General features: G+C 42.7%; 2 protein-coding genes across 6 annotated transcripts in view; both read right to left on the minus strand.

The window, feature by feature from the left end:
* Positions 1-73761: 73761 nt before the first annotated feature.
* On the minus strand, positions 73762-219809 carry FUOM (fucose mutarotase). Of its 4 annotated transcripts, none has more exons than XM_056531220.1 (7): positions 219790-219809; positions 204573-204706; positions 168288-168356; positions 141129-141220; positions 135866-135964; positions 75278-75351; positions 73762-74396 (listed from the first exon to the last, which is right to left on the minus strand). In XM_056531220.1, exons 1-7 carry the CDS (start codon positions 219792-219794, stop codon positions 74330-74332), a joined length of 540 nt encoding a protein of 179 aa, XP_056387195.1. In that variant the 5' UTR covers positions 219795-219809; the 3' UTR covers positions 73762-74329. The 4 variants fall into 4 exon arrangements, with proteins under 4 accessions (XP_056387195.1, XP_056387197.1, XP_056387194.1 ...); XM_056531222.1 differs by having other exon boundaries at positions 73766-74396; positions 141129-141199; XM_056531219.1 differs by lacking the exons at positions 204573-204706; positions 219790-219809 and adding an exon at positions 171195-171617 and having other exon boundaries at positions 73766-74396.
* Positions 219810-264940: 45131 nt separating this feature from the next.
* The window catches only part of ECHS1 (enoyl-CoA hydratase, short chain 1), a 31491-nt gene continuing 8073 nt past the window's right edge, over positions 264941-288358 (minus strand). For both annotated transcript variants that reach the window (XM_056531226.1, XM_056531227.1), the window contains exons 3-8: positions 281411-281538; positions 277983-278082; positions 267317-267421; positions 266501-266620; positions 265807-265874; positions 264941-265571 (exon numbers count right to left, since the gene is read on the minus strand). In XM_056531226.1, the coding sequence (XP_056387201.1) occupies positions 265506-265571; positions 265807-265874; positions 266501-266620; positions 267317-267421; positions 277983-278082; positions 281411-281538 (587 nt within the window). In that variant the 3' untranslated portion in view covers positions 264941-265505. The remainder of the gene's footprint in view (positions 265572-265806; positions 265875-266500; positions 266621-267316; positions 267422-277982; positions 278083-281410; positions 281539-288358) is intronic.

Genomic DNA, 288358 nt, shown 5'->3' on the forward strand with positions numbered 1-288358 from the left:
TGCCCTTACAGCCAGTAGATGTCAGGGCAAGCTGGGAGTTGTAGTGGTGAAACAGCTGGAGGCACCCTGTATAGTGAGCTAAGGGCGGAAGTGCCGGCCCCAGCAGTCATCAGTGACGTGGTGCCTGCTGGGGAAGTCTGCCTGGTAGTGAGCACGCTACCAGGCAGACAAAAAGGGATTTTAATATAGTAAAAAAAAAATGTAAAGGGAGGGAGGGGGTTAGGGATAGATGGGCAATAGGCAGGGACAGAAAAAAAAAAAAAGGGATGGTGGGAGCTACACTTTAAGGACCAGGCCAATTTTATTTTTGCATTTTCGTTTTATCCTCCTCACCTTCTAAAAATCATAACTCTTTTATAGTTTCATCCACAGACTAGTATGAGGGCTTGTTTTTTGCACGACCAGTTATTTTTTGTAATGACATCACTAATTTTATCATGAAATGTATGGCACAACCAAAAAAATACTATTTGTGTGGAATTAAATTCTGTGAAAGAAAACCACAATTTAGCAAATTTTGGAAGGTTTCGTTTTCACGCCATACAATTTATGGTAAAAATGACATATGTTCTCTATTCTGTGGGTCAATACGATTAAAATGATACCCATGATTACATACTTTTCTATAATTTTTGAGCTTAAAAAACATTTTTAATGAAATTAGTGTGTTTAAAATCCCTCTATTTTGGCGACCTATAACTTTTTCATTTTTCCGTATAACCGGCAGTATGAGGGCAAATTTTTTGCGCTGTGATCTTTAATTTTTATTATTGATACCACATTTGTGTATATAAAACTTATACATTTTTTTTTATATAAAATGTGACAAAAAAGCAGCAATTTTGGACTTTTTTTTAAATGTTCACGCCGTTCACCGTATGGGATCATTAACATCACATTTTAATAGTTCAGACATTTACGCACACGGCGATACCAAATATGTTTATTATTATTTTATTTTAATTTTTTTGTGGGTAAAATGGGAAAAAAATGTTAACTTTTTTAAAAACTTTTAAAACTTTTTTTTTAAATACTTTTTACGTCCCCATAGGGGACTATTTATAGAAATAATTTGATTGCTAATACTGTTCAGTGCTATGCATAGGGCATAGCACTGATCAGTATTATCGGCTATCTTCTGCTCTGGTCTGCTCGATCTCAGACCAGAGCAGAAAAAGCCGGGATGGCGACGGAGGCATATGAGGGGACTTCCATCTGCCATGTTAGCTGATCAGATCTCCACGGCACTCAAACTGAGTGGAGAGCCAGGATAGAAGTGCACAGGCACAAGCATCTTCTGCCTATATCTTGAGATCAAACTGACATACTGTATAATTTTATTTGCAGTGTTTTATTTGAAAAATGGGAAAGGAGGGTGATTTACATTTTTATTACAGGGGTTTACATCTTTAAAACTTTTTTATTTTACCAGACTTTTTTGTTTACCAGTAGTTTTGTAACAGCTGGCGGAACATGTTTGGGAAAACTCTGGGTTACAGCAGTGTTGCAGCTCCCATATCCCAGCCGTATCCGGGCCGTATGTAATGAATTTCAATGAGCTGACCAGAGTCAAATGCTGACTCCGGTCGGCTCATTTTCACCCTGTATATATAACCGGACCTAAAACTCTGGTAGACCACGGTTTTAAGTCTGGGGGTAAAACAGTCTACGGGGCAAAAATGAGTCGACTGGAGTCAGCATTTGACTCTAGTCGGCTCATTGAAATGCATAACATACGGCCCGGATACGGCTGGGATACGGGAATGTCCAGTTTTCCCTCCCCCAGCTGTATACGGTCCCGTATTGCTTAAAAAGTAGTGTGAACCCAGCCTAATTCCAATGGGATAACCCTCCTCTCAAAATCTACCAAACCTTACTTTACTCTGTCTATCAATCTAATAGACGTTCAATTTCCTCTCTGAAGCTCTGAAAAGCCATTACGCTTTTATTTTCCATTCACAGAGCCATATGAGGGCTTGTTTTTTGCAAAACCAATTGTACTTTGTAATGACATCTTTAGTTCTTCCATAAAAATGTACAGTGCAAACTGTATGCTTATAAAGGTCATATTCTGACCCCATAACTTTTTTACTTAGGAGGTTGTATGAGAGCTAATCTGTATTTTTTTAATCAAATCAAAAGATTGCAATAAATAGTCCCCTGTGGGGACAAAAAAAGGGTAAAGAAAAGTTTTATTAAAAGTAAATAATCCCCTCCCTCACTAAAAAATAAAATTTCTCTCTTTTACGATTTTACAAAAAAAAATCTGTAAAAAAAAATGTAATAAATCTAAATATTTGGTATCATTGTGTGCAGAAATGTCTGAACTACTAAAATAAAATGTTAATGATACCAGTTAACGTTGTAAACGTAACAAAAAATTCAAAGTCCAAAATTGCTGATTTTCGATCACGTCCCAGAAAAAAGTGTAACACTCACGGTTGGAAGACAAGAACACTGGAGGTAGTGGATCAGCTGGACCTGTGTGGCAGATGATGCGGGCCGTACCAGGGAACGGGGTCTAAGGTGCCACTGGTTTTCACCAGAGCCCGCCACAAAATGGGATGGTCTTGTCACGACTCGACCACACAGGTGGCTGAGGAGATTCAAGGCACAGGAGGGATACAGCAACTCATAGTCAGGATAGCAGAAGGTCAGGGCTGGCTGCACGGGTGCGTAGTCAGGAATGTAGCAGGTAGTCAGTAGGCAGGCAGCACAGGAGCAAGGTCAGGTCACAGAACAAGGGGTCAAAAACACGAAAATGCAAGTCACATTTACGCTTTCTCAATGGCACAAGGCAACAAATATCCGGCAGAGATGTGTGGGAGGAGCAGGAATTTATAAGTGAGGCACAGGTGTAAAACAAACTATGGGCGTACTGGCCCTTTAAATCTTATAGCTCTGGCGCGTGTGCTCTAGGAGCCGGGGACACACGTGTCGGAGTGGAGAGGCAGGAGAGGAGACAGCAGAGGACCGAGGTGAGTGACGGGCTGGGATTCGCAGGAGGCAATGCGCTCATGGCCGGCACGAGCGGCCAGAGCGCAGATCGTAACAGTAAAGTAAATAAAAAGTGATCAAAAAGTCACATACAGGCAAAAGTACCAATAATAACTACAGATCAGGGTGCAAAAAATTATCCCTTATACAGCCCCGTATACAGAAAAATGGGAAAGTTATAGGTGTTCAGAATAGAGCAATTTTAAACATACTTATTTTGTTTAAAAAGTTAAGAGTTTTTTTGAAAAGTAGTACAATAAGAGTAAAGCATTTAACCATGGGTATCATTTTAATCATATTGATCCACATAATAAATAGAACGTCAGTTTTACCATAAAGTATGTAAAACAAAATTTCCCAAAAGTTGTAAAAAAAAAAATTTCATTGTACACCCGCAATCATGCTGTAACTGTTTAAGATGCCATGATCTGCATTTATAACAGCAGCTGAAGGGTTAATGGTAGACATCAGCATGATCGAAAATGTCTACCGTTAGCGGTAAGTTCCCGACAGGAGAGAGCAGGCGGTACTCACTGTGTATAAAGTGAACACAGCACATAGTTTGTTGAACGCTCCAGGGCATAAATGGATGCCCTGATGCATGAAGTCCCAGTTCAAATGATCGTCAGCTATATTTGCCAAAATTTGCCATGTTGTTAAACTTTTACATATGTTATGTGTATGGTCAATTTTAGCACAGAAAAAAAATTATGCTGGAGATTTATCAAAACCTGTGTAGAGGAAGAGTGGTGCAGTTGTCCTTAGCAACCAATCAGATGGCTTCTTTCATTTTTAAAAAGGTCTGTGAAAAATGATTTACCATTCCTGGCATAAAGTTCAAAATGTTACACATTTCTTGCGCAAGCAACCGCTTTGCTATACTTTGTGCTGTACTCACCAAATGGGAGGAGTGTGGCACACAATGGGTGTTACATCTCACAATGAGGGCATTGGAGTGAAAAGAATAATCAGCAGAGTTGTCCAGTGTTGTGGAGAACTTCAAAAAGACTTAGAATAAGCAGGTACTTGTGTCTTGAAAGAAACAGTAAGTAATGCACTCCACTAACATAACCTGCATCGAAGCTCACTACCCAGGACTCCATTGATTAATGAAAAGCATGTTGAAGCTCTGCTGAAGTTTGCTGCTCAACATTTGAAATTAGCCAGTGAAATACTGGGCAAATAATATGTGTTCATAGGAGATCAAAATTGACGATATTGAACTGTTTGGATTCCATAATACACACCATATTTAGAGGAGAAATGGCACTGAACATTACCCTGATAACACCATACCATCAGTAAAGTTTGAAGTTGAAAACATCATGGTTACATAGTTACATAGTTTATAAAGGTTGAAAAAAGACCAGAGTCCATCAGGTTCAACCTCTATCCCTGCTGAGTTGATCCAGAGGAAGGCAAAAAAAATCTTCATACTAGAGTTAAAATTCCTTCCCGACTCCAACTATGGCAGTCAGAATAAATCCCTGGATCAATGTTCTGTCCCTATAAATCAATTATCCATAAACTGTAATGGCATTACTCTCCAGAAATGCATCCAGACCCCTTTTGAACTCTTACTAAGTTCACCATGACCACCTCCTCCGGAAGAGAGTTCAAAGTAAAGGATTTTTATCAAGATACTCCAAAATAGCATCTCAAACCCTCAAACAATTTACATACAACTGAGGTTAAACTAACAGGCCTGTAATCCCAGGGTCACTTTTGACCCCTTTTTAAATATTGGCACCATATTTCCTGGTCCTTGAATATTAGAAATAGGGGTCTGCATATTACTTTACTTAACTGCCTCAGAGCACGGGGGTGAATACCATCTGGACCTGGTGATTTGTTTATTTAGATTTTTTGTAGGCGGCACTGTACTTCTTCCTGGGTTAGACAGGCGACCTGTACTGGGGAGTTAATCTTATCTCGCTGTATTTCACCTGGCATTTAATATTCCTCTGTGAATACAGTGGAGAAGAATGTGTTTAATTCATTCGCTTTTTCCTGATCCCAGTCTATAATTTCTTCCTCACCACTTTTTAAAGGGCCAACAATTTAATTTTTAACCTTTTTGCTATTTATATAGTAAAATAACTTTTTGGGGTTAGTTTTACTCTCCTTGGCAATGTGTCTGTCTATCTCCACTTTTGTGGCTTTTATCAGTTTTTTACATATTCTACATTTTTCTCTATTGCTTTTTAAAACATCTTCACTGCCGTCCTGTTTTAGCCACTTAAATGCTTTTTTTTTTTTTGTCATTTATTGCCCTCTTAACATTTTTATTCATCCACATTGGTTTTCTCCCATTCCTGACTCTTTTATTCCCATAAGGTATGTACCTCTTACAGTGAGAATTTCAAATATTTTTTAAAGTGTCCCATTTAGTGTCAGTATTTTTATTTTTGAGGACATTATCTCATTTTATATTGTTAAGGGCATCTCTGAGTTGATCAAACTCAGCATCCTAAAGTTGATGGTTGTAACGCCGAGCGCTCCGGGTCCCGCGGCTTCCCCGGAGCGTTCACGGCGTCATGCTAACAGAAGCGCTCCGGTCTCTGTCTCTGACCGCGAGCGCTGCTGTGTTCATGCCGGCAGGGACGCGATCCTCGTGGCGGGTCAGACCCGCTCGCAGATAGCGCCCCGTTCTACTCACCCTCCTCCTCCTGTGGCTGTCTCGTCCCGGCGCGCGCGACCCCGCTCCCTAGGGCGCGCGCGCGCCGATGTTCTGAGATTTAAAGGGCCAGCGCACCGCTGATTGGTGCCTGGCCCAATCAGTTTTATCACCTCCCTACACATAAATACACACTTCCCCTTCCCGTCCTTGCCGGATCTTGTTGCCTTGTGCCCTAAGAAAGCGTTATAGTGTGTTCCCTAGCCTGTGTACCCAGATCTTCTGCTGTTGCCCCTGACTACGAACCTCGCTGCCTGCCCTGACCTTCTGCTACGTCTGACCTCGCCTCTGTCTAGTCCTTGTGTACCACGCCAGTCTCAGCTGCCTGAGAGGTCGAATCGCTACTGGGGAACACGACCTGGTAGTTACCGCCGCAGCAAGTCGTCCCGCTTTGCGGCGGGCTCTGGTGAACACCACTAACTGTTTAGAACCAATTCCCCAGTATGACCCGCGTCATCGCCTCTCTGGCACAGCGGATCCACCTCCAGTGTCCTCACCAGCCGCTAGTCCGGACCCTGACAATGGTTTTTGTGGCCCCTCGAGAGCTTCCCTTATTGAAGAACAAGTTATAATGTATGACATTAAGATCACTATTTCCTAGGTGTCCTTCTATCTGCACATTAGTTACTCTATTAGGTTTGCTGGTTAATATTAACCCTTTAAGGACACAGGGCGTACAGGTATGCCCTGATACTTAAAGGGGTACTCCGCCCCTAGACATCTTATCCCCTATCCAAAGTATAGGGGATAAGATGTCAGATCGCCAGGGTCCCACTGCTGGGACCCCCGGGATCTCTGCTGCGGCACCGCGTTATCATTACTGCACAGAGCGAGTTCGCTCTGTGCGTAATGGCGGGCGATACAGGGGACGGAGCAGCGTGATGTCATGGCTCCGCCCCTCGTGACATCAGGGCCCGCCCCCTTAATGCAAGTCCATGGCAGGGGCGTGATTATGAGGGGCGGAGCTGTGACGTTACGATGCTCCGGCCCCTGTATTGCCCTTCATTACGTGCAGAGCGAACTCGTTCTGTGCAGTAATGACAGCGGGGTGCGGCAGCACCGATCCCGGGGGTCGCCAGCTGCGGGACCGTGGCGATCTGACATCTTATCCCCTATCCTTTGGATAGGGGATAAGATGTCTAGGGGCGGAGTACCCCTTTAAGGACCTGTACTCTCATGGGAATTCCAGTCCTTGACGCTTGCAGGGCAAAGCCCTGGGGGGATCCTGAGACCCACCCATGTCGCAATCACCACAAATAGCTGGTCAATTCAGACCAGCAATTAGCGGCGATTCCGGGTCAATCAAGTCTCCGTGACCTGGAAAAAAAGGGTGATAGGTGGCGTCCGAGACGGCACCTATAACCCTTTATCAGCAGGAGTGAGGAACGACCGACCAATCACTGTCCTTCTGTGTGGTGATCGGTGCAGCAATCGGGGCCTTACTTACTTCAGTGGTGTTCAGCAGCGGTCCCCTCAGGCAGTGGCAGGATCGGGACGGCAGCGGCAAGAGCATCCGGGACGGCAGGATACAGCAGGATGTGAGGCCTGTTTGGCTCCTGCTGTTGCTAAGCAACAACTCCCAGCATGCACAGGCAAAGAGAGTTGTAGTTTTGCAACAGCTGGAGGCACAGCTACAACTCCCAGCATGCCCTTTGGCTGTCTGTGCATGCTGGGACTTATAGCTATGCAGCAGCTGGAGGCTAAAAAAATTCTATGAAAAAGTGTGCCTCCAGCTGTTGCATAACTACAACTCTCAGCATGCATCAACAGCCAAAGGACATGCTGCGAGTTATAGTAGTGCCTCCAGCTCTTGCATAACTACAACTGCCAGCATGCTCTTCATCTATCAGTGCACACTGAGAGTTGTAGTTTTGCAACAGTTGGAGGCCCACTGGTTGCGAAACACTGAGTTAAGTAAACTCAGTGTTTTGCAACCAGTGTGCCTCCAGCTGTTGCATAACTACAACTCCCAGAATGCACGGACAGCCAAAGGGCATGCTGAGAGTTGTAGTTTTGCAACAGCTGGAGGTCTGACCCCCGTCCCCCATGGTGAATGTACAGGGTATATTCACACCGGCGGGGGTTTACAGTGAGTTTCCCGCTGCAAGTTTGAGATGCAGCAACTTTTTCCGCCGCAGCTCAAACTCCCAGCGGAAAACTCACTGTGAACTCCTGCCCATGTGAATGTACCCTAAAAACACTACAAAATAAAAAGTAAAACACTGCATATACACACTCCCCTACACAGTCACACCCCCTGACCACAAATAAAAATGAAAAACATCTCGCACGTCACCGTTTCCAAAACAGAGCCTCCAGCTTTTGCAAAACAACAACTCCCAGTATTGCCGGATAGCCATTGACTGTCCAGGCATGCTTGGAGTTTTGCAACAGCTGGAGGCCCCCTGTTTGGGAAACACTGCTGTAATTTTTTTTTTTTTATATCGGAGGCATGTGCAATGCTTGCATCCGGGTCCGTCCCTATGCAAAACCCTAAATTAGGCCTCAAATGCGCATGGCGCTCTCTCACTTCGGAGCCCTGTGGTATTTCAAGGAAACAGTTTAGTGCCACATATGGGGTATTTTCGTACTTGGGAGAAATTGCACTACAAATTTTGGGGGGCTTTTTCTCATTTTGCCCTTTATGAAAAGGTGAAGTTGGTGTAAAAAAAACCATGTTAGTGTAAAAAAACAATTTTTTTTTACACTAACATGCTGGTATTGCCCTTTAATTTTTATTTTCACAAGAGGTAAAGGGAAAAAAAGACCGCCAAAATTTGTAACAAAATTTCTCCTGAATACAGAAATACCCCATATGTGGGCGTAAAATGCTCTGCGGGCGCACAACAAGGCTCAGGAGTGAGAGCGCACCATGTACATTTGAGGCCTAAATTAGTGATTTGCACAGGGGTGGCTGATTTTACAGCGGTTCTGAATTAAATGACAAAAATTAAATACCCACATGTCACCCCATTTTCGAAACTACACCCCTCATGGAACGTAACAAGGGGTATAGTGAACTTTAACACCTACAGGTGTTTCACAACTTTTCATTAAATGGATGGGAAAATAAAAAAATAAAAAAATTCACTAAAATGCTGGTGTTACCCTAAATTTTTCATTTTCACAAGGGAAAATAGGAAAAAAAAATTGTAACCCCATTTCTTCTGAGTAAGAACATACTCCATATGTAGATGTAAAGTGCTCTGCTAGCAAAATACAATGCTTAGAAGAGAAGGAGCGCCATTGGGATTTTGAAGAGAAAATTTGTCCAGAATTGAAGGCCACGTGTTTTTACAAAGCCCACATAGTGCCAGAACAATGGACCCCTCCCACAGGTGACCCCATTTTGGAAACTACACCCCTCATGTAATGTAATAAGGGGTACAGTGAGCATTTACGCCCCACAGGTGTCTGAAAGATTTTTGGAACAGTGGTCTGTGAAAATTGCTCAGCCCGCTGTTCCAAAGATCTGTCAAACGCCAGTGGAGTGTAAATACTCACTGCACCCCTTATTAAATTTTGTGAGGGGTGTAGTTTCATAATGGGGTCACATGTGGGGGGGTCCACTGTCCTGGCACCACGGGGGGCTTTGTAAATGCACTTGGCCCCTGACTTCCATTCCAAACAAATTCCCTTTCCAAAGGCTCATTTACACATCCAAATATAACAAAAAGTTGTGAAATACCTGTGAGGTGTTAAGGCTCACTGTAGCCCTTGTTACGTTCCTTGAGGGGTGTAGTTTCCAAAATAGTATGCCATGTGTTTTTTTTTTTGCTGTTCTGGCACCATAGGGGCTTCCTAAATGCGACATGCCCCCCATAAATTATTTCAGCACAATTTGCTTTCAAAAAGCTAAATGTGACTCCTTCTCTTCTGAGCATTATAGTTCGCCTGCAGAGCATTTTACGCCCTAACATGGGGTATTTCCATACTCAGAAGAGATGGGGTTACAAATTTTGGGGAGCATTTTCTCCCATTACCCTTTATAAAAATGGTCAATTTGGAAAAAAAAATGCACTTTAGTGAAAAAAAAATTTTTTCATTTACACATCCGACTTTAATGAAAAGTCATCAAACACCTGTGGGGTGTTAAGGCTCACTGGACCCCTTGTTAGGTGCCTTGAGGGGTGTAGTTTCCAAAATGGTGTGTCATGTGGGGGTTTTCTGCTGTTCAGGCACCATAGGGGCTTCCTAAATGTGACATGCCACCCAAAAACCATTTCAGAAAAACTCCCTCTCCAAAATCCCATCGTCGCTCCTTCCCTTCTGAGCCCTCTACTGCACCCGCCGAACACTTGACATACAAATATGAGGTATTTCCTTACTCGAGAGAAATTGAGTTACAAATTTTAAGAGGATTTGTCCCCTTTTACCTCTTGTAAAAATTCAAAAACTGGGTCTACAAGAACATGCGAGTGTAAAAAATGAAGATTTTGAATTTTCTCCTTTATTTTGCAGTTATTCAACACACTTACTGAATGTCATTTTGAATACTTTGAGGGGTGTAGTTTTTTTTATAATGGGGTCATTTGTGGGGTATTTCTAATAGGAAGGCCCTTCAAATCCACTTCAAACCTGAATTGGTCCATGAAAAATTCAGATTTTGAAAATTTTGTGGAAATTTGGAAAATTGCTGCTGAACTTTGAAGCCCTCTGATGTCTTCCAAAAGTAAAAACATGTCAACTTTATGATGCAAATATAAAGTAGACATATTGTATTTGTGAATCAAAATATAATTTATTTGGAATGTCTATTTTTCTTACAAGCAGAGAGCTTCAAAGATAGAAAAATGCTAAATTTTCAATTATTTCATCAAATTTTGGAATTTTTCACCAAGAAATGATGCAAGTATCCACAAAATGTTACCACTAACATAAAGAAGAATATGTCATGAAAAAACAAACAAACAATCTCGGAATCAGAAGGAAAGGTAAAAGCATCCCAGAGTTATTAATGCTTAAAGTGAAAGTGGTCAGATGTGCAAAAAATGCTCTGGTCCTACAGTGAAAATTGGCCTGGTCCTTAAGGGGTTAAGCAAGACATTGATCCCAAACTCACAGCAAAGAAAATTTTCGAATGGTTTCAGAAAAAAATAAAATAAAGCTGCTAAAATGGCCCAGCCAATCACCTAGGACTTAAATCCTATTGAAATTTTATGAAAAGAGCTGACGATCCTAATTCATAGAAGAGGCCCATGGAACCTTCAAGATTTGAAGACTTTTTGTGTGAAAGAATTGGGCAAAATCACACCAGAGTAATGCATGTGGCTGGTTATTCCATATAGGAGGCATCTTGAAGCTTTTGTACAAAAGGCTTTTCTATATAGTGTTAAATAAATCAGTAAGGGTGTTCAAGAGGTTTAACAAGAGGTTAAGCTGGATAATATCTTATGTCTGTGAAAATAGTACAGTAGACCTTTGAAGCCCAACCAAAGAAACTGTTCACAGGAGGGAGTGGGTTAATTGTTAGAAGTTCTAATTAAATAGTGATATCACCAGGGGGAGAAAAGTAGAGCTGGCATGCAGCTGTCTTCACACATTTTCTAGCACAGAAAGTGCTGAATATTCATCAGGAAGGATGATATATCTTTGATCACTGCACAAGCAACTGTTAGCAATTATTTACCTGCCAACAGTTTATAAAATATAGAAAACTGGTTCCACATTTTTAAAAAGCCAGCAAAATAAAATAGGATAGAATAAACTAACACATAATGGGGGAGATTTATCAAAACCTGTCCAGAGGAAAAGTTGCTGAGTTGCCCATAGCAACCAATCAGATCGCTTCTTTTATTTTTTTTTAAATGCCTCTGTGAAATGAAAGAAGCAATCTTATTGGTTGCTATGGGCAACTTTACAACTTTTCCTCTGGACAGTTTTTGAAAAATTTCCCCCAGTATGTGCATTGACAGGATACCACTTAGTCGGTCATAAAAATTTGATAAAAGTTATTAGGATTGGACAAAGATTTAAGGAGTGAGGCCTCTCAACTCCTCTGACAACTTCATCAGGGACAGGATTTGATTTTGCAAGGCATGTGCTTTGTTCCAGTGGAACATAAGCCACTGCTATCTCTCCATATTGATATAAAAACATTCAACTATTTACAGTCATGGCCGTAAATGTTGGCACCCCTGAATTTTTTCTAGAAAATTAAGTATTTCTCACAGAAAAGGATTGCAGTAACACATGTTTTGCTATACACATGTTTATTCCCTTTGTGTGTATTGGAACTAAACCAAAAAAGGAAGGAAAAAAAGCAAATTGGACATAATGTCACATCAAACTCCAAAAATGGTCTGGACAAAATTATTGGCACCCTTAACTTAACTAATATTTGGTTGCACACCCTTTGGAAAAATAACTGAAGTCAGTCGCTTCCTATAACCATCAATAAGCTTCTTATACCTCTAACTGGAATGTTGGACCACTCTTCCTTTGCAAACTGCTCCAGGTCTCTCTTATTGGAAGGGGGCGTTTTGCCAACAGCAATTTTAAGATCTCTCCACAGGTGTTCAATGAGATTTAGATCTGGACTCATTGCTGGCCACTTCAGAACTCGCCAGTGCTTTGTTGCCATCCATTTCTGGGGCTGTTTGATGTATGTTTGGGGCCATTGTCCTGCTGGAAGACCCAAGATCTTGGAGGCAAACACAGCTTTCTGACTCTGGGCTGTACAGTGCGACCCAAAATCCATTGGTAATCCTCAGATTTCCTGATGCCTTGCACACATTCAAGGCACCCAGTGCCAGAGGCAGCAAAACAAACCCAAAACATAATTGAACCTCCACCATATTTCACTGTAGGCACTGTGTTCTTTTCTTTGTAGGCCTCATTCCGCTTTTGGTAAACAGTAGAATGATGTGCTTTACCAAAAAGCTCTATCTTGGTCTCATCTGTCCACAAGATGTTTTCCCAAAAGATTTTGGCTTACTCAAGTTCATTTTGGCAAAATGTAGTCTTGCTTTTTTATGTCTCTGTGTCAGCAGTGGGGTCCTCCTGGGTCTCCTTCCATAGCATTTCATTTTATTTAAATGTTGACAGATAGTTTGCGCTGACACCGATGCTCCCTGAGCCTACAGGACAGCTTGAATATCTTTAGAACTTGCTTGGGGCTGCTTAACTACCATCCGTACTATCCTGCGTTGACACCTTTCATCAATTTTTCTTTTCCATACACGCCCAGGGAGATTAGCTACAGTGCCATGGGTTGCAAACTTCTTGATAATGTTGCGCACTGTGGACAAAAGCAAATCTAGATCTCTGGAGATGGACTTGTAACCTTGAGATTGTTGATATTTTTCAACAAATTTTGGTTCTCGAGTCCTCAGACAATTCTCTTCTCTTTCTGTTGTCCATGCTTAGTGTGGCACACACAGACACACAATGCAAAGACTAAATGAACTTCTTTCATTTTTATCTGCTTTCAGAGTGTGATTTTTATATTGCCTACACCTGTTACTTGCCCCAGGTGAGTTTAAAGGAGCATCACATGCTTAAAACAATCTTATTTTTCCACAATTTTGAAAGGGTGCCAATAATTTTGTCCAGCCCATTTTTGGAGTTTGGTGTGACAATATGTCCAATTTGCTTTTTTTACCTCAATTTTTTGGTTTACTTCCAATACACACAAAGTGAATAAACATGTGTATAGCAAAACATGTGTTACTGCAATCCTTTTATGTGAGAAATACTTAATTTTCTAGAAAAATTTCAGAGGTGTCAATAGTAACATAGTTCATGAGGTTGAAAAAAAGACCAGAGTCCATCAAGTTCAACCTATATCCCTAATGAGTCCCTACTGAGCTGATCCAGACGAAGGCAAAAAAACACTCATACTAGAGGTAAAAATTCCTTCCAGGCTCCAAATATGGCAGTCAGAATAAATCACCTGGATCAACGTTCTGTCCCTATAAATGTAGTATACATAACCAGCGATGTTATTACTCTCCAAGAATGCATCCAGACCCGTTTTGAACTCTTGAGTTCACCATGATCACCTCCTCAGGCATAGAATTCCAGTGTCAGGATCCGGGCTGGTAGCAGGTAGCGGAGGCTGGTGGTGGATCCGCTGTGCCAGAGAGGTGATGACGTGGGCCGTACCAGGGGAACGGAGTCTAAGGAGTTACTGGTTTTCACCAGAGCCCGCCGCAAAGCGGGATGGACTTGATGCAGCGGGTAACCCCCAGGTCGTTCCTCCCAGTAGCGACTCAACCTCTCTGGCTGCTGAGATAAGGCAAGGTACAAGAGGATGAGGCAAAGGCGTAGTCGGACAAAGCAAATGGTCAGGGCAGGCAGCAACGGTTCACAGGCGGTAGTCAGTAGCAACGGGTCGGCAACAGGCAGGGAACACAGGAACAAAGAACACTTTCTCTCAGGCACAAGGCAACAAAGATCCGGCAGGAGGCTGTGGGAGGAGATGGTATTTATAGGCAGTGCACAGGTGAGGCCTAATTAAGTCCAAGCAGCACTGCCTCTCACAAACCTTAACCCTTAATCAACCACATTGGACCAGGCACCAATCACTGGTGCACTGGCCCTTTAGATCTAAGAGTCCCAGGCCCAAGAGAGCGGGAGCGCACACGCTGAGACGCCGGAGCGCTGCCTGGGGACACACGCCGTACACGCTCCGGTCCAGACCGGACTGGAGCGCTCGGCGTTACACACAGTCTCACTGCTCTTACAGTAAAGAACCCCAGTCTGTGCTGGTGTAGAAACCTTCTTTCCTCTAGACATAGAGGATGCCCCCTTGTTATTGATACAGTCCTGGATATAAATAGATCATGGGAGAGATCTCTGTACTGTCCCCTGATATATTTATACATAGTTATTAGGTCTCCCCTAAGCCTTCTTTTTTCTAATAGTACTGTAGTCCTCCCATAGTGGGGGTACTGTAGTCCTCCCATTCCCCGTATTACTCTGGTTGCCCGTCTTTGAACCCTCTCCAGCTCCACTATTTCTTTCTTGTACACTGGTGCCCAGTACTGTGCACAGTATTCCATATGTGGTCTGACTAGTGATTTGTACAGAGGTAGAATTATTTCCTTGTCGTGGGCTTCTATGCGCCTATTGATGCACCCCATGATTTTATTAGCCTAGGCAGCAGCTGCCTGACACTGGTCACTACAGCTAAATTTTCTGTTGACTAAGACTCCTAAGTCCTTTTCCATGTCAGTCGTCACAAGTGTTCTCCCATTTAATACATAATCCCAGACCAGATTTTTCCTCGCCATGTGCATTACCTTACATTTATCATTGTTGAACCTCATTTGGCACTTCTCAGCCCAAACCTTCAACCTATCAAGATCCATTTTTAACAGTGCACCGTCCTCTATAGTGTTTACCACTTTAAAGAGTTTAGTGTAATCTGCAAAGATTGTTACTTTACTATTCAACCCCTCTACATGGTCATTTATAAATATATTAACCCCTTAAGGACCAATGCAAATAAACCTGTACGCCCCTGAAAGACCAGGCCTGTTTTTTCAAATCGGGGATGTCTGTCTTTATTAGAGAATAACTCTGGTAACGTTTTGCCAATCAGGATAATTCTGACATTGTTTTTTTGTCACAAGTTGTCCTTCATGTACATAGTAAAAGTAAGCCGATATCATTTGTAGTTTTTATTTACAATGCCAAAAATCATGAAATTTTTACAAAAAATTAAGATTTTTTGCTATTTTAACACTAATTGGTTGCATATATTTATACATACTGACCAAATAGTTTATGAAACTTATACTTTCAGATGTCGACTTTATTTTGAAGTCATTTATTAGTTTTTAATTAACATTTTAAATTAGTTAGAAGCCTAACAATTTAACTTGAAATTTAGAAAATTTAGAAAATTTGAAAAGTACATTTTTTTTGTGTGCTATGCAAGGTTTGCAGAAATTAAAAAGGTAGTAGAACATAGGAACACCCCCCCCCCAAATGACCCCATTTTAAAAACAAGACCCCTCAAGGTATTCGCTAGGGGGTACAGCGAGTATTTTAACACCATAGTTTTTTGGCAGGAATTATTACAAAGTCAGTGTTAAAAATTTGAAAATTGCAATTTTTCACAAATGCATCATTTGGGGGGCATATTTTTTGTACATCACTTCTGATATTGAAAGAAATGCACCCTATATTTTATTTAGCTGCTTGTCCCATGTTCGGAAATACCCCCGCTTTGGCCATATATGGTTCCTTGGCCGCGTGGTAGGACTCAGAAGGAGAGGAGCGCCATTTGGCTTTCAGGGCAGAACAGTACCCCCACCCCCACAAGTGACCCCATTTATATACCGCACCCCTACAAGTTATTGGCTGGACCAGGGACCTCTCTGATTGGTCCTTGGTCGGCTGGCAGTATAACGCGTCTGTCTGTGACAGTTAAGGCTCCTGATGGATATATCCGCCATGTTGTGGGAATAAGCACCCGCTCATGGCAAATATATCCATCACTGCTGCGGCTGGGTAGCTCAGTGTGTCCGCTCATGACTGCTGGCGGAAAATCCGCCGCTATGAGTGGACGCACAAAGCTACCCAGCCGCAGCAGCGAGCTCATTACCGTGACTGCTGCATAATGTGTAGGATCACGTGGCGGACATCCGCAGCATATTACATGCTGCGGATGTCCGCCAATGCGATCCTACACATTATGCTTTTTTTTTTTTTTTATTAGATTCATTTAATAAATGTATTTTTAATATATATTTTTTTTTACACTTTTATTACATTTTTATTTATTTTTACACTTTTATTTTATTTATTTATTTTTACACTTTTTAATGCTTTGGAATACTTAGTATTTCAAAGCATTGCAGTTATATGCTGCCTGCCAGTTTTCACTTCTGACCGCGGCTGTAGGGGTTAAACTGTCAGGAGTGAAGTGAACTTCACTCCCGGCAGTGCGGCCACACACAGCACCCCGCGATCGTGCTGCGGGGTGCTGCAGAGGAGACAGAGGGAGCCCCCTCCCTCTGTCAGAACTCCTTACAGCGTGCGGTCACTTCTGACCGCGGCTGTAAGGGTTAAACTGTCGGGAGTGAAGTGAACTTCACTCCCGGCAGTGCGGCAGGTCCCGGCCAGCCGCGGCCACACACAGCACCCCGCGATCGCGCTGCGGGGTGCTGCAGAGGAGACAGAGGGAGCCCCCTCCCTCTGTCAGAACTCCTTACAGCGCGCGGTCACTTCTGACCGCGGCTGTAAGGGTTAAACTGTCGGGAGTGAAGTGAACTTCACTCCCGGCAGTGCGGCAGGCCCCGGCCAGCTGCGTATTACACGCAGCACCCCGCGATCGCGATGCGGGGTGCTGTAGAGGAGACAGAGGGAGCTCCCTCTGTCATAACACTTACAGCCCGCGGTCACTTCCGACCGCGGCTGTAAGGGTTAAAACTGCCGGGACCGAAGTTTACTTCGGTCCTGGCAGTGCAGCAGGGTCCCGGCTGTGTGATACAGCCGAGTCCCTGCCGCAATCTCGTGGGTGCACTGGGTAGCACCCACGAGAATAATGGACGAGTATAGACGTCCAGGTGCGGGAACGCCCGCCAACCTGGACGTCTATACTCGTCCATGGTCGTTATCGGGTTAAACAGAACAGGAACCAAGACGGATCCTTGTGGTACCCCACTAGTAACAGTCACCCAATCAGAATAAGTACCATTAATAACCACCCTTTGTTTCCTATCACTGAGCCAGTTACTTACCCACATTCTCCCCCAGCCCCATCCTTCTCATTTTATGCACCAACCTTTTATGAGGCACCATATCAAATGCTTTGGAAAAATCCAAATATACGACAACCAGTGATTGCCCCTGGTCCAGTCTGGAGCTCACCTCTTCATAGAAGCTGATCAGGGTAGTTTGACAGGACCGATCCCTCATAAAGCCATGCTGATATGGGGTCATACGTTTATTTTTATTAAGATACTCCAAAATAGCATCTCTTAGAAAACCCTCAAACAATTTACATACCACGGAGGTTACACTAACAGGCCTATAATTCCCGAGGTCACCTTTTGTTCCCTTTTTAAATATTAGTACCACATTTGCTATGTGCCAGTCCTGGGGAACAGTCCCTGTTGCTATAGAGTCCTGGAATATTAAAAATAGGGGTCTGTCTATAACATTACTTAATTCCTTTAGAACACGGGGGTGAATGCCATCTGGACCTTGTGATTTGTGTGTTTTGATTTTTTGTAGGCGCCACTGTACTTCTTCCTGGGTTAGACAGGTGACCTGTACAGGGGAGTTTAGCTTATCTCGCTGTATTTCACCTGGCATTTCATTTTCCTCGGTGAACACAGTGGAGAAGAATTTGTTTAATATATTTGCTTTTTCCCGATCCTCGTTTATAATTTCTTCCTCATCATTTTTTAAGGGGCCCACACTTTCATTTTTGACCTTTTTGCTATTTATATAGTTAATGTATGTTGGAGTCCTGTGTGTGCCCAGCTTATAGAATAAATGCAGTTTTTTTTTCTTCTTTTTTTGTACTTTTTTTGTTGTTGTTATGTTTTCTATACTGATTCTATTTTACAACTGTATATTTTTTTCTACACAAGAGATTATGAACAAACATATTGACTGAATTACTGCTTTGCTCTGAGGTGTGTGCTGCCAAAGTACAGAGTTTGGCCCACAGCCCACATAGAGAATGAATGAAGTAGTGATGTGCAAGTGCATTCTGCAGCTTTTAATGGGAAACTTGGGTACCTGTTCTTAAGGTTATGGGGTGTCTGACCCCCTGAGATCAGATAGTTATCCCCTATCCTATGGCAAGGAGATAACTTTGCAATTTGGACAACCCCTTTAATAGCAGTTTGTAATCTGTAGAGGTTTAAGTAGCTAAATGCGTGCCTTTAACAGTTGGTATGCCCATAGCACCACTCTACATGGTGGATCAAATGTATAAGATAAAATAAATTAATAAATGTACAGTTGAATATATAGTTCTTAAAAGCTCATAAAAATACATAACAAAAAACAAAATGTGTGACAATAATGGGTATGCATAACACAGCATAGGTCTAATCAGGTGATCAGGAAAATTAAATTAATATCTGATATGGATATTTCATGCCACAACAAAATTATGAATACATAGAAGTATAACAGTTTTAAATGTATAAATCTAAGATAAAAGCTAATAACAGGATAATAAAATTCTACAAAGTTATGTAAGAGAGGTCATGTGATTGGACCATTGTACTTCATAAATGCATGGTCAGGTAGATGAAAATAAGTAATAAAAATTACATTCTTAATATTACCCATAGGTTATAGTATACAAAATTAATTAATAACTAAACTATATAAAATAAATAAACCTGTTGGGCATGCAGAAGAAAGACAACATTAGAGATGATGATCAGAGGTGGTCCATGCAGCAAGGAATCATGAGAAAACAGGATCCCACATACCAGATAAATAGCTCTATGGGTCTGGACACTCATGAGGCCAAACCGAAGTCATGTGACTGAGTTATAGTATAGTACAAATCATTAGAAAAGAGTCACAGATTGGACCACTATGCTAACTGATGAATTAAGGAGAAATCAGGTAAGTACAGTATAACAAAAAAGTGACCATGCACATCATGTAACAATATTAACATATATTAATATTAAAAACAACTTTTTACATGTTGATCAGACATGCCAAAAGTTGTTGATTCATCGGGTCTCATTCCTGAGACCCGATACGATTGTGAGATATTAGCCAGGGAAGCGAGCAGCATCCATATTTTTTCAAGAGATTCATATTTTTTTCCTTGCATAGATTGTCTCAGAGTTGCTGAAATAGGACTGCTTCAACAATCTGAGGTGTCCACCTTAACAACAAAAAGATAATTCAGGATATGAATGAACCAGTAAGGGTAAAATATGCTTGTTTGTGACATGCAACCTGTGCCTCTGGAGACGATAAAATGTTTTTATGAGTTAAGAATGGTAAGATGATTTTTTTTTTAATCTTTAATTTGCTTTCTATAGAGATTTGCAAACCCTATAAAGCACTGGACGTTTAAATTTTTTTGGAGTAGGCCAGTCAATCACAGCCTTAATTTCACTGAGATGCATACTTAGATTCAGTTTCTTGAATATATATTTCTCCAGATGTAAAGAGGAGTTGCATGCCCACACTACTTATCCATAGTATCAGTATAAATGAGGATAGCAACAATGAATTGATCCAAGAATTCTTGAAACACATAATTTCTGAAATGCTGAAAGAGCGACAGGGTTGTTACGAAGGTCAAATTACATAACCAGGTTCTTAAAATGTCCATATCAAAAAAGCAGTTTTCCACTCATACCCTTCTGCTTACTGCAACAAGAAGTCTGAAACCTTACACTGCCTTTTTGCAGAGATTACTGTAACATTTGCTGCAGGCAAGCAATGTAAAGGTTAATTGTCCTGACTTGTTGCAATAAATAAAAGTTAGTGATAAGCAAACAGGAGTATCCGATAAAGGTAGAGGGATTGCTGACTGCCCATACATGGATCATCTGTAACACCATAGCACTTATTCCCTATTCACAGTGGATAGTTATCCCCTGTGGATAGGGGATAAGTACATTTTGGCTGGAGTTCTCCTTTAGGACTCTACACCTCAATTTAGCTAATGCCAAAACAACTGCAGTATAAGGATCCAAATGTAAGTGCTAAGAATGATAACATTATCAGTTACTGTTATATCTAGAGTCACCTAAAATAAATGGATTATTTAGCTATATACCTATAAAGAGTAGATGAGATCTCTACCAAAGGTTTGCCAAAACATTAGTTGTCACAAAACAGACCACAAAGACATTTGTAGTGTTGCTAACTGCAATAACAAACATTTTGCTCCACTGTCCAACATCTTTTTTTAAATTAAGTTCTTGGATGCCATCTTTCCAGGTAGCATTCCCTCAGTACGTTTTTCACTCCAATTACAGAGTTTTAAAAACTGATTGGGATTTAATTCTTGAAAGTACACAAATTAATCCCACCAAGCATAGCAAAGAGGCTTGTGTCGCTTTATAAATCTTTTACAATATAGTGCAATAAAACTGTGGCATTCACTCAAAACAAGTGTGATAAAATGATTGCTTCTTATCAAATGAGCTCAAAGTTCCTAAAAGTTAGCACTGAACTTTGTCCCAAACGTAAAGCTATATCTTCTGTCAGCATTCTTAACAGCAAGTTTACTCCCAGACTGACACAACATGAAACGGTAACTATACATATATTAAGTTATCATAAATTATTATTTTATCACTGCACAGAATCTTAGGTAAAAACGCTTTCCCCCTGAAAGCACAGCAATTTGGACCTTTATCAATTTTATTTTTTGCTTCATCGATGCATTACAAAACATAATTAAAAAAAATTCCAGCAATATAGCCAAATAAGTGGTTAGTTGCATTTTTGAATAATTTTGGGGTTCATACAGTTTAATATATTGTTGACATTAATTTCTTATGGGAGGTGGAAGAAGGGAAACAAACAGAACTTTTGTGTTTTATTATCCTTTCCATGCTATGTGTAATGTGTTTTCCTTTAGGTGTTACATTTATTTTTTGACTCATTAAGTTTTAGGCATTACCATATATCTACTTTTCTATAGTTAAATTTAAAAGTTAATTTTTTTTTTTTTTTTTTTAAGACTGAGCACGAGTATCGATACTTTTTTTTCTATGTCATGTGACAGTGGTTTTTTTGTTAATGGGAAAAAAGGGCTGTTTTTTTAGTTTTTATTAGAGGAAGGGCTTTTTTATATTTAAAAAAAATATTTTATTTTATTTAAAAGGGGGGGGGGGGATTAAAACTTTTATCAGGGAAGGGGTTAAAGGGGTATTCCAGGAAAAAACTTTTTTATATATCAACTAGCTCCAGATAGTTAAACAGATTTGTAAATTACTATAAAAAAATCTTATTCCTTCCAATATTTATCAGCTGCTGAATTTGAGTTGTTATTTTCTGTCTGGCAACATTGCTCTCTGCTGACACCTCTGCTTGTCTCAGGAACTGCACAGTAGAAGATGTTTGCTATGGGGATTTGCTTCTAAACTGGGCGGTTCCCGAGACAGGTGTCATCAGAGAGCACTTAGACAGAAAAGAACAACTGAACTTCAGCAGCTCATAAGTACTGAAAGGATTACGATTTTTTAAATAGAAGTAATTTACAAATCTGTTTATCTTTCTGAAGCCAGTTGGTATATATATAAAAAAAGTTTTTTTCCTGGATAACCCCTTTAATTCACATTTAGAAAAAAATGTTTCCACTTTTTTCCCCCCACTATTTTTAGTCCCCATAGGGCACTACTACATGCAATCTGTAGATTGCATACATTGATCAATGCTATGCCATAGCATAACATTGATCAGTGTTATCAGCACTCCTTTACTACTGCCTGCCATGGATGGCTGCAGTAAAGAAGCCTCGATTGGACGGCACGGAGCACGGTAAAGGACCTCCGGTCATCCTAACAGCTGATCTGGACACCACGATTTCACTGCGGTTATCCCAATCAGCATCCCTGAGCTAACGGCAGTTAACTTCAGGACTTTTAGATGCCGCGATCAACTATGATCGCAGCGTTTACAGGGTTAATGCCGGACATCACGGCGCTGCATAGTTCGGCACCTCCGTGATACCTGCCGGCGGGAGTCCCGCTGGCGAGTATCGGATTAGGTATCGGGGAAATTTGCACGAGTACAAGTACTCGTGCAAATATCCAGTATCGGTCCCGATACCAATATTGGGACATCCCTAGTTACATTTGTTATATATTCATACATATTTTTTGAATCACTTACATAATATTTTAATATACAGTATTTTAAAGGATTATTGCCTGTCAGTGTAAAACTAATAGGTAGATTATTCTGGCATGGCCTAACAGACAGATGACTTTAGAAACCCATTGGCATCTTCCCTGCCTGACTTCATATTGTGTTTGACTGCAGAATCTAAAGGTATGTTCAGACAATGGAATTTCCGTGCAGAATTCTGCATATGAATTCTGCACGTACATTCAGCAGCAGCAGAGTCCAATTGATTTCAATAGGATTCTCCTGCGCTGTTCACAAGGAAAGACATGTCTATTCTTTCTGCAGAGTCTGCATGGAAATTCATTGCCATCTATGAGATGGCGCTCCACAGTCGGGGGGAATGTCCGAACCCTGGCAGTCCCAAGGATGGGGGCGTGTCGACTCCTGCAAGACAGCTGACATGCCCCCTCCATGTATCCCTATGGAAGAGCCAGAGATACAGAGTTCGGTTATCTCAGGCTCTCCCATAGAAATACATGGAGGAGATGTGTCGGCTGCCGCTTTGTGCGGGGCATGACACGCTCCCTTTCTGGGGACAACCAGGGTGCCGTGCAGATCACAGGGGGTGGCAATGGTCGAACCCCTCGCGATCTATAGTATATCCCCTATTCTTTGGATAGGGGATTGGTTTTACTGCACTGGAGTACTTCTTTAACCTGTTGGGGGATGGAGGGCGTACCTGTATGCCCTCTACCCACTCCCTTTCTATAATACGGGGCCACGGCGTGGCCAGCATCATAGGGGTCGGGAACGGCACCTAGCAACGTCCGGGACCCGTGCCTAATAGCGTGCAGCACTGATCACGGTGCCGCACACTATTAACCCTTTAGACGCAGTGTTCAAAGTTGAACGCTGCGTCTAAAATGAAATTAAACTAATGCCGGTTAGCTCAGGGGGCTGTTTGGGATTGCCGCAGCCAAATCGAGGCATCCCGAACAGCTGTAGGACATCAGGAGGGTCTCCTACCTTCCTCCTTGCTGTCCGGTCGCCGAATGACTGCTCAGTGCAGTCAAGCGGCAGAATCATTGATCAATGGTTTCCTATGAGAAACCATTGATCAATGTAAAAGATCAGTGTGTGCAGTGTTATAGCCCCCTATGGGAGCTATAACATTGCAAAATAAAAGTGAAAAAGTTAAGTTAGTAAAGATTATTTAACCCCTTCCCTAATAAAAGTTTTAATCAACCCCCTTTTCCCATTTAAAAAAAAACAACTGTGTAAATAAAAATAAACATGTGTGATATTCCCGTGTGCGGAAATGTCCGATTTCTAAAAATTCATCGTTAATTAAACTGCATGGTCAATGGCGAATGCTAAAAAAATTCCAAAAAAGTCCAAAATAGCGTATTTTTGGTAGCTTTTTATATCATGAAAAAATGAATAAAAAGCGATCAAAAAGTCCAATGAATACATGGTACCGATAAAAACTTCAGATCACGGTGCAAAAAATGAGCCCTCATACCGCCTATAAGCGGAAAATAATAAAAGTTATAGGGGTCAGAAGATGACAATTTTAAATGTATAAACTCTCCTGCATGTAGTTAGGATTTTTTCCAGAAGTACGACAAAATCAAACCTATATAAGTAGGGTATCATTTTATATTGTATGGACCTGCAGAATAAAGATAAGGTGTAATTTTTTCCGAAAAATGTACTGCGTAGAACCGGAAGCCCCCAAAAGTTACAAAATGGCGTTTTTTCTTCAATTTTGTTGCACAATTATAATTTTTTCCATTTCGACGTAGATTTTTGGGTAAAATGATTGATGTCATTACAAAGTAGAATTGGTGGCGCAAAAAAATAAGCCATCATATGGATTTTTAGGTGCAAAATTTAAAGGGTTATGATTTTTAAAAGGTAATGAGGAAAAAACTAAAGTGGAAAAACCCTCCGACCCCAAGGGGTTAAGGGTAAGTTCACACAGTGTATTTTTTGCGGAACAACCTCCCAGAACATGCCATGCTAGGACCGCTTGAAAATGTGCCATCTCCATGGCCAGCTATTCCGAGTGAATTCTGCAGAAAGGATTGACATGAGGGGCTGGAATTCGCATATGTTTCCATCACAGTTTAACCCTGTGCACACTGCAGCAGAACCCCATGTAAAAAAAATTGGACTCTGCTGCAACAAATTTCTGCTCAGAAATTCCACTCTGTGAACAAGAAGTAGAAAGACAAGCACTCCATAGGGTAATATTGTTAAGCCCCAGTGTGAGGTAGAAAACTAATGACTGCTCACCCTGGCTGGTTGTGTAGCTTCATACACAACAATGATGATAGTATACAAATAGTAGGTCGTCTGCTGCCCTCCGGTCACTGACATATGTAATAGACCTTGATGGGTTCGAGGAGGGACCCGGCTCAAACTGCGCTGACCGACCACGACAAGGTATGGAGGATATAAGAGGATTTTACTGACCAAGATGCAAAGCGTTTCACTGCGCTTGCGCAGCTTCCTCAGGCATGACAAAGGAGGTACAACAGCATGTTTATAAAGGTAAGAATTAACCCCTTCTTTAACAAGGCAGGAACCAGACACAAGACAACAGGAGAAATTAACCCTGTGTGTCTAATATTACCCCCATTGCGAGTTGCCATGGGCAGTCGCAAAATGCGAATCCGGTGGCAAATCGCAATGTGCAGTTAACACAAGAATTAATACCAATATATGAAGTTACAAAAATAAAATATAAAAATGATTACAAAATTATTACTTAACATACATGTATTTTTATAAAATATACATACATGAAATATAAAAAAAAATATGTATATTTTATAAAAATACATGTATGTTTTGTAATAATTTTTATATTTTATTTTTGTAACTTCATATATTGGTGTTATTTCTCATCTTAACTGCACATTGTGATTTGCCACAGGATTCGCATTTTGCGACTGCCCGTGGCAACTCGCAATGTGAGTAATATTAGACACACAGGGGGTTCATTACTCCTGTTGTCTTGTGTCTGGTTCCTGCCTTGTTAAAGAAGGGGTTAATTCTTACCTTTATAAACATGCTGTTGTACCTCCTTTGTCAAGCCTGAGGAAGCTGCGCAAGCACAGTGAAACGCGTTGCATCTTGGTCAATAAAATCCTCTTTTATCCTCCATACCTTGTCGTGGTCAGTCAGTGCCATTTGAACCGGGTCCCTCCTTGAAGCCATCCCTGTCCATTACTGTGAACAAGGCCTTAGGCTGCCATCACACACTGCAGTTTATGAGCCAAAACTAAGAGTAGATTCGAAAGGAATGAGAAATATAAAAGAAAGGATTTAGACTTCCTCCTCCTGTTAGATCCACTTGTGGCTTTGTCTCAAAAACTACAATGACCATATGTTATGAAAGCCTTAGAGTGAAACATTTAAAAGACTATTTTTTGGTTACTTTAAAGTTTTATTGTGATAGTACTTACTTCCTCCTATAAGCAGTAGTATGTGACTGCTGCAATCACTGCCATTAACTGTTCAGAATCACTGTACTCCTTGAAAATGTTATTTAGCATGCATATCACTGGAGCTTTCAGTCTCACTAAAGAATATTAAATGTAGCAAAGATGCAGAGAGACAGTATGAGAAGGAGGAAGGAAGAGTCAGGTAGAAGAAGCCAACCTACAGAAACATACATAGTATTGAGAGACTCAGCTCTCCTTATAGCCTGTCCGATCACCTTTTAGCTAGTACTGTATTATATGACCAGTGCTTAATTGGAATTTGATAGCTATAGTAAATAATCAAAAAAAATGGAAATCCAGGAAGGTGCTTCTCCAGTAATATGAAACTAAACCAATTATGTTGTGCAAGCAAGTAAGCATTCCTAGCCTGTATCGGGCTCTTCATCAGGCATTTAATACAAATGCAGTATATATACACGAGTAGTAGGGGAGCAGCTAGCAACAAAATCACATGACTGCAGGTAAGTGAATCATTGCTTGCATACAGCTCCCAGTCAAATCAGGAGACAGCAGAGGGATGGGTCTAAGATAAAACCTTAGGCACTGCTTTGCAGCCACCATCTTGGATACAAATCTGAGCAGTGCACAGAAGAACTCACTGTGGAACTACTGCTGAAAGCCCAGAAAGCTTTCACACTACAATACAAAGCAGTCTGAGCAAACCATTGTGCAGTGGGCTTACCTTAGTGACCTATATCAGTGTGTCCAGTTGCTGTACTACATATTTCAGAAGTGTGACTGCAGAACAAGCTCATAGAAAACAATCACACTACAACACAAAAAATTCGACCAAAGCATTGTACAGTGGCCACTTTCTGACGGCTACTACAACTGCCACTATCTACAAGTATCACTAGTCCCCCAATGCCTGCTTCCTGCTGACTACTACAGCTACCAATAGCCCACACACAAATGCCTGCTGGTTACTACAACTACCACTAGTCCACCACCCTTGCTGCTGTTGCTGCTACCAGCCAGGCCTACACATACACAATCCATGATCCACCCAAAAACGGATTTATTTTTTTTTGGCTTTTCATACAAAAGATATTTCTTCTTTACTATTTTGGGACATTGCATTTTAACTTGCCAGACTCAAAAACTGTCGCTACTTCCCAAAAAATAGAATTTTTTTAGAACGCTTGATAAAGTCATTGTGCCTCCAAATTTTAACACCGGTAGGCATTTGCAAGCAAAAAGGGATACTAGATACACCTTTATTTTAATGTTAAAAAGCATTCAAAATTGGCTAGTGCAGTGTGTTTTTAAACAAGCTGTTAGTTACTATGAGTTATCTCATGTTGCCAAAAAGTTTTTGAAAAGTCCTGCAAGCCCGGCAAACCAAACTATTTAAAAATTCACTCAACTCTACATAAGACATAATAAAATCTCCTCCTACTTCATCTCTACAGTGTTTCTCCTTTATATATATAAAGTTGCAAATTTTGCTTTATATATTGCAATGTACTCATGCTCACTGTACACGTCGTATTTTTCTTCTGTATTAAAATACAAAATACTAAATTCTTTAAATAAACAGTTATACAAAAAAAAAGACATAATAAAATAGTAAAGAACCATTAAAATCAAAATCATGTTGCCAAGCAGAGAGTGCAACGGAAGTATCAATTTATTGTCAAAATAAATACATAAATATATTTATAAATACATTATAAAGGACCTGAGATGGAGATAACAACCATAATCATACCTGTATGTTATACTAAAGTGCATTTGAATGATCCAGAACCATTGTGGTGGATGTACGGTTGTGTACCCGGTAGCTTCCTGCCAACTGCAATGTAGTTAGGGACTTAAAAGAATATGAGAGTATGTGAGGAGAGATTGTAACTAAACAACAGGAGTGGGCTCTGTGCAAAAGCTGTATAAAAAATACTAATATACATAATGATGCTAGGAGAAATAGATATACAAAAAAAAATTTGAAAGGACTACAGATAAGGACCAAAGTGACTCATATAATAACCCCAGACATTTTGTTCAGATTGTTGGGACTGTGTGCGGACAGTTTTACATCCAGAAAATTTCTCGCCTCTTACACTACTTAAATCTATTAGTACAGTCTTCAGGAACATAATCATTTGAAGCTGTAATAATAGGTCGCAAATCCTCTGGATGTGCCGTAGCACCATGTCTAGATAGACCATGTAGTAACAACTTGTTTTGATATTTTGACTATGCTTATTTAACCTACAGTGAAGCTCCTGAGTCATTCTCTCTATGTAAACAAGATTGTATTAAATAAATCACATAACTGGACTGACACATATAAATTAATGTTGAATATTTTGCCTGTGGTGCGGGAGGTGAACATAGAAACACCAAGATTGATCATTTGCATCAAAATGTGTGACTATGTAGTTCATTCTTTGGTGTAGTTTGTGTCTTTGGTAAAACGGCTTTGTTGCATTTGTCCCAATGTAAAAAAAGACTTTGGTTTTCTGTGGCAGACATACTTTTCTAATTATGCTTTGGAGTAGAGTCATTATTAGAGTCACAAATTTGTCCAATCTACATCAGACTTTTAAAAAGGCAATGAAGACTTTTTTTGGCCACGACTCAACTCGTCTGAAGTGACAGGAGGGAGCTGCCAGAACAGTGTATGCTCAACCACAGTTTAAAGCTGCACTCATCTGTGGATCCGGACTGCCCATCCTAATGCAGCCACATAAAGAACATGAGGTGCCTCAGAGATCTGAGCAGTCTTCTGTGCAGGGAAAGAGTGGCCCTAACTGTACACACTGCAGGACTTGTGGCAGTATCCAAAAATAAATAAATCTTGGCGTCAAAGTGTCGCCTCTGAACGAAGATTTAGTCTGTAGTAATGAATTGGTAGGGGATTGTTTAGTGCTATGACAGTCTTTTTAGCTATCGTTAATATTTATATTTAATATTTTATCATGATAATACTTATTGCAGAAATGGTCCCTGAGTATCTGTGATTGTTCCTTGATGATGGTACTTCTGGTACAGTTCTTTCTCATCCTTATCTAATCCTAATCTTTTTATATTGTCTGTAGCGTATGTTCTCGTATGTTCTAAATAACTGTTTGCATCAACTGTCTTGAAATTTGCGGAAGTGATTAATGAGTTTTAATCATGTGTAATGCATAAATCTAAGAACATTAGTTTTTCAGAGCTGCAATTTTTAGTACATTTTATGCCCTAGATGTTGTTCTTCAGACTTTGCAAAAGGACTAAATGTGTGTTAGGAAGGCCTCTCAACACAAAAAAATGTTGTCGATATTTTGCAGATATATGATGATATGTGGAGTGAATAGAGGGATTGCTTCAAATGTATTGGGCCTCAAAGACCCCCAAGGAGAGGTTAGCATAGGCGGGTGCATCTTATGCGCCTATGTCAGTGCCAAGGCTCTGATGGTAAATAACGCTATAGTAAGTAGAGACATTATTTTTCCAGGATATCTTTACATCTTATCCCTAACTGGTGATTGGTATTTGTATAAAGGGCAGTTAGATCACAGGTGATGAGAGTCCATCCTGGTTCTAATGTAATAGAACCTCTTTTTCCTATTAGTTGTGATGAATTCCTCAAGTAGCTTGGAAGATGAATAACATACTCTCGTAAGTACATATCCAGATTGTGGGCCAAATTACTGAGTTTAATTTTAATTGGGAATAATAGGACGGCACGGTGGATATGTATGAGACTTGTGGATCTTCAGAAGAGAATAAAAAGATTTATAGCAATTGGTGGTTATGATAAATTTCTACTCATCCTTATTTAAGATGCTGTCCATTGCTGCAGTAGCAACAAGTGTAACAAGATCTCTGAAAGGGTCCAGAGGGCTTCTTGGTGATATTGCTTGTTTGAATAGGTTATCACCCATGCAACAGATAAAATGTTGACGGTGCCTTCACTGCTTGGCATTTGATATCATCCTTGGTTTTAGACCATGGTTACATAGTTACATAGTTAGTACGGTCGAAAAAAGACATATGTCCATCAAGTTCAACCAGGGAATTAAGGGGTAGGGGTGTGGCGCAATATTGGGGAAGGGATGGGATTTTATATTTCTTCATAAGCATTAATGTTATTTTGTTCCAGGAATGTATCTAATCCTGTTTTAAAGCTGTTAATTGTTCCTGCTGTGACCAGTTCCTGAGGTAGACCGTTCCATAAATTCACAGTCCTCACGGTAAAGAAGGCGTGTCGCCCTTTGAGACTAAACTTTTTCTTCTCCAGACGGAGGGAGTGCCCCCTCGTCCTTTGGGGGGGGGGGTTTAACCTGGAACAGTTTTTCTCCATATTTTTGTATGGGCCATTAATATACTTCTATACGTTTATCATATCCCCCCTTAAACGTCTCTTCTCAAGACTAAACAATTGTAACTCCTTTAATCGTTCCTCGTAGCTAAGATGATCCATGCCCCATATTAGTTTAGTCGCGCGTCTCTGCACCCTTTCCAACTCCGCAGTGTCCCTTTTATGGACAGGTGCCCAAAACTGAACAGCATAATCCAGGTGAGGCCGTACCAATGCTTTATAAAGGGGAGTATTATGTCCCTGTCCCTTGAGTCCATGCCTCTTTTGATACATGACAATATCCTGCCGGCTTTGGAAGCAGCAGCCTGACATTTCATGCTATTCTGTAGTCTGTGATCTACAAGTACACCCAGATCCTTCTCTACCAGTGACTCTGACAGTTTAATCCCCCCTAAGACATACGATGCATGCAGGTTATTAGTACCCAGATGCATAACTTTACATTTATCCACATTGAACCTCATTTGCCAAGTGGATGCCCAGACACTTAGTCTATCCAAGTCATCTTGTAACTTATGCACATCCTCTATAGACTGTACCGTGCTACAAAGCTTGGTGTCATCTGCAAAGATAGAAACAGAGCTGTTAATACCATCCTCTATATAATTGATAAATAAATTAAACAACAGCGGGCCCAGTACTGAACCTTGGGGTACACCACTAATAACCGTGGACCAATCAGAGTACGAATCATTGACCACCACTCTCTGGGTACGATCCATGAGCCAGTGTTCAATCCAGTTACCAGTGTTCAATCCAAACCCAAAGACCTTAACTTACCTGTCAGACATCTATGAGGGACAGTATCAAATGCTTTAGCAAAATCCAGAAACACTATATCCACAGCCATTCCTCTGTCAAGGCTTCTACTCACCTCTTCATAAAAGCAAATTAGATTGGTTTGACAACTTCTATCCTTAGTAAACCTATGCTGGCTATCACTTATAATACAATTACCCCCTATGTATTCCTGTATGTAATCCCTTATAAGTCCTTCAAACAATTTACCCACAATGCACGTTAAACTTACCGGTCTATAGTTTCCTGGGGAAGACCTAGAGCCCTTTTTGAAGATTGGCACTACATTCGCCTTGCGCCAGTCCCTTGGCACAATACCAGACACCAGAGAATCTCTAAATATCATGAACAGGGGTACAGATATTACTGAACTTACCTCTCTAAGATATTACTGAGCTTACCTCTCTGGTTCTATAAAGAGTCCCAATGGATTTTTATGTTGTTAAATGGCAAAGTTGCATTGTAATGTGAGTTTTGTGATGAACCTCTGGAATTCAAGAAACCGCTGTAACAAATTCAAATTTTTTGTAGGATAAAACAACAGTTTTATCTCTAACCCCCTCGCCACCGTCCCCTGCTAAGAACCAGGATAGTGACTATGACACCCCTCTTGAGACCACTGCCATTGATAACTCTGCTAACTGAACCTCAAGATTGTCTACATAAACAAGAGACTACAAGGATCAACACCATAGTGGATAAAATAGCACCTGCTGCTACAAATAGCACAACTTCTTTAGCGGTGAGCCCTCCCTGACTACAGCAGAAAACAGAGTTCAAAAAGGAAAAATAGAAGGAATAGGGTAAGATGAAGGGGCCTAAAAAAGCAAAAGAAATGTACAACAAATTCTATATCAGAAAAGACAAATGGAGAATCTATATCAGGCATAGGCAACCTTGTAATAAACAATGCTGTTCATTACAATACATAGGGAGAACTTCACAGGAACTTCACTGTAGATTAAATAAGCATCATCAAAATATATCACAAATAAGTTCTTACTACACAGTTTAGACATTGTGCTACAGAACATCCAGAGGATTTGTGACCTATTATTATAACTCCAATTGATTATCTTTCTGAAGACTACTAGTTACTAGTTGTTACAACTCAGATAATTTGTCCCAGCACCTTTATGTATATTGGGGGAGATTTATCAAAACCTGTGCAGAGGCAAAGTTGCCCATAGCAACCAATCAGCTCGCTTCTTACTTTCTTAACAGGGCCTCTGAAAAATGAAAGAAGCTAGCTGATTGGTTAATATGGGCAACTGGGCAACTTTGCCTCTCCACAGGTTTTGATAAATCTCCCCCATAGACTTTAAAAAAAAAAAAAAAATTTATACAGCATATTATGCATTTTATCCCACAGCTTAAGGTGGTGAGAGATATATACATCTTTATTTTTCTACTCCTCCAGCTTCTTCCATTACTGCGCGTTTAGTGTTCTGAAAAATGTCATATGTATCCCATATTCTTCGTCACTATCAGTCTACTTGACTTACACTAGGAATATAGCCTCACAGTGTATATAGCCACCTATAGCCATCTTTCCTTATGCTGTTTTCCTAATCTTATAAGTCTCTATTCCAAATGTACTCCATACTCAGCGTCAACGATCGTCCATCTGTACTTCATTGCTTTTCCACAGTGCAGTGCCCACTCCAGTTGTTAAGCCACAATCTCTCTTTACATTGTTGTCTTATTCTTATTAGTCCTTAACTACATAGTGGGAGCCAGAACGCTACTGGGTACACAGCTGCACGTCCGCCTTAATGTTTCCTGATGGTCAAATGCACTTTAATATAACATACAGGTATGATTATGGTTGTTCTCTCCTTAACAGTCCATCTCAGGTCCTTTATCATGTGTTTATGTATATTTTTATGTACTGCCAATATACAGTTATCTCCATTGAACTATCCTTTCATCTATATTATAACTGTAGGATTCTGATACTTCACTTTAGATTTAGATGATTATTTACAGTTTTTTATGTCCTAAGATTGACCATGTTTTATTTGTTATTGCTTTTTTTTATATTATGGTTATCAAGGTCAGCTATGATCAGAGATTGCTGACCCTAAACGTATCCCCTACTACACATATGTAAATATACTGTGCTTGGTTTTACATGGCTGAAGAGCCCGGTATGGGCTAGAAATAATTACTTGTGTATCGCATTTTCATATTACTGGAGAAGCACCGTCCTGATGTTCCGATTTTTTTCTGTAATATTTCACTATTGCTATCAATTTGTGTGAACCTGCTGTGAAACACTAATTGTTTGGCTCAAAAGCAGAAATGTATGCCTATGAATTTTGTTTAACCCCTAATTTGTGCTTTGATTATTTTCACTACTTAAAACAATTTATCAGATTCCCTTTAAACATATATACCATACATACCTTCTGTTCATCAATATGCCAGTTATCACCAAACTGAGAGGCACAGAATCATCGGTGTACCCCTCTGGCAGATCACTATGCGCGCTAGCCAAGATGTCAGCACTGTTCAATGTTGTGTTTCCTAGTGGTTGGGAGACCAACGATGAACTGGAATGACAAAAAGAGGGGCAAAGAAGCAAACCTCTGCACAGACAGATGGTCACATACCAAGCTTAGGGCATTGAATAGTGTCTACGCAAATTATTAGAAGGCGCTTCCAAAACATTGGGCTACTAGCCAGACATCTAGCTACAGGTGTTTCACTGACCTAGCACTACCTCTCTTAAAGGCTATCATGGAGCAGAGCAAGACAACAATGGAGGTTAATCACTTCAGCGATTAGCCTCGCTGAAGGGCACATAGATTGTCAGAGATTGGTTTGGAAACCACGTGGGCAATGCCATAAAGAGGCCTTCGTTAGGAAACATCACACCTGTCCTACTCCCAAGATTATGGTGTGAGGTCGCATAGTGTACGATAGCCAGACCTCTCATCTTCATTCCACTAACAGCTAAGCGATACATTGATTTGGTTGTGGAACCAGTGGTATGGCCATTTCCCCATAGTGTTCCATAACGCCATCGCCATGTTTCAACGCCAGGCCACATATTGCTTGTTCTATTGTGAGCAGCCTGCATGGCCTAAACGTGCCAATTTGGCCTTCAGTGTCTGAGGTATCATGTTTTGGCAATTGCAAAGAGAGCTGCCAACAGCATATCTTGATGATTTGCGAGCCCAAGTGCATTCAGCGTGGCAGAACATTACTCACCGATAGCATACAATGGCATGTGAGTGTGTGTATTTCTGTGCGTGGAGCTTATACTTAATAAATCAAGATGTTTTGAAAATTTTACATCATTTAATATCATTTGCAAATCCTCTATCAATCCTGTGGATTCCATGACTTCTTCTTGGTATTGCAATTTTAATCTTGAAAAGTGTATAGTAGACTCTTATTTGTTTATTCAATTCCAACTTAAAGGGGTACTCCGGTGCTTAGACATCTTATCCCCTATCCAAAGGATAGGGGATAAGATGCCTGTCCGCGGGAGTCCCGCCGCTGGGAAACCCTGTGATCTTGCACGCGGCACCCCGTTTGTAATCAGTCCCCGGAGCGTGTTCGCTCCGGGTCTGATTACGGGCAATCACAGGGCGGGCGGCGTGTGACGCCACACTCCGCCCCTCAATGCAAGCCTACCGGAGGGGGCTTGATAGCTGTCACGCCCCCTCCCATAGGCTTGCATTGAGGGGCGGAGCGTGACGTCACACAGGGGCACAGGCGTGACATCACATGCTGACCGCCCTGTGATTGCCCATAATCAGATCAGGAGCGAACACGCTCCGTGGACTGATTACAAACGGGGTGCCGCGTCCAAGATCACAGGGGTTCCCCAGCGGCTGGACTCCCTCGGTCAGGCATCTTATCCCCTATCCTTTGGATAGGGGATAAGATGTCTAAGCACCGGAGTACCCCTTTAAGGGCTATTCAGCGATTTTTTTACGTATCCTTGTCCCCTATCTGGCTAACAGATGCTCTGTGACAACCACCTTTGGCTAATATTAGTGTGTTGTCAGATGAGATAATAATGATCACAATTAGTGATTCTCAGATATAGTTCCAGTAGGAAATGCTCTCCAAATTTTTGTACATGCAAATAAAAAAGGGTTAAATATTGTTTTATCTATTAAATGTTTCAGATTTCCAGTCTTATTTTCCTGTGCAGTGCTACTAATGGCTATAATTCCAGCCACAACTAAGGTAGGCTTTATGAATTAATGGCAACTTACCATCTCAAAGAACCTATTTAATTTTGTAGTGTGTGTTAAAATACATATTTTTGCAATTAGTTATATTAACCTTTCTTGCATTCTTTCACAGATATGGGGGGAGATTTATCAAAAACAGTGCAGAGGAAATGTGGTTACCCATAGCAACCAATCAGATTGCTTCTTTCATTTTTCAGAGGCCTATTCAAAAATGAAAGAAGCAATCTGACTAGTTGCTATGGGCAACCACACCACATTTCCTCTGCACTATGTTATTACCTCACTTTGTTGACGTTCATAGTAATTGTTACGGACCTCCTCTGTGCCCTAGAAGCAGAGGTGGAGTTGGTGACATCCTTCACTCTCTCTGCACAAGGCAGGAAAGTGCTAGTAGGCTGTGACTGCAGGAGTCTTGGCAGGCCACCTTTATCTGTGTGTTTATATTACTATTAAAATGTATCTGATTCTTAGGGGACAGCCCTGCATATATCTGAGCCTCTGTCCTCAGTTTTATTCTGACAGTGAGAACAGGACCTCTGAGTATGTGACCACAAGTGTGACCCACAGAAAATCACAGTGCAGAGGAAGCTGTCATTCCTGGGTCAGCTGACTTCCTGTGAACTAACTACGGTACATGAAGATGTACCCATTAGATTCCTTCTGCTGGCTTTCAGACTCCACTTTTCCCAGCTCAATCTGTTTACCGCTGCTGATATCGCTAAGGGATCAGGATATATAGTAGTTAATCTGCTTTTGCAATGGTTTTCCCAAAAGTACAGCGATATTGTGCCATCCAACTGCAATTGTGCAAATCACAGTAAAATGTGTAATTTTAACAAAAATAACAATAAATAGAGTGCCTCTAAGTTTTTATTATGCTTTGAAAATCTTTGCTTTAACTCCTCTTGATGGAAAACAAAGGCAAATATGTATTCCCTATTCATTCATGGTCATTGTAAAAGAAAGAAACTCTTTATTTCTAGGGACTGACAGAAGATGAGAGACAGAAAGCCATGAAACGTGACATGTAAGTTTGCATAATACCTTATATCTATGTTATAAATAAAGTGCTTTCATTACCCAATATCTATTATGGGTACGCCCTTGTGTCCTGTACTTAAAGGGGTACTCCCGTGGAAAACTTTTTTTTTTTTTTTAGATCAACTGGTGCCAGAAAGTTTAACAGATTTGTATATTACTTCTATTAAAAAATCTTAATCCTTCCAGTACTTTTTAGGGCTGTATACTACAGAGGAAATGTTTTTCTTTTTGGATTTCTCTTATGTCACGACTAGATATGAGCGAACTTACAGTAAATTCGATTTGTCACGAACTTCTCGGCTCGGCAGTTGATGACTTTTCCTGCATAAATTAGTTCAGCTTTCCGGTGCTCCGGTGGGCTGGAAAAGGTGGATACAGTCCTAGGAGACTCTTTCCTAGGAATGTATCAACCTTTTCCAGCCCACCGGAGCACCTGAAGGCTGAACTAATTTACGCAGGAAAAGTCATCAACTGCCAAGCCGAGAAGTTTGTGACGAATCGAATTTACTGTAAGTACGCTCATCTCTAGTCACGACCACGGTGCTCTCTGCTGACCTCTGATGTCCATTTTAGGAACTGTCCAGAGGAGGAGAAAATCCCCAAAGCAAACATATGCTGCTCTGGACAGTTCCTAAAATGGAAAAAGTTAGCAGAGAGCACTGTGGTTGTGACATAAGAGAAATCCAAAAAGAAAAACAATTTCCTCTGTAGTATAAACCCCCTAAAAAGTACTGGAAGGATTAAGATTTTTTAATATTAGTAATTTACAAATCTGTAACTTTCTGGCACCAGTAGATTAAAAAAATAAAAATAATAAGTTTTCCATGGGAGAACCCCTTTAAGGACACAGGGAGTACCTGTACGCCCTGGTCCCGTTACCGGGGTTTGAAGCGTGGTCACTAACTGAGCACGCTTCAAACCTGGTGGGTCCTGACTGCTATTAGCAGCCAGGACCCAGGGTTAGTGCTGGACAACACCGATGCCTGGCATTAATCCTTTAGACACCACGATAAAAGTTGATCACGGCGTCTGTAATGTTAAAAAAAAGATCCCAGCAGCTTAACCCATTTTGACCAATGTTCGCTAAGTTCTTAAGGGGTTAAACCCTGTCCGCATGCCTTAATACTGTATGAGCCAGAGCTCAGAAGAATATTGATAAGCAGCAGCTCTCAGCTCTGGCTGACTTATGTCACCAGTTCAGAGGATCTAAAGAGCTAGATTGACATCATTTAGCTCACCACCACAACAGCTCTCCTACTAAAAGTGTTGTTGATGGTTGTTTTTCACCGATTACAATTCTAAGGCTAGAGGATAACTCTCATTAACCTGTTAAGGACCCCTTGACACCTTGGTACTTAAGGACCAAGGGCGTACCTGTACGCCTGTGGGAATCTCGGTCCCCGCCGCGTGCCGGGCGGGGACTGGACCGGGATGACTGCTGATATCAATCAGCAGGCACCCCGCGCAAATACCTGGGGGGGGGGGTCATCAATTTTGCGTCAATTCCGGGGTAATATGGGTCTCCGGTGACCCGGAAAATAAGGGTGATCCGGGTTGTCCCAGACACCCATGATCCCCCTGAATGGATAGGAGTGAGGTGGCAGGGGTGCCACCCCTCCTATCCCTGCTACTGGTCGTCTAGAAGCGACGACCAATAGCAGTTCGGGGGCGGAGGGTTAACTTTCAGTTTCCCCATTCTGCCTACCCACTGTAGGCTGGGAAGAACGGGGAAAGCAACGAGGACCAGCGCCGAAGGTCCACTTACCCATCAGTGGCGGCAGCGGGTGGCGATCGGCGGAAGCAGGCAATGGCGATGCGGCTCCCTGGATCCTACGGAAGCCGGTGAGTTGCCTAGCAACATCTGGAGGGCTACAGTTTGAGACCACTATACATTGTTCTCTAAACAACAGCCCTACAGATGTTGCAAAACTACAACTCCCAGCATGCCCAGTCAGCTGTTTGCTGTTTGGGCATGCTGGGATTTGCAGTTTTGCAACAGCTGGAGGGCTACAGTTTGGAGATCACTGTGCAGTGGTCTCTAAATTGTGGCCCTGTAGATCTTGCAAAACTACAACTCCTAGCATGCCCACACAGCAGTTTGCTGTCTGGGCATGCTGGGATTTGTTGTTTTGCAACATCTGGAGGGCCACAGTTTGGAGATCACTGTGCAGTGGTCTCTAAACTGTAGCCCTCCAGATGTTGCAAAACTGCAAATCCCAGCATGCCCAAACAGCTGTCTCGGCATGCTGGGAGTTGTAGTTGCGTACCTCCAGCTGTTGCATAACTACACAACAGTTTTGCAACAGCTGGAGGCACGCTGGTTGGAAAATACTGAGTTAGGTAACAGAACCTAACTGAAGGTTTTCCAACCAGCGTGCCTCCAGATGTTGCAAAAGTACAACTCCCAGCATGCACAGTCTGTCAGTGCATGCTGGGAGTTGTAGTTTTGCAACAGCTGGAGGTTTGCCCCCCCCCCCATGTGAATGTACAGGGTACATTTACACAGGTGGGTTTACAGTGAGTTTCCTGCTTGAAGTTTAAGCTGCGTCAAATTTTTTGCCGCAGCGCAAACTCCTAGCGGGAAATTCACTGTAAACCCGCCAGTGTGAATGTACCCTAAAAACACTACACTACACTAACACAAAATAAAGGGTAAAACACTACATATACACCCCTTACACTGTCCCACCCAATAAAAATGAAAAACAAATTTTACGGCAGTGTTTCCAAAACGGAGCCTCCAGCTGTTGTAAAGCAACAACTCCCAGCATTTCCGGACAGCCACTGACTGTCCAGCCATGCAGGGAGATTAGCAACAGGTGGAGGCACCCTGTTTGGGAATCACTGGCGTAGAATACCCCATGTCCATCCCTATGCAATCCCTAATGTAGTCCTCAAATGCGCATGGTGCTCTCTCACTTCAGAGCCCTGTTGTACTTCAAGGAAACAGTTTAGGGCCACATATGGGGTATTTCCGTATGCAGGAGAAATTGCACTACATATTTTGGGGACTTTTTCTCCTTTTACCCTTTATGAAAAGGAAGAGTTGGGTGCTAAACCAGCCTGTTAGTGTAAAAAAAAAATTTAACACTAACATGCTGGTGTTGCCCCATACTTTTTATTTTCACAAGCGGTAAAAGACCCCCAAAATTTGCAACGCAATTTCTACTGAGTACGAAATACCCCATATGTGGGCATAAAATGCTCTACGGACGCACAAAAAGGCTCAGGAGTGAGAGCGCACTATGTACATTTGAGGCCTAAATTGGTGATTCGCACAGGGGTGGCTGATTTTACAGTGGTTCTGACATAAACGCAAAAAAAATATCCACATGTAACCCCATTTTGGAAACTACACCCCTCAAGGAATGTAATAAGGGGTATAGTGAGCCTTAACACCCCACAGGCGTTTTGAAGAATTTTCATTAAACTTGGATGGGAAAATGAAAAGAAAAAATTTCACTAAAATGCTGGTGTTACCCTAAATTTTTCATTTTCACAAGAGAAAATAGGGAAAAAGCCCCCTAAAATTTGTAACCCCATTTCTTCCGAGTAAGAACATACCCTATATGTGGATGTAAAGTGCTCTGCGGGCAAACTACAATGCTCAGAAGAAAGGGAGCGCCATTCGGCTTTTGAAGAGAAAATGCGTCCGGAATTGAAGGCCACATGTGTTTACAAAGCCCACATAGTGCCAGAACAATGGACCCCCCCCCCCCCCATGTGACCCCATTTTGGAAAATACACCCCTCATGTTATGTAATAAGATGGGGGTCACATGTGGGGGGGTCCACTGTGCTGGCACCAGGGGGGGGCTTTGTAAATGCGCATGGCCTTACTTCCATTCCAAACAAATTCTCTTTCCAAAAGCTCAATGGCGCTCCTCCACCAGCAGAGCACTTCATGTTAACATGGGGTATCTCCATACCCCAGAAATGGGGTTGCAAATTTTGGGGGTCATTTTCTCCTATTACCTCTTGTAAAAATGTAAAATTTGGGGAAAAACTGAATTTTTGTGAAAACTTTTTTTTTTCATTTACACATCCAACTTTAACAAAAAGTCATCAAACACCTGTGAGGTGTGAAGGCTCATTGTACCCCTTTTTACGTTCCTTGAGGGGTGTAGCTTCCAAAATAGTAAGCCATGTGTTGTTTTTTTGCTGTTCTGGCACCATAGGGGCTTCCTAAATGCGACATGCCCCCCCAAAAACCATTACAGCAAAATTTGCTTTCCAAACGCCAAATGTGACTCCTCTTCTGAGCATTGTAGTGCGCCAGCAAAGCACTTGACGTCCACACATGGGGTATTTACATACTCAGAAGAGATGGGGTTACAAATTTTGGGGGCATTTTTACTATTACCCCTTGTAAAAATTTAACATTTGGGGGAAAACTAGCATTTTAGTGAAAAAAATAAATAAATCATTTACACATCCAACTTTAGCGAAAAGTCATCAAACACTTGTGGGGTGTTAAGGATCACTGGACCCCTTGTTACGTTCCTTGGGTGGTGTAGTTTCCAAAATAGTATGCCATGCCATTTTTTCTGCTGTTCTGGCACCATATGGGCTTCTTAAATGTGACATGCCCCCCAAAAACCATTTCAGAAAAACTCACTCTCCAAAATCCCATTGTCTCCCCTTCCCTTCTGAGCCCTCTAGTGCACCCACAGAGCACTTGACATACACATATGAGGTATTTCCTTACTCAAGAGAAATTGGGTTACACATTTTAGGAAGATTTCGCTCCTTTTACCCCTTGTAAAAATTCAAAAACTGGGTCAACAAGAACATGCCAGTGTAAAAAATGAAGATTTCGATTTTCTCCTTCAATTTGCTGCTATTCCTGTGAAACACCTAAAGGGTTAACAAACTTTCTGAATGTCATTTCGAATACTTTGAGGGGTGCAGTTTTTATAATGGGGTCATTTATGGGGTATTCCTATAAAGAAGGCCCTTCGAATCCACTTCAAAACTTCAAAACTTCCCTGAAAAATTTCGATTTTGAAAATGTTGTGAAAAATTGCTGCTATACTTTGAAGCCCTCTGATGTCTTCCAAAAGTAAAAATATGTCAACTTTATGATGCTAACATATTGTTATGTGAATCAATATATTTTATTTGGAATATCCATTTTCCTTATAAGCAGAGAGCTTCAAAGTAAAAAAAAAAATGCAACATTTTCTATTTTTTCATCCAATTTTGGAATTTTTCACCAAGAAATTATGCAAATATCGACAAAATTGTACCACTAACATAAAGAAGAATATGTCACGAAAAAACTATCTTGGAATCAGAATGAAAAGTAAAAGCATCCCAGAGCTATTACTGCTTAAAGTGACAGTGGTCCTACAGTGAAAATTGGCTGGGTCCTTAAGGGGTTAAGGGAAAAGGGAGGGGGGGGGTTGATTGCTGGGACCCCCGGTATCTCAAGAACTGAACCCAAGATCAAAGTCTCCTGTGAAAATAGGGCAACGGTCACAAAAGCTCATGGAGGCCAGTGAAGTGAGCCAGCAGCACTCCTGACAACCTAGCTGTGCAGAGAACTGCAGCTGGCCCCATTCAATTGAATAGGGCTGTACTACAGTTCCCTGCACAGCAAAGGTGTCAGGGGCCAGGTGAAAAGGACACAGCACTATACCAGCATTGCATTTATATAATTCCCATAATTGGCACTGAGGTTGAACCCCCACCAATCATCAAAAAGTAAAAGCATATTCTAGAATACGGCATTACTTTATCAGGAATACTTAAAAGTTCATAAAATAAATGACAATGAATCAGTAGTTTACATGTCTATTCTCTTGTAAAAAAAAAAAGGGATAGTACGTTAAAAAAAAAAACAGTGTAAAAAGACAGACTCAAAAATGTTCACCAATTTGGGCTGGGAACATAGGCAGAGCTCTATGATAGTATCTGATGTACACAGGTACTGTTAGTTTACAGACCAAAGTAGCCCTTTACTGCAATACTCTTCTATTCTCTTAAGCATGTCAACTGAAGTAGAACACTGACCACTGTAAATTTTAGGGCAGGGATGGTCTGCTGAATCATTAAACCACATAGAATGCATACTATATATTGTGCCATTTGGCTAGCAGGGTCTACATAGTTAGGAGTCCACTGTATTCATGAGTGAAGTATTTCACTCACGCCCTCAGCAGCGGCTGTTAGACATTATTTATCCTGCATATATAAACAGCAGCTGTCATTGGTAACATTGGGGACAGGAGAAAGTGTATTCTTGAGCTTTCTTATTAATATATGCCTCTCTTGATTCCATGACTTTATTAGCCTTGACAACCACTGCCTGGCACTGGACACAGAAGTTGAACTTACTGTCCAACAGTACCTTGAAGTCCTTTTCCTTAGTACTTTTACCAATGTTTTATTATTTAACACAGAACTGAACATTTTGTTTTTATGACCCAAGTGAATAAGCTTACATTTCTTTACATTAACCTTAATGTGTCATGTCTGTTCCCAAGTCTCCAGCTTTCCCAGGTTCACTTTAAGGCTGATCCATGTTGTAACTTTCAATAGTTGCTCAGATCCAGTAATAAAGTACCCAGTGCTACACTAATAAAAAACATAATATATGTCAAGCTTTAATTTTGCCACTGAAACAAAGATTCCAACAGTGTGGTCTATTAAAAGCATCGGTGGTACTATTTAAAGGGGTACTCCACCGGAAAACATCTTATCCCCTATCCAAAGGATAAGGGATAAGATGGCTAATCGCGGGAGACCCAAGTCATCCAGTGCACGAAGTAAACTCCTCTCCATGCCGGATGACTGGAGACTACAGCCGCCAGGCCCCCTCCATTCAGGTCTATGTGAGGCGTGACGGCTAGCTACCATGCCCTTGTCATGATAAGGGGTGAATATTTCATAGCCTTAAGATAGACTGTGACAACAGTTAAGAACCATTCGGCCCATCTAGTCTGCCCAAAATTCTGAATACTATCAACAGTCCCTGGCCCAATTTTATATGAAGGATAGCCTTATGCCTACTTCATACATGCTTAAAGTTCTTCACTGTATTTGCAGCTACCACTGCAGGAAGCCTATTCCATGCATCCACTACTCTCTCAGTAAAGCAATACTTCTTGATATTACCTTTAAACCTTTTCCCCTATAATTTAAAACCATGCCCTTTGGGGTAGTTTTACTTTAATTTAAATATTCTCTCGCTCTCTACTGTGTGGATTCCCATCACATATTTAAAAGTTTCTATCTTATCTATCCCCTTGTCTTTGTTCCAAGCTATACATGTTAAGGTCCTTAAGGGTACATTCACACATACGCAAATTTGATGCGCAGGATTTTCTACTGCAGATTTCAATGTAAACTGAATGAATGAGCACAGCTTCCAATCGGCAGTTACAAATCCTGCCTTGCATCCTGTACGTGAGAACGTTCCCTAAACCTTTTCTGGTACCTTTTATCCTGCAATCCATGTACCAGTTTAGTAGCTCTTTTCTGAACTCTCTCTAGAGTATCTAAAATATAAGTTTTATTGAGAAATTAATTAACAAACACACATCACAAACAGTGTAACAGAGAACTGGAAATGGTAACGCATTCAGTGGGGCAAAAAAGTATTTAGTCAGCCATCAATTGTGCAAGTTCTCCAACTTAAAAAGATGAGCGAGGCCTGTAATTTTCATCATAGGTATACCTCAACTATGAGAGACATAATGAGAGAAAAAAAATCCATAAAATCCCATCTTATTTGCAAATTATGGTGGAAAATAAGTATTTGGTCAATAACAAAAGTTCATCTAAATACTTTGTTATATACCCTTTGTTGGCAATGACAGAGGTCAAACGTTTTGTGTAAGTCTTCACAAGGTTTTCACACACTGTTGCTGGCATTTTGGCCCATTCCTCCATGCAGATCTCCTCTAGATCAGTGATGTTTTGGGGCTGTTGCTGGGCAACACAAGCTAACAAGTCCCTCCAAAGGTTTTCTATGGGTTTGAAATCTGGAGACTGGTTAGGCCACTCCAGGACCTTGAAATGCTTCTTACAAAGCCTTACTTCATTGCCTTGGCGGTGTGTTTGGGATCATAGTCATGCTGAAAGACCCAGCCATGTTTCATCTTCAATGCCCTTGCTGATGGAAGGAGTTGATACATGGCCCCATTCATTCTTTCCTTTACATGGATCAGTCGTCCTGGTCCCTTTGCTGAAAAACAGCCCCAAAACATGATGATTCCACCCCCATGCTTCACAGTAGGTATGGTGTTCTTTTGATGCAACTCAGCATTCTTTCTCCTCCAAACATGACGAGTTTTTACCAAAAAGTTCTACTTTGGTTTCATCTGACATTCTCCCAATCGTCTTCTGGATCATCCTAATGCTTTCTATCAAACTTCAGACAGGCCCGGACATGTACTGCCTCAAGTAGGGGGGACACGTCTGGCACTGAATAATTTTAGTCTCTGGCGGCGTAGTGTGTACTGATGGTAGCCTTTTTTACTTTGGTCCCAGCTCTCTGCAGGTCATTCACTAGGTCCCCCATGTGGTTCTGGGATTTTTGCTCACCATCATTTTGACACCACGGTGTGAGATCTTGCATGGAGCCCCAGATCGAGGGAGATTTTAAGTGGTCTTGTATGGCTTCCATTTTTCTAATAATTGATCCCACAGTTGATTTCTTCACACCAAGCTGCTTACCTATTGCAGATTCTGTCATCCAAGCCTGGTGCAGGTCTACAATTTTGTTTCTGGTGTCCTTTGACAGCTCTTTGGTCTTGGCCATAGTGGAGTTTGGAGTGTGACTGTTTGAGGTTGTGGACAGGTGTCTTTTATAATGAAAACAAGTTACAACAGGTGCCATTAATACTGGTAACGAGTGGAAGACAGAGAAGACTCTTAAAGAAGAACTTACAGGTCTGAGAGAGCCAGAAATCTTGCTTGTTTGTAGGTGACCAACTACTTCTTTTCCAGCATAATTTGCAAAGAAATTCTTTAAAAATCAGACAATGTGATTTTATGGATTTTTTTTTCTATTTCTCTCATAGTTGAGGTATACTTATGATGAAAATTAAATGCCTCTCTCATCATCTTTTTAAGTGGGAGAACTTGCACAATTTGTGGCTGACTAAATACTTTTTTGCCCCACCATATACACAATCACAGTTTGTCTTATAATAACCTCAATGATAATGCACTATGAGCTATGGTGATGTAAACAAAGTATTGTGGTTACCTAATTATTGTTACTATAAACAACGGGCAATAAAATGCTAAATAAAGGCATTCTCTATTCAGAAGATAACCAATTTCCCACATATAAGACTACTGTCTCACTACAGGAGACCCCTGTTAGAAATGTCAATTTAAGAAAACATTCCTTATCTACGGTGGAGAATTATCATGCAGGCTTTGTGAATAAAAAACAAATGCATTATTTATTGACTATTGAATGAAAATGGCAGTTTACATACATACAGTGGGGATCAAAAGTTTGGGCACCCAAGGTAAAAATTTGTATTAATGTGCATAAAGAAGCCAAGGAAAGATGGAAAAATCTCCAAAAGGCATCAAATTACAGATTAGACATTTTTATAATATGTCAACAAAAGTTAGATTTTATTTCCATCATTTACACTTTCAAAATAACAGAAAACAAAAAAATGGCGTCTGCAAAAGTTTGGGCACCCTGCAGAGTTAATATCTTGTACTGCCCCCTTTGGCAAGTATCACAGCTTGTAAACGCTTTTTGTAGTCAGCCAAGAGTCTTTCAATTGTTGCTTGAGGTATCTTTGCCCATTCTTCCTTACAAAAGTCTTCCAGTTCTTTGAGATTTATGGGCTGTCTGTCACGCACTGCTCTTTTAAGGTCTATCCATAGATCTTCAATTATGTTGAGGTCAGTAGATTGTGAAGGCCTTCAGAACCTTTAGTTTACGCCTCTTGATGTAATCCCCCGTGGATTTCGAGGTTTGTTTAGGATCAGTATCCATTTGTAGAAGCCATCCTCTCTTTAACTTCAGCTTTTTCACAGATGGCATCAAGTTAGCATCCAAAATTTGAGATGTTCCCTGTGTTACTGGCTGCAATACAACCCCAAAGCATGATTGATCCACCCCCGATGCTTAACAGTTGGACAAAGGTTATTTTCATTAAATTCTGTTCCCCTTCTTCTCCAAACGTAACTTTGCTCATTCCGGCCAAAAAGTTCAATTTTAACCTCATCGGTCCACAGAACTTGTTTCCAAAATGCATCAGGCTTGTCTATATGTTCATTTGCAAAGTTCAAACGCTGATTTTTGTGGTGAGGACGTAGAAGAGGTTTTATTCTGAAGACCATATTTGTACAAGTATCTCTTCCATGAAGACCATATCTGTACAAGTATCTCTTTATAGTGGAATAGTGTACCACAACTCCAGTGTCTGCCAGATCTTTCTGGAGGGATTGTGCAGTCAAACGTGGGTTTTGAATTGTTTTTCTCACAATCCTGCAAGCTGTTCTGTCTGATATTTTCTTGGTCTTCCAGATCTTGCTTTAACTTCCACTGTTCCTAATGACTGCCATTTCTTAATTACATTCCGAACAGAGGATATTGACATCTGAAAACGTTTTGCTATCTTATAGCCTTCTCTAGATTTGTGAGCGTCAACTATTTTCAGTTTCAGATTTCTAGATGACAACTGCTTAGATGAACCCATGGTGCTGATTGTTGGGGCAAGGTCAGATGGGTCTGGGCCTTTAAAACCTTTGAGATTGACATCACCTGTTCTTCCCAGATGATGATTGAGAACAATCCATGACACTGGCAGGTCTCAGCTTTGCAAAGGGGGCAGTGCATGCTATAAATTCTGCAGGGTGCCCAAACTTTTGCAGACGCCATTTTTATGTTTTCTGTTATTTTGAAAGTGTAAATGAAGGAAATAAAATCTAACTTTTGTTGACATATTATAAGAATGTCTAATCTGTAATTGGGCTTCTTTATGCACATTAATACAGATTTTTACCTGGGGTGCCCAAACTTTTGATCCCCACTGTAGGCACATTGTCTCTAAGTACAATTAACAATATTAGACTGAATAAACACCATGTAGGAGATCTTTATCAAATAATAGAGGTAGAATACTCTCATCTCACCATTTCAGACTTAATTTCATATAACATGGTGGATTCATCGTATTTCCTTGTTCAAGATAGCCTCCTCAGTCTTCCATCCTTCTTCATCCAGACCTCCTCATGTGTCCTCCTTCAGGCTGGCTTGGTCTTGTTTGGCTTTGCCCCGCCTCCTTCCTTAGTTCTTTCAGCTTTGAAGTCTTGAACTTATATACCAGTGGCTTACATCTGATTGATGTTGAACACTTCTTTACAAGCTGAAGATTCTATTTAGGTTTGCTTATGTAAGCATATAGTTATGGTATACAGTTATGGTCATGAAATACTTCTTAGCTTCAGCTATGCTATCTAAAGGATTCAGCTAGCTCAACTTGTATATATTTAACTAGTTTCAAAAGGTCAGTTCAGCCATCTTGTATTCAATACCCTTGCTCAATTACCTTGATCCATGGATTATAATGATATTGGAAGTGGTCCCTCAGGACCTTACACCACACTCATATTGCAATGGTACAGGACACTCGCTACAGGCCCCGAACGCACGCTTTTGTGTTTTCCTCAGGAGGGATGCTCTATTACATTTCTGCCTTCCTTTACATCCTCTGAAATGATTACCCCTCAATCCCTTTCTTCAGATACTAAGGGTAGGATTGAATCAAATAGTCTAAATTCTGTACTTGGGTTTTTATACCCCAGGTTTATTATTTTGCACTTATCCACATTAAATGTCAGTTGCCAGAGTTCTGACCATTTTTCTAGTTTACCTAAATTATTTGCCATTTTTTGTATCCATCAAGGAACACCCTTTTACAAATCTTTGTGTCACTAGCAAAAAACATACCATAGAAATATAAGCAAGGTGCAGCTCACAAAGCTAATCTCTAGGGAAAACTGAGGTTGACTGAAATTTGCCCCAATACCAAAATGTGCAATCAGAAAAAGCAGTCCTCAAGTGTGTCTAGTTTAAAAGGACTAATTAGAGAGTAGTGGCATATAATAAACTGTCCTCCACTAAAAGATTAAAATTTACAAAATGCAATATAGTGTTTTTTTTCTAGCCTAGATACTGACATACGCCATGCAAACCACAGGGCCCTTGTGGTAGCTGAAGTAGACAATACTATATAAATAAAATATACTAAAAATAAAATATAATAAAAAGTTCCCCCTTAAATAATGATAATTATAGTCTGCAGTCACTTTGTTAGTTTCCCAAATATTAAAAATCCCTTTAAAATGGCTGTGGAAAAAAATCCAAATACAATGGACCGTATCACTTTTAAAACATCATACAATTTGGGTGATATGCACCTTCTGTGGTTCTCTTGTAATCATGTAGAAAAATAATAAAACAAATCTCTTACATAAAGTTAATAATTATCTTTAGCCCCAGCAGGAACGGTTCACAACTTCTTTGTGTATCAGCGATATTCTCTTTATAAAAAATAAGTAAAACATTATATTATATAACTCAATGTGTGTGTATGTTCCAGCATCACTTAAAACTTGGTACACATGTTACTTATGTAAAATAAAAATATAGGATAGTTTAAATGACCCTAACCCACCCCACTTATGTGTGGGTGAAGTTATTTTTTTGTCTTAAGTCCCATGCAAGTCTAAGGGAACTTCCGGTACCTTACTTCACATGCTCCACTCTACATCTCCATGGGTCCAGCTTGAAAGCCACACCACTATCGATAGCCACATCCCTCCACAAACCATACCCCATTAATTTTAAGCCTTTTCTTGTTTCAGTTCTCGGCCAAAAATACCATTTTCACACCACTACACCAGCATCACAGGTCCTTTAGAGTAGGGTCACATACAGCGCATCCGCAACACATCTGAAACTGTAGATGTGCTGTCAGCAGTCAGAAAGCAACTGCAGAGCGAGCTCCCTGCTCCCTCTGCAGTCACTGTGTTACTGCTGGCAGCACAGTCGTAGCTTCAAATACGCTGAGGATGTGCCGTGTGTGACCCTTCCCTCAACCCATCACAGTTCAGCCCTACTGTACTCCACAAGTTCAGGATATGAGGAAGGTATTTGAAGAGGGGATATGAGGTAGAGATATGAGGATGAGAAATGAGGACACATGTCCTGCTGTGTTGTTTTTCCTCTCCCACAATGTTTGCGTAGGAAAAAAGGGCAACGCCAGGTACTCTGCTAGTTAAGAATAATATGTATATATGTATGTATGTGTATATATATATATATATATATATATATTTTTTTTTTTTTTTTTTTTTTTTTCTTCTTCCTGATAATAATAAAAACTATGTTTTTGTGTTCTATGTTACAGTGAGCTAGGTTTATTGGCAATTGAGCCACCTGTGAAAAATGATGTCGCGGTGGCAATCGATAATGGCATGAAAATGGCACAAGGTAACAACTAAATGTAGAATCAAATATTATTCTTTAAGAAGTTTTTTTGCTCATCGCTGCCGGAAATCAGTGGAAAATATGCAGCAGATTATGTTGCTACCCTTTGACTATGAATGTACCCTAAAAGTGTTCTGCAAGGTCTAAGGGAGGAAATTGATTCAAGCATTGAAACAGACATGTCAGTAGCTTTTTAAGGATAAAATAAGGCCATGGCTAGATAGAGATTCTTATCAGGTTTCCAGGCATACTTTTTTATGCAATCCCTAATATAGTCCTCAAATGGCGCTCTCTCACTTCGGAGCCCTGTCGTATTTCAAGTTAACAGTTTAGGGCCACATATGGGGTATTTCCATACTCGGGAGAAATTACACTACAAATTTTGGGGGCTATTTCTCCTTTTACCCCTTATGAAAAGGAAATCCTGGGGGCTACACCAGCCTGTTAGTGTAAAAAATACAAAAAAATTTACACTAACAAGCTGGTGTTGCCTTATACTTTTTATTTTCACAAGCGGTAAAAGGAAAAAAAGACCCCCAAAATTTGTAATGCGATTTCCTCTGAGTACGGAAATACCCCATATGTGGGCGTAAAATGCTCTGCGGGCGCACAACAAGGCTCAGGAGTGAGTGTGTACATTTGAGGCCTTAATTGGTGATTTGCACAGGGGTGGCTGATAGGACATGCAAATGTTTTTTTTTTCTCTGCTCAATTTCCTTTCTTTTGAAATGGGGCTCCCCTTAGCGGAGCACAGTGGCAATGTGAATGTATCCTGAGCAGGTAGGGTCTTTTAATACATCGGGTTCTGCCAAATACTTGGGTGGAAGTACAGTGGGAATCAAAAGTTTGGGCACCCCAGGTAAAAATTTGTATTAATGTGCATAAAGAAGCCAAGGAAAGATGGAAAGATCTCCAAAAGGCATCAAATTACAGATTAGACATTCTTATAATATGTCAACAAAAGTTAGATTTTATTTCCATCATTTACACTTTCAAAATAACAGAAAACAAAAAAATGGCGCTGCAAAAGTTTGGGCACCCTGCAGAGTTAATATCTTGTACTGCCCCCTTTGGCAGGTATCACAGCTTGTAAACGCTTTTTGTAGTCAGCCAAGAGTCTTTCAATTCTTGTTTGAGGTATCATTGCCCATTCTTCCTTACAAAAGTCTTCCAGTTCTTTGAGATTTCTGGGCTGTCTGTCACACACTGCTCTTTTAAGGTCTATAAATAGATTTTCAATTATGTTGAGGTCAGGAGATTGTGAAGGCCATGGCAAAACCTTCAGTTTACGCCTCTTGATGTAATCCCCCGTGGATTTCGAGGTGTGTTTAGGATCACTATCCATTTGTAGAAGCCATCCTCTCTTTAACTTCAGCTTTTTCACAGATGGCATCAAGCTAGCATCCAAACTTTGCTGAAATTTTACTGAATCCATTTTTCCTTCTACTCGTGAGATGTTCCCTGTGCCACTGGCTGCAATACAACCCCAAAGCATCATTGATCCACCCCCATGCTTAACAGCTGGACAAAAGTTCTTTTCATTAAATTCTGTTCCCCTTCTTCTCCAAACGTACCTTTGCTCATTCTGGCCAAAAAGTTCAATTTTAACCTCATCGGTCCACAGACCTTGTTTCCAAAATGCATCAGGCTTGTCTATATGTTCATTTGCAAAGTTCAAACGCTGATTTTTGTGGTGAGGACGTAGAAGAGGTTTTCTTCTGATGACTCTTCCATGAAGACCATATTTGTACAAGTATTTATTTATAGTGGAATAGTGTGAGGGGGAGACTTACCATTTGCACACATAACTCAGAAATTTGCCATACCACTCACGGAACTCTACAAATATCAGTTAAGACACCTTATTACAACTATGCAGATCCCATTTAATAAACTAAAATCGCAATATTTACTTTTCAAACCCATGAAGCAAGGGGGCATCTCGAGGACTTACCAGGCCTTGATACCCTCAACAAACCTACCCAGTTGCTGTGATAAATGGGAACGGGAATTGGGGAAAGCTTTCTCAAATGAACAATGGTCCCATGCATTTACTTTAAGCCCCAGAGTATCACACAATGCAACTCCTTTAGAATGTACTAGGAAAATTCTATATAGGTGGTACTTAACTCTACAGAGACTTTCGAAAATAATTCCTGGCCACTCAAATATATGCTGGCGCTGTAATAATTAAATAGGGACTATGCTCCACGTATGGTGGGAATGTGAGAGGATCGTGACATTTTGGCAAAGGGTTTATAATATTTTGTGCATAATAATGGGTTACTCTCCTCCCTGGGGACCAGAAGTGGCTCTTCTCCATTTAATCCTCAACGAGATTGCCCATTCGGATCTTACCATTATAGTCCATGTCTTGACAGTGGCCAAAACATTGGTGGCAGCTAAGTGAAAAAGTACAATAGTCCCAGATACCCATCAAATCTATATATATAAAACTCAATTTTTTTTTGTGTGTGTGTGTGTGTTTGTGTATGTTCCACAAAAACATCCAAACAGCTAAAGATATTAACATGAAACTTGGAACACATGCTACTTATATGTCAACAACAAACATAGGATAGATTATTTAACCCTTACTCACCCCCATTTGCCGAGGCGGGGTTTATGTTTAAAGTCCCATACAAGTCAATGGGAAATATATGTTACTGCATAACTTCCAAACGGCTGGAGATATTTCGATAATACTTGGTCACATGTTACTTATATGTCCACTTAAAGTATAGGATAGTTCATTTAACCCTTAACTACCCCCATTTGTGAGGGTCGGGGTTTTTGTTTAAAGTCCCATGCAAGTATGTTCCCACATAACTTCCGTACGGCTAGAGATATTTCAATACCTGGCACACATATTACAGGTCGGGATAGGAGGTCGGGATAGGAGGTCGGGAAAGGAGGACGGGATAGGAGGAAAGAGATAGGAGACAGAAAAAAAGAGAGGACGGCGCCTCGCGTAATACTGTGGGCTGAAAACCCGAGTGCCCTTTGAAATAATGCTCACCTTTGGTAAGACTTTGTATCAAGCATATCACCCCTCACAGGGGGTAGGATGTGGTGGAGATGTGGTACCGCTGGCTGCAGCCCGCAGAGACTGCCGGTCTCCCGTCGGGAATCAGCAAAAGTCGAGCAGGATCAGTACAGGAAAAATAGTTCTGCTTATGGCGCTGCCTTGTGGATATCACAGTCACGGAGGAGACGGTGTAAAAAAGTAACAATGTATTTATTAAACACATTTAACCTTTTTACATGGTGTGCAAGACGCGTTTCGAAGGATAGTTCCTTCTTTATCAATTGCTACAGAGACATACAGTGATAGAAACATATATGTGTGTTTTAGGTGCCAAAACCGCTGGACAGAGGTCAGGGCTACATTTGGGCGGAGCCAGAATGACACACGTTAAAATAACATATTATTGTGTAACAAAAAGATATATATCCAATATGCATAGTTGATGTTACATGACCTATGCTGGAGGTGCATAAGAATATCAGTTTTAGTGTATTAGACAAAAAATGATTTGGTAATTGTCGCTATTACGTCTGAGATGAGAAGTGACCAATGGAATAAATCTCTCTCATTGCGTCATTAGTTGTCAGGGAGAACTGCTGTCAGTGTGATGAGGTGACGACCAATGGGAGGCCAGGGAGCAGTTAAGTCATCTTCTATTGTATGTAGGACGTGCCTGGCCGGGCTTGTCCTAGTGATGCAGAATGGAGCCGATGTTCTTCTATTTGGGAGTCGCGGGAGATATGAAATAGAATAGCGGCCAATCAGGCTGTGAGTATGTGATGTCTTTTGGACCAATCAGAAGAATGCCGACTGATTTTTGCAGAAACAGAGTTCGGGGCGTGGTTAGGGTTTCATGTAAGCCAATAGGATTGGATTGTGTGATGGTCTATGAACCAATCACAGTTGTGCCTACTGTTCTTATGAACATAATGGGTGAAATGAAGATTATACAGTGTGTTCAATGTATTCATTGAATCCCATGGGGGTCAAAGTTTTCATTTTACATATCCAGTCATTTTCCCTCCTGCATAGCTGCGTGTACCTTCTGTTTGTGGATGCGGGAATCTCTTCAATCGGGGTGACTGTAAAGCCGGCAAAACTGCAGTTATGGTGGGAGGCTGCATGTCTCGATATGCTGTGCAGTTGGTATTCGTTCTTCACATTGGAGTGGTGTTTGTTCATTCGGCTGCTCAGCATTTGTGTTGTCCTTCCGATGTATTGGATGCCACACGGGCATTCGAGGAGGTAGACTATGAATGAGGATTTGCATGACATGCGGCTCCTTATTTTGTAGGTATCCCCTGTAGTCTTTGATGTTATTTCTTTACATCGGTTTTTGATGTTGGCACAGCATTTGCAGTTTGTGCCGCAGCATTTGTAGACTCCCACTATTTTGTCTTCACCTTTCAGGGGGTGTTTTTTTGCTAATGGTTTTGAGCTTGCTGGGGCCAGGATATTCTTCAGTGACCTGGTTTTCCGGAAGATAATTTGTGTTATAGCTGGAATTACATCTTTCAAGAAGGGATCCATGAGTAGAATGTTCCTCTAGGATTTTCTTGATATTTTTGTGGTCAGTAGAGAAAGTTGTATGAAAAACGGTTTGTCTCTACAGTTACTTTCTGGTCAGTTGTTTTTGGTTGTAGGCAGGTGTCTTGAGATAAGGTGCCGGCTTTCTTTTTGCTGTTTGTTGTGAGTGATTTGGGATATCCTTTAGCTTTGAACCTTGTGTCCCAAATCTTGCTCTGTATTTGGAAGTCTTTTGTGGAGGTACAGTTCCGACGGATCCTCTTATACTGTCAATAAGGGATGTTTCGTGTCCATTTTTCAAGATGACAACTGGTGTAGTCCAGGTAACTGTTTCCATCCACACTTTTAAAGAATGTTTTGGTGGTGATTTTGCCTTTATTGTGTGAAACTATTACGTCCAGGAATTCTGCATCATTTTTAAAGTGGGTGGATGTGAAATTGACATTCCAAGTGTTATTGTTAAGGGACGTGATGAATTGATTCAGGAGATCTGATGTCCCATTCCATACAATAAAAATATCGTCAATGTATCTTTTGTAAGTGACACAATCATGGTAAAGGGGATCACGATATAGTAGTTGGTCTTCAAAAGCACCCATAAATAAATTTGCAAAACTGGGTGCGAAACGCGTCCACGTCGCAGTGCCACAGTGTTGCCTGAATATGCAGCCATTGAACTGGAAGAAATTATGTTTGAGTATGAAATTGACGGCATCTAGGAGGAACTCTTTTTGGGGTTCCGGCATCTGGGGGTCTGCTTGAAGGTAGTTGGATACGGCAGATAGACCTTGATTGTGTTGGATGATCGTGTACAATGAGGATATATCCATTGTCAGAAAGATATAGTGATCTTGCCACTGCAGGTTGATGATGGATTTAATAAAATCACTGGTGTCTGAAACCGAAGTCTACCTTCTACCCCACCCACCACCGCGGAAACTTCATTGAAACATTCATGGCTGGAGTATCGAAAGATTTTGAGGACTTAGCTAAAAATACAAAAAATAGCAGACAGAAAAAAGCCATCAAAATGCTGTCTTCAGATGAATCTATCATCATCAAATCTGCTGATAAGGGCGGCGGCATAGTCATCAATGGATCGTGAGCATTACATCTCCGAATCCAACCGCCTCCTTTCCGACTCATCCTTTTATGAAGTCCTAGACAGAAACCCAGCCATCCCCTACTCGGAGGAATTGACCTCCCTGCTGGACAAGGGACTGGAGAATGGCATCTTGAACAAACAGGAATACAGCTACATCAAAATCAATGAACCCGACACACCTCTGTTTTACCATTTGCCTAAGGTTCATAAACACCCCACTCAACCCCCCGGACGTCCCATCATTTCCGGAATAAGTTCTTTGACCTCAAATCTCTCACAATACATCGACTTCCATCTGCAGAAATACGTGTGTAAACTTCCATCATACATCATTGTATCACCTACAAAAGATACATTGACGATATTTTTATTGTATGGAATGGGACATCAGATCTCCTGAATCAATTCATCACATCCCTTAACAATAACACTTGGAATGTCAATTTCACATCCACCCACTTTAAAAATGATGCAGAATTCCTGGACGTAATAGTATCACACAATAAAGGCAAAATCACCACCAAAACATTCTTTAAAAGTGTGGATGGAAACAGTTACCTGGACTACACTACACCTGTCATCTAGAAAAATGGACACTAAACATCCCTTATGGACAGAATAAGAGGATCCGTCGGAACTGTACCTCCACAAAAGACTTCCAAATACAGAGCAAGACTTTGGACACAAGGTTCAAAGCTAAAGGATATCCCAAATAATTCACAACAAAAAGGCAAAAAGAAAGCCGGCACCTTATCTCAAGACACCTGCCTACAACCAAAAACAACTGACCAGAAAGTAACTGGAGAGACAAACCGATTCTACTCATGGATCCCTTCTTGAAAGATGTAATTCCAGCTAAACCACAAATTATCTTCCGGAAAACCAGGTCACTGAAGAATATCCTGGCCCCCAGCAAGCTCAAAACCATTAGCAAAAAACACCCCCTGACAGGTGAAGACAAATAGTGGGAGTCTACAAATGCTGCGGCACAAATTGCAAATGCTGTGCCAACATCAAAAACCGATGTAAAGAAATAACATCAAAGACTACAGGGGATACCTACAAAATAAGGAGCCGCATGTCATGCAAATCCTCATTCATAGTCTACCTCCTCGAATGCCCGTGTGGCATCCAATACATCGGAAGGACAACACAAATGCTGAGCAGCCGAATGAACAAACACCGCTCCAATGTGAAGAACGGATACCAACTGCACAGCATATCGAGACATGCAGCCTCCCACCATAACTGCAGTTTTACCAGCTTTACAGTCACCCCGATAGAAGAGATTCCCGCATCCACAAACAGAAGGTACACGCAGCTATGCAGGAGGGAGAATGACTGGATATTTAAAATGAAAACTTTGACCCCCATGGGATTCAATGAATACATTGAACACACTGTATAATCTTCATTTCACCCATTATGTTCATAAGAACAGTAGGCACAACTGTGATTGGTCCATAGACCATCACACAATCCAATCCTATTGGATTACCGGACACCCTAACCACGCCCCGAACTCTGTTTCTGCAAAAATCAGTCGCATTCTTCTGATTGGTCCAAAAGACATCACATACTCACAGCCTGATTGGCCGTTATTCTATTTAATATTTCCCGCGACTCCCGAATAGAAGAACATCGGCTCCATTCTGCATCACTAGGACAAGCCCGGCCGGGCACGTCCTACATACAATAGAAGATGACGTAACTGCTCCCTGGCCTCCCATTGGTCGTCACCTCATCACACTGACAGCAGTTCTCCCTGACAACTAATGATGCAATGAGGAAGATTTATTCCATTGGTCGCTTCTCATCTCAGACATAATAGCGACAATTACCAAATCATTTGTCTAATACACTAAAACTGATATTATTATGCACATCCAGCATAGGTCATGTAACATCAACTATGCATATTGGATATATATCTTTTTGTTACACAATAATATGTTATTTTAACATGTGTCATTCTGGCTCCGCCCAAATGTAACCCTGACCTATGTCCAGCGGTTTTGGCGCCTAAAACACACATTTATGTTTCTATCACTGTATGTCTCTGTAGCAATTGATAAAGAAGGAACTATCCTTCGAAACGCATCTTGAACACCATGTAAAAAGGTTAAATGTGTTTAATAAATGCATTGTTACTTTTTTACACCGTCTCCTCCGTGACTGTGATATCCACAAGGCAGCACCATAAGCAGGGATAGGAGGAAGGGACAAGAGGACAGGATAGGAGGTCGGGATAGGAGGTCGAAATAGGATGTTGGGATAGATGGACTAGATAGGAGGACGGGATAGGAGGACGGGATAGGAGGACGGGATAGGAGGTCGAGATAGGAGGATGGGATAGGAGTTCAAGAAAGGAGGTAGAGATAGGACGACGAGATATGAGGACGGGATAGGAGGTCAGGATAGGTCAGAATAGGAGGTCAGGATAGGCGGATGGAAGGTTGGGATAGGAGGTCGGGATAGGAGGACGGGATATGAGGTCAAGATATGATGACTGGATAGGAGGTCGGGATAAGAGGACGGGATATGGGGTTGGGATATGAAGTCAAAAGCTTCCTCCTTTGTTTATTTTCCTCCCAAACAAGGATTAGGAAGGAAAAACCAGGCAACGCCGGGTATTAAGCTAGTTATTAATACAACCCAGCTTAACTATGTAATGGAGCATTCTATTGCCTCCGCCTCTAATTGTTTGGGACAATTCAATAGAACCTGGGCAAAATGGCTGGAATTCAGACCTTGCTAATGAATTAATTAATCAGTACTATTACTTCCTCCAAATCCAGGCAAGTGCCCATAACCCCCCCCCCCCCTCTTCCCTATCCCCTCCTATTTTTCTCTATTTTCTTTTTTTTTTTTTAATCTTTCTTCTTTCTCTTTTTCTTAAATTAGGTAACTACCCAAAGTAGGATAGTATTGGTTGCATACATGATTGTATGTTTTGTGTTGTTTTGCATATAAAAACAATAAAAATAATTAACTATATAGTGGAATATAGTGGAATAGTGTACCACAACTCCAGTGTCTGACAGATCTTTCTGGAGGGATTGTGCAGTCAAACATGGGTTTTGAATTGTTTTTCTCACAATCCTGCGAGCTGTTCAGTCTGATATTTTCTTCGTCTTCCAGATCTTGCTTTAACTTCCACTGTTCCTGATGACTGCCATTTCTTAATTACATTCCGAACAGAGGATATTGACATCTGAAAATGTTTTGCTATCTTCTTATAGCCTTCTCCAGCTTTGTTAGCGTCAACTATTTTCAGTTTTCTAGACGTCAACTGCTTAGAAGAACCCATGGTGCTGATTGTTGGGGCAAGGTCAGATGGGTCTGGGCATTTAAAACATTTGAGATTGACATCACCTGGTCTTCCCAGATGATTGAGAACAATTCATGACACTGGCAGGTCTCAGCTTTGCAAAGGGGGCAGTGCATGCTATAAATTCTGCAGATGCCATTTTTTTGTTTTTTGTTATTTTGAAAGTGTAAATAATGGAAATAAAATCTAACTTTTGTTGACATATTATAAGAATGTCTGATCTGTAATTTGATGCCTTTTGGAGATTTTTCCATCTTACCTTGGCTTCTTTATGCACATTAATACAAATTTTTACCTGGGGTGCCCAAACTTTTGATCCCCACTGTATACAGTGCCAAGAGGAATGGTTTGTCACGTTGAACACCAAAAACAGATTAACTCTCTGTATGAAGGGTCCCAACATCCACATTTACTATTGATTTTTAATGTTAATGCCTTTCAGCTGAAGAGGACAGAGACCACTTGCATCATGCACATCACCGCTCCCATCAAGATTTCCCTAGACAACAATTAGAAATGCAGCCACGGGCAATTCACAGGGAGCCAGAAGAAGACAGAGATCATCTGTACCACCCACATTAATTTACTATGAACAGGTGGTTGCCATATAAAGAAACAGCTCAAATTGTTATCTATTGTTAATTTATATGTATGCAATTTGAGTCTAATTGTTGCAACAAATAAACTGATTTTGAATTCCTGCATTTGTCCTGTATAACTGCATCTTTAATAAATTCAGAACATGATTAAGCAGATTTACTACTACATACAGGGGGGGGGGGGGGGGGGGGGAGTATTTAGTCAGCCAATTGTGCAAGTTCTCCCACTTAAAAAGATGAGAGAGGCCTGAAATTTTCATCATAGGTATACCTCTATGAGAGACATAATGAGAAAAAAAAATCCATAAAATCACAGTCCGATTCTTAACTCCTTATTGACGAAGGACGTATATTTACATCCTCCGCCGGCTCCCGAGATATGCCGCGGGGTCATGCGGTGACCCCGCGTCATATCGGGTCGGTCCCGGCAGCCATCAACGGCCGGGACCCGCGACTAATACAGGACATCCCCGATCACGGTGATGCCCTGTATTAACCCTCCAGACGCGGCGATCAAAGCTGACCGCTGCATCAGAAGCGAAAGTGAAACTATCCCGGCTGCTCAGTCGGGCTGTTCGGGACCGCTGCGGTGAAATCGCAGCGTCCCGAACAGCTTACAGGACACCGGGAGGGACCTTACCTGCCTCATCAGTGTCCGATCGGCGAATGATCCAGGCAGGAGCAGTCAAGCGCCGATAACATTGATCACAGTTTAATACACGCCAGTGATCTGTGTAAAAGATCAGTGTGTGCAGTGTTATAGCTCCCTATGGGAGCTATAACATTGCGGGGAAAAAAAGTTTAAAAAAAAGTGTTAATAAAGATCATTTAACCCTTTCCCTAATAAAAGTTTGAATCACCCCCCTTTTCCCATAAAAAAAAATAAAACAGCGTAAATTATAATAAAAATAAACATGTGGTATTGCCACGTGCGTAAATGTCCGAACTATAAAAATATATAGTTAATTAAACCGCACGGTCAATGACGTACACGTAAAAAAAATTCCCAAGTCCAAAAAAGCTTCTTTTTGGTCACTTTTTATACCATTAAAAAATTAATAAAAAGTGATCACAAAGTCAGACCAAAACAAAAATGGTACCGATAAAAACTTCAGATCACGGCGCAAAAAATGAGCCCTCATACTGCCCTGTATGTGGGAAAATAAAAAAGTTATAGGGGCCAGAATAGGACATTTTTAAACGTATACATTTTCCTGCATGTAGTTATGATTTTTTCCAGAAGTACGACAAAATTAAACCTATATAAGTAGGGTACCATTTTAACCGTATAGACCTACAGAATAATGATAAGGTGTCATTTTTACCGAAATATGCACTGTGTAGAAACGGAAGCGCCCAAAAGTTACAAAATGAAGTTTTTTCTTCGATTTTGTCGCACAATGTTTTTCTTTCCGTTTTGCCGTGGATTTTTGGGTAAAATGACTAATGTCACTGCAAAGTAGAAGAGGGGACGCAAAAAATAAGCCATAATATGGATTATTAGGTGGAAAATTTAAAGGGTTATGATTTTTAAAAGGTAAGGAGGAAAAAATGAAAATGCAAAAACCCTGCGTCCTTAAGGGGTTAAATAATTTCTTTGCAAATTATGGTGGAAAATAATAATTTGGCCAATAACAAAAGTTCATCTCAATACTTTGTTATATACCCTTTGTTGGCAATGAGAGAGGTCAAACGTTTTCTGTAAGTCTTCACAAGGTTTTCACACACTGTTGCTGGTATTTTGTCCCATTCCTCCATGCAGATTATCTCTAGAGCAGTGATGTTTTGGGGCTGTCGCTGGGCAACATGGCCTTTCAACTCCCTCCAAAGGTTTTCTATGGTGTTGAGATCTAGAGACTGGCTAGGCCACTCCAGGACCATGAAATGCTTCTTACGAAGCCACTCCGTTGTCCGGGCAGTGTGTTTGGGATCACTGTTATGCTGAAAGACCAAGCCACATTTTATCTTCACTGCTGTTGCTGATGTGATATTTTCAGTAAAAAACTTTCGATACATGGCCCCGTTCATTCTTTCTTTTACACGGATCAGTCATCCTGGTCCCATTGCTGAAAAAAAGTCCCAATGCTTCACAGTAGGTATGGTGTTCTTTGGATGCATTCTTTTTCCTCCAAACACGAGTTGAGTTTTTCCAAAATGTTCTACTTTTTGTAGAACCATATGACATACTCACAATCCTCTTCTGGATCACCCAAATGCTCTCTAGCAAACTTCAGATGGGCCTGGACATGTACTGCCTTAAGCAGGGGGACACGTCTGGCACTGCATGATTTGAGTCCCTGGTGGCTTAGTGTGTTACTGATGGTAGCCTTTGTTACTTTGGTCCCAGCTCTCTGCAGGTCATTCACTAGGTCCCCCCGTGTGGTTCTGGGATTTGTGCTCACAGTTCTTGTGATCATTTCAACACCACGGGGTGTGATCTTGCGTGGAGCCCCAGATGGAGGGAGAATGTCAGTGGTCTTGTATGTCTTCCATTTTCTAATAATTGCTCCCACAGTTGATTTCTTCACACCAAGCTGCTTGCCTATTGCAGATTCAGTCTTCCCAGCCTTGTGCAGGTCTACAATTTTGTTTCTGGTGTCCTTCGACAGCTCATTGGTCTTGGCCATAGTGGAGTTTGGAGTGTGACTGTTTGAGGTTGTGGACAGGTGTCTTTTATACTGATAAGTTCAAACAGGTGCCATTAATACAGGTAACGAGTGGAGGACAGAGGAGACTTAACCCCTTAACAACGCCGGACATAAATGTACATCCTGGTGAGCTGGTACTTAACGCACCAGGACGTATATTTACGTCCTATGCATAACCGCAAGCATCGGAGTGATGCTCGGGTCATGCGCGGCAGGTCCCGGCTGCCGATAGCAGCCAGGGACCTGCCGGTAATGGCAGACATCCACGATCGCCATTAACCCCTCAGATGCCGTGATCAATACAGATGCGATCGAGCAGACCAGAGCAGAAGATGACCGATAATACTGATCAGTGCTATGTCCTATGCATAGCACTGAACAGTATTCGCAATCGAATGATTGCTATAAATAGTCCCCCTGAAAACGAAACCTTTCAAATTTGCTAAATTCTTTTTAATTAAAAGTCAGACCATGTGATTTTATGGATTTTTTTTTCTCATTATGTCTCTCATAGTTGAGGTATACATATGATGAAAATTACAGGCCTCATCTTTTTAAGTGAGAGAACTTGCACAATTGGTGGCTGACTAAATACGTTTTTGCCCCACTGTATGTGCCATAATTTTGGTGTATTTTGTGATTTAAAGAAATCTCTTTAACCCCTTAAGGATGCAGACCATTTGGGCCTTAAGGACGCAGACAATTTTATTTTTATATTTTTGTTTTTTCCTCCTCGCCTTCAAAAATTCATAACTCTTTTATATTTTCAACCACAGACTAGTATGAGGGCTTGCTTTTTGCGCAACCAGTTGTCCGTTGTAATGCCATCACTCCCTTTACCGTAAAATGTATGGCACAACCAAAAAAATACTATTTGTGTGGTGAAATTAAAAAGAAAACCGCAATTTTGCTAATTTTGGAAGGTTTGGTTTTATGCAGTACAATTTACGGTAAACATGACATGGGTTCTTTGTTCTTTGGGTCAATACGATTAAAATGATACCCATGAGAACATACCTTTCTATTACTGTTGCACTTTAAAAAAAAATCGCAAACTTTTTAACCAAATTAGTCCGTTTAAAATCCCCCTATTTTGAAGACCTATAACTTTTTCATTTTTCCGTATAAGCGGCAGTATTAGGGCTCATTTTTTGCGCCATGATCTGTACTTTTTATTGATACAATATTTGCTCATATAAAACTTTTAATCCATTTTTTATAAAAAAAAAAAAAAGCAGCTATTTTGGACTATATATTTTTTTTTACGTTCACCGTACGGTATCATTAACATTTTATTTTAATAGTTCAGATATTTACGCACGCGGCGATACCAAATAAGTATATAAAATATTTTTTTTAACACTTTTCGGGGGGAAATAGGGAAAATGGGACAATTTACGTTTTTATTGGGGGAGGGGGTTTACTTTTTTTACTTTTATGTTAACATTTTAATAGTCCCCATAGGGGACTATTTATAGCAATCATTCGATTGCTAATACTGTTCAGTGCTATGTATAGAACATGAATTGAAGATTGTGCACTTTTCCGGTGCACAGGTGATAGGGATATTACAGCGCTGTCCACAACCAAGGTAAGTAGTTTAAAAGTATTTATTTTACATGTAACGCGTTTCAAGGACGCTCCGTCCTCTTCCTCAGAGGAAGAGGACGGAGCGTCCTTGAAACGCGTTACATGTAAAATAAATACTTTATTTTACATGTAACGCGTTTCAAGGACGCTCCGTCCTCTTCCTCAGAGGAAGAGGACGGAGCGTCCTTGAAACGCGTTACATGTAAAATAAATACTTTTAAACTATTTACCTTGGTTGTGGACAGCGCTGTAATATCCCTATCACCTGTGCACCGGAAAAGTGCACAATCTTCAATTCACGTTCCCTATGCCTAGCCGAGGGCGGGATAAGCTGCAGTCCTAGGTGGATGTCCAGGCGGAATCTCCATCACAACCCTCCGAAAGGATTACATGCCTGCAAGAGTGTTGTGCCTCTTCTATAGCACAACACTATCTGGCGAGTTATTCCATTGATAGGGGCTCACCTCCTTTACATATTGTCCTTCACAGTGGAGCACTTTTCCATCCTTTTTATTTCATGTATAGAACATAGCACTGATCAGTGTTATCGGTCATCTTCTGCTCTGGTCTGCGGGAAGGCAGATCAGAGCAAAAGACGCCAGAAAGGCAGCAGAGCCAGGTAAGGGGACCTCACTCTGCCTTGCTGGATGATCGGAGCGCCACGGCAGCGCTGCGGGCGATCCGATCATCCATTTTAATGACCGCGATGCTGCAGATGCCGTGATCTGTACTGATCACGGCATCTGAGGGGTTAATGGCGGACATCCGCGGGATCGCGTATGTCCCCCATTACGGGCGGGTCCCTGGCTGCGATCAGCAGCCAGGACCTGCCGTGCATGATCCAGGAATCGCTCCAATGCTCGCGGTCATGCTTAGGACCGTAAATGTACATCCTGGTGCGTTAAGTACCACCTCACCAGGACGTACATTTACGTCCTGCGTCGTTAATGGGTTAATGACTTGCACCACATTTATTGGACTAACACTTGGTAGACACTTTCCACCTGAGTCAAACAAATAGGGGGGTGGCTTTACTAAAAGGAGGTATGGCTTAATCTAGAGGAGTGTGGCTTAACCCTTGAAGGACTCAGGGTTTTTCCATTTTTGCACTTTGGTTTTTTCCTCCTCACCTTCAAAAAATCATAATGCTTTCAGTTTTCCACCTACAGACCTATATGAGGGCTTTTTTTTATGCGCTACCAATTTTACTTTGTAATGACATCAGTAATTTCAGCACAAAATATATGGCAAAACAAAAAGATTTTTGGGACAAAAGTACAGTGCACTTTTCTGCAAAAATGACACCTTATATTTATTCTGTAAGTCCATACGGTTACAAGGATACCCAACTTATGTAAGTTTAATTTTATTTTACTACTTTAAAAAAATTATAACTACATGCACCAAAATTAGTATGTATGAAATTGTCATATTCTGAACCCTATAACTTTTAAATTTTTCCGCATACGGTGATGTATGAGGGCTCATTTTTTTGCACTGTGGTCTGTAGTTTTTATCGGTACCATTTTTGATCGGACTTTTTGATCACTTTTTATACATTTTGTTAGGGACTTTTTATACATTTTGTTACATTTTGTTTTCTATGACATAGCAGGGGAGCGGACACAGGGCGTACATAATGACCAAAAATATGCAATTTTGAACTTTTGATTTTTTTTTACGTATACGCCATTGACTGTGTGGTTTAATTAACATAATATTTTTATAGTTCAGACATTTACACACGTGGCGATACCACATATATTTGTTTATTTTTGTTTACATATTTTTTTATTTTTTTTTGGGTGGGAAAAGGAGAGTGATTCTAACTTTTATTAGGGAAGGGGTTAATTCACATTTATTAACTTTTTTCTTCTTTTACACCATTTTTTAGACCACATAGGGAGCTATACCAAGCAATCTTCTGATATTCGCTGTACAATGCTATGTCATAGCATAGCATAGCATTGATCAGTGTTATCTGTGCTCGATTGCTCCAGCCTGCTGAGCCAGGTTGGAGCATCGCAGAAGAGATTGGAAAGCGAGGTGGCAGGTAAGGGCCCTAACACAGTCCTCTTAGCTGATAGGGACACTGTGATGATCCCGATCAGCCCAAATAAGCTGATGGGAATACTTTTTTTTATTTTAGACGTGGCGATCAAAGTTGTCTAAGGTGTTAATGCCGCCGGGACCACCCCTCTATGACATAGCAGGGGAGTGGACACAGGGCGTACAGGTAGTTGAAGGGAAACGAACGGACAGGCTGTTCACTTAACTTAAACCTAATATACTGGATAACAGTGAGGGTAAACAGGTGTACAAATAGGTATAACTTCTTGAAATTTAGAAGATATGGCCCTCTTTGCTATATTGCTGAATCTTTTTAGTGCGCAATGGAGTGGGGGAGCAAGCCTGCCAAGCTTCCCAGCCTCTATTCTCTATGCGAGGCTAAGACCACCTATTTCAGGCATAATCATTTATCTCCACTATCACGTCCATTGCACACGGAAGAGAATAAGCAAAATAGCAACCGGGACCATATCTTCTAAATGGCTGTGCCAATTTCATTAAGTTATACTTCTTAGTATTCCTGTTCACCAGCACTATAACCCAGTGTATTGTGTTTAGTGTGGGGGAACAGCCTGTCAGTTTCCCTTTAAGATGAGATACTGTACTTCAAAAATGCATCAGGATTCGGGCACAGTATAAGCCAGCTAATAGTTGCTCTAAATTTAGACTACAAAGTCTAAGAATGCAACAGACTTATCAAACAGCCTGAGCCACTGAAAAGGAGATTTTTTAACACTTACCGTAAAATCTTTCTCGAAGAATCCATTGGGGGACACAGACTGTGGGTATATCTTGCTGTCTCTAGAAGGTGTGACACTATGGTAATAAAAAAAAAGTCAGCTCCTCCCAGCAGGATATACCCGCCTTCAGGCTCGGAGCTAGTCAGTTTAAGTTCCAGAGCAATAGGATGAGACCAATAGGTCAAAGAAAGACCCAAAAACTGTCCGAGAGCCAGAAGAAAAAACATAACTGAATACACCCTTGGACAGAGAACCAAAGGAAAAAAAAAAAAAAAAAGGGCGGGAGCTGTGTCCCCCAATGGATCCTTCGAGAAAGAGATTTTACGGTAAGTGTTAAAAAATCTCCTTTTCTCTATCGGCTCCATTGGGGGACACAGACCGTCCACACAGAATGTCCCTTGGGTGGGCAGATAAGTAATCAGGCAGACGGCTGGTCCACTGCCGCCTGCAACACTTTACGGCCCAGACTAGCATCAGCCGATGCGAAAGTATGAACTCGGTAAAAAACCTTGAGAAGTATGCAAAGACAACCAGGTAGACGCCTTGCAATCTGCAAGCCCAGGATGCCCCAACAGAAAGTGTGGAATGAGCCACAACCCTGAAAGAAGGAATCTTCCCCTTACAGCGAAGGCTTCCGAAATGGCAGACCGGATCCACCGAGAAATGGTAGCCTTGGAAGCAGGAAACAAAAAAATGATGGAGAGAAGACCGAACAGCTTGAACTATGTCCAGCTTCTGTAGTAAGCGCTCCTTAGAATGAGAAGAAACCGGACAAAAGGATGGGAGGACAATGTCCACATTGAGATGAAAGGCCGAGCCCACCTTAGGTAAAAAGGAAGGATCTGGCCGGAAAACGGCCTTGTCCAGTTGGATCACCAGAAACTGAGAACGGCAGGAAAAAAGCTGCCAATTCAGACACCCTCTGGATGGAGGTGGTAGCCACAAGAAATGCCACTTTTCAAGAAAGGAGGCGGAGAGACACCTATCTAAGGGGCTCAAAGGGTGCACCCTGGAGGGCACTCAGAACCAAATTCAAGTCCCAAGAGGGAGAAGGTGACCGATAAGGAGAAACAGCGTGGGCCACTCCTTTCAGAAAGGACCGGACATGAGGATTAGAAGCCAGGGGCCGCTGGAAAAGAACAGTAAGGGCCAAAACCTGACCTTTAAGAGAACTGAGAGACAACCCCAGTTCCAGCCCCGACTGCAAAAAGGAGAGAAGACAGGGGACCGAGAAGGTCACCGGGGAGAAGTCCTGAGCTTCACATCAACGAAAATAAGACCGCCAAGTACGGTGGTAAATTCCTGTGGAGGAAGGCTTACGAGCCTTGAGCATGGTGTGAAAGACTGGGGAAGGGAACCCGCGGCCCTCAAAACCGCGGTCTCAACCGCCACGCCTTCAAATACAGCGACTGTAAATTGGGGTGGGAAAGAGGACCCTGAGATAGTAGGTCTGGGTGGGTCGAAAGGCGCAGAGGAGCGTCGACCAGGAGCTTGACTACGTCGGCGTACCACGACCTCCGGGGCCCATCTGGAGCTGCCAGAATGGCGGAGACGTCCTCTGCCTCGAGCTTCCTCAGCACCCTGGGAAGGAGGGAAAGAGGAGGGAACAGATAAGGTAGGGCGAACCCCACCCAAGGAATCCCTAGGGCGTCCACGGCCAAAGCCTGAGGGTCCCGGACTTGGACACAAATGGAAGAATTTTCCGATTGTGCCAAAACGCGAAGAGATCCACATCCGGAATGCCCCAGAGGCCACAGCTGCGTGAAGACCTCCGGATGAAGAGACCACTCGCCAGTGCGGGCGAGGACCGACTGAGGAAGTCTGCTACTCAATTGAGCACTCCTGGCATGTGAATTGCCGAAAAGGCCGGAACCTTGTTCTCCGCCCAGGTGAGAATCTTGGTCACCTCGGCCATGGCTGCCGAGCTGCGAGTGCCGCCCTATCGATTCATGTACGCCACGGCCGTGGCGTTGTCCGACTGAATGTGGACAGGACAGGACTGAAGACGTGACTCCCAATCAAGAAGAAAAAGAAGAATCGCCCGTTACTCCAATATGTTTATCGGAAGAAGGGTCTCCGGAGGAGACCAGAGTCCCTGAACCGTCCAATCCCTGAACACGCCATCCCAGCCCGACAAGCTGGCATCCCCACAAGAGCAGAGACTGACGGACCCTGAGAGGGAGAACAATCTGACGATAGAGGGACAGAGGAGACTTGTGCCATCGAGAGAGAATTGCCAGTTGACGGGGGCGGTAATGAAAACGGCAAAGGGTACGGCCTCCATAGTTGCCACCATCCGACCCAGGACTTCCATACAAGTGCGGATGGAGACTGATACCTGGGTCTGAAGGGAGCGGACCCCCGCCATGCGTTTGTCCGGCGGAAGACAAATTCGGGCAGAGGCCGGACGAATCGAAATCCCAGAATGGTTAGAGACTGGGTAGGATGGAGGACTGACTTGTCCCGGTTGACCATCCCCTCGAAGAGAATCAGAGTGTGGAGCGTGACATCCAGATTCTCCAGAGTCTGGGCTCTGGTTGGAGCCTTGATGAGAAGGTCGTCCAGATAGGGTATCACCGAGATACCCCTCGACCGTAACAAGCCCATCACTGGCGTAAGGATCTGTAAAGACCCGAGGAGCCGTGGCTAGACCAAAGGGGAGGGCTACAAATTGAAAATGCCCCTCCGGAACCGCAAGCAGAGGTACCGATGATGGCCCAGAAATATTGGCACATGGAGGTAGGCATCCATGATGTCCACCGATGAAGGACCTCCCCTTGTTCCAGGGACGCCACCACCGAGAGGAGAGATTCCATTCGGAAGTGGCGGATGAGAAGGAGACGGTTGAGACGCTAGAGGTCTAGGATTGGTCGCACAGAACAGTCCTTCTTGGGGACCACAAAAAGATTTGAATAGAAACCCAGAAAAGATTCCCCTGGAGGGGCGGGAACGATAACCCCCTGGAGAATCAGAGACTGGGGAGCCACCCGAAATTGCTTCCCCAGAGGAGGAGACAGGGGGGCCCGGGATCGAAAGAAGCGATCCCTCGGAAGGGAGGCGAATTCGATCCGGTAACCGTTGGACACCACATCCCTGACCCAAGGGTCCTGAATGTGTGAGGTCCATATGTCTCGGAAAAAACAAGAGACGACCTCCCATCCGAAACAAAACCGCGGGTGGGGGCCTCACTTCATGCAGAAGTGGGTTTGCGGTTGTCCGGTTTGGCTGGTTGGAGTCCGACTTCCAAGACGGCGTGCCCGGAACGAGGGAGCCTTCTTGTCCCGCAAGAGCGCCTGCCCGGACCCATTACTGGGGCCAGAGGTCCGAAAGGACCAAAAGGAAAAGGACTTCCTTTAGGAAGTAGGGCGAGCCTTAGTGTGAGGTAACAAGGAACTCCTACCTCCCATTGCCTCAGAGAGAATCTCATCAAGGCGATTGCCAAAAAGACGGCCGCCAGTAAGGGGAAGCTCAATGAGAGACCTTTTGGAAGCGGCATCCGCATTCCAAGCTTTAAGCCACATAGAGCGGTGGAGGGCCGCTGGGTGACCCACAGCAAAGGCAGAACAGCGGGCTGACTGCATGGAAGCTGCGCACAGAAAGTCCCCAGCTTTAGCGCATTGGAGAGCCAGAGCAGATAGATCCTCTGGGGGGGGGGGGGGGGGGGTCCCGCTAAGATATCCTGATGGAGCTTTTGCCACCACTTTGACAGGGCCTTGAACACCCATGTCGAGGCAAAGATGGGAATAAGAGAAGAGCCAGCTGCTTCAGAAGCAAACTTCGCTAAAGATTCTACCTTCTTGTCCGCGGGATCCATGAAGGCAGCGGCATCTGCCAGAGGCAGTGTAGTCGCCTTAGAGATCCGGGAGATTGGTGGATCCACAGAGGGAGGGGAAGCCACCTTAGCGACAAGGTCCTTGTCAAATGGGTCACGCTCTTGAATTGTCTTGATTCCCGGGAATCTCTTGTCTGGATGTTTCCATGCGGATTCCAGAATGTCATCAAAGTCAGCGAGAGAGCTGGCTTAGTACGATGAAAGGATACTTCTGGATTGACATCCGAAGATGCTGGGTCCTCCAAGGGAAAGGTGTCTCTTATGGCTGTCAGCAATGAGATCACCATAGAAATTGAGTCAGAGCGGTCCTCTGTGTCAGATGCCGGTTCGGAAGCCTCGTCCACTAGTTCACCAGGGGAATGTGAATGAGTAGAGGCATCTTGTAGAGGGCGATCCAGACCAGGTACGCGGCTCTGGCGTGGCAGAGCAGCGACTCCGAGAACGTCCTCTAGAGGAGCGACGTTTGTGCGCAGATGATAGGGAGAAGCGGGACCCGTGAGGGGAACGCCCACGTCTATCCAAAGACAAGGTCAGACAAGGCACCCCTAGCACGCTTGTGAGAGCGTGAGGTACGAGGTGACGAAGAGCGGGCCCTCTCAGAGGTCCTGCTCCGGGATGACCCCTTCAAAGCGGCCAGTTCGCGGGAGGCCTCAGCCACCGAACGGGAGACTTGGGACAAGTCAGCCATACACTGGGTCAGGGAAGAAACCCAGGCTGGAGGAGCGGCTGAACCCACCGGACCGAAGGGGCATCAGGGGCACCAGGGGGTCTGGGGGAGCAGAGGAGCAGGCAGAGCAAGCGGGCTCAGTGGAGCCAGGCATCTTGGTATTACAGTACTTACAGGTATAGTAAGTCACTAAATTCCCAGGTTTCTGTTTAGAGGGATGAACAGCCCAGGGTACGGACATAATGGGTTAAAAAGGAGAAGGCAGGCACTTTCTCACCCAGATCTGTGTCCCCTGTCAGCTGCAGTGAGGAGACATTGCTCCATGCAGCAGCTAGACTCATAAGGCCAGCCAATAGGGAGGGAAGGGCCTAGGCACGTTACAAAGTAACTGACCCCTAAACACAGAAAATCGCGCCCACAGCGCTGATTGGGCGCTGTTTCGCGCCTCTGAGAGCTTCTCCTAGTCAGTGGGCAGAGCTACAGCGTCGAGGTAAAAGTGTCATGGCACCTGCTCCTTGTCCCGAGCGCCCATATAACTGCATATGCACTCGGGGGAACGGAGCGGGCGGCCAGAGCGCCGGCAGCCTTTACCGGCGAAAAGAAAGTAAAAGTGAGCCGACGCAGAAGCGTCCGGCTCCTAACAGTGCCGCGGCTGCAGCCGCGTATAAGGCGCTGTGAAGGAGATATGTGCGCTCGGGGCCAGAGCGACGGCAGCCTCTGCTGGCGAAATGAATGTAAAACTGAGCCGGCTCTGAAGCGCCCGGCTCATAACAGCGCCGAAGCTGCAGCCGCGTATAAGGCGCTGTGACGAGAGATATAAGCCGGCGCTGAGAGCGCTCGAGCTGAAAAGCACTGCGGCTGACAGCCGCATATGAGGCGCTAAGTAGTGTCCAAAAAACACACACCACACACACAATAAAGGAATTTTTGTAATAATATGTGCCCCCTTAGTGAAACTGCTCCCCAAGCAAATGCAGCCCGTTAAAAAAGCCCCAAAAACTGAGGTGGGCCAAAACATGGGGTCTCCAGAGGTTGCAAGGCTGTACTTGTGGAAAAAGGTACTTTCCTCAGTCAGAAGAACTTACCTAATGGAGTCTTCAGTGAAGTCTTCAGCCAGCTTATGGTCCCTGCATCATGCCTGGCTGCTATGCGCGAGCAAGGCGAGCAGAGACACATAGGGGGACCCGGACCCATGAGGTACCACCCAGGCGCTGACCGTTGGCGAGGGGGGGTTAACAGCACATATACGCAATGTCTGTGCCCCCTTACTCGCAATGGGGAAACAGGGAACCGCAGTCCCTGAGTCCCTACCTGAAAACAGAAAGAAAAAGGAGTGAAGAAACTAACACGTCCCTATACTAGGAAAACAAAAAACAAAAGACCTGGTCTGGATAGCCCAGACCAGTCCACCTCCTTCAGACACTAAGCTTAAACTGACTAGCTCAGAGTCTGAAGGCAGGTATATCCTGCTGGGAGGAGCTGACTTTTTTTTATTACCATAGTGTCACACCTCCTAGAGACAGCAAGATACACCCACGGTCTGTGTCCCCCAATGGAGACTATTGAGAAATATATTTTCCACATTCTAAAAATGTCTAGTCTAAATTAACACCAATTAAGAATTAGATTCCAGACCAATGTCACAGTTGTCTTAATCTTTCATTTAGAAAAAAATTGTATTCTAGAAAATAGTAGTACAACTGAAAACTATTAACAAAAAAATGTGAGGTATATATAATGCGGTTTTGGAACAGGAAACAGTATAGGTTATATCTATGCAACATAAATTGTTTCATTTAAACTAAGCACAAAGAATACTGTGTGAATTCAAATCGAGAAAACAGACATGGTCACACATCCACAACATGCACAATGATCTATGGCTTCTCAGAATCATTTATTTAACTAACAGGTCGTTAGTGTACTTTACCATCATGAAGTGCAAGCCCGCTAGCCACGTCACGGTCACCTGTAAGCAGCGAGTCCCTAATGTCCCCAGCATAAAATGGCGTAGCACTGAGCACAACACCGGTGCCCAGAGGGGGAATAACCCACTGGCAGAGCAGCCCCAGGGCCACGGCCATGCCTCCCCACAGACACGGAGCTGCGGCAGCAATGGACGCCTCACAGCACACCATGTGAATAGGAGTAAAAGCTCACTTACCATGTGCTCCCAGTCAGAAAGTATGGGGCCCTATGCAGCATCCTGCCAAATTTATATAGGCCTGGGCTGAGGGGGAGGAGCAGAGTGCTGACCAAGTAAAAAAAAAAAAAAGAGGGGGACAGAAAACACAATGTGAATTCAAACAGAGAAAACAGACATGGGTCACACATCCACAACATGCACAATGATCTAAGGCTTCTCAGCAACATTTATTAAACTAACAGGTCGTTAGTGTACTTTGCCCCTCTTCCGCAGCCCCGGCCTATATAAATTTACAGGAAGCTGCATAGGGCTCTATTCTTTCTGGCAGTCTTCCTGTCTTAGACTGGGAGCTCATGGTAAGTGAGCTTTTACATCTGTTCACACTGGTGCGGTGCTGTCCGGCATCAATTGCTGCCGCAGCGCCGTGTCTATGGGGAGGGGCGGCCCAGGGACTGGTTTGAGTGGCACTGGAGCTGCTCTGCCAGTGCGTCGCTCCCCCTTTGGGCACTGGTATTGTGTCGGTGGTGGTCACCGCTCAGTGCTGCGCTATTTTATGCTAGGGATGTTAGGGACCCGCTACTTACAGATGGCCGTGACGTGGCTAGCGTGCTTGCACTTCATGATCATAAAGTACACTAACGACCTGTTAGTTTAATAAATGTTGCTGAGAAGCATTAGATCAAGGTGCATTTTGTGGATGGGTGACCATGTCTGTTTTCTCTATTTGAATTCACAAAGAATACTGTGTTTGCAGGCAAAGCCATTGCAGCAATTAAACATATACTGCTCCCATTGGGATAATTTAGCTGGTACCTTTGAAGTAAGGTGAAGGCATCACCATGGTAACAGATCTCTGATAAATGATAGCTCTGCTAGCAAATCTCACACTGAATACACCAGATCATACTGGATGACAAGCTCTTATTGGATCCCTCACAGTATTGTGTTCAGAGGTATTAAGACACACTGTTAAGTTACATAATACCTGGTACATAGCAACCTACATCAGTACATTAGATCATCATCTGCACTGGGGTTTGCGCAGTCCATTTAATGCTTCAGATATTTAAGCAGAATTCACAGATACACATAGACTCTGACTGTAATGAACAGATGAAACAGTGCACAATGATCTGCCCTCTTCAAGTTTACTGATGAAAACATTTATATTGGAAAAAGAAATAGTTTACATTTTCGGTCTGATGACATAAGCAGTAGTGTTGTACACACACAACCGCCGGGTATCCAAACATAAGAGGAGGTTCTCACGGTTTACAGCTTATACCAGATCATTTGGACTGATAACACCTTTCTTTAAAATAAGGTTTCCATAAAGAGCAGTTTCTCTAAAAATAAACAGATAAAAAAGAACATTACACAGCTGATACATATAACATAAATACAATGATAAAAGATTTTGTGTGTATGCACAGCTACATCAAAGAGCAACTCAGGCAAGGGAGGTAATCATTCATACTGTAGGTAAATAACTAGCAGGCATAAATAATACAAATTACAGTTTATATCACTGTTACACTAGTATTACTAGTAGATAGCAACAATAAAAGGATCATTTTGTTATTCTCAAAATGTCTTAGAATCAGAATAAGAACATCTGCTACAACTGGTGGAATTTAAATTTGCTTATAGAAGCCATAAAGTTACGAAATATATTTTATCTGCACAAAAATCCTAGGTGGTAGCGATATGCATTCAGAGGACAAAAAAGTGTGAAGAAACATTATGTATTGTCAAACCATGAGATTCAGTTATTACTGATATTATTATGCACTTCTTACTAGCAATGCTCAGTACTGTCAGTACAAGTCTATAAAAGCCTCATACAGAGTGCTGTGGTAGTCTGGGACCTGAATTTGAATCCTGTATACTTTAAAAGCATATGGGCTGCAATAAAAGCTTTGACAAGAACAAAATACATAAGTGTAACACCTTTAAAACTGGAAATATTATTTGATTTTCTATATACCGGTAACAGAATTAGAGATCTTTCTAGTAATTTTTTATATCTAGGCCTGTAACAATGAAAAAGGAGCATTCTCTAGGACTACAGAAAATAATGCTTCACCATCATTACAGACGGATGATAACGGTGAGACTATGGAACTCGCACCCACATGATATTGTGATGGCTGACTCATTTAATAAGCTCAAAGGAAGTCTAGATGTTTTTCTGGGGATAGAACGTAACTATGTACATCCAACTTACCCTGTAGCCACCACAGCAAAAGCATTTTTTGCTCGTTCATAGAAAGCAAATCGTTCAACTTGTTCAAGTGGAGCCTGTGAGAAGATTTAAACAATATTGTTATGATCCAAGTTGTCACACAAAGAGATAAATATGTGGAGCCAATATTTATAAAGAGATCAAAAGGTGACCCCGGGAATTACAGACCTGTTCATTTAACCTCCGCTGTATGTAAATTGTTTGAGGGTTTTCTAAGAGATGCTATTTTGGAGTCTCTTGATAAAAATAAATGTATGACTCCATATTAGCATGGCTTTATGAGGGATCGGTCCTGTCAAACTAACCTGATCAGCTTTTATGAGGAGGTGAGTGCCAGATTGGACCAGGGGGCAATCGCTGGATGTCATGTATCTGGATTTTTCCAAAGCATTTGATACGGTGCCACATAAAAGATTGGTGCATAAAATTAGAAGGATTGAGCTGGGGGAGAAGGTGTGTAAGTGGGTAAGTAACTGGCTCAGTGATAGGAAACAGAGGGTCGTTATTAATGGTACTTATTCTGATTGGGTGACTGTTACTAGTGGGATACCACAGGGGTCAGTCTTGGGTCCTGTTCTATTTAATATGTTCATTAATGACCTTGAAGAGGGGTTGAATAGTAAAGTAGCAATCTTTGCAGAGGATACTAAACTCTGTAAAGCGGTAAACACTATAGAGGACAGTGCACTGTTACAAATGGATCTGGATAGGTTGGAGGCTTGGGCTGAGAAGTGGCAGATGAGGTTCAACACTGATAAATGTAAGGTAATGCACATGGGGTGGAGAAATACGGGCTGGGATTATGTATTAAATGGGAGCACACTTGGAATGGCTGACGTGGAAAAGGACTTAGGAGTCTTAGTTAATAGTAAATTTAGCTGTAGTGACCAGTGTCGGGCAGCTGGAGAGGGTTCAAAGAGGGGCAACCAGAGTAATACGGGGAATGGGAGGACTACAGTACCCAGAAAGATTATCAGAATTAGGGTTATTTAGTTTAGAAAAAAGAAGGCTTAGAGGAGACCTAATAACTATGTATAAATATATCAGGGGGTAGTACAGAGATCTCTCCCACGATCCCTTTCTACCCAGGACTGTCTCTATAGCAAGGGGACATCCTCTACGTCTTGAAGAAAGAAGGTTTCTACACCAGCATAGACGGTTCATGGTGAACTCTGTAAAATATTTTAAAAAAGGGGTCTGGATGCATTTTTGGAGAATAATAACATAGCTGATTATGTATACTAGATTTATAGGGACAGAAGGTTGATCCAGGGATTTATTCTGACTGCCATATTTGGAGTCGGGAAGGAATTTTTACCTCCAGTATGTTTTGCGCCTTCCTCTGGAATAACTCAGTAGGGACTCATTAGGGATATAGGTTGAACTTGATGGACTCTGGTCTTTTTTCAACCTTATGAACTATGTAACTATCTATTTACTTCTAGCGCTCCCACTGTGCCTCTGGTGTCCTGCCCCCTTTCCTAGCACCATACTGCAATTCAGCGACCTGTTGGCCACATTGATGTCTCACCTATAATCAATTCACAGTTGTAGCTGCAAAACAAAACATTGGGCCTTGGTGCTGCCATATAAGACAGCAATGCTGCAGCTTCAGGAAGATTATCACTGTGGGTACCAGAGCAAGACACCAAAGGCACCGCAGCTGCGCTGGAGAAAAGTAGATGTTTATTTTTTTTTTATATCCCACACAATGGCCATAATTAAAAAAAAAAAACTCCCACAAGAGCAGGGGTGTGGACATTTAACCTCTTAAGGAAGCAGGGCGTATGGATACGCCCTGCATTCCAAGTCCTTAAGGACGCAGGGCGTATCCATACGCCCGTGGGAAATCCGGTCCCCACCGCCAGCCGGTTGGGAACCGGAGCCGGATGCCTGCTGAAATCGCTCAGCAAGCATCTCGGCATATCGCCCAGGGGGGTCATCAGGACCCCCCATGTCGGCGATCGCAGCACATCGCTCGTCAATTCAGACGAGCGATGCGCTGCGATTCAGTTCCCCGCCGCTCGCCAGGCGGGGATCGGAGCCGGATGTCTGCTGATTTCTATTAGCAGACATCCTGGCAGTGTGCCGGAGGAGGTCCGGAGGACCTCCTATACCGGAGATCGCTGCAGGACGCCGGTAACTACTAACCGGCGTTCTGCAGCGGTTCCGGGTCATCAGGGTCACGTGTGACCCTGTGACCCGGATATAGATGGTGACTGGTGGTGTAGTATACACCACCAATCACCATCCATGCTGTACTGGGGGCTGGCATTGTGGCCACCCCCCTCAGTACAGTTGTGATTGGGTGGCCAAAGTGGCCACACCAATCACAATGTAATGGGAGGGGATCTGGTGGGCTAGGAGCATGTTGCTCCGTTCTGCCCGCCATTTCACAGAGATCTGGTGTGCAGGACGGAGCCGTCTGTTCCAAATCTCCACTTCACCCTATACACCTTCCCTAGGGGGTGTGCTGTTTGTAGTATTCTCACATGTGGGTGTTCCTTTCTTGTATTTTCCTCCGAATGTATGTAACTGTTAGGTCCGTAACAAACATCCGCCTCAAATGAGAAGAGTTCTCGCTGAGCTCTGTCGTATTTCCAGGCGACAATTCGGAGTCACATGTTAGTTGTTTCCAGAAAAATGAAGTAGAGCATAGGTTGAAAATTGCAATTTTCAAAAGCTACCCTTCATCAATTCCTGGAAAATAAATTTAGGAAACACCCGTGCGTTCAAAATGTCCTCTTTACCCCTATACCCATTCCCCAGGGGGGGGGGGGTACTTTCTGTAATGGTGTCACATGTGGGTGTTTCATTTTTGTATTTTCCTCGGAATGTATGTAACCGTCAGCTACTGATATGCCAAAGGCCACAAATACAAAGTGACCTCTATGACTTCTGAGCCTTGTTGTGCGCCCGTCCAGCACGTTACCCCATATGTGGATGTATTTTTATAGTCAGGGGGAAAAGCCCTCCAAAATTTGTAACCCAATTTTTTTTTCTGTTGGGGGCTTTATAAATGCACATGACCCCCGACTTCAATTTCAACAAAATTTTCACTCCTTCCATTCTGAGCATTGTAGTGCGTCCACAGAGCAATTTACATCCACATATGGGGTATTTTTTTTCTCAGACAAAATTGTTCTTCAAATTTTGGGGGCCTTTTGCCCTATTACCCAATGTGAAAATGAAACATTTGGGGTAACACTATCAATATAGTGCAAAAAAATCAAATTTTTCACTTTTATGGCCCACTGTTCAAAAAACCTGTGAGGTTTAAGTACTCACTGTAACACTGTTACATTCCCCGAGGGGTCTAGTTTCCAAAATGGTATGCCATGTGTTTTTTTTTTGCTGTCCTGGCACCATAGGGGCTTCCTAAATGTGGCATGCCCCCAGAGCAAAATTTGTAACTCCTTCTCTTCTGAGACCTGTAGTGCGCCAGCAGAGCACTTTTCACTCGCATATGGGGTGTTTTCTGAATCGGGAGAAATTGGGCTTAAAATTTTGGGGGGTATTTTCTGCTTTAACCCTTTGTAAAAATGTAACATTTTTGAGAAACCAAGCATTTTAGGTAAAAAATATATATATTTTTTTACATATGCAAAAGTCGTGAAACCCCTGTGGGGTATTAAGGTTCACTTTACCCCTTGTTATATTCCCCAAGGGGTCTAGTTTCCAAAGTGGTAGCCATGTGTTTTTTTTTTGCTGTCCTGGCACCATAGGGGGTTCCTAAATGCGGCATGCCCCCAGAGCAAAATTTGCTTCCAAAAAGCCAAATGTGACTCCTTCTCTTCTGAGACCTGTAGTGCGCCAGAGGAGCACTTTTCACCCCCATATGGAGTGTTTTCTGAATCGGAAGAAATTGGGCTTCAAATTTTGGGGGTATTTTCTGCCTTAACCCTTTGCAAAAATGTAAATTTGTTGAGAAACCAAGCATTTTAGGTAAAAAATATATTTTTTCTTTTACATATGCAAAAGTCGTGAAACCCCTGTGGGGTATTAAGGTTCACTTTACCCCTTGTTACGTTCCTCAAGGGGTCTAGTTTCCAAAATGGTATGCCATGTGTTTTTTTTTTGCTGTCCTGGCACCATAGGGGCTTCCTAAATGCGGCATGCCCCCAGAGCAAAATTTGCTTCCAAAAAGCCAAATGTGACACCTTCTCTTCTGAGACCTGTAGTGCGCCAGGAGAGCACTTTTCACCCCCATATGGGGTGTTTTCTGAATCGGAAGAAATTGGGCTTCAAATTTTGGGGGGTATTTTCTGCTTTAACCCTTTGTAAAAATGTAAAATTTTTGAGAAACCATGCATTTTAGGTAAAAAAATATATATATTTTTTTTACATATGCAAAAGTCGTGAAACCCCTGTGGGGTATTAAGGTTCACTTTACCCCTTGTTACATTCCCAAAGGGGTCTAGTTTCCAAAATGGTATGCAATGTGTTTTTTTTTGCTGTTTTGACGACCTAGGGGCTTCCTAAAGGTGACATGCCCCACCCAAACCATTTCAGAAAAACGTACTCTCCAAAATCCCCTTGTCACTCCTTCCCTTCTGAGTCCTCTACTGCGCCCGCCGAAAAATTAACATAGACATATGAGGTATGGCCTTACTCGAGAGAAATTGGGCTACAAATATAAGTATACATTTTCTCCTTTTACCCCTTGCAAAAATTAAAAAATTGGGTCTACAAGAACATGCGAGTGTAAAAAATGAAGATTTAGAATTTTCTCCTTCACTTTGCTGCTATTCCTGTGAAACACCTAAAGGGTTAAAACACTTACTGAATGTAATTTTGAATACTTTGGGGGGTGCAGTTTTTATAATGGGGTCATTTATGGGGTATTTCTAATATGAAGACCCTTCAAATCCACTTCAAACCTGAACTGGTCCCTGAAAAATATCGAATTTGAAAATTTTGTGAAAAATTTGAAAATTGCTGCTGAACTTTGAAGCCCTATGGTATCTTCCAAAAGTAAAAACACGTCAATGATGCAAACATAAAGTAGACATATTGTATATGTGATCCCAAAAAATATATATTTTGAATATCCATTTTCCTTACAAGCAGAGAGCTTCAAAGTTAGAAAAATGCAAAATTTTCATTTTTTTCATCAAGTTTTGGGATTTTTCACCAAGAAAGGATGCAAGTTACCACTAAATTTTACCACTATGTTAAAGTAGAATATGTCACGAAAAAACAATCTCGGAATCAGATTGATAACTAAAAGCATTCCAGAGTTATTAATGTTTAAAGTGACAGTGGTCAGAATTGCAAAAAAGGGCTCAGTCCTTAAGGGTTTAAAAAAAACTACTTGTCCAAGGGACTAAAGCGGAACACAATCTACTTGTCCCTCAAGAAAATCCACTTGTCCTGGTAGATGAAATAATTTCAACCAAAATAGTACGATCCACCCCACCAGACCACCAGGGATGGATATAAGATTCCTTTAGACACTGCTGTCAACTTAGACAGCGGTGATCTAATGGTTTAATAGCGGCCACGGTGATCGCAGCATGCCAGGTTATTAGCGGCAGGAGAGCTGTAGCTAGCTCCTTTTACACCCGAGACAAGCCCACCCCCCCCACTCATCTGACCCCTATAACTCCAATTTTTCCATATACAGGGATGTATGAGGGTAATCTTATGTGCCGTGATCTGTAGTTTTTATCAGAACCATTTATTATCAGGACTTTTATTAGGAAAGGGGCTTATTCACACACTTTTTAAAATATTTTAATCACTATTTTTCAGTCTTCATAGGGACTTATATATGGAGTCTTTTGATTGGAAAACACTGAACAACGCTGTGTTACTGGGGAGGGAGGGTTCTGTATCTCCAGTTTATGTGGTGCATTTTATTTACTCTAATTTAGGTGTCAGAAAATGCTGGAAGTTGCATTTAGCTACTAGATAACTACAACTCCCAGCATGCCCTGATACAGCCTATGGTTCTGTAGGTGTTGCAGCATGTTGCACTGTATAGTAGGACAGTTAAGGTTATTGTGTAACATGCTGGGAGTTGTAGTTTTGGTTTGTGTCAGCTGCAGAGCCATTGGCTGTGTCAAGGAATACTGGGAATTGCAGTTATTAACTATAACACCCAGCATGTCCTGATACAGCCTATGGCTCTGCAGCTGAACCGAACCAAAACTAGAACTCCCAGTATGTTGCACTTTATAGTTCTACAGTTTAGGTTATGGTGCAACATGCTGGAAGTTGTAGTTTTGTTTCGGGCTTGTTTGCGTGCATCCATGGGGCTCTTGGTCGGCGGGCGAGTATGGAGGGGGAGGGATTCTGGTGGTGCAATTTAGTGCGGGTGGCCAGAAACCACTAAAAATAAATTAAAAAAATTAGATAGCACAACTGGCAGCAGCACTTGTCAGTCCGCCTTTGTACAAAACATACATGCATACACATATACATACACCGGCCACTGCCCCTATATTATACATTACATACATACACATATACATACATCGGGCCACTGCCCCCTATATCATACATTACATACATACATACACATCATACACACACATATACATACACCGGCCACTGCCCCCTATATTATACATTACATACATACAGACACACACACACACATCATACACATACACACATCACACACAGACATCATACACACATCACACACACATCACACATACACTCAAACCATAGATATGCACACATCATACATACACCCGCCGCTGCCCCCCATCATACATTACATACACAGACATCATACACACATCATATATACACAGATATCCACATACACTCACACCATACATATGCACACATCATACATACACCTGCCGCTGATACACCCCCCCTAATTATAAATTACATACATATACAACCACCCTTCCCGCCGCCTGCATGCTCTGCCTCCTCACCTGAGCTTCACACCCCCTGCTCTACATTACACAAGAAGCAGGGGGACAGCGAAGACGAACACAGCTCGGTACACAGCTCCTCCCCTCCCCCACACACAGCTTCATCCCCCTCCCCCTGCTCTGTCTCCACAGGACATAATCTACCACGGAGAGGCTGCAAGTTTGCACGGGGAAAACACAGAGCAGGGGGGAGGGGAGAGAGGAGAGGGCACGCACTGCACGGGGCTGGGGAGGATTTCTGTGTGTGAAGGAGGACAGACTGCACTGCACGGGCAGATTGGGGTTCTCTGAGCAGCGGCCCCCGGCTACTGAAATCAGCTGGGGGCCGCTACCGCCCCCTCCATACACCCAGAGTGCCGGTGTGAGGTGCAGATTTGCACTGGCTCCTGTGCCTCACACCGTCATTAAAGAAAAATAAGGGGGACGTTGGTCTGTCCCTGCTAGCCCGACACAGGGCTAAATCTATGAACAATTCACCTGCCCGGCGCCAAAACTACTTGTCCCGGGCGTCGGGCGATAGGATTTCCACATCCCTGAAGAGTTATCTTTTAAACAACCATTATATCAGAACAAAATTTGTAGTGTCCAACTAGCATAAGGGGTGACTAAAACTCCACTAATTTGTTCTGACCACAACTAAAGAAGGAGACAGGGGCAATGACCACAACCACATATCCATTAAGTCATCATTAAAATTTTGACAGGATAGTGGACTAACTGTTGTTATTTTGTACAGGTTATTCTGTGAAACAATTCTGTGAAAATTTGCTTTAAAAAGGTTGTCCAGGCATGCTGAGAGTTAAAGTATTATGACTTTCTTGGCCAATGGCTTAACCACCCTTAGAAGGGCTGGTACCACACAGGAACCCATCCCTGTGTCTCGCAGAATTCCCTAAGCTCCCTACAAGTTTCCTCTAGCATTCCGGCTGAATTCATCAGGGGAGAGACAATAAGTACCAAAATCTATTCTGAAATATGACACCCAACATGCAAAAGAAACATGAGCCAAAGTAACACATGAAGCTAGAACCTGTCCTAAGTGATGAAGGCTAAATGTCTACTGTATGTATAGAGCTAAATGTGGCAACATTGCAACATTATAGAACGCAACAAATCCATTCTCACTGAATGCAATATGTTCAACTTTAAAGTACATACAGCAAAGTGTACAACATAACCTACATTATTATTATGCAAAAATAAGGTCAATCCAAGGGTCATCATCAAAAGTGAGTAGGATACACCATAAGGATACATTTAACATAAAATGCCTTTAACTGTCAGCATAGTCTGTCCATCAAGTATTCTTTACTTACTACACGTGCCAAACAGGTATGCATAGAACACAAAATGACAAGAATATTCAATTGCTGTGCTGTTACATCTGTGGCTAGCTTGCAGAACCCCAGCATCATATATTGCATGGAGAACAATAAAAAATAAAAATAAAAAAAAAGTAATAAAAAATAATTATATATTTTTTTATTCATACCACCTTATAAAAGAAGCTATCATAGCGTCACATGTACCCCAGAATGGTATCAATAAGAACATCAACTTGTCTCCCAAAAATGTTCTGACACCCCAAGCCTAATGCAGCTTGATATGATATCTCCAAAAAGTGGTGGGGAAAAAAACAAACCATCAGAATTAGAGAATAAATACCAAGTTGTGCTTTTCTGTAAACACCTACTGTGTTATAAAAAAAAAATGGACAAACATCTGTCTGCAAAAAGTTCTTTTAAATTCTGTCTCCACTTTCCTTTAACCCCTTAAGGACACTGCTAATTTTGGCCTTAAAGGGGTACTCCGCCCCTAGACATCTTTTCCCCTATCCAAAGAATCTTGGCTACGGCAACCCAGACATTCGGTGCACAGAGCAAACTTCTGGCGATGACTGGCGATGTGGGGCGGAGGCTCGTGACGTCATGGTCACGGCACCTTGTGATGTCACTACCATGCACCCTTATTGCAAGTGTATGGGAGGGGTGTGACGACCTCCCATAGACTTGCATTGAGGGTGCATGGTAGTGACATCACAAGTAGGGCGTGGCCGTGACGTCACAAGCCTCCATTGCTGCACCCGTTGCTCTAAACAAACGTCACCCAGCGGCAGGACCCATGCGATTGGACATCTTATCCTCTATCCTTTGGATAGGGGATAAGATGTCTAGGGGCAGAGTACCCCTTTAACCCCTTAACTCCTTGGGGATGGAGCCCATTATAACCCTAAGGACGGGAGCATTTTTTGCAATTCTGACCACTGTCACTTTAAGCATTAATAATTCTGGGATGCTTTTAATTTTCATTCTGATTCCGAGATAGTTTTTTCGTGACATATTCTACTTTATGTTAGTGGTAAATTTTTGTCGATACTTGCATCATTTCTTTGTGAAAAATTCCAAAATGTTATGAAAAAATAGAAAATGTAGCATTTTTCTAACTTTGAAGCTCTCTGCTTGTAAGGAAAATGAATATTCCAAATAAATTATATACTGATTCACAAATACAATATGTCTACTTTATGTTTCCATCATAAAGTTGACATGTTTTTACTTTTGGTAGACATCAGAGGGCTTCAAAGTTTAGAAGCAATTTTCCACAAAATTTTCTAAATCGGAATTTTTCAGGGACAAGTTCACTTTGGAAGTGGATTAGAAGGGCCTTTATATTAGAAATACCCCACAAATGACCCCATTGTAAAAACTGCACCCCTCAAAGTATTCAAAATGACATTCAGTCAGCGTTTTAACCCTTTAGGTGTTTCACAGGAATAGCAGCAAAGTGAAGGAGAAAATTCTAAATCTTCATTTTTTACACTCGCATGTTCTTGTAGACCCAGTTTTTGAAGTTTTAAAAGGGGTAATAGGAGAAAAAGCCCCCCAAAATGTGTAACCTAATTTCTCTCGAGTAAGGAAATACCTCATATGTGTATGTCAAGTGTTCGGCGGGCGCAGTAGAGGGCTCAGAAGGGAAGGAGCGACAATGGGATTTTGGAGAGTGAATTTTGCTGAAATGGTTTTTGGGGGCATGTCACATTTAGGAAGCCCCTATGGTGCCAGAACAGCAGAAAACCCCACATGGCATACCATTTTGGAAACTACACCCCTCAAGGCACGTAACAAGGGGTCCGGTGAGCCTTAACACCCCACAGGTGTTTGACAACTTTTCGTTAAATTCGGATGTGTAAATGAAAAAAATTTTCACTAAAGTGCATTTTTTTTCACCAAAATTTACCATTTCTACAAAGGGTAATGGGAGAAAAATCCTCCCAAAATTTGTAACGCAATTTAAAAGTACGGAGATACCCCATGTGTGGCCCAAAACTGTTGCCTTGAAAAACGACAGGGCTCTGAAGTGAGAGAGCGCCATGCACATTTGAGGCCTAAATTAGGAATTTGCAATACGGGTGGACACGGTTACAAGGATGGGGCTTGTCTCCACCAAAACCCTACAGCAGTGTCTCCCACAGGGTGCCTCTAGCTGTTGCAAGACTCCCAGCCTGCCAGGACAGTCTATGGCTGTCCAGCAACACTGGGAGTTGTGGTTTTGCAACAGCTGGAGGCGCTGTTTAGGAAACACTGCCGTACGAGACGTTTTTCATTTTTATTGGGGGGGGGGGCCACATGTAAGGGGGTGTATGTGTGTAGTGTTTTACTTTTTATTATTTGTTAGTGTAGTGTAGTGTTTTTAGGGTACATTCACACAGGCAGGGGTTCACAGTAAGTTTCCTTGAAGGAAACCCACCCGTGTGAATGTACCCTGTACATTCACATGGGGGGGGGGCACCCCAAACCTTCAGCTGTGGCAAAATGACAACTCCCAGACAGACCGTACATGCTGGGAGTTGTAGTTTTACAACAGCTGTAGGCACACTGGTGGGGAACCACTGAGTTAGAAAACAGACTCTAGCTCAGTGATTCCAACCCATGTGCCTCCAGCTGTTGCAAGACTACAACTCCCAGAATGTACGGTCTGTCAGTGCACTCTGGGAGTTGTAGTTTTGCAACAGCTGGAGGCACACGGGTTGGAATCACTGAGTTAGGAAACAGACTCTAGCTCAGTGTTTCCCAACCAGTGTGCCTACAGCTGTTGCAAAACTACAATTCCCAGCACGGCCAGACAGTCAGGGCATTCTAGGAGTTGTAGTTATGCAACAACTGGGGAAGAACAGTTTGGAGACCGCTAAGTAGTGGTCTCCAAACTGTAGCCCTCCAGATGTTGCAAAACTACAACTCCAAGCATGCCTAGACTGTCCAGGCATGCTGGGAGTTGTAGTTCTGGCCAGATATTGCAGAACTACACGCCCAGCATCCCTGACTGTTTGGCCATGCTGGGAGTTGTAGTTTTGCAACATCTGGAGGGCTACAGTTTGGAGACCACCATATAGTGGTCTCCAAACTGTGCCACTTCAGATGTTGCAAAACTACAACTCCCAGCATGCCCAGACAGTCAGTGCATGCTGAAAGTTGTAGTTTTGCAACATCTGGAGGACCACAGTTTAGAGACCACTACACAGTGGTCTCCAAACTGTGACCCTCCAGATGTTGCAAAACTACAACTGCCAGCATGCCCAGACCGCCTTTGGCTGTGTGGGCATGCTGGGAGTTGTAGTTTTGCAGCTTTTAGAAGGCCACAGTGAAGATCACTTATCGTGATCTTCACTGCAGCCTTCTCAGCCGCACTTTCCAGCCGCCGTTCCTGCTGCTGCAGCAGCTGGTTCCCGATGCCGCCTCCGAAGGTTCGGGTAAGCCGGACCATGCTCCGTCCTCACCGCCTGTGTTCCCCCCGCTCTGTACCGACTTCGGTCAGTGGCCAGAGCGGGGGAAATTAACTCTAACCCCCCGCCCCCCTCCTGCCATTGGTGGTCAGCCTGACCGACCAATGGCAGGGGATAGGAGGAGGTGGCAAAACTGCCACCTCGCTTCTATGCTTTAGGCTGGTCGGAGCTGTCTCTGACAGCTCCGATCACGCTTATTTTTCCGGGAGATCGGGTCACCAGTGACCCGATTTGCCCGGATCGCGGCAAATCGCAGGTCTGAATTGACCTGCGATTTGCTGTGATCGCCGACATGGGGGGTCTCAGGACCCCCCCTAGGCATTGCCACGGGATGCCTGCTGATAGATATCAGCAGGCATCCCGGTCCGATCACCGCCCGGCGAGCGACAGTGATCGGAAATACAGAGGGCGTATGGATACGCCCTCCGTCCTTAAGTGACGGGACGCGAGGGCGTATGCATACGCCCTCCGTCCCCAAGGAGTTAACGACCAAGGACGTAAATTTACGTCCTGGTGCTGCGGTACTTAGCGCACCAGGATGTATATTGTCCTATACATGACCACGAGCATCGGAGCAATGCCCGGATCATGCGCGGCTGGTCTCGGCTGCTGATCATAGCCAGGGATCCGTCGGTAATGGCCGACATCCGCGATCGCGCGGATGTCTGCCATTAACCCCTCAGATGCCGGGATCAATACAGATCACGGCATCTGCAGGAGTGTGGTCAGAAATATAGATGATCGGATCGGCCGCAGCGTTGCCGCGGCGATCCGATCATCCAGAATGGCGCACGGAGGTCCCCACACCTGCCTCTGCCGCCTTCCACGGGTCTTCTGCTCTGGTCTGAGTTCGAGCAGACCAGAGCAGAAGATGAACGATAACACTGATCAGTGCTATGCCCTATGCATAGCACTGAACAGTATTAGCAATCAAAGTCCCTATGGGGACTATTAAAGTGTAAAAATGAAAGTTAAAAAAATTTAAAATGTCCTTTTTCCCCATTTTACCCCAAAAAGTGTAAAAAAATATATATATATATTTAATAGACATATTTGGTATCGCCGCGATCATAAATGGCCAAACTATTAAAATATAATGTTATTGATTCTGTACAGTGAACGGCGTGAGCGTAAAAAAAAAAAAGAAAACGCAAAATTGCTGCTTTTTTGACACATTTTATTTAAAAAAAATTCATTAAAGTTTATATACACAAATGTGGTATCAATAAAAAGTACAGATCATGGCGCAAAAAATTAGCCCTCATATCGCCGCTTCTATGGAAAAATGAAAAGGTTATAGGTCGTCAAAATAGAAGGATTTTAAACATACTAATTTTGTTAAAAAGTTTGCGATTTTTTTTTAAGCGCAACGATAGAAAAGTATGTAATCATGGGTATCATTTTAATCGTAAATTGTACGGCTTGAAAACTAAGCCTTCCAAAATTGCGGTTTTCTTTTTAAATTTCCCCACACAAATAGTATTATTTTGGGTTGCACCATACATTTTATGGTAAAATTAGTGATGTCATTACGCAGGACAACTGGTCATACAATAAACAAGCCCTCATACTAGTCTGTGGATGCAAATATAAAAGAGTTATGATTTTTAGAAGATGAGGAGGAAAAAACAAAAATGCAAAAATAAAATTGGCCCGGTCCTTGAGGTCAAAATGGGCTTGGTCCTTAAGGGGTTAAGGACAAAGCCAGTTTCTTTTTTGCTTTTTCATTTTTTATCAAATTTATTTTCATAAATTTAAATTCATAACTTTTTATTTTTCCATCCACAGACCCATATGAGGGCTTGTTTTTTGCGTGACCGATTGTACTTTGTAATAACAACTCTTGTTTTGTGGGGAAAGTGAAAAGAAAAACGCAATTTCGCAACCTTTGGAGGGTTTCATTTTTTACACAGTGCACTTTATGGTAAAAATGACATGTTCTATTTATTCTGTGGGTCAATATGTTTAACCCCTTAAGGACCAGAGCATTTTTTGCACATCTGACCACTGCCACTTTAAGCATTAATAACTCTGGGATGCTTTTACTTATGAATTTGATTCTGTGATTGTTTTTTCTTAACATATTCTAATTTAACATAGTGGTAGATTTTCATCGATACTTGCATCATTTCTGGGTGAAAAATTGCAAAATTTCATGAAAAATTTGAAAATGTTACATTTTTTGTACTTTGAAGCTCTCTTCTTGTAAGGAAAATAGACATACCAAATACATTTTATATTGATTCACATATACAATATGTCTACTTTATGTTGGCATCATAAAGTTGACATGTTTTTACTTTTGGAAGACATTAGAGGGCTTCAAAGTTCAGCAGCAATTTTCCAATTTTTCACAAAATGTTCAAAATTGGAATTTTTCAGGGACCAGTTCAGTTTTGAAGTGGATTTGAAGAGCCTTAACCTCTTCCCGCAAATGGACGTGTATATACGTCCATTTTTCCTGTGACTTAACGCAAATGGACGTGTATACACATGCAATACATTTTCTATCACCATGTCCGTTGGCATGGTGATAGAAATGTCATCTCAGCTGTTCTGGACAGCTGACTGATGACACTAAGCAGCTGGGGACCAATGGTCCCCTGCTGCTGATCATTGTCATTAGTCAGTCAGTAAGTGACTGACTAATGACAAGCACTTGCGGGGTTCCGGGCTGATCGGGTCTCGATCACCCGGAAAATAGGGATGATCAGAGCTGTCAGAGACAGCCCCGATCATCCTAAGGATTAGGAGTGAGGTGGCAACTACCACCTCGCTCCTAAACCCCTGCCATTGGTTGTTAGGACTAGCGACCAATGGCAGGAGGGGGGCAGGAGGTTAAAGGTGAAATCCCCGCTCTGCCCGCCTCTGGACGTCGGGGGAGAGCGGGGGGAAGATGGAGGAGGGTCCCAGGACCGGCGATCGCAGCGGGACACGCGGCGGTATCGGGACAGGCAGCGCGGGACCGGTGGAGGCAGCGGCGGACGCAGCAGTAAAGATCAGCAGTAAGCGATCTTCACTGCTGTGTTCCAGGAGTTGCCAAACTACAACTCTCAGCAAGCCCAGACAGCCAAAGGCTGTCTGGGCATGCTGGGAGTTGCAGTTTTGCAACATCTGGAGGCCCACAGATTGGAGAACACTGTGCAGTGGTGTCCAAACTGTAGCCCTTCCAGATGTTGCAAAACTACAACTCCCAGCATGCACAGACAGTCCAGGCATGCTGGGAGTTGTAGTTCTGTAACATCTGGCCCTTCATATGTTGCAGAACTACAACTCCCAGCATGCCTGGACAGTCAGGGCATCCTTGGAGTTGAAGTTTTGCAACATCTGGAAGGGCTACAGTTTGGACACCACTGCACAGTGGTCTCCAAACTGTGGGCCTCCAGATGTTGCAAAACTAACTCCCAACATGTCTTTTGGCGGTCTGGGCATGCTGGGAGTTGTAGTTTTGCAAAAGCTGGAGGCACACTGGTTGCGAAACACTGAGTTAAGTAACAAACTCTGTGTTTTGCAACCAGTGCACCTCCAGCTGTTGCATAACTTCAACCCCCAGCATGCACAGACAGCCAAAGGGCATGCTGGTAGTGGTAGTTTTGCAACAGCTGGATGTTTGCCCCCCATGTGAATGTACAAGGCACATTCACACGGGCGGGGGTCTACAGCGAGCTTCTTGCTACAAGTTTGAGATGCAGCAAGTTTTCCGCCGCAGCTCAAACTCCCAGTGGGAAGCTCGCTGTAGACCCCAGCCGTGTGAGTGTACCCTAAAAACACTACACTATAATACATTACACAAAATAAAAAGTAAAACGCTACATATACACATACCCCTACACAGCCCCCTTCCACCCCAAATAAAAATAAAACATTTCTCGTATGACACCGTTTCCAAAACGGAGCCTCCAGCTGTTGCAAGACAACTCCCAGTATTGCCAGACAGCGATTGACTTTTCAGGCATGCTGGAAGTTTTGCAACAGCTGGGGGCACCCTGTTTGTGAAACACTGCCATAGGGTATTTTTGGTATCGGAGGCAAGTGTAAATCTTGCATCCGGGTCCGTCCTTATGCAAAACCCTTATTTAGTCCTCAAATGTGCATGGCGCTCTCTCACTTCAGAGCCCTGTCATATTTCAAGGCAACAGTTTAGGGCCACATATGGGGTATTTTCGTACTCAGGAGACATTGCCTAACACATTTTGGGGGGCTTTTTCTCCTTTTACCCCTTATGAAAAGGTGAAGTTGGGGTCTACTCCAGCATGTCTTCGTAAAAATGTTTTACATTTTTTACACTAACATGCTGGTGTTGCCCCATACTTTTCATTTTCACAAGAGGTAAAAGGAAAAAAAAGACCCCCAAAATTTGTAACACAATTTCTCCTAAGTATGGAAATACCCCATATGTGGGCGTAAAATGCTCTGCGGGCGCACAACAAGGCTCAGGAGTGAGAGCGCCATGTACATTTGAGGTGATTTGCACAGGGGTGGCCGATCGTTACAGCGGTTCAGACATAAACACACAAAAAAAATAAAACAGCCACATGTGACCCCATTTTGGAAACTACACCCCTCACGGAATGTAACAAGGGGTATAGTGAGCCTTAACACCCCACAGGTGTTTGACGAATTTTCGTTAAAGTTGGACGTGAAAATGAAAAAAAAAAATTTTTTTCACTAAAATGCTGGTGTTATCCCAAATTCTTCATTTTTACAAGGGGTAATTGGAAAAAATAATAAATGGGAATACAGACCTCTAGATACACATGTGGTGGTGTTCTGTATGAAAATAGCTGGGAATCAATTATGAATGTTAGGATGAAAGTGATAGTGTTCCAAATATGATAATTACTAAATATAAAAATTACTATATATAACCATATATACCATAAATAGATAATATAATAATAATTCAGGCTAAGTGATAATATTGATAATAATGTAAATTATTATTATTAAATATTAAATGTGTGGCTGTGCAGGGAGCACCATCAATACAAATATTTAAATAAACTAGAAGACATAAAAAATAGAGAATAAAAATAGATATAGGCAATTTAAAGGACATCTGCAGTGCTGGGCAAAAAAACAGTTTTTTACCTCATTTAATAGGTCTTTGAAAGACCTTTCCAACGATGTCTCCCCCATCAAAATTGGCCCAGTCGTTCTCCCGTTATCAGCACATGAATTACTGAGGACAAGTGAAAGAAAAACTACATCTCCCATCATGCCTTGTGCTTACTTCCTGTAAGCTGCTGCCCTCCCCCTGTTCTATCCCCCCCGAGCAAATTATTATATTGTAACGCCCACATCTCCCTTCCCTATGCATACACCCTCCCCTTCTGCTCATCTCCCCCTCCCCATGCTGGCTCCTGTCCAGTGATGAAGCAGCTGCCTCCGTGCTCACTGTAGTGTGGGCACTGGAGAGTGGATAGTGAAAGGAAAAATGGTAAAAAAACATAATTGTTTGTCTATAAAACTGTCCTGATAGGGGTCCCTCCATCTTTTTCACAACTACAACTCCAAGCATGCCCAGTTATTTTATATGCTGTTCGGGCATGCTGGGAATTCCAGTGGTGCCTCCAGCTGTTGCAAAACTACAAATCCCAGCATGCCCTGTCAGCTTTCTGCTGTATGTGCATGCTTGGAGTTGCAGAGGTGACTCCAGCTGTTTTAAGACTATACATCCAAGCATGCCGTGTCAGCTTTCTGCTGTTTGAGTGTATAAAGGAGTTGTAGTTCACCAACACCTCTACTGTATCAGGAGACTCCTGGGAGTTGTAGTTCCCCAACACCTCTATTGTATCTCTGTAGTCTCCTGGGTGTTGTAGTTCACCAACACCTCTATTGTATCTCTGTAGTCTCCTGGGGGTTGTAGTTCACCAACACCTCTATTGTATCAGGAGTCTCCTGGGAGTTGTAGTTCACCAACACCTCTATTGTATCTCTGTAGTCTCCTGGGGGTTGTAGTTCACCAACACCTCTATTGTATCAGGAGTCTCCTGGGGGTTGTAGTTCACCAACACCTCTATTGTATCTCTGTAGTCTCCTGGGGGTTGTAGTTCACCAACACCTCTATTGTATCAGGAGTCTCCTGGGAGTTGTAGTTCACCAACACCTCTATTGTATCTCTGTAATCTCCTGGGAGTTGTAGTTCATACACCAGTGTTTCCCAACCAGGGTGCCTCCAGATGTTGCAAAACTACTACTCCCAGCATTCCCTGGTTGGGAAACACTGGCATACACACACACATAACAGGGACTACAACTCCCAGCATGTGTCATTCAGTAGTCCCCCTCCCCCCATCTCACACACAGAATCATCTCCAGTATGATATTTATTCCCTGTAGTCTATACACCACCAGCCTGTGCAGTGTAATATGTCTCCTCCACACACACGTCCTCCCCTCCCTGCTCTGTGGTTTGCTCTGTGTTTCCCCCATGAAAACTTGAAACCTCCCCGTGATAAGTGAGGTCCTATGTAGACAGAGCAGGGGAGGGCGGAGGAGCTGTGGACGTCCTCATTCTCCCCCTGCTTGAATCTAACAGATAGGGGCGTTTCTGAGGATGAGCCTATGGCTGCCTCAGAAAGCACCCGCTCATGCATATGCATAAGCAGGGAGGACCTGACAGAGGCTAGGGGGAGCACAAACACTGCTGGGAGGAAGAGATCTCCGTCCCCAAGATGGCGGCTGCAATGTAATGAATAGGGGACGGACGCAGGACTACTGGGCTATGCTGGCAACTCTAATATCTCAGAAACGGCTGCATATAGGTAAATAGAACTAATTGACTGAATTGTATAACTTTTGTTTGGGGAACATTTGGGCATGGATTTTTGACCACTACAGTTGTCCTTTAAATATACGCTGATATAAAAATTGCTGGAGGTATGAGATAATCAGTCCCCAATATTAGCAGCTTGATAGGATGGATACATCAATGCTCAATTTGTAAATGGAGGAGTTATAGTACTCAAGATAAAGTTCAAGTCCTATACAATATATGAGATCTTCCGCTGTATCATTGAAGATTTTATAGCTAGTGTATTTGAAGTTCAAGTGCTATACAGTACATAATAGAGATCCTCCGCTGTATCAGTTAGGACTTTGTCGCAAGATAATTGTAGCTAATGCAGCAGATGTATCAAAATGGAACTGAATATTATTGGTGCACGGCACCGCTCACCGCTTCTACTGATGTGCTCCGATGTTCTGTGCTGTCCTTCTCCTTCCCGGGCTGGTACAGGTATAAGGTGAAGGACAGCACAGAACATCGGAGCGCATCAGTAGAAGCGGTGAGCGGAGCTGTGCACCAATAATTTTCAGTATATATTCTTGTCCGTATTCTTGTCCGTAAAAATGAAAAATTCTATTTTTCATTTGCACAGCCCACTGTTCCAAAGATCTGTCAAAGGCCAGTGGGGTGTAAATGCTCACTGCACCCCTTATTACATTCCTTGAGGGGTGTAAGTTTCCGAAGTAGGGTCACATGTGGGGATGGGGGTCCACTGTTCTGGCACCACGGGGGGCTTCGTAAAGCACATGACCCCCGACCTTCATTCTAAACAAATTCTCTCTCCAAAATCCCAATGGCGCTCCTTCTCTTCTGTGCATTGTAGTTCGCCCAGAGAGCACTTTACATCCACATACTGGGTATTTCCATACACAGAAGAGACAGGGTTACAAATTTTGGGGGGCATTTTCTCCTATTACCTCTTGTAAAAAAATTTGAGAAAAAACAAAATTTCATTGAAAAAAAAATTTTCATTTACACATCCGACTTTAACGAAAAGTCGTCAAACACCTGTGGGGTGTTAAGGCTCACTGTACCCCTTGTTACGTTCCTTTAGGGGTGTAGTTTCCAAAATAGTATGCCATGTGAGGGGTTTTGTGCTGTTCTGGCACCATAGGGGCTTCCTAAATGCGACATGCCCCCCAAAAACCATTTCAGCAAAATTTGCTTTCCAAAAGCCAAATGTGACTCCTTCTCTTCTGAGCATTGTAGTTCGCCCGAAGTGCATTTGACCTCCACACATGGGGTATTTCCATACTCAGAAGAGATGGGGTTACAAATTTTGGGGGGCATTTTCTCCTATTACCCCTTGTAAAAATGTAAAATTTGGGGGAAAACCAGCATTTTAGTGAAAAAAAATTTTTTTTACACATCCAACTTTAACGTAAAGTCGTCAAAAATCTGTGGGGTGTTAAGGCTCACTTTACCCCTTGTTACGTTCCTTGAGGGGTGTAGTTTCCATCATAGTATGCCACGTGTTTTTTTTTTTTGCTGTTCTGGCACCATAGGGGCTTCCTAAATGCAACATGCCCCCCAAAAACCATTTCAGAAAAATTCACTCTCCAAAATCCCATTGTCGCTCCTTCTCTACTGAGCCCGCCGAACACTTAACATACACATATGAGGTATTTCCTTACTCGAGAGAAATTGGGTTACAAATTTTGGGGGGATTTCTCTCCTTTTACCCCTTATAAAAATTCAAAAACTGGGTCTACAAGAACAAGAGAGTGTAAAAAATGCAGATTTTGAATTTTCTCCTTTACTTTGCTGCTATTCGTGTGAAACACCTAAAGGGTTAACACACTTACTGAATTACATTTTGAATACGCTGAGAGGTGCAGTTTTTATAATGGGGTCATTTGTGGGGTATTTCTAATAAGAAGGCCCTTCAAATCCACTTCAAAACTGAACTGGTCCCTGAAAAATTCAGATTTAGAAAATTTTGTGAAAAAATTTGAAAATTGCTGCTATACTTTGAAGCCCTCTGATGTCTTCCAAAAGTAAAAACATGTCAACTTTATGATGCAAACATAAAGTAGACATATTGTATATGTGAATCAATATATAATTTATTTGGTATGTCTATTTTCCTTACAAAAAACATTCTCAGAATCAAATTCATAAGTAAAAGCATCCCAGAGTTATTAATGCTTAAAGTGACAGTGGTCAGATGTGCAAAAAACGCTCTGGTCCTTAAGGTGAAAATGGGCTTGGTCCTTAAGGGGTTAATATTAGAAATACCCCATTATAAAAAACTGCACCCCAAAAAATATTCAAAAAGTGACATTCAGAAAGTGTGTCCCCCCAAAATGTTACACTTTACGACAGAAGAATGGTCCAAGATTTTTAGTTTTGCACATTGTACAGATATCTCTACACGCGTGCAGGAGTCTAACTATAAGATCATTACACGATGGTATAGGGTGCCGAAAGGGTTAGACAAAATCCAGGGAGGCCTGGACACACTATGTTGGCGATGTGGAGAGGAGCCAGGCACTTTATTGCATATTTTCTGGCAATGCACCCGAATCGTGAGCTTTTGGAAACACATCCATAGGATTATAAGTGCGTAACGAGGCAAATAATTCCAATGTCCCCAGAATTTTTTCTATTACAACACAACGATCTACCAGTGAAGAAGTATAGATATTCGCTACTTAGCTTTTTAATAGCTAAGGCCAGGAGCTGTATTCCCCTTTTCTGGAGACAGAAAAAGGCTCCATCAATTGTATTCTGGTATAGTAGGGTGAATGACGCCATGTACTTTGAGAACTTGCGTTTGACAAATAGGGATGAAGATATCTGGTTCCTGAGTACATGGCAGGCATGGAAAGAATATCAAAACTCTCTGGAAAATGAGGAGGCATTTCTTAGAGAGGGGGGAGGTGAGGGAGGGATGTTGAGGGGGGGGACGGTTAGGGGAGTTGGAAGGGGGGAAGTTAGGAGCTAGGATGTAGGGTTAAGTTACAGTATGATATCGAGAAGTACATATACAGTAGGCGCATAAATATTGAATACAAAGTTAAAAATTGGGTTGTTTTTTTAATTTCTTTTCTTTGAAAATGATGGAATTGATGTACTGTCTTTTTTTTCCTTGCATTTGTGTATAAAAAAAATACAAATAAAGAGTTAAAAAAGGAGAGAAATCCCCCCAAAATTTATAACCCAATTTCTCTAGCGTAAAGAAATACCTCATATGTGTATGTAAAGTGTTCCGCGGGTGCAGTAGAGGGCTTAGAAGGGAAGGAGCGACAATGGGATTTTGGAGAGTGAATTTTTCTGAAATGGTTTTTGGGGGGCATATCACATTTAGGAAGCCCCTATGGTGCCAGAACAGCAAAAAAACAACAACATGGCATACTACACCCCTCAGGGAAGGTAACAAGGGGTACAGTGAGCCTTAACACCCCACAGGTGTTTTATGACTTTTCGTTAAAGTTGGATGTAAATTAATTTAATCCCCCCCCCCCCCCATGTCAGCGATCGCCTTAAATCGCCTATCAATTCAAATCCGTCATTGGTTGCGATTCTGGGCTGATCGGGTCTGTGGTGACTTAATAGCCCAGAAAATAGGGATGATCGGACAGCCCTGATCATCCTAAAGAATAGGAGTGAGGTGGCAGGGGTGCCACCTCTCCTATCCCCTGCCATTGGTCGGTTAGGGCTAACCGACCAATGGCAGGAGGTGGGCGGGAGGGTTAAAGTTGAAATCCCCACTCTGTCCACCCCTGGATGTTGGGCAGAGCAGAGAGAAGATGGCAGCGGGTACTGGAGTACAGGAGAAGGAGGGACTGGTGATCGCGGCAGGCAGTGACGGGAAAGGCAGCAGTAAGGAAGCGGCGGCGAAGGCAGAGGTGGAGACAGCTGTGGAGGCAGCAGTGAAGATCAGTGGTAAGTGATCTTCACTGCTGCCTTCTAGGAGTTGCCAAAGGCTGTCTGGGCATGCTGGGAGTTGTAATTTTACAATACAGTGGTGTCCAAGCTGTAGCCCTCCAGATGTTGCAAAACTACAACTCCAAGCATGCCCAGAGTGCCCAGGCATGCTGTGAGTTGTAGTTCTGTAACATCTAGCCCTTCAGAAGTTGCAGAACTACAATTCCCAGCATGCCTGGACAGTTTCAGCATGCTGGGAGTTGTAGTTTTGCAACATCTGGAAGAGCCCTGTTTGTAGACCACCATACAGTGGTGCCCAAACTGTAGCGCTCTAGATATTGCAAAACTACAACTCCAAACATGCCCAGACTACCCAGGCATGCTGGGAGTTGTAGTTCGGCAACATCTGGGCAGTCTGAGCATGTTTGGAGTTGGTTTTTTGCAACATCTGGAGGGCTACAGTTTGAACACACTACACAGTGGTCTCCAAACTGTTCTATCAGTTGTTGCATAACTACAACTCCCAACATGCCCTTCGGCTGTCTGGGCATGCTAGGAGCCGTAGTTTTGTAACAACTGGAGGCACACTGGTTGGGAAAGATTGTTTGTTTACTAACTCAGTGTTTCCCAAGCCGTGGGCCTCCAGCTGTTGCAAAACTATAACTCCCAGCATGCACAAACAGAGCATGCATGCTGGGAGTTGTAGTTTTGCAACAGCTGGAGGCACACAAGTTGGGAAACACTGAGTTAAGTAAGAAACTCTCAGTGTTTTGCAACAAGTGTGCCTCCAGCTGTTACATAACTACAACCCCAAATGGCATGCTGGGAGTTGTAGTTTTGCAACACCTGGAGGTTTGGTACACGGTACATTCACTCGGACGGGGGTTTACAGTGAATTTCTCGCTGTGGGAAACTCGCTGCGAACCCCCGCCCGTGTGAATTTACCCTAAAAACACTAAACCTACACAAAATAAAAAGTAAAACACTGCATACACCCCTGCACATTTACCCCCCTCCCCCCCCCAATAAAAATGAGAAACGTCTGGTAGGGCATGGTTTCTAAAACGGAGCCTCCAGCTGTTACAAAACAACAACTCTTAGTGTTGCCGGACAGCCATTGACAGTCCAGGCATGCTGGTAGTTTTGCAACAGTTGGAGGCACCCTGTTTGGGAAACACTGCCGTATGGTCATTTTGGTATCGGAGGCAAGTATAATTCTCGCATCTGGGTCCGTCCCTTTGCAAATCCCTAATTCAGGCCTCAAATGAGCATGGCGCTCTCTCACTTCGGAGCCCTGTTGTATTTCAAGGCAACAGTTTAGGGCCACATATGGGGTATTTCCGTACTCGGGAGAAATTGCTTAACAAATTTTGGAGGGCTTTTTCTCCTTATACCCCTAAAGAAAAGGTAAACTTGGGGTCTACTCCAGCATGTTATTGTAAAATGTTTTTTTTTTCCACTAGCATGCTAGTGTTGCCCCATACATTTTCACAAGTAAAAGTAAAAAAAGACCCCCAAAATTTGTAACGCTAAATTTGTAACGTATATACGGAAATACCCATTATGTGGTCGTAAAATGCTCTGCGGGTGCACAAGGCTCAGGAGTGAGAGCGCCATGTACATTTGAAGTGATCTGCACAGGGGTGGCTGATCATTCTAGCGGTTCTGACATAAACGCAAAAAAAAAAAAAACATCCACATGTGACCCCATTTTGGAAACTACACCCCTCACGGAACGTAACAAGGGGTATAATGAACAGAATAAGTAATGGAATTCTCAGCTCACCCTCCAGGGCCCCAGGCGCACGGACTGTGCGAGGCAGCACCACTTTAGCAAAACAAGAAACTGGATGTCCAGCGCCAGGATTCGTGCAAAACAGATTCTTTAATGCTTAAAATGCCATAACAGGGGTCAATGTGACGCGTTTCAGGTGCGTTAGCACCCTTAATCGTACATAACATAAAACCACATTTGTCTGGGTATATATAGAGGAAATGACATAGTTCTCCCAGGTGGAAGGATGAAGTGATTGCTCACATGACCGACCTCCTGGAGTCCAGGCATTAACCCCTTGCAACCACAAACTAAAATATACATAGTATAACATACAAAAGTATTAGTTAAGACAAAAGTACACATTTGAGGGCATACATATATTGCAAAGTGTAAAGAACTTATTAAATGTAGAAAAATTATTATTTAATTCTTAAATACGCATTCATTTGTATGTACCTAAAGTGTGTAAAAACGCACACATGTCAGGGAAACCTGTGTGAATAGGTCACAATCACTTCAAAAAGGAAATTGAGGAAAGATATGCATGGTTGTATAAATGTATTGAACAGAAATTAACAAAATTCTATATATAGACGAAATATATTTTATATTCTGTATAATACAAAAATAAACACAAATGCATCTCCCACTAATGTTTAGGCCCGATTTTTGGACTCCAATATGCTGCTATATTAGACAAGGTATGTCTGTAGTGAATGTAAAAAATTATATATTAAATTATATAGCAAAAATGGTATCAGATAGCTAGCAAAACCCTATGTGAATATATGGATACAGATATAATATCTGCTACTTCCAAAATCGTAAGGGCAAAAACTGCAGGATACCATAACACAGAAATTTCAACAAAAGATAATGTAAATGTAATATTTAATACTAATTTAATATTCAATAATATAGAATAACATCTTGTCTTTTGTTTAAGCCCTGAGGCGCCCTGGTTCCCAATTTAATGATCCAGTATACCTCACGGTTCAACAATTTCTGTCTATGGTTACCACCGCGCTTGGGCAAAAAAACTTTTTCAATGGCAGATAAACTAATGGAGGAAAAAACTCCGTTGTGGTGTTGGGCACAATGCAGTGATACAGATGAAACACTTCTAGAATTAAAGTGAGGTATATCTGATAAATGTTTCCTAATACGGGTTTTGAGACTATTGGTGGTGCACCCCACATACTGTACTTTGCACGTCACACACGACAGGAGATACACCACGTATTTAGTATTACAGTTGATATATTGTCTGATGTTGTATGTCGCTCCTGTCGCGTATGACGTAACTACAGATGTGGGGGACAGGATGTTGCAGCAGATGCAACGTGTGTGTCCGCATCTGTAAATGCCTACAGTTTTCAACCAGGTAGGTGAGATTGTAGTGTGGGAGGAAAAAAGTGATGGTGAAATAGTCTGACCGAGTGTGGGAGCACGTTTAGCCACACACCGAAAACCTGCATGCATGGTATCTGAAAGTTGAGGGTCAGATGAAATCAATGGTATGTATTTTTTTATGATGTTGCAAATCTGTGGAAATTGAAGACTATATTGCGTAGAAAAGACCATTGGTTTAGAGGTACTATTATTTGTTATTCTCGGGTGTTGGCTTTTAAGAAGACGATCTCGGTTCCTGGATCGGGCAATGTTGTCTGCACGATCCAGTGACCACTGCGGATACCCTCTATTGCGAAGGCGTTCAGATAATGCATTCATTTCTACAGAAAAATCCATATCCCTAGTGCAATTCCGTCTGGTTCGAATAGCTTCTCCAATAGGGAGGTTATGGATGACATGTGGGGGGTGACACGAACGTGCATGTAGGATGGAATTAACAGCAGTATGTTTGCGATAAGTAGTAGATATAATTTTTTGAGAATCCGTGTCACCCCTCATGGTCACATCCAAAAAAGACACGTTAGAAATGCAATGATTGACTGTAAAGCATAAGTTCAGCATGTTGGAGTTCAAAAAATCTTTAAAACAGTCTAAATCTATAGCACCACCCCTCCATATAAATAGCAAATCATCAATATACCTGCCATACCAATATATATGGGACTTGAATACATTAGTAGATGAGTATAAATACATACTTTCCCAGTAGGCCATGTATATATTAGCTATGGAGGGGGAGAAACGTGCGCCCATCGGGGCCCCGGTGGTCTGCAGGAAGAACTGATCATCAAACATAAAAAAATTGTGAGTAAGTAAATAATCCAAAACGATGATCATGTATTCCTGCAGACCAGCGGGGTATTCAGAATATGTGGTCAGAAACCAACTCATAGCAGTTTTTGCTTGGCTGTGGGGAATTACAGAATAAAGTGAAGTTACATCAGCTGTAATCCACGTTAGTCCCTCAGACCACTCTAAGCTTTCTATTGCTGACAGAAGATGTTTTGTATCCTGGATGTATCCAGGCAAAGTTGGAACGAGTGGTTGGAGGAGATTATCCAGCCAGGCAGATAGGTTCTCATTAAGGGAACTTATCCCAGCAACTATGGGTCTGACTGGAGGGGGGAAACAATTTTTGTGTATCTTGCGGAGTGAATGGAAGATAGCTGTAACTGGGTGTTCAATTTTGATGTAATCTGCTTCAGATTTAGATATAAATCCATTCTGCTCCCCAAGATCCACAAGATCTCTTAGTTGCTCCTTGAAAATGGAACACTGGTTGCTGGATAACGGTCTATAGGTTGTAACATCCGACAGTAATTCTAAATTAAATTTTTTATATAGACCGGCATCCAGCAACACCACTGCTCCCCCATTGTCAGCTTGTCTTACGACCAGATCGGACATATTAGATATGTCCTTCAAGGCCGCACGCTCCTGAAAAGAAAGATTGGAACTAGTGGTAGTTCTGGACTGAGATAGAACAGTTAGGTCACGCTCAACAGCCTCCTGAAAGAAATCAAGGGACTGTGTGCGCGACATAACTGGATAGAAATAAGGATTTTTAGTTGCAAACTTAGGGATAGATTGTGGCATAGAAAAAGATGGTTCATGCATATGTTGTAATTCAGATGAAACACATAATTCTGAAAATGAACAACGTAAAACACTTTCTACACCATTATGAGGAAGCATAGAATTAACATCATGACCCTCTGCTACGTGACTATCCTGGCTATTGCCCAAAAATTCTATCTCACTAGTATCCATAGGATTGTCCATCTGAAAAAATGAGTATAATGAGTCTTAACATCCCACAGGTGTTTATATAATTTTCGTAAAAATTGGCCGTGAAAATTATTTTTTCCCAAAATTTGTAACCCCATTTCTTCTGAGTATGGAAATGCTCCATATGTGGATGTAAAGTGCTCTGCGGGTGAACTACAATGCTCAGAAGAGAAGGAGCACCATTGGGCTTTTGGAGAGAGAATGTGTCTGGAATTGAAGGCCATGTGTGTTTACAAAGCCCCCATAGTGCCAGAACAATGGACCCCCCCACATGTGACCCCATTTTGGAAACTACACCCCTCACGGAATGTAATAAGGGGCGCAGTGAGCATTTACAAACCACAGATGTCTGACAGATTTTTTGAACAATGGTCCGCGAAAATTAAAAATGTAATTTTTCATTTGCACAGCCCACTTTTTTAAAGATCTGTCAAATGCCAGTGAGGTGTAAATGCTCACTGCACCCCTTATTAAATTCTGTGAGGGGTGCAATTTCCAAAATGGTGTCACATGTGGGGGGGTTTCTGCTGTTCTGGCACCATGGGAGGTTTGTAAATGCACATGCCCCCCCACTTCAATTTCAGCAAAATTCTCTCTCCAAAAGTACAATGGCGCTCCTTCTGTTCTGAGACCTGTAGTGTGCCAGCATAGCACTTAACATCCACAAATGGGGCGTTTTCTTAATCGGGAGAAATTGGGCTTCAAATTTTGGGGTCCATTTTCTCCTATTACACCATGTGAAAATGAAAAATTTGGAGTAACACCATCATTTTAGTGTTAAAAATCAAATTTTCCCCACCTAGAACACGTAAGCTCCTCCTTTTACACAGGTTGGCACTACAGGTATGGCGCCAGGCACAAACGCTTACTTCCTTTACTGATATTAAAGATGATCTTCCCCTATGGCGCAACTTTCATCTCCCTCATCTGACGGACGCCTTGGATCCCCCCTTCTGGATAGCACATGGGGTGATGCAGTTGGGTGACTTATTCCAGCAGGATGTTCTGAAAACCTTTATGTAGATCCAGACCTACTTTGGGGTTCCCCGTGAGGCATTCTATAGGTATTTACAACTTTGACATGCCCTGACTGCCCAGTTTCCCTCCCCGAGACCACCCATCTCTACGTACCCCCTCATTGGAATCCTTCGATCCCAAAGACCGCAGGGCCTAATTTCCATGCTATACACACACCTTACTAGAGCCAGGATTGTTGCTGCTACTGACTCGGCGGAGGCTTATTGGAAGGCATGCGTTCCTTCGCTTACGGAGGATGATTGGTCCGAGATGCTGTCCTCTCATCTATCGGTGTCTCCGGAAGCTAATAATAAATTGATCCAACTTTACATTACTCATCATTGCTATCTTACTCCGATGCGGTTATTCAGAACGGGACAGGTGCCTTCCGATGCCTGCCCCAGATGTCATTCTCGCAGAGCGGATTTTTGGCATATGATATGGCAATGTACATTCCTACAGTCATACTGGCGTAGTATTATAGACTTCCTGTCATCTCTTATATCTATCCCGGTCACCCTGGATCCCCTGATCTGTCTATTTGGTGTACTCCCTGAATAATCTTGGCAACACCACATGCGGATATTTTTGCGTGAGGTGTTGTTTTTGGCCAGGAAGGCGTTGGCTCTCCGCTGGATGGACCCCCGACCTCCCTCTCTCCCACAGTGGAGAAAACTAGTTAATACTATACTTCCCTATGAACACTTAATCTTTAAGCATAGGAAATGCCCTGATAAAATCCAAAAGGTGTGGGGGACTTGGTGCGACTCCCCCCTCACTAGATACTCGCCCTCTGCGTTTACGTCCCTAATGTCGTCTGGGGCCTTTGGCTCCCCCTTTTAACCTTCCTCTATGGGGCAACGGTAGTAGGTAGCTTTTCCTTGTTTAACTAAACCAAATTGACCCGCTAAAGGGCACAAAAGGCCAACCTTCAACTATTATCCAAACCCTAGGGCCATAACCCAGGGTGCAAAAAACCTCTTATTATTCCCCTTATAAAATACAATTTTTATTGTATTCAATAAATAAAAAGTAATCCCAGAAAAAAAACACAATTTAAAATTAATGTGCTGAGAGGGATAATTTCAGTACAGGTGGGATCAAAAGACCTCCACAATAAGAGGTTCTGCAGCAACCTACAATTCCCACTCAAACACAACTTTAAAAACAGTATATTGCCGCCTCTACATGTTTCGCCGTCTCCACAGCGTTTTCAAGAGGCAAGACAGTGGCAACATATACCATATCCACCAATCACTAGAATACATTCCCTATCACTTCCTGGGTTAAGTTTATATACTAGTCCAATGGTAATTCACCTTTCATACTTACAATCCGTCCCCCATCAATCACGTGTGTTTACTTCATAACATCGCATCCTCATCTGCTGTTTCATCATCACCCTGCGTGGCGCATGCTCTCTCCCATTGTGTCTAGCGTTCCTATCCTTCTACCGACACTTGGGCAGCACTGCGCACGCACCGAGCGCCACTCGGCCTTTCGCGCATGCGCCCGCACTTCTAATGTGCCGGGACTCACTGGTCCCATTGCACCTGTCCAGAAACTTATACTACAGCGAAATTCACTGACTCTATTGCTCCTGCGTGGGAACTCCTATACAGTTTATTCCACTGATGGTTCTGGTATGTAATAAAGAATGTAGCTACACTTATGCACTGATGCACTTTATATTGTTTACCAATAGATAAATATATGGTCATACTGTCTTATCAATGGGATTGGATAATAATACTGTTAATAATACTATGCATATTGAATATTAGATAATTCACAATACTCCCAGTGATAAAAGTGACAACAAATAATCAAATAATTTAATTAATTAACTTACAAGTGAAAAACATGACCCAAATCTTACTAATAATAATAATCAGAAGGAATATAACAATCCATTAATTGATACACCTTTTCATAGTGACAAAGATTATTGATAATTAATTACCGTATTTATCGGCGTATAACACGCACTTTTTAGGCAAAAATTTTTAGCCTAAAGTCTGTGTGCGTGTTATACGCCGATACACCCCCAGGAAAGGCAGGGGGAGAGAGGCCGTCGCTGCCCGCTTCTCTCCCCCTGCCTTTCCTGGGGTCTAGAGCGCTGCTGTCGGCCCTTCTCACCCCCTGGTTATCGGCGCCGCTGCCCGTTCTGTCCCCCTGACTATCGGTGCCGGCGCCGATAGCCAGGGGGAGAGAAGCGGCACCGACAGCCAGGGGGAGAGAAGGGGCAGCGGCACCCATTGCCGGCGCCGCTGCCCCGTTGCCTCCCTCCATCCCCGGTGGCATAATTACCTGAGTCAGGTCCGCGCTGCTCCAGGCCTCCGGCGTGCGTCCCCGGCGTCGTTGCTATGCGCTGAACGGCGCGGCGCATGACGTCAGTGCGCTGCGCAGTGCATAGCAATGACGCTGGGGACGCACGACGGAGGCCTGGAGCAGCGCGGACCCGACTCAGGTAATTATGCCACCGGGGATGGGGGGAGGCAACGGGGCAGCGGCGCCGGCAATGGGTGCCGCTGCCCCTTCTCTCCCCCTGGCTGTCGGCGCCGCTTCTCTACCCCTGGCTATCGGCGCCGGCACCGATAGTCAGGGGGACAGAACGGGCAGTGGCGCCGATAACCAGGGGATGAGAAGGGCCGACAACAGCGCTCTAGACCCCAGGAAAGGCAGGGGGAGAGAAGCGGGCAGCGACGGCCTCTCTCCCCCTGCCTTTCCTGGGGGTATATCGGGGTATACACGCGCACACGCGCACCCTCATTTTACCATGGATATTTGGGTAAAAAACTTTTTTTACCCAAATATCCTTGGTAAAATGAGGGTGCGTGTTATAGGCCGGTGCGTGGTATACCCCGATAAATACGGTATTACCACCAATTATCTCCTAATTGATGCACTCCTAATAAAAAATTATAAATAATTAAATAATTCAAAATATCCTATATATAAAAAAATTTATTAATTAATTATTATCCAAATCCCATTTATTTTCTATTTATTTTCCTCCAATCTTCCCAAGGAGTATATATATATATATATATATATATATATATATATATATACATATACAAAAGAAAAACAAAGAAACAAAATCAGTTATATTTTAATCCATATATTCATAAGGACCATCAGTGGATGAGGACTAAATCATAACTAGGTAAGTATATTTAAATTATCAGTAAGCAAAGACCAAATCATAAAAAGGTAAGTATGATTGGAATATGTGAAAATGGAATACTACACCCCTAGTGTTATCCATATCTACTTCTGGATTAATCACCATATAGGACTGATTAAACTACACTGGGAAATATTTAGTAAAAAATCAATTTACAAATTACAGAAATGCTGCAAAAGAAAAACCCTCATTCAAACCCTTCGGTGTTTGGCTATGTAGCCTCCAAATCCATTTTGCCTCCTCCCGTAGGAGGAGGTTATCAATGTCGCCCTTTCGTGGGCCCAGTTTCAACTGGCACAGACCCACAAATTGTAAATCCTTAATGCGACCACCATGCACCGCCCTCATGTGTATCGAGACCGGTGTGTCCCGTTCTGTCCTGATAGAGCTCAAGTGCTGTGAGATTCGTTTACGAAATTCCTGTATTGTCTTGCCCACATACCCCTTCTGGCAGGGGCACTGGGCAATGTAGATGATGTTATGGGTACTACAGTTTATAAAATGCCTAATATCATATTGGCATCCATCCACCGGGTTAGTCACTGTCTTGGTCTTCTTTATCTGTGGGCAGAAACTACAATGTCCGCAAGGATAGCATCCTACTGTCGTATTCCTCAGCCATCCCTCTTCTCTCACAGTGGGCATCAGATGGCTGTGTACTAATTGGTCTTTAATACTCGGGCCTTTCCTAAAGGTGACACTAGGAAAGCTTCCGACTACCTGTGCTAGATCTCGATCACGGGTTAAAAGATGCCAATGTCGACGTAATATTGCCATCAACATTAATTTAAAATTATGTGGGTTTTTTTCTGGGATTACTTTTTATTTATTGAATACAAAAAAAGTTATATTTTATAAGGGGAATAATAAGAGGTGTTTTGCACCCTGGGCTACGGTCCTTGGGTTTGGATAATAGTCGGAGGTTGGCCTTTTGTGCCCTTTAGCGGGTCAATTTGGTTTAGTTTAGTAATTCAAGAGATTTAATTCTCATTTAGGACCCATCATTGTCCTGGCCAATGGAATGGAAGGTTTTCTATCACAACAAGTGAACATAGATAGTTTTGCTGCTGAAGCCCTACAGGTTTTCTCTACTGATAAGCTACCACCGGAAAAAACTGATATACAACAGGTTTTCAAGAACCTTTCTAAAACATATAAGAGGTATATTAGATCGTGGTGGGAAGTAAAAAGTCTCGACACTTACGCCCAACAGGGGATTGTGTACAGGGGTCTACGTATCCCCATAGTCCCTAATTCCCATCGAGAAGATCAATCGTTTATTAAAGGGTGGGAACAGGTACTGACAGAAAATTCTTTGCGTATGATCGCATACTTACTCGAATATGAGAAGAAACATCTGACTTTGGTCGGTCAGGAATTGGAGACGGAACTCAAAAACATACAGAGTTTTGCCCCTCATCCTGAATTCACCATCCTAGAAACGAAATTACAGGGACACTTAGATCAATTTAAAAACTAAATTTAAAAAAAAAAAAGCACAAAAAATATATTAGAGATTACATGGACTTTGCTAATAATCAAGTGTACTCATATCGTGGTCTTAATAAGGGAGGTCCACAACAGAGACCCAATTACTCTTACCAACAAGTGCAGAGACAAACTGATTTTTGTGAATCGGAAACCTCAGGAACTGAGGGATTCCTTTCGGATTCAGGGAGTACACAGAGACCATATTATAAACGAAAAAATAAACCTTATCGGTCCAGACAATCTCAAGCGAAACGTCCCACTACACAAACATCTGGAGTGAGACCACAAAATCCAGGGCAATCATGCCCACCCATAAATCAAGGGGTCCATCAAGGAGGCCATCAACAAATGGGTATTTTAGGGTCATCACCCTCGCATTTCTTATCTACTATGCCAAGTGGGGCTTCCACTCAAATGAATACAATGCATATAGGGGCAACTGCTGCAGCGTCGGGTCCCAAATTGCAGAGGGGCCCGACATCTGCAGTACCCCCTACCCCACAGACAAGTGGGATTACTGCCAAACATTTTTTAGGGGTACCAGGGATGCAGTTACCCCCGCCATCAATGTTTTGATGGGAAGGGATGAGACTGAGAATCGAGAAGATCATGGAGACTCCTTGCAAATTTACAATCTTTCTAAGTATATTCTTAATGATGTTGAAACATCTTTACTGAAGAGAGGTCTGTCCATCACCCCAGTGCCTAAGTTCGCTCTTTTTACGTGGGTGAAGGACATCAATTTATTTTCACGTAAGCTCGCTCTACATAAGTGGCACCAAGAGAGAGCTAATGATAAAAGAACGCAATTACAACAAGATGAGTTTGTAAGGAATCAGTTACATGAGTTATTACTGGAGAGTGAGGGGGCCTCACCAATTTTTTGAAGCCCCCTTGACGGACATGAAACCAAAATCTAAACTAACACCTTGCTTTACCCGATACCCCAACATTGAGATCTTTGTTGACATTGTGTCACAAGAGTTGGGTAATTCACAGATGAAGCAAAATCAATACCCTGCTAACAATATCGGTTCACAGAAGGGGTAAGGACATATAAAACATAACGTTTAATCGTGCTAGTAAAACAACAGAATCCCCACTGACATACAAACAACAAGGAAATGGATCAAAGAGGCCCAGAGGCCACAACTAGCGATGATAGTTGGAGTCAAAAAGTTCAGTGGCCTGAGTATGGATAACAAGTGGGGTGACCGGGAAAATGTGGAGACCAGGTGGGGTGGGACTCGGACCCTAATATACCCTGCCAGGGGAGATGTAGTGCCCACTAGCCCTGCTCGCTCAGGGAGCTGTCGGGGCACTCGTCCTTGGAAGGACGACCCCTGCCCCGGTCTATCCCTTGGTCAGCCCCTAAACTAGAACAAATATAAAGCCCGCCCAACGCGTTTCCCCCAAGTTAATGGGTTCATCAGGGGCTCCAGGGCAAACAAAAAAAGTTAATACTGCGTTACCGAATGTAAACAATAATACATAAGGTGCAATGCAAAAAGTGCAAGCAAAAAATCAATGAATAGGCCAGCAACGTGCAACAATAATAATGATGAAGTGCACTAATTAGAACCAACACGTGAACAAAGTCCACAAGAACAAACACAATTCCCTTAGAGCAAAACCAAAGGAGAAAGTGAAAAAGGTGTGCTGGTTACCCAGAGCAGAGCCCTGCTACTGGGTTTGACTCACGTGACCACAATGGCGGTCGGCGAGATGTCGGGAACTGCAGTGGCAGAGTACGCGGTTATGGCGTCTGTATCCCGTCGGTCACATCAGTGAACCTGGGATCCTTAAATAGCACTTACCAAACAGGCTGCTTCCACGCTCGAATGTGCGCGCGCCACTTCCGGGTGCCGGCGCCACAGCGGTGTGTCGGCGTCACTTCCGGGGGCGCGTCTAGGCTACGGAGCGGAGCGTCCTGCGTTGCTAGGCGATGCTGGTAAGCCAGTACGCATGCGCCACGGCAACGTATCTTTTAAACTACGAATGAGTATTAAGTGGTTGGTGTTGACAGTTTACACAGGTAAATATTTATTTACAGAGAGAGTGAGAGAACTGAGAAAGTAATGAAGTGGCTGTGGTTGGGAGGGGGAGGGGGAGCTAGCCAGGGGGAGAGAGTATGGAGGACAGAGTTAGATATAGCATGCAAAACTCAACTGATCATTAAGACCTCTGGGGGACTGAGTCTGCAGGCGGAAAATCCACTGAGTCTCCTTCTGCAGGATCAGCCTATCCCAATCCCCACCTCTTGTGGGGGGTCGCACAAGCTCAATCCCCACAAAGCTGACCACTTTAGGATCCCCTCCGTGCTTGTCATGAACATGTCTTGCCAAGGGTTTATCTGCTGAGTTAGTAATGTCTCTCAGATGCTCCCCCACCCTCCTCCTCAACTCACGTTTAGTTTTCCCAATGTATTCCAATCCAAGAGTTGGGTAGTATACGACCTAAGAGAGAGAGGGTTAATTCTAATTTAACGCAACAAGAACAACAAGCATTGATTAATCTCAAAAGCAATGACTCACTAATAATTAAATCCAGTGATAAAGGCGGCAACGTCGTATTGATGGACAGAGAAGGTTATGTAGAGATGGTTATGGCAATATTAACAGACTCTACTAAATACTGTATGAGGTATCACCTTCTGACCCCACCGGAGCTTACCTGAAAGAATATAAAGAACTCCTATTATCGGCCAAAGAGAGGAACTTAATATCAAATGACGAGTTCAAAGCTATGTTCAACCCCTGTCCCACAACATCAACTTTTTATGCACTTCCCAAAGTACACAAAAACACGAATCCTATTAGGGGTAGGCCTATTGTTTCAGGGAATAACTGTCTTACACAAGGTGGTAGCATTTATCTGGATCACATTTTATTTCCATTTGTCACTTCACTTCCCTCTTATTTGAGAGACACGAAAGATACCGTCCTAAAACTGAATAACATTACTGTTACTGATACCACGATACTAACAAGTTTGGACGTGGAAAGCCTCTACAGTAACATACGGCATGAGCTGGGGGTAGAGGCAGTCTCGAGGTTTTTACGCACCAAGAGCACGATGTATCACGAACACAACACTTTTGTTTTATCCCTACTCACCTTTATTCTGACACATAATTATTTCCTTTTCAATAGCACTTTCTATCACCAAACACAGGGCACCGCTATGGGGGCTTCTTGTGCACCAAATTATGCGAACCTCTTTTTAGGGTGGTGGAAGAGCACGTTTGTTTTTGCCGATGATTTGAGTTTTTACACAGAGCACATTTTATTTTATGGTCGTTACATAGATGACGTCCTGATGTTGTGGGACGGACCGGTTACCTTATATCAAGATTTAGTCAAAAGGCTGAACGATAACAATATCGGGATGACCTTTACCTCGGAAATCGGAGGAAAATCGATTAATTTTCTAGATTTGAACATCTATATTGATGAACAGAACAGTCTGCAAACGGATATATTCTGTAAGCCGACTTCGACCAACTCGCTCCTCCACTGGGGTAGTTGGCATCCGGGATCTCTCAAGAAGAGTATCCCGGTTGGCCAATACCTCAGGGCGAGGAGGAATTGTTCGGAGGAAGCTAATTTTCAAAAGTAGAGCAATAATCTGTATGGGAGATTCAGGCAGAGGGGTTACCCTCGTGTACACCTTAAAAGGGCATATAAGAGAGCGTGTGAGTCAGATAGGAACACCCTGTTAACTACAACTAGAATGGTGGATACGTGCAAGAAGGTGAGGTGCATTGGAACATATGATGGGCATACGGATCAGGTGATGGCAATATTACGTCGACATTGTCATCTTTTAACCCGTGATCAAGATCTAGCACAGGTAGTCGGAAGCTTTCCTAGTGTCACCTTTAGGAAACGCCCGAATATTAAAGACCAATTAGTACACAGCCATCTGATGCCCACTGTGAGAGAAGAGGGATGGCTGAGGAATACGACAGTAGGATGCTATCCTTGCGGACATTGTAGTTTCTGCCCACAGATAAGAAGACCAAGACAGTGACTAACCCGGTGGATGGACGCCAATATGATATTAGGCAGTTTATAAACTGTAGTACCCATAACATCATCTACATTGCCCAGTGCCCCTGCCAGAAGTGGTATGTGGGCAAGACAATACAGGAATTTCGAAAACGAATCTCACAGCACTTGAGCTCTATCAGGACAGAACGGAACACACCGGTCTCGAGACACATGAGGGCGGTGCATGGTGGTCGCATTAAGGATTTACAATTTGTGGGTCTGTGCCAGTTGAAACTGGGCCCACGAAAGGGCGACATTGATAACCTCCTCCTATGGGAGGAGGCAAAATGGATTTGGAGGCTACATAGCCAAACACCGAAGGGTTTGAATGAGGGTTTTTCTTTTGCAGCATTTCTGTAATTTGTAAATTGATTTTTTACTAATTATTTCCCAGTGTAGTTTAATCAGTCCTCTATGGTGATTAATCCAGAAGTAGATATGGATAACACTAGGGGTGTAGTATTCCATTTTCACATATTCCAAATATACTTACCTTTTTATGATTTGGTCTTTGCTTACTGATAATTTAAATATACTTACCTAGTTATGATTTAGTCCTCATCCACTGATGGTCCTTATGAATATATAGATTAAGATATAACTGATTTTGTTTCTTTGTTTTTTCTTTTGTATATATATATATATATATATATATATATATATATATATATATATATACTCATTGGGAAGATTGGAGGAAAATAAACAGAAAATAAATGGGATTTGGATAATAATTATACATTTTTTTTATATATATATAGGATATTTTTTATTATTTCATTATTTATTATTTTTTATTAGGAGTGCATCAATTAGGAGATAATTGGTGGTAATAATTAATTATCAATAATCTTTGTCACTATGAAAAGGTTTATCAATTAATGGATTGTTATATTCCTTCTAATTATTATTATTAGTAAGATTTGGGTCATGTTTTTCACTTGTAAGTTAATTAAATTATTAGATTATTTGTTGTCACTTTTATCACTGGGAGTATTGTGAATTATTAGAATTATCTAATATTCAATATGCATAGTATTATTAACAGTATTATTATCCAATCCCATTGATAAGACAGTATGACCATATATTTATCTATTGGTAAACAATATAAAGTGCATCAGTGCATAATTGTAGCTATATTCTTTATTACATACAAGAACCATCAGTGGAATAAACTGTATAGGAGTGTAAGTCCGCAATAGAGGCAGTGAATTTCGCTGTAGTATAAGTTCCTGGGCAGGCGCAATGGGACCAGTGAGCCCGGCACATTAGAAGTGCGGGCGCATGCGCAAAAGGCCGAGTGGCGCCCGGTGCGTGGGCAGTGCTGCCCAAGTGTCGGTAGAAGGATAGGAACGCTAGACACAGCGGGAGAGAGCATGCGCCGCGCAGGGTGATGATGAAACAGCAGATGAGGACACTATGTTATGAAGTAAACACACGTGATTGATGGGGGACGGATCGTAAGTATGAAAGGTGAATTACCATTGGACTAGTGTATAAACTTAACCCAGGAAGTGATAGGGAATGTATTCTAGTGATTGGTCGATATGGTATAATGATCCCAATAGGTGGAATGGTAGGTCCACTATTGATGATGTAAGAGGGGCATCTATAAATAGCCCCTTCCGCCATTTTGGACTGTTGTTGCCACTGTCTTGCCTCTTGAAAACGCTGTGGAGACGGCGAAACATGTAGAGGCTGCAATATAGTGTTTTTAAAGTTGTGTTTGAGTGGGAATTGTAGGTTGCTGCAGTACCTCTTATTGTGGAGGTCTTTTGATCCCACCTTTACTGAAATTATCCCTCTCAGCACATTAATTTTAAATTATGTGTTTTTTTCTGGGATTACTTTTTATTTATTGAATACAATAAAAGTTATATTTTATAAGGGGAATAATAAGAGGTGTTTTGCACCCTGGGCTACGGCCCTAGGGTTTGGATAATAGTTTTCCTTGTTTACCTTCTCTTTCAAGTGTTTGGTTTATGATGCTTGGCCCCGATTTTTATTACTGTACCTAGAGGCAGCACTTTTAGTTTTAGTTCTGTTTATTGTTCTCAGGTTGGGATTCCCCTGATTGTGCTACCCTCGATGGACGATACTGTATGACCTTAAGCTGTACTGTTTACTTGTCTTATATGTGTGCTTATTTTGTCGTACATGTCTCCATTCTGTGGAGCTGCTGTAATTGCTTTTGCTCAAACTTCAATAAAAATCAAATTTTCCATTTTTATGTCCAACTTCAACGCAAAGTCGTCAAACACCTGTGAGGGGTCAAGGCTCACTGTACCCATTGTTACATTCCTTGAGGGGTGTAGTTTCCAAAATAGTATGCCATGTGGGTTTGTTTGTTTTCTTTTTTTTTTTTTGCTGTGCTGGCACCCTGGGGACTTGCTAAATGCAACATGCTCCCCAAAAACCATTTCAGCAAAATTCTCTTTCAAAAAGCCAAATTTTGCTCATTCTCTTCTAAGCATTGTAGTGCGTCAGCAGAGCACTTAACGTTCACACAGGGGGCGTTTTCTTAATCGGGAGAAATTGGGCTTAAAGTTTTTTCACCTGTTACCCCTTGTGAAAAAGAAAAATTTGGGGTAACACTGTCATTTTAGTGTTAAAAATCTGATTTTCCATTTTCACGTCCAACTTCAACGCAAAGTCGTCAAACACCTGTGAGGGGTTAAGGCTCACTATACCCCTTGTTTTGTTACTTGAAGGGTGTAGTTTCCAAAATAGTGGGGGTTATTTTGCTGTTCTGGCACCATGGGGGCTTCCTTAATGCAACATGGCCCCCAAAAACCATGACAGCAAAATTTGTTTTAAAAAATCCCAGTTTCTATTTCCCTCTTGAGCCATGTTGTGAGCCCGCAGAGAACTTTATGTCAACATATAAGGTATTTCCATACTCGAGAGAAATTGGGCTACACATTTATTTTATTTTTTTCTTCTTATACCACTTTTAACCCCTTAACGATGTCCTGCGCCGCATCATATCGCGTCGGTCCCGGCGCTCATCAACGGCCGGGACCCGCGGCTAATACCACACATCGCCGATCGCGGCGATGTGCGGTATTAACCCTTTAGAAGCGGCGGTCAAAGCTGACCGCCGCTTCTAAAGTGAAAGTGACCCGGCTGCTCAGTCGGGCTGTTCGGGACCGCCGCGGTGAAATCGCGGCGTCCCGAACAGCTGACCGGACACCGGGAGGGCCCTTACCTGCCTCCTCGGTGTCCGATCGGCGAATGACTGCTCCGTGCCTGAGATCCAGGCAGGAGCAGTCAAGCGCCGATGACACTGATCACAGGCGTGTTAATACACGCCTGTGATCTGTGTAAAAGATCAGTGTGTGCAGTGTTATAGGTCCCTATGGGACCTATAACACTTTAAAAAAAATGTTTAAAAAAGTGTTAATAAAGGTCATTTAACCCCTTCCCTAATAAAAGTTTGAATCACCCCCCTTTTCCCATAAAAAAAATAAAACAGTGTAAAAAAAAATAATAAACATATGTGGTATCGCCGCATGCGTAAATGTTCGAACTATAAAAATATATCATTAATTAAGTCCAAAAAAGCGTATTTTGGTCACTTTTTATACCATTAAAAAATGAATAAAAAGTGATCAAAAAGTCAGATCAAAACAAATATCATACCGATAAAAACTTCAGATCACGGCGCAAAAAATGAGTCCTCATACCGCCCTGTATGTGGAAAAATAAAAAAGTTATAGGGGTCAGAAGATGACATTTTTAAACGTATACATTTTCCTGCATGTAGTTATGATTTTTTCCAGAAGTGCGACAAAACCAAACCTATATAAGTAGGGTATCATTTTAACCGTATGGACCTACAGAATAATGATAAGGTGTAATTTTTACCGAAATATGCACTGCGTAGAAACGGAAGCCCCCAAAAGTTACAAAATGGCGTTTATCGATTTTGTCGCACAATGATTTTTTTTTTCGTTTCGCCGTGCATTTTTGGGTAAAATGACTAATGTCACTGCAAAGTAGAATTGGCGACGCAAAAAATAAGCCATAATATGGATTTTTAGATGGAAAATTGAAAGGGTTATGATTTTTAAAAGGTAAGGAGGAAAAAACGAAAGTGCAAAAACGCTAAAACCCTGAGTCCTTAAGGGGTTAAAAATGAAAAAAATATGGGGCAACAAGAACATGATAGTGTAAAAAATGCAGATTTTGATTTTTCAGAGTTAACAAACTTTCTGAATGTCATTTTGAATACTTTGAGGGGTGGTTTCTATAATGGGGTCATTTATGGGGTATTTCTCACAGAAAGTTCCCTCAAATCCACTTCAAACTTAACTGGTCCCTGAAAAATTCAGATTTTGAAATTTTTGTAAAAATGTTGAAAACTGCTGCTATATTTTGAAGCTTTCTAATGTCTTCAGAAAGTAAAAAATTAAAATTTTCTGATGCCAACATAAAGTAGATATATTGTATGTGTGAATCAATAGAACATTTATTTGGAATATCCATTTTCCTTACAAGCAGAGAGTTTCAAAGTTAGAAAAATGCTACATTTTAAAAATTTTAATGAACTTTTGGGATTTTTCACCAAGAAAGGATGCAAGTAACGACGAATATGTAACAAAAAAACTCTCGGAATCATAATAGACGGTAAAAGCATCCCAGAGTTATTAATGCATAAAGTGACAGTGGTCAGAATTGCAAAAAAGTCCTTAAGGGGTTAAAGTCGGATGTGAAAATGAAAAATTAGATTTTTTTCGCTAAAATGCTGCTGGGCTTTCCCTACTTTCCCTTGTGAAAATTAAAAATGTAGGGTAACACCAGCATTTTCGTAAAAATTTAAATTTTTTTTCATTTTCACATCCAACTTTAACGAAAATTCGTCAAACACCCGTGGGGTGTTAACGCTCACTATACCACTTGTTACGTTCCGTGAGGGGTGTAGTTTCCAAAATGGGGTCACATGTGGGTATTTATTATTTTGCGTTTATGTCAGAACCACTGTAAAATCAGCCACCCCTGTGCAAATCACCAATTTAGACCTCAAATGTACATGGCACGCTCTCACTTCTGAGCCATGTTGTGTGTCCACAGAGCATTTTACATAGTAAAATAGTTCATAAGGTTGAAAAAAGACCAGAGTCCATCAAGTTCAACCTATAACCCTAATGAGTCCCTTCTGAGTTGAGTTGATCCAGAAGAAGGCAAAAAAAACCTCATACTAGAGGTAAAAATTCCTTCCCGACTCCAAATATGGCATCAGAATAAATCCCTGGATAAACGTTCTGTCCCTATAAATCTAGTTTACATAACCAGTAATGTTATTACTCTCCAAAAATGCATCCAGCTCCTTTTTGAACTATTACAGAGTTCGCCATGACCACCTCTTCCGGGAGAGAATTCCACAGTCTCACTGCTCTTACAGTAAAGAACCCCCGTCTGTGGTGGTGTAGAAACCTTCTTTCCTCTAGATGTAGAGGATGCCCCCTAGTTATAGATACAGTCCTGGGTATAAATAGATCATGGGAGAGATCTCTGTACTGTCCCCTGATATATTTATACATAGTTATTAGGTCTCCCCAAGCCTTCTTTTTTCTAAACTAAATAACCCTAATTCTGATAATCTTTCTGGGTACTGTAGTCCTCCCATTCCCCGTATTACTCTGGTTGCCCGTCTTTGAACCCTCTCCAGCTCCACTATATCTTTCTTGTACACTGGTGCCCAGTACAGTACACAGTATTCTATGTGTGGTCTGACTAGTGATTTGTTCAGCGGTAGAATTATTTCCATGTCGTGGGCATCTATGCCCCTATTGATGCACCCCATGATTTTATTAGCCTTGGCATCAGCTGCCCGACACTGGTCACTACAGCTAAATTTACTGTTAACTAAGACTCCTAAGTCCTTTTCCATGTCAGTTGTCCCAAGTGTTCTCCCATTTAATACATAATCCCAACCCGGATTTTTCTTCCCCATGTGCATATCCTTACATTTATCAGTGTTGAACCTCATCTGCCACTTCCCAGCCCAAACCTCCAACCTATTCAGATCCATTTGTAACAGTGCACTGTCCTCTATAGTGTACCGCTTTACAGAGTTTAGTGTCATCTGCAAAGATTGATACTTTAATATTCAACCCCTCTGCAAGGTCATTAATGAATATATTAAATAGGACAGGAGCCAAGACGGACCCCTGTGGTACCCCACTAGTAACAGTCACCCAATCAGAATAAGTACAATTAATAACCACCCTCTGTTTCCTATCATTGAGCCAGTTACTTACCCACTTACACACATTCTCCCCCAGCCCAAACCTTCTCATTTTATGCACCAACCTTTTATGTGGAACCGTATCAAACGCTTTGGAAAAATCCAGATATACGACATCCAGCGATTGCCCCTGGTCCAGTCTGGAGCTCATCTCCGCATAAAAGCTGATCAGGTTAGTTTGACAGGATCGATCCCTCATAAATCCATGCTGATACGGAGTCATACATTTATTTTTATCAAGATATTCCAAAATAGCATCTCTTAGGAAACCCTCAAACTATTTACAAACAACCGAGGTTAAACTAACAGGTCTATAATTCCTAGGGTCACCTTTTGACCCCTTCTTAAATATTGGCACCACATTTGCCATGCGCCAGTCCTGGGGAACAGTCCCTGTCACTATAGAGTCCCTGAATATTAAAAATAGGGGTCTGTCTATTACATTACTTAATTCCTTTAGAACACGGGGGTAAATGCCATCTGGATCTGGTGATTTTTCTATTTTGATTTTTTGTAGGTGGCACTGTACTTCTTCCTGGGTTAGACAGGTGACCTGTACTGGGGAGTTTACCTTATCACACTGTATTTCACCTGGCATTTCATTTTCCTCGGTGAATACAGTGGAGAAGAATTTGTTTAAATATATTTGCTTTTTCCTGATCCCCGTTTATAATTTCTTCCTCATCATTTTTTAAAGGGCCAACACTTTTATTTTTTACCTTTTTGTTATTTATATAGTTAAAGAACATTTTGGGGTTAGTTTTACTCTCTTTGGCAATGAGTCTTTCTGTCTCTATTTTTGCGGCTTTTATCTTTTTTTTTTTTTACATATTTAACATTTTTCTCTATAGCTTTTTAATGCTTCTTCACTGCTGTCCTGTTTTAGTAATTTAAATGCTTTATTTTTGTCATTTATTGCCCCCTTAACATTTTTATTCATCAATATTGGTTTTCTTTTATTTTGGACCCTTTTATTCCCATAAGGTATATACATCTTACAGTGAAAATTTAAGATATTTTTTAAAGTCTCCCATTTAGTGTCAGTATTGTTCTTTTTGAGGACATTATCCCATTTTATATTGTTAAGGGCTTCTCTGAGTTGATCGAACTTTGCCTTCCTAAAGTTCATTGTTTTTGTGGCCCCTAGAGAGATTCCCTCGAGATATGAGGTATTTCCGTACTCAGGAGAAATTGCGTTACAAATTTTGGGGGTCTTTTTTTTCCTTTTACCGCTTGTGAAAATTAAAAGTATGGGGTAACACCACCATGTTAGTGTAAAAATTTTATTTTTTTACACTAACATGTTGGTGTAGACCCCAACCTTACCTTTTCATAAGGGGTAAAATGAGAAAAAGCCCCCCAAAATTTGTAACGCAATTTCTCCCGAGTACGGAAATACCCCATATGTGGCACTAAACTGTTGCCTTGAAATACAACAGGGCTCCAAAGCAAGAGAGCGCCTTGCGCATTTGAGGCCTAAATTGGGGATTTGCATTTGCCACCAAAATACCCTACGGCAGTGTTTCCCACAGAGGGTGTCTCCAGCTGTTGCATAACTCCCAGCATGCCTAGACAGTCAGTGGCTGCCCGGCAATACTGGGAGTTGTTGTTCTTCAACAGCTGGACGCTCCGTTTTGGAAACAGTGCCGTATAAGATGTTTTTTTTTTTATTTGGGGGGGGGGGGGACTGTGTAAGGGTGTGTATATGTAGTGTTTTACTTTTTATTTTGTGTATGTGTAGTGTAGTGTTTTTAGGATACATTCACACAGGCGGGGGTTTACAGTGAGTTTCTCGCTGGTAATTTGAGCTGCGGCGGAGACTCCCAGCATGTACGGCCTCTCAGTGCATGCTGAGAGTTGTATTTTTGCAACAACTGGAGGCACACCTGTTGCGAAACAATAAATTAGGACACAAATTCTGTTTCATAACCAGTGTGCCTTCAGCTGATGCAAAACTGGAACTCTCAGCATGCATTGACATCCGAAGGGCATACTGAGAATTGTAGTTTTGCAACAGCTGGTGGCACATTACTACAACTTCCAGCATGCCTTTCGGCTGTCCGTGCATACTGGGAGTTGTAGTTATGCAACAGCTGGATGCATACTTTTTCATAGCAAAAATGGGCCTCCAGCTGTTGCATAACTACAACCCCCAGCATTCACAGACTACCAAAGGGCATGCTGCGAGTTGTAGTTGGAACTCCAGCTGTTGCAAAACTACAACTCCCAGCATGCCCCTTGGCTATGCATGCTGAGAGTTGTTGCTAAGCAACAGCAGGAGATGAACAGGCCTGACCTCCTGCTGTATCCTGCCGCCTGCACCGCTGCTCCTGTCCGCCACCGCCACTCCTGAGGAGACCCCCGCTGGGCCAGGAAAAGGTAGGAGACCCCCGCCGACCCCGATAACCGCCCTGATCAGCGCCCAGTAGGGTAGTGATTTGTCGTCCGTTCCAACCGATCAATCACGTGATCTTGAGGTGGCACCCGTGCCACCTCACTCCTGTTGTGTAAGGGGGCTTAAAACAAAACAAAAAAATAATTTTTTTCAACAAAATTTGTATGATTTAACCCCTTAAGGACCATAGACGTATACACACGTTCAGGCGTGATGCATGTTCCTGCAACAGGACGCGTATACACGTCCATGGATTTCGTGGGTACTTCCCAGGTGTATCCACGAGTTCGTGGCAGGGTCTCGGCTGTATCACACAGCCGGGACCCTGAAGCACTGTCGGGACCGATGTATACTTAAAGGAGTAGTCCGGCGCTCACTTTTTAAATTTTATCCCATCCGGGCTGCAAAATAAAAGAAAACACACTTTCTCTTACCTGCCAACGAGCCCCCGGAGCTCCGGTACAGGTGTTCGGTCCCCGGGCTGCATTCTCCTTACTTCCTGTTAGCCCGGCACGTCACACGGAGCTTCAGCCTATCACCGGCCGAGGCGGGACATCGCTGCGGCTGGTGATAGGCTGAAGCTCCGTGTGACGTGCCGGGCTAACAGGAAGTAAGAAGAATACAGCGAGGGGACCGAACACCTGTACCAGAGTGTACCGGAGCTACGGTGGCTCGTTGGCAGGTAAGAGAAAGTGTGTTTTCTTTTATTTTGCAGCCCGGACGGGATAAAATGAAAAAAGTGCGTGCCGGACTACTCCTTTAAGTCCCGGCCACTTAACCCTTACAGCGGCAGTCAGAAGTGACCGTCGGCTGTAAGTAGTTTAACAGAGGAATGGTGCTCCCTTTGTCTCCCTGCAGCACCCTGCAACTTCAGTCCCAGCAGTTTAACCCTTACAGCCACGGTCGGAAGCGACCGCCAGCAGTACAGGGTTTGACAGAGGGAAGGGGCTCTCTGTCTCTCTCCAGCAGTACCCCACAACAATCACGGGTTGCTGTTTATTATCCTGGCAGCCAGGGGTCTTACGAAGACCCCCATGTCTGCCTCAGTAACTGCCAGTTCAGGTATGCTGCCAGTTCAGAGGCACATCCTGATATACTGCCTGCCAGCGTAAATCTGACAGGAAACATATAACTGCAATGCTTTGAAATACTAAGTATTCCAAAGCATTAAAAAAAAGTGAAAAATAAATATAGAAATGAAAAAAACATTTATTAAATTAATTAGTTAAATAAATAATAAATAAAAATACATAATGTGTAGAGTAGCACAGAGCGCATCCGAAGCATATTACCTGCTGCGGATGCCCTGCCGACACAACAGTTAGCTCCCTGCTGCGGCTGGGTAGCTTTGTGTCTCCACTCATAGTGGCACAGCTGTGCGTCACTGCTAGCCAACCAAGGACGGATCAGAGCGGTCCTTGCTCCAGCTAATACTTATTTCTTTCTGAGACAAAAATCTTGCAGTCCACATGGGGTCACTTGTAGGGGTGTGGTAGCATTCTGCCATTCTCTATAATTCATATAATGATGTCCTGAAAGCCAAAAGGGGACTCCTCTCCTTCTGGGTCCTACCAGGTCATGCAACCAGATATGGCCTAAGTGGGGGTAATAATTTCTGCCAAAAACGATGGTGTTAAAATACTCACTGTACCCCCTAGTGAAACCTTAAAGAAGAAGTCTCATGCTCTAAATTATAGAAAAACATATCCCCTACCCACAGGATAGGGGATAAGTTTTAGATCGCAGGGGGTGGCCCCCTCGATCATCGGTACGGAGCCCAGGCTCTCACACAGAGGTGCACGTCACGGCCCCCGCCCGAAGCGGGGGCTGCCACATCCCCTCCATATATCTCTACGGGAGAGCCGAAAATTGCCGAACGGCTCTCCCATATAGATATATGGAGGGGGCAAGGTGGCCCGTGCTTCAGGCGGGGGTTGTGTGTGACGTGCCGCTCTGTGTGAGAGTCGGGGCTCCGTACAGACGATTGCAAGGGGGCCACATAGCAAAATATATATATATATTTTTTTAAACTACAAATGATATTGGCTTACTCTAACATGAAATACAATGTATGACAAAAAAAAATTTCAGAATTATAGTCATTGGTAAACCTGCTGTACTTCCCCATGTGTGCCCTGCTGTACTGCCCCATGTTTGTCCTGCTGTACTCCCTCATATATGTCTTGCTGTACTCTCCCATGTGTCCTGCTGTTCTCCCCCCATTTGTGCCCTGCTTTTCTCCCCCCATTTGTGCCCTGCTTTTCTCCCCCCATATGTGCCCTTACTGTATAGAATACATTTATATGTGGAGTCAGTAGATAGTATAAATATATATGTGGTGGGTTCGTATCTAGTATAAATTTGTTGCATCAGTACAATATTTTTAGATCTTTTCATAAATGTACAAACAAAAGAAGGGCGAAAAAATCCATATTAGTGATGTCGGCAGGGCATTTATATAATTGTGACTTACACATGGGAGGGCATACAAGGGCCCCATTATCCTCTATTGCCCAGGGGCCCCCTGAGTTGTCAGTCCACCCGTTACCAAAGCTACAGACAATATGACAACATTGTCACTCAGAAAATCACTGGCTGAGGCGGAATGCCTGTAAAAAAGTTATTTAACAGAGTCTCCATCTGACTATTTGCCACTATATTTGTGCTTTGTAAGAAACTATAGTTTTTTTTCACCCCAAGACATAGTTATGGATTACTAGTCACCAAAACTTCACTGTGTGTGATGCTGAACACGCTATATATGGACACACACAGTGACTTGAGAGTGATTACAGCTATATATACACACACACACACACACACATCTTATCATCACAGGATTTGTAATTAGCATTTTCTATACTGTTTAAAAAAAGTGAGTGTTAACTGGCCTATTTTTTCCAGTGAAATACTGAGGGTTTTTTTAAATTATATTTTAAAGGGGTAGTCAGGTGAAAAACTTCTCTTTAAAATCTTTGTTTCTATAATAAACTAAGTTTTCTAGCAACGTTTTACTATATGTTGGATTGCACCCGATACCTTTTTTTTTTTTGCCTTCTCCCCTACATACTCTTTAACCCCTTACCATCTTGGGGTACTGTGTTTTTTTACGTATATGCCTTTGACTGTGTGGTTTTAATAAGGTTATATTTTTTTAGTTCGGACATTTAAGCACGTGGCGATACCACATATGTTTATGTATGTTTACATTTTGTTTTAATGGGAGAAGGGGGTGATTCAAACTTTTATTAGGGAAGGGGTTAATTCACATTTATTAACCTTCTGGGGACCAAGGGCATACCTGTCCCCTCTGATCTCGCTCCCCTTCTATGATGCGGGGTCACGGGCTGACCCTGCGTAATAGCGGGGTGGTCCCGCTGGTTATCAATGGCTGGGACCCTGTGATCGCGGTGATGCCTGGCATTAACCCCTTATCAAAGTTGATCGTCGCATCTAAAATGAAAAAAAGAAACGTTCCCGGCAGCCCAATCTCTGTCCCGATCAGCTTACAGGAAGATGGCCGTCGATCCCTTCTGCCATGCTTCAGCCTGGCTCACCAGGCTGGAGCAATCGAGCACAGATAACACTGATCAATGCTATGCTATGGCATAGCATTGAACAGGGTATGCAATCAGAGGATTGCATGTAATAGTCACCCCCCTTTTCCCAAATTCTATGTAAAAATATGCTAAAACAGGACACAGACAGCACTCCGTAGTGTGATACCGTTAAAACCAGGATAAATGTGGTAAAAGGATGTAACTATGGAAAAGGATAGTAGTGCAAGTGCCTGCAGCCGCTCTACGTCAGAACTTGAAAACAAAACTTCCTCCAACTTGGCGACGGGATTGAGAGGCGCTGGACACAAGGACTGGAAGGGATCTCAAGTTTAATCACCCATGATGCAATGGGTTTCACAGTAAGACTGCTTCATCAGTCATACCCAGGTGAGTACAACCATGCAATATATAGGGCCCATGAATTAACCCTTCAAGCTGCAGGCTATTTTTTTTTTTTCTGGTTTTGCTGTAGATTTTGTGGTGAAGTGATTGATGTAATTAATTGCTGAAGCAAAAAAACAAGCCCATATGGGTCTTGGGTGGAAAAAGTGCTATGATTTTTAGAAGGTGAGGAGGAAATAATGAAAGTGCAAAAAATGAGAAAACCTGTGTTCCTTAACCCCTGAAGGACCCTAGCCCAAATATACCTCAAGGACCTGGCCATTTTTTGAACATCTGACCACTGTCACTTCAAGCATTAATAACTCTGGGATGCTTTTAACCTTTCATTATGATTCAATGATTGTTTTTTCGTGACATATTCTACTTTATGTTAGTGGTAAAATTTTGTCGATACTTGTTTCATTTCTTGGTGAAAAATTCCAAAATTTTATGAAAAAATTGAAAATTTTGCATTTTTTTTTAACTTTGAAGCTCTCTGCTTATAAGGAAAATGGATATTCCAAATAAATTATACATTGCTTCACATACACAATATGTCTACTTTATGATTGCATCATAAAGTTGACATATTTTTACTTTTGGAAGACATCAGGGGGCTTCAAAGTTCAGCAGCAATTTTCCAATTTTTCACAACATTTTCAAAATCTGAATTTTTCAGGGACCAGTTCAGTTTTGAAGTTTTGAAGGGCCTTCATATTAGAAATACTCCACAAATGACCCAAATATAAAAACTGCACCCCTCAAAGAATCCAAAATGACATTCAGTAAGTGTGTTAACCCTTTAGGTGTAAGTGAAGGAGAAAATTCAAAATCTTCATTTTTTACACTTGCATGTTCTTGTAGACCCAGATTTTGAATTTTTACAAGTGGTAATCGGAGAAAAAGCCCCCCAAAATTTTTAACCTAATTTCTCTCGAGTAAGGAAATACCTCATATGCGTATGAAGTGTTCGGCGGGCGCAGTAGAGGGCTCAGAAGGGAAGGAGCAACAATGGGATTTTGGAGAGTACATTTTGCTGAAATGGCTTTTGGGGGGGCATGTCACATTTAGAAAGCCCCTATGGTGCCAGAACAGCAGAAAACCCCACATGGCATACCATTTTGGAAACTACACCTCAAAAGGGGTCCAATTAGCCTTAACACCCCACAGGTGTTTGACAACTTTTCATTAAAATCGGATGTGTAAATGGAAAAGAAAAATTTTCACTAAAGTGCAGTTTTTTCAAAGGGTAATGGGAGAAAATGCCCCCCAAAATTTGTAACCCCATCTCTTCCGAGTATGGAAATACCCCATGTTAGGACGTAAAATGCTCTGCAGGCGAACTACAATGCTCCAAAGAGAGGGAGTCACATTTGGCTTTTTGAAAGCAAATTTGGCTGAAATGGGTTTTAGGGGGCATGTCGCATTTAGGAAGCCCCTGTGGTGCCAGAACAGCAAAAAATACCCACATGGCATACCATTTTGGAAACTACACCCCTTAAGGAACGTAACAAGGGGTACAGTGAGCCTTAACTACCCACAGGTGTTTGATGAATTTTTGTTAAAGTTGGATGTGTAAATGAAAAAAATTTTTTTTTTACTAAAATGCTTTTTCCCCCCTAAATTTTACATTTTTACAAGGGGTAATAGGAGAAAATGACCCCCATAATTTGTAACCCCATTTCTTCTGAGTATGGAAATACCCCATGTGTGGACGTCAAGTGCTCTGCTGGCACACTAAAATGTTCAGAAGAGGAGGAGCGCCATTGAGCTTTTGGAAAGAGAATTAGTTTGGAATGGTAGTCAGGGGCCATATGTGTTTACAAAGCCCCCCGTGATGCCAGAACAGTGGACCCCCCCACATGTGACCCCATTTTGGAAACTAAACCCCTAACAGAATTTAATAAGGGGGGCAGTGAGTATTTACACCCCACTGGTGTTTGACAGATCTTTGGAACAGTGGGCTGTGCAAATGAAAAATTTAATTACCTAACTCAGTATTTTCCAACCAGTGTGCCTCCAGCTGTTGCAAAACTACAACTCCCAGCATGTAATGATCACTGAAGGGCCTGCTGGGAGATTATGTAACAACTGAAGGTACGCAACTACAACTCCCAGCATGCCTAGACAGCTGTTTGCTGTTTGGGCATGCTGGGATTTGCAGTTTTGCAACATCTGGAGGGCTACAGTTTCTCGACCACTGCACAGTGATCTACCAACTGTGGACCTCCAGATGTTGCAAAACTACAAATCCGAGCATGCCCAGACAGCAAACAGCTATGTGGGCATGCTAGAAGTTGTAGTTTTGCAAGATCTGGAGGGCTACAGTTTGAGACCACTGTAAAGTGGTCTCTAAACTCTAGCCCTCAAGCTGTTGCAAAACTACATATTCCAGCATGCCCTAACAGCTGTCTGGGCATGCTGGGAGTTGTAGTTTTGCAACATCTGGAAGGCTAGAGTTTGGAGACCACTTTACAGTGGTCTCAGACTGTAGCCCTCCAAATCAACTTATCGGCTTCCATAGGATCCAGGGAGCCGTCCTCTTCTGCCGCATGACGCCGCCGCCTGCCGATCACCGTCGCCTGCAGCCTCCGGACGGCTAAGTGGACTTCGGCGCCGGTCCTCTGTCATTTCCCCGTTCTGCCCTGCCTATTGTGGGTGGGCAGGATGGGGAACACGAAAGTTAACCCCCCTGCCCCCGATCTGCTATTGGTTGTTGCTTCTGACGACCAATAGAAGGGATAGGAGGGGTGGTACCCCTGCCACCTCACTCCTATCCATTCAGGGGGATCATGGGTGTCTTAGACCAGTGTTTTTCAACCACTGTGCCGTGGCACACTAGTGTGCCGTGACATAATGTAAGGTGTGCCGTGGGAAAAACACCCGCTGGGTGTTTTTGCCGCGGGACATCTCTGTGTGCCGAAAGTTGCATTCGAGACACAGGGATGCCTCTAAGTCCCTGCGGCCCCACGTTTACTTTAAAAACGCGGGGACCGCCGGAAGGTAGCGCACGCAGGGACGTCACTGACATCCCATGCGTGCGCCCATAGCAACAATCGCGGAGGACCGCAGCAGCGAGGAGGACGCGCGCTGTCAACTTGGTAAGTGTTACTAGTGGCGCGTCTCCTTCGGTGTTCCGAGCACCGCTCCTCCGTTCCCAGGACCTACTGCTATAGCCGGACCGGAGGATCGATGCTCGGAACACCGAAGTGGGGAAGTAAACAGGCATACAGCCTTCAGTAATACACTGTATGGCTGAAGGCTGTATGTCTGTGGGGGAACTATACTGCACCTAATGTGGGGGGACTATACTGGGCCTAATGTGGGGGAACTATACTGGACCTAATGTGGGGGACTATACTGAACCTAATGTGGGCGGACTATACTGGACCTTGGACCTAATGTGGGGGGGAATATACTGGGCCTAATGTGGGGGAACTATACTGGGCCTAATGTGGGGGAACTATACTGGACCTAATGTGGGGAACTATAGTGCACCTAATGTGGGGGAACTATACTGCACCTAATGTGGGGGAACTATACTGGACCTAATGTGGGGGAACTATACTGGACCTAATGTGGGGGGACTATACTGGGCCTAATGTGGGGGAACTATACTGCCAACCTAATGTGGGGAGCTATACTGGACCAAATGTGGGGGAACTATACTGGACCTAATGTGGGGGACTATACTGGACCTAATGTGGGGGACTATACTGGACCTAATGTGGGGGACCTACAGCCTAATGTGGGGGTAACTATACTGCTAACCTAATGTGGGGGAAAATAAGATATATGCAAGATAAGATATATGCAGTGTGCATAGGAATTTGTTCATAGTTTTTTGGTTTGTTTTTTTTACTATAGTCCGGCCCTCCAAGGAGACAAGTGCAGTAAGTACTGAGTGACAGTGAGACAGATAAATAGATATAATGCAGTGCGTTTTTTCCCTTTTTTTTTTTTTTCTGAACAAATTTTTTCTGAGGTGTGCCCCGACCCGAAAAAGGTTGGGAAAAACTGTCTTAGACAACCGCGATCCCCCTTATATTCCGGGTCACCGGGTCACTATAGACCCGTATGACCCGGAATAGGCGCAAATCGCAAGTGTGAATTCACTTGCGATTTGCGCCAATCGCCAACATGGGGGGGTCTGATGACCCCCCTGGGCATTTGCGCGGGGTGCCTGCTGATAGATATCAGCAGTCACCCCAGACCGGTCCCAATTCCCACGGGTGTATGGATACGTCCTGGGTCCTTAAGTACCAGAAAGCCAGGGCGTTTCCATACGCCCTAGGTCCTTAAGGGGTTAAAAGAAAACTGTCAGCTTGCTCCCCCTGCACTAACCAGCGGTACTGGCTGGTAGTGTGGGGGATGCTGATCAGTTTGATGCTTACCGTGCCACGATCCGCCCCGCCGTTCAGCCGATATCTTTTTGGTATATGTTAATTAGGTGCTAACTTGCACCAGCCGGGCTAACTGACACTCTGACGTCAAAATTTTTGGCCGCAGCGCCGCTCAGCTCATCAATATTCCTCCCCTCTCTCCACCTCTCCCTCTTTTCCCCGCTCTGTAATGAAGAGGGAGAGGCAGAGGGAGGGGAGGAATATTGATGAGCTGGGCGGCGCTGCGGCCAAAAACGCTGACGTCAGAGTGCCAGTTAGCCTGGCCACTGCAAGTTGGCACCTAATTAGCATATTTTGAAAATAGAAGATTACTGCCGAACGGCGAGGCGGATCCGGGCACGGTAAGCATCAAACTGATCAGTGTCCCCCGCACTACCAGCCAGTACTGCTGGTTAGTGCAGGGGGAGCAAGATGACAGTTTTCCTTTAAGGCGTTATTACTTTTTTTTTTTACACTATTGTTTAATCCTCAAAGGGGACTCTAACATGAAATCATTAGTTTGCATACACTGTTCAATGCTTTACCATTTCTTTAGCCTGCCATGGCTAACTGGAGCATCAGAGCACCGATCGGACGCTGAGGAGACAGGTAAGGGCCCTCCCGCCGTCCTCTCAGTTGACTAGGACACTGCAGTTTCACCGCGGTGATCCCAATCAGCTCGACTGAGTAGTTTTTTTTTCAATTTTAGATGACGGGATCCTGGGTGAACAGGAATCCAATGAGGGGTCACTTACGTTTCTTCCTCTAATTGTGGCTGAGTTGTGTGCCGGTAAAGTTGTGTTGCTTGCTGTCATCCTCTGACGCGTGCTAAGCTCGCCCCCTTAGCATAATTATTGCCTTCAACTTCACGTCACACTTAGGACACGTCAGAGGATGACAGCCGGAGAGGGCCCCGCCTTGAAGCGCGATGCAGGGGCCAAACAACGGAAATTTACTGGCGCATAACTCAGCGGCAATTGGAGGAAGAAAAGTAAGTGGCCCCTCAATGGATTCCTGTTCACCCACACTATAACACAGTGTATTGGGTTTAGTGTGGGTGAACTTGGGGACAGTTTTCCTTTAACCCCTTAACGACCATGGACGTGTATACATGTCCATATGCGATTAAGCAGGTATGGCGGCCGGCCCCTAGCTGATTCTTGTAACTGAGGGCCGGCGTTAATAGCAGACATGCGGCCGGTAAAGGTACCTTAAACTGCTCCCTGGTGGTCCAGTGCTGGCTGCGGCTATGGAACAACATTGATCTGTATGACAAATCTAATGATTCCTCCTAAAAGTCTAAAAACAAAAAAAGGGGGACTAAAGGTGTAAAAAAATAAATAAAAGTTAAATTCCAAAGTCCAAAATTGCGTTTTTTTGGGCACATTGTACACGCAAAAAAAAATAAAAAGTGATCAAAAAGTCTGATCAAAACAATCATGGTACCAATAAAAACTTCACATCACGGCGCAAAAAATTTGCCCTCATACCACCCCGTATACAGAAAATGAAAAAAGTTATAGGGGTCAGAAGAGGACAATTTTAAACATGCAAATTTTTTAAAAGTAGTAAAATAAAGAAAACCTATATAAATTGGGCATCATTGTAACCATATGGACCAACAGGATAAATATATGGTGTCATTTTTTACTGAAAAGTGCACTGCGTAGAATCGGAAGCCCCCAAAATTACAAAATGGCATTTTTATTTCCAATTTTGCCCCACAAATATTTTTTTGGGGGGCGTAAATATTATGTTGAAATGATTGATGTCATTACAAAGTACAATTGGTGGCACAAAAAATAAGCCCTCATATGAGTCTGTAGGTGCAAAATTGAAAGAGTTATGATTTTTAGATGGTGATGAGGAAAAAACGAAAGTGCAAAAACGATAAAACCCGTGGTCCTTAAGGGGTTAAAGGTGTACTCCGGTGGAAAACATTTTTTTTTTAAATCAACTGGTTCCAGAAAGTTAAACATATTTGTAAATTACTACTATTTAAAAATCTTAATCTTTCTAGTTCTTATCAGCTGCTGTATAATACAGAGGAAGTTCTTTTCTGTCTGACCACAGTGCTCTCTGCTGACACCTGTTCATGTCAGGAACTATCCAGAGCAGGAGGGGTTTGCTATAGGGAATTGTTCCTGCTCTGGACAGTTCCTGACACGGAGAGAGGTGTCAGAGTAATTTAAAGATCTGTTTAACTTTCTGGCACCCGTTGATTTAACCCCTTAAGGACAATGGACGTACTCCTACGCCCCCGTTTCCTTAAGGACCGAGGACGTAGGAGTACGTCCTGTCCATTCCCGGCCCCCCGCCGCTAGCCGGAGGGGAGCCGGTGCCCGATGCCTGTGAAATCGTTCAGCAGGCATTGCGGCATATCGCCCAGGGGGGTCATGATGACTCCCCATGTCGGCGATGGCCGCAGATCGCTGAACAATTCAGAACAGCGATCTGCGGCAGATTCCGGGTCAATCGGGTCTCCAGTGACCCGGAATTACTGGCTGATCGGGGCCGTCTCTGACGGCCCCGAACAGCCATAGCCAGCAGGGGTGAGGTGGCACTGGTGCCACCTCACGATCGCCCTGATTCGTCAGCCGGTTTACCGGTCGACCAATCAGGGCAGCTCCCGCAACCCGCTCTGCCCCTCTTCCGGAGGACGTGAGCGGGAAGAAGACCCCGGGAGCTGGGGACCCAGATCCCCCGCGCATATGTTGGGATCGGGGCCCCAGGAGCGGCGGCGGCGACGAGGGACTGACCTGAAGCGGCGGCTTGCAGCAGTTGGAGGTGATTGACAGCCTCCTGCTGTTGCTTAGCAACAGCTCCCAGCATGCAAAAAGGGCATGCTGGGAGCTGTAGTTATGCAACAGCAGGAGGCAGACCACCACAACTCCCAGCATTCCCTCATGGGCATGCTGGGACTTATAGTTTTGCAACAGCTGGAGGCACATTTTTTCTATGGAAAATTGTACCTTCAGCTGTTGTATAACTACAACTCCCAGCTTGCACAATCAGCTAAAGTGCATGCTGGGAGTTGTAGTGGTGCATCTGCTGGTTGCATAACTACAGCGGGCATGCTGGGAGTTGTAGTTTTGCAACAGCTGAAGGAACACTGGTTGTGAAACACTGAGTTAAGTAGCAAACCAGTGTGTCTCCAGCTGTTGCATAACTACAATCCCCAGCCAAAGTAGTATGCCTCACGTTGTTGCATAACTACAAGTCCCAGCATGCCCTTCCAATGTCCGTACATGCTGGGGGTTGTAGCTTTTGCAACAGCTGAAGGCACACTGGTTGCAAAACACTGAGTTTGTTACCAAACTCTGTGTTTCACAACCAGTGTGCCTCCAGCTGTTGCAAAACTACAACTCCCAGCATGCACTGATAGACCGTACATGCTGGAAGTTGTAGTTTTGCAACAGCTGGATGTTTCTCCCCTACCCCCCCAATGTGAATGTACAGGGTACTCTCACATGGGCGGAGGTTTACAGTAAGTATCCGGCTGCAAGTTTGAGCTGTGACAAATTTTCTGCCGCAGCTCAAACTGCCAGCGAGAAACTACTGTGAACCCCCGCCCGTGTGACTGTACCCTAAAAACACTACATTACACTACACTAACACAAAATAAAAAGTTAAAAACACTACATATACCCACAGCCCCCCTCCCCTCCCCAATAAAAATAGTGGTACGCCACTGTTTCCAAAACGGAGCCTCCAGCTGTTGCAAAACAACTACTCCCAGTATTGCCAGATAGCCACTGACTGTCTAGGCATGCTGGGAGTTTTACAACAGCTGGAGGCACCCTGTTTGGGAATCACTGGCGTAGAATACCTCTATGTCCACCCCTATGCAAATCCCTAATTTAGGCCTCAAATGCGCATGGCGCTCTCACTTTGGAGCCCTGTCGTATTTCAAGGCAACAGTTTAGGGTCACATATGGGGTATCGCCGTACTCGGGAGAAATTGTGTTACAAATTTTGGGGGGTATTTTCTGCTATTACCCTTTTTAAAAATGTAAAATTTTTGGGAAACCAAGCATTTTAGGTAAAAAATTTTTTTTTTTTTTTACATATGCAAAAGTCGTGAAACACCTGTAGGGTATTAAGGTTCACATTACCCCTTGTTACGTTCCCCGAGGGGTCTAGTTTCCAAAATGGTATGCCATGTGGTATTTTTTTTTGCTTTTCTGGCACCATAGGGGCTTCCTAAATGCGGCATGCCCCCAGAGCAAAATTTGCTTTCAAAAAGCCAAATGTGACTCCTTCTCTTCTGAGACCTGTAGTGCGCCAGCAGAGCAATTTTCACCCCCATATGGGGTGTTTTCTGAATCGGGAGAAATTGGGCTTCAAATTTCGGGGGGTATTTTCTGCTATTACCCTCTTTAAAAATGTAAAATTTTTGTGAAACCAAGCATTTTAGGTAAAAAATAATAATTTTTTTTACATATGCAAAAGTCGTGAATCACCTGTGGGGTATTAAGGTTCACTTTACCCCTTGTTATGTTCCCCGAGGGGTCTAGTTTCCAAAATGGTATGCCATGTGTTTTTATTTTGCTGTCTTGGCACCATAGGGGCTCCCTAAAGGTGACATGCCCCCCAAAAACCATTTGTCGCTCCTTCCCTTCTGAGCCCTCTACTGCGCCCGCCGAATAATTAACATAGACATATGAGGTATGTCCTTAATCAAGAGAAATTGGGTTTCAAATACAAGTAAAAATTTTCTCCTTTTACCCCTTGCAAAAATTCAAAAATTGGGTCTACAAGAACATGCGAGTGTAAAAAATGAAGATTTTGAATTTTCTCCTTCACTTTGCTGCTATTCCTGTGAAACAACTAAAGGGTTAAAACACTTACTGAATGTCATTTTGAATACTTTGGGGGGGTGCAGTTTTTATAATGGGGTCATTTGTGGGGTATTTCTAAGATGAAGACCCTGCAAATCCATTTCAAACCTGAATTGGTCCCTGAAAAATAGTGAGTTTGAAAATTTTGTGAAAAATGTAAAAATTGCTGCTGAACTTTGAGGCCCTCTGGTGTCTTCCAAAAGTAAAAACTCATAAATGTTATGATGCAAACATAAAGTAGACATATTGTATATGTGAACAAAATTTTTTTTTTATTTTGAATATCCATTTTTCTTACAAGCAGAGAGCTTCAAAGTTAGAAAAATGCTAAATTTACATTTTTTTCATCAAATTTGGGGATTTTCCCCCAAGAAAGGATGGAAGTTACCATAAAATTTTACCACTATGTTAAATTAGAATATGTCACGAAAAAACTATCTCGGAATCAGAATGATAAGTAAAAGCATTCCAGAGTTATTAATGTTTAAAGTGACAGTGGTCAGATTTGCAAAAAAACGCTCTGGTCCTTAAGGTGTAAAATGGCCTGGTCCTTAACCCCTTAAGGACTCAGCCCATTTTGGCCTTAAGGACTCAGACAATTTAATTTTTACGTTTTAATTTTTTCCTCCTCGCCTTCTAAAAATCATAACTCTTTTATATTTTCATCCACAGACTAGTATGAGGGCTTGTTTTTTGCGCGACCAGTTGTCCTTTGTAATGACATCACTCATTATATCATAAAATGTATGGCGCAACCAAAAAACACCATTTTTGTGGGGAAATTAAAACGAAAAACGCAATTTTGCTAATTTTGGAAGGTTTTGTTTTCACGCCGTACAATTTCTGGTAAAAATGACATGTGTTCTTTATTCTGAAGGTCAATACGATTAAAATGATACCCATTATTACATACTTTTATATTATTGTTGCGCTTAAAAAAAATCACAAACTTTTTAACCAAATTAGTACGTTTATGATCCCTTTATTTTGATGACCTATAACTTTTTTATTTTTCCGTATAAGCGGCGGGATCAGCCGCGCATGACACGGGCATCGCTCCGATGCCCGCGGTTATGCTTAGGACGTAAATGTACGTCCTGGTGCGTTAAGTACCACCTCACCAGGACGTACATTTACGTCCTGCGTCCTTAAGGGGTTAAATAAAAACATTTTTCACCGTAGTACCCCTTTTTTCACCGGAGGTCCCGGCAGTTATTCGGCTATGACGCTTTTAGCTCCTGAGCACGTGTCATCTTTAAGATGTTAAAATCTAGATAGGGAGGAGATTAATTTAGGGGGAAAAAAGAAAAAAAAAAAAAAACCTGTCTCTTATCATCCTCGTTTGCACTGGTACAGAGTTACGCTTCCTGCCAGGTTTGGAGATGTGACTTTACACACCACTCATCCAATCGGTTGCTGTTTGGCTGAGCATATGTGGGAAATCACATTCCCAAATACCAGAGATGTGGCAGAAGCAAGGAATGTAAAAGACAGATTTGTTTTTTTTACAAACCCCCTCCCTGAACAGATTTTGACGAGTTTTTTGTTTGGACGTTTTTGAAAGCTTTTCCCTGGACTTTCTTGTTAACAAACAAGAAACTACGTTTTTTTAGTGTCCATTAGAGTCCCAAATAGGTTAATTATTTACAAAAATTCCAAATTGCTCTCCATTACATGACAGCAATAACCCTGACCTCACATCCAGATTTCAGCAGCAGAGTCTTGTACTCATCCCACACAGGTGTCTGCAAGCCTTTCTTCTTATCACTGTCCACAAGATCCATTACTGCTGCCTGAAAAAAAAAAAATCCAAGGTCATGTAAAAAAAGGAACACAAAAAATGAAAACATACAAAAGATAACACATATTGTTAATAATTATTGAAATTAACTTCTTATCCCCTTAACCACTTAAAGGGGTATTCCAGGAATTTTTTTATTTGTCTATGCAACAGGGGCTGTAAAGTTAGTGAAGTTCATAATATAGTGTCTGTACCGGTGTTTTTGCCCCAATATTTATTTTTAACAGCATACAAAATTACTCAGGTCTCCAGTTTTTACAGGTTGCAGTGCATCAAACATGACACCACATGTCAGGTGTGCGTAGGGGGCCTACCTGCTTCACTGGATGGAGCGACTGCAGGGTGAGAGCTATCATTTTGCAACAGCTGGAGGTACCCTGGTTAGAAAATACTGGTCTTTTGAATGGAATGCAGCTCATTTTTGTTTCAATGGGTGGGGTGGCGGATGTATGGGAGGGAGGAAAGTGACCTCACACTTTTAAACAATTATCTATGGGACCGAACTCCAACAGGAAATACCCAGTGCACAAAAAGATAGCCACAGTGTTATGGTAATCTCACAACACAGCCATTTAACCCCAAGACAAGTGCAGGTCCTCCATTACTGTCTGACAGGTACATACTAGAGAACAGCAGTGGTGACGTCACTAAGCTTCACCCGTGCCCCAAGCCGGGTGCCTGGAGCTGGAGCTAACGGAAAAGTTTACCGGAGATCCCCCCCCACAGAACGGGACAAGGTGAGTACCATTGTCATCAGTGTCACCTGCACTACCTGTCGGTACCAACAGGTTAGTGCAGGTGACAGATTTCCTTTAAGGACACAGTCCATTTTAGCTTTGAGGACAAAGCAAATGTTCATTGTTGCTTTTCGCTTTTTTTGCCTCCTTGCCTTTCAAGAACCATACCTTTTATTTTTACATCTACAGACCTTTATGAGGGCTTGTTTTTTGTGCAACCAGATGTACTTTGTATTGACATCTTTAATTTTCCTATTAAATGTATGGTAAAACAAAAAAAATATTTGTGGGGGGAAACTGAAAGAAAACCACAATTTTGCAACAGAATTTTTCAACAAAACAGTATGCTTAAAATTGCCTTCTTCTGATCCCTATATCTTTTTTATTGTTTCACATATGAGGCTATTCAAGGGCTTAATTTTGTGCCGTGATCTCGGTTTTACTCTGTACCGTTTTTGTTTTGTTTAGGCTGTCCCCCTTGCAGGATCATAAACGTTATATTTTAATAGCTTGGACCATTCCACACACGGTGATACCAAATATGTTTATTTTTTTTATGTTTTTTCGTAATTTTTTTGTAAAATTGTAGGCTTTTATATCATTTTAAAATATATAAATTTTTATTTGACACTTTTTAATATCGCATGGTGAATTTTTATATACAATCATTTACTGAATTCACTGTATAATGCTATGTCTCTTGCATAGCATTATACAGAGTGATTGTTGTTCAACTAACACTGCATCACTGAAATATCGAACCAATGTCTGGAAGCAGGTAAGGGGACCCTGCCATTTCAACTCATCGGACCCCATTTTGTGTTGCAGGGGTTCAATAAGCACCACTGGGCTACCGAGATTTCCTTTATTCCCTGCTGCTGTCTAAAAGGGGGGGCCCTGCTGCTGTCTAAAGGGGGGTCCCTGCTGCTGTCTAAAGGGGGGGCCCTGCTGCTGTCTAAAGGGGGGGGCCCTGCTGCTGTCTAAAGGGGGGGGCCCTGCTGCTGTCTAATAGGGGGGCCCTGCTGCTGTCTAATAGGGGGGCCCTGCTGCTGTCTAATGGGGGGGGCTGCTGCTATCTATAGGGGGGGCCCTGCTGCTATCTAAGGGGGAGCCCTGTTGCTATCTAAAGAGGGGCCCTGCTGCTGTCTAAAGGGCAGAGATGTGGAATTCCTATCGCCCGACGCCCGGGACATGCAGTTTCGGGCGCCGGGCAGGTGAATTTGTCCGGCCCTTATCCCGGCTTCGGGCAAGCAGGGCCGGACCTGACAAGCGCGGCGGCAATCTGCAGTCTGTATGGAGCGGGCTCCCGACTCCTTCCCGCTCCATACTCTGCAGCCCCCGGCTGTAAAAAACTGTGTCCTCCGAAGCAGAGCTTCGTATTTGTCTTCTCTCCCCTGCTCTGCAGATCTGCGGGGGGAGATGAGGGGGCGTGGCTTCTTGCTCCCCGTGCAGACCTGCGTCCTCTGCCTTCGCTCCCCCCAGCTCTAGCTTCGGAGAGCTGGGGGGAGGAGCGGACGCACGTCTGCACGGGGAGATGCATGCGGCGTTTACAGGGGAGTATGGAGCAGGCTCCGGATTCCTGCCCGCTCCATACTCTGCAGCCCCCGGCTGTTCTCAGTAGCCGGGGGCCGCCGCTAATAGCCAGCATGCGGCGATCGCCGCGGCTGGCTATTAACCCTTTAGATCGCCGCTGTCAAAGCTGACAGCAGCGTCTAAAGGGACATGTGAATGCTCCCTGGTGGGCTATGGAGGTAGCCGGAGGGCTTACCTCTGTTCCCTGCTGTCCCGCTCTGTCATTGATAGAGTCTGGCTGGACCAGGCTCTATCAATGGATCACAGAGCACACAGATTAATAGAGTTCAATAGATCTCTATTCATCTGTCTGAGGAATTTAATGATTCCTCATAAGTCTAATAAAGTGTAAAAAAAAAACAAAAAAAAGTTTTAATTAAAGTTTGAAAGACACACATTAACCCAGTGGTCTTCAAACTGTGTCCCTCCAGATGTTACAAAACTACAATTCCCAGCATGCCAGGACAGCTGTTGGCTGTCCGGGCATGCTGGGATTTTGCAACATCTGGAGGGCCACCGTTTGAAGCATTAACCCCTTCCATGTTAAAAGTTCAAATCACCCCCTTTTCCTATATAAAACCATGCAAACATAATAAAAATAAACATAATTTGGTATCGCTTCGTGCGTAATTGTACAACCTATTAAAATATAACATTATGTATCCCGTATGGTAAATGTAAAAAAAATACCAAACCACAGATTTGCAATTTTTATAATATCCCAGAAAAAAAAAGTTAAAAAGTGATTAAAAAGTCAGATCAATACCAAAATGGTACCGATACAAAAAACTGATTATAGCGCAAAAAATGAGCCCTCATACAGCCTGATATGCGGGAAAAAAATAAAGCTACAGGGGTTAAAAAATGGCAATTAAAAAAATTAGAAAAAGTTCAGAATTAGTAAAACATGACGTAAACTATACAAATCTGGTATTGCTGTAATCAGGCAGCCTAAAGTATAAACCTAACATGTTACCTCAACCACAAGGTAAATGGCGAAAAGAAAACCACCAAATCTGCTAAATTATCTTTTACTATTTCAATTTCACTTCCCTTAATATATTTATTTTTGGTTCAGAGAATATGTTATTGAAAAATTAAAAAGGTATCCTTATAGTAGGCAGTTATGGCTATTATAGGGCCAGGAGGAAAAAATGAGAGCGTAAAAGCGAAAATTGGCCCGGACAAGTGGATCGCCATGAGGGACAAGTAGATTTTGCTCCATTTTAGTCCCGTGGACAAGCAGTTTTTTTTATAAAATTTCCTGCTGCTGTCTAAAGGGGGACTGTGGTCTATAGGGGGGCTGCTGTCTACAAGGGGGGCAGCTGTCTACAGGGGGGCAGCTGTCTACAGGGGGGCTGCTACTAATGACTGCCAGGGGGCTTCTGCTAATGTCTGCAAGGGGATACTACCTACAATTAAAGACAATCTTACAGCAGAGTCAAGTGCACTAACTTGAATCTATAAGTAGATGCAGGTGACATGGTTTCTACCGCTGCTCACCATGTGGACATCGGTCTCGCAGCCAATGCAAATTCCCTGTTCCGCCCAATGGAGAAGAGAGAAATATTTGCTCATACTACAGCAGCCACCTCCATTTTACACAACAAGGACCCACATATCATACGGTAAACAGCACCAGAGACCGCGTCACCCTGCTGTCAAATTCCCTTTAAAATATAAGTACTCATACTCGGTATCGGCGAGTACTAGAATTAAAGTATCGGTACTCGTATTTAAAAAAAATGGTATCTGGACATCCCTAATATATATATATATATATACCGTATTTATCGGCGTATAACACGCACTTTTTAGGCTAAAATTTTTAGCCTAAAGTCTGTGTGCGTGTTATACGACGATACACCCCCAGGAAAGGCAGGGGGAGAGAGGCCGTCGCTGGCCGCTTCTCTCCCCCTGCCTTTCCTGGGGTCTAGAGCGCTGCTGCCGGCCCTTTTCACCCCCTGGTTATCGGCGCCGCTGCCCGTTCTGTCCCCCTGACTATCGGTGCCGGCGCCGATAGCCAGGGAGAGAGAAGCGGCGCCGACAGCCAGGGGGAGAGAAGGGGCAGCGGCACCCATTGCCGGCGCCGCTGCCCCGTTGCCTCCCCCCATCCCCGGTGGCATAATTACCTTAGTCCGGTCCGCGCTGCTCCAGGCCTCCGTCGTGCGTCCCCGGCGTCATTGCTATGCGCTGAAAGGCGCGGCGCATGACGTCAGAGCGCCGCGCCGTGCATAGCAACGACGCTGGGGACGCATGACGGAGGCCTGGAGCAGCGCGGACCGGACTCAGGTAATTATGCCACCGAGGATGGGGGGAGGCAACGGGGCAGCGGCGCCGGCAATGGGTGCCGCTGCCCCTTCTCTCCCCCTGGCTGTCGGCGCCGGCACCGATAGTCAGGGGGACAGAACGGGCAGCGGCGCCGATAACCAGGGGGTGAGAAGGGCCGACAGCAGCGCTCTAGACCCCAGGAAAGGCAGGGGGAGAGAAGCGGGCAGCGACGGCCTCTCTCCCCCTGCCTTTCCTGGGGGTATATCGGGGTATACACGCGCACACACGCACCCTCATTTTTTCATGGATATTTGGGTAAAAAACTTTTTTTACCCAAATATCCGTGGTAAAATGAGGGTGCGTGTTATAGGCCGGTGCGTGGTATACCCCGATAAATACGGTATATATATATATATATATAATATAATATTATATTATATTATATATATATATATATATACACACACACACACACTTTTTTTTTCATTTTTTTTTTTTTCAACACTTCTTCATTGCCTTCCTGTTTTAGTAGCTTAATTGCTACACATACAAAATATATGAAATATTAGTACTTACTGGTCTTGGAATGTAGGTATCCAATGGGAGGAGCTGAAGAATGGCCTCCAAAAGTCTGGGAATTTCCAAACCTGAATGATGTACCGTAGGTTCTCTTTAGTGTTAAAATTATATAAAGGATACATGTTTAAATGTTGAACACATGCAAGTGTTTTCAAATAAGCCCAATAAATTTGCATCTCTATTATTAAATTATTACCTGATTTTGTCAAAAATTGCACAGGTTAGAAAACAAGTGGAAAAGTTGTCCACGGTCAAGCTGTAAGTTTACTATTACGTTATGTTCCCACTATGTTTTTGGGCTGTTTTATGGCCCAAAAACATATGTTTTGCATCCACAAAATGGCCAAAAAAGTCTAGCTTGAAAAAAACAAGCTTCAAAAATAGTCTTTGCATATAGCCATAAATGAAATTTATTAAAGGCAAAAAAGAAGTGATGCATAGTGTGCCTTCTGGCAACCTGTACAAATGGATCTTCACTAATACTGATCAGCACTATGCCAATGCAAAAGATTGCTATAAATACCTCCTTGTGGGGACATAAATATAAAAAAAAGGAATAACATTTTATAACCCCTTAAAGGGGTACTCCACCCATAGACATCTTATCCTCTATCCAAATCACCCCATTATAAAAACTGCACCCCCCAAAGTATTCAAAATGACATTCAGTCAGTGTTTTAACCCTTTAGGTGTTTCACAGGAATAGCAGCAAAGTGAAGGAGAAAATTCAAAATCTTGTTCTTGTAGATCCCATTTTTGAATTTTTGCATGTGGTAAAAGGAGAACATTTTTACTTGTATTTGTAGCCCAATTTTTCTCGAGTAAGCACATACCTCATATGTCTATGTAAAGTGTTCGGTGGGCACAGTAGAGGGCTCAGAAGGGAAGGAGCGACATGGGGATTTTGGAGAGAACATTTTTCTGAAATGGTTTTTGGGGGGCATGTCACCTTTAGGAAGCCCCTAGGGTGTCAAAACAGCAAAAAAAAAAAACACATGGCATACCATTTTGGAAACTAGACCCCTTGAGGAACGTAACAAGGAATTAAGTGAGCCTTAATACCACACAGGTGTTTCATGACTTTTGCAAATGTAAAAAAAAATAAAAAAATAAAAATGTACCTAAAAGGCTTGGGTTTCCCAAAAATTTAACATTTTTACAAAGGGTCAAAGCACAAAATACCCCCCACAATTTGAAGCCCAATTTCTCCCAATTCAGAAAACACCACATATGGGGGTGAAAAGTGCTCTGCTGGCGCACTACAGGTCTCAGAAGGAAAGTACCCATGACCTGAGGAAGAGGGGTGATCCCTCGAAACGCGTTGTCTGTACTTTATGAAGCAATAAAGACTGAATTCTTTATCACACCTGAAGTCTCTCACCTAATTGACCACCAACACGGATCCTGCGAGCGCCAGAGAAGTATCCGATTTTTCCAATCTGTGACCTATGCCATGGGCACAGAACTCGCATCTTGACTGAACCGCCTCGACTATCTCGAGAAACGGAAGGACACAGGCTGCCGCGGATCACATCATTTCCATACCAAGCCCACAACGGTGTTGCGCTCGCAGCGCAACACAATAAGGTGAGCAGTTTTCCATCCCCATTCCACCTGACTCTTGTACCCACGAGGTAACGGCACAGGGTGTGCTGGTCTTTTGTTCCCTTTTTCCCTTCTCTTTTTCAAGCTCAGAAGGGAAGTAGTCATATTTGGCTTTTTGGAAGCAAATTTTGCTCTGGAGGCATGCTGCATTTGGAAGCCCCTATGGTGCCAGGACAACAAAAAAAAAAAAAACACATGGCATACCATTTTGGAAACTAGACCCCTTGGGGAACGTAACAAGGGGTAAAGTGAACCTTAATACCCCACAGGGGTTTCACGACTTTTGCATATGTAAAAAAAAATATATATATTTTTACCTAAAATGCTTGGTTTCCTCAAAATTTCACATTTTTACAAAGGGTTAAAGCAGAAAATACCCCCCCAAAATTTGAAGCCCAATTTCTCCCGATTAAGAAAACACCCCATATGGGCGTGAAAAGTGCTCTGCTGGCGCACTACAGGTCTCAGAAGAGGAGTAGTCTCATTTGGCTTTTTGGAAGCAAATTTTGCTCTGGGGGCATGCCGCATTTAGGAAGCCCCTATAGTGCCAGGACAGCAAAAAAAAAAAACACATGGCATTACATTTTGGAAACTAGACCCCTCGGAGAATGTAACAGTGTTACAGTGAGTACTTACACCTCACAGGTTTTTTGAACAGTGGGCAGTAAAAGTTAAAAATTTGATTTTTTTTTGCACTATATTGATAGTGTTACCCCAAATGTTTCATTTTCACATTGGTTAATAGGGCAAAAGGCCCCCAAAATTTGTAGAACAACTTCGTCTGAGAAAAAAAAACATACCCCATATGTGGATGTAAATTGCTCTGTGGACGCACTACAATGCTCAGAATAGAAGGAGTGAAATTTTGTTGAAATCGAAGTCGGGGGTCATGTGCATTTATAAAGCCCCCAACAGAAAAAAAAAAAAAACACGTGACACAATTTTAGAAACTACACCCCTCAATGAACGTAACAAGGGGTACAGTGGGAAATAACACCTCACAGGTTTTTTGAAAAAATGGGCCATAAATTGAAAAATAAGATGTTTTTACACTAAAATTCTGGGGCTACCTAATTTTTGGTATAAAATTTGGAAGTCAATGTACCCTGAACTGGTACATTGGAGCCGAATTCTGGGGAATGGAAATTAGGGCAAAGGATGGAAAATGTAGTACTCCATGGAAGTGTGATACTCCCTGAAGCAGCCTATGCAGAGGCCCGGATTATCTGGGCAAGTGTCACACTGAATGGTGGTGTCCCTCCGTCTCCCCTTCTTGTGACACACTCTGCGTTTCTTCTGGGTTCGTCCCGACCTTCTAGTGTTGGGGATCACACCAGGAAAGTGTTGGCCGGGGACCTAAAGTTCCAGTGGTGCTCTGACCCGCTCCTTGGTGGTCACCAAAGATGAGGGCCCTTAGAACTACCTCTTGGAACTGCAGGTATGCCCCTGTGTTGCCAGCATACTTGTACAGTATAAAAGAGTTGTACATAGCAACCTGTACCATGTAGACCGCAACCTTTTTATACCATACACGTGTTTTCCGCATGGCATTATGTGGCTTGAGGACTTGATCAGAAAGATCAACTCCCCCCATATACCGATTGTAGTCCAGAATACAATCGGGCTTGAGGACCGGTCCCGTGGTACCTCGCACAGGGACAGGGGTGCTGCCATTCCCATGAATTGTGGTGAGCATAAGGACAACCCTCAACCAACAACAGGTTCTCATGGGAAAAGGCACGGGACTCACCCCGGGGGATAGGAGCATGTAGGGGATGGGGCGGAAGGCCTCTTTGATTCTTCCGGACTGTCCCACAAGCGACCGTGGATCTGGCGGCGAGGGATGTGAAGAGAGGGATACTAGTATAAAACTTATCCACGTAAAGGTGGTAACCTTTATCTAGCAATGGGTGCAAAAGGCCCCAAACGATTTTCCCGCTAACACCCAGAGTGGGGGGACATTCTGGGGGTTCAAAACGGGAATCTCGTCCCTCATACACTATAAACTTGCAAGTGTACCCGGAGGTACTCTCTCAAAGTTTATACATCTTCTCGCCATACCGCGCCCGCTTGGTCGTGATGTATAGCCGGAAGCTGAGTCTCCCCTTGAAGCTGATGAGTGACTCATCAATAGAGACCTCCCGCCCCGGGACATAGGCCTCCCAAAATCTGGCCCCGAAGGGATTGATGACCGGCCTGATTTTATACAGGCGGTCATACGCAGGATCAGTTCGGGGGGGGGGACATGCCGCATTATCAACATAATGCAAACATCTCCGAATGGCCTCAAACCGGGGACGTGTCATGGCCATACTGTGGAGGGGTGTCTGGTAAAGGACGTCCCCACTCCAATATTGCCTGACACTGGGTTTTTTAACTAGACCCATATGCAGCACGAGGCCCCAAAAGGTCCTCATTTCGGCTGCATCGACTGGAGTCCAGACGCCGGGTCTAGCTAAAAATGAGCCCGGGTTAGCGGCGACGAACTGTTGGGCGTACAGATTCGTCTGTGTAACCATCAAATTAACAAAGTCGTCACTGAAAAAATGACCGAAAAAGTCCATTTCAGTGAACCCGACAATGTTAATTTTGATTCCTGAGTCGCCAACAAACTCAGGAATCACGGGCTCGTGGTCCGTTGGCTGAGTCCAGACAAGTTCTCCGGCACGATGTACCAGTGAACTTGGCTGGGGGGCTTCACTAGTATCAGCACCAGGGGGACTCATACTAGCATGGGGCACAGGGTCAAGGGCAGAGGAGGTTTGCGGCGCCGCATGGCGGCATCTTCGCCGCCTTGGCGGGTCATCATCTGAATTAGATGATGAGGAGGACGATGAAATAAGGAAGGTGGGGTCTTCATCATCCTCTGAGCCGCTCTCGGTGTCGGAGGCAATTATGTCATATGCCTCCTCCGCCGAAAACACTCTGCGGGCCATTTCCCTACTCTAATGTGGGTGTGTGTGTGTGTGTGTGTGTGTGTGTGTGTGGGGGGGGGGGGGGGGGGGGGAGGGGGGGAAACTTTATTTGTTAATGTGCTGCGTGCGGTGTGGTGCGATACTACCTCCCTAACCCGCCCTAACCCGCTCTAGCCTAACCTAACTAAACTAAACTAACTCGCCCTAACAGAAAGAAAAAATATATAAAAAAGGGGACTTTAAAAAAAAAAAAAAAAGGGAACTTCTAACGCAAAAAAAGCCCTGCGCCAAAAAATGCGTTTATCTAATCAGTGGTGTGCGCACTGATTAGCGCTTGTGGCGGCAGGGGGCGCAGAAGTCAGTGGGGGGTCCGGCCACTCAGCCCAGAACAGTGGCTGGTGGCTTGTACACAGACCCCCACACAAAAAAAAATTAAAAATAAAATAAAAAACGCTAAACCCCGAAAAAATGCACCCGCCTGAACCCCAAAAAAAACGCTGATCAGTGATAAATCACGGACAGCGGTGGGACAGGCTGCACACACAGGTACGGTCCGTCCACACAGTACACGCCTGCTACTGGTGGCACGGAACGCCTATGGGTGCAAAAAAAGAACGCGGTAACCGAAAAAAGTGCCTTTACCACAAAAAAAAAACGCTGATCAGTGATAAATCACTGACAGCGGTGAGGCACGCCGCACACACAGGTACGGTCCGGCCACACAGTACATGCCTGCTACTGGTGGCAAGGACCGCCTATGGGTGCAAAAACATGCTAGAAAACCCGAAAAAAGCGCCGGCACCACAAAAAAAACGCTGATCAGTACTACGGGACTGATCAGCGGCGGGTGGGCTTTAACAAACGGTGGCGGACCGCTCTTTTATAACTAAGAGGGACCGCACACACGCTTGGAAAAAAAAAAAAAACGCTGGCGGCAGCCTGCTGCGACACAGCAGGAACGGGGTCACGCAGCTAAAGGTGCTATGGGCCCACGGACACCCACTAAGGTACGCTGAAAAAAAAAAAAAGACTTTTTTTTTAACCCTAACCTGTCCCTACCTAATCTAAAGCTATCCCTGGGGATTTCTGTGCCAAGGGGCCACAGAAAGGGGGCAAGGGGCACTTTTTTTTAACTGAGGGGATGGTGGGAAGCACGGGGCTCCGTCCTGCACACCAGATCTCTCTGAAATGGCGGGCAGAACGGAGCAACATGCTCCTAGCCCACCCAATCCCCTCCCATTACATTGTGATTGGTGTGGCCACTTTGGCCACCCAATCACAACTGTACTGAGGGGGGTGGCCACAATGCCAGCCCCCAGTACAGCATGGATGGTGATTGGTGGTGTATACTACACCACCAGTCACCATCTATATCCGGGTCACAGGGTCACACGTGACCCTGATGACCCGGAACCGCTGCAGAACACAGGTAAGTAGTTACCGGCGTCCTGCAGCGATCGCCGGTATAGGAGGTCCTCCGGACCTCCTTCGGCACACTGCCGGGATGTCTGCTGATAGAAATCAGCAGACATCCGGCTCCGATCCCCGCCCGGCAAGCGGCGGGGAACGGAATTGCAGCGCATCGTTCGTCTGAATTGGCGAGCGATGCGCTGCGATCGCCGACATGGGGGGTCATCATGACCCCCCTGGGCGATATGCCAGGATGCCTGCTGAACGATTTCAGCAGGCATCCGGCTCCGACGCCCCTCCGGCTAGCGGCGGGGGGCCGGGATTTGACAGGATGCACTCAAACGTCCTTAAGGACTCGGAAAAGGGGCCGTTTGAGTACGTCCTGCGTCCTTAAGGGGTTAAACTTGTTTAAAATCACTTTTTTTTTAAAGTATATTAGAGATATGTTGTAGTACTTAAGTACTACAACATATCAATTTTTTTACTTCATGACAGTGCCCATTTAAGCATACTTATTTTATTACAAAAAGTTTTACTAAAAAGTCAAACTTAACCCCTTGGGGACGGAGCCCATTATAACCCTAAGTATGGGAGCATTTTTTTTTAAATCTGACCACTATCACTTTAAGCATTAATAACTCTGGGATGCTTTTACTTATAAATTTGATTCCAAGATTGTTTTTTTCGTGACATATTCTACTTTATGTTAGTGGTAAATTTTTGTCGATATTTGCATAATTTCTTGGTGAAAAATTCCAAAATTTCTGGAAAAATTAGAAAATGTAGCATTTTTCTAACTTTGAAGCTCTCTGCTAGTAAGGAAAAGGGACATGTCAAATAAATTACATATTGATTCACATATACAATATGTCTTCTTTATGTTTGCATCATAAAGTTGACATGTTTTTACTTTTTGAAGACATCAGAGGGCTTCAAAGTATAGCAGCAATTTTCCAGTTTTTCCCAAAAATTTCTAAATCAGAATTTTTCAGGGACCAATTAAGTTTAGAATTGAATTTGAGGGTCTTTGGGGGGATATTTATCAAAGGATTTAGACGGGTTTTTCCTGTCTAAATTTGTTGCACAGAAAGTCGCAGTCTAAATATGTGCGACTTTTCTGTGACTTTTACTTTAGAGGATTTTTAGAACATGATGCATTCTAGTTTATTTTAGACGGAAAAATGCATTGGTGCTGAATTTATTGAAAGCGACTTTTCAGCGACAAGTCGCATCGGCTGAAAGTACGCCCGAATGTAAGACCATGCTGGAGCAGGTTTAAATACAGTATAAAGCATAGATCCTGAAGTCTGTGCACAGGATTTATCAAGAGCCTTGTGCCTTTTGATAAATTAGGCGCACAATAGACCAGCCTAACACTCTGTAGTTTGGTCTATATTGATGCGGGACATAGACAGCTTTAATAAATATCCCCCTTTATGTTGGAAATCCCCTATAATGGACCCCATTATGAAAACTGCACCCCTTAAAGTATTCAAAATGACATTCAAAAAGTTTATTAACCCTTTAGGTGTTTCACAGGAATAGCAGCAATATGGAGGAGAAAAATAAAAATCTAAATTTTTTACACTAAAATGTTATTGTAGCCCCATTTTTTCATTTTTACAAGGGGTAAATGGTAAAAAGGCCCCCAAAACTTGTAATTCATTTTCTCCCGAGTAAGGAAATACCTCATATGTGGATGTAAAGTGCTCTGTGGATGCACTAGAGGGCTCAGAAGGGAAAGAGCAACAATGGTATTTTGGAGAGCAAATTTTGCTGAAATGGTTTTTGGGGGGGCATGTCCCATTTTGAAAGCCCCCATGATGCCAGAACAGTAAAAAAAATAAAAAACACATGGCATACTATTTTGGAAACTACACCCCTCAAGGAACGTAACAAGGGGTACAGTGAGCCTTAGCACCCCACAGGTGATTGACGGACTTACGTTAAAGTGGGATGTGAAAATGAAAAAATAAGATTTTTAACACTAAAATGCTGGTGTTACCCCAAACTTTTTATTTTCACAAGGAGTAATAGGAGAAAATGCCCCACAAAATTCGTAACCCCATTTCTCTGGAGTAAGGAAATACCTCATATGTGGATGTAAAGTGATCTGCGGGTGCACTAGAGGGAGGGTTCAGAAGGGAAGGAGCGACATTGGGCTATTGGAGTGCGAATTTTGCTGAAATGGTTTTTGGGGGGCATGTCGCATTTAGGAAGCCCCCATGATGCCAGAACAGTAAAAAGAAAAACACATGGCATACTATTTTGGAAACTGCACCCCTTAAGGAACATAACAAGGGGTACATTGAGCCTTAACATCCCACAGGTGATTGACGAAATTTTGTAAAATTGGGATGTAAAAAAAATAAAAATTTTCTCAATAAAATGCAGGTGTTACCCCAAATTTTTCATCATAACAAAGGGGTAATAGGAGAAAAAGACCCCCAAAATTTTTAACCCCATTTCTACTGAGTATAAAGTGCTCTGCAGGCAAACTACAATGCTCAGAAGAGAAGTTGCGCCATTGGGCTTTTGGAGAGAGAATTTGGTTGGAATGGAAGTCAGGGGCCATGTACGTTTACAAAGCCCCCATGGTACCGGAACAGAGGACCCTCCCACACGTGACCCCATTTTGGAAACTAAACCCTTCACAGAATTTAATAAGGGGTGCAGTGAGCATTTACAAACAGATGTTTGGAACAGTGGGCTGTGCAAATGAAAAATTACATTTTTCATTTTTACGAACGACTGTTCAAAAAATCTGTCAGACACCTGTGGGGTGTAAATGGTCACTGCACCCCTTGTTACATTCCGTGAGGGGTGTAGTTTCCAAAATGGGGTCATATGTGGAGGGAGTCCATTGTTCTGGCCCCATGGGGACTTTGTAAACACACATAGCCTTCAATTCCAGCCTAATTCTCTCTCAAAAAGCCCAATGGCGCCCCTTCTCTTCCGAGCATTGTAGCTCACCCGCAGAGCACTTTACATCCACATATGGGGTATGTTCTTACTCAGAAAAAATGGTGTTACAAATTTTGGGAGGCTTTTTTCCTCTTACCCCTTGTGAAAATGAAAAATTTGGGGTAACACCACCATTTCAGGGGGAAAAAAACAGTGGAATCACTGAGTTACGAAACAGACTCTAGCTCAGTGTTTCTCAACCAGTGTGCCTACAGCTGTTGCAAAACTACAATTCCCAGCATGCCCGGACAGTCAGGGATGCTAGGCGTGTAGTTCTGCAATATCTGGCCCTTCAGATGTTGCAGAACTACAACTCCCAGCATGCCTGGACAGTCTGGGCATGCTTAGAGTTGTAGTTATGCAACAACTGGGGAAGAACAGTTTGGAGACCACTAAGTAGTGGTCTCCAAACTGTAGCCCTCCAGATGTTTCAAAACTACAACTCCAAGCATGCCCAGACTGTCCAGGCATGCTGGGAGTTGTAGTTATGCAACATATGAAGGGCCAGATATTGCAGAACTACACGCCCAGCATCCCTGACTGTCTGGCCATGCTGGGAATTGTCTCCGCTGGTGCCTCCGCTGGTCCAGGATGCCTCCGCCGCTCCTGGTAAACCGGGCCATGCTCCCCATCTCCCCGCCCGTGTGCCCCCCCGCTCTGACCGGACTTTGATCGGTGGGCAGAGCAGGGGAAATTAACTCTAACCCCCCGCCCCCAACTGCCATTGGTCATCAGCCTGATCGACCAATGGCAGGGGATAGAAGGGGGCAACACTGCCACCTCACTCCTATCCTTTAGGATGATCAGCTCAGTTCATTCTTATTTTCCGGGCGCTCGGGTCATCAGTGACCCGATTGGCCCGGATCGCCGCAAATCGCCGGTCTGAATTGACTGGCGATTTCCGACATTGGGGGTCACAGGACCCCTCCGTGCATTGCCACGGGATGCCTGCTGATAGATATCAGCAGTCATCCTGGTCCGATCACCGCCGGTCCGTCCTTAAGTACTGGGACGCGAGGGCGTATCCATACGCCCTCTGTCCCCAACAGGTTAAAGGGGTTATCCACCATAAGGTGATTTTAGGATGTACCTAGCAGACAGTAATAGACATGCTTAGGAAGGATCTGCTCTTGTCTTGGAGCTAAATGGCTATGCTGTGAGATTACCATAATACTGTGGCTAGCTTTTTGTAAACTAGTATTTCCTGTTTGACTTCTTTTTTTGACTACAAATCCCACAATTCCATTTTCCTCCCTCCCACACATCAGTCACCCCACCCATTGAAAATTAAATGAGCTGCATCCATCAAAAGACCTGTGGTTTTCAATCAGGGTGCCTACAGCATTAGTTGCAGATCGCTCCACTCATTGAAGCAGATAGGCTCCCTGTCATCAACTGACTAGTAAGTCAGGTCTCGGCCGCATTGCAAGCTGGGAAATATCTGAGACAACAGTCATTTTGTATGCTGATAAAAATAAAAAGGGGACTGAAAATCACATAAGAATTGTGAGAAAACCGTCACACACAGGTACAGACACTATATTATGAACTACACTAACTTTACAGCCCCTGTAGCATAGTGAAATAAAAAAAAATCCTGGAATACCCCTTAAAAAAGTAGTACAGAAACAAGAAAAGATGGGGGATCATTTTCATCGTATTAACCCACAGATAAAGAAAACATTTCAGTTTTACCACAAAGTGCACTGTGTAAAAATTGCTTCTTTTTTCAAATTTTCCCTCACAAATAATTTTTTTATTTTTTATTTGCGCCATACATTTTATGGTAAAATAAAAAAACTGTCATTACAAAGTACAATTGGCTGTGCAAAAAACAAGTCCTCATATAGCTTTGAGGTTTTGACAATGCAAAAATTAAACTTGGCTGTGTTCTTAAGGCCCAAATGGGCTGTGTCCTTAACCCCTTGGGGACGGAGCCCATTATAACCCTAAGGACGGGAGCATATTTTGCAATTCTGACCACTGTCACTTTAACCCCTTAAGGACCAGTTTTCAGTTTTTGCATTTTCGTTTTTTGCTCCTTGCCTTTAAAAAATCGTAACTCTTTCAATTTTGCACCTAAAAATCCATATGATGGCGTATTTTTTGCACCACCAATTCTACTTTGTAATGACGTCAGTCATTTTGCCCAAAAATCGACGGTGAAACGGAGAAAAAAAATCATTGTGAGACAAAATTGAAAAAAAAACCGCTGTTTTGTAACTTTTGGGGGCTTCCGTTTCTACGTAGTACATTTTTCTGTAAAAATGACACCTTATCTTTATTCTGTAGGTCCATACGATTAAAATGATACCCTACTTATATAGGTTTGATTTTGTCGTACTTCTGGAAAAAATCATAACTACATGCAGGAAAATTAATACGTTTAAAATTGTCATCTTCTGACCCCTATAACTTTTTTATTTTTCCGTGTATGGGGCGGTATGAGGGCTCATTTTTTGCGCCGTGATCTGAAGTTTTTAACGGTACCATTTTTGCATTGATAGGACTTATTGGACTATCAATGCACTATTTTGGACTTTGGAATTTTTTTGCGCGCACGCCATTGACCGAGCAGTTTAATTAATGATATATTTTTATAATTCGGACATTTCCGCACGCGGTGATACCATATATGTTTATTTTTATTTACACTGTGTTTTTTTTTTTTTTTATTGGAAAAGGGGGGTGATTCAAACTTTTAATAGGGGAGGAGTTAAATGATCTTTATTCACTTTTTTTTTGCAGTGTTATAGGTCCCATAGGGACCTATAACACTACACACACTGATCTTCATCATTGATCACTGGTTTCTCATAAGAAACCAGTGATCAACGATTCTGCCACATGACTGCTCAGGCCTGGATCTCAGGCACTGAGCAGTCATTCGGCGATCGGACAGCGAGGAGCGCTGTCCTATCAGCTGTTTGGGATGCCGCTATTAGCCGCGGCTATCCCGAACAGCCTGACTGAGCTAGCCGGCAACTTTCACTTTTAGCCGCGATCGGCGCTGCACGCTATTAGAGGCGGGTCCCGGCTTCACTATGACGCCGGGCCCGCCGTGATATGACGCGGGGTTACTGTGTAACCCCGCGTTATATCAGGAGAGCAGGACCAAGGACGTACCGGTACGTCCTTGGTTCTTAAGGGGTTAAGCATTAACTCTGGGATGCTTTTACTATTCATTCTGATTCCAAGATTGTTTTTTCGTGACATATTCTACTTTATGTTAGTGGTAAATTTTTGTCGATACTTGCATCATTTCTTGGTGAAAAATTAAAAAATTTGATGAAAAAATTGAAAATGTAGCATTTTTCTAAATTTGAAGCTCTCTGCTTGTAAGGAAAATAGACATTCCAAATAAATTATATATTGATTCACATACACAATATGTCTAGTTTATGTTTGCATCATAAAGTTAACATGTTTTTACTTTTGGAAGACATCAGAGGGCTTCAAAGTTCAGAAGCAATTTTCTAATTTTTCACAAAATTTTCAAAATCCGAATTTTTCAGGGACCAGTTCAGTTTTGAAGTGGATTTGAAGGGCCTTCATATTAGAAATACCCCATAAATGACCCCATTATAAAAACTGCATGCCTCAAAGTATTCAAAACAACATTCAGAAAGTTTGTTAACCCTTTAGGTGTTTCACAGGAATAGCAGCAAAGTGAAGGAGAAGATTCAAAATCTTCCTTTTTAACACTACTCGCATGTTCTTGTAGACCCAGTTTTTGAATTTTTACAAGGGGCAATGGGAGAAAAAGCCCCCCAAAATTTGTAACTCAATTTCTCTCGAGTAAGGAAATATCTCATATGTGGATGTCAAGTGTTTGGCGGGCGCAGTAGAGGGCTCAGAAGGGAAGGAGCAACAATGGGATTTTGGAGAGTGAATTTTGCTGAAATGGTTTTTGGGGGGGCATGTCACATTTAGAAAGCCCCTATGGTGCCAGAACAGCAAAAAAAAAAAAACTATTTCCTATTTACTATTTACTATTATACTATTTTGGAAACTACACCCCTCAAGTCTGATGTGTAAAAGAAAAAAATGTTTTCAATAAAGTGTTTTTTTCCCCCAAATTTACAATTTTTACAAAGGGTAATGGGAGAAAATTCCCTCCAAAATTTGTAACCCCATCTCTTCTGAGTATGGAAATACCCCATGTTAGGACGTAAAATGCTCTGCGGGCGAACTACAATGCTCAGAAGAGAAGGAGTCACATTTGGTTTTGGAAAGCAAATTTTGCTGAAATGGTTTTTGGGAGGCATGTCGCATTTAGGAAGCCCCTATGGTGCCAGAACACATGGCCTACTATTTTGGAAACTACACCGCTGAAGGAACGTAACAAGGGGTACAGTGAGCCTTCGTTAAAGTGGGACGTGAAAATGAAAAATTAGATTTTTAACACAAAAATGCTGGTGTTACCCCAAACTTTTTATTTTCAGTAAGTAATAGGAGAAAATGCCCCACAAAATTTGTAACGCCATTTCTCTCGAGTAAGGAAATACCTCATATGTGGATGTAAAGTGATCTGCGGATGCACTAGAGGGCTCAGAAGGGAAGGAGCGACATTGGGCTTTTGGGAGAGCGAATTTTGCTGAAATGGTTTTTGGGGGCATGTCGCATTTAGGGAGCCCCCATGATGCCAGAACAGTAAAAAAATAAATAAATACATGGCATACTATTTTGGAAACTACCCCCCTCATAGAATTTAATAAGGTGTGCAGTGAGCATTTACACCCCACTGGCATTTGACAGATCTTTGAACAGTGGGCTGTGCAAATGAAAAATTTTCATTTTTATGGACGACTGTTCAAAAAAATCTGTCAGACACCTGTGGGACATAAATGCTCACTGTACCCCTTGTTACATTCCGTGAGGGGTGTAGTTTCCAAAATGGGGTCACAAGTGGAGGGGGTCCACTGTTCTGGCACCATGGGGGCTTTGTAAACACACATAGCCTTCAATTCCAGCCTAATTCTCTCTCAAAAAGCTCAATGGCGCCCCTTCTCTTCTGAGCATTGTAGTTCGCCCGCAGAGCACTTTACATCCACATATGGGGTATTTATATACTCAGAAGAAATGGGGTTACAAATTTTGGGGGGCTTTTTTTCCTATTACACCTTCAGAAAATGAAAAATTTGGGGTAACACCAGCATTTCAGGGGGGAAAAACTAATTTTTTATTTTCATGTCCAACTTTAACGAAAATTTGTCAAAGACCTGTGGGTTGTTAAGGCTCTTTATACCCCTTATGTTCCGTGAGGGGTGTAGTTTCCAAAATGGGGTTACATGTGGGTGTTTTTTCTTTTTTTTTTTTTGCGTTCATGTCAAAACCGCTTTAACGATCAGCCACCCCTGTGCAAATCATCAATTAAGGCCTCAAATGTACATGGCACTCTCTCACTCCTGAGCCATGTAGTTTGTCCGCAGAGCATTTTACATACACATATGGGGTATTTCCGTACTCAGAAGAAATTGCGTTAGAAATTTGGGGGGTCTTTTTCTCCTTTTACCTCTTGTGAAAATGAAAAGTATGGGGCAACACCAGCATGTTAGTGTATATTTTTTTACACTAACATGCTGGTGTAGCCCCCAACTTTACCTTTTCATAATGGGTAAAAGGAGAAAAATCCCCCCAAAATTTATAGCGCAATTTCTCCTGAGTACAGAAATACCCCATATGTGGCCCTAAACTGTTGCCTTGAAATACGACAGGGCTCTGAAGTGAGAGAGCGCCATGCGCATTTGAGGCCTAAATAAGGAATTTGCAATAGGGGCGGACCCTGTTACAAGGATGGCGCTTGTCTCCACCAAAACCCTACAGCAGTGTTTCCCAAACAGGGTGCCTGCAGCTGTTGCAAGACTCCCAGCCTGCCAGGACAGTCTTTTGCTGTCCGGCAATACTCGGAGTTATGGTTTTGCAACAGCTGGAGTCTCGGTTTAGGAAACACTGCCGTATGAGACGTTTTTCATTTTTATTGGGGGGGGGGGGGACATGTAAGGGGCTGTATATGTAGTGTTTTACTTTTTATTATTTGTTAGTGTAGTGCAGTGTAGTGTTTTTAGGGTACATTTACACAGGCAGGGGTTCACAGTAAGTTTTCCGCTGGGAGTTTGAGGTGCGGCGGAAAATTTGCTGCAGCTCACACTTGTAGAAGGAAACCCACTGTAAACCCGCCCATGTGGATGTACACTGTACATTCATATTAGGGGGGGGGGGCGCCCCAAACCTTCAGCTGTCGCAAAATGACAACTACCAGAATGCACTGACAGACCGTACATGCTGGGAGTTTTAGTTTTACAACAGCTGTAGGCACACTGGTGGGGGAACTACTGAGTTAAGAAACAGACTCAGTGTTTCCCAACCAGTGTGCCTACAGCTGTTGCAAAACTACAATTCCCAGCATGGCCAGACTGTCAGGGATGCTGGGCGTGTAGTTCTGCAATATCTGGCCCTTCAGATGTTGCAGAACTACAACTCCTAGCATGCCTGGACAGTCTGGGCATGCTAGGAGTTGCAGTTATGCAACAACTGGGGAAGAACAGTTTGAAGTAGTGGTCTCCCAACTGTAGCCCTCCAGATGTTGCAAAAATACAACTCCAAGCATGCCCAGGCTGTCCAAGCATGCTGGGAGTTGTAGTTCTGCAACATATGAATGGCCAGATATTGCAGAACTACACGCCCAGCATCCCTGACTGTCTGGCCATGCTGGGAATTGTACATGTACAACATCTGGAGGGCTACAGTGGCAAACTGTGCCACTTCAGATGTTGCAAAACTAAAACTCCCAACATGCCCAGACAGTCAGTGCATGCTGAAAGTTGTAGGACCTGTAACATCTGGAGGACCACAATTTAGAGACCATTACACAGTGGTCTCCAAACTGTGACCCTCCAGATGTTGCAAAACTACAACTCCCAGCATGCCCAGACATGCTGAATTCTCAGCCACGCTGTCCCCACATCGGGGAACTAATCATATGTGGCCGGACGGCTCCTTACATGACAGTGCGCTCAGCCTATCAACGGCAGGGGAAGGACATCACTGCGGCCGGTGATAGGCTGACGGTTCTGTGACGTTCCCATCTCCAGCATGAGGCCGTTAACGGAGCAACAGGGGAACGTAGGAAGGTGAGCTAAACTTTATTTTATTTATTTTTGCAGCCCGGGCACAAGGAATATGTAGTACAGTACAGATTTCCAGCGCCGGCGTCCCGCAACTCACAGGAGGACGAGGAGAGCAGCGTTTGCAGGTGACATATGATTAGTTCCCCGATGTGGGGGACAGCGCAGCGCTGGGCTGATAAACTGGGCGGGGGGGGGGGGGGGGGGAGTTAGAGAAGCAGCGCCAAAGGGTCACATGATGGTGGTGGTGGTGGTGGGGGAATACTGTTAAATACCGTCAAACCGCCATAGCTTACAAAAATACCGAGATACACATTTTTGGTCATACCGCCCAGCTCTAGTGCAACATATGCTATTATTATTAGATGTAGGCTAATGTTTCACTGCATTAGACAAGATCTTAGGCTACATTCACATAACGATTTAAAACCTACGGGGGGATTTATCATTATTGTCTGTGGTAGACGTGTCAATAATTTTTAGCTGTGAAAGTGCTGATGTACATCAAATGTATGACATGGCACAGAGCATATGATAAATTTGTCTGAGCATTACACAGCTACGTAAAATTATCTGAGCACAGTCACTTTTGAAAATGTCTGTGATAAGTGCTGCGTGTTGCTGTATTGTACTGTTGACCCTCTGCTGACCCCTATAACTTTCTTATCTTTCCATACATGGGGCTGTATGAGGGCTCATTTTTTGCACCATGATCTGTAGTTTTTAGCAGTACATCTTTTGCGCATATGTGACGTTTTGATAACTTTTTTGCTGTGATTTTGGGATATGATGTGCCCAGGAAATCTGCAATTTTTTCACATTTACGCCATTCACCGCACAGGATCATTAACACTTTACTTTAATAGTTCAGACATTACCACCCGTGGCGATACAAATGGATTTATTACTTTTTTTTTACAATGGGAAAAGAGGGTAATTTATTTATTTTTTAGGGGAGAGGCTTATTCACATTTATTAAAGGGGTACTCCCCTGGAAAATATTTTTTTTTAATCAACTTGTGCCAGAAAGTTGAACAGATTTGTAAATTACTTCTATTTAAAAATCTTAATCCTTCCAGTACTTATCAGCTGCAATATGTTCCACAGGAAGTCATTTTCTTTTTTCATTTCCTTTCTGTCTGACCACAGTGCTCTCTGCTGACACCTCTGTCTGTATCAGGAGAGGTTTGCTATGTGGATTTACTCCTACCCTGGACAGTTCCTAAATGGACAGAGGTGTCAGCAGAGAGCACAGTGGTCAGACATAAAGGAAATTCAAAAAGAAAAGAAATTCCTTTGGAACATACAGCAGCTGATAAGTACTGGAAGGATTAAGATTTTTTAATAGAAGTAATTTAAAAATCTGTATAACTTTCTGTCACCAGTTGATTGAATTTTTTTTTTCCAGTGGAGTACCCCTTTAAGCTCAGGAGATGCTGGGAGTTGTAGTTGTGTACCATATAGAGAGACACATGTTAGGAAAACGATCCCCACCTATGACTCTCCAGCTCCTGCAAAACTACAACTCCCAGCATGACTTCACTGTCAGGGCATGCTGGGAGTTGTAGTTTTGTATTTTTTTACAAAGTAATTTGTGTTGGAAATGTGTAAGTGCACCAAATGTATTACATAGTGCAGGTCATGTGATTAAAAATAAATAATAATAAATAATTAATAATAAATATATATATATATATATATATATATATATATATATTTATATATATATATATGCGGTATATATATATAAAATATCTTAACCCCTAAATGACCAAGCCTATTTTGACCTTAAGGACCATAGCATTTTTTGCAAATCTGACCGCTGTCACTTTAAGCATTAATAACTATGGGATGCTTTTACTAATCATTCTGATTCAGAGAATGTTTTTTTGTGACATATTCTTCTTTATGTTAGTGTTAAATTTTTGTCGATACTTGCATCATTTTTTGGTGAAAATTTCAAAAATGTCATGAAAAATTTGAAAATGTTGCATTTTTCTAACTTTGAAGCTCTCTTCTTGTAAAGAAAATGAATATCCCAAATAAATGATATATTGATTCCCATATACAATATGTCTACGTTATTCTAAATCGGAATTTTTCAGGGGCCATTTCAGTTTTGAAGTGGATTTGAGGGTCTGTATGTTAGATACACCCCGTAATGGACACCATTATGAAAACTGCACCCCTCACAGTATTTAAAATGACTTTCAGAAAGTTTGTTAACCCTTTAGTAATAGCAGCAAAGTGGAGAAGAAAATTCAAAATCAATGTTTTACACTAATTTCTCTCTAGTAAGGGAATACATTATATGTGGCTTTTAAGTGCTCTGTGGGTGCACTAGAGGGCTCAGAATTCGAAGGAGCGACAATGGGATTTTGGAGAGCGAATTTAGCTGAAATGGTTTATGGGGGGGCATGTCGCATTTAGGAAGCCGCCATGGTGCCAGAACTGCAAAAAATAAAAGAATTATAAAAATATCACCTGGCTCACTATTTGGGAAACTACACCCCTCAAGGAATGTAACAAGGGGTATAGTGAGCCTTAACACCTTACAGGTGAGCCTTAAAGGGGTACTCCGGTGGTCAACGTGTTTTTCCGTTTTTGACTTACCCTATTTGTTTTGTTTCATTTCTATTCTTGTTGTTTAGGCGACTCTATTTCCTTTCTTTGTTGTCTTTTTATCCACCACTTTATTTTCCTATCTTTGCTTCTATTTCCTGTTTCTTGCTGTGCTGAAAACTACAAATCCCAGCATGCCACATGCCTTGCTGGTTTGGGGCGGCTCCTTTTTTTTGTTTTGTTTGTTTGTTCCGCCCTTTACACATCCTACTATTTTCCCGGGTCAGCTTCCTTATACACAGCACACCAATATAATCAGCCTTGGTTGGGATTAGAGATGAGCGAACTTACAGTAAATTCGATTCGTCAAGAACTTCTCGGCTCGGCAGTTGATGACTTTTCCTGCATAAATTAGTAAAGCTTTCAGGTGCTCCCGTGGGCTGGAAAAGGTGGATACAGTCCTAGGAGACTCTTTCTTAGGACTGTATCCACCTTTTCCAGCCCACCGGAGCACCGGAAAGCTGAACTAATTTTATGCAGGAAAAGTCAGCAACCGCCGAGCTGAGAAGTTCGTGACGAATCGAATTTACTGAAAGTTCGCTTCACTTGGGTCACAACTAGAGATGAGCGAACTCACAGTAAATTTGATTCGTCACGAACTTCTCGGCTCGGCAGTTGATGACTTTTCCTGCCTAAATGAGTTCAGCTTTCAGGTGCTCCCGTGGGCTGGAAAAGGTGGATACAGTCCTAGGAGACTCTTTCCTATGACTGTATCCACCTTTTCCAGCCCACCGGAGCACCTGAAAGCTGAACTAATTTATGCCGGATAAGTCATCAACTGCCGAGCCGAGAAGTTCGTGACGAATCGAATTTACTGTAAATTCGCTCATCTCTAGTCACAACCTCAGAAGAAGTGGGCATGCGCGCCTCTAACCAATGGGCCAGCAGGCAACATTTTGCCACAAGCAATCATCTGGAGCAACGTGAAGGATAATAAACAAAGGAGACACCAGCAGATCGACCCTCAGTTTGCGGGATAACAGACAGAATAGGTCCATCCAAAACCTAGTAGAGGCCGGGCTAGTCACTAGTCCATGGAGCAAGTCAGTTCTAAAGTCCCCCCAAATCGGTCAAAGTTCTATTCTATCCGGGCAGTCAGCTGTCTTGGGCAGAGTAAAGCCATAAGTGGCACGATGTATGAGACAAAACTGAGTTCCCCGCCACCCATCATTTATTACCACCTTCCTCACCTTCGCCCAACCCTCCAATATGGGGAGAGTCAGATCTGCCATGCCCAGTTTGTTCTCCCAGTAGCGGAAAAGGGAAGATTGAACTGTCTCCCTCAACTGACGCCTTAGGTGGCGAATCCCTGCCTCTCTCCACCTGACATAAGGTCTACTATCTCTGCCCAAGAGGAACTCCGGGTGTGACCAGAGTGGCATATGTTTACTTAAGGAAAAGGGCAGCTGCATCAGCGCTCGACAGTGTTTCCACTCCACAATTGTGTCCCGTAATAGAACGCTCTTACGGACATTACCCAGTAGGTCTGCAAATTTAGTTTAAAACAACGCAGGTAGGGTCCACAGCAGTGCCATATGAGCCTCTAGCGACGTGTTAAAAAAACCAAGAACCTCCCCGTAGCCAGTCAATAGTGTCTATATAAGCAGGACAAATTGTAGTGGCAAATATCCGGAAAATCCAATCCTCCCTTTTCCTTTGGAAGCACAAGCTTTCAGAAAGCAATCTTAGCCCAGATAAATTTAGTAAATACCAACATTAGCAACTAAATATCAGACCGCTTCAGCAGTACCGGGATGGTCTGCATAGGATAGAGAAATTTGGAAAAGCTTAACTTCTTTAGCAGATGGCACCTGCCCAGCAAGGGCAATGGGAGCGTAGACCAACATTTTAGCTCATCTGCAATCTTCCTCAGCAAAGGGGGGTAATTAAGGGAGTAAAGGGAGGACGGGGAGTGGCCTACCCAGATGCCCAAGTAGTTAAAGAAGGTACCAGTAAGGAAGACATTCACCGGCAAGTCCCCCCTGGACAGAGCAGCAGATTGTGGTGACAAGTCTAACAACACACTTTTGGATACATTGACTTTAAACCCAGACACCCTCCCAAAGTCCTCAAGTTAACTAAAGACCCGACTAAGATCTCTCCTGGGGTCCGCTAGAAACAAGAGCAGGTCATCCGCGAATAACGTGTGTGACACTTCACATCCCCGACCGACACCCCCTCCTTGTCCCTGGCTGCTAGCAGTGTCCTAGAAAGTGGTTAAATTGCTAGGTTGAAAAGAAGGGGAGACAGGGGGGGGCACCCCTGTCTTGTTCCCTGTTGAGGGAAAAAGGGTTCTGATAGGAATCCCATAGTATGAATACATGGTAATGGAGTTCTGTAAAGGGCTCTCAGATAAGTCACAAAAAGTCCCCCAAAACCCATCTTCTGTAGAACCGCCCACAACCATTCCCATCATACGTTATTAAATGCCTTCTTGGCAATAATTGATAGCCCAGATGGATGGTCGTGGGGGGGGGGGGGGGGGGGAAACAGAGGCCGGGGTATCTGTGCCCATCAAGTATGACCCAAACAAGGGGAGGACCGTGGGTGCCACCTCTGGCTAGTGTACACCATGATGCGCCCCCTTAAGACCTCCTTTGCGGCATTCCCAAAACAACTGAAAATCCCCCTCATGGGCTACATTATCCCTAGAAAACTCCCACCACCAACCCTTCAGTAATGCCTGAAACTGCTCGTCATGCGCTAGACTAGTGGGAAACTGCTATAGGTAGTCAGTGCCCCATAGGACAGAGTCAGTAACTTGTATCAGCAGTGGCGCATGGTTAGAGATAACCAGGACTTCTAGAGAAATATGGTCAACCCTATCAAGTTGGGCATCAGGTATGAAACAATAATCTAACCTAGACCAAGAATCGTGGGCATGAGAGTAGTGACTATATTCTGGGTGGAGAGACCTACATACGTCAACCAGGCCCATCTGTGTTGTCCACTGCACTAGGGAGGTGTCATGTCGTTGAGGCAAGGGAGATGAGGGTCTATTACTATGACAGTCCTTAAGGGAGTAGAACACTGCATTGAAATCCCCGCTATGATCTTATGAGGGGTAGTGTGAACAGCTAATCTAGCCGCTAAATCAGCAAAGAAGGGGCCATTGTTGGCGTTACGACCATGCACACTAGATGCCGTCTTTATTCTTACACTACAGTACCGGCCTACATTGTCAGCAGTGACTGATAGAAAGTCGTACAAAAGCCTTATTGAAAAGGATCAATACACCTGCTTTCTACAGCCGGCGACCCCTCCACCCTACCCATCCACCATTTGTGCATGAGGCCGAAATCATTAGCTTCTAAGTGGGTCTCCTGTAGCAGGACAATGTCTGGAGACAATTGCTTTAGGTATCATAAGACCTAGCTGCGCTTGTGGGGGGACCTCAACCCCTTAACATTCCATGAAACTATCCGCATGAAAGTTTGTATATTGAGGAAGAACTCCCATTAGAATCAGTACCGTATACGTTTTTTTTATAAAGGTCGGGACTACCGCAGCCGGGGATGTGCAGGAGCTGTCCATCAGTGCTGCTGTGCTACTACTACTCCCATTATGGAACAGACTCTATTCCATGATAGGAGTAATAGTACCGCAGTGCTGAGGGACGACTCCTGCTCATCCTTTGGCTGCGAGAGTGCGAGTACTACTACTCTTATCACAGAACAGAGTCTGTTCCATGTTGGGAGTAGTAGTACAGGGGAAGAGGAACCCATCACTCCTGAGACCCGCTGCGATTCTAATTTATAAACCAGGGATTATAAAATCTCTGTACATAAACATCCATATTCCCTACCTGGAGCGCTGATTGGTCGGCAGCAATTGACTAATCAGGGATCCCGGCGGGAAATATGAAGTTACAGTGCAGAGATTTAAAAAAAACTTTTTTTTTCATATCAACTGGCTCCAGAAAGGTAAATAGATTTGTAAATTACTTCTATAAAAAAAAATCTTAATCCTTCCAGTACTTATCAGCTGCTGAAGTTGAGTTCTTTTCTGTCTGACAACAGTGCTCTCTGCTGACACCTCTGTTTGTCTCAGGAAATGTCCAGAGTAGCAGCAAATCCCCATAGCAAACCTCTCCTGCTCTGGACAGTTCCTGAGACAGACAGAGGTGTCAGCAGAGAGCACTGTTGTCAGACAGAAAAGAACTCAACTTCAGCAGCTGATAAGTACTGGAAGGAATAAGATTTTTTTTTCTGTCCCTGCCTATTGTCCATCTCTCCCTAACCCATCCCTGCTTTTAATTTTTAATTTTTTTATTTTTTACTATATAAAAAATGCCTTTTTGTCTGCCTGGTAGTGTGCTCACTACCAGGCAGACTTCCCCAGCAGGCACGACGTCACTGATGCCTGCTGGGGGGGCGACTTCCGTCCTTAGTTCATCTACACAGGGTGCCTCCAGCTGTGTCACCACTACAACTCCCAGCTTGCCCTGACATCTATTGGCTGTCAGGGCATGCTGTGAGTTATAGATGTGAAACAGCTGGAGGCACCCTGTGTTGAAAACAATAGGTCAATAAGTTAGGGCCGCCCTACCCCTCTGAGTCAATATTTACATTGTTGTTCACGCTATGGCATTTCAGCTGTGGAGTATTCCGGCGCTGAAATAGATCTACTGGAAGAACAAACATATTTATTCTTTTGTCACAATTACACGCAGACTGCATTGCCATCAATGGCGGCAGCGCAGGTCCACGCAGTCCTACCGCCAAAGGATTTCAGTGACTGCCGTCAGATGGAATCTCCTAACAACAGTATGTGCAATGGATGTAGAATAGTAATCCAGCATTACACCCTCCGCCCGCTCCCCGGCTATGACACAGGGTTACGGCTATCAACGTGGCTATCGGACCTGACCAATCGCGGTGACGTCCAGTATTAACCCCTTAGATGCGGCGATCAAAGTTGATCGTCCCGGCATCTCAGCGGAGCTGATCAGGACCACCGTAGTAAAACCGCGGTGTCCTCATCAGCTGAGAGGATGCGAGGAGGGTCCCTACCTTCCTCCTCAGAGATCCAGGATGGAGCAGCAGAGCGCCGATAACACTGATCTATGCTATGGCATAGCATTGAACAGTGTATGCAATCAGAAGATTGCATGTTATAGTCCCTTATGAGTAAAAAAAAAAAAAAAATTTAAAAAAAGTTAAATGTGATTTAATCCTTTCCCCAATAAAAGTTTGAATCACCCCCCTTTTCCCATTTAAACAAAAAAAATGTAAACAAAAATAAATATAAACATATGTGGTATCGCCGTGTGCGTAAATGTCCAAACTACAAAAATATAATGTTAATTAAACCACACGGTCAATCCAAAAATACCCTAAAACAATGTACAGTGGTCCCTCAACATACGATGGTAATTCGTTCCAAACGACCCATCGTCTGTCGAATTCATCGTATGTTGAGGGATCCGTGCAATGTAAAGTATAGGAAGCTGTACTTACCTGTCCCCGCCACTCCGCACCAGGTCCTCACCGCTCCCGCTGCTGTTCCAGGGGCCCCCGATGCTGTCCCGCTGCTCCGGTGTCTTCTTCGCGATCCTCCGGTGTCTTGCGCATCTTCTGCAGGGTCCGGGCCTCGCTTTCCGGTGACGTTATTACGCTGCTGCGCCGGCACGGCGTGCGTAGTGACGTAATAACGACGCCGGAAAGCAAGGCCCGGACCCTGGAGAAGATGCGCAAGACACCGGAGGATCGCGAAGTGGACCCGGAGCAGCGGGGATAGGTAAGTGAACCTGCCAGGGATGCTTAAACTGCTATCCGACAGCAGCTTAAGCATTTTGCGCTGTCGGATAGCAGTTAATGCGATGGCCCCGACATATAAAAGCATCGTATGTCGATGCTGACATCGACATGCGATGGCCTCTGAGAGGCCATCGTATGTCGATTTTATCATATGTCGGGGCCATCGTAGGTCGGGGGGTTACTGTATACAAATAGATTTTAAAAAATCCAATCAAAACAAAAATGGAACCAATAAAAACTTCAGATCACTGTGCAAAAAAATGAGCCCTCATACAGCCCCATATGTGGAAAGTTAAAAAAGTTATAGGGGTCAGAATATTACATTTTTCAACATACTAATTTCCGTGCAAAAAAAAAATGTTTTTAACAGTAGTAAAACAATATCAAAGCTACATAAGTTGGGTATCATTTTAATCGTATGGACCTACAGAATAAATGTAAGGTGTCATTATTACCAAAAAGTGCACTGCGTAGAAACGGAGGCCCCCAAAATTTACAAAATGGCGTATTTTTTTTTAATTTAGTCCCACAAATAATTTTTTTTTTCGCCGTAGATTTTTTGGTAAAATGACTGATGTAATTACAAAGTAAAATTGGTAGCGAATAAAAACAACCCTCATATGGGTCTGTAGGTGGAAAATTGAAAGCGCTATGATTTTTAAAAGGTGAGGAGGAAAAAACGAAAGTGCAAAAACAGAAAAAACCCTGAGTCCTTAAGGGGTTAAAAATTATTTTATCTGCAGCCACTAGAGATGAGCGAACTTACAGTAAATACAATTCGTCACAAACTTCTCGGCTCGGCGGTTGCTGACTTTTCCTGCATAAATTAGTTCAGCTTTCAGGTGCTCCCGTGGGCTGGAAAAGGTGGATACAGTCCTAGGAGACTCTTTCCTAGGACAGTATCCACCTTTTCCAGCTCACCGGAGCCCCGGAAAGCTGAACTAATTTATGCAGGAAAAGTCAGCAACCGCCGAGCTGAGAAGTTTGTGACGAATCGAATTTACTGTAAGTTCGCTCATCTCTAGCAGCCACCAACAGGCGGATAGGTGTGGCGGCCACGCCTATCCGACTGTTGGTGGCTGCAGATAAAATAATTTTTAACCCTCATTGGCTCATTGACGTGAGCTCTGGGACCTCTGCACATGTCCACATTGCATGCAACCTCCATCGCTCCATCTGCTCTGCGAGCGCTCGATCCCAATGCCTGTCAGCTTTGAGCGCATGTGTAATACTTGAGGCAGAGAACTTGTTCACTCTCTTCCCATAGTGACCACATCAACCCGCTCGTCACCAACAGCCAAGGAAAAGGGTCAGGCATTCTGAGCGGGACAGGTGTGGTGGCCGTGAAAGATTGTGATTTTTTATTTTTTTTAATAAATAATGCTGGATTTTATTCTACACCCATTGCACATATTGGCGTTAGGTTATACGGCTAAATGTCATGACAGTTGCACTTTAAAGAAAATCTGTCAGCTTTATTTTCTGGAAAGAGCTGCAGACTCCATTAGATAGCTGTATAAAGGCAAACTGTACCTTTCCTGGAGCTGATTGTGGTTGCCAAATCTATAGAATCGCCTTTTTATTTCTTAGCAGAGTGTCAAGAAGGCGAAGCCAGTCTGCTTAAGTGCCACGGTCTAGCCCTGTAATCATGCAAGGAGGGGATAAGTGGGGAAGGGAAGTAAGGCTGTGGCACTTAAGCTGCTCAACTCATGACATCTAGCTAAGAAATAACTTTACTAACTTACTTTTTTGTTTTATATACTATGGCATTTATCATTGTAGGTGAAGTATTTTTCTACACCTTTTTTGTGTGCTGATAATGTGTAGGAGCAACAAATTTATTAAATGGTCACAGAACATTTGATAAATTTTGTGCAGGTCACATTTTCTGCAATTTCTCTCTTCACATACACCAAAAAGCTAAGCTAAGTCTGGACTGTTGTAGATTTAGAGACTTTTCAGTGGCTTTGTGCCTTTTTTGCACCTTTTCACAAAAAGGCGCAGTTCATAAAACCCTTACATATCATGTGTATTTCCAAAATCAGTGGATTGCAACTTAAAATCAGCAGAAATGTGTAAACCAAAAGGCGCAAAAAAGGCGCAAATAAACCCTGCTTGCGCCTTTTTTGCGCCTTTTGTGGACACAAAAAACTGTCTAAAGACAATGATAAATGTCGGCCTATGTAAATGTGTAATTTCCCTATTAAGGTCATACTGCTCCACCATAAATGTTTTCTATGCATATTGCACAGATAATATTACTTAAGGACATATGCAGCATAAGAGTCTATTCACACATATGGTATCCTGTGCATATTTGATGCTGCAGATTTGATGCAGTGTTCAGTCATTTATTTACATTAAATTCTGCAGCATTAAATCTGAAGCTTCAAATCTGTAGCATCAAATATGCGCAAGATACTGTATGTGTGTATGTGGTTGCTTTGGGACCCATAGTGAGAGAGGGGGCCCAGCCATAGTTACTCTTCTTTCTATTGTGTGGTTCAGGTTGTCTCTCTAGTGGAATTGTGTTGTTGGCAAACAAGGAGGGAAATATTGGTCCAAATGTCATTGAAAAAACCCACAGGGAAAACCTGCCAGTACCATGATCGTGGATAAGTTTGAGCCATGTATATTGTATTAAGTTTTATAATGTAAATATGAATAATCAATACTGGATGCAGAACTCAAAGACAGCCATCTGTAGTCTTAACTGGTTAATAATATACATTGAGAAAAGGTTTCTGGGCTTACCATCTGCTCGTACAAGTTCAGGTCCAGAACGACTTATGGAGGACGCTGGAAAATTTGCATCTGCAAGAACTAGAGATACAGCATAAGACTAAGATTATTGTATTGAGTCATTTAAAAAAAAAAATAATAAACTAACAAAAAACCTGTATTTTTATAGGAGTTATAAATAACAAGAAAAAAAAAAAAAATAAGATATAACTAATTCTGAAAGTACTCCACTCCCACTCCCCCAATGTCTCAACAGGTATCATTAGGTATAGTTGTCGTGCCAAAAACAATGATAATTCATGTAACATCCACAAAATGCAAAGGCCCCATTTTTAAGAATGTCTCCATACAGTAGGTTACTGAATGAATTCACACATTAGAGCGTGATAGGGTAAAATGTAAACACCCTTGGAACAGATTTTCATTCAGTCCAGGGGTGTTCACCCAGAGACCACAGTCTTTTGAATACACTTTCCTTTTCTGATAGGGCACTTTCTCCCACCCTATTATAGTGATAACAAATTTCCCACACAGAACATTTTATGCAAAATAATCTGCATATGAAGCCTACAGACATATACACTGACCGGTCACTTTATTAGGTACACCTTGCTAGTACTGGGTTGGACCCCATTTTGCCTTTAGAACTGGCTTTATTCTTTGTGGCATACTTTCTACAAGGTGCTGGAAACATTCCTCAGAGATCTATGAGGCAAACCTCTCATTCCACAAAAAGGTGCTCTATCCGATTGAGGTTTAGTGACTGTGGAGGCCACTGGAGTATAGGGAGTTCATTGTCATGTTCAATAAACCAGTTTAAACTTTGTGACGAGGTGGATTATCCAGAAGATGGGTACACAGTGATTGAGATTTATCATTTGCGGCTGAGTGCAGTCATTCCTCCTGCCTTTTTTTTATTTTTTTGCTGTGTTTTTGGCTTACTTTATGAAAATGGATTTGCTTTAGGATGACACTTTTTTAAGGAAAGGCACACATGTATGAATTTGCTTTTTTTTTTTATTTTTTTTTTACGTTTGCACCCTTTTTTTGCACCATTTTACAAAATGTCAGTAACAAAATGTCTCCCCCAGTGATCATAAAGGGATAGGGATGGTCAGTAACAATACTCAGGTAGGCTGGCGTGTATAAACAATGTTCGATTGGTACTAAGGAGCCCAAAGTGTGGCAAAAAAAAAGTCCCCCCCACTCCATTAAACCTCCACCAGCCTTAAAGGAAATTTGTCATCAGTGTCAACAGCACTAACCTGTCAGTACACACAGGTAGTGCAGGTGACACTCATGACAATGATACTCAACTGTCCCGTTCCATGCTGTAGTTTTCCTGCAATCTTCTGTTCCGGAGTCGACTTGGAGCATGGGCGGAGCTTAGTGACGTCACTGCTGCTGTTTGCTAGCCGGGTTCCACTGCTAGCAAACCGCACCGGTGATGTCACTAAGCTCCGCCCATGTTCCAAGTCGGTCCCGAAACGGGACCAGGTAACGGAAGCACAGAACGGGACCAGGTAAGTATCGTCATCAGTGTCACCTGCACTACCTGTCTGTACCGACAGGTTAGTGTAGGTGAAACTGAGGACAGATTTCCTTTAAAGGAGTACTCCAGCGCAAAATAACTTATCCCCTATCCAAAGGATAGGGGATAAGTTATAGATCGCGGGGGGTCCGAGCGCTGGGGCCCCCCGGGATCTCCTGAACGGGGCCGCGGCAGTCTGGCGGAAGTGATGTTCCGTCCCCAGCAGAAAGCCGCGGCAGACACTCCCCCTCCCTGTATCTCTATGGGATTCATGGAGGGGGCGTGTCGGCCGCTGCGTCATGCGGGGACAGAACGTCCCCTTTCCTGTATATTGCCGCGGCCCCGTACCAAAGATCGCGGGGGGCCCCAGCGCTCGGAACATCCCCCCCGCGCGATCTATAACTTATCCTTATAGGGGATAAGTTATTTTACACTATAGATGTCCTTTAACTATTGATACAAGCCAGATTCATGCTTTTGTGTTGTTTACACAAAATATTTATCCTGTCATCTGAATGTCACAGCTGAAATCAGGACTCATGAGACCAGGCAATGTTTTTCTGGTGTTCCTTTCTCCTATTTCGGTAAGCCTGTGAGAATGCTGTTCAAAGCTGACAGTGGAAAGTGCCTGGGACATTAGCCCTTCATGTCAAGTGTCCACAGCTCTGCATTGAGTGCTTTCCGGATCCCCTCTCCACACGGAAGATGACTTAGGACTAACAGAATTTAGGGAGCAGAGCGATGACGTCGCCCAGGCTGCTCGTAAATAAATAGGCATAATAACAGCCCAGGGTGTGGTGTCCATTTCGGCTGCATCACCCCGGGTGACTAATTTACCCTAATCAGCGTACAGCGTGAAAGAGTATTTAAAATGCTTTTTCTCCCTATGGACAGGCAGAAGGATTTACAGACATGATGGGAGATTTATCAAAACCTGTCCAGAGAAAAAGTTGCAGAGTTGCCCATAGCAACCAATCAGATCGCTTCTTTCAGTTTTGAAAAAGGCCTCTGAAAAATGAAAGAAGCAATCTGATTGGTTGCTATGGGCAACTCTGCAACTTTTACTCTGGTCAGGTTTTAATAAATCTCACCCAAATTGTAGCAAACATTACTGTACTTGTAGCAAACAACTACTTCTGGAAGTTTCAAGGATAAACTCTTAAAATACCATGGAAGAAACTGTTCCAGTAAAGCAGTCATATGGTATCACAAAAATATGAACAGACAGGCGCAATGTTCCCCTAAATGACATTATTTTCTGTCACCTCATCAAGCCGCACTCGGCGTCCAGCCTTTTCAGTGAAGTTATAGTAGTTCTCTGGCGTCCCCTACTGGTGCTTATGTGCACACGTTTATAGACGATACCGGTTATTTACCCCCTTACTCACCGATTTCATCCCCGTGCCCCATCCGTGCCAGGACATAGAGCAGCTCCGGGGACAGGACCGACGGGACACCTTTCAGTACAACCATGGCGAACGCTAGGAAACACAGCAGCCAACCCGGAACATACACTACCCTTCCCATCATGCTTCGCGCCGTCCTCTACCTGGCCGCACAGTCATAACACTGGCTTCATGATCTGAGGATATCAATGCTACGCGGTTTTGTGGAGATTTAGCGCAAAAGTCAGCGTGACAGACACCCGAGTTACACTAAATGGATAATAACACAGGAATCGTCTTTTTTCCACACTGGATTCAGTGATCATTATCATAATTGCCATATTTTGCCCTGTTGTGTTTTTTGTTTTTGTGTGTTATTAACTTTAGCGGAAAAAATAAATCCTACAAAAAAAACTTCCTGTTTATATTTACTTTAACCCCTTAGGACGAAGCCCATTTTGGCCTTAAGGATTAGGCCAATTTTTATTTTTGCGTTTTTGTTCTTTCCTCCTCTCCTTATTAAATACATGACTCTTATTTTGTTAACCTACAGACCCATATGAGGGCTTTTTTTTTTGCAAGACCAATTGTACTTTGTAATGAAATCTTTAATTTTACCAAAATATGTACCATGAAACCAAGGAATTAATACCGTGTTTCCCCGAAAATAAGACGTAGCCATAAAATTAGCCATACCAGCAGTTCTATCTATTCGCTTAAAGGAGAACTCCAGAATATAAAAATTGTCCCCCATACTGCCGGCAGTAAAAAAAATAAAGATGTACATACCTTCCTCCGCTCCCCCGGGGCCTCCGGTAACCATCTCCGGTCTCCGCCGCGATCCTCTTCCTGGTTCCCGGTGGTCTGCGCGTCATACTGTGCTCATCCAATCACCGGCCGCAGTGAAGTCCCGACTCGGCCGGCGATAGGCTGAGCGGCAGTGTGATGTTTTCGGAAGAATTTTGTGTCCTGAAGCGTTCTCACACTGCTGCTCAGCCTATCGCCGGCCGAGTCGGGACTTCACTGCAGGAAGAGGATCACGCCGGAGACAGTTACCGGAGGCCCCGGAGGAGCAGAGGAAGGTATTTACATCTTTATTTTTTTTACTGCCGGCAGTATGGGGGACAATTTTTATTTTCTGGAGTTCTCCTTTAATATGTCATTCCCCGAAAATAAGCCATGGTGGTAGGCGTGGCTTATTGAAGCTAATGAAGACGGCCAGCCCTTCTTGACAGGTACTGTACCCGTAGTTATTTCCTTGCAGCAGCGGCGGGTCCCGTGTCCCAGCTGATCCCGGGATGGCAGCTGACATGCAGGGCAGCGTGTCCCAGCTGATCAGCGGGACGTGACTTCTGTGCAGCAGTGGCAAAGGGTCCTGGGTCGGTAGATGACATAGAGGGCGTCATGCATGCATAAAACGTCCCCTGAAAATAAGCCATGGTGTGTCTTTTTGAAGAAAAATAAATATAAGACAGTGTCTTATTTTCGGGGAAACACGGCATTTGCGGGGGGAAACTGCAATTTTGAAACTTTTGGCGGTGCACTTTATGGTAAAAATATTACATTATCTTTATTCTGTAGGTCAAAGCGAATAAAATGATTTATATAGTTTTTCTATTATTGTACTACTTCAAAAAATTTGTTTTAAATGGGCACTGTCACCAACTTTTTTTTTTTGATATGTTGTAGTACTTATGTACTACAACATATCTCTAATATAGTTTTATTATTTTTAATTTTTTTATTAACATGGTGTATTTTACATTTGCAGCCAGGCGTGACATCCATCCTAAATTCGGACCGGTGCCGGCCGGGCAATCAGTCCTAATTCATTCAGGCTGCGCTCGCTCTCTGCCTTTCAATCAGACAGGCGGGAGCGAGCAATGTGAACACCGGGGCTGCGCTCATTGGCTGCCTAGCCTCGCAGCTGCCTCATTGGCTGCCCGCCCCCGGCATGTACAGTCTGGAGGCAGCGTGGCACTGAATCTAAGTGCTGCGCTGATGCTCCAGGACTATACATGTCCTGTATGGGTAAGTGAGATCTTATTTCACTTACCCGTACTTTATTTCGGTCCCGGGTTTCGGCGGTGAGTATGGCAGGTGAGCGGTTATCCGATACTCCTCCTCCCTGGATAACACTACACTGCTAAACAGGGAGAAGGAGACCCCGGAGCAGCCTGCTGGGAGATTCGCTGATCATCCATGCACGCTCCAAATAGGAGCGCAGCATAGATGAAGTGAGGGCGGAAGTCAGTGCCCAGCAGTCGTCAGTGACGTCACGCCTGCTGGGGAAGTCGGCTTCCGGCAGAGCTAGGGAGAAGATGAGACATTTATAAGGTAGTAAACATTTTTTAAAAGGCAGGGAGGGGTTTAGGGATAGTTTAGCAATAGGTAGAGACAGAAAAAAAAAATACAGATGTGGGAGCTACTCTTTAACAAAATTCATATGCATAAAATTGTCCTTTTCTGACCCCTATAACTTTTTTTTATTTTTGTGGGGATGTATGAGGGCTCATTTTTTGTGCCATGATCTGTAGCTGTCATCTATACCATTGCTTTGATGTGACTTTTTGATCGCTTTTTATAATTTTTTTCTGATATGATGTGATAAAAAAAATCTGTATTTTTGGTGGTTTTTTAATTAATTTTTTTTACGCTGTTTATCATAACATATTTCAATAGTTTGGATATTAATGCGCGTGGCGATACCAAATATGTTAACTTTTTTTGTAAAATGGGAAAATAAGGGGGATTAAATTTTTTATTAGGGGAGTTTTATATCATTTTAGATGTATTTTTTGGGACACTTTTTAAGGTAAGGGACCATACTCCGTTTTAGCTCACAGAACCCCAGCAATCATGTCGAAGGAGTTCTGTGAGCCCCTCTGAGTTACTGGAGATTTTTAGTTTCACTTCAAAGGCCGTGATCGGCATTGATCACAGCATCTAAAGGTTAATGACCTGCTGCGGCAGGATCGCCGCTGCCTGTCCTTAACACTGAGTGTCCGGCTACTGATAGTAGCCAACACTCACTGTTCATTGGTACAAATAGAAAACAAAGAGCAGTTACCCATAGTAACGAAATAAATTGCATTGAATGGAATGCAAAATTGATATAATATATTATGACTCATTAAATCTGCCTCATGTTTTTTAGGTCTGGCAGACATACATGTCAGGGATGTCCTCAACGTGTATGACCATCATACATAGGGGTCCCTTGGTAAAAAAAAAAATTAACCCGTTAACCCCGTAAGGCGTTTTTCAGTTTACATTTTAAAAATCATAACTCTTTAAATTTTCCACCTAAAAATCCATATGATGGCTTATTTTTTGCGCCACCAATTCTACTTTGTAATTACATCAGTCATTTTACCCAAAAATCAATGGCGAAACCAAAAAAAAAGAAATCATTGTGCAACAAAATTGAAAAAAAAAAAAGCCATTTTGCAGCTTTTGGGGGCTTCCATTTCTACTCAGTGCATTTTTCAGTTAAAATTACACCTTCTCTTTATTCTGTAGGTCCATACGATTAAAATGATACCCTATTTATATAGAATTGATTTTGTCTTCTGGAAAAAATCATAACTACATGCATGAAAATGAATACGTTTAAAAACATCCTCTTCTGACCCCTATAACTTTTTAATTTTTCCACATTTGGGGAAGTATCGGGGCTCATTTTTTGCGATGTGTTCTGTAGTTTTTATCGGTACCATTTTTGTTTTGATCGGACTTTTTGATCTTTTACATGTACGCCATTGACCCTGTGGTTTAACTATATATTTTTATAGTTCGGACGTTTATGCACACGGCGATACCACACGTTTATATTTATTTACATTGTTTTTTTTTTTTTATGGGAAAAGGGGTGATTCTGACTTTTATTAGGGAAGGGGTTAAATCACATTTATTAACACTTTATTTTGCAGTGTTATAGCCCCATAGGGGACTATAACATTGCACACACTGATTTCCTACACTGATCACTGCCATGCAATAGCATGGCATTGATCAGTGTTATCACCACTCGACTGCTCCGGCCTGGATGTCAGGCACGGAGCAGTCATTCGGCGATCGGACGCGCAGGAGGCAGGTAGGGATGCTGCGATTTCACTGCAGCGGTCCCGAACAGCACCACTGAGCTGCCGGGAAGGTTTTGGTTTCACTTCAGACACGGCGATTAACTTTGATCACTGTGTCTGAAGGGTTTATACCGGGCAAGAGCATGGCATTGATCAGTGTTATCGCCACTCGACTGCTCCTGCCTGGATCTCAGTCATGAAGCAGTCATTCGGCGATTGGACGCGCAGGAGGCAGGTAGGGATCCTCCTCGCGTCCTGCAAGCTGTTCGGGACGCCGCGATTTCACCGCAGCGGTCCCAAACAGCATCAATGAGCTGCCGGGAAGGTTTCGGTTTCATTTCAAAGTTGATCGCCGCATCTGAAGGGTTAATACTGGGCATTACCGCGATCGGTGATGTCCGGTATTAGCCGCTGGTCGCGGACGTTGATGGCCGCCGTCTCTTGGCAGGTTTGCTGTTGTGCCATGTTCTTTCCATTTGGTTATGATAGATTTGATGGTGCTCCTGGTGATCATCAAAGATTTGGATATTTTTTTTATAACCTAACCCTGACTTGTACTTCTCAACAACATTGTCCCTTACTTGTCTGGAGAGTTCCTTGGTCTTCATGGCAGTGTTTAGTTACTGATGTCTCTGCTAATGTGGTGGACCACCATCTGAATGGCGGTACCACGGGTGTGGCGGTGTGAGTGGTGGGATCTGATGGTATTAACCCCGGGGGCTGGATGGTATTAACTCATAGTGTTCATTACGCCAGTGTGGTTTTCGGGTTCCGGAACACTACGCGCCCGGATTCTCTGCTATCCCTATTGCTAGTAGTGAAATGAGAGTCCACAACCAATTATGTTCAAACGGAGGCTTTACTGAGCAGAAGACAGGTGTAATTATCTTCACAGCTAAGGCCAGAATTCCCAGAGAGGTGGCCAGGACCCAGAGGACCTCGCAGCTTACTGGACCAATATACTTGTAATAAACGTGACTTGAAATTAGACTTGACTTGACTAGCTTCAGTGACAGCAGACATAGACCATCAATCTGCATTCAATACAACATAGTGAGAATGTAAAACAGTGGACTACGCAGTGCAATTTTTTTTTTTAAATGACACATTTTTACTCTGTAGGTCCATACAATTACAATGATATTCAAGTTATACAGTATAGGTTCTGTTTAGTTTACTACTTTAAAAAAATTTAAACTTTTTGTTTAAAAATTTGTATTCTTAAATTTCTTCTCTTCTCACCTGTACAGTTTTATTTTTCCGTATATATGGGGCTGTGATCTGTACTTTTATCTGTACCATTCTTTTTTTTATGGGACTAATAGTTTTTATATATTTATTTTTTTCTGCTAAATTAAGTGACCAATGCTATATGACGTGACCAAAACATGCAATTCTGGACTTTGGTATTTTGGTATACTTGATATTGTTTTATGCTTAGGCAATTCACCATTACCATTATAATTTAATAGTTCGGACATTTCTGCACATGGCTATACTATATATATGTTTCTGTTTATTTCTGTTTACATTATTTTATTTGAAAAAGGTGGGGGGGAGTGATTCAAACTTTTTGTTTTATGTGTTATTCACAAATCTTTTAGTTTCCATAGGAGCATTTTTTTTTTCAATCGATTGCATACACTGAACAATGTTGTTCCGTAGTACAGCATTGATCAGTGTTTTCAGCATTCAATTATTACAGGCTGCTGAGGCTAGTTTTTTCCAGTTTTATACACCGCAATCAATTTTCATTGCGGTGTCCAGGGTTAATGATCCAAACAATAGTAACAGCTCACCCAGCCAACGTCCACACCTGTGCGTGGACCTGCCGGCCCCGCCTCTGGCTTCACTGCACTGCAATTTGGAGAGAGAAAATTTCCAGCATCCAAGTCGTTGAGTAAAAATCTTTCTGTTAGGAATCACGGCAGGTGTACGGCAGATGGTGGATCCCCTGGGCCTGTGTGGATGTAGACGTGAGCAGTGCCAGGAAGCGGAGCCTAAAGGTGCCGCTGGTCTTCACCAGAGCCCACCGCAAAGCGGGATGGTCTTGCTGCGGCAGGCGGCACCCAGGTCGCCACCCCCGGCACGACTCATCCACACAGGTAGCTGGGGGGGGGGCGGCGTGGCACGGAAGGACACTGGCAGTACGTGGAAGATGGCAGAAGGTCAGGGCAGGTACACAGGTACAGGTTAGGTAGGGAAACAGGGAACAGGTACACAGTAGCGAAACACAGGACTTCACTATGGCATAAACAACCAAAGATCCGGCAGAGAAGAGAGGGAGGAGCAGGAATATATGGACCAGGGGACAGGTGTAAATGACTTTAATTAATTGGGCACTGGCCCTTTAAGAAACAGAGCTCCGGCTTGCGTGCACCCTAGAAGGCGGAGGCACGCACACCAGAGCTGCGAAGACAGGGACACAGTAAGGCAGTGGCTGAGGGAGGTAAGTGATAGGCTGGGATTCGCATGCAGGAACATCCCGCGATGCGGATCCCAGCCCAGCCGGCAACAGAGACATGACTGGCTGGAGCGCGGCTGTTACAGTACCCCGCCTTTGGTCTCCCCCTTTTCTTTGGAACTAAAAAAGTTCCCCACCACATGAGACCAAGGGGTGTTAGAAATGGGCAAAGGCTGTAAGGAACTTGCAGGCTTCTGTCGAGGAGTCTTCCGTATTGTAACAGGTACAGAAGGAATCACAGGAGGATCAAGACAGTGATCTTGGCAATATTGTCCCCAGGAAGTGATTTCTCCGGTCTTCCAGTCGAGATGTGGAGAATGGCATTGAACCCGAGGAAGACCAAAAAGAAGCTCCGAAGTATACTGTGGTAGCACATAAAACACATTTTTTTCTTTATGCAAATTTCCCACATGCATGTCAAGGGGTTGCGTGCGAAATTGCTCCTTACAATTCAGATTCTGTCCATTTACAGAAGAGATGTAAAAGGGCTTGGCGAGACATGACACTGGAAGACAGTATTTATGGACCAGGGAGGCACCAATGAAGTTACCAGTGGAACCGGAATCCAAAAGAGCAGAGGCAATGAAAGAGGTTCTGGCAGAGGTGAACACTTGAACCGGGATGGTCAAGTGATGAGAGGCAAAATTTACACCAAGGGATGCCACTCCAACTTGACCAAGATGAGAGCGTTCTCCTGGACGCAAAGGACGTACAGAACAGTCTTTGAGAAAGTGCTTCAGACTGGCACAATTGAAGCACAAATTCTCATTGCATCGACGGGATCTTTCCTGTGGCGTTAGGCAAAAACGGTCCACTTCTATAGCCTCTTCAGCAGGAGGCAAAGTAGATAGTAGAGGTGGATGTTGGAACACGGGTGCCAGTCGGGGTAATTGCAGTGTTTGGGCACGTTCTCCTTCCAAGAGAAGTTCTTCCTGCCTCTAGGCAAAACGCACATCAATATGGGTGGCCAAATGGATAAGTTCGCTCAGGTTATTTGAAGAATCTAGTGCTGTGAGAGCATCCTTGATTCGAGGGGAAAGTCCTTTTTTAAAGGTAGCACACTAGGCCTCATCGTTCCAAGAAAGTTCTGAGGCAAGAGTGCGGAACTGAGCCGCGTAGTCGCCAACGGGGGGAGTTTCCTTGGCAAAGGTTCAGTAGAGCCGTCTCGGCAGAGGAGGCTCGCGTGGGTCCTTCAAAAGCTTTGCGGAATTCTGTAAGGAATGCTGACAGGTTCAAGGAGACCGGATCTCTACAATGCCAGAGAGGAGTAGCCCAGGCCAGGGCTTTTCCAGATAGCAGGCTGAAGATAAACGCCACTTTAGCATGCTCCGTCGGGAACAGATCCACCATTAGTTCAAGATGGACAGAAAACTGTGTCACAAAGCCTCTAAACAGCTTGGGGTCTCCGTCATACTTAGAAGGCAAGGACAAATAAAGCTGAGTCCCAGGAGAAGCTGCAGGCAAAGGAGGAGGCTCAGGAACAGGTGACTTCTGCTGCTGCGCAGCAAGGGTCTGTTGCAACATGGCTGTAAGTTGGTTCAGTTGTTGCGACTGACGGGCTAACTGCTGCGACTGCTGGGCCACGACGGAGGGAAGATCCGAGACATCTGGCAAAGGCACCGCAGCGGGATCCATGGGCGGATCTTACTGTTAGGAATCACGGCAGGTATACGACAGGTGGTGGATCCTCTGGGCCTGTGTGGATGTAGAAGTGAGTGAGTGGAGTCTAAGGTGCCGCTGGTCTTCACCAGAGCCCGCCGCAAAGTAGGATGGTTTTGCTGTGGCAGGCGGCACACAGGTTGTCCACGACTCGTCCACACAGGTAGCTGAGGGGGTGGCATGGCACGGAAGGACACTGGCAGGACGTGGCCGATGGCAGAAGGTCAGGGCAGGTACACAGGTACAGGTTAGGTAGGGAAACAGGGAACAGGTACACAGTAGCGAGACACAGGACTTCACTATGGCATAAACAACCAAAGATCCGGCAGGGAAGAAAGGGAGGAGCAGGAATATATGGACCAGGGGACAGGTGTAATCACTTTAATTAATTGGGCACTGGCCCTTTAAGAAACAGAGCTCCGGCACACGCACGCCCTAGAAGGCGGAGCCACGTGCACCAGAGTTGTGAGGACAGGGACACGGTGAGGCAGTGGCTGAGGGAGGTGACAAACATATCTGCTGCAATAGAGTTCCCGGGAGCACAGTGGCTTCCCTAATTATTAAAAAGAAGAAGTTTGGAATAAACAGAACTCTGGCTGAGCTCCAAAGATCCTGTGTGCAGAGGGCAAAAACTTCCAGGTGGTCAGCGGTGACTGCAGCTCTCCACCAATTTGGGTTTAAAGTGGTCACAAAAAAGAATCTCCACAGTAAAATACACATAAAATCCTGTCTAGAGTTTGCAAAAAAGCAACAGTGGTGTCCCAATATGGGATGATGTGGCCCGCACTGCCCTTCTGCTCTGTCAGGCAAAGTCCCTGCATGTCCCCAGGGTCCCCCTTATAGTATCACCATAATGTATATATGTTTGTATTATAAAAGTGTACTGTTTCATTAATGTTTGTACAACATGGTTGTTACCAAGGAGGCTCCAGTGACCAGGTGACCCCCCCCCCCCAAGTGACCTATGGACTCCTTGCACAGCCCCCCTATATAACAAGGGGAGGGGCTGCAATCTCTCTCTTATCACATTGCTACTTCTGCTGAGGTCAAATCCAGTCAAGACATTCCATTGTCTGTGTCCAGAGCATTGGAGGCCTCAAGTCCTGCAGCCACAAGTCGGTCATCAGTAAGTCAAGTTATCTTATTGTCAATCACCATCTCTGTCAAGTTCATCTGTAGTCACCATGGCCTGCACTAAAGTCAGTCTAACTACTGCAAGTCCCAGCAAGCCTGAGAGGTCTCCCCCTGTATCACTGGTTCCCTCCCTGAGATCGCCTATCTTGCCTCAGTAAAGCTGCCATTATATTTAATCTGGCATTGGTGTCTTTATTGCCCCTGCCAAGCCACGCCCTGGCGTCACGACAAGAAGGGGTTAATACCATTTGTCCCTTGGGCCATAACATCTGCCCTGCATCTACCCTGCACCGCACACCCCGACACCACACAACTAAAGGACTGGAAGAAACAAGATTATCTGGTCTGATGAAACCAAAATTTTACTTTTTGTACCCAGTTCTAAGCATCATGTCTGGAGGAAAGCTGTCAAATACCATCCCATCAATGAAGCTTGATGGTGGCAGCATCATGCTGTGGGGTGTTTTTCAGAAGCTGGGACACAGAGACTGGTCAGGGTTGCAGGAAAGCTAAATGGAGCAAAGAATAGAAATATTATTAATTAAAAACTGATCATGAGTGCTGTGGACCTCAGACAAGGCTGAGAGTTCACCTTCCAACAAGAAAATGACTCTAAGCACCAAGAAAACCCAGGCGTGGCTTAGGGGCAGCTCTGTAAATAACCTAACCAGAACCCTGACTTGAACTCAATTGAGCATAGGGAGAGAGAGGGATTATGGAAAGAGGAAATATGAAACAAGCTATTCCTAGAATCTCAAGTGGAGTGGTAATGGTCTTTGAAGAAAATCGGTGTTTTCAAGGAGACATATTTACTCTTTTCAGCCTGACCCACAGGCCTCTTCTAGCTAAACCAGATAATCTGCTCTGTACTGACAAGGGGCAAAAAACCTGAAACAGCGCTGTCTGTAGATGGGTACAAAATACAGCAGTATTCACAATGGCACAAACAATACCTGCATTTCTATGCATTAACTATACATGTTAACTTGTCATCAATATACAGGTGGCATACTACCAGTCAAATGGTAAAACTAAACTTCAAAAGCGTTACCTCACACAAATGGCAATTATCCCAGGAGAGGTTAGCACCTCACATGTTTAGGTCAAGTTCCTTGGGCATACTGACTTAGCTAGTTTTAAGGCCCAGGGATAAGCTGTCTTCAGCACCTGTGCTGATCTAGGCTAGCTGTAAAAACTAGAGGTTAGAGGACTATATTCATTGACCTTTAGAAAGTTGTTGGAGCCCCATGTAACCCAAAGCAGCATCAGTAAGCAGGGTACCTGACAATATTCCTTAGTTAGATCAAGGGTAGATACAAATCGTCTCTAAATCATCTCATCAACCCTTGCCATTGGTAGGCATCAAACTTCGACCCCTAACTTGACTTATGTAATCAGAAAGCGCAAAGTGCCAACTGGCTTTGGAATCATGACAATGAGACGTGACCACTCACTTTAATTCCTTCATACGATCATTTCAACATATGATGGCCTCTCAGAGCCCATCGTATGTTGAAGGCAGCATCACTATACAATGCTGCTGTGTGTCAGGGCCATCGCAAAAATGGCTAGCCGGCTGCGCTGACTGCTTCAGCAGCCGCTGGATAGCTGGTTAATGTGCCCAGTTCTGCCTCCTGGTACTCACATGTGGTCCTGTTGCTCACGCAGGCCTCTACAGTGAGCTCCGTGTAGGCCCCCCTCCAGTGCAGCCATAACCAATGGGCTGCTGGCTGCCCACCCCTTCCTGGGTAGCTGTAGTGTACAGGATCACAATTCTGTCCTCCCTGAAGGTATTTAAAGAACAGTACAGTACTGTATGTGATGCCACACATCACATACAGTACACACAATACACCCCATACATCAATGTTTCCCAACCAGTGTGACTCCAGCTGTTGCAAAACTACAACTCCCCGCATGCTCAGACAGTCAATGGCTGTACAGGCATGCTGGGAGTTGTAGTTATGCAACAGCTGGAGGCACACTGGTTTGTTAAACACTCCCCATACACTCAACATACAATGGTCGTCCTGGAACCATTTACCAGTTTTCCATAGAGATATGCACTCAACATACAATGGTTCCAGGGCTCGGGAACCAATTACCAGTTTTCCATAGACATATGTACTCAACACGCGATGGTTTCAACATACAATGGTCCTCCTGGAACCAATTAATATTGTATGTTGTGTAAGGGATTAGGTAACGGGGATAACGTCTCCTGGGTAGACAGGCACAGTTTTGCAGGAACACTGTAGAAATTGCAGTCCAAACAGCAGGGAAATGATTCATCATCAACAGAAGTCCCTCTTAAACACTCACACCCTTTGGTACCCGGTGGTAGGTCATCCCCTTCCTGACGGGCATTTAAAAGTTTATATTCCCATAGCTGCCAAAAATGTGGGAAATCCCGCCCCATGATGACATCATGCATTAATCTGGGTACTAAACCAACCATAAATTTTTCTGCCCCCAACCGGGTATTTACATCTACCACAGCAGTGTGATAATTATGGGTGTCTCCGTGTATGCAGGTTACCGCAATGGTTTTCGCTTGCCATTTCCTGGGATTTACCAAGTCCTTTTTTACTAGGGTAACCAGACTGCCTGAGTCTAACAATGCACTCACATCTTTACCTTCCACAGTAATAACACACATTTGTTTCTCACCCTCAGTATTTGGATATGCCATACACGCAAGCTGAGCGTACAGTGATAAACGGCGGTTTATATAGGAGACATCACATTGCATTGGTTCGTCATACATTGGGCAATTGGCAACAACATGACCTGGCATTTGACATCTGAAACATTTTATTAAGTCTCGATTAAGTCTCTTATAGGCCACAGACCTCCCTGGCCCAGCTGGCCAGCTTCTAGAGCTTGGGCCTCCAGTCTCTCCACTTACACCCACAGATATCTCACCTCTGCCAGACCCCTTTTCCCTTAGAACAGTCTTACCAGGTAGTCCTGGAAATCTTCGCTGCGGGGCTAGGGGGCGCTGTGGCAGGGTCAGTAGCTCCTCTGCGGCTATGTACATCTCCGCCATCTGGTCAGCATTCTTGGGGTCACCATGGCTCACCCACTTACGCAACGTAGCAGGGAGGGCCCTTAAGTACTGGTCCATCACAACCCGCTCCACCATCTGGGGACCTGTCAGGATCTCCGGCTGCAACCACTTCTTGGTCAGGTGTATGAGGTCGTACATTTGGGAACGGGGAGGTTTATCCATGCTGTAGTCCCAGTTGTGCACACGCTGTGCGCGGACCGAAAGAGTAACTCCCAGACGTGTAAGGATCTCCTTTTTTAGCTTATCATAGTCCATAGCATCATGATTCTCCAGGTCAAAATATGCCTTTTGGGGTTCCCCTGAAAGGAAGGGTGCCAACAGTCCTGCCCATTGTACCTTTGGCCAACCCTCTCGCTCAGCAGTCCTTTCGAAGGTGTTTAAGTAGGCTTCCACGTCCTCTGTGGTTGTCATCTTTTGCAAAAAGTGACTAGCCTTTATGGAGGAATGAGTGGCGTCCGCCACACCTGGGTTTCGTCCAGCGACACTGGTTAGTTGCTGCACAACAACTGTTAAGGTCTCCCGGTCTTTTCTTTGGGCCTCTTGTGTAGCCTCAATTTGGGCCGTCAGCCTCAAGTGCCTTTTGCTGTACTCTGGTAGCCTCCTGCTGCACTCGGGTAGCCTCCTGTTGAGATGCAACAGCTTGCAACATAGCTTTAACCACATCCTCCATTTTCCCAGAGGAAAAAAAATAGTCTTTGGTGCCCTGCACAAAAAAAAGGATTCTGGCCCTTTAAATGTTCAGTTTTTGGCTTTCTTCTACCAGAATTACTGTGCCCGCATTCTCCACCACTTGTAAGGGATTAGGTAACGGGGATAACGTCTCCTGGGTAGACAGGCACAGTTTTGCAGGAACACTGTAGAAATTGCAGTCCAAACAGCAGGGGATTCGTTTAACTGACCTCAGCCAGTTTTATTGACAGGTTGAGGTACAGAACATAAAATATAAAAAACAAAATCCTAAGCCTGTCCGGCTCTAACTAACAACAGGAAACCTCACTAACCAAGTGCCGGCCTAATACCGGGCACCAAACAATAAAGCAAAGTCCATACCACTTGTAGTGCTCTCACAGGCTCCATGCAGATAACCTGTTCCCAGGCTGAGAGAGAGATGTGTCTGAATTCTCAGCCTTATATCAGGCCAGCACACCTGAGGAGTGATTACCTGACAGCCCAAAACCTGGACTGTCCGGATGGAGTGGGGGCCCACCCTTCTCTCCCCACTCCAGCAACACAGGCCCTAAAAACACACAGGTTTTATACAAACCCAAACTGCAGAGATGTCTGCATAGACCTCTGCTGAACATTTCCCTGGTTGCTTTAAATTACATAAGTGAGGAACCTCGGGCACACATAGACCCCGTCCACTACTTCTCCAGACACACTGTCACAGTTGAGAGAACACTGTAATGCTAAAGTCCAAAATCTAAAAACAACACTAAAGACAGTGAGCACCTCACTCCCCGTCTGTCACTCAAATTCCTCTCTTTCCCTGCATAAGTGAAAAGGTTGAACAGAGCGTTCTGCCAGGGACTGAAAATCGTTGTTGTGTACTTCACAGGGTTATAACTCACAATAGCAGCAGCTCTCAGGAGTGAGACCCAATGCAATGTAAATTGATATGTCTTGACAACATGCCAAATTAAAGTGATGTTGCAATGTCTGCATAAGGAAAATTAATTACATTGGAGTGTTGTATGGCATTTGTATGGCATTACATTACAGTCAATATGGCATTTGTCAATTCGGAGATATATTTTATGAATATTGTAAGCTGGTCCGCATCTGAATACCCTGCTTGTCCAACTAAGCGCAGGATCCTTGGAGGTAAGGATCGGACGAACTTGTCAAGGACCACTCTCCACCATTTGGCCTGGGGTGATGTAGCCATTTCTTTATTAGGCAGGGTTCACATGGCAGAATTTGTGCACAGAGTTCTGCATGAATTTATCGCCATTCCATTCAATGAAATTCCTGCTGCGGAAAATCTGCAGCAAAAATTCTGCTGTGTGAATTGGACAGCAGAATCCCATTGAAATGTATTGACTAAAAATTCATGCAGAATTTTCATGCAGAATTCAGTGCAGAAATTCTGCTGTGTCAACTTGGCCTGCATCTGTGAGCATGGTGGCAGGCTTTTTGGAAAGGTCTAGTTGTGCCCGCACATAAATATTTACTCCAAATTTTGAAAGGATCTCAACCTTAAATGGGCACTATCACCAACTTTATTTTTTGATATGCTGTAGTACTTATGTACTACAACATATCTCTAATATACTTTTATAAAAAAAAAAATTTCATTAAAAAGGTTTAATTTACATTTAAAAACCGGCCACTGAAAAAGGACAGATTTTGGAGTGGCAATCAGTCCTTTTTCAGTTAGGCTGCACTCGCTCCCTGCCTGTCAATCAGACAGGCGGGAGCGAGCGGATTGGCTCCTCCCGCACATCGCCGCCGGCGCCTCGTTGCCACCGCTGTCCCTGCACGCCTGCTGCCGGACTCTGCAGTAACTGCAAGTGTAATGAGGGAACGGGGTATGCGGGGCGGGGGGGGAGGAGTGAACAGGCTAGTGCCGTAGCGGGGGGGGGGGGGGGGGTAACGGGCTAGCAAAAAAAAAAAGTAGGATGGTGGGAGCTACCCTTTAAACTTGGTGTAGTCTCTTGCATTTTGTTCTCAATGGTCAGGAATGGTGCCCTCTACGTCCTAATGGTCAGCTGGTAGCTCTTCACACTTGAAAGATTTCTAAGGCCCCTTTCACACTGCCGTTGCTCCCCATTGAGAATGGCAGTTAAAGAGTAGCTATCATAAACTAATCTGTCCCTAAAATCCTCCAGCATCTTCCCTGACTAACCTTGACACTAATCCTGGCGTTCATTTATTTCAACCCCCCCCCCCCCCCCCCTTTGTACCTTTATTCAGGCTGATACAGTCATCAGTGGTCCAGTGAGGGAGGAAGTGGGCGTGACCCAGCAGGCGCATCGTCATCTGAAGCCTGGCCAGGCCAGCTTCCGCCCTTCTTCCTCTCTCCGCCTCCTCTCTCCTCTATCTGAGTTATACTGCAGCTCGCATGCTGCAATGAGAAGGGGGAGATGCAGGGGGCGGGGATACTTAAATTAGGCGTGCCACACGCGCACGAGCGCTGTGCTCGTTCTCTGCCTGTTTCATACACAGGCAGAGAGCGAGCTGAGGACGCGCTTTCAGGACCACACTGCCAGCCAGCAGTTGTTCGTACGTGCCTGACGTTGGGGGGGGGGGGGGGGGAATGATTCCAGGACCATTTCAATTGTAAATAAAAGTATGAAAGGGAGATTTTTTTTAATGATATATATTACAAGCATTTTTATTTATGCATTATCTAGTTAATTTAAAAAGTTATGTTTAATGAGAGTACCCATTTGAAGTCTCTCTTTTTTTGTGTGTGTGAAATGGCCATTCTCATGACGGGGAGCAATGGGCAACAAAGGGTCCCAACGTCTCCCCTTTACTATCATGGGGGGTGTCGGGCATGGTTATTTTTTGACGGGACTAGCGGACGAAAAAGATGGCACATGCAGTAATTTTTCTCCCACTATTTCCCGGGCTCCCCCGACGGCCGTCACACTGCCACACTGATAGAAGCCTTAAAGACCACATGATCTGTTGGAGTTTATTGTACATGAGAGCTTTTTCCTGAAGTTTACTGAGCTGACATTGCCTTGGCCATCTTTTCCATCTTGGGAACACAATACGTCTAGGGAACAATGGGTGGAATTTAAGCTGTCATTCTCCAGATGATCTTAGTCCGGTACCATGGTTAGACAAAAAGGATCGACTGCACTTACTAGTTTGGCCTTATTAGGTTCCCCACATGTTACCCATATGGGATGTGTGAGCATTGAAACGCAAAATCTCACTTAGACCTGGCCACATGACTCCATATTTTCAAAACCCTGTTTTTCAGCCCGGTTTAGATGTAAGTAGATTTCTAGTCTGGGTTAAGGCCCTTGCTCAAAGATGCGGTTGTAATATTACTACATAGGATGATTTAGGCATTGCCCACCCTAAGTATAATCTGTCCTGGCATGAACATAAACAATGGAAAGCAATTTTCTGCACAATTTTCTACAACTCGGTTTCCTCTGACTATGGTAGCCAATTGAAAGGGGTTCTTTGGTGCTTAGACATCTTATTCTTTGGATAGGGGATAAGATGCCCGATCGCGGCACCCCGTTTGTAATCAGGGTCTGATTACCAACGACCACAGGGCTGGCGGCGTGTGACATCACGCCTCCGCCCCCATGTGACATCATGCTCCGCCCCTCAATGCAGCCTATGGGAGGGGGCGTGACAGCTATCACGCCCCCTTTTTGGATAAAACGTTGTGTATAGATAAGAATTATTGGGGTAAAGGGGTCCCTAACACTCCCCAGGTCACCTTGCTTTCTATGATCCCAGGCACATTGGCCCAAGTTAAGTAAAGGGTTTTGAGGTACTTTTTGACTGCAGCCAGAAAGAAAATTTTATATCATTGGAAATCCAGAGGAATCTCTTCATTTGGTTAGTGGATAACAGAATTTACCGACATTATAAGCATGGTAAAACTAATCGAGGAAGAACAAAACCCTAAAGACGACTTCCTAAGGATTTGGTTCTCGTGGCAGCAAATGATGAACTCCTTTAAATTACGGTATTTAGATTATTACGGATGTACATACGGTGACAAGACCTCCCTACCCCCCTAATTCCTCCACTCCCCTTTTTTTTTACTTTATTTTGCTTTTATTTTTCTTCTTTTTAAAATATGACATATCTTGGACTGATTCCATTGCTGTGCTAGACCTAGGTAATTATACCACAGCAATTTCTAATTTATATTCCTGGATTTCAATTCATGATGCTAGATATTAGATGTTTATTACTATTTGGTGATTTTTTTAATGTAAAAATAATACATTATAATGTTTTATTTTTTAATGCTTACATTTATGCTTTATTTTCTTTGGTAAACCTTGTACAATTGCCATTTAAGCTTTGCTTATATTTGTGAGATACACATGTAAATGTACATGTGACTTTCATATGACAAGACATTAGAAAAGTTCTTTGTTTTGCCTGATAATGAAATTATGGAGCTGCATGTTTAAGCATTTAAATACAGATTTCTTCTTTAACTAGGCAATGAAAAAAACTTTGTGGACAGCTTATAAATAATAGCACCCAAGTTAAAATGTAAAAAAAAGCCTAAACGCACAGCAGCTGCTAATGCAAATAAGACCTTACTGTTCCCATTTCCATCGTCAGTCAACCATCCCCCACTGCCTTGCCTTCATATTGATTAGGTTGTAATTTAGAAAAAAACTTCCCCTATTTTACTAACACAAGTGTGGAGTCAGTGCAGCTGTAAAGCTTTTTTTTTTTTGGATAAGGGAATGATATGAAGGAGTGAATGGAGAAAAGAAAGGAAGAGGGGTGGGGGAGAGGGTAAAGTGGTTGAGTGGAGCCATCCATGTCTGCCCCTCTTAATGCTCCTTTCTTCCAGCAGGACTCATGCTGATCTCTCTTTGCTTCATCTTTTGCAAACGAGTTAATCACGGTTAGCCAAAATGTAACGTTTTGCCTGCATTGTGTTCCATGAAGACTTCAATTTGGGTATACATTTATTATTTTGACCTTTGGCTGGCAGGAGGACATACTTCAAAGAGCAGTTCCTCTCTCTTTTGCAGAAAGCTTTGTGCAGCCTTTCAATGAGTATTTTTTATGTTTTGAAAAATGAAAGAGAAACGTTTAGTCTCAGAAGTGGAAACAAAAAACACCTTCGGCTCTAAATTCAATGAAAATAAAAATCAATTAGTCTCTGGGTTTGAGTAGCAGTGTGAAGGAGGAAGGAGGGCTGGGAGTAGTGCATAGATATTCTTTAGAAAATAAGAGAAAGGTCCCCTGTAATCAAATCCTGCATGGTACACTTTTGAATGAAGAAATGTTTTTGTGTAGCCTGTGCAAGTATTGTGGAGTTTGCAGGCCCCTCACTTTCTGCATGATAAGCAGAGAGAGAGTTCCCGAGATGAAAAATGCGGAACTGACTTTGAGTGTGAAACGAAATCAATTTTAAGTTTAAAATGTATTTTTGTACATTACCTCAACAGTAAAAGTATGAAACAAAATTAAAAGTATTAAACAAAATAAATGCAAGAAAAAAATTATCTATTTTTCTATTTCCATTTGCAATTCTGACCACTGTCACTTTAAGCATTAATAATTCTGGGATGCTTTTAATTTTCATTCTGATTCCGAGATTGTTTTTTCGTGACATATTCTACTTTATGTTAGTGGTAAATTTTTGTCGATACTTGCATCATTTCTTGGTGAAAAATTTGAAGATTTTGCATTTTTCTAACTTTGAAGCTTATAAGGAAAATGGACATCCCAAGTGAAATATATATTGATTCACAAATACAATATATCTATTTTATGTTTGCATCATAAAGTTGACATGTTTTTACTTTTGGAAGACATCAGAGGGCCTCAAAGTTCAGCATCAATTTTCCAATTTTTCACAAAATTTTCTAAACTGGAATTTTTCAGGGACCAGTTCAGTTTTGAAGTGGATTTGAGGGGCCTTCATATTAGAAATACCCCATAAATGACCCCATTTTAAAAACTGCAAAAACATTCACAAAATTTGTTTCACAGGAATAGCAGCAAAGTGAAGGAGAAAATTCAAAATCTTCATTTTTTACACTCTCATGTTCTTGTAGACCCAGTTTTTGAAATTTTACAAGGGGTAAAAGAAAAAGCCCCCCAAAATTTGTAACCCAATTTCTCTCGAGCGAGGAAATACCTCATATGTGGAAGTAAGCGACAGTGGGATTTTGGAGAGTGAATTTTGCTGATATGGTTTTTGGGGGGCATGTCGCATTTAGGAAGCCCCTATAGTGCCAGAACAGCAAAGAAAAAAACCTCAAGGAACATAACAAGTGGTCCAGTGAGCCTTAACACCCCACAGGTGCTCTGCAGGTGCATTACAATGCTCAGAAGAGAGGGAGCGCCATTGAGCTTTTTGAAAAGCAAATTTTACTGAAATGGTTTTTGGGGGACACGTCGCATTTAGGAAGCCCCTATCATGCCAGAACAGCAAAAAATAAAAAAACACATGGCACACTATTTTAGAAACTACACCCCCTCAAGGCACGTAACAAGGGGTGCAGTGAGCCTTTACATCCCACGGGTGTTTGACAAATTTCCACAAAATTGGACGTGAAAATGAAAAATTTGAATTTTTTCACTAAAATATTGGTGTTACCCCAAATTTTTCATTTTCACAAGGGGTAATAGGAGACAAAGCCTCCCAAAATTTGTAACACCATTTCTTCTGTGCGTTTACAAAGCCCCCGTGGTGCCAGAACAGAGGACCCCCCCCCCCCCCACATGTGACCCCATTTTGAAAACTACACCCCTCACAGAATTTAATAAGGGGTGAAGTGGGCATTTACACTCCACTGGCGTTTGACAGATCTTTGGAACAGTGGGCTGTGCAAATGAAAAATCCACTGTTCCAAAAATCTGGCAGACACCTGTGGGGTGTAAATTCCATTCCATGAGGGGTGGAGTTTCCAAAATGGGGTCACATGTGGGGGGGGGGGTCCACTGTTCTGTGAGTTTCATACTTGCAGCGGGAAACTCACTGTAAAACCCCGCCCGTGTGAATGTACCCTGGGGGGCAAACCTCCAGCTGTTGCAAAACTACAACTCTCAGCATGCCCTTTGGCTATCCGTGCATGCTGAGAGTTATCATTTTGTAACAGCTGAAGGCACACTGGTTACGGAACACAGAGTTTGTTACCTAGCCCAGTGTTTTGCTACTAGTGTGCCTCCAGCTGTAGCATACTACAACTCCCAGCATGCACTGACAGACCGTACATGCTGTGAGTTGTAGTTTTGCAACAGCTGGAGGCACAATGGTTGCGAAACACTGAGTTAAGGAACAAACTCTGTGTTTTGCAACCAGTGTATCTCCAGCAGTTGCAAAACTACAACTCCCAGCATGCCCTTTGGCTGTCTGTGCATGCTGGGAGTTTTAGTTATGCAACAGCAGTAGGCAAACAACTCACATCCTGCTTTTGGATCCCTCCACCACTGAAGACGCTGCTAACGCCTCCGCCTGGGGACCTCCGTCGATGCCACTGACTCCGGGGACCCTCCACGCCGATGCCAGGGACCCCCGCCTGCCCCGATGGACAGGTAAGGGACCCCGACTTGCCTGATCACCGCCCGATTACCGCCCAGCAGTCTCGGTGATTGATCGGTCGTTCGGACCGATCAATCACGCGATCGTGAGGTGGCACCTGTGCCACCTCACTCCGGCTGGTAAAGGGTGATAGGTGCCGCGTCGGATGCCACCTATCAACCATTCTTCCCAGGTCACCGGAGACCCGATTGACAAGGAATCGCCGCTAACCGCCTGTCTGAATTGACCGGCGATTTGCAGGGATGGCCGACATGGGGGGGGGGGGGGTCATGACCTAGGGGTTTGCACGGGGTGCCTGCTGAATGATTTGAGCAGGCATCCCAGTCCGGTCCCTGCCCGGCGTGCGGCGGGGACCCGAAATGCTTTTACCTTTCATTCTGATTCCGAGATTATTTTTTCGTGACATATTCTACTTTATGTTAGCGGTAAAATTTTGTCGATACTTGTATCATTTCTTGGTGAAAAATTCCAAAATTTGATGAAAAAAATGAAAATTTAGCATTTTTTTTTTACCTTTGAAGCTCTCTGCTTATAAGGGAAATGAATATTCCAAATAAATTATATATTGATTCACATATACAACATGTCTACTTTATATTTGCATCATAAAGTTGACATGTTTTTACTTTTGGAAGACATCAGAGGGCTTCAAAGTTCAGCAGCAATTTTCAAATTTTTCACAAAATTTTCTAAATCTGATTTTTTCAGGGACCAGTTCGGTTTGAAGTGGATTTGAGGGGCCTTCTTATTAGAAATACCCCATAAATGACATCATTATAAAAACTGCACCCCTCAAAGTATTCAAAATGACATTCAAAAGGTTTGTTAACCCTTTTGGTGTTTCACAGGAATAGCAGCAAGTTGAAGGAGAAAATACTTGAATGCGTTCCCCAACGTCACATGATCTCAGCACTATCTGCAGATAGCAGGGGCCATGACAATACAAAAAAAAATTACCCTCTCACTACAGGTAATACAACCAAATTGACACCATACCTAACTTGGCATATGGGGCACACAGGTTAAATATTCAAAAATTCTTAAACAATAAAGAAAACCATTTAGTTATCTTATGTGACAGGATGACATTTTAATCTCTGTTAATATGCAATCATTAATATGAAAACATTTATATAGGTAAAGTGTATTTAAAATATCGCTCAATCTACATCTTCACAAATGCCATATCAACTGTAATGTAATGCCATGCAGGTCCCATACTCATGCTCCAATGTAATTACCTTTCCATATGCAGACATTAAAGCGTCACTAAGGCAGGAGAAGTGTTTTTAATGGAGACTAGTAATACCTCTAGACTTCCTCTGAATTCGACACCTTGGCATATGATCAGTAATCCAGACAACATGCAATGAAGAGGACATTAAAAAAAATGTTTGAAAGAAAAATGCTTTAATAAATAAACAGTTGTAAAAAGTTTAAATCACCCATTTTTTTTTCAAATAAAACATTGTAAATAAATCTAACCATATATTTGGTAAAAGCTGCATGTGGTAATGTCAAAACTATTAACCCCTTAAGGACCACAGGTTTTTCCGTTTTTGCACTTTTGTTTTTTTCCTCCTCGCCTTTTAAAAATCATAACCCTTTCAGTTTTGCACCTAAAAATCCATACGATGGCTTATTTTTTGCGCCACCAATTCTACTTTGCAGTGACATCAGTCATTTTACCCAAAAAGCTACGGCGAAACGGAAAAAAAAAATCATCGTGCGACGAAATTGAAGAAAAATTTTTTGTAATTTTTGGGGGCTTCCATTTCTACGCAGTACATTTTTCGGTAAAAATGACACCTTATTATTCTGTAGGTCCATACGATTGAAATGATACCCTACTTATATAGGTTTGATTTTGTCGTACTTCTCGAAAAAATCCTAACTACATGCAGAAAAATTTATACTGTACATATGTATACTGTATTTAAAATTGTCATCTTCTGACCCCTATAAATTTTTTATTTTACTGCATATGGGGCGGTATGAGGGCTAATTTTTTGCACCGTGATCTCAAGTTTTTAGCGGTACCATTTTTGTATTGATCGGACGTTTTGATCACTTTTTATTCATTTTTTCATGATATAAAAAGTGACCAAAAATATTATTAATTTGGACTTTGGATTTTTTTTGCGCATACGCCATTGACCGTGCGGTTTTTAATTAACTATACATTTTCATATGATTAAAAGGAAAATTGAGGCTCAGGATCTTGAATACTGGATAGACATTTATTAATTAATTGTTTAAAATATGTAATGTGCTCCGTGACGCACAGGGCCCTTGTGGGTCAGCGGGGACACAAAATACAATTTAATAAATTATAAAATGACATAGATAGCATAGAATACATTATAATATAAAAAAATATGTAATAAAATACAATCAATATAAAAGCCACACGTTTGTGGATATTCCAGCCTGTAAGAATAAAATAGTGGTGCACGTGTCTTTTGAATAGAAACGAATATGTAAAGTGCAGAATTGTACTGTTCAATGCGCTGTTTGTAGAATGAGTGGTATCCGTTGGAAACAATGTAACAATTATTGCATGGTAACAATGTAGCAATGTCTGGTATACTAGCAGTGTTTATGAGCAAACAGTAGCAATGTTAAGTATACTTGCAGTACTGAAGAGCTGAAGGATAGATCGCCGCTTAGAGACTCGGCCGTCTCATATGGATAGCGGTGTTAGTGGGCTTTAATGATGGTGTTAGTGGGCTTTAATGATGAGCCGTGAATTTTTCCAAATCGTGTAGAATGCGCAGAGAGAATGTTCAAATTCACGGTCCATATGATATATTTTTATAGTTTGGACATTTACGCACGCGGCGATACCACGTATTTTTATATTTATTTTTATTTATGTTTTTTTTTTATGGAAAAAGGGGGGTGATTTGGACTTTTATTAGGGAAAGGGTTAAATTACACTTTTTTTTACACTTTTTTTTGCAGTGTTATAGCTCCCATAGGTCAACCACAGTTTTAGGTTCGGTTGTAAAAGCGCATACGGGGCAAAAATGAGCCAACCGGACCAAACATTTCACTGCGATCGGCTCATTGAAATGAATTACATATGGGAGCACATAGGCATACGGGAGCACAAGTTTTTAGCTCTCTCCTGCCGTATGCGCTCCCGTATGGGTAAAAGGTAGTGGGAACCCAGCCTAACAAGAGCCCTAACATAGTCCTTTAGGTGGAAAATTGTAAGACAAATTAATAAGAGAGGAGGAAAAAAACAACACGCCAAAATAAAAATTGGGCAGGTCATTAAGGCCAAAACAGGCAGTGTCATTAAAGAGTTAAAATATGTTCAGTACATTTTTGTATGCCAAATGCATTAATTAAAAAATACATGTCAACATGATATAGCTACAAGATAAAAAAAAATTACAGGTCTTTAAAGGGGTATTCCAGGAAAAAAGTTTTTCTTTATATCAACTGGCTCCAGAAAGTTTGTAAACAAATTTGTAAATTACTTCTATTAAAAAATCTTAAACCTTTCAATAATTATCAGCTGCTGAAGTTGAGTTGTTTTTTTTCTGTCTGGCAACAGTGCTCTCTGCTGACATCTCTACTTGTCTCGGGAACTGCACAGAGTAGAAGAGGTTTGCTATGGGGATTTGCTTCTAAACTGGGCGGTTCCCGAGACACGTGTCATCAGAGAGCACTTAGACAGAAAGAACAACTCAACTTCAGTACTGAAAGAAGGAAGATTTTTTAACCCCTTAACGACCCAGCCATTTTACACCTTAGGACCCGGCCATTTTTTGCACATCTGACCACTGTCACTTTAAACATTAATAACTCTGGAATGCTTTTAGTTATCATTGTGATTCCGAGATTGCTTTTTCGTGACATATTCTACTTTAACATAGTGGTAAAATTTTGTGTCAACATTCATCCTTTCTTGGTGAAAAATCCCAAAATTTGATGAAAAATTTGAAAATGTTGCATTTTTCTAACTTTGAAGCTCTCTGCTTGTAAGGAAAATGGATATTCCAAATAATTTTTTTTTATTCACATATACAATATGTCTACTTTATGTTTGCATCATAAAGTTTACGTGTTTTTACTTTTGGAAGACACCAGAGGGCTTCAAAGTTCAGCAGCAATTTTCCAATTTTTCACAAAATTTCCAAAATCACAATTTTTCAGGGACCAGTTCAGGTTTGAAGTGGATTTGAAGGGTCTTCATCTTCGAAATACCCCACAAATGACCACATTATAAAAACTGCACCCCCCAAAGTATTCAACATTACATTCAGTCAGCATTTTAACCCTTTAGGTGTTTCACAGGAATAGCAGCAAAGTGAAGGAGAAAATTCACAATCTTCATTTTTTACACTCACATGTTCTTGTAGACCAAATTTTTGAATTTTTACAAGGGGTAAAAGGAGAAAATGGATTGTTATTTTTGTAGCCCAATTTCTCTCGAGTAAGCACATACCTCATATGTCTATGTAAAGTGTTCGGCGGGCGCAGTAGAGGGTTCAGAAGCGAAGGAGCGACAAGAGGATTTTGGAGAGTACGTTTTTCTGAAATGGTTTTTGGGGGGCATATTGCATTTAGGAAGCCCCTATGGTGCCAGAACAGCAACCCCCCCCCCCCCACATGGCATACCATTTTGGAAACTAGACCCCTTGAGGAACGTAATCAGGAATAAAGTGAGCCTTAATACCCCACAGGTGTTTCACGACTTTTGCATATGTAAAAAAATATATAATTTTTTTCACTAAAATGTGTGTTTCCCCCCAAATTTCACATTTTTGCAAGGGTTAATAGCAGAAAATACCCCCCAAAATTTGTAACCCCATCTCTTCTGAGTATGGAGGTACCCCATAAGTTGACCTGAAGTGCACTACGGGCGAACTACAATGCTCAGAAGAGGACAACAGATCTGTAAAACAAAGAAAAAACAGGCGCTCCCTTGTGGAGAATCAACGGGATCACAGGTGTGTGGGAGGGGAGGGAAAAAAGTAAAGGCTCACCCTGCCAGGTTGTGTGCACTCCCACACAACCAGGATATGCGTTTAATATGATGATCCCGGTCTGCACCCTTCCTAGAAACAGTAGGGAGATGTATAGCAAACTTCAAGGAGGATAGGAATTCTGGCGCTGACCAAGGAGAAGACAATAGAGCCAGGTGTGTAGCGAACAAATTTAATCCAATGCGACGCGTTTCACCGCCTGTTTCGCCGCGTTTCACTGCCTGATGAAACCGCGCAAGCGCTGTGAAACACGTCGCATTGGATTAAATTTGTTCGCTACACACCTGGCTCTATTGTAACAAGGGGTACAGTGAGCATTTACCCCCCACTGGTGTCTGTCAGATCTTTGAAACAGTGGGCTGCACAAAATTTTTTATTTGCACAGCCCACTGTTCCAAAGCTCTCTCAGACACCAGTGGGGTGTAAATTCTCACTGCACCCCTCTTTACATTCCATGAGGGGTGTAGTTTCCGAAATGGGGTCACATGTGTTTTTTTTTTTGCATTTGTCAAAACTGCTGTAACAATCAGCTACCCCTGTGCAAATCACCTCAAATGTACATGGTGCACTCTCCTTTCTGGGCCTTGCTTTACAAATTTTGGGGGGCGTTTTCCCCTTTGACCTCTTGTCAAAATGAAAAGTATAGGGCAACACCAGCATGTTAGTGTAAAAAAAAATATTTTTTTACACTAACATGCTCGTGTAGACCCCAACTTCACCTTTTCATAAGGGGTGAAAGGAGAAAAAGCCCCCCAAAATTTGTTAGGCAATTTCTCCCGAGTACGGCGATACCCCATATGTGGTCCTAAACTGTTGCCTTGAAATACGACAGGGCTCCAAAGTGAGAGCGCCATGCGCATTTGAGGCCTGAATTAGGGATTTGCATAGGGGTGGACATAGGGGTATTCTACGCCAGTGATTCCCAAACAGGGTGCCTCCAGCTGTTGCAAAACTCCCAGCATGCTTGGACAGTCAACGGCTGTCCGACAATACTGGGAGTTGTTGTTTTGCAACAGCTGGAGGCTCCATTTTGGAAACAGTGGCGTACCAGACGTTTTTCATTTTTATTGGGGAGGGGAGGGGGGCTGTGTAGGGGTATGTGTATATGTAGTGTTTTTTTACTTTTTATTTTATTTTGTGGTAGTGTAGTGTAGTGTAGTGTTTTTAGGGTACAGTCACACGGACGGGGGATTACAGCGAGTATCCCGCTGCGTGTTTGAGCTGCCGCGCAAAATTTGCTGCATCGCAAACTTGCAGCCTGATACTCACTGTAACCCCCTGCCCATGTGAATGTACCCTGTACATTCACGGAGGGGGACCTCCAGCTGTTGCAAAACTACAACTCCCAGCATGCCTGGACAGTTTTGGCATACTGGGAGTTGTAGTTTTGCAACATCTGGAAGGGCACGGATTGGGAACCAGATGTTGCCGAACTACAACTCCCAGCATGCTTGGAGTTGTAGTTTTGCAACATCTGGAGGACTACAGTTTGCAGACCACTAATACAGTGGTTCCCAATCCGTGCCCTTCCAGATGTTGCAAAACTACAACTCCCAGTATGCCAAAACTGTCCAGGCATGCTGGGAGTTGTAGTTCTGCAACATCTGAAGGGCCAGATGTTACAGAACTACAACTCCCAGCATGCCTGGACAGTAAGGGCATGCTGAGGATGTGTAGTTTTGCAACATCTGGAAGGGCACAGTGGTCTCCAAACTGTGGACCTCCAGATGTTGCAAAACTGCAACTCTCAGCATGCCCAGACGCCAAGGGCTGTCTGGGCATGCTGGGAGTTGTAGTATACAGGGTCCCATTACAGCAATGCATGTCGCTTTACGGCAACGTGCATTGCTGTAAAGGGCCTAACCGCGGCTGAAGATCCACTCACCTGTCACCGCCATCTTCATCGCCGGGATCCGGGTCTTCAGGGACGTGGTAAGTACCGCGGCCGGTCCCCAGCACTCCCCCGTCCCCCGCCGCGTCCTCCGGTCTTCCTCCCGTCCTCTCCGGACTTCCAGGGCCGGGCAGGACGGGAGGAAGTAACCGCCCCCCCCCCCCCTGCGATTGGTCGGTTAACTAACTGACGGATCGCAGGGTATGGGAGGAGGTGGCAGGCTTGCCACCTCGCTCCTATACTTTAGCATGGTACTGGCTGTCTGTGACAGCCGGGATCATGCAAAATTACCGGGTGGTCGGGTCCCAGAGACCCGATCAGCCCGGTATCGCCGCAGATCGCAAGGGCGATTTCCCTTGCGATTTGCGGCGATCGCCGACATGGGGGGCCTACATGGCCCCCCTTGGCGTTTGCCCTGGATGCCTGCTGAAGGATTTCAGCAGGCATCCGCTTCCGATCCCCACCCGGCGCGCGGTAGGGGCCGGGGCATAAAATTACGCCCTGGGTCCTGAAAAGGTTAATAGAAGTAATTTACAAATCTGTTTAACTTTACGGAGCCAGTTGATATATATAAAAAGTTTTTTCCTGGATAACCCCTTTAAGGCCCATAATAGGTGGCTTATTAGGTGTTAAAACAAGCCCCAGGGTCAAAAGGCATAAGATGAGGCACAGCCTCACCTAAACCATATGCCATACAATTAACAATAGCAAGTTTTGGAACATAAATAACTGCAGCAGCAGTGTTACAAATGTTATCATTATTACTTGATCAAGTTTTAAAGGAAAATTTGTCAGCTGCAATTCACACTGATATCTGTTAGGGCATTCAGACACATTTCATCAGCATATCTGTGCTTCTATAATATAGAAAAATGTAATCTCTGGTGTCAAGTGTCAAATAGGCTTTACCAAGCTTCTCAATTGCTGAGGGATTAAACGCCTCCTCACTCCCCTCCTATCTTTTTCTCTGCTTGACTGACAGTAGGGCTCAGCTTCCAGTGCCGAGACCTGTTTCAAAATCTCATTCCTGCTTTCCGCATATAATTTGTTTGCAGGCGGGAGATTTGAAAACATGGGTTGGCTTCCGACTGACTGCCAGTCCAGCAGGGATAGGAATTAGAGGGGCGGTTAACATTGTTATCCACTATAGTTTTTAACCAGTTAAGGCCATAGGGTGTACAAGTACGCAATTGTGTCCTGGTACTTAAGGACCAAGGGCATACCTGTACACTGATGCCTTAAGTGGCTTTAACCCCTTAAGGACAGAGCGGTTTTCCATTTCTGCACTTTTGTTTTTCCTCCTTACCTTTTAAAAATCATAACCCTTTCAATTTTGCACCTAAAAATCCATACAATGGCTTTTTTTTTGCCCACTAATTCTACTTTGTAATGACATCAGTCATTTTACCCAAAAATTGACGGCGAAACCCAAAAAAAGAAATAATTGTGTAACAAAAGAAAAAACGCCATCTTGTAACTTTTGGGGGCACCTTATCATTATTCTTCAGGTCCATACAATTAAAATGATACCCTACTTATATAGGTTTCATTTTGTCTTACTTCTGGAAAAAAAATCATAACTACATGCATGAAAATTAATACATTTAAAATTGTCATATTCTGACCCCTATAACTTTTTATATTTCCGCGTACGGGCAGTATGAAGGCTCATTTTTTTGCGGCAGTTTTTATCTGTACCGTTTTTGTTTTGGTCGGACTGTGTGATCGCGTTTTACTAATTTTTTTATGATATAAAAAGTGAGCAAAAATATGCTATCTTGGACTTTGGATTTTTTTGCGCGTATGCCAATGACCGTATGGTTTAATTAACTATATATTTTTCTAGTTCGAGCATTTACGCACGCGGCGATACCACATGTTTATGGATTTTTTTTTATGGAAAAAGGGGGGTGATTCAAACTTTTATTAGGGGAGGGGGGAAATCATCTTTATTAACTTTTTTTTTTACACTGTTATAGCCCCCATAGGGGACTTTAACATGCATTACACTGATCTCTTATAGTATAGCATTGACCAGTGTTATCGCCGTTTGACTACTCCTGCCTGGATCTCAGGCATGGAGCAGTCATTCGGTGATCAGACACCAAGTAGGCAGGTAAGGGCCCTCCTCATGCGTCCTAGCTGATTGGGACACCACGGTTTCCCCACGGTGGTCCCGATCAGCCCGACTGAGCTGCCTGGAGTGCTTTTTTGTAACTTTAGATGCGGTAATCCACTTTGATCACTGCGTCTAAAAGGTTAATAGCGCATATCTCCGCGATCGGTGACGTCCACTATTAGCCACGGTTCCCGGCCATTGTTAGAGGCCGGGCCCAACCCGCGGGGTAATGCCGTGACCCCACGTTATAGAAAGGGAGCGGGTACAGGTACGCCCTTTGTCCCTAACAGGTTAAAGCTAGCGTAGGGCGATTCCATAGCTGCCAGTCTTTTAACCCTTTTGAAGCCATGATCAATGCCAATCACAGCGTCTAAAAAGAAAGTGAAACTTGCCAATACCTCAGTGGAGCTCACCAACCCCCTGTAACATGATCACAGGAATCCTTACCATAAAGTGCACTGCGTAAAAACCAAACCCCTCGAGTTGCAAAATTGCAGTTTTCTTATAAATTTCCGCCCATAAATAATATTTTTTCGGTTACGTGGTGCATTTTTGGTGCATTTTGGGAAAACGAAAGATGTCATGGCAAAGTACAATTGCAAAAAACAAGCACTGCGTCTGTAGGTGGAAAAATAAAAGTTATGGATTTAAAAGGAGAGAAAGGAAAAAGCAAAAACATGAAAATTGGCTGTGTCCTTAAAAGGTTAAGAAATAACAGGGAAATAATGACCCACAGCTTTATCACCATATGGAGATATATTTTGCTATGTGAATGCAGGTATGGATTACGAATAATGTTCCTTGACCATAGTTGTAATTTATCTCCTTTTCTCCTTTTTGTCCCTCTTTTTACTTTGTCTTTTGTCTAGGCCTGTTGGTGTTTGTATTTGTTTTTCCTAAGTACGTAGACAATTACCTAGTTTGATGCTATTACTTTTAGATATTTTTCTAAGATTTCTTAGATTGCCGAGTGTATTTTATATGTACAGAACTTTCTTCAAAATATTGTACATGGTTAACGTCAATGAGGGAGATTCATCAAAATCTGTCTGGAAGAAAGTTGCCCATAGTATCCAATCAGATTTCTCCTTTCATTTCACACACAAGTCCCAAATTAGCATTTATTCTGTGAAGCTCTATGGCCCATATTTATCACTTTAAATGCAAAATATGGCAACATTTTTATGTATAACTGTGTGAAATTTATAAAAAGTTGTGTGGCATTAATAAATTTCAAGCAAATTTTGCCAAATCAGTACTGTCAGAATGTTTTTTCATCTGTGCTGTAGCCTAGTAGTTGTTTAGTATGGGTAGGAACACATATTGAAGATACGCTGCAGATTTTCGGCAGAAGAAAATGTGCCAAAGGTAGAAGTGGATCCAGCTGGAAGGGGTAATGTCAAGGAAGGTTAAACTTTTCCTTTCTAGTTGGATCCACGTCTTTTGGGAACATTTCCTGCTGCAGAAAACATGTGTTCCTACTCTAAGGTTATGTTCACGGCGGAATTTCCATCGATTCCTACTATTGCAGAAAAAATAGACATTTCCAAGTGGTCCCAGCACCTGCCGGATCTTTAATTGGACATTCCACATGGAATCAGCCATGTGAACATAAGCTCTTCTCTGCCTTAGGCTGTTTGCTTGACTTCTGGATCTTCATTTCCATATTATTGCTGAAGATACTTTTAGAAATGCTTAACATGAAATCTTTACATTTGTTTCCCACCATTTTTAGACTTCTATTCCTTATTGTGTGCTATACTAACCTTAAATTCAAGACTGTATGATGTTCTTTTAGATTGCCATTTTAGAATTGGAGAACACACCCAACTATTCTTCCAAAACAAAGACAAGCGCACCTTGTGTGAGTAGCATATCAGGACAGGTATTCACCATGAAAAAGGAAAAATGTAAACAAAAAAAATGCCCTACTTATCTATATAGAATGTCTTGGTGTGTTTTATAAATAAGCTGACTTTCAGGACAATTGTGTTGTCCTAACAGGATTTACTGCCCATGTGTGCCCTCTAGTGGATTTTTTGAACTACATAATCTGCATTAACTACTGCTTGTATTTGTTGCTACCTACTGGATATATTTAGTAATACAACAATTTTTTTTTAAGAAAGTTTAAAGAAAGTTTCATACAAACTGCTGACAACCCTATAGAGAGGTTGGGAAAGAGACAGTGATGATACTTGCTGTTATGATTATGTAAACTTGTATGTCTGATAAAAACATTTAGGGGGGCATTTGTAGTGCCTGGTGTAAATTGCAAAAAGTAACATAAGTATTGCGCAAGAACTCGCTTTATGCAAAAATTATGATGTAGTGAGCCTAGGAGAAAAGTTGATAATAGCATATGATGTGCTGCATCTAAGACTCTCCGGCAGTACTGTTTCTACCTGCAGAGACCGCCAGCTGGTATAGGGTGTTTTACATGCCAGGCAATGCCCTCTGGGAACACAAGGTATGCAAACTCACTCCAGAAGAAAGCTCTCTCTAGTGCAACCTATCATTGGCATTCACTGAACAGAAACAAACAGAACCCTTACCCCAAGATGTGCACGAAAAACGGGCAAGAACACCAAATGAACTGTCTGCAGATGGATGACAGATGGATTGGTGTACAGCCTTCTTGCTTCTCAAGAGCTAATATACATGTAAGACTGGGTCACAGAGGCACAGTCTGTACTTTAGTAAGGACCACAAAAAAAACAAGAAAAAAAAAGGGTACACGCCATACAAGTGCAATACATGAGAAATGTAGTCACAATAATAAATAAGTATAGAAGACACTATGTAAGAACATACATTTCTTAAAAGTTCTAAAAGATAAGCATGAAAGAACTTGAGGGAACAGGTATGCTCAATGTCAGGGAACACACAAAAATATACAAGATGTACAGTAAATAAACATATTAACCACCCTAATAAATGTAATAATAAAACAATAACCTGCAAGTGAGCAATTACACTAAATATCTCTAACTAGCAGAAGATAGGGGTAATAATAATGAGGGATACACTATACAGTCATGAAACTCAAAGGAACATATAGCCAAAAAGAAAAATACTCATCTGCTGCAAAATAAATATATGATGTAAAGAAATCATTAGGTAAAAAGCTAATCCAAAAGGACTAAAAGAATACGTGCTCCCACCCAAACTTTAGTAAGTGACTTATCTTGCAACATGTGAAACATTGGCTCAGAAGTTTTAAGAGTTGGAAAACCCTTATGACAAAAGCAGAACATTGATCAGTTTATATAAAATGTTTTTACAATACTATGATTTAGAATAACCCTAAATTATTACTTTTTCTCAAAATACTAAACTTGTCCAAAAGTACAAAACTTGTAGAAACTTCTAGATTGCGTATTGTTTCTGTCTGGTCCTGGCATTCATAGAAAGATTAAATGGGTTGTCCAGGCCTGCAGTGAAGATACGTAACTGGCCAATTACCCACCCCATGCTGCCTGTTTTACCGAACTTCTGGTCCCAGTTCCGGGGCTCCTCTTACTAGTTCTGATGATGTGCCGTGCGGAAAGGGACTGCTCAGCACAGTGATAGGTTGCTTTAATCTTTCTCCTACATACACTAGTAGTGTGTAATATACCTGCTACGTAATATTGGCGGTGCCGTTTGCACAGACACAGTCCGTAACATCATGGGCATACAAAGATAAATCGCAGAACTCACCAAGTCTTGTTACTTCAGTCTTATTTTATTACTTACAATTTTTGAGGGGTACAGCAAGCGAGAGAGGTTGATGATTAGGTGTGGGGTGCAGTAATACAGAAAATAGTTCAATGTCACTAGTTGTTGCATCAATAAGGAATAGAGAGGAGATCCCTGATTTTGTTAGAACTCTAAAAGGAAAACACACATAAAGTGAGACAAATGCTTTATAAAGGACATTCTACAATGCAAAATATGCCAAATGGAGAAAACAATAACTGGCATGAATAATGTTTAGTGACAAGGACAGAAAGGGGCAGTTACATGGAGAACTCATACAGAGAGCATGTAGGGATACACTGTCCTGGCGCCACATACACAGCAGGCTATTGATGCCTGAAACCAAGTCTGCACAATAGATCTCCTATCATTTAACCTAATATACTGAAAGGAAATATTTCCCCTTTGTCAAAAATAAACACCTTGAACCAGTAACGGCATTCACAACGAGCACCAGTTTGATATAATAAGCCTCCAAGCTAATAGGGATAATATAATGAGTTGTATTCAGTAGCTACAATGTGTCTTCGTGTTAAATACATTCAGACACAGAGTAACCAGAGCTCAGTAATTAATACTGTTGAAAAGTAGAAAACTGTAACAGTGAAAACTGACATTTAATAACAGGAGGAGTGCAAGTGGTTCACTCATCAAGACCAGGAAAACAAAGTAGGGCTTTAGATAATTAGTATCTGTGCCTGATAGCTGCTCAATACTGTTGCCAAGTTGCCAGAAACATATCTTGGCACAGATGGACATTTACTTGTTTGTCTCCAGACAGACTGTGATAATGTAGATGATACTTGACTAATTTAGGGTATGAAAGAGCTCTGCTGAAAATCGTCATATTATTTCACAGATTTGAAAAATATTTATGTGCTGGTTATGCATCATGTAATGTACTAAACTAGTTGAATGTAGACATGGTCCAAGAAAAATGTACTAAAGTAAAAGTAAGGAAGGCTCTAGGACCAGATGGCTTACATCCATGTTCTTGAAGTAATTAGTTAATTTATTTATATTATTTTGTTAATGTTTAGAGACTATGTTGACTGGCATAGTGCCAAGACAAATGTGGTGCATTAGGTCAACCCGAGTGAATTATAGATCTGTAAGCTAAAAGGAAAGGATAGGGGATAAGTGTCTGATGCCAGGGGGTCTAAACTCTAGGACCTAATTGATGATTTTTACTTAAGTATTTGAGGATTTGATTGCCCAATAGCTGTTCTTATACACACCTGTCGACTATCACAGCAGCTTTATATGGTTTTTATGCTTGATATCTTTTTTTTTTTATTAAGTATTTATTTCATTTTGTACAATACAAATATATAGTACAATCATATTAATAAAGGGTCAATAATTCAATACACGTCGTATGATTCACATCATTACATATTAACATATTGACTAGAGATGAGCGAACTTACAGTAAATTCGATTTGTCACGAACTTCTCGGCTCGGCAGTTGATGACTTTTGCTGCGTAAATTAGTTCAGCCTTCAGGTGCTCCGGTGGGCTGGAAAAGGTGGATACATTCCTAGGAAAGAGTCTACTAGGACTGTATCCACCTTTTCCAGCCCACGGGAGCACCTGAAAGCTGAACTAATTTATGCAGGAAAAGACATCAACTGCCGAGCCGAGAAGTTCGTGACGAATCGAATTTACTGTAAGTTCACTCATCTCTAATATTGACCCCAACAGTATCTCCCCCCCAAACCTCCCTACGAGGATACCCACCTAGACAAACATGAGGAGACAGAGAGAAAAAAAATTTAATAAATTTTTTTAAATATATTTGCACCCTGTTACCAACTATTCCATATCTCATGATACTTCTTAAGACCACTCTTAGTGCCCATAACCCAAACATGTTCATATGACTTTATTTTCTCCATTATTCAGACCCATGCAGAACATTCCGGACATTCTCCACCATCCATTCTTGCAGTATCAAAATTATAGCATAAAATACACCCTTAAGCCTATCCTTCCCCATCCTTGAGGGTTCTCCAAGAATCATTAATGCACACTCTCTGGGTATACCATATTTAACCTTTTTCTCTAACGCACACAATATCTTCCCAAAAAAGGAGCAATTGAAAAAAATATGCAGAATGTCAGCATCCTCCACATTTCGGACAGCAAGAATTATTCTTGATGCCCATTTTATGACTAATAACTAGAATAGTAACTTTGCTGAAGAATTCTAAACTGCGTAATCCTATGTTGTTGAATCATCGAGGCCCTTTCAATATTTGCTCATATATTAGACCATATTTAATATCTTTGATAAAAAAAAATTGCCCCTTTTATAAATTCAATTTTCATGCATTTTTTAATTGTACACTGGTAGGGGTTTACTTTAGACTGATGTGTGAAATGCGTGTGTTAGTAAATTCTCCCCTGGGTGCTTGGGCATCCACCAAGTTTGGCATCTGGGTACTAATAACCTACATGCATCGTATGTCCTAGGGGGAGTAATACTGGGAAAGTCACCTGCAGAGCAGGATCTGGGTGCATTAGACTACAGAACATCATGAAAAGTCCAATCAGTTGCTTCTAAGGCCAGCATGATATTGCCATGTATTATAAGATGCATAGACTCACGAGGCAGAGACATAATATTACATATTTACACAGAAATAGTATGACATCATCTGGAGTATGCGTATGGAGGAAAAGTTCTGGGCACCAGTGCAGAGAAAGAATGCCCTGAATATGATAATCAGTCACACTCTAGTGTAGATACCCAAAATAGGGTGGGATAAAATGTGTAATTTGGTAATTAATGTTAATAAATGGACCATATTTTATCATACTCATTTTATTGACATTGTACACAGTAGATATAACACGGCAGGAGAAAACAAAAAGAACCTTCAGCATATTTCAACATATCAAAGTAAACATCAAATCAAATAACGTATAGGTACAATAATATCAGAAGTAAGGCAGAAAAGATTCACCTTCCAAGGTGCCCTAAATGCAGTCCTACATGGCCTATGAGTAAGTATTACAGGATTATGATCAAAAATGCCTAGCTGACCATGCACGATATAATCTATGTGACCACTAGATCAGCAGACCCAAACATATGGTCCAAACAAGACAATATACATCACGAGGAAGAGTGGTAGGTGAACTCTAAAGAATCTGGATGATAATGTCGCCAAAGATCCACCCAACCAACCCCAGGCACCAAGGTAGAAAAATTGGTGTAGGTCGAGACCACAAGATCTCTAAATCTATATATATATATTTTTTTTTTTAGAAAAAGCAAAGCAGCACGTCCAGGGGAAGATCAAGGGTACGAGCGAGTGAAGTGGCAAGGTCAGGGCATCCAGTAATGCAGGCAGGGAAGAATATTTCTTCCCTGCCTGTAAATCTATCTTTGGAGCATAGCAGGAGAAGGTTATAAATATTCAGTATAAAATAACGTTGAGCAAATACAAAAATACATCTCCCTACCAGATACCTTTTATCACTCACAACACATACATATATGTAAAGGAGTAAAAATATCCTGTTTTTTATGTAAAATATCATACATCCCTGTCGAGTTCTTCTATCCCATGGATATGATCATTTCCTTGTTTCATCTCTGAACGGTGACCCTGCTGTTGCAAGGCAACAATGCAGACACTTTCCCACAATCCCCCTTGAATACATGCACAGTTGAGACCAATTGCCATTATCTTTAGGAGACTGCAGTTGAACTAAGCATGTGTGACCCAAACACCAGGAATTAGTAACCTTATATCTCTCAAATAGGGCATTTTAAGAAATGCTAGTACATTTTAAATATCTTTTCACATAATGCATCAGCTTATACCTACTTTTCTTAATGTCACAGCCCCTATAACCAAGATCTTCTTACCCAGGAGTAAGAGTAAGAGTAACAAAGGTAAACTGTGGCTAGTGGTAGAGAGGGTTAGCTCATATCAGAGCATGGCTATCGGCGCTCCAAATGTAAATTATCTGCAGTAAAGTAAATGTTACCGTCACAGACAGCATAACAGGATCAAAACATAACAGCCCCCTGGAAAGTAAGGGTGTTACATATCAGCAAGGACTCTCTCCATAGACTCCACCAGGTTCGTGAAGAACACTGTAGATAGATCACTAATATACTATGGTGTAGGTGCGTGGCTTGGCTGCGGAGAGAGATTGCTGCTTAGTCTTGGTGCTCTGACTTACAGCGTCTTAATCATCGTCTGAAGCCTCTTTCTTTAACCAATTACAGAATCGCTCACCCTCTGAAAACCACCATTGACCGTGTGGTTTAACTAATGATATATTTTTATAATTCGGACATTTCCGCACGCGGCAATACCACATAGGTTTATTTTTATTTACACAGGTTTTTTTGAATGGGAAAAGGGGGGGGTGATTCAAACTTTTATTAGGGAAGGGATTAAATCTTTATTCACTTTTTATGCAATGTTATAGCTACTATATGGGGCTATAACACTGCATTCACTGATCTTTTACATTGATCAATGGTTTCTCATAGGAAACCATTGATCAATGATTCTGCCACTAGACTGCTCATGCCTGGATCTCAGGCACTAAGCAATCATTCGGCGATCGGACACCAGGAGGCAAGGTAAGGGACCCTTCTGCTGTGTCTCATCTGTTTGGATTAATAGTTAACACGATCCGAGGTCAAACAGGGCATGCAACTATACCTCAGTTGCAGAAATAAAATAGAGAAATATATAAAAATGTTACCGTCACAGACAGCATAACAGGAACCTTCCAGGAAAGTGTGAATAATTATAGTTGCATACTCTATATAAAAATTGATCACTAAGGTCGTGCTTCAATGATAATTCAATTGTTTTATTAAAATAACACAGTATAAAATAAGTTACTCCTCACAGGGCCCTTGTGAGAAGAACACATATAACAAAGGCAATCAAATAGTAAAATATAAATATATATATCACTGGTATAACTCTAAATATGGAAATAGAAGTAGACAATACTTATATTGTTGTATAACTGGTTTAGATAAAATGTATCAATAATAAACAGTTCGTTTCATGTGTGATACAATATTACCAGTCCTGTATGGTTTAGCAGCAGGTTACTCGGCTCAGACAGCTTGCGCTGGGAAATAAATGCCGTTGATTAGGTGCTAAGATAGTTAGTAACACAAAGTCCTTTGTGGAGCGGTGCAGGGTAGTGCTGGTACTTTGAACAAGCGGAGTCCCGGTATTCAGCAGTGATAATCTCAAACAGAGAGTGCTGGTAAGCGTGGATATTCCAGATGAGCGCTGGCTCGCACTGATGTTCCAGGAAACCGGGAGCCCGTTAGCACTTTGCAGGCGCTTTGGATGATGAATTTCCTCACCGCTGGACTTTGGAACTGGTTGCTCGCTGTAATGCGACCATGAACCTCACACTGTGTATGGAGGTCTCACCTCGTCTTACCGACGTGTGACGTCAGCGGATGCTCTGGCTATGATTCCATATATTGGGAAAAAGTACAGAGTGAGTTGTTTTGAATGAGAGAACTTATGGATTGTATATGAGGATATGTGTGGACCTTAAAGAAATAAAATGAAAATAAAAATGAGAATAATATAAAATTAAATTAAATTAAAAACGAAAAATATAATACTATAAATTGTCTGTATATAACTGTGCACAAAAATGATGAAAGATATATTATCTATTATTAGGGGGATATGAAATGCAATACGACTCTTTAGTAGATTATATTTATTCAAATATAGTAATCTATACTAACTGATGATATATTGCTGACACAGATGTATTATTTGAATTGATACAAACCTACTATAAATATAGATATTAATATTGCTGGAAAAAATAAAAAAGATGAATTTTAAATAAAAATAAAATGTAATATGTATAAAGAAATAGAATAATAATGAAAATAAAAACGAAAATAAATATAAAAATGAATATAAAAATGAAAATGATAAAAATTAAAAAGGGAGACATGGAAGTAGTGAGTGTAGAGGATGGAATCAGTCTACGGGGCACCCCCCATTTTATACAGGGGTGTCCACATAGGCAAAGTACATCCTCTACAGAAATCCGAACAACTCAAAATGGGAGTTCAGTCCGCCTGGTTCCAAGGGTGCAAATTCAATTTTTTTTTAACTTTCGGTCTTTGACATTTTAACTAGAAAGCTACCCCCACGCCAGCCTTTTTTGACCAATTGGAGACCAGTGAAGGAGAGAGGTCATGTCACTGTTGTGTACAATGGAGAAGTGGGCTGATAGTGGATATTTAAGGTTTTTATTCTTAATATTATTGAGGTGTTCCGCTATTCGCATTTTAGGGTGCTCTCTTAGTTCGTCCTATATATTGTTTTTTGCATCCACATTCAATTATGTATAAGACACCTTTAGAATGACATGTTCTCAAATCTTCAATTTTCCATTTGAATGCATTAGTCTGAGAACATATTTCATTAACTTTTTTTGGACCCTTTATTTTTATACAGTTGGCACATGTTCCACACCTTACAAACCCTTTTGTGTTCAACCAAGAATCATTCTGTTTTTTTTACTGGTGGTTTTATGGATGGCGCTACTGTTAAACTTAAATTTGGAGCCCGAGTATATACTACCAGGGGACGTAACGGTAATAGTGAACCTACATCACGGTCCTGTTTTAACAAGTGCCAGTGTTTTCGCAATATTTTTTTCACTTTCTTGTATGAATTGTTGAAGGGGATCACTATCTTCCCTCCAAATTTATCTATGTTTTGTTTTATATCTTTTTCTGTGAAAAATGTTGTTCTATCTAGCAGTTTTATATCTTCTAGAGACTGTTCCAGTAGCGGGTTGGGATAATTTTCTTTAAACTGCTCTGTAAGAAGTCGGGCTTCCTCAAGAAACTGGTCGTCTGAGGTACAATTTCTCTTCAACCTGCAGTACTGTCCTTTTGGGACGTTCATTAACCATCTAGGTAGATGGCAGCTTGAATATCACAATTTTTATCACTGGTAATAACGCTGTATATTAATTGCATCCATCATATATGGCGAGAACTGGTCATCGCCTGTGGACTTATGCATAACAACTGATCCAGTCCTGTACAGCTCCGGTTTTGACCATGCTATCCCTGATAGTCCTGATTTTGCTACCTCGTCCACAGCATCCGCTGACGTCACACACCGGTAACACGAGGCGAGACCTCCATACACAGTGTGAGGTTCATGGTCGCATTACAGCGAGCAACCAGTTCCAAAGTCCAGTGGTGAGGAAACTCATCATCCAAAGCGCCTGCCAGTGCTAACGGGCTCCCGGTTTCCTGGAACATCAGCACATGCCAGCGCTCATCTGGAATATCCACACTTACCAGCACTCTCTGTTTGAGATTATCATCACTGCTGAATACCGGGACTCCGCTTGTTCAAAGTACCAGCACTACCCTGCACCGCTCCACAAAGGACTTTGTGTTACTAACTATCTTAGCACCTAATCAACGGCATTTATTTCCCAGCGCAAGCTGTCTGAGCCGAGTGAACTGCTGCTAAACCATACAGGACCGGTAATATTGTATCACACATGAAACGAACTGTATATTATTGATACATTTTATCTAAACCAGTTATACAACAATATAAGTTACTATTTGATTGCCTTTGTTATATGTGTTCTTCTCACAAGGGCCCTGTGAGGAGTAACTTATTTTATACTGTGTTATTTTAATAAAACAATTGAATTATCATTGAAGCATGACCTTAGTGATCGATTTTTATATAGTATACAACTATAATTATTCACACTTTCCTGGACGGTCCGGGCAAATTTTTTATATATTTCTCCATTTTATTTCTGCAACTGAGGTATAGTTGCATGCCCTGTTTGACCTCGGATCGTGTTAATTATTAAGTGTGAGCTGCACTTAAACATTTCCTGTTCTTTTTTGATTTTTATATACCTATTAGTGAACGTGCTCCAATTATAATTCTAAATATGAATATTTGGTCACACCTAGAGAGCAAAAAACAATCTATTGATAAATATAAATTCAGTAATTCTCAACAAGATTTACATATAGAACAAAACGATTTAGTAATAATCCAGATGTTCAAAAAATTGGAGGTTATTATGTCCAAACGCCTAAGGAACCAATGGGAAATTAAAAGTTTGTCCCATTTATTGGAAATAGACATTATTCCCAAGGGACTTAGTCTATTTAAAATCCCCGCTGGTGACCTAGGAGAGAATTTTAATAATAAGTGGAACAAAACCTTAAAAGAATATTCTAGGGGTTTGGTCAATCTTGTTATAGAACGAAGACAGGAGCTTCTAAACAACTTTGATCTACAAATAAGTCAATTAAAAATTGAAATGGACAAGTTTGACCAAAACTCAGAATATCTTAGACAACAAGAATACATCTCTAAGAAATTAGACAAATTAGAGATGGAAATAATGAATAGAAAAAATAAAAAAATTGCTATGGCAGACTCAGAAACAAACTGACATTACACAGGAAGATGTTAATCAATATAATTTACCTATACAGAACTGTTATGCTCCTCTATCAGAGAGTAATGGTTTTTTTGAGGTAAATCATTATTATAAAAAAACACAATACGTGAGAGAGGAACCAATATACAGGAATTCCCCCCCCCCCCCCCCCCCCAGGGAAACAATTACAGACCCCATGGAGGGTACAGGAACAGTCCGTACAATTTTTGTCCAAATTATCACAAAAATCAACCATATCACAACAGGTATCAGCCCAAATATTCAAACAACCAGAGAACACAATTATTCAGAGCTCCACAGAAAACTCACACAGTATCTGCAGAAATTCATCCAGCCCCTCCCACAAAACACACATTGGGGACCCCAAACAAAAAAAAGAGGTTACGTAGAAGATATAGAGTCAGACCACCCAACTCAACCTCCACAAAAAATAGGGAAACCACATCCGGGAATACATCTATCATAAATTTAAGTAACCATAAATTGACATTTGTAAAAGAATCACTTCTGAACAAAGGGCTTAAATATGCACCATCCCACCCACTTGATAAATTTCAAACATATGTAGGTTTAGAGAAGTTTGTCCGGAATATTTGTCTAAAAAACATATTTTCTCAAAACTCCATCCGAACGATCTACCAGCCAGTCAGAATTTATTCACACTGAATGTAGGCCAAAATTATGGTTTTACCCCAAACACTTAATGGGCCCAGATGTCACTACTTTTAAAAAATTAGTAGAGAACGATTTGAGAAAAATCCAAAGTACAAAATATCCAAAAAACAATATTTCTCATAAGGAAAGACAAGCCCTTAAGGAATTACAGACATTGAAAGGAATCACGATCCGCCCCGCCGACAAGGGGGTCGGTGTCGTTATTCTAAACACTGACAAATATATTCAAGAATGCAACAGACAATTAGGGGACATAGTCACTTATTAAAAACTTAAACATGACCCCACTCAAGAATACCTTCAACAATTACAGTTATTATGCAAAGAGGCAGTGGAGGACGGCATCCTCAATGAAAAAGAACATCAATTTATACTTGGGACTCCCGATCGGTTGCCCGTATTCTACTGCCTCCCGAAGACTCATAAATGTTTGACTAACCCACCGGGGCACCCTATCGTGTCTGGGATAGGCTCGATCCCTTCGAGCCTATCCCAGTACGTCGATAGGTTTCTCCAGCCATTTGTACAAAAGACCCATACGTACTTGAAGGATACTACTCAAATCATTGAAATAATTGAAAAATTTAAATGGTCTTATCAACACATACTAGCCACTTTAGATGTATCATCACTCTACACTATCATACAGCACGATTTAGGAATAGCAGCAGTTAAACATTTTTTACAACACGGTCATATTAAATCATCACAGATTAATTTTATCACTTCAGCCATTTATTTCATTTTAACGCACAATTATTTTTATTTTGAAGGTGATTATTTTTTACTGTTAATTGGTACCGTGATGGGCACAAGGTTTGCGCCAAGCTATGCTAATTTGTTCATGGCGGCGTGAGAGGAGACTAACATCTTGCCGCGGCTTGGCGCAAACCTGGTGCTCTGGAAGCGGTACATAGATGATATTATTTTGATTTGAGAGGTTGATACTGTTGATTTAGAGCACTTTATATTTAATTTAAACACCAATGATCATAATCTTCATTTTACATCCACTATCAGTAAGGAAAGTATTAATTTTCTAGATATTGTTATCAGTTCGGATAGGGAAAAATTAACCTGTAGGACGTACCAAAAACTGACAGCTAAGAATAGCTTTATAGGCTATTCAAGCTGCCATCTACCTAGATGGTTAATGAACGTCCCAAAAGGACAGTACCGCAGGTTGAAGAGAAATTGTACCTCAGACGACCAGTTTCTTGATGAAGCCCGACTTCTTACAGAGCAGTTTAAAGAAAAAAATGATCCCGACCCGCTATTGAAACGGTCTGTAGAAGTTATGAAACTGCTAGATAGAACAACATTTTTCACAGAAAAAGATATAAAACAAAACATAGATAAATTTGGAGGGAAGATAATGATCCCCTTCAACAATTCATACAAGAAAGTGGAAAAAATATTGCGAAAACACTGGCACTTGTTAAAACAGGACCGTGATGTAGGTTCACTATTACCGTTACGTCCCCCGGTAGTATATACTCGGACTCCAAATTTAAGTTTAAAAGTAGCGCCATCCATAAAACCACCAGTAAAAAAAAAAAAACAGAATGATTCTTGGTTGAACACAAAAGGGTTTGTAAGGTGTGGAACATGTGCCAACTGTACAAAAATAAAGGGTTCAAAAAAAGTTATTGAAATATGTTCTCAGACTAATGCATTCAAATGGAAAATTGAGGACTTGATAACATGTCATTCTAAAGGTGTCTTAAACATAATTGAATATGGATGCAAAAAAACAATATATAGGACGAACTAGTAGAGCGCTTAAAATGCGAATAGCGGAACACCTCATTAATATTAAGAATAAAAACCTTAAATCAGCCCACTTCTCCATTGTACACAACAGTGACATGACCTCTCTCTCCTTCACTGGTCTCCAATTGGTCAAAAAAGACTGGCGTGGGGGTAGCTTTCTAGTTAAAACGTTGAAGGCAGAAAGTTTAAAAAAAAATTGAATTTGCAACCTTGGAACCAGGCGGACTGAACTCAGATTTTGAGTTGTTCGGATTTCTGTAGAGGGGTGCCCCGTAGACTGATTTCATCCTCTACACTCACTACTTCCATGTCTCCCTTTTTTATTTTTATTTGCATTTTTATCATTTTCATTTTAATTTTTATATTCATTTTTATATTTATTTTCATTTTTATTTTCATTATTATTATATTTCTTTATACATATTACATTTTATTTTTATTATTTAAAATGTATCTTTTTTATTTTTTATTTTTTCCAGCAATATTAATATCTATATTTATAGTAGGTTTGTATCAATTCAAATAATACATCTGTGTCAGCAATATATCATCAGTTAGTATAGATTACTATTAGAGATGAGCGAACTTACAGTAAATTTGATTAACCACGAACTTCTCGGCTCGGCAGTTGATGACTTATCCTGCGTAAATTAGTTCAGCCTTCAGGTGCTCCGGTGGGCTGGAAAAGGTGGATACATTCCTAGGAAAGAGTCTCCTAGGACTGTATCCACCTTTTCCAGCCCATCGGAGCACCTGAAAGCTGAACTCATTTATACAGGAAAAGTCATCAACTGCCGAGCCGAGAATTTCGCGAAGAATCGAATTTAGTTTAAGTTCGCTCATCTCTAATTACTATATTTGAATAAATATAATCAACTAAAGGGTCGTATTGCATTTCATATCCCCTAATAATAGATCATATATATTTCATCATTTTTGTGCACAGTTATACACAGGCAATTTATAGTATCATATTTTTCGTTTTTAAATTTTCTTTTATATTATTCTCATTTTTACAATCCATAAGTTCTCTCATTCAAAACAACTCACTCTGTACTTTTTCCCAATATATGGAATCGCATTGATATCATTTGAACAGTAGTCACATTACCTTTTTAGATACACTCATTGCTCTCTAGGTAATCCATTTAAACAATCCAGTTAATGTTTTCATTTTCACTTTGAAGCTTGTTAACTATCAGGATTCGTGTTTCTATAAAATGGCAATCTTACATGACAACCAACATGACTACTGAGGAAAGGGTCGTACTCTAGAACCCTGAAACGAGTCTAGTCTTAATTGCTATTTTTATCACTGGTAATAACGCTGTATATTAATTGCATCTATCATATATGGTGAGAACTGGTCATCGCCTGTGGACTTATGCATAACAACTGATCCAGTCCTGTACAGCTCTGGTTTTGACCATGCTATCCCGGTCCTGATTTTGCTACCTCGGCCACAGCATCTGCTGACGTCACACGCCGGTAAGACGAGGCGAGACCTCCATACACAGTGTGAGGTTCATGGTCGCATTACAGCGAGCAACCAGTTCCAAAGTCCAGCGGTGAGGAAATTCATCATCCAAAGCACCTGCCAGTGCTAACGGGCTCCCGGTTTCCTGGAACATCAGCGCGTGCCAGCGCTCATCTGGAATATCCACGCTTACCAGCACTCTCTGTTTGAGATTATCACTGCTGAATACCGGGACTCCGCTTGTTCAAAGTACCAGCACTACCCTGCACCGCTCCACAAAGGACTTTGTGTTACTAACTATCTTAGCACCTTATCAACGGCATTTATTTCCTAGCGCAAGCTGTCAGAGCCGAGTGAACTGCTGCTAAACCATACAGGACCGGTAATATTGTATCACACACGATATGAGCTGTTTATTATTGATACATTTTATCTAAACCAGTTATACAACAATATAAGTATTGTCTACTTCTATTTCCATATTTAGAGTTATACCAGTGATATATATTTATATTTTACTATTTGATTGCCTTTGTTATATGTGTTCTTCTCACAAGGGCCTGTGAGGAGTAACTTATTTTATACTGTGTTATTTTAATAAAACAATTGAATTATCATTGAAGCACGACCTTAGTGATCGATTTTTATATAGAGTATACAACTATAATTATTCACACTTTCCTGGAAGGTCCGGACAAATTTTTTATAGATTTGTATATTACTTCTATTAAAAAAAATCTTAATCTGCTGTCCATTTTAGGAAATGTCTCTGCTTTTCTTTTTGGATTTCTCTGATGTCACGACCACAGTGCTCTCTGCTGACCTCTGCTGTCCATTTTAGGAACTGTCCAGAGCAGGAGAAAATCCCCATAGCAAACATATGCTGCTCTGGACAGTTCCTAAAATGGATAGCAGAGGTCAGCAGAGAGCACTGTTGTCGTGACAGAAGAGAAATCCAAAAAGAATAGCATTTCCTCTGTAGTATACAGCCCCAAAAAATTACTGGAAGGATTACGATTTTTTTTATATGGTTCGACCTCACCCCCATTACATTGGAGATATATGAGAGGGACGTCCCATTGCTTTCTTATTTATGGCGCTGTAACGAATTCCTTCTGAAGCATCCCACATATAAGCCCAACCGATAAGGGAGTCCTCATCTTATTTTTCAAAAAATGTCACTCAAGACTTCTCAGCAACAACAATATGGAACGCCCATAAAGCGGTATTAAGGGGATCCTTCGTTAAGTTGGGTAACGGCCCAAAAAAGTTTGGGCTGCACATCTGACTGCCCTACTGGCGGAACAAAAAATAGTGCAAGACCTGAACAAACGCTCACCTACTATGTCTTTAGTTGGTCAGTTACGATCCATTCGCACTCAAATACATACAAACTTTTTTGATGACTATGCCAGGAAGATGAGTAAGCTTAAATCTTAATTTCATGCTTACGAAAATAAAGAAGGGACATTTTTAAAGGCCAGAATGAAAGCTAAACACAGTGGGGGAGATTTATCAAAACCTGTCCAGATGAAAAGTTGCCCATAGCAACCAACCAGACCTCTTTAATTTTTCAGAGGCCTTGTTAAAAATGAAAGAAGCGATCTGATTTGTTACTATGGGCAACTCAGCAACTTTTCCTCTGGACAGGTTTTGATAAATCTCCCCCAGTAAGTCAAAGATTCCCTATCTATGGAACCATACTTCCATTCATAAGTTATTTCATCCCCAGACTATTGCCAATAGCTTTAAGATTATTTGGAACTGTATAATCTTTCCCAGGATGTGAATACACCTCAACCCACCCCCTCAGATATCTCTTACTTTTTGGGCCTGATAGCACTGCCTCATATCTCCCCCTCTCAATTAGACACTCTTAATTCCCCTATTTCTAATACAGAATTAGATGGTATTATTAAGAAATTGCCATCAGGTAAATCTCCAGGCCCCGATAGGCTCACAATCTTTTATTATAAAACATTCTCTTCTATCCTAACCCACACACCTTAGCCTTTTACACTAAAGCTATATCCTCAGGGCTCTTGCCTAGAGAGAACCAGGAGGCACTTATAGTTACCTTCAACAATTCGGACAAGGTACCGGATAGGCCTAGCAATTTTAGGTTTATCTAGTTATTAAACAGAGACCTCAAGATTTATGTGACACTACTAGCGAACTGCCTTGTGTCATTTATGCCTCAACTGATCTCCCATGACCAGGTTGGATTTGTGTGTGGCCGGCAAGCCTTTGAGAATACTAGAAGGGTCCTCAACCTTCTGCACCACATAAATCGTGGCTGGGTCCCGTCTGTCTTCCTCTCCCTGGATGCTGAGAAAGCTTTCGACCGCATTCATTGGTATAGGATTTGATTTTTACTCGGACCCCAATGTTAAGGTCTTTACAAATGGCAAACTATCTGAAAACTTCTCTATAACTAGCAGGACCCACCAGAGCTGCCCGTTATCTCCACTAATATTCGTTCTGTGCAAAGAACCACTGGCCTTGACATTCCCAGCAAGCCAGGCGGCGAAAGGAATTAAGGTAGGGTCCACATCGCATCTCATATCATTATATGCAGATTAAGTTATTTTCACCCTGGAAGATTCTGGAGCAGTCCCTGGCAGAGTCCTTTTCCTTGCTCGCTGATTACAGTTGAGTTGATTATTATAAATAAATAAATACCACTAAATCACAAGTTCTACCTATACATTTTTCTCAGAGACTTATATCCAGGCTTAAGGCTAGATTTCCCCTAGATTGGAGGGCAGACCATATTACTTACCTGGGAGTGAAGCTACCTACCTCATTCTCCTGGCTCTATCATTGTAATTACACCCCTTTCCTGCTTGACCTTAAGACAGACCTTGAGAAACTGGGCAAAAAACAAGGTATCTTGGTTAGGGAGAATAGCCTCCTTTATGCTCATCTTACCTAAATTATTGTACCTATACAGGACCTTACTACACACAGTAGTGAAGAGACACAGGAGCTCCAGGCAGGCTGCAGCTCACACCATACCTCTGCAAGATGTCTGCCTGTGCTTTAAATCCCAAAAGAAACAGCCAGTAGCCCACACCACCGATGAAGTGGAAAGACATAGAGCACTGCAGAGAGGGCACATGCTGCAGGAGACTGTCCAGGCACCAACAGAAATATGTAAAACTTCAGGATTTCATACAGGATCCAGAAGCCCTAGCATATGCATCTGACTAGTCAACCAATCTCGCACTACTTCCCCTAATGGACAATTTTTTGAGGAAAAAAAACAAGCCTGGAGGTTTGTTTGATTAAGCAAAGCACCTTTTTCATTTAATTTCAACTTGAACTTCTTTGATTTGGTCAATAGTGTAATGCTCTTTTGAAATGTCAATAATCTGGCCAATTATTCATAATAAAGTAAGGTACTAAACAAATAAAAATGGGCTATAGGTACAAAAATAAGTGGTGTCATGAACAGCAAAACTACCTTCTTATCAACTCCAATTTTAGATCTTTTGTATTATATATATTTACACTGGGAAAAAAATCCTTTCTGACTTCAAAAGATCGCAACTGAGAATAAATCCCTAAATCAACATTCTGTCCATATAAACCTAAAATCTATAACCTGTAATGTTATTACTTTAAATATGTATCCAGGCCCCTTTTGAACTCTTATAGTGAATTTGCCATGATCACTTCCTCTGGCAGAATTTCATAGTCTCACTGCTCTTACAGTTAAAAAAAAAAAAAAAAAAAACCTGTGATGATGATGAAACATTCTTTCCTTTAAACAGTTTGCCCCCTTTTTTTATAGATTCAGTCCTGGGTATAAATAGATCATGGGAGAGATCTCTGTACGTCCCCTGATATATTTATACAGTTATTTGGTCACCCCCTAAAGCCTTCTTTTTTCTAAACTAAATACCGTATATACTCGAGTATAAGCCGACCCGAGTATAAGCCGAGACCCCTAATTTCAACCCAAAATCCCAGGAAAAGTTATTGACTCGAGTATAAGCCTAGGGTGGGAAATACCTCATCCCCCCTGTCATCATCCAGACCCGTCATTAACATCCTCATCATCCCCTTGTCATCATCCCACACATCCCCCCTTCATCATCCCCTTGTCATCATCCCACACATCCCCTTATCATCCCACACATCCCCCCTTCATCATCCCCTTGTCATCATCCCACACATCCCCCCTTCATCATCCCCTTGTCATCATCCCACACATCCCCTTATCCCACACATCCCCCCTTCATCATCCCCTTGTCATCATCCCACACATCCCCCCTTCATCATCCCCTTGTCATCATCCCACACATCCCCTTATCATCCCACACATCCCCCCTTCATCATCCCCTTGTAATCATCCCACACCCCCCCCCTTCATCATCCCCACCCCCCTTCATCATCCCCACACCCCCCCCCCCCTTCATCATCCTCTTCTCATCATTCGCCCTCAGTGGTCTTCAACCTGCGGACCTCCAGAGGTTTCAAAACTACAACTCCCAGCAAGCCCGGGCAGCCATCGGCTGTCCGGGCTTGCTGGGAGTTGTAGTTTTGAAACCTCCGGAGGTCCGCAGGTTGAAGACCACTGCGGCCTTCAACATGCGGACCTCCAGAGGTTTCAAAACTACAACTCCCAGCAAGCCCGGGCAGCCATCGGCTGTCCGGGCTTGCTGGGAGTTGTAGTTTTGAAACCTCCGGAGGTCCGCAGGTTGAAGACCACTGCGGCCTTCAACATGCGGACCTCCAGAGGTTTCAAAACTACAACTCCCAGCAAGCCCGGGCAGCCATCGGCTGTCCGGGCTTGCTGGGAGTTGTAGTTTTGAAACCTCCGGAGGTCCGCAGGTTGAAGACCACTGCGGCCTTCAACATGCGGACCTCCAGAGGTTTCAAAACTACAACTCCCAGCAAGCCCGGGCAGCCATCGGCTGTCCGGGCTTGCTGGGAGTTGTAGTTTTGAAACCTCCGGAGGTCCGCAGGTTGAAGACCACTGCGGCCTTCAACATCATCCAGCCCCCTCTCACCCCCTTTAGTTCTGAGTACTCACCTCCGCTCGGCGCTGGTCCGGTCCTGCAGGGCTGTCCGGTGAGGAGGTGGTCCGGGCTGCTATCTTCACCGGGGGCGCCTCTTCTCCGCGCTTCCGGCCCGGAATAGAGCCGTTGCCTTGACAGCGACGTATCTGCGTCGTTGTCAAGGCAACGTGACTATTCTGAGGCCGGGCCCGAAGCGCTTAGAAGAGGCCTCCCCGGTGAAGATAGCAGCCCGGACCACCTCCTCACCGGACCACCTCCTCACCGGACAGCCCTGCAGGACCGGACCAGCGCCGAGCGGAGGTGAGTACTCAGAACTAAAGGGGGTGAGAGGGGGCTGGATGATGTTGAAGGCCGCAGTGGTCTTCAACCTGCGGACCTCCGGAGGTTTCAAAACTACAACTCCCAGCAAGCCCGGACAGCCGATGGCTGCCCGGGCTTGCTGGGAGTTGTAGTTTTGAAACCTCTGGAGGTCCGCAGGTTGAAGACCACTGCGGGTGGGGGAGTTCACTCGAGTATAAGCCGAGGGGGGTGTTTTCAGCACGAAAAATCGTGCTGAAAAACTCGGCCTATACTCGAGTATATACGGTAACAAAGAAAGCAAAACTAATCCAAAATATTTTTTAGATATATAAATACAAAAAAAACAAGGACAGAGCATGTAGGACCCCTTAATAATGATAATGGAGAGGTTGTCACGGGCGATCAAGAGAAGGCGGAGCTATTGAATGGGTTCTTTGGTTCTGTATATACTATGGAAGAAGAAGGAGCTGACATTGGACAGGTCAGTGCTGGTAACACATCATGTAATGTACTGAACTGGCTTAATGTAGAGATGTTACAAGGTAAGTTAAGTAATTTAAATGTAATCAAATCTCCAGGACCGGATGGACTACACCCAAGAGTTCTTAGAGAGGTAAGTTCAGTAATATCTGTACCCCTGTTCATAATATTTAGGCGAATGTGGTGCCAATCTTCAAGAAGGGCTCTAGGTCTTCGCCAGGCAATTATAGACCGGTAAGTTTAACGTGCATTGTGGGTAAATTGTTTGAAGGACTTATAAGGGACTACATACAGGAATACATAGGGGATAATAGTATTATAAGTGATAGCCAGCATGGGTTTACTAAGGATAGAAGTTGTCAAACCAATCTAATTTGCTTTTATGAAGAGGTGAGTAGAAGCCTTGACAGAGGAATGGCTGTTGATATAGTGTTTCTGGATTTTGCTAAAGCATTTGATACTGTCCCTCATAGACATCTGACAGGTAAGTTAAGGTCTTTGGGCTTGGAAATTTTAGTTAGTAACTGGATTGAACACTGGCTCATGGATCGTACCCAGAGAGTGGTGGTCAATGATTCGTACTCTGGTTGGTCCCCGGTTGTTAGTGGTGTACCCCAAGGTTCTGTACTGGGCCCCCTGTTGTTTAATTTATTTATCAATGATATAGAGGATGGCATTAACAGCTCTGTTTCTATCTTTGCAGATGACACCAAGCTTTGTAGCACAGTACAGTCTATAGAGGATGTGCATAAGTTACAAGATGACTTGGATAGACTAAGTGTCTGGGCATCCACTTAGCAAATGAGGTTCAATGTGGATAAAAGTAAAATTATGCATCTGGGTACTAATAACCGGCATGCGTCGTATGTCTTAGGGGGGATTAAACTGGCAGAGTCACTGGTAGAGAAGGATCTGGGTGTACTTGTGGATCACAGACTTTAGAATAGCATGCAATGTCAGGCTGCTGCTTCCAAGGCCGGCAGGATATTGTCATGTATAAAAAGAGGCATGGACTCAAGGGACAGGGACATAATACTCCCCCTTTATAAAGCATTGGTACGGCCTCACCTGGAATATGCTGTTCAGTTTTGGTCGCCTGTTCATAAAAAGGGACACTGCGGAGCTGGAAAGGGTGCAGAGACACGCGACTGAACTAATATGGGGCATGGAACATCTTAGCTATGAGGAGCGATTGAAGGAGTTACAATTGTTTAGTCTTGAGAAGAGACGTTTAAGGGGGATATGATAAACGTATATAAGTATACAAATTGCCCATACAAAAAATATGGAGAAAAACTGTTCCAGGTTAAACCCCCCCCCAAAGGACGAGGGGGCACTCCCTCCGTCTGGAGAAGAAAAGGTTTAGTCTAAAGGGGCGACGCGCCTTCTTTACCATAAGGACTGTGAATTTATGGAACAGTCTACCTCAGGAACTGGTCACAGCAGGAACAATTAACAGCTTTAAAATAGGGTTAGATACATTCCTGGAACAAAATAACATTAATGCTTATGCAGAATTAAAAAACTACATCCCTTCCCCTTATCCCCTTACACCCTTCCCTTCAATACCCTGGTTGGACTTGATGGACGTATGTCTTTTTTCAGCCATACTAACCTGTATTCTGATAATCTTTCTGGGTACTGTGCCATTCTCCTTATTACTTGGGTTACCAGTCTATGAACCCTCTCCAGCTTGACCAATAAATAAATATATTTATAATTATATATACCGTAGGTACTGTTCTTTTTAATCTAGAGCTTTAACCTTTCAGTGCGTATCAGCTGCTGTATACTATACATAAAGTTGTGTAGTACAGTCTGACCACAGTGCTCTCTGCTGACATCTCTGTCCATGTCAGGAACTGTCCCGAGCAGGAGAGATTGCTATGCGTATTTGTTTCTACTCGAGACAGTTCCTGACATGGACAGAGGTGTCAGCAGAGAGCACTGTGGTCAGACAGAAAAGAACTCCACAACTTTCCCTGTAGTATACAGCAGCTGACAAGTACTGGAAGGCTAAAGATCTATATTAAGGCGAACAGTACCCAAACTCACCCGTATGGTACCCCACTTGTAACAGTGAACCAATCAGATTATGTACCATTAATAACCACCTCTGTTTCCTATCAGTGGGCCAGTTACGTACCCATATACACTCATTGTCCCCAAGCATCTCTATACAATATCCAGTTATTCACCTTGGTCCTGTCTTGATCTCACCTCCTTATAAAGCTGATCAGGTTAGTTTGACAGAACCAGGTGAAAGTATATAAAAGGATGTATATAACACTAGCGCGGTTAGTGAGAAGTGTGCCCAGACTGCTGCTATATTGTACGTATGAGTCCCTGTATCTCATACAAGAAAGTGTATAATAAATATATTGAAAAGACACAAAGCGCTGTGTGGGACTTTAGTTGATATCATGCAGTGGTAAGGAATTTATGATGTGCAACTTTTCAGTTTGCTGCATTTTTTGTCACAACTGTGCTAACTTGGGCGCAAATCTAACCCAGCGCTGGCTTTGCTTACAAACTGACTGCAAATAGCATTATTAAAAAGTCTTAACCCCAAAATGTTCTTCAACTATATAAATAGTAAAAAGGTTAAAAATTAGACTGTCGGCCCTTTTAACCTCCTGAGCGGTATTCCCGAGCGTGACTCGGGGTTAATTTTCCCTGCCAGGATCGGTAACCCCGAGTCACGCTCGGGGTAGAATTACAGAGTTCCCGGCTGGGCTGCACGATATATCGCAAAAGCAATGCGATATAGCGATGCGGCCCCCGGGAAAACTTGCGATTATCTGCTCTGGTTGGCTCGCGTTGCGGGGGCCGGCCAGAGCAGGTAAAGAAAAATACTAAAAGTCAGTGTTTCCCTACCAGGGGGCCTCCAGCTGTTGCAAAACTACAACTCTCAGCATGCACGAACAGCCAAAGGCTGTCCGGGCATGCTGGGAGTAGTAGTTTCACAACAGCTGGAGGCACCCTGTTAGAAAAACACTGAGCTAAATGTAAAAGGAAAAAGTAGTAAAATAAAAAAAAACTTTTGCTCACCTAGTCCCGGTCCCTGAAGATGTCGTTCCCCTCCGTGCGCTCTGGTCCCTGCTCTATTCATCTTACAGGACCTTTCACTTTTCAGCCAATCACAGGCCGCAAAGGTGTAAAGCCTGTGATTGGCTGAAGGGGAAGGACTTGTTCTGCAGCAAATACACTAGGTTTGAAATCTGCCCGGCAAACCCAGTGTATTCTGCTGCAGGACAAGGTGACAAGGGGGGGAAGAATGTGACAGAGGGGGGATGTGACAAGGGGGGGGGGGGGGAATGTGACAGGGGGGAATGTGACAAGGGGGGGATGTGACAGGGGAGGGGGAATGTAACATGAAGGGGGAGAATGTGACAAGGGGGGGAATGTGACAAGGGGGGAATGTGACAGGGGAGGGGGAATGTGACAGGAGAGGGGGAATGTGACAAGGGGGGGAATGTGACAAGAGGGGGGAATGTGACATGAAGGGGGAGAATGTGACAAGGGGGGGAATGTGACATGAAGGGGGAGAATGTGACAAGGGGGGAATGTGACAAGGGGGGAATGTGACAAGAGGGGGGAATGTGACAAGAGGGGGGAATGTGACAGGGGAGGGGGAATGTGACATGAAGGGGGAAATTTCCAGAAAGAATCATACCGCCAGGGAGGTTAAAATTTTATGAGAGAGCATTTATAGACCCTGATGAGGGAAAATTGAATATTTTAAACACATTCCTTGCCACTGTATTCACACAAGATGAAATGTCATGTAAAATACAGTGGGATAAGGTAATCTTCCCAGTACATAAATAATAGACAAATAACAGGTCCAGATGGCATTTACCCCGTGTTTTAAGGGAATTAAGTAATGTAATAAACAGACCCAGTCTTTTTTCCAGGACTGGGAATAACAGGCCTGTTAGTTTACCCTCTGTATGTAAATAGTTTTGAGGGTTTTCTGAGAGATGCTATAGATAATATAGTATCTCAATTAAAATAAATGTGTGACTCCATATCAGCATAGGTTTGTGAGGGATCGGTCCTGTCAAACTAATATATTGAAAAGACAAAAAGCGCTGTGTGGGACTTATAATATATCATTTGATGAGTATAGTGTTTACCTGTAGACGATAAGTGCAATTGACATGCAATGATGAAGTGCAAATGTGACTGGAATTTTTCGGAAGCTGGAACAGCATTAGTATATAAATATAATAAGAAGTAAAAATATAAAATTAAAGGATATTAAAATATTTCACTAAAAGAAGGTGCATACCTGATGAATAAGGTGCATGATAGAGCGCAAGACAGCAATAAAGTGCATATAGGAATGTAGTAACTGGAGGAATCTAAATGGAAAAAAGCAAAAAACTAATTGAGCAACCTAGTATAATCGGCCAGGTTAGCAAGTAATGCACAGGTGTATGATGAGTATACACTTGCTTACATGTATTTTATAAAGCAGCTGTTCCTATAGCATATTTATCCTTTCCATTAATGTTCTATTTCTAAAGTATACAATCTATTCCACCTCTATACAGAAGGATGCTAAAAGACGAGAGGAGTTAGACTTCAGTTCAGATTAGTGACATGCGATATCTGCAGGTGCAGTTCAGGCTAGAAACGAACAATGTCTGCCAGTGGACAATAGTACAATTACACAGGTTACGGGCGCAACTCCAATGTGCGCAGTGCCTAACATCCGAAGCAGCGTGTCCGGATCTGTGCTTCCTGTGATCCAGGTGTATCCTTTGAGCTTGTGGTGCAGTGGAGATTCGCGAGATCATGGGAGTACGCCCCGGCCGGTGGCATCTCAACTGTGGGATCTCCGGCTTTAAAAGTATGCCTGGTGGTTCCGGCAGTTGCAGCGACATCACTACAGGGTTCAGCGAGGACCAATAAAACACTCCAACGCGTTTCGGAGACAATACATCGGTCTCCTTTGTCGGGGATGTGAGAGTGGACCTCACAGTTGCCTTATTTACACTCGCAAGCCGCAGGGGACCTAAGTGATCAGGAGACTCTCATAGAATGGGACGCTATGTTTATTGAATTTTCAAAACAAGCTGTCCTGTTCATTATTAATAAAAGAAAATCCGGCTTATGAAAAAGCAAAAACCAAAAAGCTCAACTATTTGACGAAATCAAACGACACAAAGATAACATTGAATTTATTAAACTATCTAGAAATATAAAAAGGAGAGACAGACAAAAGGAGGAGGAAATCATCTGAAAAAAAGAACGTAAACTGATAAGGGATTACATGAATAACCAAACACCTAACAACAGAAGACTCATTTTCCAAGTATGGAAGACCTAGAGACTATTGATGAGGTCACAGAGGATCACAAGACCCCCTAATGAAACAAACCCGGGCAAAAAGAGTAAAAATGGAGAAGGGTATAGGGCTCCGGATAACAAACGAAAACAACAAAAACCCACCACACCAAACATGAAAAAGGTAGTGAAAAAACCTGTAAAACACATTTTTTTTCCCCCGTTTTGGGAAAAAATATCTTAACAAAAGAGGCACAAGAAGGGAAAAGCTCACAAAAAAAAAAAAAAAAAAAAAAAGAACAAACACAGGAAGGTAGAGAGCGATATTGATCCGTCACAATAACAAAAAATGTATAATCTGAGTAAATACCACCTTACACAATATGAGGAAAATGTAATAAAAAATTTGCCCCATCTTGTTCATTAAACAAATTTAAAACGTTCATTGGTCTAAACAAATTCAGGCGAAACCTCACTCTGAAAAAACACTTTATAAAGAACCCGGTATCACATGTAAATCCTCCCACATCAGAGTTCAAGCACATGTCTCTAAAGAAAAAGTTCCAATTTTTTCCCATACCAAGAATACGCTGAATCTATGTATACGTTCGAAAACAATGTAACACAAGACCTTAGAAAGTTGAAGATCAACACAAGATACCATTAAAACAATCTAACAAAATGTGAACAAATCAAAACCCTACAGATTAATAACAATAAAGGGGGGGGGGGGGGAGAGCATTGTTGTTCTAGTCTCAGAGATGTATCATAATGAATGTTTACATCTATTGGACGACACCAAAACATATGAAAAGCTCAAAAAAGATGCCACCATCATATATAAAAATAACAACTAACACAGGCTAGAGGGCACTGCTGTGGAGAAAGACCAATTAGGTCAGCATATATTGTGGAGGCTAGCGTTCTGTCACTGTGGCAATGCGGAAGTGCTGGGAACCAAGAAACCCGAAGTCACTCAATAGCATACATAGTAAGACAAAAAAGGTACCCGCACTCACCGCAAGGAAACAGCAGACCAACTTCTATGGCATCTCGGACAGATCAGACTTCAGGCTGACAGCAGGGCGCTCAGATTGGAGCCTCCACTCTGAGCGCCCTGCTGTCAGCCTGAAGTCGGATCTGTCCGAGATGCCATAGAAGTTGGTCTGCTGTTTCCTTGCGGTGAGTGCGGGCACTTTTTTGTCTTTCTATGTATGATATATAAAAATAAGTCAACAACTCTTATAAGAAAAGGTACATATATGGGTATACTAAACAAACAAGAAGCAGAGTTTATCATGACTAAAGAACCAAAGATACCCGCTTTTTTTTACCAATTGCCAAAAATCCCCCCCCCCGGAAGACCCATTATCTCAGGGATAGACTGCATAACGGCCAACCTGTCCAGATACATTGACATTCAACTACAACCCTGCGTAGAAAAACCTATCTTAAAGATACCACCCATATCCTAAAAATGTTAGTGGGTATTACCTGGAAAGAAGGATTTATTATTGGCACACTGGACATTACCTCCCTCTACACTATCATTAAACATGAAAAAGGGAGACAGGTAGCTCAATTTTTTTCTAAAGAAGGAGGGTAATATACCTGAGTCACAGGTGCATTTTATAAGTGAGTGCATTTCTTTTATACTGAAACACAATTATTTTAAATACGAGGAGAGTTTTTATATTCAGAAGTGGGGTACCGCTATGGGGACCAGGTTTGCACCCAGTCTGGTCACTTTTTTAGAAGAAATTAATAAAAATTTATATTTTTTTAACCTTCACAGCCCATTATAGCCTGACAGTTAACTTTTTGGATCTTAAGATTAGTATTGTTAATAATAAAATCACCACTAGCACCTACCACAAAAAAACAGACAGCAATAGCTATATACAGACAGACCTGCCAAACTGGCTGCAAAATATTCCACAAAGTCAATTCCTCAGACTACAGAGAAACTGCTCGGTTTTTGGTCAATATGATGAGGAAGCCCGCTCCTTACAGAGAAAATTCATTAATAAAGGATATGAGGAAAAACATCTGACAAAAATACATAATGAAGTCCGAAAAATAGACAAACACTATTCTACATAAAGAAAAGGAACCAAACAGGGAAACAAAAATGAGAATAACACCATATTGAAAATACCCATTATTACTAAATTTAACAAACAAAGTTTCCTTTTCCAACGAATAGTGAGAAAACACTGGGGCATATTAACCCCTTAAAGGGGTACTCCAGTGAAAACCTTTTTTCTTTTAAATCAACTGGCTCCGGAAAGTTAACCCCTTAAGGACGCAGGACGTAAATGTACGTCCTGGTGAGGTGGTACTTAACGCACCAGGACGTACATTTACGTCCTAAGCATAACCGCGGGCATCGGAGCCAGGGACCCACCGGCAATGGCCGACGCCCGCGATCTCGCGGGCGTCCGCCATTAACCCCTCAGGTGCCGGGATCAATACAGATCCCGGCATCTGCGGCAGTTCGCGATTTAAATGAACGATCGGATCGCCCGCAGCGCTGCTGCGGGGATCCGATCATTCATAACGCCGCACGGAGGTCCCCTCTCCTTCCTCCGTCCGGCTCCCGGCGTCTCCTGCTCTGGTCTGTGATCGAGCAGACCAGAGCAGGAGATGACCGATAATACTGATCTGTTCTATGTCCTATACATAGAACAGATCAGTATTAGCAATCATGGTATTGCTATGAATAGTCCCCTATGGGGACTATTCAAGTGTAAAAAAAAATGTAAAAAAATGTAAAAGTAAAAGTAAAAAAAAAGTGAAAAATCCCCTCCCCCAATAAAAAAGTAAAACGTCCGTTTTTTCCTATTTTACCCCCAAAAAGCGTAAAAAACATTTTTTATAGACATATTTGGTATCGCCGCGTGCGTAAATGTCCGAACTATTAAAATAAAATGTTAATGATCCCGTACGGTGAACGGCGTGAACGAAAAAAAAAATAAAAAAGTCCAAAATTCCTACTTTTTTAATACATTTTATTAAAAAAAAAAATTATAAAAAATGTATTAAAAGTTTTTTATATGCAAATGTGGTATCAAAAAAAAGTACAGATCATGGCGCAAAAAATGAGCCCCCATACCACCACTTATACGGAAAAATAAAAAAGTTAGAGGTCATCAAATAAAGGGATTATAAACGTACTAATTTGGTTAAAAAGTTTGTGATTTTTTTTAAGCGCAACAATAATATAAAAGTATATAATAATGGGTATCATTTTAATCGTATTGACCCTCAGAATAAAGAACACATGTAATTTTTTCCATAAATTGTACGGCGTGAAAACAAAACCTTCCAAAATTAGCTAAATTGCGGTTTTCGTTTTAATTTCCCCACAAAAATAGTGTTTTTTGGTTGCGCCATACATTTTATGATATAATGAGTGATGTCATTACAAAGGACAACTGGTCGCGCAAAAAACAAGCCCTCATACTAGTCTGTGGATGAAAATATAAAAGAGTTATGATTTTTAGAAGGCGAGGAGGAAAAAATGAAAACGTAAAAATTAAAATTGTCTGAGTCCTTAAGGCCAAAATGGGCTGAGTCCTTAAGGGGTTAAACAGATTTTTACAATACTTAAATAATCTTAATACTTCCTGTACTTATTAGCTGCTGAATACTACAGAGGAAATTATTTTCTTTTTGGAAAGCTCTATGATGACATCACGAGAAGAGTGCTCTCTGCTGACGTAATTATAATAATAATAAGTCTTTATTTATTTATTGTTATTCTTGGTGGGATTTTAACCCAAGGCCCCAGCACTGCAAGGCAGCAGTGCTAACCACTAAGCCACCATGCTGCCCTTAGCATATATCTGCTATGCACAGTTGCTAAAATGGACAGAGATGTCAGCAGAGAGCACTGTGCTCGTGATGTCATCAGTGTTCCAAAAAGAAAGGAATTTCCTCTGTAGCATTCAGCAGCTAATAAGTATTGGAAGGATTAAGATTTTTTAATAGAAGTAATTTACAAATATGTTTAACTTTCTGGTACCAGTTGATTTAAAAGAAAAAAGGTTTTCACCGGAGTAACCCTTTAACCCCTTAATGACTAAGACAATTTTATTTTTACGTTTTCGTTTTTTCCTCCTCTCCTTCAAAAAATCATAACTCTTTTACATTTTCATCCACAGACTAGTATGAGGGCTTTTTTTTTTTTGCGCGACCAGTTGTCCGTTGTAATGCCATCACTCACTTTACCATAAAATGTATGGCGCAACCAAAAAAAATACTATTTGTGTGGGGAAATTAAAAGGAAAACCGCAATTTTGCAAAGTTTTGTTTTCGAGCCATACAATTTATGGTAAAAATGACATGTGTTATTTATTCTCTGGGTCAATACAATTAAAATGATGCCCATGATTATACACTTTTCTATTAGGGTATGTTGACACTGGTTAAGATGTTCGAGGAATTCTCGCTGATTAAATCCGCTCAAAATGACGTTTTTTTTTCACGTGGAATTTGCGCGGAATTCAGCGTGAAATGAAAGGGGATAGGACACACAAAATGCGCAAATTCTGCACGGAAGCTCGTCAGACTGCCAAAAATTTTTACATTTACTTCTATGGAGTTACGAGCCGAATTCCGCATGAAGAAAGAACATGTTCATTCTTCATGCGGAACGGAATTCTGTGACAGAATTCCGCTAGCGGAATTTCCTCAGTGTGAACTGAGGAGAGGAAAGTTAACTACATACTATGGGGTATGGCACTGCTGAATGAAGTGGAGAGGAATAAGCGAGCAGAATTACTCGCAGAAATTCCTCTCCAAACCCTCATTTTTCCATATAAGCGGCCGAATGAGGGCTCATTTTTTGCGCCGTGATCTTTTTATTATACAAAACTTTTATAAAATTTTTTATTAATATTTTTTTAAAATATTTGTTATAAAAAAGCAGCAATTTTGGACTTTTTTTTTTTACGTTCACGCCGTTCACCGTACGGGATCATTTACATTTTATTTTAATAGTACGGATAATTACGCACGCGGCGATACCAAATATGTATATAAAATAATTTTTTTACACTTTTTGGGGGTTAAATAGGGAAAATGGGACAATTTACATTTTTATTGGGGGAGGGGGTTTTTCACTATTTTTTTACTTTTTTTAATTTTATTTTTACACTCTTATAGTCCCCATAGGGGACTATTTATAGCAACCATTCCATTGCTAATGCTGTTCAGTGCTATGTATAGGACACAGCACTGATCAGCATTATCGGTCATCTTCTGCTCTGGTCTGCGGGAAGGCAGATCAGAGCTGAAGACTCCCGGAAGGCAGCGGAGCCAGGTGAGGGGACCTCCATCTGCCGTGCAGGATGATCGGATCGCTGCGGCAGCGCTGCGGGCGATCCGATCATCCTATTAAATGACCGCGATGCTGCAGATGCCGTCGGCTTCTGAGGGGTTAATGGCGGACATCCGCGGGATCGCGGGTGTCCGCCATTACCGGCAGGTCCCTGGCTGCGATCCACAGCCTGGACCTGCCGCGCATGATGCCAGCATCGCTCCGATGCCCACGGTTATGCTCAGGACGTAAATGTACATCCTGGTGCGTTATGTACCACATCACCAGGACATACATTTACGTCCTGCGTCGTTAAGGGGTTAAAGGGGTACTCTGGTGCTTACACATTTTATCCCCTATCCAAAGGGATAGGGGATAAGATGTGTAAGCACCGGAGTACCCCTTTAAGGACCAAGCCCATTTTCACCTTAAGGACAAGAGCGCTTGTCACCACTGTCACTTTAAGCATTAATAAACTCTGGGATACTTTTACTTTTCATTCTGTTTCGGAGATTGTTTTTTCGTGACATATTCTACTTTATGTTAGTGGTAAATTTTCATAAAAATTTTTGTATTTTTCTAATTTGAAGCACTCTGCTTGTAAGAAAAAGAGACATACCAAATAAATGATATATTGATTCCCATATACAATATGACTACTTTATATTTGCATCATATAGTTGACATGTTTTTACTTTTGGAAGACATCAGAGGGCTTCAAAGTTCAGCAGCAATTTTCCAATTTTTAACAAAATTTTCTAAATCTGAATTTTTCAGGGACCAGTTTAGTTTTTAAGTGAATTTGAAGGGCCTTCATATTAGAAATACTCTACAAATGACCCCATTATAAAAACAGCACCCCTTAAAGTATTCAAAATGACATTCAGTATAAGTGTGTTAACCCTTTAGGCGTTTCACAGGAATAGCAGCAAAGTGAAGGAGAAAATTCAAAATCTTCATTTTTTACACTCGCATGTTCTTGTAGATCCAGTTTTTGAATTTGTACAAGGGGTAATAGGAGAAAAAGCCCCCAAAATTTGTAACCCAATTTCTCTCGATTAAGGAAATACCTCAGACGAGAAGAAGCGATAATGGGATTTTTTATTTTTTTTTTTAAACTTTGTTTATTGAAGATTTTCAGTATTTAAAACATACAATGTAATAATAAAGAATGCAAAGAACATCCATCAGCATATACTATTACAAATAAGAAACTCGAGTGGTTAGCAAATGCAGAAAGAGAACAACTGCACCATTTGGCATATATATATCCTGGGAAAAAAAACAACAATACACTTAGGGTAAGCTTGACCAATCACACACACACTTTCATTCAAACAAATCAAAATACAAAATAGTAAAAATAAATATATATATATATAATTAAATCGAATAAAACACAGGGGGTGGGGGTGAAGAAGAAAGAAGAGAAAAAAAAAAAAAAAAAAAAAAAAAAGAGACAGGCCTCTCAAAGATCGGATAATCTTAATGGACCTAAGGTGTTGCTCAGTGATGCTAGAGAGTACCACTCTGTATGCCTGAATGGAGTGACAATGGCCTCAATTTGTTCCCTGGAGAGATGAGCAATCATAAAAGTGCGCCATTTAGCGAAAAATTTCTTTGCATGTCGCTCACGATGTCTTTCTGTGTCCAGTCTGTCCACCTCCAGGAAGTCCTTTAATTCCTCAATCACTGCGGATATGGACGGCATTGCCGGTTTGATCCATTCCCGCAGAATGACTAGTTTTGCAACTAGCAGAATAACATGGACAAATTTCGGGATAGTGCTAAGGCCTACCGAGTCCGCCGTGGCGGGGTCGACAGACTGAAACAGAAGCGTTAGAGGTGACAACGGAAGTCTGACCTTCCAGTGCTTGGCCACATAGCCAATCACCTCACTCCAAAAATGCTGTGTGTCCGTACAGGACCACATGCCATGAAAAAATTCAGTTAAGGGAGTACCACATTTTGGGCATGAGGTGATCCTACTTGGGAAAGCAGGTGTGACAGGAATGTTGAACCCTAAAAAACCATGGTGCATCATTTTAAAATAAGATTCTCGCCAGCGCTCATTGATCACAGTGGCCCTGACCTTCGACCAGCCCTTTAAGATATGGTCTCTAATGTCGGGTGTATTCAAGATTGACCCCCATTTAGTGAAAATGTCATGTTTGGACACCTTTAGTAAGCGGTCACTAAGCGCCCTGTACAGGGAAGATATGGAAGCTTTTCTAGGCTGAGTACCCACCAAGCTCTCAAAAGGGGAGGAGGACACCTCGGGAGAGGGATCACGCAATCTGGATGTGCAAAATGACAGAATTTGTAACACTGGTAGGAAGTGTGTGGCAGGTAAAGCAAAGGTCTGTAGCACTTCATTGGGTGATAACCAACGTTTTTCCTCGACATGCATCAATTGTTTGGCCACCTCCACCCCTCTGGAACGCCATTCGTCAAATAATTTGTTCTCCCTACCCGGGGTAAACTCCGGGTGGCCCCAGAGGTTAAGGCGCCCGGATAACAAGAATGGGAGACCGTATGTTTTGCGTACCGCACGCCATGTCATGATAGTGTCTCTGATCATGAGTGATCGTTTTATATAGGAGGGGAGACCCGCGATTCGAGCGTGAAGGCAGGACATTAGATTCCACGGATAGGCGTAATCGGCTTCAATGGTATGATTTGAGTGGAAGTTGGACTCATACAGCCAATCCAGTACATGTCTAAAGAGACAGGCTAAATTATACCCCCGTAGGTTAGGAAAGCCAACCCCGCCATCTGCCTTGTGAAGCATCAACTTTGCAACGAAATTCGCGGGCGTTTCCCCCCCCCCCATATGAATCGTGAGAATGCCGTGTTAAGGGAGACGATGTCCGCGTGTTTTAACAGAATCGGGAGGGTCTGGAGCTGGTAGAGCAGTCTCGGGAAGCTGACCATTTTTATTAGATGACACTTTCCCAAAAATGTGATGGGGAGATGATGCCAACGCTCAAGTTCATCACGAATCTGTTTGAATAACGGTGGATAATTTAAGGTGTAGAGAGAAGAGGGAACCTTGCCGATTCTAATTCCTAAGTAGGTGATGGAGGTTTTTACCAGTCCTGTCGGAATTCCCATGGAAGCCCAATAGGATGCAGGTTTGGGTGGACCTAGCGGTAATAATTCGCTTTTGAGCTGGTTAATTTTGTATCCAGTGAATGTCTCATAATGTGACAGGGTAGACATCAGGGCATGGTAATGGGCTTGTGGATCTGCTAGAAAGATAAGAATATCGTCTGCGAAAAGGGTCAATTTGATAGCCTCCCGCTGAATGGTAATACCCCTATAAACTGTCGAATCTTCTAGATGCCTGGCCAATGGTTCAAGTGCCAGGTTGAATAAGAGAGGGGACAAGGGACATCCCTGCCTGGTTCCCTTGAAGAGGGGGAATGATGGGGACAGTAGCCCTGATGTAAACACTCGGGCCATAGGGGCTTCGTAAAGGCTGCCCAGGAATGTTCTAAAACTCCCCGTGATACCGACCCTGTCCAGCACCATCCCGAGCCAGTCCCATCTCACGTTGTCAAAAGCTTTTTCGGCGTCTAGTGTCAATAACACCGGCTGTTCACCTGGCTCGGGACAGTGCTGCACCCTGTCTAATACCGTCAGTACTTTGCGTATGTTAGTGACTGCGGAACGATTTCGGACAAACCCTACCTGGGAGGGGCCAATCAGTGTGGGCAGAAATGTGCTAAGGCGATTAGCCATTATTTTGGAAATCACTTTTAGATCCTGATTTATAAGTGAAATTGGGCGGTACGATTGGGGCTGGAGTGGGTCCTTCCCTGGCTTCAGAAGGAGTTTTATAGTGGCCGTGTTGGAGTGGAGGGGCAGGGAGCCTGAATGTAGAACATGGTTGAAGTAAGACGTCAGTGGAGGAACCACTTGGTCAACCAGGACCTTATAGAACTCACCGGAGAATCCATCAGGACCGGGAGCCTTTGAATTGTGCAAACTTTTGATAGTCCTCCGCACCTCATCCTCAGTGAAGTCTGCATTGAGGACCTCACGTTGATCCGATTGTAAAGTAGGTAAACGGACCGAATCCAAAAACGTCTTACCAGCCGCCATGTCCACCTGGTGTGTCGAATAAAGGGAAGAGTAGTATGAATGGAAGAGTGAGTTAATGGTTTTGGGATCTGTGTGAATGTCTCCAGACTCATCACGCAACGATGAGAAGTGTTGTGTCGCCTGACGGCCTTTTGCCAGGCGTGCAAGGAGGCGTCCCGATTTGTTTCCAAAACGGAATAACTCAGCACGAAAGCGCGAATATGCCGCTTGACTCTTGCGTTCCGACCAGAGGTCAAAAGTGGTTTTGGCCACCTTCCACGCCTGGCAAGTTTCGCTAGATGGTTGGGAAAGGTAGGTAACATATGCTTGTTGGAGCATTTTGCTAGCCTCCTGAAAGTGGTGTAAAGATTTCTTTTTGACAGTAGTCATGTAAGCAATCAAGCGTCCCCTGAGGACGGACTTAGCCGATTCCCAATATAAAGGTGCATTAGAGAGATGTTCGCGGTTATTCCACGAAAACTCCATCCACCAGCTTTTCAGGGAGTCAACAAAATTGTCGTCTTTAGACATATAGGCAGGAAATCTCCATTGGAAACTAGCTCCCTTTGGGAAAGAATCAACCAAAGAAATGGAAATAGGGGAGTGGTCAGAGATCACCATCGCGTGAATGTCAGACTCCACAACCCGGGGCAGGATGTCTGGGGATACTAAAAGATAATCAATGCGTGACCAAGAATTATGACTGTGCGAAAAGTGTGTAAAATCTCTACCATCCGGGTGCATCAGTCTCCACGGGTCATTGAGGCCCAAGGAACCTAAGAAAGTCTCATAAGTCCTATCACTAGGTCTGGTGTGTGATCTGTCTACGGTCCCACCTGTGCGATCAGCCAAAGTCATGGCTACCGCGTTCATGTCGCCCCCCACGATTTTACTGACAACAGGATCAGTCAGCATCTGGTTTTCCAAGGATTGAAAGTAAGATTTGTTATCCCCATTTGGGGCGTAGCAACTATATAAGCTGTATTTTCGTCCTTCAAAGTCTAAGTGCACCCTAATCCAGCGTCCATCCTGGTCCGTCTCCTGTGATACAACTTTGCCACTAAAATGTTTATGGAGCAGTATAAGTGTACCCGCCTTACCTCCAACCGCTGGTGACCCCGACACCGACCCCACCCACATCTTGTTCATACGTAATAAATCGTCCTTTGTGAGATGTGTCTCCTGGAGCAGTGCTATGTCAGGATGCAGTCTTTTTAAATGTCGCAGTACCTGCATTCTCTTGTTGGGTGAGCGTAAACCCTTCACGTTCCAAGATATGATCCGCATGTCTAAAGCAGGGAGAGACAAGAGATGTGAGAATAGAGGAAGGATGAGAGGGAGGGAAAGGAGAGAGATGGAGAAGAGAGAGGGGGAAAAAAAAAAAAAAAAAGGGGGGGGGGAAGGAACAGACAAGTAAACTAAACTGTATCACCCACACACACCTCAATCATACGTTCTCTAATAGGTATCTGGAGCAACCGTAAATACCGACAAACAATCCTTGAATCGTAGTACTCCGAGGAAGGATAACACTGTGTGGTACTACAAAATACAATATGTGAAGGGCTATTACACTACGTGCCCTTAGGATCCCACCCAGAGATCGGCACCGTGTTAGGGACTTCCTTTTTTCTACCAGAGAGTAAAACACACCCCCCGACATAATGCAAGCAACAAAGTAACTGCCGTGAACATATACCCCGAACTACCCCCCCACCCCAGAACACCCCCATCCCCCCGCATAGCATACAGTGAGTCACCCCGCTTCCACGGCATAAACCATGAGGTAGGTAAACCCCAAGACCTGAGCTGACTGCATTGAAAGTCCAGTGGCCCGAGGGTCAAATAGACCAGCAATATACTGGGCCCACATTACATGTAAATTGTCCACAGTGTCTCCTCATCGAAAGAGGCTTCAGGCGCGGGACTGCCAACAAGACTTAAAAGCCATCACGCTGTGAATTCAGGCGACCAGGTGAAGTATTAGGGGGAGGTTCAGTAAGTGACCGCTGAGTCGTCCCAGAACTAGCGACTGGAGCCGAATTTTGTAGTGCAGCTGTTGCAGCAGAAGGGCTCCTGTAAAGTGAAGACGTGCCATCTCCATGAAAGACACGCAGGGAAGCAGGAAATTGAAGCTGAAATTTGATCTTGCGGGAAAACAATTCGGAACATATTCCACTGAATGCCCTGCGTCGTCTAGCCACCGGTGCTGAAAAGTCCTCGAATATGAGTATAGTGCAGTCACGGATAATCAGTGGAGTGGGGCGCCTCCTAAAAGCCCTCAGTATAGCCTGGCGATCATTGTTGTCAAGTAGCTTGAAAATGACCTGACGGGGTCGATTGGATTGTCCCGTTTGTGGCGGGCGAGATGTATCCCTCCGGCTCCCCGGGTCCGGGCCCAGTCTGTGCGCCCTCTCCACCCTGCAGTAGTGATCAATACCCAGTGCTTCCGTCAATTCGATTTCACATAAGTGCTGGAGGTCTAAGGCAGGTACCTGTTCTGATAAGCCCACGATACGTAAATTGTTCCGTCTCAAACGGTTTTCCAAGTCATCTATTTTGGCCCATAAACTGGCATTTTCCTGCAATAACTCCGACATTTGGGACGAGGTATCAGAGTGGTGCTGGCGCAACATAGCCACTTCAGTCTTAAGAGTAGCCACTGATGAATTGGTTTGGGATAAATCCCGCCGAAGAGAAGCAAAAGATGCCTGCAGAGTTGCCTCCAGAGACTTTTGGATATCAGGCATAACTTGTGCGATAATCTTAGCTGCCAGCAATTTAAAATCAAAGCCCTGTGAGAGATCAGAGGGTAGAGGGACTGTGGCTGCAGCCCCCGATATCAGTTCAGTGCATATGGTGGGACTGAGGTGGGCACTCGTAGTAGGCAAGGAGTCCTGAGCAGGTATGATATGAGCCCCAGTCAGAGGGGGGATGAGGGATCCTCCTACCTCCATGTTTTGCTCCCCAGTATATGCAGAGTCCAGGGGAGGAGTGGGAGGCACACTATGAACAGCACTGACCTTGTTCCCAGGAGTAGATCGTGCAGGGGAGTGGGGCGACACACTCCGGTTGCTGCTGGCCCGATTTTGTCCCCGCCGCTGCCGGTATGCGTATTGGGAGAGGCGCTGTTGTGGCGAGTCCTCTGCAGGCGCCGTGTCACGTGGCGCCGCGGTCGCACGCTGCGAGGCCTTGCGGGGAGTCCGGTCTGCCGGTGAATCGCGGGAGCTGCGGAGTAAGTATCTCTCCATGCAGATGCCCGGTGTGCAGGAGAAGGGTCCCGGGTGGAAGGCAGTCCCGGGAAACCGCTTTAGCAGGTTGAGAGGTGCGTTCGTTGTCGGGAGTTGCGGGAGCTCTTTCAGCCGCGTCCTCTCATAGCAGCGCCGGAACCGGAAGTCATCGATAATGGGATTTTGGAGAGTGAATTTTGCTGAAATGTTTTTTTTTTGGGGGGGGGGGGGGATGTCACATTTAGGAAGCCCCTATTGTGGCAGAACAGCAAAAAAAAAAAAAGAAAAATATCACATGGCATACTATTTTGGAAACTACACGCCTCAAGGCACGTAACAAGGGGTCCAGTGAGCCTTAACACCCCACAGGTGTTTGACGACTTTTCGTTAAATTGGGATGTGTAAATGAAATAAATTCTTTTTTCACTAAAGTGCATTCCCCCCCCCCCCAAAAAAAAAATGTTTTTTTAACAATTTTTACAAAAGGGTAAATGGGAGAAAATGCCCCCCAACATTTGTAACCCCATCTCTTCTACCCCATGTTAGGATGTAAAAAGCTCTGTGGGCCAACTACAATGCTCAGAAGAGAAGGAGTCACATTTGGCTTTTGGAAAGCAAATTTTGCTGAAATGGTTTTGGGGGGCATGTCACATTTAGGAAGCTCATATGGTACCAGAACAGCAAAAAAAACTAAAAACAAATGGCATACTATTTTGGAAACAACACCCCTCAAGAAATGTAACAAGGGGTACAGTGAGCCTTAACACCCCACAGGTGTTTGAGGACTTTTTATTTTTTATTTTTAAGTCAGATGTGTAAATGAAAAAAAAAAATTCAACTAAAATACAGTTTTTTCCCAAAATTTTACATTTTTACAAGTGGTAATAGGAGAAAATGTCCCCCAAAATTTGTAACCCCATTTCTTCTGAGTATGGAAATACCCCATGTGTGGATGTCAAGTGCTCTGCTGGCGAACTACAATACTCAGAAGAGGAGGAGCGCCATTGAGCTTTTGGAGAGAGAATTTGTTTGGAATGGAAGTCGGAGGCCATGTGCGTTTACAAAGCCCCCCGTGGTGCCAGAACAGCGGACCCCCCCCCCCCCACGTGACCCCATTTTGGAAACTACACCCCTCACAGAATTTAATTAGGGGTGCAGTGAAAATTTTCACCCCACTAGCGTCTGACAGATTTTTGAAACAGTGGGCTGTGCAAATGAAAAATTACCCATGAAGGACCACTGTTCCAAAAATCTGTCAGACACCTGTGGGGGGTAAATGCTTACTGCACCCCTTATTAAATTCTGTGAGGGGTGTAGTTTCCAAAATGGTGTAACATGTGGGGGAGGGGGGGTCCATTATTCTGGCACTATGGGGGCTTTGTAAACACACGTGGGCTTCAACTCCGGACAAATTTTCTCTCCAAAAGCCCAATGGCGCTCCTTCTCTTCTGAGCATTGTAGTTCGCTCGCAGAGCACTTTACATCCACATATGGGGTATGTTCTTACTCAGAAGAAATAGGGTTACAAATTTTGGGTCTTTTTTTCCTATTTTCCTTTGTGAAAATGAAGAATTTAGGGTAACACCAACATATTAGGGATTTTTTTTTCCAAACACCTGCAGGGTGTTAAGGCTTATTATACCCCTTGTTACATTCCGTGAGGGGTGTAGTTTCCAAAATGGGGTCACATGTGGGTATTCATTTTTTTGCGTTTATGTCAGAACCACTGTAAAATCAGCCACCCCTGTGCAAATCACCAATTTAGGCCTTAAATGTACATAGTGTGCTCTCACTCCTGAGCCCTGTTGTGCATCCGCAGAGCATTTTTCCAGTCAGTGGCTGTCTGGAAATGCTGGGAGATGTTGTTTTGCAACAGCTGGAGGCTCCGTTTTGGAAACACTGCCGTTCAATACGTTTTTATTTTTATTGGGGGGGGGGACAGTGTAGGGGGGGTGTATATGTAGTGCTTTACCCTTTATTATGTGTTAGTGTAGTGTAGTGTTTTTAGGGTACATTCGCACTGACAGGGTTTACGGTGAGTTTCCCGCTAGGAGTTTGCGCTGCGGTGGGAAATTTGTTGCAGCTCAAACTTGAAGCAGGAACCTCACTGTAAACCCGTCCGTGTGAATGTACCCTGTACATTCACATATTGGGGGGGGGGGGGCAAACCTTCAGCTGTTTCAAAACTACAACTCCCAGCATGCACTTGACAGACCGTGCATGCTGGGAGTTGTAGTTTTGAAACAGCTGAAGGTTTACATGCCGAGACAGGGTACATTCACACGGACGGGTTTACATGCCGAGACAGCTGTTTGGCCATGCTGGGATTTGCAGTTTTGCAACATCTGGAGGGCTACAGTTCAGAGACCGCTGCACAGTGATCTCCAAACTGTGGCCCTCCAGATGTTGCAAAACTACAAATCCCAGCATGCCAAGACAGCAAACTGATGTGTGGGCATGCTGGGAGTTGTAGTTTTGCAAGATTTAGAGGGCCACAGTTTAGAGACCACTACACAGTGATCTCCAAAACTGTAGCCCTCCAGATGTTGCTAGACAACTACTTACTGGCTTCTGTAGGATTCATGGATCGTGCTGCACGTCATCACCACCAAGGGTAAGTGACCTCTGGCGCCAGTCACCATCTGTTCCCCAGCTCTGCCCGGACTACAGTGGGTGGGCAGAGCGGGGGAACCGAACGTTAACCCCCTCGCCCCCGATCTGCTATTGGTCGATAGCTTCTGATCGACCAATAGCAGGGATAGGAGGGGTGGCACCCCTGCCATCTCACTCCTATGCCTTCAGGGGGATCGTGGGTGTCTTGGTCAACCCCCCATCCCCCTTATTTTCCGGGTCTCCGGAGACCCGGCGATCGCCGACATGGGGGCATGGCACGTGATGCCTGCTGATAGATATCAGCAGGAATCCCAGTCCGGTCCCTGCCCGGCAGGGAACAAAATTCTCACGGGCGTGCAGGTACACCCTTGGTCCTTTAGTAGCAGGGAGCAAGGGGGTACCTGTACGCCCTTCGCCTCCAAGAGGTTAAAAAAATTATTAAATCGTAGGGGAATATATACCACCGGTTACCTCCTTTGTATTCAAGAAGGCCCAAAACATTGGCAATCTCATAGCCCCTACTATCAGGAGTAACAAATCTATACAAAACAAAAACACAGTTCTTACCCATTAAAAATGTTTTTTTCCTTGTAAACAATGTAGGGCCTGCACAGCAACCCAAAACATGACCCCTACCATGTTTATTAACAACAATAAAAATACAAAAATATTAAATTAAAAAATCATTAATTGCACTACCTGTGGAATCATTTAAGTCATTTGTTGCCCATGTGAAAAATTATATGTGGGTCGCACCAAGAGTGCATTAAAAGTACGACTGGGAGAACACATAATTTACAAAAAGGATATGAGGGACACCCACTATCCCTCCACTATAAAGAAAGACATAAAAAAAATCCCAGGGGAACCCGCTTCTTTGGAATAGAGAAAATCAACCCCCATATGTCCAGGGCTGAATAAAAATGGATTTTTAACTTGAATACAATGATCCCTCACGGGCTTAATGCGGAATTTGAGATATATATTTTTTTCTTTTTATAGAAACTGGTCTTTTATATATATATATATATATATATATATATATATATATATATATATATATATATATACACACATACACCAAATTATGCTTATAAGAAAATATTGGCAGAAATAACTATATGCTGTATGCATTAGATTTATTTAGACGGACAATGGATCGAATACATCATAAATAGCAGTAATATTTGGCAGGGAGATAAGGAGAATGGCTTGCGAGTGTATATAAGGCCACTCTCACATCCCCGACAAAGGAGAACGGTGTATTCTCTCCGAAACGCGTTAGAGTGTTTTTTGACCCTCGCTGAACCCTGTAGTGACGCCACTGCAACTGCCAGAACCACCAGGCATACTCTAAAGCCGGAGATCCCACAGTTGAGGCGCCACCGGCAGGGGCGTACTCCCATAATCTCGCAAATCTCCACTGCACCGCAAGCTCAAAGGATACACCTGGATCACAGGAAGCACAGATCCGGACACGCTGCTTCGGATGTCAGGCACTGCGCACATTGGAGTTGCGCCCGTAACCTGTGTAATTGTACTATTGTCCACTGGCAGACATTGTTAGTTTCTAGCCTGAGCTGCACCTGCAGATATCGCATGTCCCTAATCTGAACTGAAGTCTAACTCCTCTCGTCTTTTAGCATCCTTCTGTATAGAGGTGGAATAGATTGTATACTTTAGAAATAGAACATTAATGGAAAGGATAAATATGCTATAGGAACAGCTGCTTTATAAAATACATGTAAGCAAGTGTATACTCATCATACACCTGTGCATTACTTGCTAACCTGGCCGATTATACTAGGTTGCTCAATTCGTTTTTTGCTTTTTTCCATTTAGATTCCTCCAGTTACTACATTCCTATATGCACTTTATTGCTGTCTTGCGCTCTATCATGCACCTTATTCGTCAGGTATGCACCTTCTTTTAGTGAAATATTTTAATATCCTATAATTTTTTAAAATTATATTTATATAATAATGTTGTTCCAGCTTCCGTCACATATGCACTTCATCAGCGCATGTCAATCGGACTTATCATCTACAGGTAAACACTATCCTCATCAAATGATATATTATAAGTCCCACACAGCGCTTTTTGTCTTCTCAATATATTAGTTTGACAGGACCGATCCCTCACAAACCCATGCTGATATGGAGTCACACATTTATTTTAATTGAGATACTCCAATATAACTTTTCCTTCAATAAGTTACTTTTAGGGAACAACAAAAAATGATGAGTTTTTAGGAAGGCAAAGTTTGATCAGTTCAGAAAAGCCCTAAATAATTAAGGATAATGGGAATTTATCGTTGGTTTTGTGGTGTACATTTGTCGCACAGTTTGTCTCAGATGCTGTTTAGAGAATTTTCATTGGGACTTTTGCTTTAGAAGACTTTTCAAAAATAACAAAGCAAGTGGTGATTTTAGTTGATATCATGCAGTGGTAAGGAATTTATGATGTGCAACTTTTCAGTTTGCTGCATTTTTTGTCACAACTGTGCTAACTTGGGCGCAAATCTAACCCAGCGCTGGCTTTGCTTACAAACTGACTGCAAATAGCATTATTAAAAAGTCTTAACCCCAAAATGTTCTTCAACTATATAAATAGTAAAAAGGTTAAAAATTAGACTGTCGGCCCTTTTAAAATTTTATGAGAGAGCATTTATAGACCCTGATGAGGGAAAATTGAATATTTTAAACACATTCCTTGCCACTGTATTCACACAAGATGAAATGTCATGTAAAATACAGTGGGATAAGGTAAACTTCCCAGTACATAAATAATAGACAAATAACAGGTCCAGATGGCATTTACACAGTGTTTTAAGGGAATTAAGTAATGTAATAAACAGACCCAGTCTTTTTTCCAGGACTGGGAATAACAGGCCTGTTAGGTTACCCTCTGTATGTAAATAGTTTTGAGGGTTTTCTGAGAGATGCTATAATGTAGTATATTATCGTCAATATTTCCTATATGTCCTCCTACCTGCACATTAGTTACTCGGTCAGGTCTGTTGGATAATATTAAAGGCCATCCGCAGGATAGGGGATAAGTGTTTGATCGCGGGGTGGTCCGAAAGCTGAGACCCCCCCTTGATCTCCTGCACGGGGCCATGGCTCTCCCAAGCAGGAGGCGTGCCGGCCGCAGCATGACGATGCAGCCGACACGCCTCCTCCATGTAGTTCTATGGGAGAGGCGGGGAGGTAGCATTCGTGACTCCCTGCCTCTCCCATAGAACTGTATGGGGTGAGAAAGTGGATGGGTGGGGCGTACAGTCGACCTCGCTAGATCGACGCTACGCACATTAATGCGGGGGCCCCGTTGAGATTGCGGGGGGGGGGGGGGGTCCCCTGGGTATAGGGGATAAGTGTCTTTATCTTTATCCTTCCTGTACTTATTAGCTGCTGAACACTACAGCAGAAATTCTTTTCTTTTTGAAACACAGAGCTGTCTGCTGACATCTCTGTCCATTTTAGGAACTGTCCATAGTCAATGGAAATCCCCATAGCAATCATATGCTGTTCTGGACAGTTCCTAAAATGGACAGAGATGTCAGCAGAGAGCACTGTGTTTCAAAAACAAAATAATTTCTGCTGTAGTATTCAGCAGCTAAAGTACAGGAAGGATTAAGATTTTTTTTTTTTTTAAATCAGATAGTTTTTATTAAGTTTTTTCACAGTTTTACAATAACAGGCATCACCCAACACCCCCCCCCCCACCCCCCACACAAAACAAATCCGTCCCAACCCACCCCCACAAAAGCTCCTCCGCCCGTATGATAGATAAGTCATAAACAAGCTCCAACTTAAGTACCACATTGACATAAATGAACAGATGAGCACATTCCACCAGACCCCTTTATAAATACCTCCCCAATTTCCGTCCAACAGGACACACATCCTTCCACATCCATACATCCCAGGAGGGCAAGCACACGTAGAATCCGCCACTTCATTATCTCACTTGCCGACCAGACCGCACGCAGCTACACATTTAGAAACCTCCTACTAATAAGAGGCGCCCAAAGGGGGGTCAATTCTCTGCACCCAGGGTCCCCAAATACCCTCAAACTTCCGCTCCACCTTGCGCTTAATGTATATACCTTTTTCCAATTTCACTACATGAGTCACCCTAGTTATGAGATCACCCACCCCTGGAGGGGAGGATCTGATCCAGAATTGTGCAATCAGCTTCCTGGCCTGGTATAAGACTTTCAGAATCCCAACTTCCACCATAGAGGGCTCTCGACTGCAGCCTATCAGTCCCAGCAAGCATTCCTTGGGGACCCTAGGTATAGTCACTCCATAGACCGTCTTAATGAGTTGTAGTACCCCAGTCCAGTACACAGTTAGGCAGGGGCACGTCCACATCATATGAACCAGGTGTACCTCTAACTCACCACAACGTGGACAGTCAGAGTCAGACCTTACACCTATCTTGTTTAGGAACAGTGGAGTCTTGTACACCCTATGTAGAAAAAACAGCTGGGATAACCGGTTAGATTCCGACACAGACAAAAAGGGGTAAGCGCCAGTACAACGCTCCACTCCTCGTCAGTCAGTACCCCAAGGTCCCTCTCCCATTTAGAACGGACCGTCAGAGGGAAGCCCTCATGATAAAAACTAAGTAATTCCCCATAAAGCCAAGAAATCACACCGACTGACTCTCTCTTAGTGACAAAAGATTCTAGTACAGGATTAGTCTGTACAGTTAACAGTCCCATCCTATTCTGCGTTTCATAGGTGTGGCGGATCTGCAAGTAATAGTAAAAAGAGGAGCGAGGTAGGGCAAAGTCTTCTTGTAAGTGCTCAAAAGACATAACCACACCCTGATCAACCAATTGACCCAATTCACAGAGTCCCCTCCTCTCCCAGAACTCAGCTTCAGCATACGAATTAAGGACAGGCAAACCAGGGTTATGCCACAGCGGTGTGAATTTAAGATAACTTGTTATGCCCAGCAGTTTTTTTGCGTGGCCCCATAGTTTACAAAGTAATCGAGTTGTGGGAGACGAGTCAGGAGGTCTGGTGAGAGCCCCAATCTCCAGAATGTAGAGAAGTGAAGCGGATGATCCGATCACGAAAAAAGTGGAACATCTGAAGGAGCGCAGACCTCTAAGGGTTAGGTTAAAATGAATGGTTTATTATAAAAGATGCATGCAAGATGCATAAGCATCTTTTATAATAAACCATTCATTTTAACCTAACCCTTAGAGGTCTGCGCTCCTTCAGATGTTCCACTTTTTTCGTGATCGGATCATCCGCTTCACTTCTCTATTGATGCACTGGACTCCGCTACCCAGAGCCAAGAGGAACCTGGATGCTGCGACCCCTCTCTAATTTCAAAGTGACTGCAGGTGTTATGCTCTGAGCATAACACCGTAAGGTAAGGGACCACCCTGCTGGCATGTTTATCTAACTATTTACACACGAAGTTACCTTTTTTACCTGCACGAGGTGCGCACCGTTCTCTTTCTTGTATCCTAATCTCCAGAATGTGTAGCGGTTTTCTACCCCCATGCTTAGTCATAAACAGTCGACCCGTAGGACCCAATGTGGAAAGAGATGCCCACCCCCTCACCTGATGTAACTGCGACGCAATATAGTACAGCCTGGCAGTCCCCCCCCCCCCACTAAATGTCAGAAAAGTCGCTGAATCCTTTCAAAGTGGGCCATCGCAATCCACACCGGAGAGTTCTGCAAAATGTACAACAGTTCCTCCATAAGGACCATTTTAGCTAAATTTGTACGGCCAACCACTGAGATTGGGAGCTTGCACCAGATAGATACTTTTTGGGAGCTCTCATCTAGAAGGGGGATTAGATTACGAGGGACGAAATCATGTACGGAGGGAGTAATATATATCCTCAGGTACTTAAAGCTAGAGGCCACTTGTATCTTGGAGACAGCAATTTGAGGTATATCTGGCAAGGGGTCCAGAGGCATCAGAATGGACTTGTCCCAGTTGATAAGCAAACCCGAAAAGGAACCAAATTCTGCAATGAGACATAACTGGGGTTAGCGAATGGGCCGTATCTCCCAGAAATAATAACATGTCATCGGCATAGAGTGACACCCTCTCCTCCACAGTCCATACCGAAACCCTATTATATCTGGTGACATTCTCAACAGGCAAGCTAGGGGCTCAATAGCTATGGCAAAAAACAAGGGCGACAGGGGGCATCCCTGTCTTGTACCCCTCTGCAGAGCAAACGATGGTGAGAGCTTACCATTGACTCTGAGACGGGCAACCGGGCTCTGGTAAAGAAGCTTAACATAGGAAAGGAATCTATCCGCAAACCCCATAGCACTCATCACACTCCACAGGTATTCCCATTCAACGCTATCTAATGCTTTGGCAGCGTCCAAGGAGAAAACAGAGCGAGCTCCCGTACCATCCTGAGACATCTGTAAATTTAGATACACCCTCCTGATATTATCAACAGTAGATTTACCGGGCATAAATCCAGTGTGATCACCATGGTTCATAGAAAGTATGACCCCAGCCAACCTGTTAGCGAGCACCCGAGCCAGCAGCTTCACATCAGCACATAAGTGATATCGGTCTATAGGAACCCGCACACTGAGGGTCCTTTCCAGGTTTTGGAATAAGTACAATGATGGCTTCCATCATGGAGCAAGGCAAAGAACCCTCTAAAACCGCTGACTCCACCACCCACAACAGTTGTGGTAGCAGGACACCCGAGAACTTTTTATAGACCTCACTGGGGAGGCCATCAGGGCCCGGGGCTCTCATTATTGGCATCTTTTAGAGCTTGTTCCAATTCCTCTAGAGAGACAGGCGAGTCCAGCTCACTCCTCTGCTCCAGAGTAAGGGAAGGCAACCTAGCCCTAGGTACATACTCCCTCAGGGCTGTCTCAGAACATGAGGCCCTAGAGGAATATGCATCCTGATAGAAGGCCAACATCACGTCCAAAATCCCTCCATCATCAGTGATCTCACGTCCCTGCCCGTCCCGCAAACAACTGATAAACGATATGCCTTGCTGTGCCCTGGAAATGGAAGCCAACAGTTTACCAGTACTTTCACCACATTCAAAATAATGTTGCTTAACAAAAAAGCGTTTATGTTCAGCTGACTCTTCCAAGTACGCTTTATAGTCTCCCTGTGCCCTCAACCAGGTCTCCTCAGCCACCGGGGAGGGAGCCGAGACATATGCATTCTCAGCTTCAACCACCGCAAATCTCAGCCTCTCGCCCCGATCCATTGTAAACGATTTATGTATACTAATATCACGTATGAATAGGCCTCGCAAATACGCCTTAAGGGAGTCCCATACTGCGGAGACCGAAGCCAAACCCACATTTATAAACCCACAAAATATTCCCTAAGTTCAGCACAGGTGATTTCAGCTGTGGTCAGTACCTGTAGCCAGAACGGGTTCAGTCTCCACAGAGGGCGCACCCCTCCAGCACCATCCGCGAGATCAAGCTTCAACCTAAGAGGGGAGTGATCAGAGAGGCCTCTAGCCAAGTATTCTATGCGTCTAACCATTCTAGCCATATCCCCATCTCCTATCCCCAAATCAATTCTAGAAAGGGTCCTGTGCGTGGCCGAGTAACAAGAGTACTGCAGGGTGGTTGGATTGCGACAGCGCCACAAATCAAATAGATCAACCTCAGATAGTATGTTAGCAAGTCCAGTCGACCTAGAGCGAGGGGGGGTCGGGAGCCCCAAAAACGATCTACGGAAGCATCCAGGACCTGGTTAAAGTCTCCACATATAAGAACAGGGGCTACTGGAAAACCTGAAATTATAGATAACACTCGATGCACAACATCTCCACTATACGGGGGAGGGATATACAGTCCTACAAGTATAAACATATGTTGACAGATATATCTACCTTCCGGGTCAATGCTAGAGGAGAGTACACTAAACGGAATAGATTTATGGACCAATATACTGACCCCTCTAGCATGAGTGGAATAAGTTGAATGGAACGAGTGACCAACCCAGGCTCTATGAAGAACCTCTGTGGTGGCCCCCGTCAGGTGAGTCTCAGTAAGACATAATATAGCAGGATGAAAATGTCTCATTAAAAACAGCATAACTATTGGACACATCACCCAGCCCCCTAACATTCCATCCTATCAAATAAAAAAACGCCATCATGCATCAATAAACAGAAAACAGCCCCAAAAGCAACAAACCTGCACATCGGGTTCAGGAGTACACATATAGGGAGCAGTCTTGAAGAGCACATAGCAGTGGAGGGAGAGACGGAAAACAAAACAAAAAACAGGTGAAAACAGATCAACACCAAGGCTCAACACACTGACCCAACACGAAGCGCCGCGGCACGCGGCAGCCAGGAGCGCAAACATGCCCACACCAGCCACCAATACTCTTCAGACACAGCCAAAAAATATACCAGGATAAGCAGAACAAGGCGAGTGCACGTCGCAACCAGTCAGACAGCCATGCATAAAAAACAAAAACATTAGTTAACATATCCCTTATGGACACACATCAGTATATCCCAACTCAGAAACCCCCCCCCCCCCCCCCCAGTGGACCAAGACAAGTATGAATATGCAATTAGCAGAGATATTTCAAACCCCCCCCCATAACCCAGACAGCGGCATATAACTGCAATCAGAGAGTGGAAGTCCTAAAAAGAAAAACAACTAGTAACATTATTCCACACATTTTCCACATAGGATATCAATGCACACGTTCAGTCCGGAGCAGGATCCGGTGAGCCTCCCTGGGCTCTCCGGCGCAATTGAGCCTCATGTGTGTACAACCAACGGACCGCAGCATCCACTCCCTCAAAGACGTGGGTGGTACCCAGTGCAGCCACCCGTAGCCTAGCAGGATACAGCATAGAGTATTGTAAATCCAGGGAGCGGTCTCCTTTTAACATCCATGAAGGAGGCGCGTTTCTTCTGCACCTCTGCCGAAAAGTCCGGGAAGAAAGAAATGACATGGTTATCCACTGTCACCGGCTGCTTTTCTCTAGCCAGTTTAAGTACCAAGTCCCTGTCCAGGTAGTGTAGAAGTTTTACCAGCATAGATCTGGGCAGACCTCCTGGAGGGGAAGGCCTCATGGGGACTCGATGAGCCCTCTCCACAGCAAAGAGAGGGGTCAGATTATCAGCACCAAACACCTCCTTGAGCCAGGTTTCCATGAACGGCCATCACACTTCTCAGGCAGACCAATGATCCGCACGTTATTACGGCGCAGACGATTTTCCAGATAGTCTGCTTTAGCCTTGAGCATAGCAATGTCTTGACCGTGTCTAGTAGAGTCCCGGACTAAAGGCACCACAGTATCCTCCACATCACTAATCCGGCCCTCCACAGCCGAGGTGCGCTCCTTCACTTTTTGCAAATCATGACGCATAAAGGAGATAGCAGATTGCACAGTGCTCACCTGAGCAGTCAGTTGAGAGAGGGTAGAGTTACATCTTTGTATTTCCTCAAACACTGCAGCCAGAGTGGGTTCAGCAGCAGGCATAGTCGGGGCAGCAGCCATCATACCAGACAGAGCAGGAGTGGTATTAGGCAGTGACACATGTGAGTCCACAGCGGAAGCCTGCATGAAAGTGTCATAGTCCTCCAGCGGGTCAATGGGAGCTCCCACTTCGATCATAGGAAGGGGGGTCACCTCACGGACCGGCGAAACAGGGGAAGGCTGTCTTAGTGCAAACCTCTCCAGCTTGGCAGCAACTTCCTGCTGCAGCGTCAATGTATTCCTATATGAGGAGGACCCACCGGCCCCCTGCTGTGAGGGACCTGCTCCCTCCTTATTCCTCCGGCCCATAGTTATGGACAGTCAATGTAATAGTAGGTAGACACAATATGGTATGATGTGCAGTTCAGGTTTCCTTTCAGCAGGACAAATCCACAGTGCAGCACCACTTCAGCAGGGGGAGGGGTTGGGGGGGGGGAGCACAGAGGCTTCAGTAGCAGGGGTGTAAGGTAGAGGAGAAGAGGGGTCAGGGAGCACCTCCAACCACCCAGGGGGACTCCCAGGCCCAGGTGCAATATGCAGGCCAGAGGGGGGCTCCTCCTACGTTCAGTGGCAGTTCAGTGGGGCAGCACTAATGGCCCCCTTCAATACAGCAGCAAGCCCCCGTATGGTGTTCAGCCCAGATATCCAGGGGCTCCCTCCCCCGCTCCCTTAGCACGGCAGTCCGTCCCTCTCCCCCTGCAGAGCGCTGTACTCACAGGATGGCCGAGCAGAGACTCCAGCAAGAGCTCCCTCACCTCCGGCGGCAGCGCAGCCTTTTCTCCAAGGGACACCGCTCTCCCCACACCGCCAGGATCCGCGGCGGGCCGGATCCCCGACTCCTCCAGCCACCACCGCCGGGACCGGACACCAGAAGCTGCAGCAGAGAGGCCCTGGGTCCGGTAAGTAGAACTCCCGCTCCTCCAGGAGCGCTGCAGTGGGGATTCCAGTGCAGAGGCGGGAACGGAGGGCCACAGGCTTTGCGGCCTAGGTCACCACAGACCGCAGTGCACTCCCCAAACTCCACCGATCCTCCCAATAAAGGCACCACAGGGGGCCCCCCAAGGCATCAGGGGTCACACAGAGGGGGAGAAGCCAGGAACAAGCAGGATGGCAGGGATATATTCAGGATTTGGGCACAGGATGGCAGGAGCTCAGCGTCCGCACGTCCCCTCAGTCAGCCATGCAGCCCACGCCCCCGGATTTAGATTTTTTAATAGAAGTAATTTACAAATCTGTTTAACTTTCTGGTACCAGTTGATTTAAAATAAAAATAAAAAAAAGGTTTTCACCGGCGTACTCCTTTAAGTCCAGGACGACGCCCTCTCGTACCCCTGCACAGGGTCCTGCACCATTTGATTCAGAAACCTAGTCAGAAACCTGATTCTTTTATGAGATTCACAAGCTGTCTCTAAGTTTATATCGTGATAGTTAAAGTCTCCCATAATAACCATTTAATTGTGATTTTCTGCCTTGTTTATTTGTCTCAATAATTGGTCTTCTGTTAATTCCATTTTATTTGGTGACTGATTTCAAATCCTGAACACTATTTTATTACCCATAATAAATCCACATTATCATTTCCCTCACACACATCCTCCTGCAGTACGGCCTTTAGAAAGGACTTAACAAAGGCAAGCTCCTCCCTATTTCAGATTTTTACAATCTTTCCTGAATAGACTATAACCCTGTAAGTTAAGTGCTCACTCAAAGCTATTGTCCAACTGAGGCTAAGTTTCCACTTGTTTTTTTTGGCAAAATGCCAAGAAAAACGCCAATTCTGCCACATGGCTTTTTTTGGTCAAAAAAACGCTGCGGCCAGATGTTAGCTGTAAGTCAATGAGAAATCGCAAATTTCGAATTCCACTTTGCGTTTTTTCACTTTGGCTTTTTTTAATCCTTTTGGCGTTTTTTTAACTTTTTCTGCGTTTTTTTCCGCTCTTTGGCGTTTTGAAAAAAACGCTCAAGTTCCCTCAAACCGGCGTTTTTTTTGTCAAAAACGATGTGGATTTTAACTTTGGCGTTTTTGCAGGTGGTTTTTAATCTTTTTTGGACTTTAGCAATCCAAAAAAGTGATGTAGATAGCTGTTTTTAATAAAATTTCGTAGGTAGTGAAGGAAAAAAATTGTATCTAACGAAATGTATATTATTGAAAAAAAAAAACTATTACTTTTTAAAACCGGGATCAATGTGTGTGTGTGCGGGGAAATAAAAATGTAGCCGACAATTATAAAAATGTATTGTGTGTGTTTTTCACTTTTTTGCTTTATTTTTTTAATTTTTTTTTAGTTAGTACTACTACTCCCAGCATGGAACACACTGTTCCATGATGGGAGTAGTACTACCTGTACTAATAGACAGATCGCCCGCTGCAAACTTTCTGTATAATATATAGATGCGGCGGCCGCTCTTCTATGGTCCCCTGCCCTGACATATTTACACTTATTTCCCACAGAGCTGTGATTGACCAGATTGTTCCAGCCAATCACAGCTCTCTGTGAGAAATAGGAACATGTGTATATATACGGCCGTGCAGGGGACCATAGGAGAGCGGCCGCTGCATCTATACATTATACAGGAGGATCACAGCGGCTGTCAAAAGTGATACCTGCTGTGATCTTTCCATAACTGCAGCTACTACTCAGAACATGGAACACACTCTGCCTCATGCTGGGAGCTGTAGTACCTGCATTAATAGACAGATTGCAGGGGGTGTCAGAAATTACACTTGCTGCGATCTATCTACAGGTACTACAGTTCCCAGCATGGAGCAGAGTGTGCTCCATGTTGGGAGTAGTAGTGCCTGCTTAAGGACACATCACAGTAGATGTCACTACTGACACTGTCTACGATAGTCCTGTCTATAGCAGAGATGGAGAGACTGTATACATCGCTCACATCCCTGCTCTGCACTATACTCCGGGCCGTCCACTCATTCATTCATTCATCTTTTCCTCAGAGCTGTGATTGGCTGCAACCATCCGGCCAATCACAGCTCTGGGTGGGAAATATGAATTTCTGTTGACATCAGTGGCCGTAGTATAGTGCAGAGAGGCGAGCGATGTATAGACCCGCTCACGTCTCTGCTATATTATAGACTATCGCATTGGGTGTCAGGACTGACACCCGGGGCGATATGTCTATAGTACAAGTACTATCACTCCCACCATGGAACAGTCTGTTCCATGCTGGGAGTAGTAGTAGTACTACATAAAGAATGTTAAAAATTTATAAAAAAAAAAAAAGTGAAACACACTTTATTAAAAAATAAAAATTGGGTTATAAAATATATACATTGCGTTTAATAAAAAAAATTTCCATCACTGCTGCATCTTTTTTTTATTAATTTTTTGGTACCCAAGAAAGTTTCCACACAAATGAAAAAAAACGCAAGAAAAAACGCATGATGACGTCACTTGCACTGGCGATTTTTCAGGCTTTTTTTTTTTTATCCCTAAAAACGCAGTGCAAAAAACCAAGTGGAGACTTAGCCTAAATCTCTGCTTTTCCCACTATGTCATAAGGTGTCTCAGACATCATCAACTGCAGTACATCAATTTTATTGGTCAACTTCTAGCATTAGTACAGGGTCACATTATGTGCTCAGAAATGCTTTTAATCAAAGAACTTTTGACCCTGGGAAACCCAGGGTCACTGAAACCCTTATTATCTCCCACCCCTAAAATTTAACCTTTATTCATGTAATATTAAAAGAATTTTTAAGGTGAGTATATAACTTAAAACTACGGGCTTGTGTGTGCTTAATAGTATTGTTTATATTCCATCCAGTTGACCACTGGTAAGTAAATTAGTCCATATGTGGACTGCAGTTCCACAGTATATTGCACACACAAGCTACCGATATTAAAATGCTGAAAATGCCCCCTCTACATGTTTCACTACTTCCGTAGCGTCTTCAGGAGGGAAAATGGGCATCAACTCCTTGGTCCACCTACTGAGTATTTATACCTTTTGGGAACTCCCACTTCCATTGATCCACCTATCATGAATTCATTATTTAATGCACACCTGTGTATCGCTAGTTTGGACCAATCAGGTCCTGTTTACTAGTATTACCTGTATCTCCATCAACCTATCACCATTCCGGAGTCATCTCCTCGTCATCGTGGCAGACAGGCGCTGGGTAGTGACGTGGATGTCATCCGATTGTTGACGTCCAATCCTGAGCCTTTGGCCGTGCACATACCTTATTTGCGTTCCACACGTCTGATGTTTGCGCTCCACTTCGGCATCCCGCCTCACTGCGCATGTCCGGGAATCGCGCTTGCGTACTTGTCCATTGCCTGGACTTGGCCCGATGTTCACGGAGAACACTGCGCATGCGCAGGGGTACTCAGAGCTTAAGAACAACTCTATTCATAATTGTTTATTGACCAACTGGTATTAAGAATTACTGTGTTCCCATAGATGATATATTAGGTGATATATTAGGTGTTTCTTCATATGGATATTTTGATACTTTCTGATGGTAATATATGGTGAAATATTGATTATTAGCCCCACAGGTATTATTTAGCAAAGTTATCTACTCTTTGGCAGGGCTATCTAGGAATAGTACCTAAAAACTGTCCAAGATAATACCTATGTTAACCCAGGATATATAGATATAATCCATATTTTGTATAACAGGGGATATGTACTATCCCCAAGATGTATATGAATTTCCCCAAGAGAGTGTTATGTATCATATCTGGTACATAGGCAGATGTATAGGTTATAAATTCCTTTGTTCTAGTATCCTACATATCAAATATCCAGTGTCCTTCACTCTTAAAGTTGTTCTAATACCTTTTGTTACCCTCTTCCAGATGTTATAGGGTGTGCCTATCCGGATACCATCCCATGATCCATCCAACCATCAAGCCACAGCGTTCAGTCCTCTCCAAAAGTGTATCTCCTCATGGTGAGTATGAAATTATATTGTTAGGAGTCATATGTATAAATACTGATATCCTCTTGGAATGTCAAAACTATATGTCTATCAGGTAAGTACACTGGTGGGTGGGTCTTTCTATGTGTGTGGGTTACCCTATGTTTTATGGTGACTTTTCATTATCTCACTCATCTATGTAACTATATTTTATTACTTTATTAGTATTCCTGTCCATTCTCTCAAATAAGGAATGCTGCATAGGAGAAGCCTTCATTGAGGCCTCTCGTGATAGACACTTAAGTCTGTATATCCATTTAGCTTCTTCCCTTAGAAGCATTCGGTCTATGTTGCCTTTTCTCGGGCCCAATCTCATATTGCAGATACCCCAAAACTTTAAACCAAGTAGGTTATTGCTGTGTACAGCATGCATATGTCTTGATATAGGCGTATCTGCTCCTGTCCTAATATTACTTAGGTGTTGACTGATACGCCTCCTAAACTCCTGCGTGGTTTTACCCACGTAGAGTTTTGGGCATTCACATTGGGCAGCATAGACTATATTCCTTGTTTTGCAATTGATAAACTGTCTTATTTCATACTCCCGTTCGTCCACTGGATTTTTGAATTTCTTAGTTTTTGGTAGGAACTTACAGAAACTGCAATTACCGCATCCAAAGGACCCCGTTATGCGGTTAGACAGCCAAGTGGTTGGTCTGCTCTCTTGCCTCAAGTGGCTGTTGACCAGAATGTCACGCAAATTGGGTCCTTGGCGAAATGTGACCTTGGGTTTTTTCCCAATCACCTCTTTTAATTCGGGATCTCTGTAGAGTAGGTGCCAGTGTCTGTTTAATATTGCCATTATTTTGCCACTTTGGCCATCATATGTGCCTATACAGCGTATCGGCTGCTGTCTTGCATCGTCTGTTCGTAAATCTCTAAGTAAATCTGATCTGACACTCCCTCTAGCCCGATGGTAGGCCGCTTTGAGATACCTTTTGGGATAACCCCTCTGTCTAAATCTCCTGAATAGTTCATTACACTCATTTTGAAATGAGGTCTCTTCTGAGCAGTTCCTCCTGGCTCTTAGGTACTGGCCAGTCGGAACACTTTTCTTTAACGACCAGGGATGCCAACTGGTCCAATGAAGCAGGGAGTTAGAAGCCGACATCCTCTAACTCCCTGCTTCATTGGACCAGTTGGCATCCCTGGTCGTTAAAGAAAAGTGTTCCGACTGGCCAGTACCTAAGAGCCAGGAGGAACTGCTCAGAAGAGACCTCATTTCAAAATGAGTGTAATGAACTATTCAGGAGATTTAGACAGAGGGGTTATCCCAAAAGGTATCTCAAAGCAGCCTACCATCGGGCTAGAGGGAGTGTCAGATCAGATTTACTTAGAGATTTACGAACAGACGATGCAAGACAGCAGCCGATACGCTGTATAGGCACATATGATGGCCAAAGTGGCAAAATAATGGCAATATTAAACAGACACTGGCACCTACTCTACAGAGATCCCGAATTAAAAGAGGTGATTGGGAAAAAACCCAAGGTCACATTTCGCCAAGGACCCAATTTGCGTGACATTCTGGTCAACAGCCACTTGAGGCAAGAGAGCAGACCAACCACTTGGCTGTCTAACCGCATAACGGGGTCCTTTGGATGCGGTAATTGCAGTTTCTGTAAGTTCCTACCAAAAACTAAGAAATTCAAAAATCCAGTGGACGAACGGGAGTATGAAATCAGACAGTTTATCAATTGCAAAACAAGGAATATAGTCTATGCTGCCCAATGTGAATGCCCAAAACTCTACGTGGGTAAAACCACGCAGGAGTTTAGGAGGCGTATCAGTCAACACCTAAGTAATATTAGGACAGGAGCAGATACGCCTATATCAAGACAAATGCATGCTGTACACAGCAATAACCTACTTGGTTTAAAGTTTTGGGGTATCTGCAATATGAGATTGGGCCCGAGAAAAGGCAACATAGACCGAATGCTTCTAAGGGAAGAAGCTAAATGGATATACAGACTTAAGTGTCTATCACCGAGAGGCCTCAATGAAGGCTTTTCCTATGCAGCATTCCTTATTTGAGAGAATGGACAGGAATACTAATAAAGTAATAAAATATAGTTACATAGATGAGTGAGATAATGAAAGGTCACCATAAAACATAGGGTAACCCACACACATAGAAAGACCCACCCACCAGTGTACTTACCTGATAGACATATAGTTTTGACATTCCAAGAGGATATCAGTATTTATACAAATGACTCCTAACAATATAATTTCATACTCACCATGAGGAGATACACTTTTGGAGAGGACTGAACGCTGTGGCTTGATGGTTGGATGGATCATGGGATGGTATCCGGATAGGCACACCCTATAACATCTGGAAGAGGGTAACAAAAGGTATTAGAACAACTTTAAGAGTGAAGGACACTGGATATTTGATATGTAGGATACTAGAACAAAGGAATTTATAACCTATACATCTGCCTATGTACCAGATATGATACATAACACTCTCTTGGGGAAATTCATACATTCAATTCATTCATACATCTTGGGGATAGTACATATCCCCTGTTATACAAAATATGGATTATATCTATATATCCTGGGTTAACATAGGTATTATCTTGGACAGTTTTTAGGTACTATTCCTAGATAGCCCTGCCAAAGAGTAGATAACTTTGCTAAATAATACCTGTGGGGCTAATAATCAATATTTCACCATATATTACCATCAGAAAGTATCAAAATATCCATATGAAGAAACACCTAATATATCACCTAATATATCATCTATGGGAACACAGTAATTCTTAATACCAGTTGGTCAATAAACAATTATGAATAGAGTTGTTCTTAAGCTCTGAGTACCCCTGCGCATGCGCAGTGTTCTCCGTGAACATCGGGCCAAGTCCAGGCAATGGACAAGTACGCAAGCGCGATTCCCGGACATGCGCAGTGAGGCGGGATGCCGAAGTGGAGCGCAAACATCAGACGTGTGGAACACAAATAAGGTATGTGCACGGCCAAAGGCTCAGGATTGGACGTCAACAATCAGATGACATCCACGTCACTACCCAGCGCCTGTCTGCCACGATGACGAGGAGATGACTCCGGAATGGTGATAGGTTGATGGAGATACAGGTAATACTAGTAAACAGGACCTGATTGGTCCAAACTAGCGATACACAGGTGTGCATTAAATAATGAATTCATGATAGGTGGATCAATGGAAGTGGGAGTTCCCAAAAGGTATAAATACTCAGTAGGTGGACCAGGGAGTTGATGCCCATTTTCCCTCCTGAAGACGCTACGGAAGTAGTGAAACATGTAGAGGGGGCATTTTCAGCATTTTAATATCGGTAGCTTGTGTGTGCAATATACTGTGGAACTGCAGTCCACATATGGACTAATTTACTTACCAGTGGTCAACTGGATGGAATATAAACAATACTATTAAGCACACACAAGCCCGTAGTTTTAAGTTATATACTCACCTTAAAAATTCTTTTAATATTACATGAATAAAGGTTAAATTTTAGGGGTGGGAGATAATAAGGGTTTCAGTGACCCTGGGTTTCCCAGGGTCAAAAGTTCTTTGATTAATTTTCACCCTAACCCATCCTGGGATTTGGTTGTCGCAGAAATGCTTTTGACATGATAAAAGGGAGGACTCCGGAAAGCTCGTCTTTACAAAACACAAATATTCCTAAAAAAAAAAAAAAAAAAAAAAAAAAAAAAAAGGTATTACAAGATTCTGCAAAATCCTATGATGTTGCATAATATATATTATATATTAATTTATTTTAGTAGGGATGCATTGAAAGGCAAATTTTGGGCCGAAACCGAAAATTTAGGCTGCGCTTGGCCGAAAACTGAAACAGAGAATGCATAGCCCAGCCCACTTTTTTAAATCTAGTTTAAAAAAAAAAAAATTCCATACATGGGGATGTATGAGGGCTTATTTTTTTGTACTGTGATCTGTAGTTTTTATCTGATGTTCTATTTTTTTTTTCTTTCTTTTAATACTTCAATACTTAATAAAAAATCTGATAAAAATGAATATTTTTGGATTTTGTGTTCACACCATTCACCATACGGGGTCATTAACAATGTTTTTATGAACCAGACGTTTAAGTGTCATAGCCACAGTGGGACTCGGGGCGTACAGGTGCGTTCTTGTGCGTTAAGTCTCTGGCGCCCAGGGCGTACGTGTAAACCAAATGTAATTTAGGCCACGCCCCCCCGAAATTTTCGGCACGAAAATGCATCAGCCGAAAATGTCGAAGTGGGGAATTTTCGGCTGATAATTTTTGGCAGATCCCCAATATATACCGTATGCACACAGTAGCTGTTAAACAGTCACTTACCTTGTTGTGTTGTCCCTTTAAGTGGGATGTAATATTTACACATAGCATAACATACGACTATGTGTTGATCAGTGGCTTGTACAGAAAGCATTCATGTCAATGTCTTATGGTGTAGCAAAATTGTCCAGTTTGTTTATCATGGTGGAAGAACTGTTCACCATAGCTATAAGAACCACTTTGTACTCGTTCCGTACATTGATGTGAAAACAGTTTATTTTTATAGTTCTACATGCTAACATTCATGTGTGCGTATATTACATTCTTATAATTTGCCTTTGTTGACAAGAATTAAATATGTTTTTTTTTGTATGTGCAGACAGACTGTTATACATGTACCCACCTAGTTTTACAAGTTCCCGAATACTTGTATGTTATATTTAGTACACCTGATCCAGTTACAAAATACATAGTATTTTTACAACATGCTTCTTCTTTGCATGCATGATATGCTTTCTTTTTGTGCTCTTTATACTTACCCATATCTACAGTGTTTTTTTTTTTTTTTTTTAAATATCACTACAGTTTCCATTGGATTTCGTTACCTGTCAATCACTCATCACAAATGTGTTGTGGCATTAAAGTGTATATGCACATCTTTGGTGGTGTAGGGAGCTGATCCAACCACTGCAACAAGCTTGCAGGAAACAGATCCAAGCCCCACTTTAAATCAACAGCACTGCCATGAGATTTTGAAGGGTTTCTCCGGTGCTTAGACATCTTATCCCCTAGCCAAAGGATAGGGGATAAGATGTCTGATCGCGGGAGTCCAGGCGCTGGGGACCCCCGGGATCTTGCACGCGGCACCCCGTTTGTAATCAGTCCCCGGAGCGTGTTCGCTCCGCGTCTGATTACCGACGACCACAGGGCCGTCGGCGTGTGACGTCAAGCCTCCGCCCCCGTGTGACGTCACGCTCCGCCCCTCAATGCAAGCCTATGGGAAGGGGCTATCACGCCCCCTCCCGTAGGCTTGCATTGAGGGGCGGAGTGTGACTTCACACGGGGGCGGAGGCGTAACGTCACACGCCGCCAGCCGTGTGGTCGTCTGTAATCAGACCCGGAGCGAACACGCTCTGGGGACTGATTACAAACGGGGTGCCGCATGCAAGATCACGGGGTCCCCAGCGGCGGGTCTCCCGTGATCAGGCATCTTATCCCCTATCCTTTGGATAGGGGATAAGATGTCTAAGCACCGGAGAACCCCTTTAAAGAGGGTCATACGTGCAGTGAGTGCCTGAGGCTGTTAAACAATGCATGGGTGTCAGCCTTATAAACAACAGTGCTGGTACATAGGAGGCCGTGCCATGAAGGAGGCATGCCAGACAGCAGCACCGTTGAAACTGGTGAATGCCTCTGACTCTTCAAAAGAAGATAAACATTTCGATAGGAAATTCTTGTTTTTAAAGGGGTACTCAGGTGGAAATTTTTTTTTTTTTTTTTTTAATAATCGACTGGTGCCAGAAAGTTAAAACAGATTTGTAAATAACTTCTATTAAAAAATCTTTACCCTTCCAGTACTTTTTAGCAGCGGTTTGCTACAGAGGAAATTCTTTTCTTTTTGAATTTCTTTTCTGTATGTCCACAGTGCTCTCTGCTGACACCTGATGCCCGTATCAGGAACTGTCCAGAGCAGGAGAAAATCCCAATAGCAAACCTATGCTGCTCTGGACAGTTCCTGAAACTGACAGAGGTGTCAGCAGAGAGCACTGGATAAGACAAAAAAAGAAATTCAAAAAGAAAAGAATTTCCTCTGTAGCATACAGCTGCTAAAAAGTACTGGAAGTCATTTACAAATCGTTAACTTTCTGGCACCAGCTAATTTAAAACAAAAAATGTTTCCCACCGGAGTACCCCTTTAATCTCATTGTCACTTATGATCTATAAAGAAAACTATTCATTTTTAGGGCAGATTGGTTAATGCCTTATGGGTTTCTCTGAGTCAACAGCTAAAAATCGAAAGTTTTTAAAATTAACCTTACGCTTCCATTTCATCTTCCTCCCCTTGGTAGAACTTGATGGACACATATATATAGTTTTTATTATGTTTAACTATTTATGCACAACACATTAAATTTTTTTCCCTCACATACAGCAATAACTTTTACATTTTTCCCCATCAACGGAGCTGTTTGTTGCAGGGCAAGATGTAACATATACTAGTACTAACAGCATTTTGTTCCTTATGGTAGCAATGTGTGTGTCAAACAACATGAGATTTTTATAATAGAGTAGTTATGGACATGGAGATATTGATTATGTCTGCTTTTTAGGGAAAATAAAGTTTGTGTTTATCTTTAAGTTTTAACATTATTAAATTGGCATGGTTAGATTAAAAAACATTATATATATATATATATATATATATATAGTACATATATATATATATATATATATATATATATATAGTACATACATATTATATATATATATATATATATATATATATATAGTACATATAGACAAAACATTAACCTTTCTAATAAAATTTCATTAAAAAAAAATGGTAATTACTTTTTATAGTAATCATGGCTTAAGAAAAAACCCTAGTGTTCCCCACACTATCCAGAACATAATCCTGTCTGGCTGCAGCAACATCATCTTTGTCTAGGCTGAAACAAAGTCCAGAAAGTGAGGGTGGGACAGGCACTACTCTGTGCTCACTCCTGTCATATCAGACTGCAGCATAAAAACAGAGAGGAGAGGGTTGCAGAACAGCCTGCAGTGATTGGATAAAGAGACACAGCACAGCAGACTGTAAGTGAATGCATAATGAGGGCAGGCTTAGTGCTCTCCTGGGACACACTCCTTCCTGAGCCGTGGATGTCAAAATGAGTGATTAGCGGAACAGAGGGATTTATTAGATAAATACAGAAGCTAGACACATTAAGACAGACTCTACATGACCTAGTGAGTAACATATAAGTATTTTTTCTGTGACATGGCAGGTACACTTTAAACTTAGGGATTTCAACTTCTAGGAACTTAATTATGCCAAGGATACATTTTTGGCATTATCCAGATCATTGCCACTGCAGAAAAGTGTCAGCTGTGTGTTACAGCTGACACACGCCGTTTCAAGCACAAACTCCGCTCCTTTCCAGATTGACTTAAAAAGGTAGTTAATACATTAAAGTAATTATTGGGCTTTAAGAATAATAAGTAATATTATGGAATTTTTGAGAAAAATATATTTATTTGAAAATGACAATTACCCTGCCATAGGTCACCCAAACTTCTATCTCATAATTACCATCAGGGCTACACATCATGTGAAGGAGAACAAATAAGTTCTGGAAATAAGTCTAAAACGTAGTTCACTGGAACAAATTCTTTCTGGAAGAATTAAGGCAGAGAGTCAATGATCAACTGGAGGATTATATCTAAATACGTGCCTAACCATTCTAATGATCATTAAAGTTGGCCTTCCTCTTCTCTACAAAAGCAGTCATTCCTTCTTTACGGTCATCCTACAAAAGTAAATCACAAGCAGTGAATGTTGTGTTCTGTACATAGTTTGGCAATTATATTAAACATAGGGGGAAATTGATCAAAAACTGTGCAGAGGAAAAGTGGTGTAGTTGCCCATGGCCACCAGCCTCTGAAAAATGAAAGCAACAATCTGATTGTTTGCTATGGGCAAATATGCACCAGTTTTCCTCTGCACAGGTTTTGATAAATGTCCCCCATAGTCTTCAAACGTACCGTAGCAAATGTAGAGTGGAAAAGTCGCTTTTCAAGTCTGTTACCCTCTGACAAAGATAATTCAAATGCTGTAGAAAAATGGAGACAATGGGTGTTAATCTTATGCTAAAATGCAAATGCATTAATTTCCAAAGGAAGGTTGACTTTCACAACCTTTTCTTTATTGTTTCGGTGCATAAATGAAAAATTGTGCTATTTTGCAAATAGTCTCAATTAAAAGTTGCACTGCCCTATTGGGGACTCTAGAATTTGGTGAACTTAGCTAGTCTACTACAGGTCAACAACAACAACAACTAATAAAATTATGCCAATTCTGTATTGCATAAATATACGATTGGTGGGGGTATTACCAATAGGACCCCCACCAAGCACAAGAATGGGGGTTCACTGTCCTACTGTGTGAATGGAGAAATGGTTGATCATGCACGCTGCCACTCAATTCACTTGTTATGGGGCTGCCAAAGATAACCACAGGCTGTACTTGGCTATCTGTCAGTCCCCTAGCAAGTAAATGCAGCAGCACTGCATAAGTTCAAAACACCATCACTTACACGAGAACAAGGGACCCTATTTTCACGATGGGTGGTGGCCAAGCCGTCCCCATAGATCAGACTTATCCTATGGATAGGTAATGAGTTTTATTGAGATAACCCATTTTAATCAAACAGCTGTTACTGAGTGATTATTTCCTTACCTCCATTAACAGCTTCTTTTGCCATAGACACAATCAGTTTAGAGCTTTTTGCTATTTTCTCCCCACAATTGATGGCTTCGTCCACTACCTTGTCCACTGGATACACTCTGCTGACAAGTCCTGTTAAGAAAGTCGCAGTAACATAATTTTGTTTTCCCTAACAATATCAAAATCTTAATATAAAATCGGCAAAAAAAAAATTAAAAAAAATTGTTAGGGGTTTCTTCTATTAAATGTGTAAAAAATTAAATAAATTATCCATAGGTAGATGTCCCTGCTCCTTGCAAAGCTCGCCAAGGCAGGGTTTACATTGCTATCATGCTCTGCCCCACTCTGGGACAGTTTTTTGTGCTGAACAGCCCTAAAATGGGTCGGAGTACAACTGACATCACCGGTTCCCAACAGGCTCCCATCAACTTGAATGGGGTCCATTGGGGATCTGGGTGGTTTACCAGAAGAAAAAAATATATATATAGTGCATGCACTATTTTGTTTCTCCACTAAACTTTTGTCATTCCAAAGGATGACAGAGCCCAATGGCAACGTGAACAAGCCATTAATTCGTGGTCCTCATGAGCCATTTCCTTATCATCTAAGCAGTGGCTGAGGTAGTGCACCGCTGCAACTGTATGGTCCATCATAGAGCCATGCTCTGCAGAAAAGCTAAATATGTTTTTTTATTATTTTTTTTATTTACTGAACACCTTATAGTGTTGGGCCATCCAAAACAACCATATATCACATTACAATAGTTGAAACATGTTGAAAAACTGAAAGGAATTTGTGATGTACTAAATATTTTGCATGATACTATACCTGCTTCCTTGGCTTCTTGGGCATTGATGCGGTCACCAGTAAGGACCATTTCCATAGCTAGTGATTTTCCAACAGCTCTTGTGAGCCTCTGGGTACCTCCAGCCCCTGAGGGAAGACAGAAGACAGTCTGGAAACTGCATAGCTGGTGAAAATATAATATAAATGAGCAGTTATTGGGGCGCATATACAATTGAAGAATCAGCTGCCAGCAGTGCAAGAAGCCATAAGCCAGCACCACCGGAGGAACGGGACGCCGATATCTCCGCAACCGGGGAACGTTGGAAAGGGAGTTAAAGTTTGTTTTTTATGTTTTTGCAGTCTGGGCACAGGGGGCTTAAGATTTCTGCCGCATATCTCCTTTAATACAGTGGAATAATGCAAGTTGTCTAGATTAATAAAAACCCAACACTTAGTAAATTAGACCAGTGTATTAGAGGAGAACATGTACTACAGTTAAAAGATGGGGGACAGTGGATTACAGTTAACAGAGTGGGGCACAGCTTTGTGCAGTACTGCTTTTCGAAATAAGCCTCATGCTATAGCAGAGCCAGGAAGAAACCGAATGAAAAAGATAAAAAGTACACAGTTTCCAGGGGAAGTCACCTACAGGCTTTAACATGGGATTTATTAAGCATTAAATTTCTCTCTCTTTAATATCAGGATAATGTGGTCCTGATTTATCAAACTGTGTAAGAGAAAAACTGGAGTAACTCACAAATACAGAAAGAACATAGCCACACATTCAACTTGTACAATGATCTAATAGCTAATCAGCATAATTTCAAAAACTAACAGGTTGTTAGTGTACCTTTTGATCAAAACTTGCAAACCCATTCGCCACATTTTTGAAATTACGCAGAGTGCTAATGTTCTCCATTTGTGAGATACATTTTAATTCTGTCCCTTCCTTTATTTTGTTTTTCCATCTCCAGCACTCCACCCATTCGGCCGAGGAATTTTTAATCCACAGGAGACTGCATAAGGGTTTCCTCCTAGCATTCTTCCAGCCCTCTGGCAGGTGGCTCATGATAAGTGTTCAAACTGGTGTGGTGTTCTGCAGTGGCCATTGGTGCTTTGTCTGTGGGGTGATGTGGCCCAAAGCCAGGGGGCTTGGTCAGGCAGCAGTGGGGCCATTCCCCCTGTGGGCTTTGTGTCGCAGCAGCGGTGGTCGTCGCCGTCTGGCTTTACGCCTGACCCACTCTTATCAGGTGGACTTGACGTGGCGAGTGGGCTTGCATGTTTACAGACACTAACAACCTGATAGTTTTTGAAATTATGCTGAGAAGCAATTAGTTCTTTTTTACAAGTTGTAGATGTGCGGACAAGTTTTGTTTCTCTGTTTGTGAGAAAAACTGAAGTGATTTGCCCACAGCAACCAAGCACAGTTCAGCTTTTACTTTATAAAAGCTTAAGACAGGAAAGCTGAGAGGTGATTGGTTATGTGCAAATCTCTCCAGGTTCTCTCTCAGCCATCTTGATAATTAAGGGCCTGGGTGTATTATAATTAATATCAGGGGCACAGTGTATATTAAAGTTAATTTCAGAGGCACCATGAGTATTCTAATAAATTTGAGGGGTCACTGTGTGTATTCTAATGAATATAAGGGATGTATCATTGTGTTGTTTTCAGAGGGGACAGTATGTGGCAGTATCCTATTAAGAGCTTGTTGAGTTCTTGCTTTAAGGTGGCAGAATGTTTGAAAATATAATTTTCAGAGGACATAAGGGGAGATTTCTCAAAACCTGTGAAGAAAAGTGGAGCAGTTGCCCATAGCAAAACAATCAGATTGCTTTTATTCTTCAGATGCTTTTTAATAAATTAAGAAGCAATCTGATTGCTTCTTATGGGCAACTGTACCACTTTCTGCACAGATTTTCATAAATCTCCCAAACGGAGTGTGGCAGTACCATTTTCAGAGATGTCTATGTGGCAAACCATGCAGAGGCAAGATGTAGCTAAAAAGAAACACTGACCGTCTGGACCAGATGGGAAAAAAATAAAAAGGGGATCAAAAAGTGAGGAGATATTACCTTAACCCCTTCAGGACGGAGCCCATTTTGGCCTTAAGGACCAGAGCGTTTTTTGCACATCTGACCACTGTCACTTTAAACATTAATAACTCTGGAATGCTTTTAGTTATCATTCTGATTCAGAGATTGTTTTTTCGTGACATATTCTACTTTAAAATGGTGGTAAATTTTTGTGGTAACTTGCATCCTTTCCTTGTGAAAAATCCTAAAATTTTATGAAAAATGTGAAAATTTAGCATTTTTCTAACTTTGAAGCTCTCTGCTTGTAAGGAAAATGTATATTACAAATAAAAAATGTTTTTATTCACATACACAATGAGGGGCATTTACTAATCTTTTACTATGTAGTCTGGTTTTTACCCTGTTTTTTTCTACTTCATTTTTGACTATGTGCGACAAATTTACTAGATTGTTGCACGGCATTAATAAATTTGGCGCACATAGGCAAAAGTGGGAAATTTACTTCATGTAGTAGAAAAAATAGTCTGTTCCTTTTTCCAGCTGTCTGAATAGGTTTGGCTGCTGGTTTCCTTCTGGATCTTTTGTTTGAGTTTTTTTTTAGCTTTTTCACCACATCTAAATAATTCAATAACTACAGTGGTCCCTCAAGTTACAATATTAATTGGTTCCAGGAAAACCATTGTAAGTTGAAACCATTGTATGTTGAGACCATAACTCTATGGAAACGTGGTAATTGGTTCTAAAGGCACCAAAATGTCATCCAAAATAGGAAAAAGTGACAAAGAAAAATAAGTAGATAACTGATATAGATAAAGCAAATCCCTACATATAAAAGTAATAAAGATCTGCTGGGAGCTGTAAATCACTGTCTATGTCAGTGTTTCCCAAGCAGGGAGCCTCCAGCTGTTGCAAAACTATAACTCCCAGCATGCCTGGACAGCCAAAGGCTGTCCGGGCATGCTGGGAGTTGTAGTTTTGCAAAAGATGGGGCCACCCAGCTTGGCAAACACTGGTCTATGTAGAGGACAGGAGCTTCTTCAGGGGTCCTGTACAGTACAGGCAATGTCCCAAACAAGTAATGGAGTCGCCCTCACCTGGTGTCCAAAAGAGCAGCTAACCCTGATACAGGTAAAGTGTACAGAACATGTAATACCAGACACCAGTCAGTGCATACACTTCAGTAATACAGGGGTTTTACCAGTGAATGCCCATTTTGATTGGTCAGTTCTTCCAGCCATTGACACGTTTTACAGATCTGGACTGTCTGTAGCATTGTATGTTGAGTCTGGTTTCAACTTACGATGGTCCAGAAAAGACCATTGTATGTTGAAACTATTGTATGTTGAGGCCATTGTAAGTTGAGGGATCACTGTAAATTGTAGTCATGGCTCAGAAGTGGTAAACGGTGTTTAGTGTGTGTGTGTGTGTGTGTGTTTATTACATTTTTTTAACACAGTTTTTTTCTCCCTAAATGTACTTACACTTTTTTTTTTTTTGGGTTACTTCTTCTACAGATCTGTGTATCCTGTGGACTCCTTCGGATTCGGTGGACTACTTCGATGACCAGCGTTTTTCTTTGCTTGATGTTAATAAAATGGTTAACGAGGGCTTGTGGGGGAGTGTTTTTTGTAATAAATTTTTTTTAAAACCTGTTGTGTTTTATTTTTATTTTACTTTACTAGACAGGCTTAGTAGTGGAAGCTGTCTTATAGACTGAGTCCATTACTAAGCCGGGCTTAGCGTTAGCCACAAAAACAGCTAGCGCTAACCCCCAATTATTACCCTGGTACCCAACACCACAGGGGTGCCGGGAAGAGCCGGTACCAACAGGCCCAGAGCATCAAAAATGGCGCTCCTGGGCCTAGGCGGTAACAGGCTGGCGTTATTTAGGTTGGGGAGGGCCAGTAACAATGGTCCTCGCCCACCCTGGGAACGTCAGGCTGTTACTGTTTGGTTGGTATTTGGTTGAGAATAAAAATAGGGGGGACCCTATGCGTTTTTTTTAATATATTTAATTATTTATTTAAAAAAAAAAAAACGCATAGGGTCCCCCCTATTTTCATTCTCAGCCAAATACCAACCAAACAGTAACAGCCTGACGTTCCCAGGGTGGGCGAGGACCATTGTTACTGGCCCTCCCCAGCCTAAATAACGCCAGCCTGTTACCGCCTAGGCCCAGGAGCGCCATTTTTGACGCTCCAGGCCTGTTGGTACCGGCTCTTCCCGGCACCCCTGTGGCGTTGGGTACCGGGGTAATAATAGGGGGTTAGCGCTAGCTGTTTTTGTGGCTAGCGCTAAGCCCAGGTTAGTAATGGACTCTGTCTATAAGACAGCTTCCACTACTAAGCCTGTCTAGTAAAGTAAGAAAAAAACACAACAACAGGTTTTAAAAAATTTTTATTACAAAAACACTCCCCCACAAGCCCTCGTTAACCATTTTATTAAAATCAAACAAAGAAAAATGCTGGTCATCGAAGTAGTCCACCGAATCCGAAGGAGTCCACAGGATAAACGGATCTGAAATGAGAAGAAAACAAAAAAAATGGGTTAGTACATTTATTATCACCTGCTCACACATCTCCCGCCCCGCATGACTACAACTGCCAGCATGCCCTTACAGTAAGGACATGCTGGGAGTTGTAGTTGTGTGGTGCAGGAGATGTGTGGGCAAGTGACAAGCTTGTCCCCTGCCCCCAGCTGCAGGACTACAACTCCCAGCATGCCCTTACAGTAAGGTGGGGCGGAGGCCGGGCACAGTGTTTCCCAACCTGGGACTTGTAGTTTTGCAACATCTGGAGGCACCCTGGTTGGGAAACACTGTTTTAGGCCAGTGTTTCCCAACCAGGGTGCCTCCAGATGTTGCAAAACTACAAGCCCCAGCATGCCTGGACAGTCAAAGGCTGTCTAGGCATGCTGGGAGTTGTAGTTTTGCAACATCTGGAGGCAACCTGGCTGGGAAACACTGGCCTAAAACAGTGTTTCCCAACCAAGGTGCCTCCAGATGTTGCAAAACTACAAGTCCCAGCATGCCTGGACAGTCAAAGGCTGTCTAGGCATGCTGGGAGTTGTAGTTTTGCAACATCTGGAGGCAACCTGGCTGGGAAACACTGGCCTAAAACAGTGTTTCCCAACCAGGGTGACTGTTTTAGGCCAGTGTTTCCCAACTGTTTTAGGCCAGTGTTTCCCAACCAGGGTGCCTCCAGCTGTTGCTAAACTACAACTCCCAGCATGCCTGGACAGCCAAAGGCTGTCCAGGCATGCTGGGAGTTGTAGTCTTGCAACAACTGGAGGCACCCTGGTTGGGAAGCCTGCGCAACTTACCGTCTTCCGTAGGATCCAGCGCTGCACGACACTGCCGCGCGACACTGCCGCGCGACGATCTCCGACAGCGATCGGCGCTGGAGCCTCGGAAGGGTAAGTGAACTTCTTCGCCGGTCCCCTTCAGCTGTTTAGTTTTGCAACAGCTGGAGGACTACAGTTTACAGACCACAAACCAGTGGTCTGCAAACTGTGGCCCTCCAGCTGTTGCAAAACTACAACTCCCAGCATGCCTGGACAGCCAATGGCTGTCCAGGCATGCTGGGAGTTGTAGTCTTGCAACATCTGGAGGCACCCTGGTTGGGAAACACTGTTTTAGGCCAGTGTTTCCCAACAAGGGTGCCTCCAGCTGTTGCAAAACTATAACACCCAGCATGCCCTGACAGCCAAAGCCTATGGCTCTCAGGGCAGGAGCCCGGGCTGACATTACAGTGCAGCCGCCCGGGCTCCTCATACGGTCTCCCCGCTACCCCCCTTGTCTCCCGCCCGGGCTCCTCATACGGCCTCCCCGCTACCCCCCCCCCTCCCCTTGTCTCCCGCCCGCGCCGCTCAGCTCCCGCTGCTACAAGACTACAACTCCCAGCGTGTCCTCACTGTAAGGCCATGCTGGGACTTGTAGTCTTGCAACAGCAGACAGATCGGAGTTGTGTGGCGCTGGCAGGTGAGGGGGGGGGGGGGGGGGGATATAAATCACTGTAGTGTGCCGGTAGCGCAGTGAGGGTAGCGGGGAGAAAGTATGTCGGAGCCCGGGCGGCAGTAGCTTTTCCTGCTCCATGTTGGAGCTGGAGTAAATTTAGTCAATTTTTATGGCCGTTGCGACAGTTTATTGCGCAACTGCGACTGTCTCAGTTAATAAATTCCTGACCACTGCAAGTAAAAACTGAAAACTTGCGTAAATTAAGCGGGAATTTTTTTTTTTACTTTCTAGCTCTTGCTAGGGAAAGTCGCACAATTTATAGGGTAGGCGCAATTGCGACAATTTTGCGCCAAAAATAGTCAGAAAAAAATGACTAAACCCCTTAGTAAATGCCCCCCAATATGTCTACTTTATGTCTGCATCATAAAAGTGACGAGTTTTTACTTTTGGAAGACACCAGAGGGCTTCAAAGTTCAGCAGCAATTTTCCAATTTTTCAAACTCACTATTTTTCAGGGACCAGTTCAGGTTTGAAGTGGATTTGAAGGGTCTTCTTATTAGAAATACCCCACAAAAGACCCCATTATAAAAACTGCACCCCCCAAAGTATTCAAAATGACATTCAGTCATCATTTTAACCCTTTAGGTGTTTCACAGGAATAGAAGCAAAGTGAAGGAGAAAATTCACAATCTTCATTTTTTACACTCGCATGTTCTTGTAGACCCAATTTTTAAATTTTTACAAGGGGTAAAAGGAGAAAATGTATACTTATATTTGTAGCCTGATTTCTCTCGAGTAAGCACATACCTCATATGTCTATGTAAAGTGTTCGGCGGGCGCAGTAGAGGGCTCAGAAGGGAAAGAGCGATAAGGGGATTTTGGAGAGTAAGTTTTTCTGAAATGGTTTTTGGGGGGCATGTTGCATTTAGGAAGCCCTTATGGTGCCAGAACAGCAAAAAACCCTCACATGGCACACCATTTTGGAAACTAGACCCCTTGAGGAACATAACAAGGAATAAAGTGAGCCTTAATACCCCACAGGTGTTTCACGACTTTTGCATATGTAAAAAAATAAAAATAAATTTCCACTAAAATGGGTGTTTCCCCCCTAATTTCACCTTTTTGCAAGGGTTAATAGCAGAAAATACCCCCAAAATTTGTAACCCCATCTCTTCTGAGTATGGAGGTACCCCATAAGTTGACCTGAAGTGCACTATGGGCGAACTACAATGCTCAGAAGAGAAGGAGTCATATTTGGCTTTTTGAGAGCAAATTTTGCTCGGGGGGCATGTCACATTTAGGAAGCCCCTATGGTGCCAGAACAGCAAAAAAAAAAAAAAAAACACATGGCATACCATTTTGGAAACTAGACCCCTTGAGGAATGTAATAAGGAATAAAGTGAGCCTTATTACCCCACAGGTGTTTCACGACTTTTGCATATGTAAAAAAATAAAAATAAATTTCCACTAAAATGGGTGTTTCCCCCCTAATTTCACCTTTTTGCAAGGGTTAATAGCAGAAAATACCCCCAAAATTTGTAACCCCATCTCTTCTGAGTATGGAGGTACCCCATAAGTTGACCTGAAGTGCACTATGGGCGAACTACAATGCTCAGAAGAGAAGGAGTCATATTTGGCTTTTTGAGAGCAAATTTTGCTCGGGGAGCATGTCGCATTTAGGAAGCCCCTAAGGTGCCAGAACAGCAAAAAAAAAAACACACATGGCATACCATTTTGGAAACTAGACCCCTTGAGGAACGTAACAAGGGGTACAGTGAGCATTTGCCCCCCACTGGTGTCTGACAGATCTTTGGAACAGTGGGCTGTACAAGTTTTCATTTTCATGGACCACTGTTCCAAAGATCCGTCAGACACCTGTGGGGGTTAAATTCTCACTGCACCCCTCATTACATTCCGTGAGGGGTGTCGTTTCCGAAATGGGGTCACATGTGGGGTTTTGTTTTTTTTGCGTTTGTCAGAACTGCTGTAACAATCACCCCTGTGCAAATCACCTCAAATGTACATGGTGCGCTCTCCCTTTTGGGCCTTGTTGTGCGCCCCCAGAGCACTTTGCGCTCACATATGGGGTATCTCTGTAGTCGGGAGAAATTGCGTTACAAATTTTGGGGGGCTTTTTTCCCCTTTTACCTCTTGTGAAAATGTAAAGTATAGGGCAACATCAGCATGTTAGTGTAAAAAATAAAAACATTTTACACTAACATTCTGGTGTAGACCCCAACATTTCCTTTTCATGAAGGGTTAAAGAAGAAAAAGCCCCCCAAACCTTGTAACGCAATTTCTCCCGAGTACAGCGATACCCCATATGTCGCCCTAAACTGTTGCCCTGAAATACGACAGGGCTCCAAAGTGAGAGCGCCATGTGCATTTGAGGCCTAAATTAGGGATTTGCATAGGGGTGGACATAGGGGTATTCTACGCCAGTGATTCCCAAACAGGGTGCCTCCAGCTGTTGCAAAACTCCCAGCATGCCTGGACAGTCAACGGCTGTCCGGCAATACTGGGAGTTGTTGTTTTTCAACAGCTGGAGGCTCTGCTTTGGAAACAGTGGTGTACCGGACGTTCTTATTGGGGGAGGGGGGCTGTGTAAGGGTGTGTGTATATGTAGTGTTTTTAACTTTTTATTTTATTTTGTGTTAGTGTAGTGTAGTGTTTTTAGGGTACAGTCACATGGGCGGGGGATTACAGCGAGTTTCCCAGCGCAAAATTTGCTGCATCTCAAGATGCGAGAAACCCACTGTAAAAGCCTCGCCCATGTGAATGTACCCTGTACATTCACGGGGGTGGCGGGGCGGGGGGCTTGCATCAGCTGTTGCAAAACCACAACTCCCAGCATGCATGGTCTGTTAGTGCATGCTGGGAGTCATAGTTTTGCAACAGCTGGAGGCACACAGGTTAGGAAACACTGAGTTAGAAACAGACAATGTTTCCCAACCAGTGTGTCTCCAGTTGTTGCAAAACTACAACTCCCAGCATGCCCAGACAGCTGAAGGGCATGCTGGGAGTTGTAGTTCGGCAACATCTGAAGGGCCAGATGTTGCTGAACTAAAACTCCCAGCATGCCTGGACAGTCAGTGCATACTGGGAGTTGTAGTTTTGCAACAGCTGGAAGAGCACAGATTGGAGACCATTATACAATGGTCTCCAAACTGGGGCCCTCCAGCTGTTGCAAAACTACAACTCCCAGCATGCATGGTCTTTTAGTGCATGCTGGGAGTCATAGTTTTGCAACAGCTGGAGGCACACAGGTTAGGAAACACTGAGTTAGAAACAATGTTTCCCAACCAGTGTGTCTCCAGCTGTTGCAAAACTACAACTCCCAGCATGCCCAGACAGCCAAAGGCTGTCTAGGCATGCTGGGAGTTGTAGTTTTCAGACTCCTAGAAGCAGCAGTGAAGCTCTTCACTGCTGCCTCTGAGGACTACATACTTACCTGCTGGTCCCGTCGCTGCTCGCCCACGTGGCCGGTCCTACCGCTGCTCCTCGGTCCTGCCGCTGCTCCAGGTAAGTCCGCCGGTCCCCACGTGTTCCCCCCGTGTGCCGCAGGTCCCCGCGAGCCCCTGCAGCCATCGTCCCCCGTTCTGCCCGACTTCCAGGGGCGGGCAGTGCGGGGGATCTGAACTTTCACCCCAGATCACTGTGATTGGTCCACAGGGACCAATCACAGTGATCGCTGACCAGGACCATCAATTGATGGTCCTGGGGGTGAAGCAGAAGTTGTCCCCTGCTGGAAACAGCGGGACTTCTGCCAGTTAACCCGTGCGATGCTGCGCATCGCCGGGTTAACTGCATGTCATTTATAAACGCCGGGATGCGCGAACGCACTGCACAACCCGGCGTTTATATATGACATTCTGCGGGAAGGGGTTAAAGTCCCTAAATGTCATTGTGTATTCCGCCTTTGTGTTCCATCACAACAACTTCCACTTTACCCTTTTTACTGTTCTGCTCATACGAGAAGCAGTATTTTTACAAGGTTAACCCTTTCATAGTGCGTTTACCTGACTTTGCACTCATATTATTAGAGTAGAAATAATTTTATGCTATCAGTATCAGACATATGTTATCAGCAGGCATTGGAGCTAGCTGTTCATTTATCCACCTAGATGTCACAGTCAATAGTGACCCGCAGCATCTAGACAGTTGAAAGCTTAGATTCCAGTCTTGTAGATTTCAAGTGACGTGAGAGCCTGCTCTTCACAATAGCAGAGTGTTTACATGACTGCAGCTATCACGTCACTAGGACGTAAGAGTGCATATTCCTAAATATTCAAATAGGCAGGGATTGCGCTACATAAAGGAGGAGGAGGCTGGGAGGTGCAACCAGCCTCCATTGTGCAGCAATTCTGCTCTGCATTGAACTACTGGATGGACTTCTATAAGTGACCCCTTGTGCTACTACAGTTCACCAGCATTATAAACCAGTGTATTTGGTTTAGTTTGGGTAACCAGGCTGTCAGTTTATCTTTAATGGCAAAACAACCCCATTCAGAAAAATTTTAATAAAATTCAATTGAAGACATTTCTTCAATAAATTTGCTGCATATGAATGCCCTAACAAGGGACGATTTCACCAACAAAGTATACTGCATGGTTCTGTACCTTATAGATATACTCTTAGCTTGTTATGCAAGTCATTATTAGTGTCTTACCAGCATGAAGTTTACGAAACCTCACAGTCATCCAAACATTTATATGTACCTGGAATGGTTCCAAGCAAGATTTCTGGCTGCCCAAACTGTGCCTTTTCTCCAGCGTAGATAATATCACACATCATGGCGAGCTCACACCCTCCTCCAAGCTATATGCAAAAAATAAAACATTGGCAGCCATTAAGTGTGGTCACCCAAAAGTATGACATGCACATTATAAGAGCAGACATTTTTTTAAACCAATGTTTAATCTTTACAGCTTCTATGCTGTCTTCAGCACCTATGATCAGGGCCACACTGAAAACCTGGAATGGCCCAGTAAGGGCCCCACTACAAACCTGCCTTTCATTTTATAAAAATCCAGGTCCAAAAACAGGACTTACCAAAGTCTTTAGCAAGCCAAGTTTTGCCATGAATTTTAACTATTTCTGGATTACATCTGTTTTCCTGGATGAACTCGCTTCCTGAAACCTGGTAGCTACAAACAGGTACCTTGGGAAATATAGCGTTCCCCGATGACTATTCCTATCACTATCTCACACAACATACACATTCCTGCAGGAGATAAGCATTTGCTATTCATTCCTAGCAGCAACTTTTTCTTTTCTCCCATCCAACAGCCAAGTATGCAGTAGATTTAGGAGAAATAGCTGCTAGTTGAATGAGCTTAAGTACATAGCCAGTCTAACAGACCAAAGGCCACGTAGATAGATGTACACCACATTTGTTTGGTGTAGAAAGGTCTGTTGCACAAAATTCGTGCAAGCTTTTGCTAAAGTGATTTTGACCAAAGTGACTAATACACACTTTGGTTCTTTTTTTACTTTGCTGGTTTATGAGGTTCATAGCAAAGCCCATAAATCTACACCGGCACAGACCACACATTTTTTTTGTGAAACAGGGTAGAAAGTTGCAGCAAAGTTGCAGAGTAGGAATTATACAAGAGGGTGTTCTGGAGTGATTTATTGTTTTTTGCTTATGTGCGCCATTATCATGCAATATTATGATAAATACAGTCATGGCCGTAAATTTTGGCACCTCTGAAATTTTTCTAGAAAATTTAGTATTTTGCACAGAAAAGGATTGCAGTAACATATTTTGCTATACAGATGTTTATTCCCCTTGTGTGTATTGGAACTAAACCAAAAACGGGAGAAAAAAAAAAAAAAAGCAAATTGGACATAATGTCACACCAAACTCCAAAAATGGGCTGGACAAAATTATTGGCACCCTTTCAAAATTGTGGAAAAATAAGATTGCTTCAAGCATGTGATGCTTCTTTAAACTCACCTGGGGACAGTAACAGGTGTGGGTAATATAAAAATCACACCTGAAAGCAAATTTTAAAAAAAATAAAAAAAGGAGAGAAGTTCAGTTAGTCTTTGCATTGTGTGTGTGCCACACTAAGCATGGACAACAGAAAGAAAAGAACTGTCTGAGGACTTGAGAACCAAAATTGTTGCAAATTATCAACAATCTCAAGGTTACAAGTCCATCTTCAGAGATCTAGATTTGCCTTTGTCCACAGTGCGCAACATTATCATAAAGTTTGCAACATGGCACTGTAGCTAATCTCCCTGGGCGTGGACGGAAGTGAAAAAATTGATGAAAGGTGTCAACGCAGGATAGCACGGATGGTGGATAAGCAGCCCAAAACAAGTTTCAAAGATATTCAAGCTGTCCTGCAGGCTCAGGGAGCATCAGTGTCAGCGCAAGCTATTCATCGAGATTTAAATGAAATAAAACACTATGGCAGGAGACCCAAAATGAACTTGAGTAAGCCAAAATCCTTCTGGGAAAAAGTCTTGTGGACAGATGAGATCAAGATAGAGCTTTTTGGTAAAGCACATCATTCTACTGTTTACCGGAAACTAAATGAGGCCTACAAAGAAAAGAACACAGTACCTACAGTGAAATATGGTGCAGGGTCAATGATGTTTTGGGGTTGTTTTGCTGCCTCTGGCACTGGGTGGCTTGAATGTGTGCAAGGCATCATGAAATCTGAGGATTACCAACGGATTTTGGGTCGCACTGTAGAGCCCAGTGTCAGAAAGCTGGGTTTGCTTCCGTTCGTGGGTCTTCCAGCAGGACAATGACCCCAAACAACATATGTCAAAATGCACCCAGAAATGGATGGCAACATAGTGCTGGAGAGTTCTGAAGTGGCCAGCAATGAGTCCAGATCTAAATCCCCTTGAACACCTGTGGAGAGATCTTAAAATTGCTGTTGGGAAATGGTGCCCTTCCAATAAGAGACCTGGAGCAGTTTGCAAAGGAAGAATGGTCCAACATTCCATTTAAAAGATGTAAGAAGCTTATTGATGGTTATAGGAAGCGAATGATTTCAGTTATTTTTTCAAAGGGTGTGTAACCAAATATTAAGTTAAGGGTGCCAATAATTTTGTCCAGCCCATTTTTGGATTTTGGTGTGACATTATGTCCAATTAGCTTTTTTCCTCCCTTTTTTGGTTTAGTTCCAAAACACACAGAGGGAATAAACATGTGTATAGCAAAACATGTGTTACTGCAATCCTTTTCTGTGAGAAATACGCCTTTTTCCTGAAAAATTTCAGGGGTGCCAACATTTACTGCCATGACTATGTCACACAGAAGCAAAAGAATGACACTTTCTAGACACACAATGATAAATGTCCCTCAAAATGTTTTTCAATAAATAAAGTGTAAAAAAAAAAAAATTAATTAAAGGCTCTTTTTCCAATAAAGCCCTATAGTCTCACAAAAAGAAAGAAAAGTAACATCTATAAAAACTGTAATGTTAAAGGGAATCTTATCAGTGTTACCAACACTAACCTGTTGGCACAGGCTTACAGTGCGGGTGACATCGATGATAATTATACTTACCTAACCCCGGATCCAGGGGCATGCTGACATCACGGTTGCTGCTTCCTTACTCGAGCAGATTGCGAGCAGGCTTGAAGAAGCAGCAGCTGTGATGCCAGCAGGCTCCTGGAGTGCCACCCATGCACCAAGCCTGCCAAATAAGGAGGATAATGGTGAACAGAGTGACTGATCGGGGGAATAGGTAAGCATCAATATCATCAGTGTCACTCGCACTACCAGCCCTGCCAGGGACAGATTCCCTTTAATAATATACATAAAAAGATATATATATATATATATATATATATATATATATATATATATATATATAGATATATACACACATACATATATACACATACACAAGATATCATATTTCATATTTAGCTTTGTGCTGGCAGTGTGCTGCTGTAATTCTTTTGCTTGTGTTTGTAGTACAGCTGCGTGCACCTGTATACGGTCCATGCAATAGTTGTGTATCAGAATGTGCTGACAAACTTCTACTTTTTATTTTTTTATTTTATTTTTAAATATTTGTCTTGTGGTCCAAACAAATATGGTATATTTTTACATACAATAAGATGATCAGAATTTCCTTAGGGCATAGGCTGTCAGAAGCAAACCATGAAGACTTACTGCAAAACCATTAACAGCTGCAATAACAGGTTTCTTTACAGTAGAGACACGATTCCAGTGCGACAGAAAGCTTCCGCCATAGCACTCTTGGAAAGTCCGGTTTTGCATTTCTTTGATATCTGCACCAGCTGCCAAGAATGAAAAAAATATATATATGAAAAAATTTGAAAATGATTGTGCGAATTTTATTTAATCAAGGTTTTTATCATGTTGGAATTCTTTAACATACAGATATATCAAGAAATGTAAACAGCTGGTACTGGTACATTATCTTAAAAGGGTATTCCAGGAAAAAAAAGAGGATAGAGAGATAGAGAGATAGAGAGATAGAGTATATATATATTATATATATATATATATCTCTCAACTGGCTCCAGAAAGTTAAACAGATTTGTAAATTACTTCTATAAAAAATCTTAATCCTTTCAGTACTTATGGGCTTCTGAAGTTAAGGTTGTTCTTTTCTGTCTAAGTGCTCTCTGATGACACGTGTCTCGGGAAACGCCCAGTTTAGAAGAGGTTTGCTATGGGGATTTTCTTCTAAACTGGGCGTTTCTCGAGACACGTGTCATCAGAGAGCACAGACAGAAAAGAACAACCTTAACTTCAGAAGCTCATAAGTACTGAAAGGATTAAGATTTTTTAATAGAAATAATTTACAAATCTGTTTAACTTTCTGGAGCCAGTTGATATATAAAAAATTTTTTTCCTGGATAACCCCTTTAAAAACTGCAAGAAGATGCATTTCCGGGGGAAGAGCATTCAGCATGATCACATTTTCATTTGGCTTCCACTGACCACCAGAAAAGTGAAGCCAAAACTAAAACGCATTACCCCAAATATCACCAGTTACACCAGTAACCTACCAGGTATCTCCTTTCATTGAAAAAGAGAGCCACACACTGAATCCTCAGAGTTCATGTGCAGAGATTGCACTACCCACTGATGATAGCAGCAGCCACACTCCGACCTGCCCCTGGGTCAGGAAAGCCAAAGGAGTACTCCGGCAAAAATGTCTTGTGGATAGGGGATAAGTAGCTGATTGTGGGGAGGTCAGAGCGCTGGGGTCCCTGCGATCACCAGGATGGAACCCCGATGCTTTAGTGAGTAGCGTGTGTAGTCTATGTGCTCCATTCATTTCTATGGGGGCGCCTATGATGCCTGAGTGCTCCCATAGAAATTAATGGAACGCGTGCCGACTGCAGCAAAAGCTCCTCACTGGGCACCAAGTCCATCCGGACAAACAACCCCCCCCCCCCCCCCCCTTGATCAGCTAATTATGGGGATAAGTAACATTTTTAGTTTTTATTGCAGATTATATTCTGCTGGCACTAATTCCAAACATCTTGGGTGCCAAGTCATCCAAAATAGCATACCATATTAGTCAACATCCCAGTGCACATGGAGGTCTCGATATACCCAGCAACAAAACCCTAAGCCAAGCAACCCTTATCAGAATATTTATTATGAGACTAGCTAACCAACTTCTCCCACTTTGCTGGCTATGACATTGAACAGTCATTCTCTTCAAATATCTAAATCCTCAAGGAATGGGACCCTACACTTGGCAAAAATATTACAAATTACACTACCTTAACCCCTTAAGGACTATTTTATTTTTACGCTTTCGTTTTTTCCTCCTCCCCTTCAAAAAATCATAACTTTTATATTTTCATCCACAGACTAGTATGAGGGCTTGTTTTTTGCACGACCAGTTGTCCGTTGTAATGCCATCACTCACTTTACCATAAAATGTATGGCGCAACCAAAAAAAAAATACTATTTGTGTTGAGAAATTAAAAAGAAAACCGCAATTTTGCTAATTTTGGAAGGTTTTGTTTTCACGACGTACAATTTATGGTAAAAATGACATGTGTTCTTTATTCTCTGGGTCAATACGATTAAAATGATACCCTTGATTATACACTTTTCTATTACGCTGAAAAAAAAAAAAAAAAAAAAAAAAATTTTTACCAAATTAGTACGTTTAAAATCCCTCTATTTTGAAGACCTATAACTTAAATTTTTCCGTATAAGCGGTGGTATGAGGGCTCATTTTTTGTGCCGTGATCTGTACTTTTTATTAATACCATAATTGCTTATACAAAACTTATTACATTTTTTATAAAATTTTTTTTTGGAATAAAATGTTGTAAAAAAGCAGCTATTTTGGACTTTTTTTTTAATGTTCACGCCGTTCACCGTATGGGATCATTTAAACTTTATTTTAATAGTACGGATATTTACGCACGCGGCGATACCAAATATGTATATAAAATATAATATATATTTATATTTTATTTTTATTTTTTTTACACTATTTGGGGGTAAAATAGGGAAAATGGGACAATTTACGTTTTTATTGGGGGAGGGTGTTTTTCAAATTTTTTTTTACTTTATTTTTTTTACTTTTATTTTTACACTCTTATAGTCCCCATAGGGGACTATTTATAGCAACCATTCGATTGCTAATCCTGTTCAGTGCTATGTATAGGACATAGCACTGATCAGGGTTATCGGTCATCTTCTGCTCTGGTCTGCGGGAAGGCAGATCAGAGCAGAAGACTCCCGGAAGACAGCGGAGGCAGGTGAGGGGACCTCCGTCTGCCATGCAGGATGATCGGATCATCCTGTTAAGTGATCGCGATGCTGCAGATGCTGTGATCTGTATTGATCACAGCATCTGAGGGGTTAATGGCGGACATCCGCGGGATCACGGGTGTCTGCCATTACCGGCGGGTGCCTGGCTGCGATCCCCAGCCGGGACCTGCCTCGCATGATGCCGGCATCGCTCCGATGCCCGCGGTTATGCTCAAGACGTAAATATACGTCCTAGTGCATTAAGTACCACATCACCAGGACGTACATTTACGTCCTGCATCGTTAAGGGGTTAAAGGGGTTATCCAGGAAAAAAACTTATTTATACATCAACTGGCTCCAGAAAGTTAAACAGATTTGTAAATTACTTCTATTAAAAAATCTTAATCCTTTCAGTACTTTTGAGCTTCTAAAGTTAAGGTTGTTCTTTTCTGTCTATGTGTTCTCTGACGACACCTGTCTCGGGAACCGCCCAGTTTAGAAGCAAATCCCCATAGCAAACCTCTTCTAAATTGGGCGTTTCCCGAGACGCGTGTCATCAGAGAGCACTTAGACAGAAAAGAACAACCTTAACTTCAGAAGCTCATAAGTACTGAAAGGATTAAGATTTTTTAATAGAAGTAAATTTACAAATCTGTTTAACTTTCTGGAGCCAGTTGATATATAAAAAAAAAAAAAAAAAAAAAAAAGGTTTTTCCTGGAATACCCCTTTAAGGCTAGGTTTCCACTTTTTTTTTTTTTAACCCCTGAAAAAACGCCAGCGTTTTGGCAGTTTTTCTGGTGTTTTTCCTGGTGTGTGGAAACAGCCAAATTTGTCCCCTATAGCAGTTTTCTCGCTGCCTTCAGGTACCACTCTGTGGGTCGGATGCTGAGCGCCCAGTCCATAGAGTGTAAGGAGATGAGGAATGATGTATAGCATCACTTCTCATCTCCCCCAGCTGTATAGTATACAGGGGGTGCATAGTGTACCCGTGTATACTATACAGGAGCCGGGAATCCTGTCACCAGACTGACAGGACTCCCTGCTCCTATAACCCTTTGTGCGGAATACAGTATACACTGTCCCCATAGTGTCTGTATAGCTCCACCTCCTAGTGATGACATAATTAGGGGGCTACAGATGGTATCCAGGCTGGTAAGTCTGAAGCTCTGTTAACATTGTCCGTTTTGGATAATGTGAACAGACCCTTCTGCCAGTGTCTTCCCAGATAGGGAGACTCCAGCTGTTGCTAAACTACAACTCCCAGCATGCCCAGACAGCCAAAGGCTGTCTGGGCATGCTGGGAGTTGTAGTTTTGCACCAATTTGAGGCCCCTGTTTAGAAAAACATTGCATTATGGGCACTCTCCCCAGCGGACAGCGCCAAAAATGTACTAACCAATATATATATATATATTTTTTTTCTTCATCTCGTTTCAGATCCGTGTATGCAGAGGATTACGGCAGATTCGATTGATTACGACGGATGAACTGGATTTTTTTTTTTATAAAATGGTTAACCAGGGCTGTGGGGGAGTGTTTTTTTTTTTTTAAATAAAATAATTTTTCCAATGTGTTGTGTTTTTTTTTAATTGAATTTTCAAGCTAAGTAATGGAGGCTGTCTAATAGACTGAATCCATTACTAAGCCGGGGCTTAGCGTTAGCCCCAAAAACAGCTGGCGCCAACCCCCAAATATTACCCCGGTACCAACAGGCACGGAGCATCAAAAATGGCGCTCCTGGGCCTAGGCGGTAACAGGCTGCCGTTATTTAGGATGGGGAGGGCCAGTAACAATGGTCCTCGCGTACCCTGGCAACGTTAGGCTGTTACTGCTTGGTCGGTATCTGGCTGTGAATAAAAATACGGGGAACCATATGCGTTTTAATTCTCTTTATTTATGGAAAAAAAAAAAAAAAAGAAAACGCATAGGGTTCCCTGTATATTCAGTATCAGCCAGATATCAACAAAGCAGCAACAGCCTGATGTTACCAGGGTGGGCAGGGACCATTGTTACTGGCCCTTCCCAGCCTGTTACCACCTAGGCCCAGGAGCGCCATTTTTGAGGCTCTGGGCCTGTTGGTATCGTCTCTTCCCGGCACCCCTGTGGTGGTGGGTACCGGGGTAATAATTGGGGGTTAGGGCTAGCTGTTTTGGGGGCTAAAGCTAAGCCCCAGCTTAGTAACTGATTCCGTCTATTAGACAGCTTCCACTACTAAGCCTGAAAATTCTATAAAAAAAAAAAAATATATATATATATATAAAAAACACAACACATTGGAAAAATTTTATTTAAAAAACACAACTCGTTAACCATTTTATCAAAATTTAAAAAAATCCAGTTCACCCGTCGTAATCCATCGAATCCGCCATAATCCTCTGCATACACGGATCTGAAACTAGAAGAAAAAAAAAAAAAAATGGGTTAGGATACCCATAATGCAATGTCTTCCCAAACAGGGATCCTCCAATTGGTGAAAAAATACAACTCAGAGGATGCCCAGACAGCCTTTGGCTGTCTGGGCATGCTGGAAGTTGTAGTTTAGCAACAGCTGGTGTCTCCCTGTCTGGGTAGACACTGGCAGAAGGGTCTGTTCACATTATACAAAACGGACAATGTTAACAGAGCCTTATACCCTTACCAGCCTGGATCCCGTCTGTAGCTCCGCCCCGAATGACGTCATCACTAGGGGCGGAGCTACATGGACCCGTGGCGACTGGAGGGAGGTAAGGGGACTTCATCTTCTGTATACACTATATACAGCTGTCTATAGATAGCTGTATATATTGTATACTGCCCAAAAAGTTAACCTACACTGTCCAGCAGTGTAAGTTAACTCTTTCCTTGCCAGCTGGCTTAGCGCACAGCTCATCAAGGGGTTAAGTGAGCCAGCAATTTGTATACTGTATACACATTGCAGGCTCACTAAGTTCTTGCTGGGCAGTAGATCTACGATTTATATCTACTGCTCAGCATCAGCTGTTCTCCTGGCTCTGTAGCCACGAGCACAGCTGAGTCCCTACAGTCACTTCAGGACAATCGCAGCAGGTGTCAGGAGGAGTGACATCTGCTGTGATCTGTCTCTTACTGCAGGTACTACTGCTCCCAAAATGCACACTCGATCGCAGCGAGTGTAACTTCTGACACCCGCTGTGATCCTCCTGTATAATGTATAGATGCAGTATAATTATAATATTATATATATATATATATATATATATATATATATATATATATATATATATATATATATATATATATAGTGCAGGGGACCATAGAGGAGCAGCCAGCCGCATCTATACATTATACAGAAGGATCGCAGCGGAACCTGGGGCAATCTGTCAATTAGTACAGGTACTACTACACCCATCATGGATCAGTGTGTTCCATGCTGGGAGTAGTAGTACTACCTAAACAATGTAAAAAATAAAGTGAAAATCACACACACACACACACACACACACACACTACAATTTTATTATTGTCGGCTACATTTTTATAGTTCCCTGTCCGCCCACATAAATTGATCCCTGTTTAAAAATGAATAAAAATGTTCTAAAAAAAAGATACATTTCGTTAAATACAATTTTTTCCATCACTACTGTATCTTTTTTTTATTATTTTTTAATGGTACCCTACGAAATTTTAATAAAAAAGGTACCTCCATCACTTTTTTGGATCGCTAAAGTCTAAAAAAGAATGAAAACCGCCTGCAAAAACGCCAAAGTTAAAACCCACATGGCGTTTTTCTTGGCATTTTTTTTCACTCCCATAGACTTCTATGGGAGGAAAACGCCAAGATTTTCCCCAAAAAATGCCAAAGTCTCAACAAGGGGTCGTTTTTGAAAACGCTAAAAGGATAAAAAAAATGCCAAACTGAAAAACGCCAAGTGGATATGGCATTCTGCAGTTAACTATTGACTTGCTGCTAACATCTGGCCGCAGCATTTTTTCATATAAAAAAACACCATGCAAAAATACTACAACCGCTCTTGTTCATTGGACATGAAAAATATCGAACTAAGACACATTAAATGGGCACTGTCATGAAGTAAAAAAATTGATATGTTGTAGTACTTAAGTACTACAACATATCTCTAATATACTTTAATTAAAAAAAGTGATTTTAAACAAGTTTAAAATCACTTTTAAATTCGGCCACTAGGGGTCGCCCTCCTAGTGGCCGAATGCATTCAGCAGTGACGTCACTACTGGATTTCGACTCATTTCAGCCTGGCAATGAGTCGAAATCCAGGCACTGCTGTGCTCGCTCCCGCCTGTCAATCAAACAGGCGAGAGCAAGCACACTGATAACTGGGGCTACGCGCATTGGCCAGCTACGCGCATTGGCCAGCTCCACTGGCCTCGCG

This window comes from Hyla sarda, chromosome 7 (genome assembly GCF_029499605.1).
Source record: "Hyla sarda isolate aHylSar1 chromosome 7, aHylSar1.hap1, whole genome shotgun sequence".
NCBI lineage: Eukaryota > Metazoa > Chordata > Amphibia > Anura > Hylidae > Hyla > Hyla sarda.

What these genes read in the sequence shown, in the direction of transcription:
- FUOM (XM_056531219.1), bottom strand. Translation starts at nt 171,336, where the DNA reads ATGATGGGAAGGGTAGTGTATGTTCCGGGTTGGCTGCTGTGTTTCCTA. An exon ending in GGGGCACGGGGATGAAATCG is followed by an intron (nt 168,357 to 171,194) that starts GTGAGTAAGGGG and finishes CTGTATCTCTAG; the next exon opens with TTCTTGCAGATGCAAATTTT. An exon ending in TGCTGAAATCTGGATGTGAG is followed by an intron (nt 75,352 to 135,865) that starts GTCAGGGTTATT and finishes ATCTTCTCACAG; the next exon opens with GCTCCACTTGAACAAGTTGA.